This window comes from Lepisosteus platostomus, chromosome 4, assembly GCF_059453375.1.
Source record: "Lepisosteus platostomus isolate fLepPlt1 chromosome 4, fLepPlt1.hap1, whole genome shotgun sequence".
Classification (NCBI taxonomy): domain Eukaryota; kingdom Metazoa; phylum Chordata; class Actinopteri; order Semionotiformes; family Lepisosteidae; genus Lepisosteus; species Lepisosteus platostomus.
Window position 1 is genome coordinate 12,004,399 of NC_142614.1, and position 218,456 is coordinate 12,222,854.

The window sequence follows — 218,456 nt, forward strand, 5'->3', positions numbered from 1 at the left end:
CAAGCAACAGGAGCAAGACAAAGTTACACCCTGGACTAGAAGTCAGTCCATTGTAGGACACACACAGACACAAACAGACACTTAGACACTTATGCTAGGCCAGTTTTCCTCTGTAGCCACCTCCAAAAGCTGTACCATTTTGTTTTCCAAGTTTTATCTTCTAACACTGGTGGATTACCTAGCAAAAAACACAACAAAATAAACTTTGCACATGGTATTTTAGGAGACTTATTCAAAAATGCAACACTTCACAAAATGTAATCATATTTAATACTATAAATGCATTAACATGCAGTCATGTCCACCCCCACATACTGTAGGTAGAAAAAAGGTCCCCACTGCCTATGTAATCCATTGTCATTTCATTCACATTGTTAAAATTTTGTCTCTTTACTTCTTTTTTTCTCCCATGGGAGCAAGCGATGTAAGTGAAATTATTTCTGGAATCATAGGAAAGTTTTTCTTGCGTGCGTTAGTTTGTGTGTTTGTTCTGTGCCACAGCCACAAACGTGCCATAAAGAGACGTATCTTGAATGTGGTCCCCTGTCAGACAACGACAGCTCTGCCCACTGGCTGAGCTCAGTGCCTGCTGTTTCAGTATCTGGGCAGCACACAAGCTGCAGGTGTGAAACCAAGATAAAGTTCACACTTAACAATAACATCAAAGAGTCTTGTTTGTGCTCCCACCCCTTTTTCCTATCTTGTTATAGGAAGCATGCGTTTCTCTGTCATGTTTGCATTCACATTTATATGTTAACACAGGCAACACATACAGTATTTGATTAAAACACGTTTTCAAGGTGAAATCATAATTTCTGTGACTTTTCAGTTTCTAACACTAACATGATTTACTGACTGTTCTATTTTATTTTTTCTTACTAAATGTGCATTTTCACTATTAAGTATGAACTTTAATAGGAGATCAGTGTGATGCTGGTATGTTTCCACATATGTCCAGTAATTGATTGGACTCTATTAAGCTTTGAGTTACTTCTCTGTGGTCAGGCCTTTGTTTGTTGAAGGTTGCTGTTTTCACTGAACAAACCACAGTGTCCAGTGTATTTTATCGGAAGAGCAGACAGCGATGTGGCCGCTTTGTAGTTGCTTGACCTCAAATGAAAAACTGCACAGAAGAAACCACTTACAAAACCTCAGCTTCTGAAGAATGTCTCATGTCTTCTCACACATTGCTTTCTAAATGCAAGAACCCACCATCACGTATGAGACGTGACCTTGGTATTCAGGGTGTGTTACTCCCACCCAAAATTGTTTTTTTTTCCATAATTGTTACAGGGGAGGATTGATAAATAGGGGTGGGTGGAAATTATTTATTGTTTCTTTATCATTTGTCAGTAAAGTCTAGTTAGAAACTCATATGTGCTAGCAGTGGTGAGCTAGTACCCTCTAGTGGTGTCACAATAGATCTTTAAAAAAAGTCACGGATGACCATGACTATCATGGCGCAAGTTCTGATGCTTGGCAGGAGGCTGACAGAATGCAGGCGAACCCTGCTAGAGGATGCTCAAATTCAGCAACTGGTGACAAAAGCCCAGAGTCAATATCGTCAAACACAAACTAAGATGTTGCAGGTCTTTGGTGGAATATTTGAACCAAAGCTGGGCAGTTGAGCACTTCGGGGGGGTGTCGCTGGTCAGCAGCCTCTGCATGTGCTACAAACAATGGCATTTTGAGACATACTGTCTGGAGCAGAGAGCAGAGAGTCTATTCTCTGGCACCCCCCAGCTCTGGGGCTCTCTTTTTGATTGGACAGGTCCAAAAAACTTGACTTCTTTCACTGTGTCATTGCGGTTGACTCTAACCATGCAGAATTGCGTGGTTCATTAACATATTCATTTCTTTACCGCTTTGTCCAAGTCAGGGTCATGGATGCGCTTATCCTGGCAAGGAACAAGTGCAAGGCAGGGCACACCCTGGGCCCATGCCAGTGTGGGCCCATCACAGGGCGCACACTGGCACCGACACACTCGCACCAGGGCAAATTGTCCCAGAAACCAATTAATTTACCAGCATGTCTATGGACTGTGGAATGAAACACGAGGAGGAAACCCACATGAGCACAGGGAGAACGTGCAAACTCTACAGAGACAGCACATTGAAGCCAGGGCCCCAGTGCTGTGAGGCAGCAATGCTCAGCTGTGCACCACTGTGCCGCCTGGTTCCTTAACACACTGCTAACTAAATGAGCAAGCTGGGACAAATGATTACAAAATCCTTTTGTTGTGTTATACATTTATACGAACGTATGTTGATGTGTGATTGACTTCACATGCCTATATTAACTTCTCATGCCTTCTCTAGCATTCAGTGTGTGAAACACATTTGACGGTAGACATCTGTTGGGACAGAACACAAGCTTCTCCAAGGCACTGTGCACAATGTTACTCTGAAGGTGGCAGTAAAGTACTGCAGAACTGACATTTACCTTCCATTGTGTGATACTGGGTGAATGTTCTAACTAACATTTCGCCCTGTGGCAGGCTATAGACTTTGGTTTTTAACAAAGATTAAGTTTCAGAAATATTAGAAAATACTTTTTTTCACAGATAGTTTAATAATGCATTGAGGAAGTGCAATTAAAACCAAGAGTAGGAGAAACATGTTTACACAAAGGGTGGTGGGAGTGTGGAACAAAATATGCAGATTGTTGTTGAAGCCCTGGCTTCTTTCAAGACATATTGTATCAATTAACTACTGACTGTGAAAGCTAGATGGGCTGTTTTTTTTGTTGTTGTTATGAGGACATTATTAGGACATGTAGTGGAGACAGGTCAAGTCTAGCCTAGATAGACTGTTAGGATTACCCTGTGTATCGTCAAATATCGAGCACCCGTGGGCTAAATGACCCGTTTTTTTCATCCGTTTTTCCCAAGTTTTTAAAAATGACTAATATACGCTCAACAACTCCAGTGTCCTGGATTAGAGATAAGAAAGTGAAAGACAGATATTCCACAATGTTTATCATCAAATGCTGTTAATAATCAATCTTTCAACCACAGAGATCATATTCCAATGAAATGTGATTTAAAGGTTTGATCACAGCAGCTCCTTTGAAATCGATGAAAGACTATCTCTTTGGTTTCCGCAAATGATATGAATTTAAATCTCTCAGCTATTAACGAAGCCACTATTGCAGGATAGAGGTAGATATCGAGGCAATGCTTCCTTATGTCAGAGAGGCTACTTTGCATACAGAAAGTAGCCTGACTACAATGTCTTCTTTATTCTGAATGTTTCTGCAGCAGCGGGCTCTGTTCACAGCGGTGCCGCGTCCGCTTCAACATGAATGTCTTCCCCACCTCCGTCTTCCTCTTTTTCGCGTTTGACTCGGCCCTGGTGGTCTGGGCCAGCGTGGGGGACAACTTTAAAGACTGTAAGCAGTTTTTGTACATGAGGACACCGCCGGTGGGAATCGCGGACGGGAACCTGAAGAAGATCTGCCAGAGGTACAACAACAAGCCGCGGTTCGCGACGCTGTACGACGCGGCGAGACGCGTCCCGGTGTACTCTGCTTACACCTTCAAGAAATCCGACGGGCAGAAGCGGGTGGACGTCCCTTGGATGTATGAGCCTCAGGTATTGCCCTGATATATTTCACACTCCGTTTCAGTTCTCCTCGGCTGTCCAGATTGCAAGTCCCTAAAAACCCTTTACCAGTTCGCTAAATTAGGACCTCATTTTAAGTCCCGAAAAAGCGCGACGATACGAAATCAATATTTTAGGGTGTGTATAGTTTATTAAAGATTAAGGGATTTACTAAAAGGCACATAAGTGCTGTCTTTATTTTGTTACTGGAAATTGTATTCTCTTCTGCAGTGGTTCTTAAGCCTGTTGTGTGGGGAGGGGCGGGTACAAGACACGACAGATATTTTAGAATACAACTGCAAGTAAACTTAAAAAAAGTATGCATTTTTTCACGTATTCCTAATATCACTGCGAAATAAAAATACACAAATTATCTCTCTTTGATTATATAGATATGATATATTGATAAGTCTGAGATTTAAAGATCTGACCCACAGTACCTCAAAGATTTTTGATAAGGTGTAGCGAGAACATACTGTACACTATCTTGTTGAATCAAAGGGTTTCAGACTGCAGTAAATGCTGCTGTTACTTCATATTAAGATACAGAGTATGAGTGTCTTTACATGTCTGATAGACGGTTAATACAGACATTCTAAAATGTTGATAAAGTATTAAGTTAAATTTTAACTATTAAAACATAAAGTTTTTGCGATGGAGCACTGCACTACTAGAAAAAAAACTTAAGTGGCAGTATTAATGAGACACGGACATTGTCGGAATATTTCTCTTTACACAAATACACTGACAACTAATTGCCACAGCGAAAGTTTGGCTCATGTATTAGTGCTGTTTATATTATTTCTATATTATTATTCATATATTACTGCCGTAGTATTCTAGTAGTGTAGTGGTTCATTTTGTGCTTTTAATACTTAAAATAGTATTAGAATCCTAGCTTATAATTCACATGATATTGCCATATATTGTATATTATTCTAGTATTATAGTAGCTTATTTTGTGCTTTTAATGCTGTAGTTGCCACATACTGTAGGCTCAAGGGATCCTCAAACTCTTATTTCAATGCTATTATAACTTCACACTGAAATGAATTATATGCAGGTAAATGAACTTTCTTGCTTTGCATCCAGATCCTCTTGTCTTCATATTTTGCCTGTTCTTTTCTAAAGAGTGAGGAGTACTCTCACTCTGTAAATTTAAATATCAGATCATAGTTTTCGTTCCCTAACACTTCATATTAAGAAAAGGAGTATGAATGTTTTTACATGTCTGATAGACAGTTAATCCCAAAATTCTAAAATATTAATAAAGTATTCAGTTAGACTATTAAAATATAGAAATGATACTTAGCAAAGACCTCTTACAACAATTAAAAATACCTTCATAGAAAGGTTCAACCCAGCCACGTAGCTGAATGAGATGCTTATTATCCTGCCATTTGCTTTTGTTTTTCTCCTTCTGTTTAGCAGAAACTGTTTGTCTCTTAATTTACCACCAGCTTGAATCGTTATCAGCTATTGGGCTGGATGATACAATGATCTGAGATATTTCAGACTCGGCTTAAGTCAAGCTTTCAGATGTCTATGGACAAGGGTCAGGGGAGTGTTTTCTGTTTGGTCTGCATGTAAAACACGTCAGAACAATCGAGTGGACCATGTAGTCAGAAGGGAAAAGCTGCCTAACCTAATATTTTCGGCTGCCGTTTCAGCTTGGCTCTCCCGACGAAGGCGGGAACATGCAGGCCCTGCCCCAGGGCGAGATCGACCAGCTGATCGAGGACAGCCAGGCCGTCCTGCAGGACTACGCCGACGCCGTCCTCTACGAAAGGGGCCCCCTGAACCCCGACGAGCACCAGGCCGATAACGATGACAAGGCCGCCACTTACACCCTGACCAATATCGTGCCTCAGATCACGACCTTCTTTGAGGAATCCTGGTCTGTCTACCTGGACAGAATCAGGAAAAGGCTCAACAACTTCTGTCGGGGCAAATCGTACATCGTCACGGGAATAACCACTTCCGGCAGCATGATCCGAAGGGATCACGAAGACCGCTTGGCCGTACCCAAATACCTTTGGTCGGCCTACTGCTGCCCCAGGTTCGACAGAAACTCCCCCTATGACGTACGGTACATGTTTCCGACGTACGCTGCTTATGGGCAGAACGATCAAGTGGACAACAGCATCTTCGAAGTGCCACTCAAGACTCTCGAAAGCTTCCTAAAGAACGAAACCGATTTTGACCGGAATTTCAACATTTTCTACAAAGACTGCATTTCCTGAAGCGCCGGGGAAACCCTCCTTTCCCACCGCACTGCCTTGTCTTGACCATAAGACTTTACAAACTGGACTGGCGAAATAAATCAGGTTCCACTCCAGAAAGATGTGGCCATTTTGTCCTGTCGTCCACCTTCACTGCTGTCACTGGATTTTGATTTGGAGAACATTAATAAATCTCTTATCCAATTATTCTGTAACAGTTCGGTTTTGCTCATAAGAAAGAACACAATAAAAAACAGTGTTCTCCTAAACATGGCCCCAAAATTGAGTTCGGGTTGGCAGCTATAGTGATATTTGTCTTTGTTAAGAAGCTGCAGGCTGAGCTTTTGGATTTTTTAGTTACTGAACTACCAAATGAATCAGGTGGGCTAATATACTGAAAGATCTAATTGCTGAAAAAATAAAAGGGCCTTTATGAGTGATTGTAATCCAGGATACACATTTAAATAGAAGGTAAATGAACTAAACACTGGTCATATCCATTTTTAAAAACATGTCCCACTGTGCATGCACACAATTTAATTTAAAATGAGAATAAATCCAGCATTTTTAATGTTACAATGTAATGCATATTTTTTAGGCTGTTTGATTTAATATTATGTCATTTTGATACAGGTAATGAAAAGAGCACCATGACCCTTAATACATTTGTTATTTTATCAGAACAGATGTCCTGTTAAAAGATGAAGACATACTGCAGCTCAAATGTGAAAAAGAACTCCATAAATTAAAGCAGTGGAAAGAAGTCCATATCTTCAGACTTCCAAAAACCATCAAACATTATTTAAATGATAATAACAACAATATTTATTATCCATAGGTGTTATTAATTATTTCTTTAATCAGTGCAGGCTCACAGGGGATTTAAAGCCTACGGCAGTCTGTCACAGGGCACACTCACTCCCACATCAGGGCCAGTTTCCCCAGCAGCCAAATAACCTACTCAAAGGCCTTTGGACTGTGGCTCCCTGGGAATCAAACCCAGGGCCCCAGCTGTGCGAGTCGCTGCACCGCCATACTGCCTGCTCTGTAAATTGCACACTCAGAATGAAACCTGTGGTGTTAACCATTGTACTGCTGGGGGGAGGTGCGGGTGTTAGTCTCCTGTTAGATGTCGGAAACTGTGACAATGTGTTAAAAAAAATAGACTCGCATCAGGCAACGGAAAGCAAAAGCTTACAAGTCACTTTTGAAATGTCTTCCCTGCTTGTATTTTTTGGGCACTAAATTAAAACAACTGGAAGGCAACGTGGCTGGGGCAGCTCGTCTTTCCTTAAGCTGAGAGAAATGGCCATGGTTTCACAGACAGCAGCTCCACCTCTGATTCTCTTCTACGCTCACACAAAAGGGAAAGCAACACGTCGACAGTTTTTTAAATGGATATTCCCTTTCATTAGTGATTTTGTTTCATGTTTTGTCAACGCAAAAGCCAATAATAAAAAATAAGATGTCACTCATCCCATATAAATGCTTGGGCTCCTGTCACTGAGTGGTGAATAATTTTGGAATTCACTCACATGTATTTTTAATTCCCTTTGATAACCTAGGTTGTGAACTATTCTTATCTTGCTGAGCTCCCTGACCTTCTGGCCACAGGACGAGAAGACTAGAACCCCAATGCGAAGTGTGAAAGGCAGATAGAGCATGGTGGTGTCATTCTTCCTAAACTTTTAATATAAACATCATTAAGCACACCCATTTGCCCAAACTGATCTCATCCCATATAAGAAAGCAGTACCAGTTAGAACCCAATTTATTCTCAGTACTGATCAATTTAATTAAGTTAATTTGTTCCTTGGTGACTGAAAGTTACCGAATAAGCCTTTTCTGCTTTGAAGTGTACTTTTTTGTTTAATATCTTCTCTAGATTTCTAGCTTGTGTAACTTATTCAAATACAGATTTAAGATTGTCATGGGAGTCAGGAGAACTTTTGTTCTTGTATTGAACAGTATGAAAACCTAATTTGATTGTGGTTAGTTTTGCCTAGGTGCTCACAGTGCGGACACATCCTCGAAATTCTAGGTTGGAGATCATGTGTGATCCTCCAATATTGTGTAAATTAATTTTTATTACTTTGTTTAACCATGGGTAGCATGGTGGATAATTGCTGCCTCCCAGCGTTGGGGCCCTGGGTTCAATTCTGGACCTGAGGTGCTGTCTGTGTAGAGTTTGTATGTTCTCACCATGTTCACATAAATTTCCTGTGTGTCCTCCTGTTTCCCCCCACAGTTCCAAAGACATACTGGTAGGTCAATTGGAATCTAAAGAAAACAGACCCTAGTGTGAATGTGTGTGTGTTTATGTCTGAGTCAATGTGTGCCCTACGATGGACTGGCATCCCACCCAGGGTGTACCCAGCCCATTGATGGCAGTGACAGCCTCTGTCTCCCCTGTAACCCTGAATTGGAAGAAGTGGTTAGAAAATGGATGGATGGATTTATTAATTATATCAGAGACATCTCATGCAAAAGCAGCAGAAAATGTTAATAGTGAGATATTCATTGCACTAAATAATTTTTGGTGGTCGGCAGAAACCTTTTTTCTTTTCACAGCTAAACCTGTTATAACAGTCATTCATTTCTAGCAGTTCTCACATTTTTTTTTTGCTTTTCCAACACACTTGAACTTGAGATGTTCGTACTGCACAGTGTTAACAGATGTTCACCAGGAGGTCGACTCTTGCACTTCCGCTCTCCTGCATATAAATACTCCCTGGCTGCCCACAACTCTGCAGCCACCTTTATTCACACCCCTTCCTCCAGCCCAGCTTACTGTTGCAGCTGCCTCCCTAGTTCATTCCCCTGATCTTTGGCTAGCACTGTCTGTTCCTCAACTTGTCAAGAGAACACCAAAGTATTAAGTACGCCAGCCCTTTGTATTCATCATCTCAATTCATTGTTGTTAGAACAACTGAGTGATTTACTGGAATAATTTGGGTGGAGTATCTAGTTTGAGGGCACACCAGTAGTGTCTCATTGGAGATTTGGACCCACAATCTTCCAGTTATGAGTCCAGAACCCTGACCACTGCTCCTTGCTAGTATGACTTATAAAGGAGCCAGGTGTAATGAAAGAGATTAAAAAGAGCCTTTGTGACATCTGCTGAGTTATTTGCATACATGAAAACCACATGAATGAAGCTGTTATCCCTCGGTTTGGCTTTCTAGGAGCGCAGGCTTTGTCTTACTTTGTAGAAGAAATCAGTCTGCAAAGAAAAATAAAAATAAAAATATCACACAAGACAAGGACGCAATTAGAATTCCAAAGGACACACAAAGGGATTCTGTAAGTCAACTGGAAGGCTGTTCCTCATGTTAGAATGTGCAGCCCTTAATAAAATGCTTTATTGCAATACACAAATTACAATGAAAGATTTGTAATATAGAGATATAGTGAGAAGTATAGGAAAAAAATGACTCAATTCTTATGAACAAGCGATGCGGTGAGCAAAAGGAAAATAAATAAAGGTTGATTGGAAATGTTAGAATCCCAGGCCAGCTGTGGCAATATTGTTTAGAAAATCAGCAGGAGTAGTCTTTGAAGCTTTGCAGTTTGCATGGGGAGCTGTGTCAAGTGTGTGTTCTCTGCAAGGGAAGAAGAAAAGGCGAATTCCTCACTGAAAAGGACAAAGGAAGAAACAAAATTATGGCTGCTGAGCCTTGAAGTGTTCACACGGCAGTAGGGGCTCAACAGCTTCTTCTTTCTCCTTTTCAGAGTGGAATCAACTTTTACTTGTTCCTTTAAAGATAAGACGTACCCTACTTCAGACATGAAGACAAAAAATAATATTCCACTGAAGAGAAATCAGACTCACATGTTAGGTGGGGGTTAAGTCAGAAGACTGTGTCTCTCATAACAATTCAGTTCAATGCTGGGACCCAGCACACTTTCTGCCTTCTTCCAGAGGTTGATATCGGCTGTGGTATAGGCCTACCAACATTGCCGATTTTCCAGCTCAGTAATTCATCATAATGAAATAATAGAACACTGCTTGGTTAAGTCATGGGTCTGTTGTATCAGTAGTTACAGCCAATGGCTCACAGGGCTAGTTTGCATACACCACAGTAATCATGGGTACTCCTGGTGTGCTTCTGCCCTTTAAGTAGGCTGGCCTCTTCTTTCTCTATCCAGAACGGTGCGGCTCTCAGCATGGATCTCTCCCACTCCGGCATCTCCCTGCTGCTCGTGTTCATCGCCGCCTCCGTGTCCGTGGTGCGGGCGAGCGTAGGGGAGACGTTCAGGGAATGCAAGCAGTTTATGTACAAGGGAACGCCCCCTGCTGGCCTGACCGATGACTCTCTCCTGAAAATATGCCAGCACTACAACAACCGTCCCCGCTTCGCGACTCTGTATGATGCCAAAAAACGCATCCCTGTCTACTCCGCCTACACCTTTAAAAAGTCTGACGGCGAGAAGCGGGTGAATTTTCCATGGATGTACGAACCCCAGGTACATTTTTTCGTTCTTTATAAAAGTCTGAAATTGGTACAACTTTTATTAAAGTCGCTTTCCCTTCTCTTGGTGGAAAGATCCATATGTATCATCATGATGAACTATAGCTAGTAAACCATTTACAGGAATATCACACCGGTTTTTAGTGTATTTTATAAACATTTATGATTATAATTAAAATGTATGTAAATGATAATTATTATTTACAATGGTTAACATGTATAATCAATAATGCCGTGGAATGAGACTCAGTAGGGTATTTTAAAAATAAAACGGGCAAGTATCCCTTTTTGACTACCTCGTAGAGTGAATTGTTTCTTCATACCACATGAAGACTTAAAACAGTTGATAAAATTGCCCTTAAATGTAGCATGAATCATGATTAATTACAAAGGGTTATTATTCTTTTTGCTCTCCTCAGTACTTTTTGTACTTGGCTGTAACACACGTCACAATGAAATTCACTAATCTAAAAGGTAGTTTTTTTAAAAGGTACAATTTAATTATTTCCACTTCAGTCGTTAATTAGTTAATAGTACTAGGAAGAGGAGAGAAAATAATTGTTTAAATTGAATGCATTTAGGTTTCAGCACTGAATTGAAAACACTAAACTTCAAAGCCACTGATCTGAACATTATGAATTTGCAAAGTGTGTATGAGCTCCTTTTACATACTGTAGCTCCAACAGTATCTTATGTTTTCATATTTTCTTTTCCATTTTTAATAACTGTTAATAACACATAAAGAAATATATAGAATATAATTCCTCAAGGACCGTATAATGGTTAACATTGCAGCCTTGCAGCTCTAGGGCCCTGGGTTCAATTCTGGACCAGGGGTGCTATCTGTGTGGAGTTTGTATGTTATCCCCTAGTTTGTGTGGGTTTCCTTTAGGTCCTCTAGGTGACCTCCTGCTTCCTCTCACAGTCCAAAGATATCCCAGTAGGTTAATTGGCTTCTGGGAAAAATGACCCCGGTGTGAGGGACTGTGTTTTTGTTCATGTCTGTTCTGCTTTGTGATAGACTGGAGCCCTGCCCAGGATGTACCCTGCTTTGCTCCCGTTGTCTGCCAGGATAGACTCCGGCTCCCTTGCAACCATATATTGGATAAAGCAGTTAGAAAATGAATGGATGGCCAATTTCTCAGAGCAGCACACCCTCAAGTGTGTAAATACCTTGTACTTTCTCTCACAGGCTGTGTTGGTTTGGCACCATCTAGTAAAAAAGCAAAAAATCTCATCCTTTTAACAGCACTTCCGAAACTACGCATCAAACGTTCACCACAGTAGGCTGTAGTGAAATCTATCTGTCCAATTCCTAATCTCATTATCCAATACCAGGTTGCAGAGGAGCCTGAGCCCCTCCTGGAAAAGCAACGGGTGCAAGGCGTGGTACACCCTGGACAGGATGTTTTCAATCACAGGGCACACACAGACACAGACACACACTCATATAGGGCCAATTTCTGCACAGGCCTATTAATTTACTCCTACAGTATGTCTACAGTGGGAGAAAACCAGAAAACCCAGAGGAAACCCACACGAACACAGGGAGAACACACAGACAACACCCAGATAGAACATCCACTAAGAAATATTTGTGGTTTCAGCTTTCAAGTATGACCGGAACCAACAACATGCAGCCTTTTCCACGAGGAGGCAGCGAGGTCCGCATTGAAGAGAGCCAAGCGGTTCTGCAAGATTACTCCGATGCTATACTGTACGAACGAGGTCCCCTGAACCCTGATCAGCACCAGGCTTCTCCCAGTGATAAAGCCGCCACGTACACCCTCACTAACATCGTACCTCAGGTTAAGGAGTTCTATAATCGCCACTGGTCCGCTTACGTAGACAGCGTGAGGAAAAGATTTAACAACTACTGTAACGGTAAAGCCTACATCGTGACAGGCGTGACCACGTCTGGAAACACGATTCGCAGAGAGAACACGGACAGGGTGGGAATTCCGAAATACATCTGGTCTGCTTACTGCTGCCCAAACTATGACCTCAACGCCCCGTATGATGTCAGATACAAGTTTCCCACTTTCGCCGCGTACGGGCTGAACGAAGTGGTCAACAACTTTGTCACCGAAGTCTCGCCCAGAAAACTCGAAACCCTGCTGAAAAGAGAAATGAACGTCGACCAAGATTTCCAGCTGTTCTACAGGGACTGTGTCGCTGACTGAACGGTGGATCACAGCGGGTTTTCCGGCTCTGGAATGTCATTTTAGATTTTCGAAATTCAAACCCACGAAAGTTTAATTGGTACAATAATGAAAAAGAAGGGAGGAAAAATCCATAGGTCCAGTATTTCTGTTTAGTCTTAAACTCATTTTAGAACATAGAACACTGCAATGAAAAATTTTAGAAAAGTGAAAATAATGTTTCGCCCCCCCCATCTTGTTTCTCTATCTTCTTCACTCCAGAATATTTCTTCTTTAAAACAACTTTTTCTTCAGAAGCATTCTGAGGTATTGTACATTGATGAAACTTGTTTACAAGTAATAAGCGTGTTTGAAAAAAAAATCCACTCACCTGTTTCCTAATCATTAGCTGAGAAACGTGAAGTTGTAGACGGGTGTCTTCATTTTTTTTTCCACTTGTAGGTTGAATGACTACACAATAGAAACCTCAGGTCAATGGGCCTAAAACGATCAGGATCTTGATCATCACCTCGTTTCACTTCAGATAGAAGCACTGGGATCCCTTATCCAATATCATTTATTTATTCTATTAATTCACCTGTAATTCATGATTTCTCACGAGGTGTCAGTGTCACTCTTTAATCACACTTTCAAATTATTTCATAAATCATTAAATGTAGTTTAATTCTAGTCACTCATCTTAAAAAAAACGAGTTAGTTTGGAAAGTGTATGATTTTGATGGTGACTATCTTCTGTTATAGATTTACAGAAGTTTACAAAACTGTAAAACTGTGGAGTCTTTCACATTAATGTAAATTTCATCATTGGTACTTTACTTGTCTACAACCTTACTTCTGCTGCCCTGATACTAAATCTATTGACCATCTACAGTACTGTGATATTCGAAGATGTGATCTTTGCCCACAGAGAAGGCCAAAATACTGTCTCTACTTTTGCGTATACTGTAGTAAGGCAAATTTAAAATAGTAATTTTGGAAATTATTTTTTTAATCAAATAGTAGGTAGAAAGAGAATCAAACGCGAGCTTTGCACATGGGTGACTGCTTGGGAAACAATCCTGAAGTTAAATTGCACAGTTGAGATTAAGACTGACTGCTTCCTTTCAGAAATCTCCCCACATCTAATAAATCCAGACTAGGACACTCCTGAAGAATTTGATTTAAGAAATCTGCTTATGTACAATATGAGTTATTTTTTCTTTCAAATATTCACATGTAATACTTGGGGTTTGTAACTACGCGGAATGTAAACGTCTTCATCTTAATCTTGCATCTGTGAATTAAAAGGCAATCTGATGGAAGCAAGGGAATATTTGCTTTAAGAAATAAAAACTCTTGAATGAAAGAAGACAAAGCCTGTTTGTTTGCGTGGATTCAGATTCAAAAGATTTCTTTATTAGAATATGGCAGCAAAGTGTACTTTTCAGTATTTCTGATCCTAATTAAGAGCCGACAGGCAGAAACTTACACACACGTCTGGATCGTTGAATTTTTACAGTCTGGATGGGCAGTCGTGGTTAAAGATGTCAACCAGGTTTCATAGGTAATTTATTTGTTCCTAAATTAATGAGAATGTTTAATGTTTAAGAAAGTTAAAGTCTAAAGTGCTATGCACTCACTGGCCAAACTATTAGGAAGTACAGTACCATATGACTGGTGTTCTGTAAAATTGCAGCTCAATTGCCTCCCATCCTCCTTCTCTGCCAGTTGTGAAGAGCTCTGGTTTTATAGGCATCATAACCTGGGATCCCTACATTGCTGAGAAAAGGTTTGTGAACCCCCTAGTTTGGTCCACATTCCCTTTTATCCATCCATCCATTTTTTAACTGCGGGGAGCCAGAGCCTATCCCATCAAGCAATGGGCACAAGGCAGGATAGACCCTGGACAGGAGAGCACTCCATCACAGGGCACACACACAGACACAGACATGCGCTCACTTACACCCTGGGCAGTTTCTTCCAGAAGCCAGTTAACCTACCAGTAGGTCTTTCGACTGTGGGAGGAAACCACAGTACCCAGAGGAAACCCACACAGATAAACTCTGCACAGACAGAACCCCACATCTGCAATTGAACCCAGGTCCCCAGCGCTGCAAGGCAGTGATGTTTACCACTGTTCCACTCTGCTACCCTGTTCCTTTTTATGTTAGGCCTAAAACATTATTAGGTCTTCATGGAAATAAGATTAATACCAGATGAAGATTACCATACGGTAATTAATAGTGGAACACAAAGATATAAAATACATTTGCATTATATGAACAAACTGATCCTCGTGTGAATAAGCACAGTACGTGAAACTTAACATTCAGTAGCTGGTGGCACCTCTTGGAGCAGAATTGACTTTGGGTACCGTAACGAACAGTTCTTTCCGGACCCTATGCGGACGACACAATCCGACGAAGTGGGGAAACACTGGGGAAACGTCATGCAGGAATACGGGGCTGAAGACAGGGGGGCGTGTCCAAGGTGCGCTGGTGCACGGGGGAGGTGTGGCCGAGGCGAACAATCCAAAAGAGTGGTCCTTAGAGAGTATCCAAAACACAAAGGTAAGTCCAAAACCAGGTGATCCATCAAACCGCGGAATTAAAACACGAAGCCGGGTCGGAACCGGCGGACAGGGAACAGGAACGGGAATGGGAACCGAGATTAAAACCTTAACGGGACCAGGCGCTTCCAGGTCCCGGACTCGCACGATACGGAAATCAGATGCAGAGCCCGGATGAGCGTCAGCACCTGGCTTTTAAGGTGGGCTGGGAATAGGAAACAGGTGCACAGAATAAAGTCTCACGTGAAAGGGCTGGAGCACCCTTAAGGAGGGGGGACTATAATCGTGACAGGTACCTGGAGACTCGACAGCTGAAACCTTGTTCTTCCTACGTTTCCACGCAGAATAAATCTTTACTTATTCCTGCTAATTTGTTCCTGGTTCACTTCTGTTCATCTTTTCATATATTGCTGTTAATATTTTTGCCATGTTTGTCTGCCTGAAGTGAGGAAGGTACAGTATTAAGATAAGAAACTCCGCCTGTTGGGTCTTCTCACAGAAACTGATGGGCTGTCCACAGGAGTCATCACTACGTCTTACTGTGCAATGTTGAGCCATGGAGGACCTCGTTCAGACCTGCTCTCTGACCCCCAGCAGCAATGAGCTGTTCTACTGTAATCTAATACTAATACTAATCCAATACTTTAATAGCAACTCTAATCTGTGGGTCCTTCTTTCGTTCTCAGACTTGAAATTTCAGCTCAGCTGAAATATGAAATCAGCTAGGGGGCTATCACTAACATCACTCATCTTTTCATGTGTAAGTAGGAAATTCCCTTTAGTACCTTACAGCCTATTTAGTTTTCAGTTGTGCTATATCCTTTACCTCAACGTAGGCTGTACTAAAGTTACCCAGTACAGTAAGGGTCATGACTGCAATATGAATTATCATGATATATCGGTGAGTCCCTCTCCCCAAGCTGCGTATTAGTAATGAATTTACCAATAAGGTTTTAATTTTGTGAAATTAAGCCACAGAAGTTCAGTTGAGTTCCTGCCATAGAGTCCCATGAAAGAGATAGTTAAAAAAGGTTAACCACATGCAAATTTCCCTTGCTACTTATGCCTACACTATTTTCCACACTTTGCTATGGTTTCTCATACCTGCTACTTGGAATGAGACCATGAAATGGGCCTTGATCAGGCCGAGGTGGATTAATTGGAATGATGAAGATGGTAACTGCTGCAGCTCCCATGCGATTGAAAGGCTCAGTTGGTACCATCCTTTAAAAAGTTCAGTCCCAGGTTGCATGGTGCTATCTGTGTAGAGTTTCTATGCTCACCCATTGTTCACGTGTGTGTTCCTTTGCTTGCTCTGGTTTCCTCCCACAGTCCAAAGATATACTGGCAGGTTAAATGGGGTCTGTAAACTAGATCTGAAGTGAGTGTGTGTACTGTACCTAAATCTGCCCTGTGATGGATTGGCATCCCACCCAAGGTGCATGCTGCCTTGCGCTCGTTGCTTGATGGTATAGACTGCAGCTCTCCTTCAACCCTGTATTGGATACAACAGTTAGGAAATGGATGGACTGGTGGAAGTCCAGTCCCAAAACCTCACATCTTTGCAGGAACCAAAAATGTTGCTGTGTTGCTTCACATATGCCAGACATTGCGTTACTCCTCTCATCTCTACTTGAACTTTAGACGGCAGGTTTAGTTCCAGAAATGTGCGCCCATCAGATCACCCTGTGGTCTTCTGCCATCTGAAACCTTTAACAGTTCCTTGCCTAGATTCAGCTTTTTTCCCTGTTATTATAATGGATGAATACCAAAAGTTACCACTCCTCCTCACCTTGGATACTAGGCAATGAGTAATGTAGGGTCTGCATTTACAGGGGGGTATACAGTACGGCAGGATTCCTTCTGTGCTCGCCATGAAGCCATGTTAATAGTCCTGCTTCCTTCTTATTCTTCAAAAGGAAGGAAAATGAACCACCTGGAATATCTCAAGGGATTGCCAGACAAATGACTGGGACAGAAGGAGACCACCAGTCATCTTGTCTTCCAGGAGTGTGGATTAAGGTCTTGTTATATTGAGATAAGTGTGGAAGCTGGCATGTAATGGTCTCTTCCCAATTAGAGATATCACACACAGGTTTCTCTCACCCACAGCACAGCAAGACCTTTGGTGACATGCTAATGGAGAGTGGAGCAGGATCGTGGTGTCTGGACACCTCTAGACAGGAAGTAGTGTGAAGGAGGGGGTTATAAGTGCATTGTGAAGCACTTGGCCTGAGGCGGAAGAGCATTTCAGCTTCTGTGATGATGATTCAGCCTTTTGTAGGACTCATTCTGCTCAACACTGTTAGTCTGGGGCTAGAGAAGACGAACATATAGACACAGTCAGCCTGATAGACTGGTTAGCAGCAGCCAGTGAGCTGCAGTCGGAGAAAAGAACAGAGAGTATAACAATCTGGGAACAGGAACATTAGAACCCATCAGACGATCACTGTCCAGAACTCTGAACTGCATCCGTGGACCGAGAACCAAGTCATAAATGTCACTGCTATGAGAGAAACACAATAAACAAGAGATGGGCAACTCAAGGAACAGGAAGGTCACTGCACTTTCATCTGGAAGGGAAGACCAGGGGAAGAACACCAGATTCATGGAACTCAGTTTGCTATCAATAATTAAATCATCAACCAAGTTCAGGAGGGTTCTGTTGGAATCAGCCAGTACACCCACCTGTTTTCCATGATTACCCCTACTGTAGATACAGTCGGCAAAACCAAGGGAGATTTCAATACCAAGGTTGACTAGACTCTTTATATAATCACAAAGGATGACAGATTTATTCTTCTTGAAGACCTCAAAGCCTGAGCTGAAAGAAATGGCAATCTCCGTTATGGAAGTCTAGGCAAGTCCAAATTCAAGGAGAAGCATTCCTGTCTTTACCAAATATGCAGACCATAGACTGTCAGACACACTGCTTCACCCAGAGCTGACAAAATCCCTGGTCCAAGCAGTGACACCTGACTGAGTTTGTCATTGAATGGGCTCAGATTCACAAAGATGTCCTTATCATTAGTGACAGGAGATCAAGACTACTGCGCTTATCCATTAAATTCAAAACCCCAATGATATATATTTATCTCCCAAAATTTGCCAGCATCCATTGTCCATTTCATGATGACATTTGTGCAGTAACCCTCACTCATCAATCCTTTACAGAGCCCAGAGGTGTTCAGAGCAAAATGTCTGATATAACTCAGTAAAGTAGACACCACTACGGAAAGCACAATAATGAATTTCTCAGTGCATTCCTTTGTGTAGCCATTATGCTGGTTTGTGTTGTTGAAAGTCTCATCTGAGGTGTACTGGATTCTTCCCACGGTACATAGACATACTGGTAAGTTAATTAGCTCTGTGTACCCTGCTTTGTGCCTGTTGATTGCCAATATAGGCTCCAGCTCCCCAGTGACCCCAAATTGGAAGAAGTGGTTATAAAATTTATGTATGGATGAAAATAGACAATATATTTAAAAAAAATAGTATTGCCTATACTTAACAATGGTTACACACTAAGTTACAGAAAAGCTGTTAAATAGTACACCTGCCATTGTAGGACATCACACACAGCAAAATAATATTTTTCACTGAATATTCTTTACATTCCATTATTGCTTCATAAATGAGAAATCTACAGTATATAGTAACTTATGTTAACAGTTCAATGTGTTCTGTTCAGTGATATTAATGTGATAATAACAATTTGTAGGTTTATTGAGAACTAGTAACAAAAAAGTCCCGATGGCATTATTAATAAACGTTAGTAGACATTTGTAATAGAGACTTAAACTCATGTAAAACCGACCTGGCATTTTATCGTGTGTATTAACCTGCATTTCAATGCAGAATGAAAGACAAACCATTCAGTCAATACTTTCGGCCGCTGGGAGCTACTTTGCATATAGAAGAATGATTAGGGCAAGCAAACAGTACCCACAATGCCGCTTTAAAGTTTAAGTAGTTCTGTATCTGCCCCAGGCGCTCAAGTGAGAGGTGACCTGCCCTGTTTCTCGACATGAAGCTCCCTGGCACCGTCGTCTGCCTGCTTGTGCTTCTCCGTTCTCCTTCAGCGGTCAGGGCCAGCGTGGGAGAAACGTTTGGGGAGTGCAAGGTGTTCCTGTACAAGGGGACCGCACCGATCGGACTCGAGGACCACTCGCTAAAAAAGATCTGCCAGCGTTACGCCAGCAAACCTCGCTACGCCACCCTATACGACACGGTGGATCACATCCCTGTGTACTCCGCGTACACCTTCAAAAGATCCGACGGGGAGAAGAGAGTCGACGTGCCCTGGATGTACGAGCCCCAGGTACAGCGTTTTCCTCCTCAAATCTTCCTTTGTATCCAAAACGAAGCCTAAAATAACTTGCACTGTATATACCTTTTATATAGATTCTGAGAGGCATTAAAACATGTATGGTCCTTTTAAAATTGTTTTTCTCCAAATAAATGCATGTTCAAATATTTTTGTAAGCATTTAAAGGTGAAAAAAGAAATAAGTCTATATCCAATATATTTTGACTTTCAGCCTTAATTTTATCTGAGGAAAGAATAATTGTACTGGAATACTTAAAAAAGGCCCCAGGCTTTAATTGCTACAATGAAGAAAAATACCAATAATATGTTATTCTGTGGGACCTTTTGATGCCCCATTATTAGTTGTCTTGCTTATTTGCAATTGATTGTAAAAATAATTCCTCTTGATTTTAATGTTGACATTTTATATTCAAGGTTATTTACTAAATACTAAATAAGGATTTAGGGGGAAAACTACAGGCTAACTGTTTTTTTATTGCTGTCGCCACAAACAACTTGAATTACTTGAACACACAGTCAGATCTTATTTATTATTTATATTTTAAAAAATAATTTAAAAACGACTAATTTCTACAAAAACAGATTATTTTCTTTATTAATACAAGAAAAGATTTTTTTTTACTCAAAGAAAAGGTACATGTCTGCCTCCTGTGATGGACAGTGTCCTGTCTAGGATGTATCCTGCCCTGTGCCCATAGCTTTCAGGAATCCCCCATGACCCTGAATTAGAAGAAACGGTTAGAAAATGGATGGAAAAGGGTTAAATGATTTATTTCTGTTTAACTCTCCATCCTGTTATGTTTAGACTTGACCATGTGCCCTTTTGCTTAGAAATCCACACATTTCCTATTTCAGTAGTGTGGTTAGGTGCAGAAGAGAACAGCAGTCTTTTGAGGATGAGTCTGACTGACCCTCCCCTCCCTTCCGTGAGGAATGAGCCATGGAGCCGCTTCAAGGAGGAAGATGGGATGGTGGAAGGGGTGTGAGAGAAAGGAGTGGGAGTCAGTCTCAGGTGTGAGATATATACATATGTTTGTGGGAGAGTGGAATCAGGTGAGATGAGGATTGAACCTTCCTCCCGAACTCCAGACCTGTAACTTCCCGTTTCAGCTAGCCTCCTCCGCGGGGAAAGATGAAATGCAGCCCTTCCCCCGTGGAAATGTGCACCAGAACTTCGAAGACACCCAGGCGGTCCTGGAGGACTATGGCTACGCGGTCTCCTATGAAAGAGGTCACCTGAACCCGGACCAACATCAGGCTGAACCTGCTGACAAGGCTGCCACCTACTCCCTCACTAACGTTGTACCACAGTTCAGAGAGTTCAATATTGGGCAGTGGGCTCAGCATGAGGACACCATCAGAAAGAGGCTCAATAACTACTGCAGAGGCACGGCCTACATTATAACTGGTGTGACCACATCAGGAAACATGATACGTAGGAATAATGTCGATAGGGTTGCCATTCCAACCTATATGTGGTCTGCCTACTGTTGCATTATGTATGACAGAAATGCCCCCTACAGTGAGAGATATAAGTTTCCTGCTTTTGCAGCGTATGGCCTGAATGACAAAGAGAATAATAACGTAGTTGAGCTGTCGGTCAAAAAACTAGAGAATTTCCTGAAAAGCATAACCTTTGTTGACAAAAACTTCCAGATTTTCTATCGAGATTGCATCCCTTAAAGACTTTGGCGATGCGCTTGAGTTTCTCAGTCCCTTTTGTCTTGACCATGGCAGATGACACGAGCTGTTTTTATTGGTATTACAGTATCTAGGCACCCTCTGCCTCCTAAATTCCTCAACGCCCATTCAAAACGAAAGAGAAATATTTAGTTGGGATATAGAAAATGTATTATCCTAACAGTAGAAATATTCAGATTTATCTCACTTTTGATCATTATCAAGTTACTATAAATCACTGTTGATTAATACTGAGCTACATTAAAGGATAATACTTTTGTTTGTGTCTGTTTTTGAAGTGCCCAGAGAGATTTGAGAATGAATTTGAAATATTTATAGAAATATTGAAAAGTCACAAAACAGTGTAAAACATTTAAAACTTTACAAATTGAAACTTTTTTATTTCATGGGGATATGCGAGTATGTATTTTGAGTGTTGAGAGTACAGTAATATCTTCCATAATATATTTCTACACTGTTTTGATGTCTCTGGTTTCTACTCAGTAATACACTTGTTTCAAATCCATTTTTCCACGAAATGTAACCCGAGAAGATCCTTGATTGCATTTGTCAAAATACGTTTATTTTTAACAATTTTTGTTGTGTAATCTAAGACTTTAATAAAAGTGTCGTTTACAACCACAGTTATGGTTCACTCTTTTGTGCAAGTTCCTCTTTATGTAAAAGTTTGTAAGCGGGAACAAAAGATGAATATGCTAAAAGACCGCTACTATTGCTGTTCCAAATTCAATAGGATTTCTTTCAGCAAGCAACTAGTGCAGTAGATAATGTCAGGGAATTTGATTTGATACATTTGCACTTCCAGAAAGCTTTTGATGAAGCACATATGAAAGACTAATCCTCAGGCATAAAACTGCAGCAATCCAAGGTAGTGTGCAACATTATAAAGATTTACACACAAATATAGGAAATAAAGGGTACCGGAGAATGAGCTAAAAATGGAGTTGGCTAAGGTGGGATCCACAAGGACCTGAAGACATAGATTGGAAATGATTGAAAACAGGAGACGCAAGAGTACAAGAGTAAAGCCATTCTAATGCAATCTCATCCATCCCACTCTTAAGCCTAGAAATTCCTAGTGCATTAACTGTAACCTTCTGAACTAATACGTAAAGGATACAAAGGGCATATTTGAAATAGATATATTCACGACATTGAGATGGAACTGGCTAAACCACATCTACAGTGGTGTGAAATAGTGTTTGCCCCCTTCCTGATTTTTTATTTTTTTGCATTTTTGTCACACTGAAATGTTTCAGATCATCAAACAAATTGAAATATTAGACAAAGATAACACAAGTAAACACAAAATGCAGTTTTTAAATGAAGGTTTTTATTATTAAGGGAAAAAAAATCCAAACCTACATGGCCCTGTGTGAAAAAGTGATTGCCCCCCCCCCCTGTTAAACATAAATCAACTGTGGTTTATCACATCTTTGGAAAACTGAGTTCAATTTCTCTAGCCACACCCAGGCCTGATTACTGCCACACCTGTTCTCAATCAAGAAATGACTTAAATAAGACCTGCCTGACAAAGTGAAGTAGACCAAAAGATCCTCAAAAGCTAGACATCATGCTGCGATCCAAAGAAATTCAGGAACAAATGAGAAACAGAGTAATTGAGATTTATCAGTCTGGAAAAGTACACCATTTCTAAAGGTTTGGGACTCCAGCAAACCACAGTGAGAGCCATTATCCACAAATGGCAAAAACATGGAACAGTGGTGAACCTTCCCAGGAGTGGCCGGCCGACCAAAATTACCCCAAGAGCGCAGCGACGACTCATCCAAGAGGTCAGAAAAAAACCCACAACAACATCCAAAGAATTGCAGGCTTCACTTGCCTCAGTTAAGGTCAGTGTTCATGACTCCACCATAAGAAAGAGACTGGGCAAAAATGGCCTGCATGGCAGAGTTCCTAGATGAAAACCAGTGCTTAGCAAAAAGAACATAAAGGCTCATCTCAGTTTTGCCAGAAAACATCTCGATGATCCCCAAGACTTTTGGAAAAATACTCTGTGGACTAATGAGATAAAAGTTGAACTTTTTGGAAGGTGTGTGTCCCATTACATCTGGTGTAAAAGTAACACAGCATTTCAGAAAAGGAACATCATACCAACAGTAAAATATGGTGGTGGTAGTGTGATGGTCTGGGGCTGTTTTGCTGCTTCAGGACCTGGAAGACTTGCTGTGGTAAATGGAACCATGAATTGTGCTGTTTACTAAAAAATCCTGAAGGAGAATGTCCGGCCATCTGTTCGTGACCTCAAGCTGAAGCGCACTTGGGTTCTGCAGCAGGACAATGATCCAAAATACACCAGCAAGTCCACCTCTGAATGGCTTAAGAAAAACAAAATGAAGACTTTGGAGTGGCCTAGTCAAAGTCCTGACCTGATTGAGATGTTGTGGCATGACTTTAAAAAAGCGATTAAGGCTCGAAAACCCTCCAATGTGGCTGAATTACAACAATTCTGCAAAGATGAGTGGGCCAGAATTCCTCCACAGTGCTGTAAAAGACTCATTGCCAGTTATCGCAAAATTGCAGTTGTTGCTGCTAAGGGTGGCCCAACCAGTTATTAGGTTTAGGGGGCAATCACTTTTTCACACAGGGCCATGTAGGTTTGGATTTTTTTTCCCCTTAATAATAAAAACCTTCATTTAAAAACTGCATTTTGTGTTTACTTGTGTTATCTTTGTCTAATATTTCAATTTGTTTGATGATCTGAAACATTTCAGTGTGACATGCAAAAAAATAAGAAATCAGGAAGGGGGCAAACACTTTTTCACACCACTGTATACTAGGGGTGTTTACAGGAAAGAAGTGTTAATAGTAAATTATACCTCACATCTACTAAACTCACAATTTGAAAACTTCCCATTCGAATGACATTTAACATTTTTAAGAAGTCATTTATCTCGAGTGCCATTTCTTCTTTTAAACCCTGATGTATTTGTTCTGTATTGTGTTATTCATATTAGATTGATTGCATACATCTGTGAAACCCACTGGATGCTTTGTGGAATTTGTGTATACAGTATATATATATTACTTTTATTGTTGTTTCAGTGAGGCCAAAGGAAAATTTCCACCATATGTCAACAAAAAAGGAGATTCTGATTCTGAAATAAAAGCTAACAAAATCTCCCAATCTGTTCAAACTGTTAGACATTGCTCAGGAACTTTGATCAGCTAAAAAAAGATCCCAAAGCAAGAGTTTTACTTTTTAAATGTGTAAATACAAATTAATTCTCGTTAAACCCTACTGATCCCAGTTATACAGTAGGTTGTGTGAGACTAGTCTGTGCCATGAGCACCTGAGGCATGTGTCCTGAACACCTGAGGCCTGTGTCCCAAGCATATTGGATTTAGAGAGTTGTTTTATTACAGCAAGAGGAGACCACTGCAAATGACAAAGATGCAAAGTTTAACAGGATTAATTCATACACACACACAGATAATAACAGCTTATAATTTTTCTTTTTTGCAATGCTGTCATACAGTAAGTGCAAACCACAATTTCTGCATACTGTCTATCATAAGATAAAGCTAATAACTCCTGACTGTCAGTTGTCAAAGGATCCCATAAAAACATACGCAATGAACAAACTGAGAGCACATATCATTCCACACAGTCCTGACCTTCGTTCTGAGAATGGTTTATCAGGGGATTTAATATTTCCTTAGCTGGCCTTGATTAAAAAATGACAGTGGCTTCAGAACTATCTTCATAACTTGCCCACATATATAAATCTTGCACCAAGGTCTATGCTTCATGCATCTCTGTCTCACCCTTCCACTTCCCCATCTATACCCTCGTAGCAGCTCATATTACAGATTACATACATATTTCATTCTTCTATCCCATTCCTTAGAATCTAATGAACTTACTTAATTATTTAACATCATATATTCTTTTAATATTCTTCCATCTGTCCATGTTCACACCTGTTAATCAGAGGGCAGACTCAAAAATAATACTTCATAATTAAGGTAATTATGAACACTGTGTGATCAACGAAGCTGAGGGATTAAAGTTGTAGCCAAGCCAAATGGTCTTGTGGAAAACTGGCATTGCATTGTTGTGAAATCCAGAGACCCCAGTTTCTAATCCAGAATGAAATCAGATGTTACATCAGACATGAGTGTAAATTCCACTAGGGCCAATATAAAATCAGATGTGAAGACAAAAGCTGTGCTTTCTTTTTTATGCAAAATGACTTTCATGAAATTTATCACAAATAGGTACGAGGTTCCTCCGTGTGCTCCAGTTTTCTCCCATTGTCCAGAGACAAACTGGTAGGTGAATTGGCTTCTGGGAAAATTGGCCCTACTGTGAGCATGAGTGTGTTTGTGTCTGTGTGTGTCTTGTGATGGACTGGTGTCCCATCCAGGGAGTATCCTGCCTTGCACCCATTGCTTGCTGGAATAGGCTGCAGCTACCCCCTGTGACCCAGTGTTGGATAAAGAGGTTAGCCCCTTTCTCAGTGCAGTGTTAATGTAATCCCAAAACCTTTGTGTAAAGACGTGTCTTCTGTCCTGATAAGAGAATCTCATCCAGCTGTTTTTTGAAAGGTTTATCATTTTCAACAACTTGGTTGGTCGCTTGTTGCACTTTCCCACTGCCCAATGTAGTTACATCATGAAGGGCCATATTGTTTCCATAAGTAAAAAAGTAACAGACGTTTTTTTCAGCAGACCACAAGTAGATGAGCTTTAATAACTTTTTACTCTACATACAGTACAAGTAAGTCAAAGATGTAATACCATGTGCTCTACTGAGGTAATAGGTAGAGTGGCTTTGACTGAATGTGACTGAATGAACTGTCCTTCCTTCTATTTTCTAATACAGACACACTGGACACTACAGTCCATTAACACTGCACTGAGAGAGAGAGAGGGGTTAATACAGACACACTGGACACTATAGTCCATTAACACTCCACTGAGAGAGAGGGGTTAATACGGACACACTGACTGGACACTACAGTCCATTAACACTGCCCTGAGAGAGAGGGGTTAATACAGACACACTGGACACTATAGTACATTAACACTGCACTGAGAGAGGGGTTAATACACACACTGGACAGTACAGTACAAACCTAGAAAGTCACATTTTCTATGATAGCATGCAAAATCCTAGATACCAAGATAAAGAGGTTAGGTCACATTTTCATTCAGTACAAAAGCCTTTTTACTGTGGTACTCAAATTCCACCCACATTTTCATAGATATCATATAAAGTGCAGTTTCTGCAATTGTACTGAAAGGTAATTAAAGGCCAATGTAAAACAGTAAGATTTTCCTACAGAAAAAAGGGTCAATTGAGTTACTGGAAAATACAATTGATTTTTGTATGTCTACAATTCACCTGATGCAATATGATTTTTAGACCGAACATCACAAATGGTTGTTAATTAAAAACAAGTAAGCTTCTTTTCTTAAATGTCACCTCTTCCTTGTTGGTACAAGTACTGTATAGTTCTGCTAGACAGTAGCAGCTTTGCGATTTTATAAATAGGGATACAGCAAAAACAATGCATTTGTTTCCACAGGTATAACATAAGGAACTTATTCATTATTTTAGTAATAGTAAATGTCATACATGAGAATTCAGGAAAGGTTAGAAGTGAGTACTTTAACTGGCAATGCAATGGTACAGAATATATTGTCAGTACAGTATACTTCATGCAATTACATTATTTTTCTTTTAAACTCCTGTCTACTGCCTGCAGAGCATTAAAACATTAATTTCATTTGGGCTAGCTGTTTGTCTTTTTCTTAAACATGGGTTTTGGCAGATAACAAATAAAGTCCATGTGTTGTATTTGAAATTTTGCTATCTTTTCATGAGTAAATCACTTTGCCTTTCCTTCCATGCAATTATTGTAAAAGGATGTCATTGATATTAGGTGGAATTAGCAGATTCCACTGTGCTGTGGGCAAAGGAGGTTGGGGAGTAAATTCTTGTAACCTTAAAGGGAGCACAGTGGTGTCCCTTCACAGCTCCAAGGCCCTGAGCTTGAATCTTGCTTTGCCTTTGTGGACTTTGCACATTGTTCTCACATTTTTGTGTGTGTGTGTGTGTGTGTGTGTGTGTGTGTGTGTGTGTGTGTGTGTGTGTGTGTGTGTGTGTGTGTGTGTGTGTGTGTGTGTGTGTGTGTGTGTGTGTGTGTGTGTGTGTTTGTGGTGTTCAGGTTCCTCCCAAAGTCCAAAGACATCCTGTCCAGGTTAACTGGCTTTTCTGTGTAGTCGAAATTTTCTTCGAGTGAATGTGGGGGTGTACAGTATATGCCCTGCAATGAACTGCTGTCCTATCTTTGGAGTTTGTAACGTGTTCTGCTTGCCTGCTATGTAAATCTGTGGCTTGTCACAACCCTTTAAAGACGAAGCACTAACTGCAAGAAAGGAGAGATGGGTTCATCCCATGGAAACATTTGAGAAGCTGGCCTCTGCATGCAGAATATGATTGGTACAGTGGACAGCCAATCTGGAAAAAAGGTGGGCCAGTTACTTTACATAGCAGGAAGTAAATATTTAATATCAGCCCCTGGAACACTGACTCACTCTTTAATTAGCTTCATTCTCTTGGTTGACCTGTCCATAAGAAGAGAGACGCCTGGAGTTCGCTCACCATGAAAATCACGGGCGCGTTCCTGCTGCTGGTGTTGTACAATGCACTAGTTGCACGAGCTAGTGTGGTTGAGAACTTCAGGGAATGCAAACACTTCTTATACAAGGGCACACCACCTTTGGGGATTCTGGGAGACCAATTGAAGAAGATATGCCAGCGATATGCCAGCGAGCCCCGCTACGTGACCCTGTACGATCCTGCTAAGCACATCCCTGTGTACTCCGCCTACACCTTCAAGAAATCGGATGGGGAGAAGCGCGTGGATTACCCCTGGATGTATGAGCCTCAGGTACGACTATTTATCCATTTCTCTCTTATTTTTTCCAGCAGCTGCCTATAGTAGACCAGTCTTAGAATGCTGTTAGCAGCCCCAATATAATCTTATCCACTCATTGCTGAAAAATAATACAACATTATAATAGTTGAGTCGTTTAAATAACAAGCTATGACAGTGTCTGTTTGTTTTACTTGTAATATCACTACATGTGCTGGAGTGAAGCAGAGGTCTGAGTTCATTAGTCGAAGCCAATAGCAGGTGAGGGAAACACAGGCAAACAGTGCAGAGTCAGGGTTCAGTGCAGTAAAGTTCCAGTCCAGATCAACACTGTAGCAAAGCACAGGGAAAATCCTAAGACAAGGTTGAAACAAGCATGCAAAATTCATTAGCAGTAAACGGTAAAACAAGCACAGGGAAAATCTAAAGGCAAGGCTGAGACAGAGCTAGGACAGGAATCCAAAGAGTAAAGCAAAGCCTTGGAACTCAGCTGACACTCAGGGCAAAACTCTATAGCAGAATCCCAAATAAAGCGCAGGCTGATCTTAAATAGCCTGCTCCACCTGAGACGGGTATGATCATAATTAGGGCACAGGTGGAACAGGCTTCCTGTCTGATCTGTCTGATCTGTCTGATCGCGTAAACATGGAGACTCCACCAACTGCCGTGTTCATGCTAGTTCATTCTGTGGCGCTCCAGCAGGGGCGAACATCACAAACTGCTTTTGATAAACCAATCTTCTTATGCATTTATAATTAAAAATATCTATGTTACTCTTTTACCAATTAACCCATGTGGAAATTAATATTATTTTCTGATAGGGTTTTACAAAATTAGTTTTTAGACATACTGTATGTGGAAACCCTAACAGTCCCTCAATTGTCTTCACACCCCGTTAGAGAGGAAACTTTCTCCCTTGTTCCATCTTCCAAAACAAGCCCCTCCCCCACAAGAAGTGTCACTGAACTGCTTTTATTCTCTTTTAGTTGGCAACATCAAAGGGGAGTGGGAACATGGAGCCGTTCCCGCGCAGCAACATGCACCAAAACTTCGAGGACACGCAGGCCGTGCTGCAAGACTATGCTGACGTGGTGCTGTACGAGAGAGGCCACCTCAACCCCGACCAGCACCAGTCAGAGCCCAACGACAAAGCCGCCACCTACACCCTCACGAACGTCGTGCCGCAGGTGAGAGAGTTCAACATCGGGCCGTGGTTCCAGCATGAGGACAGAATCCGTCGGCGACTCAACAACTACTGCAGGGGCCAAGCGTATGTCATCACCGGGGTAACCACCTCGGGGAACATGATTCGGCGAGATAACATCGACAGAGTAGCCATCCCAGAGTACATGTGGACAGCCTACTGCTGTACCGACTACGACAGAAACGCCCCCTTCTATGTGAGGTATAAATTCCCCTCCTTTGCTGCCTATGGCCTCAACGACAGGGTGAATAATCATGTGGTAGAACTGCCCATAAAAAGGCTAGAAACCTTCCTGAAAAACAAGATGGATGTTGATAAAGATTTCCAGCTGTTTTACAGAGATTGCGTTCCATAAATTTGTAAGAGGTCACACTGCTGTATTTGATAAAGAGTTCTTCCAATATCAGTTACAAAATTTAACTCCTGAACCACTTTTTAACAGTAATCATTGGCTGTCTTGATTAAACCTGAATCTCGTTCAAAGATTTATGAAATATTAGCCCATATCAATTTTCTCTTGACATACTGTACACTCATGTACTTGGCACATTATTAAAGCTGTGGTATACAACAAGAGTGTAGTGGTAGTAAAATAACTAAAAAACTGTTCCAGAAGGAAAAAATAAGTACAGTAGGAGAAATCCCAAAGTATTAATTAATTCTTCTAAGTATGCTACACCACAGATACAGATTTAAAACTTAAATATAATAAGTAAAAGATCAGGATAACAATTTTCTTGTGCAATTTTCTTGTCTGTCATGTTTCTCATATTCATCATGTAACTCATTTGGTTTCGGTAGTGAATGATGAAGTGTAACTCTCCTTTAATAAAAATCACATCCAACAAACTAAATGTACTGTTTTATTACCATAACCTTTACTGAAGCAATGCTGCTGTTGTGTGAATCTTTATCTTGGTTCTATGCTTAGTATTCCCTAGAGAACTACACTTAAAGACTCATCCAGCACTGTAAATAATACAAGTATGCAAATCTTGAATCAAACTGAAATATTCTTACTCCCTAATACTAAAGAAGAAGTCCAACTTCTTTTAATGAACGACCAATGTATGGTTTGAAGTGTCCTAGTGAAAATATGCAGACATTGCAGCTGCAATAATCTACGCACAGCTGGGAGGTTGAAAAGCACTTCATTGATGCGTGATCTTGTGCAAAGAGTTAGATATGCAAATGGTTTCTTAATAACTATCTCTGATGTTCCATTGCGGTTTCCAACCTTTGCTTTAAAACCTGAGTGGAATAATAAAGACCCAGATCTTACTATAGAGTTTCACAGGGAAGTAATTAACTGAAGTTCTGGGAAGGATAACAACGGCAAGTCAACTATTTTTGTTCCTAGCCATAATCAATACAGAAATTAATTTTATATTGAACACAAACACCTGCCTTAGCATTTTGTCTCAGGCATCCTTCCTCCACCCAGTCTGCCCGTATCCTCAATCTTCCCAGTACTTTCTCATTTTTCTTAAAAGTGTCTGATCCTCTGTAATAAAGCTGAACCCCTGATGAAGCTTCTGTCTCATCATCATGACTTTCACCGGTTCTCTGGGTCTGGGGATTCTGCAGTAGCAGGTCCAACGGACTTCTCATCTTCTCCAGGGTCTTCAAGACAGTAGTGCCACATGCACAGGGATGTGGGGGAAGGGGGCAGTTAAATGACTGACTAAAAGTGTGATGTTACTGGGCAAGGGTCCCCAAAAACACAACGCCTGCTCACCTCCCCCTTCCCCCAGATGTCTAAGCAGTCTAAACAGACTGGCAGCAAATCTTCCCCAACAAGATCACATAACTTTAGGAAGTGAGCTGCTGTGCTCATTCTAAGGGTAAGACAGCCCCCAAAAGTGCTCTTTGCCTCTACTCCCCTCCAAATAATGTGTTGTGACAATGGCAATCCCACAATGCCACAAAATCTTGTCTGACATCTTCACATCAATAAAAGTCAAGCACCTGGCTTAGAAAAAAGGTAAAGCCTAGCCTGACCTCATCATTAGCTCACTTTTATGTTTCTGGCAAGGTCTAGTATACCTTCATCAGTGAAGATAAAGAGTGGTGCGGGAGGGAACACACATCTCACCCCCCTCTTCAGTGCTTCCTCCACCTGGGCGACACACTGCAGCCCCCCTGCACACAGATCAGGGGGATTAGAGAGACACTTCTGAGCCAGCTGAGTTCAGGAGGGACTTCAGGAAGCCCTGATTGTGCCGATCCAGAGTGGAATCATCATACCAGCAGTGCCCTGAAATCTATAATGAGCAAACAGTCAGGACCTCAGCTTCATGTCTTGTATGAAGAAAGATGCACCCGACAGTACAGTGCCGCCAGTCTCCGTTCTGGGGCTTTGGACTGGAAGTGGACTGGCCATATGTCAACAGTGCTCACAGGAACAAAAGCCACGGTGGGTGACTCTGAGTCACTGTGCTCTTTGCTCTGTGTCAGTGATTGAGTGCGCAGTGCTGTTTGACTCTGAGTCACTGTACTCTCTGCTCTGTGTCAGTGATTGAGTGCGCAGTGCTGTTTGACTCTGAGACACTGTACTCTCTGCTCTGTGTCAGTGATTGAGTGCGCAGTACTATTTGAGTCTGTCACTGTGCTCTCTGCTCAGTGTCAGTGACTCTCCACTGTTCTCTTGCAGAGAATAACTAACCTCATCAGCTGCAGCACCTTGGAAGTGTGCTCATCCTGCAGGAAGAGATTGCAGATCCTGGCAAGTTTAAGATTCACCAGTAAAGGGGCTGTAATCTAACTTTAATTTTATTGCACAGATATAAAATTTACACTGCTATAAAATTTACACTGTTCAGTATAATTTGCACAAAAAAAACAAACCCATACTGTTGCTCATCTTTCCTTGATTCTTGCATATGTGGCCATAGTCTACCACCACACTGATCGCTCTTTGATGCGTTTGCCTCCCATCGGGTGCCCCATCGATGCCCCGGGTGTGGGGAGACTTTCCCCCACCTGGGCCCCTTCAAGAAGCAACAGTATGGGCACAGCGGGCAGCAGGAAATTCTTGCTCCCCTGCAGCGTGATGGTCTGCTTGAGAACACACAGCAGAGACGCGCACCCACAGCTGCGCCCACTGTGCCAAGAGCTCCAGCCACCTGGCCACGTCAAGGAGCCCCAGGAGATGCATGGTGGGAAGACACCCCTTCGTCGCCCTGAAGGCGGGTGCCATTACAACCAGCTGGACAGCCTCAGCCGCCACACCAAGGCCCATGTAAGGGTGGCACCTACGCGCTGCCAGGACTCTGCAGGCACACCAACAGGTACACAAGGCTTGTTTGGGCTCTGTAATCGTCGATGTGTGCATATAGTTGATAATAAGCCTTGTGGCTCAGATAGACACATCATGGTGTGGGTGGATATCACGTCTACATTGATGGATTTTATACACCTCTTTCCTGAAGAAATGAAAATAAAGAAGGAAGTAAGGACCAGATCCAAGATTTACTATCACTCAAAACTAAACAAAATGGAATTGTTACTTATTACCAACAAATCATACATTAGCAGAGTCTTTTGCCCTTGTTCCCTTAGGAAAAGGTAACATACTGTAAGTTTCTATAAAAGGTTTCTTGTTCCCAGATCTATTTTGATGAATTTTCTTCACATCATGTCTGAAGCTTTCCCAGCCTTCAAAGTCCACAGTAAAAACTTTTAAGCTGTACAACAAATACCAACATCCATCCATTTTCTAACTGTTTCACCCAATTTCCCAGCAAGCAATGGGCACAAGGAAGGGTACACCCCGGACGGGACGTCAGTCCATCACATGGCAGACACAGACCAGTATGTCTTTACTGGGGGGAACCCTCATGAACATGGGAAGAAACATACAAACTCCATGCAGATAGCACCTTGCATATTGAATTGAACCCAAAGCCCCAGTGCCGTGAGTCAGCAATGCTAATCGCTGTGCCTCCTGTGTAATAATATATTATTCTATAATATATAAACTCCACACAGATAACACCCCAGTCCAGAATTGAACCTGGGGCACTAGCACTGCAAGGCATCCATGCTAACCACTGTGCCACCAGACCACAATGAGTAGGCTTATACTAATACTTATTTCATAATACCCCTAGATGGTGATTAGCAGCATTTTTAGTTTAACAATATTCAGGATTCCAGCTCATGTAATGCGTTCTGAAATCAAATAATCTCTTTTCAAGGATGCAAAACTAAAGCACCATGGTTATCCAACTGCACTGTGGGTAATCTGAGCAAAGACAACGTCAGCATCTGTTTTTCTGTCTTTCCCGCTAGCTCCTCAGTGGTGGCTGCTCTTCAGCTTCTTGGGTGTCAGCAGAAGGCTGTCCGTCTGTTGGAATTCAGCTGCGATGTCGTTGAAGACTCTTCCTCTAGTCTCTGGGACCCGAGCAAGTGTGAAGAAGAAGGCGATGAGAGCAAAGACCATGAAGACCAAGTAGGTGTAAGGCCCAGCTATGCCCTGAAGAGACCAGAGCACAGAATCACCTGCTGAAATCCACTGAAACAGCAGATTGAGCTCCTATCATCTCATTGCAGATGTCTGGGCCAGTGAGAGCCTGGTTTTGTAACTCACTCCTCCCATATGCTGACTCTTTCAAGTGCTTTGCCATGTCAACATTTTGGGCTTGCAGAAACATGCTCTAGACACCTCAGAATGTGAAAAGGCAGTGTCAGCAGTGATCAGTTTAGCCAGTGTCCTGTTTCTGAGTAATCATAATTCAGAGTTAGTAATGAAATTTACAGAGAACTGATATGTCAGCTGTCTTTGTCTTTCAGCTTTGTACATAGGAAGCCAAAATTACTTTTCCTTTTTATCTAAGTCTACTACTTTTTGATTCTCTGGATGTCTGCTCACATTTATGTACATATCATCCAATTTCAAAAGGTTTAGTCAAATTCTAATAACTACAAAATGCGCTGACAGATACAAAGTGGTTGCATGGTTAATACTTTGATGTCAGCTTTGTTTAATAAATACTAGTAAGAAAGAAAAAAGGTTTACTCTCTTTTGTAAACTATCCTGTTGCTCTTAATTTCCACAATGTAATTTAGTGCAGGCTAAAGATCAACTTTGCCACAGCCCCCCTCACATAAGAGGAATAAACTAGGGAGGCAGCTGCAAGGGTGAAGTTGGAGTGGAAGGACTAAACTAAGCACTATGATTAAATTATTACATTGTGGAAATTAAAAGCAACAAGATGGGCCAAATAGCTTCCTCTCATTTCTAACCTTTCTGATAGCATGAGTGTTGACAGCACAAAGGACTGAGCTACACAAGAAAAACTGATTCTGCAGGATCTTCCCATTTACAAAAAAAAAATAGTTTAAAGTATCTCTAAGGTGCTATCAACCAGAGCTGACCAGGGGGTCTTCTTTCGTCTCTGACTTTTCTGGGGTTATATTCTTATACCTATACATTTAGGATCAGTAACTCAGGCAGAGCCATCCTATTATCTTTTAAAACGCAAATAAATGGCCCAGGTAAAGGCAGCAGAGGATAAATTAAAAGGTGTTTACCATTAGGGGTGGAAATATGAAAGCCAAAAGACACTTGGAGCCCCAGTTAAGAATGCTGCTGAAAGACATGGCCACAGGTCTTGCTGACTGGTTGAACAATTCGGCGCCGATGAACCAACTGATTGGACCGGGTCCAGATTCATATGCTGCGATTAGACCAAACACCAGGAGAGCATGCAGGTGGGCCATCTGAGGAAAAATGTTCTAGGAGAAGCAGGGATAGCTGTTAATTGTCAGTCCCATTTCTTGTATGAATTTCATGCATCTCTGCTGCTGGGATTTCTGTTTTACATAATTCATCCATCCAGTCATCCATTCATTCTCAATTCAGGGTGGGGGGAGCTGGAGCCTATCCCAAAAAGCAACAGGGACAAGGCCAGATAGCAGCCATATCACCCTGCAACTCACAACTGGCAACCCACTGAAGCTAAGCAGGTGTGAGCCTGGTCAGTACCTGGATGGGAGACCTCCTGGGAAAAACTAAGGTTGCTGCTGGAAGAGGTGTTAGTGGGGCCAGCAGGGGATGCTCACCCTGTGGTCCATGTGGGTCCTAATGCCCCAGTATAGTGATGGGGACACTATACTGTAAACAGGCGCCGTCCTTCGGATGAGACGTAAAACCGAGGTCCTGACTCTCTGTGGTCATTAAAAATCCCAGGGCGCTTCTCGAAAAGAGTAGGGGTGTAACCCCGGTGTCCTGGCCAAATTTCCAATTGGCCCTTACCAATCATGGCCTCCTAATAATCCCCTTCTATGAATTGGCTACATTACTCTGCTCTCCTCCCCACTGATAGCTGATGTGTGGTGAGCGTTCTGGCGCACTATGGCTGCCGTCGCATCATCCAGGTGGATGCTGCACATTGGTGGTGGTGGAGGGGAGTCCCCATTACCTGTAAAGCGCTTTGAGTGGAGTGTCCAGAAAAGCGCTATATAAGTGTAAGCAATTATTATTATTATTATTATTATCCTGCACAGGACGCCAGTCCATCACAGGACACACACAGACACAGACATGCACACACTCACACCAGGGTTAATCTTCCCAGAAGCTCATTAACCTACCAGTATGCTTTTGGACTGTGGGACAAAACTGGAGCACATGGAGGAACCCACACAAAACACAGAGAACATAAAAACTCCACACAGATAGTACCCCAGGAAATGAATCCAGAGCCCCAGCGCTGTAAGGTAGCAATACTTTACTAATCACTGCGCCACTGTGCCGCTTATGTTATACAGGAATGAAACCATATAAAATCATGAATGATGAACTGATTGCAGGACAAGTCTGCTGGTGGACTAAAGCCTTCAGGATCACCCCTGGAGTGTCATTGATCCCCAACCCTGATGCATGTAAGAACCCTTCAAAATTCAAGAGACACCGCTCAGTGTTGATTCATGAAAATGGGAAAATGTTTTCCCATGAGCTCAGTGCTCCTTTCAGAAGGTTGGAAACCCCTCCCATCGTAAAACATATCGGGGGTTTCCCCCTTCCACCCCAGGAACAAAGACTGGAAAACAGGCTTGGCTCATCCACGTGAGCCACATCCTCATCTCATCTAATAGAAAACAACCTCAGCACGTCAGCTAGACACATTGAAGACAAAGAGCACAGACCCCTGCAGGACCTAAGGTCTGGAGTCCTCAAGTCAATTCGGGAGTGGGGTACATTAAAATTCTCCATGATTTAACTGAAGAACATGCAAGACTCACCAGAAGAGCACTTGAGATGCTCATCAGGAGGTTACACACTCCTAAAGCCAGGAACCCCACAAGTAAGAGCTTTCTGCGCCCCGCTGTCTCCACCAAGAAAAACTAGGAAATACAAACACAGGAGGGGGTCAATGGATCTCATGGCACAGACAAGAGGGAGCTTACTTCATCCACAACATGGTGCAGCCCCACTTGGGTAGCACGGGGCTGCCGTTCTGTGCTGTGTGAGCGAAGGGGGAACTCTAGGAGGACAGGTTGTCCGGGCCCAGGGAGGAATTCAGCCGGGACACCTGGGTTAACACCCATGAATGCTCTTTGTTCATCTGATGCATTGAAAAAACAATAACTGAATAAAAACATTTTTCAGCTGTTTGACGCCATCTTGGCAAATATGATTTTGTATCATTGTATGAGATCAAGCTGTGTGAGTCGTTGTTCCCAAAGAGTAAGGCATATACTATAAATAGTATAATAACATCCCTCAATCTTCTAACTCAGAGTCACAGGTGCAAGGTAGGATACACCCTGGACAGTACACCAGTTCATTGCAGGGCTCATAAAGTCACAGACACATGCATAGTCACTTGATTTTCCCATACACAAAGTAACCTACCTGTATACCTTCAGGAAGAACATACAAACTCCATGCAGACAGCACCCCCAGTCTAGAATTGAACCCAGGACCCCAGCACTGCAAAGCAGCAATGACAACCACTGTGCCACCCCTATGAGTAACTTCTCTAGAAAAATAATAGTATCTGAAACAATATATAGGCCATACAATGTAAATATATGTACTATAACTGGACCGTATTATTATTATAATATAACACTATGCTATAGCACAGTCTTGAACTCACCGAAACAATAGAGAAAAGCACATTGACAGATCCAACCCCGAGAGTCAGATACTCAGCCTCTTCAAACCCCACCCTTAAAAATACATCCGTTGAGTAATTGATCATCTGAAAAAAACAGAAATGTGATAGTTAAGAAATAAAATGTAATCTGTTTCAGCTGCAGAATTCCATTTTGGTAGCATGTTGCCTCCTGGTTTAAAACACTATCTATCCCCAACCTCCAGCTCTGATATGAATTAAGTTAGGAAATAGTTGGACTCGAACAATGCAGCCTCCGACTACCCTCATTAAAAAAGGAAAAGGTAGGGGGCAGAGAAGAGAGAGGAGGTAGGGGGATTATTATATGTGTTAACAGATATAAAATACTGTGTGCTAATCCAGACAATGTTTCCTAAAGTGTTAGAATGAGTGATAAAAGTGATTTTGCACGACTTTCTGAGTGACTGCTCCACTGTGTTGTACATGAAATCAATTGAAAATTGTTTGCTATGTTTAAGGATCATAGGAGTCTTTTCTACTTTTGGTAACTGGGTTTACTCAGTTGATTGACCAAGAAGACCAGGGTATTATTAGGTAATGAGAAGTAATGATAACTTTTCACCGTCTCAAAAAGTACAAAAGAAACATTGATTCGTACATGTAAATAAAGAGGTATTTATATCCTTTATACAGTACCACCTTAGAATTTTTCCTCTGGCACACCTGATATGTTTTGTTTAGAATCACGCCTATTTCTTGCATAAAGTAGTCAGTGTTAGCCAGGGTTTTGTAATACACTTCAGAACAGAAAAGGGTGGGATTTTTTTAAGCAGGTGAGACCAGAGCCAGAACAAAAAAAGAAGGATTGAATGAAGCCCTTTGGTGAAAATGTCTTGGCGCGGGCAGAGAAGACTCACCGCGTTGAAGCCAGAGAAATTCGCTCCGAGGCAGATGACAGTCAGGATCATGATGGGTTCCCGGTAGCTCTGCTTCTGAACAAACTCTCTGACCGTGATGCACTTTGGGCTGAAGGAGGACTCCTGCTTCATCTCCATCATCTCAGCGCGGATGTCACCAGAGTTCCCTCGTAACCTGCGCAGAGCTAAAAGCAAAGCCATCGCACATATCATATCAGAACAGATCATAGCATATCATATAGGGCAGCACAGTGGTTAGCATTCCTGCTACACCCTGAGTTCACCCTGGGGTGCTGTCTGCATGGAGTTTGGATGTTCTCCCTATGTTTGCTTGGGTTTCCTCCAAGTGGTCTGGTTTCTTCCCACAATCCAAAGACATACATGTAGGTTATTTGACTTCTGGGAAAAATTGGCTCTTGTTGAGTGTGTGTATGTCTTTGTATGCCTTGCAATGGACTAGCATCCCATCCAGGCTGTATGCTGGCTTTCGCCCATTCCTTTCCAGGATAGGCTCCAGCCCCCCGCAATTGGATAAGGATGTTAGAAAACGGCTGTGCAATAAGGGGAAAAAGCCAAACCAGTGTGTATGTGTGCTATCCCAGTGCAGCTGTGAGCATTGGGCAGAGAGGAGCGAGTGGTACTTTTGAGTGGATAGGCAAATGAGGTAGAGTATCTCTCTCCCTTCCTCTAGGGGACCAGGGATTCAACTTTTTGAGTCCAGTTTAAAACAATCAATCAAATCTGTTATTCTGTAAGGGGATAAGCAAACTGGTTGCCTGGAGAAAATCCACTTGGACACAAGGAGAACATGCACACTCCAACCAGATGGGTTCCCAAAGGCAGAGGGTTCCAGGAGGCGCCATCACATTAAAGGCTCCTGTGTTCCATCTGTACATTGACACAGCCCTACCTGTCTCTGCCTCCACCTCCTCTCCCAGGTTGATGAGGAGGTACCGTGGGCTTTCCGGACAGAAGGCCAGGGTGAAGTACTGCATGGCGGCAGGGACCAGGGAGAGCTGCAGCATCAGCCCCCACAAGCTCTCCGATCCCATCACTACATTAAGGCTCATCACCTGCAGCCCAAGCACAGAGACCCCGCTGCAAACCAGTCCCGTCCAAGTGCTGTTTGTGTGTGCAACTGGAACCCATTAACCAATTAACAGCAAGTGTGACTCAATCCAAACTAATAGTCATTAGTGCCTGTGATCCTTTTTATAATCTGCCACTCCTCAAAGGGGCCCATGTACTGGGATCTGGCCAATTTGCATTATTACAAATAACAAGGAGAATCCACACAACATGCAAAAATGAGCTTCACCTGTACACACTAAGTAAAAGGTGTCATTTAGAGAGTAAAGGCATAATTTACATGTTGTCACTATGTGGGAACAGCATGGAAATTGCTGACAGCTCATGACCACAACAGCATTAGCACAGAGAAGGCAGAAAAGCTACACATCTCTGCTCTGTCTCATTCTTATTCATTGCACTTGAAGAAACAAGAACTATTTTCCATAGGCCATAGCAAAACTCTCCCAACAGTTTCTCAAGGTGAGACAAGATGGGTAATACTCATTGGCTTGAAAATCACTCATGCAGCTCCCCTCTATAAAAAGAGCAACAAGACGAAACCATGTATTTGGAGGGTAGAGAAGTAACTGGGGTGTATCACTAGATGGCGCTGTGTGTTAACGATGGTAAAATGAAAAGATTACCACCTCTGTTTCTCATAAAAACAATAAATGTGACAAGCACAAAGGTCCCATCTTTTTTTGTTTCCCACCTGCTTTCATGAATGGCTGTGACACACAGTAAATAGTATATTTGGCACCTATAACACTATGTGTGTGGGGAGGATATTTGGTGAGGACATTTGCTTTCATTCACGTGTTATTTATAAATGCATCATTCAAACATGAGGGAAACCCGGTGATGTTGTGGTTAGCATTGCCTCACAGCACTGGGGCCTGGGTTCTTCCCTGTGTTTGTATGGATGTCCTCCAGATGTCCCTGTTTCCTTCTAATGTCCAAAGACATGCAGGGAGATTAATTGTAGGCAGGTTAATGGTATGCTTCAGAGAAAATGTATCCCTGGTATAAGTGTGACTGTATCTGCCCTGTAATGGTGTCCTTTCTAGGGCGTAACCCGCCTTGTACCCATTGCTTGCTGGGATGGATTTTGGTTCCCTTGCAACACTGAATTGGATGAAGAAGTTAGAAAATGGATGGATGAAACAGTAGATTAAGACAAGATGGCAGCTCTTATCTGGACTACATTTCCCAGAAAGCTGTTGGGTGGGGGGGAGTGGGGGAAGCAAGCTGCTTAGTCACCTGACCACTTGCTGGATGATGATTGTTCAGGTGACAGTTTAAAAACCAGACATCAGAGACTACCCTGGTTGGTCTGATCTGACAAGAACTCTGTGTGCACTTTCACCAAAGGGAGAAGGAATAACCAATTGGTGGAGCTGTAAGCATCGTGAAGAATCTCAGAGAGAGAGGCTGAGTTAACTTTGTGAAGAGCATCAGAGAGAGACACTAGGCAGCCTAGCAGCCCAGTATGTTAATTAAGTTCTTGAAGAATGAGCTAGGTTTTTGTTTAGCTTGTTTTAGCTTGAAACAAGCAAGTTACTAGCGCAGTATCTTGAAAAAGAAACAAATAAGAAAAACAAAAACGATCTCATTGACTTTCACAGGCAGCCCTGATGACCTTCAAGAGAGAAAGTAAAACATCCAAGCTGAGAAAGCAAAGATTCCCCTGTGCCCTCTGCACTCACCATTCCCAGGAGAATTCCTGTCGTGAAGGAGATTTGGTTGAGGGTGGAGAATGCGCCGCGGAGAGCTGTAGGGGAGATTTCTTGGATGTAGAGTGGGTTCAGACTCATGGCCAGGCCACAAAACATCCCAAAAATCAACCGGCCCAAGATGAGCGCTTCAAACCACATGCAGAACTGGGCAATGCTCATCAGCAGGGAGGCTGCTATGGACAAGGCGTTGGCGATCAGAATGGAGTTCCTCCTGCAGACAGAGTGTGAACTGATGAGCTAGAATAGTGTGCAGTACTTCAGCAGCTTGTGAACTGCACAGTGATACCTCAGGAAACAAACAAATGTCCCCCATTTTACCATTTCGATGGGTTCCTCACCGGCCAAAGGAGTCGGCCAGCCACTTGACCCCGACTGCCCCCAGAACAGCCCCAAAATCCTTCCCGCTGACCGAGAGGGACCAGAGAAACGCGAGTCTCGTCTCTGAGATTGACGTGTTGTAATGAGACTGCCAGGAAGAGTTAAAGACCTTTATAATGACCTGACAGGAAAAAAAAACAGACAGTAAGGGGCAGATGATTAGTTTTACACTTAATAAAAAGAAAGGCATACAGTTTCAAGAAAACATCTGTGAATACCCCTAGGTCGAGCCATGTTTGTACATTTTTTACCCAAAACCTAAAGTGTGTAACACTAAGACAAGTTTTTGTCAATCAGCAGACTAGTTCAAATGAAGCAGGATACCTGCTACATGAGGGACAGGTCATATCCTGAAAGTAACGTAGAGAGTCGCTACACCAGCCCAGGACTCTCACGTCTGTCATACCAATTTGCATGATACTTTCAGACTGTAATGACTACATAAAGAAAAAATAACATTGTGTGCATCTGCAGGGAGAAACTGTAGTGAGTGGTAGTTTGCCAGGCTCATGAGTTCATATCCATCCATCCATCCATCCAATTTATAACCTGCTTATCCAGTAAGGCGGTGGGGGAGCAGGATACACCCTGTCTGATACACACAAGTACCAGGGATACGTTTTTTCCAGGATTAACCTACCAGTGTATCTTTCAACTGTGGGAAGAAACCTGAGCACCTGGAGGAAATCCATATAAAGTCAGGAGAACATACAATCTCCACACAGATAGCGCCCCGGGTCCAGAATTGAACCCAGGCCCCCAGTGCTACAAAGCAGCAATGCTCACCACTGCACCATCATCCTTCAAATCCATAATGTGAAATTACTGTTGTATCCTTTTAGAAGGTGTTCTCCTCAGAGTATTCCAATAAATGTTAAGCGGTATAAAAAACATCATTGGAAATGTTCTCACTTGATTTATTTGGCTCATATAAAGGTTTCTTTGATCTGTGTATTTGTAGGCCAGTCTGTGGTAAGACGACCACAGCAATGAGGTGGAATTGCTGTCTTCTGTCAGCCTTGAGAAGTGACAGAGTTGTAGTGTTATTCACACTGATGCTATTTTTCCATTGACTGACCTGAAGGAAGACCTTGTATCGGGAGGAAATGTGGTTTCTGCTAATTGTTGCAGTGGTCAAGCCTGTCGGTAGGGTGGTGGGAGTGTGTCCTTTAACACAAGAGTAGCTTTGGTGTAGATTGAGCTGGTGTACTGTAGATCACCTTACTGATCCAGGTGAAGGAGTTCTCTCGCTTACCCTTTCAGGAGCATTGATGTTTCCTGTATGATATCCTATCTGCAGGGAGCCCAGCACAGCGGACAATATGGAGGTCAGGAGGAGGCCAGTTAGTGGGCTCTAGAAGTAAAAAAAAACTTCAGATTTTCATTTCAGAATTCATCCCACTGAGCCCCATTAAACCTGAAAGACAAGGTTGACCACTGCCATACTGGACCCAAGGACCACCCTGGTTTTTCTTTTGGAAATATGGAAAAATTTAAATTTTAATCACACTGCTATGACTGGATTCCATTCTTGTTGGCTCCTTAAATTTGAAAACTTTGCCAAAGCTCACATTGGGCACCTTCAAAACTGAAAAGGTCTGAGACAAACTGGGATTCTATTCCCACCGAATTCTGCGTGGGCCACTGAGATTACTTTTTATTTCTTCTTTTGGTCTAAAAGTTTTTAGTTTAGCTGCCTGATGTGGTAAATAGGCACTGAACAAGTTAGTTAACAGCTAGCTTAAAGAAGAGCTAGGCTTTAGTTTGGTGTTTTTGGTTGTGGTATTTTGATTTTTCCATCACTATAAATAATGAGCACTGTTTTTTTTAAGCTAACAGTTGTTTGCTGGTATATGTTGTCCTGATAGATTTCATAAAGACACAGTCCCAGAGGGGCATCACACTAAGTATTTGAACGATAACTTTGATTTGAATATTAGAATACTTAATTCAGATTCACCCTAGTAAAAATGTATAAAGAAAGTCATGAGTAAACAACGGATAAAGAAGCATTTAGCAGAAGGAAGAAATCACTTTATAATGCCTTCATGTATAAAAGTTGAACAATGGCAATGCTTACACTTTCTGACTCCATTTTAGCCAACTTCTAATTCTCTGCCCTGTTGAAAACAAAAGAGAAATTAATACGTTATTACTAATATATTTACCATGTTCCGTGTGTTTTTAATTATACTAAAGAAAAAAAACATATACATATGTACAAACAAAATGTTAGAACATTCTGTTGAGTGTATCACACCTACCTCACACAACATTACTATATCATTTTTTCACCACTTCATCCAGTTCCGGGTCGTGTGGGAACTAGAGCCTATTGCAACAAGCAACGGTGTAAGGCAGGATAGACCCTGGACAAAATGCCAGTCCACTGCAAAGAGCAGACACACAGGCACAAACACACACTCACACAAGGGCCAATTTTCCCAGGAGCCAATTACCCTGCCAGCATCTCTTTGGACTGTGGCAGGAATCTGGAGCACCTGGAGAAAACCAGACTAACACGTGGGGAACATACAAACTCCCCACAGATAGCACCCCAAGAATGTTAATGGCTGTGCCACCTTGACATTCTAATATTATATGATACTTTCTAAATAATTTAAAACTAAAATTAAGTAGAAAAAACTGTTAACAATTTCTTAATTGCTTAATTTTTTTGTAAGAAAAGTAGCGATTGTCTTAATGTCATTATTCTTACCCCCTATCTGAAGAATATAACCAGTGCCAAAGGAGAATCCTACCTTAGTTCCTGACTGATGCAGGATGGAAAACAGGATTACAGAAATGAAATGGAATTTAGCTTTGAACTGACAAGCATTAGCTGGCATGATAAAGGTATGAAAAACTACAGTATATTTGCATTTTGGACGAGGGGTGGCTTTTCCAAAGGCTGATTTAGAATTACTCAGAAACTAATAAAATGTTGTACATATTAAATGTTTTCTCAGGAGATTTGATGTCTATCCCAGACTTTCCCCCCAGATCTTTAATGCTAAATGTAGATGTTTCTGATAGGTTTTGATTTTATTTTTAGGTCACTCAACTGACTTTTTGTCACTTCTTCCAATACTGCTATTCAAAATCACTTTATTTTCCAACAGAATTCTACATGATGTTTATTTTACCACCTTGTTAGGTTCATCTGTTTTCCTCCACTTATACTGTATAGGAAAGAAGGTGACTGAAACGGTTTGAGAGTCCTCTATTGTGGATTGTGCCAGCTGTTTAATAAGTATTAACCTGTGGATGTAGCTCCACACCTGCTCAGTAGGAGGCACTGTTCTGCAGTGAGAGGATACAGTATTCACTCAGGATCTTGTAACCTACAACAGGCAACCAGCAATGAGGAGTAGTAGGTGTAAGACCAACAGTAGCTGAATAATTGGGTCATGTTGTGCTCCTTGTGTGTCTCACAAAATTCCAAGTTCTCTCTCTGAGACTTTTCACACTTCCAAAATTAAACATTCAGTTTCTTGTTCTAAACTTCCACAGTTCCTAAAGAAAAGTATCACTTCTTGACTTTGGGAGTCAGACACTTTGAAACGTAGACACACAATGAAAAGAATTAGTGTGTCACGAGAAGCTGAAAAAATCTGATATTGCAGTCTTTGTCATCTTGCATGGCAATTTCTTCAAATTTAAAGGCAATTAAAAAAAATTGTCTTCTGTCTAAATGTTTCTGGATAACATTATTATGAGAAAAGAGAATTAATAGCCCTTAAAACAAAACAGATTAAGTATGAAAACATAATGACTTAGGTCATCATTATCTGAAACTGAAATAGTTTGTTTACATGAAGTTGGTGACTCATGTCTTGGCAAGCTACCAGATGATATCATTGCAGAGTGACTTCACCTGGTGTGATTCCACATACTATATTGTAATTATAATGAAGATGTGTGTGCAAGAATCCATGTCTTGTAGCAAATGTTTTGAATCTGAAATTTTCTCAACTTGCTTTAGACTCAAGAACATGTATCCCAGAATTTAATAAAAGAAATATTCCAGTTTCCCTAATGAATGCTAAGACATGCTGTGATTTTATTTTCAGGTCTTTAACATTATCAGTTAAGAATATTAATGTAATGTAATGAATGCAAAAATGTGCAATGTGATTAATACATAAGAGGTTCTAATGCATTCAGATCTAACATTAAAATAGCATTTATCATCACTTGTCTTTGCAAACTTCCGTTTAAATACTAAGCTGCAATACAAATAACAACACTTCATATTCTGTATAGGAAAATAAAAATGTATGCAAATACTTACACAAGGATGCCCTTGTTTGGAATCTTAACGAAGGTTTCAGAGAGAAATCAGGGGCCAGAGAGCACTGTCTGCGTTTGGAGATGAGATCCACTGTTTGTCTTTCAACAGTGTTTGATAGTGTCTGTTTGAGCATTTATGGCTTTTATATGGGCTGACAGATGTGTGCCAGACTCTGGTTCTTTTTTCATATTACGTAGATTCAAGAAAAGAACAAAAAACAGGTTTACTTCATGTATTTGCATGCTGGGTTCACAGCATTCAAATGTTTTCACACAAGACTCATCCGAGTCACCTCACACATTCTGATGATCTGACATCACCTTGCTGGAAGAACTGGGGGAACTGGGGTTCATGAAAACAGCAATCCAGGAAGAGCTGTTAACCAGTCCCACCTGGTTTACAGAGACCTTTCTCTTATTTTTTTTGTCTTAAAGGGCAAGGATTGTAATTTTTAAATGTTGATTTTTATTCCTTGAAGATAGATATACAGTATATAGAAAGTGAAAATTTAAATGATGATTATGAAATCTGAAAGAAATGATTACGATGATGATAAGTGACTGTTTTGTCACATCATCACATTTCAAAACAGCACTTTTTCCAGACGAGGATCCCTGGAAGCATCAGACACAAGCCAGGATCCTCCCTGGGTGGAATGCCAGTCCATACAGTAGCAGGACACAATTGCAAATGAAAATTGAGAGTTCAACTGGATACAAACCCTAAATGAACATCGGATGTGTTTTCATTTTGTCCCTTATTGATGCTGCTTTGCCTACTTCCTATGAAAAATCAAGGAATTAATTTGGACACTATAGCTGATAACAATAATGATCAAATAAGAATGGAATTTTATTTAAGAGAGCTTGTCGAGAACCTCAAAGCATTGCGATACCCGCAAAACTTGTCTTTCTTTGGAAAGGCAGGCTTTCACACATCAGGACAGTTTTCCTTAGGTAAAATACTGGTGAGCTTTCCAAATAAATTGAAATCTGCTCAGAAAAGCTCTGAACTGGAAAAAAGGGTAAGAACTAGAATTAACCAGAAGATTGCTAGTCTGTTTGTCAAAAAGGAATTCTGTATCAGTAGCCAAATTGCAAATAATAACAGAATGGCCTGTTGTTTTGCTCACAGGGTCAAACATTGTTTGTCTGTTCCAAAAGAACTTCCATTTTTGACAAGGTTATGTGCAATTTACAGTATGGTCATGAATAGTAAAATATGCCTTTGTACAGCTACTGGTCTCGTGACAAGTTGGAGAAAATAAAGTAACTGTGCCGAGAGGTAAATTAAAACAGTTGAAAAGAAATGAAGTCTATTTTATGCTTTGTGGCGTGACAGGGGTTCTATATTTAAAGGCGTGTGAAGTTGTTGCATCCGATTCAACTACAAAGTTAAACTTCGTGTATTCTTCTAGCAAAATGTCTGCTCCCATTTTTCATTCTTTTCTGTTTTAACTATCAGATTTTTACCTCTTTTTACCCTTCACGTCCCAAACACTAATAACCTGGTGGTTTTCTGAGCTACAAATAAGAATAAAAATAAGGTGCTCTTATGAAATCACATGACTTGAGCATAGTATTTTTTTTTCCGGAAATAAAGCTTCTCAATCAGTATACAGTACATCACACATCTCATCACTTTCAATAACCTCTTTCCCAATTCATGGTTGCAGGGAGCCAGAGACTATCCTTAAAAATGCTGGACACAAGTGGGATGGCAGGACACCTGTCCATCACAGTGCATAAACAGAGACACACACACATATCACTCTGCAACTCACAGCTGGCAGCCCACTGAAGCTAAGCAGGTGTGAGCCTGGTCAGTACCTGGATGAGAGACCTCCTGGGAAAAACTAAGGTTGCTGCTGGAAGAGGTGTTAGTGGGGCCAACAGGGGGCGCTCGCCCTGTGGTCCATGTGGGTCCTAATACCAGTGACCGGGACAACAGAAAGTGTAACCCTGGTGTCCTGGCCAAAATTCCCCTTGGCCCTTACCAATCATGGTCTCCTAATAATCCCCATCTGTGAATTGGCTTCATTACTCTGCTCTCCTCCCCATCTGTGAATTGGCTTCATTACTCTGCTCTCCTCCCCACTGATAGCTGATGTGTGGTAAGCATTCTGGCGCACTATGGCTGCCGTCGCATCATCCAGGTGAGGCTGCACATTGGTGGTGGTGGAGGGGAGTCCCCATTACCAGTAAAGCGCTTTGAGTGGAGTGTCCAGAAAAGCGCTATATAAGTGTAAGCAATGATTAATTGTTATTATTTCCCAGAAGTGGTAACTAACCAGCAAGTTTTTGGACTGTGGGAGGAAACCCACGCTAACATGGGGAGAACATACTAACTCCAAGCAGATGGCCCTGGTTATCTGGTTTAACCACTGTTACTGTGGTTGTGTATCTAATCTAAAACAATACAAAGCAAGTGAATTTCTACATTAACACTTGCGAGTTTTAGCTGCAAATAGCCCTGTGAACATTAAAGGACACTCAATAAAGTTCTGTGGTATGTGATATGCTGTGAACATATTGTAACGCTACGGGGTTCAGGCAGGCGCTCTTGCCACATCAGGTCAGCCCCGCACCAGCGGGGGCTCGAACCCAGGACTCTGGCATCACTCAACAGGGACCCAGCTTGGTGAGCTAAAGAGAGATCTCCCCACAGCCCAGTGGCTGTGGTCCTGCTATTACAGGGAAGGGCGGTGATGTCACTGCTCTGGTAAGCCGGCTCTTACACAGTGCCTGTCGACCGTATGCGTTACAATATTAAACATCCTGGAAGATTACTTTCACTAACCCTAAAAACAAAAAGACAATTTAACTTTCAAAAGGACCAAGTGCAATAATGACATTATTCCTCTGAAAACTGAGAATGCTTCTAATGTGAATAAAATTTAATAAAGCCTTCTATTAACATCTCGACATACTGTATCAAAAACTAGTACAGATGTGATAAAGATCAAGGAATATGTAACGCCCTAATATCACTTATTTCCTGAACTGAGTGCCTTAACCACAGAGCTGTAGCTTTTGTAAATAAGGCACTATATTTTACCTGAGCTATAAATACAGAAGAGGGATCTGCTCAGCCTATACCAAGATATAAAGCTTCTGCATTTTAATGGTACTTCATCTGAATTGTTACTGGTAGTATGCTTTCACACCAGCTCTCCACTCTTAAATTCTCTATTATGTCCTTCACAAACTGGTACCTTCATTTGTTACCACTAATACAGTAATAACTTTAGAAAATCTTTTAGAGCCTGTCAGGGCTGACGTGTCAGAGGAGAACAGGATACAGCTATCAGACAGTGTACCTTTCCTAACACCGAAAATATACTCTTTTTTTATATGAGGACATCCCATAATGACATGGATCATCCTTTCATTTAAAGACAAAGTGACATCTTTCAGGATGCTAAAGTAAGAGTTACTAAAAGACTTCAAAATGTTCTTAACTTCTATTTTGTAATATTAGGAATCTGCATTTTCTACAACAAAAATGATGGGGTAACATTAACGCAACAAATCTTTGTGAGTTGTCTGGAGTCTCCTTCACAAAGCTGTGGTAAAGTAATTAAAGAATCCAATGAAGATTTTTAACAATTTTTGCCACTTATGAGTCATCAAAGACTAATGTAAAAATAGCTTCAGATCTTAAGCAATCCAAGTTAGAGTGACTTGATTTTGAAACATTCACCACAACAAATTCAAGGAATAATGTGATTATATGTCACATGTTTTCTGGAATTTCAATTTATTTATGACCAATACAACTTTGCTCTGTGCAAATAACAGTATAACATATCTAGACGTTTTAAAATTAGGCTCATTATCCAATCCTTAACTCATTCTGCTATATATTTTATTATTTAGGAGGCTAATTGTACTTCTTTCTTTAGAGAAAATAATAAATCTTAGGACACTTTATCTGTCAGAAAAAAAAAGCTTATAACAAAAATGATTTCCTGTTCCAGGGAAATGAAGAAACTTACAGATCATATAATATTTTTTCATGGATTTTGGTTTATACAGGCAAACATTAAAACTCAGATAAGTAATTTGCTCAAAGCTGGCATTTCTGAGAGACTATTCCTTTAAGAGGAAGAAGGGGATGTGAGATACAATGAGCTGCTTGGTTCTCCAGTCCCTGGACTATATATATGTCAGAAACTTCCTGTGCCCAAGTGTCTCTGCTGCATCAGCTCATTGATGTGCATTTTAATTTAATTTAGACATTTCTTTTCACCCCAATGGGTTTTTTCTGGATTATTGTGGCATTCCACATTTGTGAGTACAACACTTTGTCTGCTTTTTTAGTTTGTTAAAGGTATCTTTTTACTTCAGATTTTGGAATTGGAAATAAGAAATGAGGATGTTCTCCCATAGTAAAAGCAACTCTGAGGTATTTGGTGTTTTCAGGTTAAAACCCAGGAAGACTTTACTCCAGAGTACTGCTCTCCATTTCAAATTTCAGCATTATTCTTCCAATTATAATTTAATAACAATAGTTTCAATAAATCCTACTAGATACTAGACTGTTATTATTAATTTTTAATTGATGATTTTCAAACTAATTTCTCAAAGATTTAGTATTAAATTACTGTATTTACAAATTCTTAAGAGCCCATTTGTTAAAGGTTGTTCTCTCTTTCAATCTGACAGGTATCAGTGAAACGGGCTCACAATTCGTAGCTCCCGGTGAGTAAATACATTTTGACCAGCTTGGTGCTACAAATCAAGGCTTCCAGGCTCCCAGGGAAATAGCGGACACCTTTATTTTCCACCCTTATACACATGTTTTTCTCCCTTTCAATATCACCATAGAGCAATATCACAGCTGACTTCTGTGAAACGATTTCTTTTTCTATTTGCATTTATGTGGACCCACTGACTATCAGTGATTATAAATATTGGTGGAGCAAAAAAACAATAAACATTTTGGTTGCTGTTCCTGATAATAAATTAGTTTGATTAATTAAAAGCAACTAAAAGGATATTAACTGATAACTGAAGCCCTGTTCAACCAGTGCCATTTGCAGGTAAGCTGTCCTTTTGGGCAGCAATGCCCAATGCTGGGGCCCTGGGTTCGATTCTGGGACTGGGCTGCTGTCTGTGTGGAGTTTGTATGTTCGCCCTGTGTTCACGTGAATTTCCTCATGTGCTCCGTTTTCCTCCCACAGTCCAAAGACATGCTGGTTGGTTGTAATTGTGTACTGTACGTGTCTGTGTTTGTGTCTTTGTGTGCCCTGTGATGTACTGGCATGCCATCCAGGGTGTATCTTGCCTTGCACCTGTGGCTTGCTGGGATAGGCTCTGACTCCCCCTTGGAAGAAGCAGTTAGAAAATGGATGGATGTGCTTCACATTGGCTCTCACAGGAGTGAAAATCTTGGGGTGCATCTGGAAAAGGGGACAGTATAGACAATTTAGAGATACTGTATGTGCTTGCAACCCATTTGTTTTAGTCAGTAATGAAAATGATTAATATTTGATGAAGTTTTGCACATAAAGTTCTAGATTAGAAGGCCATTCTTAACAGCTTTAATCATCTGGGCTTTGGTAAAACATTTACTAACTGGACTAAAATCCTACATAGTACTCCTTCAGCCTCAGTTATCCCAAACAGTTTAATTTCCTGACTTTTAGACTGTATAAGGGCATCTTGTGTTCTCTTGTTTTTTCAAAGAATTCAGCAGACGTCCAACATAATGGCTATTATGACAGATACTTCAAACCATGAAATTAGTTTGTATGCTTATGATATTTTATTGTAACTATAAGCATCACACCAGAGATGCTCCAGCTTTTTAGAATATGAAATGAACTGGTCAGAGGTTTTACCCATGCACCCACTAAACTGGACAGTTATTTCACACAACCTGCCTTTTTAATTGGACTCCCATTAGTTTTTGGTATCTGGCAATTGAAATCTGATGATTGGAAGAATCTTTATTTCTTGAATTATGTTCCCTTTTTAAAACTGATAACTGAAGATCTGCACAGATGCACCAAGCAATTGATGTGGTTCAAATGAGTAAAACTACATTACATGAATATGTAAAGGATGTCACAGGAAGTGGTTGATGATTTACACTTAGTAATCCACTCATTCTTTATGAATACATATTTTCCACTCTATGAAATCCCGTGTGCACGCCTTTTTGCAGTGTGACACAGCAGTGCAGTGGTTAGCACTGCTGCCTCAAAACTCTAGGAACTGGTTTCCTTTCCTGGGGTTATATTTGTGTGGAGTTTGTATCTTCCCCTCGAGTTCAGGTAGGTTTCCTCACACCGCGCAAAGACATACTGGCAGGATTGTTGTCTTCTACGAAAATTTGCCCTGGTGTGAGTGTGCGTGAGTGTCTGTGTCTTATTTCCTAAACTATCACTAACTCACACAGAAGTGCAGTATCACGCAAAGGAACAAATTGCAAAATGCAGACGTCAAGAAATATTTGTAAAGGAAAGATAAAATATTTGTAAAGGAGAGAGGTTGCTGGTGTTGCTTCTGTGATTGAAAATAAGCTTGTCTTTCAATTCAGGTTATCAACCCACACTGATGGTGACGCCAAGAGTTGTGAGCTTGTGGGAAGAAGTTCAGATGAGCTGTGGAACTTGGACTCCTTTCATAATGGAGTGCTATTTTTTAGCAGATGGTGTCCTACCATTTGGACCATTCCCAAACTGTGGAGTTTCTGTGACTGGGGAACAGCTTCTTGGAGGACGAGAATCTCTGGCTGTAAACACGGTTCTTCTCACATGTTATTACTATTGGACTGGGGTCCCCTCAGCATATAGTGACAGTGTGGCCGTGCTAGTAAAAGGTAGGACCTTAAGAAGGCTATGTTGCCAAAGAACATTGTTAAATACTCTATTGTGACATGCCAGACAGAACACAAGCAACATTCCTCTGTCTGTTTGCCCCATGATGGACTGGTGTCTTGTCTAGGGCATACTCTGCCTTCCACCTGTTGCATGCTAGGAAAGGCTCTGTATCCTCCGCTACCCTGAATTGGAAAGCAGTTAGATAAGAAATGGATGTTACGAGAGTTCAGATTGTAATGACCAGTGAAGTGCAACTAATTTTTATCAATCAGGTTTTGTTGCATTCTTTGATTTCATGTTGATCAGATTGTATTTGAACATTTTCCCTTCATTTCTAACTCCACACTGTGGGCCAGTACAAAATCTGACAACAAGAAAATGATCAGCTGTGGCTCTTCAAAGCTCTTCTACAAAGACTCACAGTGGAAAAATCAACATAAAGGTTTCCTTACACATTACTACTGTATGGCCAAAGGTCCCCATGGCAGTGCATTAATTAATAAGTTTTGTAGTAGGACACTGGGCCTAAGATGTCTTTTCACCATAAAATATTCTGAATATTTGTTCTGTTTCTGCTAGTTTTTATTGTATTCTAAAATAAAAGTTCTTCTGGTGGTCGTGATTTAGAAACATGAAGTAATAAGAACTCGTCTTATAATTTAGCTGAGTAAATGAGTTTTAATATTGTTGTTATTCTGTTTTGGTCCAGGAGATGTACCTCAGCCTACAGTGACCGTGAGACCTGCAGTGGTCACTCTTCAGGACCTGGTCACCCTGACCTGTAACCTGCCTCAGCCTTATTCTGATGTTGAGTGCGGATTTTATGAACAAAGCAGATCGACACCAGTCGCTACCAAGCGTCCATCTGTAGGGGAGCGATTCTGTGAAGTCCAGCTCCTGGGGAAGCAGATAACTGGAGACAGATTCTCGTCCCTCTTCAAGGAGACTGTGGTCAGCTGTGCTTATAATGTGCAGGACAGCAGATTGATTCTCCCGAGTCCTTGCAGTGTGAGCGAGGAAGTGCGCGTGTGGGGTGAGCACTGCTACCCGGGTTGGGTGACTTATGGCACTGATATTCCTCTTTTAAACCACAGCATCAATGTGACAGGGTGCCATCTACTGTCTACCTGAGAGACTCAAAGCTTCTGCTAGTTATTGTCTTGAGAGGCAACAGCTGTGGTTCTCCCTATAAATGCACAGATTCTCTTCAGGAGAGTGTGGAAGCTAAGCTGGACCAAAACTGCTTGTGTAGCTGCTAGTAGCTTATTTTTCCAGGGATCTACTGAGCCTGAGAACTGGCTTCAACATCACGGTCGAGGTAGCCTTGTCTAGTCTTCCAGCACTCTTTGTATAAAAGGTGTGCTCCTTTTCTCAAATTTAAAGTAGCTTAACCCACTTAATTTTCAGCTCACTTCCTTGAAGTCATTATTGAGTGTAAAGTAATCAACATTAACCTGTGGTAGAATAGTCATTTTGTGACCTCTAAACTCATCATCTTGCATTTTGAATACCTATATCACATCTTCTTTTTATTTCCCAAATCCAAGACTATAGACCTACAGTTTCTTCCATCTCTTGGCATCAGGCATCCCTTTTAGACTCCAAATTGTTCTGGATTGTCTTATTTGAAATGCAGAGAAAATACATTTTTTTGATTTCCAGCCAGAGGCTGAATTTATCCTCTTTTTCATATAGAATTTTGTGACATAAACAGCGGGTCAGTGTTAACTGTACACTGACACTGTTTTCACGCATTACAAGCTAATTGTACAATCCTGTCATCTGGAAATGACAAACAATATCAACAGTGTACGTAACCTGCACCCTGTGTTCACATCAGAGGGTCACAAAGAGCTCAGAGAAAGAAAATGTACATCTCTGTATTTCATATTCACGCAAAATAATAATGAGTCAAGACGTTGGGAGTCTCTCTGCAATTCCTAACTCATTGGCGTGGAAATGAAGCAATGTTTTATGGACCACATCGGTCACACTTTGTTAAAATAGGTTAAAAATATAATTTATACCTTAATGTTGAATATTATAAGAATCCTCCACCTTTTCCCTCTCCAAATAAAGTCAACCAAAAAGTCCAAAACAGTTTTACAACGTGAACTTACATTTCTTCAAGATGTCCCTACTTTAATTGTTGTTTTCATAATTTAAAAATAACTTCTAACACATTAGGAATAAATTCCAAAAGAAAAACATTAGAAAATATTATTGAGAGTTACCAGGAGGGTGGTTAATAAATGTAAAGTATTACTATTTCTTACAATTTCCTGGTGCAGTTTGAAGATCACTATGACTCTTCTGTTTATCTCCAGGAGATGTACCTCAGCCTACAGTGACCGTGAGACCTGCAGTGGTCACTCTTCAGGACCTGGTCACCCTGACCTGTAACCTGCCTCAGCCTTATTCTGATGTTGAGTGCAGATTTTACGAACAAAGCAGATCGACACCAGTCGCTACCAAGCGTCCATCTTTAGGGGAGCGATTCTGTGAAGTCCAGCTCCTGGGGCATCAGATAACTGGAGACAGATTCTCGTCCCTCTTCAAGGAGACTGTGGTCAGCTGTGCTTATAATGTGCAGGACAGCAGATTGACTCTCCAGAGTCCTCGCAGTGAGAGCAAGGAAGTGCGCATGTGGGGTGAGCACTGCTACCCGGGTTGGGTGACTTATGGCACTGATATTCCTCTTTTAAACCACAGCATCAATGTGACAGGGTGCCAGTTAGTGTCTACCTGAGAGACTCACAGCTGCTGCTAGTGCCATGTCTTCACAGGCAACAGCTGTGGTTCTCCCTATAAATGCACAGGTTCTCTGCAGGAGAGTGTGGAAGCTAAGCTGGACCAAAACTGCTTGTGTAGCTGCTAGTAGCTTATTTTTCCAGGGATCTCATGAGCCTGAGAACTGGCTTCAACATCACGGTCGAGGTAACCTTGTCTAGTCTTCCAGCACTCTTTGTATAAAAGGTGTGCCCCTTGTTCTCAATTTTAAATGAGCTTAAACCACTTTATTTTGCACTCATGTCCTTGATAAATTAATGAGTATAAAGTAATCCATATTAACCTGTGGTAGCATCAAGTCATTTTGTGCCCTCTAAACTCATCATCTTGCATTTTGAATACCTACAGTATATCATGTCTTCTTTTTATTTCCCGAATCCAAGACTATAGACCTACAGTTTCTTCAATCTGTTGGCATCAGGCATCCCTTTTAGACTCCAAATTGTTCTGGATTGAATTATTTGAAATGCAGAGAAAAGACATTTTTTTTATTTCCAGCCAGAGGCTGAATTTATCCTATTTATCATATCAAATTTTGTGACATAAAGAGTGGGTCAGTGTTAACTGTACACTGACACTATTTTCACGCATTACAAGCTAATTGTACAATCCTGTCATCCGGAAATGACAAACAATATCAACAGTGTACGTAACCTGCTCCCTGTGTTCACATCAGAGGGTCACAAAGAGCTCAGAGAAAGAAAATGTACGTCTCTGTATTTCATGTTCATACAAAATAATAATGAGTCAAGACGTTGGGAGTCTCTCTGCGATTCCTTACTCATTGGCGTGAAAATGAAACAATGTTTTGTGGACCACATCGGTCAGACTTGGTTAAAATAGGTTACAAATACAATTTATACCTTAATGTTGAATATTATAAGAATTCTCCACCTTTTCCCTCTCCAAATAAAGTCAACCAAAAAGTCCAAAACAGTTTTACAACATGAACTTACATTTCTTCAAGATGTGGTAGAATAAATTCCAAAAGAAAAACATTAGAAAATATTATTGAGAGTTACCAGGAGGGTGGTTAATAAATGTAAAGTATTACTATTTCTTACAATTTCCTGGTGCAGTTTGAAGATCACTATGACTCTTCTGTTTATCTCCAGGAGATGTACCTCAGCCTACAGTGACCGTGAGACCTGCAGTGGTCACTCTTCAGGACCTGGTCACCCTGACCTGTAACCTGCCTCAGCCTTATTCTGATGTTGAGTGCAGATTTTACGAACAAAGCAGATCGACACCAGTCGCTACCAAGCGTCCATCTTTAGGGGAGCGATTCTGTGAAGTCCAGCTCCTGGGGAAGCAGATAACTGGAGACAGATTCTCGTCCCTCTTCAAGGAGACTGTGGTCAGCTGTGCTTATAATGTGCAGGACAGCAGATTGACTCTCCAGAGTCCTCGCAGTGAGAGCAAGGAAGTGCGCATGTGGGGTGAGCACTGCTACCCGGGTTGGGTGACTTATGGCACTGATATTCCTCTTTTAAACCACAGCATCAATGTGACAGGGTGCCAGCTACTGTCTACCTGAGAGACTCACAGCTGCTGCTAGTGCCATGTCTTCACAGGCAACAGCTGTGGTTCTCCCTATAAATGCACAGGTTCTCTTCAGGAGGGTGTGGAAGCTAAGCTGGACTAAATGAAACCAAAAGAGTTTGTAGGACAGCCAAGGACAGCAACAAAAACCCATCAAAATTGCTTGTGTAGCTGCTAGTAGCTTATTTTTCCAGGGATCTCATGAACCTGAGAACTGGCTTCAACATCACGGGTGAGGTAACCTTGTCTAGTCTTCCAGCACTCTTTGTATAAAAAGTGTGCCCCTTGTTCTCAATTTTAAATGAGCTTAAACCACTTTATTTTGCACTCATGTCCTTGATAAATTAATGAGTATAAAGTAATCCATATTAACCTGTGGTAGCATCAAGTCATTTTGTGCCCTCTAAACTCATCATCTTGCATTTTGAATACCTACAGTATATCACGTCTTCTTTTTATTTCCCGAATCCAAGACTATAGACCTACAGTTTCTTCAATCTGTTGGCATCAGGCATCCCTTTTAGACTCCAAATTGTTCTGGATTGAATTATTTGAAATGCAGAGAAAAGACATTTTTTTTATTTCCAGCCAGAGGCTGAATTTATCCTATTTATCATATCAAATTTTGTGACATAAAGAGTGGGTCAGTGTTAACTGTACACTGACACTATTTTCACGCATTACAAGCTAATTGTACAATCCTGTCATCCGGAAATGACAAACAATATCAACAGTGTACGTAACCTGCTCCCTGTGTTCACATCAGAGGGTCACAAAGAGCTCAGTGAAAGAAAATGTACGTCTCTGTATTTCATGTTCATACAAAATAATAATGAGTCAAGACGTTGGGAGTCTCTCTGCGATTCCTTACTCATTGGCGTGAAAATGAAACAATGTTTTGTGGACCACATCGGTCAGACTTGGTTAAAATAGGTTACAAATACAATTTATACCTTAATGTTGAATATTATAAGAATCCTCCACCTTTTCCCTCTCCGAATAAAGTCAACCAAAAAGTCCAAAACAGTTTTACAACATGAACTTACATTTCTTCAAGATGTGGTAGAATAAATTCCAAAAGAAAAACATTACAAAATATTATTGAGAGTTACCAGGAGGGTGGTTAATAAATGTAAAGTATTACTATTTCTTACAATTTCCTGGTGCAGTTTGAAGATCACTATGACTCTTCTGTTTATCTCCAGGAGATGTACCTCAGCCTACAGTGACCGTGAGACCTGCAGTGGTCACTCTTCAGGACCTGGTCACCCTGACCTGTAACCTGCCTCAGCCTTATTCTGATGTTGAGTGCAGATTTTACGAACAAAGCAGATCGACACCAGTCGCTACCAAGCGTCCATCTGTAGGGGAGCGATTCTGTGAAGTCCAGCTCCTGGGGAAGCAGATAACTGAAGACAGATTCTCATCCCTCTTCAAGGAGACTGTGGTCAGCTGTGCTTATAATGTGCAGGACGGCAGATTGATTCTCCCGAGTCCTCGCAGTGAGAGCAAGGAAGTGCGCGTGTTGGGTGAGCACTGTTACCCGGGTTGGGTGACATATGACACTGGTATTCCTCTTTTAAACCACAGCATCAATGTGACAGGGTGCCAGCTACTGTCTACCTGAGAGACTCACAGCTGCTGCTAGTGCCATGTCTTCACAGGCAACAGCTGTGGTTCTCCCTATAAATGCACAGGTTCTCTGCAGGAGGGTGTGGAAGCTAAGCTGGACTAAATGAAACCAAAAGAGTTTGTAGGACAGCCAAGGACAGCAACAAAAACCCATCAAAATTGCTTGTGTAGCTGCTAGTAGCTTATTTTTCCAGGGATCTCATGAGCCTGAGAACTGGCTTCAACATCACGGTCGAGGTAACCTTGTCTAGTCTTCCAGCACTCTTTGTATAAAAGGTGTGCTCCTTTTCTCAATTTTAAATGAGCTTAACCCACTTTATTTTCCACTCACGTCCTTGAAGTTATTATCGAGTAAAAAGTAATCAACATTAACCTGTGGTAGCATAAAGTCATTTTGTACCCTCTAAACTCATCTTGCATTTTGAATACCTGTATCACGTCTTCTTTTTATTTCCCAAATCCAAGACTATAGACCTACAGTTTCTTCCATCTCTTGGCATCAGGCATCCCTTTTAGACTCCAAATTGTTCTGGATTGTCTTATTTGAAATGCAGAGAAAAGACATTTTTTTTATTTCCAGCCAGAGGCTGAATTTATCCTCTTTATCATATCAAATTTTGTGACATAAAATTTTGTGCGGGACAGGACATAAAGAGTGGGTCAGTTTTAACTGTACACTGACACTGTTTTCACGCATTACAAGCTAATTGTACAATCCTGTCATCCGGAAATGACAAACAATATCAACAGTGTACGTAACCTGCTCCCTGTGTTCACATCAGAGGGTCACAAAGAGCTCAGAGAAAGAAAATGTACGTCTCTGTATTTCATATTCATACAAAATAATAATGAGTCAAGACGTTGGGAGTCTCTCTGCGATTCCTTACTCATTGGCGTGAAAATGAAGCAATGTTTTATGGACCACATCGGTCACACTTGGTTAAAATAGGTTACAAATACAATTTATACCTTAATGTTGAATATTATAAGAATCCTCCACCTTTTCCCTCTCCGAATAAAGTCAACCAAAAAGTCCAAAACAGTTTTACAACATGAACTTACATTTCTTCAAGACGTGGTAGAATAAATTCCAAAAGAAAAACATTAGAAAATATTATTGAGAGTTACCAGGAGGGTGGTTAATAAATGTAAAGTATTACTATTTCTTACAATTTCCTGGTGCAGTTTGAAGATCACTATGACTCTTCTGTTTATCTCCAGGAGATGTACCTCAGCCTACAGTGACCGTGAGACCTGCAGTGGTCACTCTTCAGGACCTGGTCACCCTGACCTGTAACCTGCCTCAGCCTTATTCTGATGTTGAGTGCAGATTTTACGAACAAAGCAGATCGACACCAGTCGCTACCAAGCGTCCATCTGTAGGGGAGCGATTCTGTGAAGTCCAGCTCCTGGGGAAGCAGATAACTGAAGACAGATTCTCATCCCTCTTCAAGGAGACTGTGGTCAGCTGTGCTTATAATGTGCAGGACGGCAGATTGACTCTCCAGAGTCCTCGCAGTGAGAGCAAGGAAGTGCGCGTGTTTGGTGAGCACTGCTACCCGGGTTGGGTGACATATGACACTGGTATTCCTCTTTTAAACCACAGCATCAATGTGACAGGGTGCCAGCTACTGTCTACCTGAGAGACTCACAGCTGCTGCTAGTGCCATGTCTTCACAGGCAACAGCTGTGGTTCTCCCTATAAATGCACAGGTTCTCTGCAGGAGAGTGTGGAAGCTAAGCTGGACTAAATGAAACCAAAAGAGTTTGTAGGACAGCCAAGGACAGCAACAAAAACCCATCAAAATTGCTTGTGTAGCTGCTAGTAGCTTATTTTTCCAGGGATCTCATGAACCTGAGAACTGGCTTCAACATCACGGGTGAGGTAACCTTGTCTAGTCTTCCAGCACTCTTTGTATAAAAGGTGTGCCCCTTGTTCTCAATTTTTAATGAGCTTAACCACTTTATTTTGCACTCATGTCCTTAATAAATTAATGAGTATAAAGAAAATCCATATTAACCTGTGGTAGCATCAAGTCATTTTGTGCCCTCTAAACTCATCATCTTGCATTTTGAATACCTATATCACGTCTTCTTTTTATTTCCCGAATCCAAGACTATAGACCTACAGTTTCTTCAATCTGTTGCCATCAGGCATCCCTTTTAGACTCCAAATTGTTCTGGATTGAATTATTTGAAATGCAGATAAAAGAAGTTTTTTTATTTCCAGCCAGCTGAAGTTATCCTCTTTATCACATTAAATTTTGTGACATAAACAGCAGGTCAGTGTTAACTGTACATTGACACTGTTTTCATGCATTACAAGCTAATTGTACAATCCTGTCATCCAGAAATGACAAACAATATCAACAGTGTATGTAACCTGCACCCTGTGTTCACATCTGAGGGTCACAAACAGCTCAGAGAAAGAAAATGAATGTGTCTGAATCTCATATTCATACAAAATAATAATGAGTCAAGACGTTGGGAGTCTCTCTGCGACTCCTAACTCATTGGTGTAAAAAATTAAGCAATGTTTTATGGACCACATCGGCCACACTTGGTTAAAATAGGTTAAAAAAACAATTTATACTTTAATGTTGAATATTATAAGAATCCTCCACCTTTTCCCTCTCCAAATAAAGTCAACCAAAAAGTCCAAAACAGTTTTACAACATGAACTTACATTTCTTCAAGATGTCCCTACTTTAATTGTTGTTTTCATAATTTAAAAATAACTTCTAACAAATTAGGAATAAATTCCAAAAGAAAAACATTACAAAATATTATTGAGAGTTACCAGGAGGGTGGTTAATAAATGTAAAGTATTACTATTTCTTACAATTTCCTGGTGCAGTTTGAAGATCACTATGACTCTTCTGTTTATCTCCAGGAGATGTACCTCAGCCTACAGTGACCGTGAGACCTGCAGTGGTCACTCTTCAGGACCTGGTCACCCTGACCTGTAACCTGCCTCAGCATTATTCTGATGTTGAGTGCAGATTTTATGAATAAAGCAGATCGACACCAGTCGCTACCAAGCGTCCATCTGTAGGGGAGCGATTCTGTGAAGTCCAGCTCCTGGGGCAGCAGATAACTGGAGACAGATTCTCATCCCTCTTCAAGGAGACTGTGGTCAGCTGTGCTTATAATGTGCAGGACAGCAGATTGACTCTCCCGAGTCCTCGCAGTGAGAGCAAGGAAGTGCGCGTGTTTGGTGAGCACTGCTACCCGGGTTGGGTGACTTATGACACTGGTATTCCTCTTTTAAACCACAGCATCAATGTGACAGGGTGCCAGCTACTGTCTACCTGAGAGACTCACAGCTGCTGCTAGTTAATGTCTTGACAGGCAACAGCTGTGGTTCTTCCTATAAATGCACAGGTTCTCTGCAGGAGGGTGTGGAAGCTAAGCTGGACTAAATGAAACCAACAGAGTTTGTAGGACAGCCAAGGACACCAACAAAAACCCATCAAAACTGCTTGTGTAGCTGCTAGTAGCTTATTTTTCCAGGGATCTCATGAGCCTGAGAACTGGCTTCAACATCACGGTCGAGGTAACCTTGTCTAGTCTTCCAGCACTCTTTGTATAAAAGGTGTGCTCCTTTTCTCAATTTTAAATGAGCTTAACCCACTTTATTTTCCACTCACGTCCTTGAAGTTATTACCGAGTAAAAAGTAATCAACATTAACCTGTGGTAGCATAAAGTCATTTTGTGCCCTCTAAACTCATCTTGCATTTTGAATACCTGTATCACGTCTTCTTTTTATTTCCCAAATCCAAGACAATAGACCTACAGTTTCATCCATCTCTTGGCATCAGGCATCCCTTTTAGACTCCAAATTGTTCTGGATTGTCTTATTTGAAATGCAGAGAAAATACATTTTTTTTATTTCCAGCCAGAGGCTGAATTTATCCTCTTTATCATATCAAATTTTGTGACATAAACAGTGGGTCAGTGTTAACTGTACACTGACACTGTTTTCACGCATTACAAGCTAATTGTACAATCCTGTCATCCGGAAATGACAAACAATATCAACAGTGTACGTAACCTGCTCCCTGTGTTCACATCAGAGGGTCACAAAGAGCTCAGAGAAAGAAAATGTACATCTCTGTATTTCATATTCATACAAAATAATAATGAGTCAAGACGTTGGGAATCTCTCTGCGACTCCTAACTCATTGGTGTAAAAAATGAAGCAATGTTTTTTGGACCACATTGGTCACACTTGGTTAAAATAGGTTAAAAAAACAATTTATACTTTAATGTTGATTATTATAAGAATCCTCCACCTTTTCCCTCTCCAAATAAAGTCAACCAAAAAGTCCAAAACAGTTTAACAACATGAACTTACATTTCTTCAAGATGTCCCTACTTTAGTTGTTATACTTTAGTATTTAGTATTATTTAGTCTACTTTAATTTCCCCAGCTCCACACAGTCAATGTTTTTGATTTTAAATAAGCCTCATTAGAAGATTGTTTCAACACATAACTTTGTTTTCCATTGTTTTGATATCTCAATAGGGGATCTGTAATTTTTTCAAGTAATGCACCTTTGATGATGAGTTGATAGAGAGAAATTAATCTAACTAAATTATAATACAATTAAAATACTAAGTTAAATGACTTTAACTATTTCTAATATTTCTAATATCTAATTTTCATATTTCTAAAATTTCTACTTGCTTTCACAGCAGAAAATGTGCCAAAACCTACAGTTAAAGTGACTCCTACAGCGATCAATCCAATAACTCTCAGTGCCAGCACAGAGGTACAGCCCAGAGGTGAGTATGGATGTTATTGCCCCACATTTCTCTCTGGAAAGCCCAGATCTGTCATTTCTTTATTTCTGTCACACACAGCTAAGTAGCAGTAATCATGGCCCTTAACCAGCTCCCCCTACGACCACATCCTGTATTCAAAGCTAACCAGACATTTACACTTGACTCAGCTTCATATGAAGCGAATTTTCCCAGTACTGGGACTACAAATATATTCTCTGTATAAATTTACTCAATTTAACCACTTCCTTCCAAACTGGACACCAAAGAACTAAAATCAGCAATGAAACAGTCTCTAGTATGCACATCATACGCATAAAACATTAATTAAAAAAATTACTGGGACAAAATACAAACGTATAAGAGAGAAACCCAAAGAGCAGGTTGGTCCTGCTTTGAAAACAGCTGTAACTTTAAGAATTTAACACATAGCAGAATGTGATCCTTTGGCTTTTGCTCTGTTAGAAAGAATGAAATGGAAGAAATAATGCAAATACAAAATCTTTCACATACAGTAGCTCTTTCACATATTGCAATTTAATGTTGCCCAGTGATAATTAGACAACAGTGTCTATGTAAGAGAGAGGTAAAGCTCATCTTAAATGTTAATGATTCAATTCAGAAATGCAATGAAGATCCAATTCTGTCAGGTTAATGCAGAATCTTATGGAAGATCCAGCCAGATATCGCCAAGAAAAACTCTTGATAAATATTTGGTTATAAAACTACCGATCAGTCGAATGTGCAGAAGCTAGAGACTTTGACTAAATTATTTGCTTGAAAAGGATGTGTTTTATACATTTTTTTTATTCTGAAAGCAATCTGGCATCAACTTTGAACCAAATTCTGGGTTTCTAAACAACCCTTGCTCGTGCAGCTTGCCGTAAGGACCGCAGAATCCAAAATGTTGACACTATAATCCATGGAGAATTAAGGCATTTTAAGGAAGTGCTTGCCCCAATATCATTTCCAGTGGGCCTTCGCATCACTGACAGGGAACTTGCAAATACTTGTTTAGTCTTCACAGATTGCCAAGTTAATGTCAAGAAAATGCTGAGGGGGGAAGAGAATGTTAAAAAAAGAGGAAGATATGCATAAACCTCAGGGATTTAAGGCTCTGCTGGAATAAAAAACAGAAGAAAAAAGGGATTTGTGAACATGGAGACAGCCATTTTGAAGAGGTGGAAGTAGAGAGCACTAAAGTAGATGTGTTTCTTTCAGGGCCTCTGCCCCAGAGCTTTCTGTGGCGATACATTGTCAGTGGTCTGCTCTGCTTTGCCATTGTGGGTTTGCTCCTGCAACTCTTGAAACGGCAGAGGAGGACATTTTGGTGAGTTCTAATCCTATTCATCTCTATTTAATGCTATTTCACATTATGATAAACTATCACAGGAGGAAATCCTTCCACTCATCAGTGTGCAGTTTGAGTATTTAGGTTTTGATTATCTGTAAACATCACTTGTAATTTGACAAAATGGAGTCTCGTCGGAAGGAGGTGAATACTTCTGCATTCTGCAAGTCAGAGAGCAGGACTCAATGTTTGACGAGTTTGACAAGACTGTACTAATTTATGTGGCATTTTGAAAATAAGTATTTCAGTGGTGTCCCATAATCTTTTATAAGGAGCCAATTCATTCCCAGCAAAGGATATCTAGATTTTTGTTATGGGTATGTCACTATGTATATCGGCTGTTACGGATATGTGGATTAATCAAGAAGCAAGATTTGTCGAAAAGGATTTGCTCCATTGATTCAACATGCAAACTGTGGTTGCTGGCTTTTTAAAAGTATACTTCTTGCATATAAAGAAGTGGTAAATTGAAGGCACTCTGGAATAAAATATTTCCACACAAAGCAAAATGTGAGAATAGTCCAACAGCACAGCGATAGTGTCAATTAGCATTAGAATGAACAGCCTACTCTAAGGGTGTCTTCGCTGGACCTCTGCATTTGTGGCTATTCATGTTTATTTCTTCTTTTCTTGTACCAGGTGTGGAGAGGATGTGTACAGGGCTCAGCGCACCGTGCGAGTTATAGAAGTGATGTCACCCTCTGCTGAAATCTCTACAGTTTAAGACAGCATGGCACAGTTGTCCACTGTGTAGGGAGTGGCACTGCTTGTATTATATATTTATCGAATATAAAAATGTATACTATTATATTCAATGTAACTGAATGCAATTGATCCAAAACTTCATGCTCACTGTTGGGATGCTTCTGCAACCGAGCTATTATTGACGCTGACAGCTAAATTCCTTTCTGTTCCTTAAGACTTTAACATCTAGTGGTGTATAACTGAAGCATAGTCTGTCTTGGACCAAAATGTGTAACTTTTCAAAATACAACTTACCTCTTCTCAGCTGCTATATGAAGACAAAAAGCCTAATCTCTTTCTTTATCTAAATCCATCCATCTTCTAACTGCTTCATCCAATTCAGGGTCATGGAGGAGCTGGAGTCTATCCCAGCAAGCAACAGGTGCAAGACAGGGTACATCCTGGACAGGACGCCAGTCCATCACAGGACACACACAGACACCTGCCCACTCACAACAGGGCCAATTCACTAAAAAGCCAATTAACCTTCCAGTTTGTCTTTGGACTGTGGGAGGAACCCTACAAGAACACAAGGAAAACTACAATGGAAAAATACAATCTCGCAGGGCCCCTGATGTGTGAGGCAGTAGTGTTAAGATAGATACTTTATTGATCCCGTGAGGGAAATTGCAGTGCAATAGCAGCTTAACACAGACAACACAGCCACAGTGTAACGAATGATACAATAATAATAATAGCACAATACATACAATACAATCAGTACAGTGAGGGGTGCACTAAAAGAGTTACTCACAGTCCGGACACACAAAGAACAAACTAGAACAGAACAGTACACAGAAAAATCGCATCACACATATGAATATAAATATAGATGTAAATATAGATATAAATATAGATATAGATATAAATGTATTGCACAGGTCCCTGGCATATATTGCACAAAAAACGGTTGTAGACGGGAAAGGAAAAAGAAAGAGAACAGATGTAGCAGTAGATGTGTAGATGCATTCAGTCCAGAAACAGGTCACTGTCAATGTTGCCTCTGCCCAGACGCAAGGTGGATGCGTTGTACAGTCTTATGACAGAAGGCAAGAATGACCTCATGTAGCGCTCCCTGTTGCACCGTGGATTGCAGTCTATTGCTGAACGTGCTCTTCATTTCTGCAAGCCTGTCATAGAGGGGATGGGAGATGTTGTCCATGATGGCCTCTAGTTTGGACACCATTCTCCTCTCCACTACCTCCAAGGGGTCCAGGTCAGACCTAATGACAGAGCTTGCTCTCCTGATGAGCTTGTTCAGCCTTTTAGAATCCACTGCTCTAATCCCAGGGCCCCAGCATACCACTGCGTAGAAAATGGCGCTCGCTACCACCGACTGATAGAACATATGAAGTATCTTACTACATACATTGAAGGACCTGCGCCTCCTCAAGAAGTAAAGTCGGCTCTGTCCCTTCTTATAGATGGCCTCGATGTTCCTAGACCATTCCAGTCTATCGTCGATGTGCACTCCCAAGTACTTGTATGTCCACCATCTCCACGCCACTCCCATGGATGTAGACAGGAGTAGGTTTGACCTTTTTCCTCCTGAAATCTACCACCAGTTCCTTTGTCTTTGTTACATTCAGTTCCAAGTGGTTCACCCCACACCACTCCACAAAGCTGCTGACCAGTCCTCTGTACTCCTCCTCCTGCTCACCCTTGATACATCCCACAATTGCAGAGTCATCTGAGAACTTCTGCAGGTGGCATGACTTTGAGTTGTACTTAAAGTCCGAAGTATAGAGGGTGAAGAGAAATGGAGAAAGAACTGTCCCTTGAGGTGCCCCTGTGTTACTCACTACCTGTTCAGACACACAGGTCTGAAGTCTCACAGACTGTGGTCTGCCTGTCAGGTAGTCAGTGATCCACGAGGTCATGAAGGCATCGACTTGCATCTCCTCCAGCTTCCTCCTTAGAAGTAAGGGCTGGATGGTATTCAAGGCACTGGAGAAGTCGAAAAACATGATCCTTACAGTGTTGCCAGCCCTGTCCAGGTGTGAGTAGGCCCTTTGCAGCATGTAGATGATCGCATCCTCCACACCAACACTGGGCTGTTAGGCAAACTGTAGGGTGTCCAGTGATGAGCTGACCAGGGGTCTCAGGTGGGATAAGACCAGCCTCTCCAGTGTCTTCATGATGTGAGAAGTCAGTAAAACTGGTCTGTAGTCGTTGAGGACAGAGGGGTGCCCCTTCTTTGGTACCGGGACCAGGCATGATGTCTTCTAGAGCACTGGGACTCTCTCCAAGCGCAGGCTCAGGTTGAACAGTCGCTGGAGCACTCCGCTCAGCTGATCAGCACAGGCCCTCAGAACTCTGGGACAGATGTTATCTGGTCCTGTGGCCTTACCCTGGTTGCAGCCTCTTCAGCTCCTTCTTCACCTGGTCAGCCGTGATGGTCAGCCAGGTGCTGCAGGTGTTAATGGCGGAGGTGTTGGAGAGTTTAACAGTTTAACCACTGTTAAACCCTGTTTTAGTGAATATTGCAGGGTTAATTGAGTTGAATTCTTCAATGTCTACTACTACTAAAGAAAAAGTCAAATGAGAGTTCGAACAAATATTAAAGTACTGGTATCTGTGTGTTAGTAAAACTGAACAAAAACTGAGGAAGAAGATGGACTGTGCACTCCTTCCTGAGTGGGTATGGAAGAGAAGGGCAGGCCTCTTGAAACAAAAAAGAAAGGGATTCGCTGGCAAAGTTGGATTTTAGTGCTGTGTGTGCCAGCGTCATCGCAGACCACTGGCACTGTGCTAGAGCTTCCAGGAACAAAGATGGAGTAAAAATGTTTCTGAAATGTGTTCTGAAAACCCCAAACATGGTGCAAGTTCAAAAAATTGCTTTTTATATGAAGCAAGTACAAGTATATTTGAAAGCAAAGACTGCATTGAATAGTGAGTCCCTGTCACAATATGATGTGTATATGATAAAATAAAGAGTAAGGTTATAGAGGGTGTCTACTGTGGGCCAGGTGTGCAGTGAGGTTTCACTCTCCGCAATCTAGTAAATTAAATACTGTCTTTATAGGTCGTGTGACCCCTGCTGTGTCCAGTACTACCGTCAGGGGTGGCATGAACTAGGTTTCCCAGTAGAAAAAAGTCACAGGCCATTTCAATGAAAACCTGCATCCAGAATCTGTCAGGGTCTTTTTCTTTTGCGTGTGCAGAAGCTGGAGGTTGGGTTGCGCAGAATCTCGTAGAAGATTACATTTGATGAGAAACTGCAAAACTAGAAAGCAAACTTTGATCCACTTGCTTTCCTCTACTAACACTGTGTGTACCAAAGGAGGAGGAAGAATCCATTTTGAGATCTTATTGTGCTCTCAGAATATGCTCCTTCACCCTTGTAAATAAACGCTCCTCATGCATGTCAGAGTAAGAAAACCAAGGGATTTTTCACATTTTAATATTTATTAATATAATATTTAGCACAATTTTCACATTGTTAACTGCCAATGTCCTGGTGATGTGAGAACTTCTTTACATATCATCATAAAGTTGTTTACAACTGAGAAGGGTCACAGGAACTCGGAATCCATCCCAGAAGCAGAGGATGCAAAGCTGGACTACAATCTGGATGGGGGTGTCCATTCATAGTACGACACACACCCTCACAACCCCCAGAGGAACAAGTTAGAGATACCGATTGATGTAAACCATGTGTCTTTAGAAGGTGGGAGTAAAGCAGGGCAGCTGGACAGAAACACACTTGTACAGAGGAAGAACATGCAAAGTGCACACAGGTGCTACCCCAGTCCAAAATCAAACCCAGGACAAGCCATCATGCCCCAGCCCTGGTCAACTGAAAATGAACAAGGGACTAAACTTTCATGCAAATAACACAGCAACACCTGTGCTGACAGTTTTTTCCATGACTAAGAATTACTTCTCCTTTCTAGTCATTGAATCATTCAACTGTGTTAATCTATACATTGCCCCTAAAAAGGCTACATGTGCTTTTAATCATAGTCAAGTATGTTTTTCAGATTGTGAAGGGAGTAAAAACAAGAGAAGGTGTATCAAGATCAGCAAATAGGGAAACAGAAACATGATTTGTGGAACCTAGGTGGCAATAGCGTTAATGGAAGCGTGACCTTTACACTTTTAATTTTTGGGTAATCTCTGCTTCTTTTGCCCCATACGAGTTAGCTTCACCAGTGAATTGCTGCACCGAACCTAACAGCACGTTGTTAGACTGTGGGAGGAAACTGAAGCATCCAGTGGCACACAGGTTAGCTTTGCTGCCTTACAGCACTGGGGCCTTCGGTTCAATTCCTGGGGTGCCATCTGTGCAAAGCTTGTACATTCTCCCTGTGTTTGTGTGGGTTTCCACCCACAGTACAAAGACTGACTGGTGTGATAACTAACTTCTGGGAAAATTGGCCCTGGTATGAGTGAGAGATTGTGTGTGTGTATCCTGCAATGGTTGGGTTTCCCATCCAGGGTGTTTCCCGCCTTGAGTCCATTGCTCCAGCTCCCTGTGACCCTGAACCGGATGAAGCAGTTAGAAAATAGGTGGAAAAGCTAATCAGAATCAAGAGTCGTCCCGAGTTACTTAAAAGGTGAACTGCAGTCCCAGTTTCTCAGTCCGATTATTAAATCGGAGTCACAAAATAAATTTACTGACTGTATAGAAAAAGATGACAAATTTCAAATTAAGCACAGAATCGTGACCTTTCCAAAAGCACTGTTGTCGCCATGTTGTGGAAAAACCCCTGGGCTCTCCAAAGGTGAGAGCAGGAATTCCTATGAATTATGACATGACGTGGTCCTTCCTGCTCACTAGTCACTGTACTGACTAATGTAATGAGATGTACGAGCAAATAATTACAGATTGCACAGCAGATATTTCACTGCAGAAATGTTCCAATGGGATCTGCATGCAGAGTTTGCAAGTAAGCAGTGTTTGTCACCAAAACCTCAATATCGAGAGCAATATTTCTATTGGATAACAAAAGATGTATTCACATCACATGCTTCTTTAAAATGTAATAAGGCCACTTCACGTCGATAGATGTTTTGTTGCCTCGTTCGGAATTGTAGAATATGGCACTGTGCCTACATGGGAAAATCGTCTATTTTGTGATGTACCTGGAAATTTCACAAGTTACTGTGTACATTTTACTTTTATTGTGATTTGAAATGCACTAATACATGATGATTCTTTCTAACCTCGGAATATAGTGTTGCAGTTCCCCTTCATGCATCTCTGCTGTTAATGGAAAGCCTGTGCTCAGGGTAAATAAGGGTGTTACAGACTGGAGTGACCTTTGATGCGAGACCAAGTATTTGTGCTGAAAACGTTTTTTACAAATTAAAAGAGATCAGCTAACAAGCAGTTTTGTGGTTTTGGATGGAAATATTACTTTGGAGAACCAAAACATAATGGTGTTTTACTTTCCCTTTTTGTGAAAGTTCATGAAAAAGTAAAAATGAAGGTTCCAAACCAAGAAGTAGTTTGTTTTTGGTTTCAAGGAGGAGTGAGGACCTCCATTCTGTATCAAAACAAGCCAAGGAACTCAAGGTGTTGACAGGATACATGAGAGACCTGCAATCTAAAATCATTCTACCAGATTCATGTTTTAATGGGGAGCCAACAGTAATATCAGTGGCCACCGAGAAAGAAATTGCAAGGTCTGCTCATTCTTCTTACCTACAATTGTGCTTCCATTTCCCTCCGGCTCTTCTGTAATTCCTGCATGTTTTGTACTTCTGATCTAGGCTGTGAGGCATTTTCTCTGCTGTTACTCCTCTCGGGCCTGTTCTGAGCACAACAAACCCCAGGCAAGAGATCCTCGTTCAGCCCTCTTCACTGTACAAAACAAACTCTAAATAACAGTGACAGGAACAAAGAGGAAGGACAAACCAGTAGCTTTCTGCATTTATTTCATCATTCTACAAAAGCAGAAATGAGCACAATTCAATCTGCGATTAATCAGTTCAAAAGGTCCAAGCATCTGGAGGGCAAATAAAGACTTTTAAGGCTACTGGAGCACTGTCCGGTTTTTCTTCTGTGCACTTACATACCTCATTGAAATAAATTAGAAGATTTGCTTAAATTTACCCAGGTCCTGAGACAGGGAGGTTGTGAGGATCTTGTACCTACCTCAAGCCATGAATTCCCTGTATCCTCAAACGAGTCCGCTGCATACAGGATTTCATATTACATCAATGAAAATGACACGCCATCTACTTTGAAACTCGTTTTACATCTAGGCAGTTTAAGACCATTAGTGCAATAAATAATTCAAGATCCACGTGCCAATGCTTACAACTCTCACATATATCCTGCTGGGATGCAGTCCTTAAGAAACAGAAACAGAAACACCACCTGTCCATCTTCACCCCCATCATGGCCTATAGATACAGGGCCATTCCACTTAATTCCCCACACAACGTTGATTCACTTAACAACCCTGTTTTATGGTCCCCATTGAGGTCGTTAAATCTGGACACCCTGTACTCCTCTAGGTGCAGCTGCTGGTGAGTGAGAAACAGACACACCCTCATCTCCTCCCTCAAGGAGGAGATACTCTACAGATACTCCTCCAGGTGCAGCTGCTGGTGGGCCCTGGGAAACAGACACACCCTCATCTCCTTCCCCAGGTGCAGCTGCTGGTGAGTGAGAAACAGACACACCCTCATCTCCCCACTCCAGGTCTACAGATACTCCCCCAGGTGCAGCTGCTGGTGGGCCCTGGGAAACAGACACACCTTCATCTCCCCCCTCCTGGTCTATAGATACTCCTCCAGGTGTAACTGCTGGTGGGCCTTGAGACTATTGGAGTAGCGGAAGCGCTTGCCGCACACAGAGCAGCCGTAGGGCCGCTCGCCAGTGTGGATGCGCAGGTGTGTCCTCAGCGCCCCGGCCTCCTTGAAGCTCTTCCCGCACTGCGGGCAGTGGTAGGGCTTCTCCCCGGTGTGGATGAGCTGGTGCTTCTTGAGGTGGCCCAGCTCACGGAAGCAGTTCCCGCACTGCGGGCAGCGGTAGGGCCGCTCCCCTGTGTGGATGCGCTGGTGCTTCTTCAGGCTGTCGAAGTGGCGGAAGGTCTTGCCGCAGTCGCCGCAGGGGTACGGCTTCTCGCCCGTGTGGATCCGCGTGTGCGTCTTCAGGCTGTAGATGCGCCGGAAGCCCCGCCCGCACACGGCGCAGCAGTGCACCTTGCCCGCGTCCTCGGGTTCCCCCTGCACGCTGGTGAAGCCCGTGTCCTCGGTGTAGGGAAAAGACCCGGAAGAGGCCGTTTCCCCAGGGTTGAGGGCGGCGTGCGGGACTGGCGTGGGCTCCAGCTCCGAGTCCTCGTTCTTCACCCGGATCGTATCCAGCTGGTTGTCCTCGATGACCTGGATGTGGCCCAGCTCACTGACGTTGCCAGCAGGCAGAGTGAATTCCACCTCATCCCTGCAGGGCTCCGCCTCCCAGCCGAGTTTCGGCCTTCCTGAATAATCCGATTTCTCCAAGGGGTCGGTCTCTTAAGGGGAAAGAGACAGGAGACAATCTGGCTAAGTTTCATTCCCGATTGGCACCGAAAGGCCTGTGACATCTGCAAGTCGGATCTAAAATACAGCATGTTTTTCCACAAAATAACAGTGTAACATGCAGACATTTTCATTCCAAGATGTGCAGATATTTAAGAATTAGATGTATTAATATTGAGCGGGACAGTGGCACAGTAGTTAGCATTTCTGTCTCACAGTGCTGAGGCCCTGGGTCCAGTTCCTTTGGTGCTATCTGCATGGAGTTTCTATGTTCTGCATGCGTTTGTGTGGTTTCCTCCTAAAGCCTACTCTCCTGCCTCATAGCAAACCGCTTTTTATATACAGTTTATGATTATAGTTTTCCAGATGCATTCATACCTGTTTGTGCTTTTTATTGAGTCGAACATACAAATTCTAACACAGACCCAAAACAACAAACACAGTTTATACATTTTAGTAAACTGAAGATCTCACATGATCAACTATTTCTCCAAAGGTCCTTCCTTAAAAACTCTCATCTCTAAAGAAACCCTAAGTCTCTTGAGATGTTGCCCACGAGTGGCTTCAGCTCTTCAAAGCTGAATTCTTTTTTGTTACTTTAACCCTGAAGCCTTTATGTGAGGCCTCTAAACCAGACAGTAAAGTGGAATGTACAGAGCTGTGCACTGAGAGGGAGTTACATTGTGAGCAGGCCTAGGAATTTAATTATAGTTTGCATTTGAATCTAATTTTTCCATCTCGGTGTGCTTTGCATACACGGTTTTACATATTACATTCATTCCCCACTGGTAAGTCAGCAGCCATCCTGCTCTGTGCAGCCCTGCTGCACAGCTGCACAGAGAGTGAGAAAGTGTTGCTCAAATTGAATTAAGGAGGAACTTTAAGAAGGCCAATTGTTCAAGTGGGCAACATAGTGGCGCAGTGGTTGGCATTGCTGTGCTGGGGCCCTGGGTTCAATTCCGGGCCTGGGGTATCTCTGTGGAGTTTGTATGTTTTCCCCATGCTTGTGTACCTCTGGGTGCTCTGGTTTCCTTCCACAGTGCAAATACGTGCTGGTAGATTAATTGATTTCTGGGAAAACCGACTCTGGTGTGAGTGTCTGTGTGTGCCCTGTGATAGACTGGTGTCCTGTCCAGGGTGTATCCTGCCTCGTGCATGTTGCATGCTGGGATAAACCCTGGCTCCCAAGCAACCCTGAATAGGATATAGCTATTGGAAAATGGAGGGACTAAGCTCTTGCCAAAGGATGTGCACCCATTAACACTGAAATAGATGGGCAAAGCTGGGCTCCCCACCTCACAGCCTTCTCTCTTCTAGTTCTGGTCTCCTAACTGTCCCCCAAGCCTGTCTACAGTGTATGGGTGACAGGGCCTTCTCCTGTGATGCCCCCAAGCTCTGGAACTCTCTCCACAAGGATATCAGAGAGTCACCTTCTCTAAACTCCTCCAAGTCCAGACTCAAAACCTTCTTCTTTAGAAGAGCCTTTACTTAACTGGTTCCATTCTTTACCCCTCTGCTCCTACTATACTTAGTACCACCATCCACGGTCTCCTCTGTGTATTGTAATTGTGTTTTATCTTGTGTACTGGTTTTATATATTGTTGGCATTCTGTAAAGCCCTTTGAGAAGCCACCTTTAAAAGGTGCTATATAAAATAAAGTTTATTATTATTACCCTTGTCCCGGTCAAAGTTGCCAAAAGTAAAAAAGAAATGAACAAGTAAAGATTTATTTCATGCTGAAAAGAAACTCAAAGTTTGGGCTGTGGAGTCTTCTTTGGGGGTGTACATAAGTAAGAAATGACGTGACCACGCCAACACCAAGTGGACTTACCGGCTTCTTTCGCGTCACCCTCCGCCGTGCTTAATGGGGGAGTCCCGGATTTTTCAGGAACTCGGAACACAACTTGGTCGTCTTCGAAACCCTGCTCCGCCGCCCCGTCTTCGTGTGCGCTAGCCGCCGTGGGGTTTAGGTCGTGAGCCCAGTCCCTGTGCACGGCGGGAAGGCAGAGAGCCACGCAGGGGCTGGTCGTCTGCGTGGGGTGGGCGCGCGAGGCCTGAGGGGTCCGGGGTTTGAAGAGCAGGAGCTGGCCGTGCTCGAGCTCGCCCTCGCTCTCCGGCGGCTCGGAGGAGGACAGCCTCTGCAGGCGCTTCTCGTTGGAGCTGGCGTTCAGGAGACACTGCTTGATGTTCATCTCCGCCGCGTTCATGTAGTAGCGAACCGCCTTCAGCTCGTTCTCGGAGATCTCCAGCCTCAGCTTCAGGTTCTCGTTCTCTTTCTCCTTTTCCGCGGCGGCGGCTTGCACGTCCGTGAACTTGCTACCGATGACCCTGGCCGTCTCCTGCAGCACCGTCTCCACCGCACCCTTCACCACCTGCTCTATGGTGGAGGCGAGCTCGTATTTTAGGAACGAAACGGAGATGCTGACGTCCATGATCTCTTGGTTTTCAGGATCCGTTAATATCGGATTCAGATCTCTGCGAGACGCCTGCCGAATTGGACGGATATAGCGTCGCCCGATCTCCGTACCATGAACTAAGCTGAATATCTTATAGAAACAGACTTTTTTTTTAACCGAAGGGTCGTTTAAAAACAGCTTTAAAATTAATGTTTGAATAATCACTGTAATTCACCGTTGTGGAATTGTATGTATTTGACAAAGCAGTGTAAACTTACGCCCAAATTATCCGTCGACATAACAAGCTGTTTTCTGCTGGCAGTATTCCTGGCATTTGGTCTAGAATTAATGATTCCGCTTCAGTATACCCGTTGCACTCTAAAAAGGTTTATTTGATTTCCTTGACTATTCCGTGTTTCCTTGAAAAACAATCTGTACCTTCGTAAAGGCTTTAACATCATATTTAAACCCGTCTTCAGGACATAAACACTCGAAACCAAATTCTACCTTCTCCACGAGCAGCTTCCTGCGTCGCATGTTGTGACGTAACCGGCTGCTTTTGCTCAAGGGGATTGTAGTTTACACTGATTCGAGGGCTCGACCGTGCGAAGTTTAAAACGAATTGTTATCCATAAAAACGACCACTTTTTTCGATGTTTTCATTTCCTTAAATTCACCAACAAATATAAAACAAGTGTCCTGCCGTGTAACAAAATAGGTTACATTAGCAATGGGAGATCGCTGTCGTACAAAAATGACCTTTTCTCTTGGATAAAGCTTTAATATAAATACACAAAGGAATCTTATGAAGCACTTCTCACTCTTTATCTAGTACCAGTGACAAATCCCTGCAGTCAAAATGAAGCTATTGTGCTTAGCCCAGTCCTTAGCGTACTCTGAATTTGGGAGTACAGTATGTGTATCTGCGGTGGAAAGTAGGGAGTCTGCCAAGGCCAACAAGAGTAGGAATTGATCCTCTAAATCAAGAGTGGAATCAGAAATAGTTATATGCTTGATATTTTCCCGGGATAGGGTCCCTGAATCATATTATTCATTAAATGTAATGTAATTAACTGAGACATAAAAGACATCAACACCATAATTTTCTAACCGCTTAATCCTAGGGGTCGTTTTCCTTTTACCCCAGGCAACAGTTTTAAACTGCTCCAGGGGGATTTCCAGGCCAGCCGAGAGATATAATCCCTTCTGATATAATCAGGGCGCCATCACCCACAGATAACAACAGAGTCGCAACTCCAAACCGCGGCTGCGCGTTGATCTTTGATATCCTGTCCAAGAAGATCAGAGCAGGAGAAGAGACAAGACGCAACCTTGGTAGAGCCCGACGCCCATCTTGAACAGGCTCGTTTTAACGCCGGGAATACGGACACAACCACAACTCCTCGCTTCGGGAATACGGCCCCATACCCACCGCAGCACCTCTCACAAAATACCGCAGGTTTCACGGTCCAAGCCTTCTCCAAGCACACAAAGCCCTCAAATATCTGTACGAGGACAAAGAGTTGGTCTACTGCTATACGCCCAGGACGGCATCCGAGACCCGGCTGTCGAGGAACAGGAGCCTGGTATAGGCTGAGGAGTGTATTCCCTCTGGAGTTAGGACCCACCCTGTGATCCCCGTTTTAAAGAGTGGAACGCCATACAAGACATGTCGTTGCTAAAATCTGACCCCGCTCCTCCCCCCGGGTGAAAGAAGTTTTACACTGTATCTGGGTTTAGCGATGGCAACACTAGGTGTCACTGTTGTGTTGGCAAGGTTTTGCGATTCAATTGGTAACTCTGCAGCAACTCTGTTTCGTTTTAAAAGATATACTGTATTTGGGCTTAAATTAATCAATACAGGACGACATATTGTATTTGCGTTCTTAAAAACGTATTTGTTTTGTTGGGGAAGATCTGTGTACTCAAGACTACGTTAATTTGAACTAGTTGAACCAAAACAGGACAAAACTTTCTTCCCAGTGTATTTTTGCAGGACCTACTGTACTTAAATGTTTTTTTTTTCAGTTGAAATTTGTATTCGAGTGATTTGAACATTTTCTCCTTCCTATCGTTAATGTTTTTATGACGGTTTCTAGTGCACTTTGGGTGGGTGTATGCCCGTTCCAGGTGATGGTATTTGATTTGCTTAATGGAGTCATCAAGGACTCTAAAGGGTGTTCCGTGGGCTCACAGATAAAAGAGTTTTGTTATGTTGGGTTCTCAGGTTTAATCACTGCCTCTAAATCAGGGTTTGGCCATCCTGGTCCTGGAGGGAATCTGTCTACAGGTTGTTATTCTAACTCACCTCTGAACAGCCTAACTGAACTCTTTACTGGTTGAATGGGACCAATTGAGCACATTCCTCGGCTTCCTCGGGTGCTTAGGAAAAGGAGCAAGATAATTTCTCTCTATGTGATTTTCAAAATAAAAATATCTTACTCTATCCATTTTCCACCGGAGGACACACTTCGACACAAGCACACATCAGAGTTAATTTTCACACAAACCAATTAACCTACACGTATGTCTTTGGATTGTTAGGGTGTGCCAGAGCACCCAGAAGAAACCCACACAACCTCCACACAGATAGCACCCCGCGTCTGAAATTGAACCCAGGGTTCCAGCCCCTGCACGGCAACGACGTTAACCATTGCACTGCTGTGGCACCCGAGATACATTCTTTTTTCTTACATATACCACACCCTACTCTATAACGGTGGTCTCAATTTTTAGATCTATGTATGAGCCGCTAGCGAACGCTTAGTAAGCAAACCACAGAAGCTGTTGAAGGAGCACTCTGATATCAAAGGTGTTGCGTCCTCTGTCCTCTTGCACATATGTGTCTGTTCTGTCTTCGTGTTCAGGGTTTGAAGAATTAATCTGAAAGTTCTTGTCATTTTTTTTAATACCTTCTTCTAAAGATCACAGTTTATTGCCATTCTGTTGTGTTTAGGTCTGCAAAGAAAACAATTCTCTTTCGGGCGCCAGCACTTCCTCATTCTTTATTTTCAGCCGTGCGAGAGGAAAGCACAGAGGGAAGCAGATCTCAGAAAATATAGGTGCTAGGGTCCTGCCATGTGAAAAGCAAATGTTATTAATATTCCATCCCCTCGGCGAATTTTAGGAGTCAAATTGGGCGAGCGCAGGGATTCACGCTTCGGAACAGCGACAGGGGATGTTTACCGACTAAATAGTCAGAACGTCTCTTAAATGTCTCATCCAAAGTTAACATACGGGGAGCGGAGGTTAGGAAAATCCAGTCCGGGGAAGGAGCGCCACCAGCTGGCTTCTGAAACACCACTAGAAACAGCAACCAGGTTTTCTTTCGATTTTTTTCTGTTCCTGTACTGATCAGGCCCAACCCTGCTTACTTTCTGAGATCTGATGCGATCGCGATGCAAGGTGGTAATACTGCCACTTGTGTCTCCTCTGAGCCAAGGAGCATTCAAATGCAGGATTCCAGAAACATAAACCTGGGAAACGTGTTGAATTTGTTGTGTAGTTCAGTAGTTTTGCATATTTATTTATTAAATGCATTTATTTCTTATATCCTGAGCCAATCAGTGTGTAGTCCCCCATTCAGCCTGTGCATTGGGCAGTCCTCTAGAATGTGATGCATAGTTTGTTCTATCCCACAGGAACACACAGGGGCTGCGAAGACATGGACCATGGACCATGACCAGTCCTAAAGTGCTTCAGACTGCTCTTTTCTCAGAAGGTGAAAGCTGGGAGGTAGCTGGTGGGGCATGTGCTTGTGTGCTTGTTAGTTAAGTCCAGTGATTCCCATTCTTGAGTCCGGGTGTCTGCGATGACGTCTTGCTGGAGAGGGTTTCTCCACATGGCTTTCTTAAAGACAGATGTGCCTTTGGGTGATTAAATATGTCTTTGTGTAGTGGCAGGTGAGCATTGTGGACCTTTTTGAGCATTTTGTGGGAGACGGTGAGTCATTGGATGTGTGGAGGAGTGATGTATTATAGGACAGGGAGCCAGGAGAGTGGAGTGTAGGGTCCCAGTGCTGACCTGCGTGGTTACATTCAGCTGGGTGACTACACATTGAGAACAGCACGTGATGATCATGACCAGATAGGGGCACAGTAACCTGTTGCTGAGAAGGACAGTGAGGTGGCAGAAGTCCAGAGGGTGGTAGTGGCAGTGCCCCATGCTGTACCAGCAAGTTAGGAGATCAGATTGTTAGTTCAGTGGGTTAATTATACTGTACATACAGCACAGCTCTGGGTCTACACAGCTAGGCAAAGCACAGCGGGTAGGGCCGTCACATGCTCCCAGATACAACGTTTGAGCAATGAGCCCCAGAAAATTGAGCAACTCTGCTCTACTTCCTCATTAGTTCTGGGAAGAGGATTTTGCGCCAATAGTAGATGTAGCAAGTGCTTTGCTGAATAAATCAGAGCAAATGACAAGATATTAGCACAAGGAGCACCAGCAAAGCGTTGATATAATGCAACTGATGTGAGAGTGACAACAGATCTATGCAAGCTCTAAAACAATCTGATATATTTTCACTGTGAGCCAAGAAAGGCCTGCATTGAAGTAAAGGAACAAGTAAAGGTTTATTTCATGCTGAAAAGAGAAGAAAAGAAACACAATGTTTTGGCTGTGGAGCCTTCTTCGGGTGAATTGAAGAAACCTGGATAAGTAGTCGCATGAAAGACTTACTGTAGGTTGTCTGGTTAATTCAAATGTACAGAACTGATTTTTTGTTTTCGCTTTCAACAGAAAAGAAAAACAACAGTATTTAGGAGAAACGTGGCTAGCAACCCATCCTTGAAAAACCTGCTTTCAAATGAAATTGTTTTTTAAACCCCGTGGACATTTCTGGATGGGAGCTGCCCTGTTGAACCACCTGACTCTTTGTTTCTGTGTGTGGGGTGGGAAGGGTGATTTCCTGTTTCCAGTCACGTGGGTACCACAGATGTCCACATTCTCTCGCTGCTTCTCCTTTGCAGGGAGAGATTTTCTTAACCGAGAGTGAGTTTTTGGCAAGGGAATAAGAAAAATAAAAACTCAGATATGAATTGTCCTCAAGTATGATAAATATTCCTTTTGTCTCATCTTTAGAAATGGATGCGCTCAGAGTGTTCTGCAGGCTAATGTGCTGTTAAAAGAAAGCTAACAATTCTATTTCCAACACAGCTTTGGCTCAGCACAAGTAAAATCAACACAACAGACTAAGTCTTTTTAGGCTGATTCCTGCTTGTAGTCTACAGCAGTGCTTTTTAAATCATGCTGCCTCTAAAACAATAAAGCATCGTGAATAAAAGTGGGATTTTTCGATAGAAACATGCATAAAGCACTTCATAAACAGTTTTCAAAATATTTGTTTGACCTGTTCTTGTCAGTTCCTAAAATATCTGCAAATTCCATAAATGCTTTTGTTACATTCTGCACATGGTACATCTCACAAGAATTTGCTTTGTGTAAAAAAAATGTTTGCAAAAGTTCATGCTTTCGACTGTGACCATACTTCCTGTTCAGCAAAATGGATTCAGATGAACTGACAAGAAAATCCACTTGCTGAGCAGAAGTGGATGGTGATGTCTCAGCTATGATAAAAGAGCAGTGCTTTATTTTAACAAGTGTCAGTGGCTAACAACTCCAGCTGTCAACCAGGAATACACTGTTTATCAGTGTCGTCCTGAAAATACATTTACTTTCAAAATTGTCTTGTGTATCTCTGGTCACAGTGTGGCTTTGAAAGTCTATGCCAAGCAGATTATTCAGGGTACACTGTATATGCACACTTGAACTCTTCATCCATGGCTCCCTGGAAATTGTTCGAGGTGAAATGCGACCCTGTTCCGTTTCTCCACAATGGAGTGGCTGCTTTGATTAAAACTGTTAGGAATATGGGTGGCACACTGGTGCGCTGGTTAGCATTTATGCCTCACAGTGCTGGGATCCTGGGTTCAGTTCTGAACCTGGGGTGCTGTCTGGGTGGAGTTTGTATGTTCTCTACATGTTTGTGTGGGTTTCCACCAGGGGCTCTGGGTTTCCTCCCACAGTCAAATGACAAGCTGGTAGGTTAATTAGTTCCTTGGAAAACTGACCCTGGTGTGAGTGTGTCTGTGCCTGTGTGTGCCCTGAGATAAACTGGTGTCCTGTCCAGGATGAATCCTGCCTTGTGCTTGTTGCAGGCTGGGATAGGCTCCGGCTCCCCAGAGACTCTGACTCGGTGTGGCTTGGTTATTAATGAACTCTACTCATCCCATCTCCGGTCCTGTCCTGCTTATCTTCTCCTCATCCTGCTGTTTGAGCTTCTTTTCTTCTTTCGCATCCCAGAACAAGGAAGCCCAGAAGCAACAGGAGCACACTGTCTCTGCACACAATGTCTCCTGACATCTCTTCCTGGCCAGCTAAGACATTCTGATTTTAATTTCCTTTTGATTGAAGTCTTGGGTAATATGAATCTTTTCTGAGTATTGAATATTTTGAACTTCTTTGACATTCACCCATCCAGTTCCCAACCTCTTACGCAGCACAGGGTCGTGGGGGAGCTTGAATCTACCCAGGCAAGCAACAGCCACAGGGAAGAATACACTATCCCAGCACACTCACACCAGGGCCAGTTTCCCCTGAAGCCAATTACCCATCGTTTGGAAGTGTCTCCAATTCTTTACACAATCCACGCAGAAACTCTTAAAAAATATACAAAGCTAAACTACACTCACAGCAGAATATGGTGTAAACTCAAGAGCAGCTTTAAAAACATTTGACCTCTTAAGTAAACAGGAAGCACAAGCCACATGCTAATACAGATAAAGTGCTTCGATATTGCACACAAATGCCGATTACTGTGCTCGCCAGAGATTCTTAACTCTAAAATTTTCATCGGTGGAAGCTCAGTAATACCAAATATAAAGTGTTTGAAGTCTCATGCTCGGAGGGTGACAGGTGGCATAGATTTGAGCTGTGGACTGTTGTCTCAGAAAGTGCTCTCCTGATTCTCTGGCATATTTCTCCAGCCGAAAGGATATCTTCTTCACTGACTATTGCTTTGTGGGTTTCCTGTCTTTCGTGAGTTGAGTGGCTGAGTGATGTTGAGATGAGCCCTGAAATAGCCTCATCCAACCACTTCCTTCAACTGAACCGGATCTGTGATTTCATGTGATTCCAGTCTACGTGGGTATTCGGACATTGCTGACTCATCCTAGGCTTGCAGTTGATTCTTTCTCTTTCCCTTTTGCGATTCCCAGTGGGTTGAAATCCTCAAAATCACTGACACAGGGCAACCCACCGGTGAAACAGTGCCACGCGAAGCAGGGGGCACCAGGGGAAGCTATGTGGGAGTGTATTTTAAACCGACAGCAGGTGGCTCTTCTTTATGCATGGGGTAGTGGAAGCGTGGAACAAGCAGCTCTCTTCAAGAAAAGGCCGGATGAGGATCCGGGGAAAGAAATTCCAGTAACTGCCTATTGGGTTCGATAGGCTCAATGATCTCCTCTGATATGTAATCATTCTTAATGTTACTTATAGTTCAAAAAGTAATGCTTGTATCTTACACACATACATGTCTGATGCGGGGAGAACACACGGTGCCAACTCCATGCAAATAGAAGCCCAGGTCCAGAACAGAACCCAGGGACCCAGTCCAGGAGCTAACTCCTGTGCAGCCATGCTGCCCTTGCGTAGATACACATAAGTGCACCAGGATGACCGTTACCGTGCTGGATCTGCAGAAAATCCTTCATGACCTCTTCCATCATTTCACTTCTGCTTGGGGTTCTGCTCTTAGCTTCTGGTTGGAACTGTCTTTCTACCAGCCATTATGAATAACCACACACCTGTAATCTCATTTGCACAAACTTCTGAAAAGGACTGTGTGTCATATTGTGGCATGTAGCGTTTAAGGAGTTATGACAGTAATTTTTAATCTTATTCAATTAAATTCTTATCCTTATAAGACTGCTTACCTTGGTAAATTTCCCTTAGAGTTCTTTTTTAGAATATAGATTATTTAGATTATAGTTTTGGCATAGATTACTATTGTTTTGTAATGTGTTCAGTGTGTTTTGCCACACTGAATTATAGAAATGTTTTGATATGACGTGATTAAAATTTCTGAGGAATATTCACTGTTCACTGTGTTAGGTATAAAGCCCATCTCTGCATTTGCTCATTATCCTTGGATCTAATGAGTCATTTCCCCCTGACTCTCAGTTGGGTATAGTCCCAATACTCAGGACTATATCACAGAGCTGCTGTCTCAAACAGTATTTTTGCCTAGTCAGCTAATAATGTCAAAATACTTGCTGATTTGATTGCGGGATTCACATCTCTATACATTATTTTTTCATTTAAAATTTATTGCATGTACAAAAATAAATGTGTGCTAGGAAAAGATTTTTCCATACTGCTGCCTTCACTGTCAAAGAGCTTTGTTGCTCATTCGACAAGTGATGGGGTTTTTGACGGTTGATGAATGATGTTAGTGTATTAAATGAGCGGTCGTTTCCATCGCTCTCCACTGCAAACAACAAAGGTTCATAGGCGTTAGTCAAGCTCTAGCACTGACAGGCTGGGGAATGCGGCTCCAATCCCTCTGAAGTCAGAGTCAGATGCATCGGTCCCCAGAAAGACCACAAACTGAGAGGAGTCTGTCTTGCTCAGTGGAAAATGATAGCAAATGATAAGTCATTCAACAAGAGGTGTTATCTTCACCAGAGTAGTATAGCGAGGAGGGTCTCTTTAGGCAATGTGTGTTGTGTGTCAGTGTACATGTGTGTTGGTTGTGTTTGGCTGTGTGTGGGCAGAGGTGTAATAATAATCATTCAGAGGAGACTTCTTCAGTCTCATAAGTATAGCTTTATTGCCCTTCAATGTTACAGAGTGCTAATCACTGGGGAAACACTAGGGCCAGGGTGGGACGCAGGTAGAGAGACAGAGATTTACTCTTTCAGAAGGACACAGCTCCCACACAGTCCTCCCTCTTTTTATAGGGGGAGAGACCAGAAGGGGTTGGCCTAAGGGACAAGGGGAAGGGTCACTGGCACAGTCTATCACCAGGGGGGAGCGGAACACTACTGCAGTTAGGACAGATGGTGTGTTCCAAACTCCTCTCACTATCTGTATACAGACCTGTCTCTTGAGTTCTGTCTTGAATACTCCTAACAGTGATTTCTGAATCATTCCTGAGTACAAAAGCTTATTTTTTCCTAACAGCCAATCAGTGGGGGTTTAAGGTAATCCTCCTTTACCTGTAAAGCAGTCTGAAAAAGTCTACTACAAAATCCTCCTTTAAAAACAGAATATGATTATTGTTATTACTGGTAGTGATACATTTAGTATTAGGTGTAGCACTGGAAGTAATGGCAGTAATTCTAATAGTTGCTGCATTAGTGATAGCTATAGTAGTGATAGTAGAGATAGCTGTAGTCGCAGTCATAGTACTGTAAGCTGTAATTGTAGGAGTCAGGAAAGCTGTAGCGATAATAGTGACAACTGTAGTAGTTTACTGCACAGCATACTGTAGGTTCAGCAGTAATAATATGGGCTGCAACTGTGCAGTGTATTTGTGTGTTGTCAAGAAATGCAAGACAGCAGAATATCTAATTAAAATTATGAAAATGAGTGCAATAATCCAAGCATGGATCTTCACCACAGCGATTAAACATAGCCACTCAAGAAAAATGCCCAGCTTGTTCTTCACAAAGAAGAGCGTGATCATCTCTGCAATGTGGCAACAACAGAGTGTGAATTTGATCAGGTTTTGAGTCAAAACCACTGAGAGCGAAATGCATAGCTTGTGTCAGGAAATATAACATGAGCCCTTCACCTCTAAGACCACACTGATGTGAGTAACAGCCATTCTACGACAGAAATGAAAAGGCATTGATCAAATTACAGTGTGCAGAAACTTCTTGGGATATGTTACAGCCGTCGTCTTCTGCTTTTATAAGACACAGATCTGCTCAGAGGCTTACAGACACTGAAAATGGGAACAAAGTAAAAATGATTCTCAGTCTGTGAAAAGAACAATTTGAGCCCCACAGAGATGACAGCACCACATCCTCCGCAGCTATTGCAGTCACAGGCTGGACAGCATGTCTGGTATAACAGTGAGCTGAGTTCCATATCAAATTTCAACAACACCAGGGCATTTTGTAAAATGTCCATTCACAAACCTTGCCGATGGTAAGCTGCTGAAAGTTTAAAATGCACTTTGTTTAACCTTCACACTCCCTAGGAGAACAACTGCAAAATAAGTCTAATATCTTGACATGTCTTTCTTCTGTGACCTACAGCCAATTTTTAATGAACATTTAACATACTTTAACATACTTTCTTCCTGATTAACCTTGTCTATTTCCTTTTAATAAACCTGCTCCTCATATACGCTCTTCTCAAGCAATTTCAGATGTCACATGCAGCAACGAGTCACAGGGAATTTCCTCAAAGAGAGACAGCTCAGGTCCAACTATGAAGCACACGTCTAATTTTGCATGAGGTCCCTGCTGATTAATGATTGACGAAAACCCCTCTCTGTTACCATAAAGAGTTGAGACATTTCTTTAGTATGAGATTGTGATGGCTCAGCACAGCCTTCTGCAAATATTATCATTGGCTTTTTCAAACTGTAATGGTTTTGGATCCAAACCAAACAAAATCATGCAAGAGATTGCGCTTGTGATATGGTGTGCAGAGTTACTGGACAGTCCCATGATTTGGTGAGGAAACAAATCCCACTTTTGCATTTTAAATAATATGACATCTGTGATTTTGTTGTACAAAGCATACAGAAGAATACATAGGACTTCTGAACGTAAAAAAGATTAAACACACAGCAGCAAGTGTGGAGGACACTCTGACCTGTTCATTTAACCCATAATTCCACTACATAGAGTACAAATTATGGGTAACTCAAATGAATTTGATTTCTTAAGTTTTTAGCTAGGCTTTTGACCCTTGGATCTACTCTGCTGTTTTATGTTGGCAGGCACAGTGTGTTGTTGATCACAGTATTACTTACTGTGTCTGCAGACCCCAGCGGATCAATTATAACACCTGCCCTTGTCTTTATGACAGGTAACCTTGTGACAGACCACACCTTGTCAATACAGACACAGGTCTGGAACTCTTCCTTGGGAGCTGGGCTCTCATAGCCTGACCAACCAAAATCTGGGAAACTTTCTTACTACCCACAACATCTTCGTGCAGCACTGTTGGTAGACGTTTGAGATCAGAATGGGGCTGGTCAGTATTGGGCAAGGAATCTCCCTCTGTACAGACGGTACACGCACCATGTGACAGTTGGCGCCTTCATGACCAAAGGGTGTGTTTGTGTCCATGCTGTGTGTCTCAGCTGATGACTCACACTGTGTGGTTGTGACTGCTCTTTGCTCGCACCCTGTCCTGTGATCATAACACACTACAGCTCTAAATCTCTTGGGTAACACCTATTAACTTTTGTAACAGACTGAGTCCCATTTTTTCTGTTTTCTTCTGGTTTAATTTCCTCTTTTAAATCAATGTGCCCTTCCTCATCTTCCTCCATTTTCTAACTGCAACTTCCAATGCAGGGTCAAGGGGGAGCTGGAATATATCCCAGCAAGCAATGGGTGCAAGGTTGGGTACACCCTGGATGGGACACCAGTCCATCACAGGGAAGACACTAAAACACAGACACACACTTTCACACCAGGGCCAATTTTCAATTAACCTGCCTGTATGTCTGTGGGAGGAAACCCATGCAAACACAATTGGAACACAGAAACTCCACACAGTTAATTCCCCAGCCTTGGAATTGAACCCAGGACCCCAGCACCAAGAGGAAGCACTGCTAAACCCTGGGCCACCATGCTCCACATCTCTTGTACACTTATGTCAAAAAGTTTTCACCCCCTTTCAGATTTTTTGAATTTTTGCATATTTTCTCCACTGAATGTGATCTGAGCTTCATGTGCGTCCAGGTGATACAAAAAGGGAGTCTAGGTGAACAAATCCAATGGTTTGGTGCTTCTTTCATTTATTTCACAAAGTCAAACAAAATCCAGTGTCCCTGTGCGCATTTCCAATTCATGACACTCAGTGGCGAAAATATGCACAAAGTCAGAATATCTGAAAGTGGGAGAATACTTTTTCACCAAACTGTATGTTTATTGTGCTGCCCTTGTGGTTTATCTGCTTTTCAAAAACAGTGGACATAACGAGTGAAAGTTATGTCAGAGCTGGCTTGAATCGTCTGTGCAATCAATGTATCTTCCAGCCTAGCCAGGTCTGCTCCCTGAAAGAAACAAGCCTCTAACAGCATAGGCTGTACAGGGCTTTAATTATGTCTTGGTGATTGGTTTAAAACAGCGCTCGATGTGGGTGACGTGTGCTCTGCTTTTAGGTTGATCTTTTTCTCTACTTGCCGTACTTGTAATGTTTACACATATGCCAGCTTACTCTCCATGAGACACTCAGGCAGGGAGAGAGAAGCTGGGGGTTAGAGCACAGGGTCTGACATTTATACAGCACCCCTGGAGCAGATGGGGTTGAGGGCCTTACACAGGGGCCCAACGGAGTAAGATCCCCTGACGGCTACGGGATTTGAACCGGCAACCTTCCAGCCAAAGGCACTGATCCTTAGCCACAGAGCTATTGCTCCGCCCCTGGATTGATTTCACCTGGACTGAATCCAGCTGGACTTATTACACATAGCAAACAGTTCGCTGTCTTCGTTAATCATACTCATACATATTCAAGAATCGGAAACAACTTAAGAAGGCGCACAGCGGAGCTGCTGCTACAGTAGTTGTTAAAAGCTAGTTGAGTGATGATATTATTATTACCCCCCCCTCCCCCCATACGAGTTCTTAGTAAAACAGTTTTTGCGGGCTCTGCGGGTGATAGTTAACTTTTGCCTGTGACGATTCTTAATCTTGGCCAGAAAATATCCATGTTTCCTGTTAAGTTGGAATTCAGTGTCATTTTTGTTGGTGAAAGTGTAGTGTCAGCGAACGTGTTAAAACGTCGCTTTATAAAAAAGGCAATAATAATAATAATAATAATAATAATAGTCACAGAGTGAGTTGAGCACCTTTCTTTTGTTTTGTTTTTTTGGCTGCTGTGTTGTTCAGCTTCCTAAAAGAGAGAGAGAGTGTGTGTGTGGGGGGGCTGGAAGTTAAGTTTCCAAACGTTTTTGGTTTCGTTTCTTGTCTGCACTCTCTGTGCTGCAAATATCGAGGCGAGCTGCGACTCAGAGCCACTTTCTGCGAGAGTCGGACCTTGTCAACAGCTACTGCGACTTCCAAAAACCTGCTTCTCAACATGAACCCTACACGGACTCTACTGCTCTCCGTCATCTGCGCTCTCATTTTGGGTATGTTTCAAAAACGTTTATGGCATTTTTTCCCCCAGGTGCTGCGAATGCATTTTTTTTTAGTTACGGTGAAACATATACTGTTAAGACGGATTATTCCTAAGAACAGATTTTTAGGAACAACGCAGTTTAATAAAGTTGACTTCGTGTAGCTGTTTACGTGGGTGTACAGTATAAACTAAGCGACGTAAAAGAAAGCAGAAATCTCCGGCAAATGACGATTTCTAAACGCACAGGTGTTTTGTCGTTTTAGTGTTGGCCGTTTCCTGCTTCGTAACTCGTGATATATTTCCCTCCCTTTTCTTTCCGTTTGTTTTTTCGTCTTTTAAAAGTCTTTTTAAAGAATAACAGCACAAACGCGTTTGCTGTTAGACGCAGATCTTCATGTAAGTCAGAATTGAAATTCGACAGGAGTCCGCATTAACTCGCATCATACAGTACTTGCCGAACTACTTGTACAATATATATTGCTTCTACGTCGATCGTAAAACTACTGCCACAATATGTGCGTGACCTGTTTTTATGTGTTTTGTATATGCATAACTTTAGAGTTCTGTAATTATACAGAACAGTGTTACCAGATTTATTTAAAGTAGCACCTACAGTACGCGCAAGTTGTAAATATTCTTATTTTTCATTGCCAGTTCGAGTGTCGAGTTACGTGTACCATAAATACTGAGCTTCCAGACTGTTCTACAATGTATACAGCTTGCAATTAGGTAATCTGGGTAAAGGTTACTAAAATAATAAAAGTTGATTAGTTCAGAAACTTGCAACATGAAGTTGGCCGTCAGACATTTACTGTATAAATGATACTACATTTCTCAGTAATTGAAAATGTAACCATGAAGTTATGTCACTCTTAACAACCAACAAGAGGTTTATAGAGTACATGTTGGATTGTCCATATTATACATCATTATTGGCCACTGTGACTTAATAAGTGGTTCATTAATTATTAACAATTATATTGTGTTTTGTGATTGTCGTAAATATTTATCACTGGCAGATTTCCTGCTGAAACTGAGCACTCAGTAATTCCTAAAACAAAGGCTGAACATTGTCATTTTGTGAGTGACTGGGAGACAGCAGCACATGCACCACATCTTATACTGCCTGTGGAGTTTTCTCTTTAAGCAGTTCTCTGTTGGCATGCTTCTGCTTTTTTCTAGGTGGTTCTAGGTCATTTCTTCTGCAGACATACATGAAATCAGAGAATTAAAAAACCTTTGTTACAGGGATGTGATCGTATAAAACAGCATTTTAAGACCAAAACCGGCTGAGCCACTGCCAGCTCATGTCAGAGGCTTGAGAAATATTTTTAGACTAATTGTATGCTTCTGTTAACCCTCAATAACCAGTAACCATGCTTAGCAGTGCCATGGTACCTTATATCTCTAACACACCCCAGTCCTGGGGTCCAGTTAAGCCAGTAGTGGACTTAGTTATAGTTCATTAAGTACTGAGTTGAACTGAGAACTTGCAGACACACTGGGTCTCCAGGATCGGGATTGGGCACTCCTGGTTTAAATACTTTACCCTGTCCTGGTTGATGAGTCCATTTTGAAAGTGACACCAGCAAATGGGGGCTCCCACAGACACGACTAGTTAATGTGGGCGGACTGGTGTTTTGCTGTGCTGCTTGGCTCATGCTTTATTCTCACCGGAGGGGAACCCAGTGAGATGCAGTCCTGGAGGTCCAGAGTCCAGCTGGTTTTCCAGGTCTCTTGAAAATCATCAACAGCTGATGACCATTGAAAATGGTCAAACTGGTCCAATTTAGCTAATAATCTGATCAGTGAGGTCATTAAGCGTAGGCCCAGACTGAGTACTCTTGGTTTAAGAGTATTGTTGCTTTATCTTGAGACTGGTTCATTCTGAAAGTGCCTGTAGCAAACTGCCGCTGTCACGATTAATTTGGCTGGAGTGATACTTCACTGTGCTGCTTGGCGTGTGCTTTCTTCTCTCTGCCCAGCCAACTAGCCTGATTATCTCCAACGTGCTCCACTGCAGCCCTCAAGGGCCAAAGTCCAATAGGTTTTCTGAGCCTCTCAAAACCATCATCAGCCGAAAACCTTCGAAAAGTGTTCAGTGATGCTAATCTTAATGGCCCCAATGGGTCATCAAGAGCTGGGGTGGCATGAAAGCCTCCAGCGATTCCTGACCTTATGAAGAAAATCCTTTCCCCCTTGCAGCATTCAAATACAAACTTTCTCTTTCCAAACCTTTCACATCTCTTTGTTTTGCCTTCTCTTGGGCAAATCGGGCATTGCTGTTTCTCGTTTTGCCCCGGCTCGGTAACAGGGCTGGTGACGGGTCCTCTCACGGGTTGGAGAAAAGGCATGTGACACATGCAACCACCCCCACCCACCCGCCTACCACAGTCTGCACTGTCATCATCCGCCACTTGCCTTACTTCTGCAAGAGTGGCTGAGGTAAGCATCTGTTAGAGTTGATGCAGCGCTCATTGAGAACAGTGGATGCAAGGTCACAATTATCCAGACCCACAGGATCTTCCTTGTAACGCAAAAAGCTGCAGAATCTCTTGGTGACCCCTAACCTACCCAACCCTGCAAGGCTCAAATGCCCTCCAACCCTGCAATTCACCAAAGGCATAGAGGAGATTGGTGTGAAGGGAGGCCTGCCGCTGAAGACGCTCAGAAACCCAGAAATCCATCTCTTGATGAAGACCATTCCTGGTTTAGAATGCGAGCCAAGGCTTTTATGGACACTTCCTGAAAGAATGAAGAATTTCACATGGCCAAGGGCCGGACACAGAGCAAGTAGAATAAATAGATGATTGAATGGGGCCATTGTGAATTTGCAGAGACGACTGCAGGAAGGGCTTTTGGAAGATGAGAAGATACAATTGGGATGTTTAGGAGGGACATGGTTGCAGAAATCTGAATTCCTGGAGGGGCTTCATCCTGCTTTATACTGAACATGATGCCACTTTCCTTAAACTCGATATTATACAAGGTCTAAATATAATAGCCTAGGTTCAGTAAGACCAGTTTGAACCTCAGGAACATTATGGCACTTTTACAGCATCATATTAAGAGAAATGACTTGTACTATGGCTATAGTGGCTCCCACTATGGCTGCCGTCGCATCATCCAGGTGGGGCTGCACATTGGTGGTGGTGGAGGGGAGTCCCCATTACCTGTAAAGTGCTTTGAGTGGAGTGTCCAGAAAAGCGCTATGTAAGTGTAAGCAATTATTATTATTATTATTATTATTAGTAGTAGTAGTAGTAGTAGTAGTAGTATTACTTCTATACAAAATCTAAATAATGTTTCTACTTAATTTATTTTAAAACTTATTGTTCTCATTATTCTCTTTTGGCAGGAGATATGGATCGCAGATAACATCTTTAGTAATGTAGTGAGAGAGAGCACTTTGTGCAGGAATACTGGCGTCACAGGTTGAACGAGTCCTTTCTAAGTTTATGAACTGTATATGCTGTATATACTGTATGAATAATTTATAAATGGTGCACCAAAATGTGGTTAAAAAAGCCGCTGGCACAGGGCGATGGAAACAACAAGGAAGTAAATGTTTGTTTCATATTGCATTTTTAAAGTTTTGCATTGAAGTAATCTTTAGCCCTTCAAAGGGCTAAGAGGAGAAAAGAGGAGGGGAAAGAGGAGAGACTTTGCACTTTTGAGGGCAAATTTAAAAGGAGAAACTTGTCACAGGAAAAGAAAAGAATAAAGAGAAGTGAAGTGAGGTTGAACGCAGATCTGTCATAGACGGGTGGACAAATAGCCAGTAATGAGCAAAGGGAAATCAACAGGGATCTGAAAGAGACCTCCAGAGGAAAATCCAAAATCAAAGGGCCAAGTGATGAAGTGTCTTACCTAAAGGCCGGGAAGATTCTGAGCTGAATACAAGAAATACAAGGTACTGCACTAGCAGGTGACTGCAGTTTACCTACCATTGCTTAAACATGATGGAGACTGAACACAAGTTAGTGGATGTGCAGCATTCCACAGTGACAGGAATGGGGGAGAAGGAGGGGGTGTGGTCTTGTACTTCAGAAACAGCTTTCAGTCACAGGAACGCAGCCTCAAGGAATCAAAGTTCTCAGAATCGATATGGGTCAGACATTGAAAAGATATGCGGTTTGCCACACAAACCACATTCAACCAAGGAGAACGCGTACCCAGAGTTAGAAAGTGCAGGCTCCAATGGATTAATTCTTCCTTTAAGAAATAAGTTCCTTTAAGAAAGAAAACTGTTTTAAAAGAGACTAAGACCCAGTTAAAGAGAAGTAGTTTAATGACTGTCAGCGCCGGTTTTAAAAAGTATATAAAAAATTCTTAAGTCTTGATATTTCCCAGCAAAATGTAAGCTAGAGGACATAGCAGAAACAGAGACTGTGCTTTTCAAACTGAGAACGGGAGGCATTGCTTTACACAAAGGGTTGGTGGAATGTGGAACAAGAGATGCACCCATGTTGTCAAGTGCAGTACGAACAGAAAACTCAACAGGACATGGTGCAGTTAATATAATGCCTGAAAGAGACTGTCACTGGAAATACAATAAAGCACTTGGACTGCCAATGGAAGTGCAAATAGCATTTATTCATCATAAATATGGTGAATGAACTATTAAGGAGATTCTTACTCTAATGTTTAAAGAGTTGTGAATCATAAAACCTGCTTAAAACCCATCAATCAAGATTAAACAAATACCCATCTCTTCTATGCAAACTTTCTTTCCATTGTTTTGGAAGCTTGTTCCAATTTAGGGTCACAGGGGAGCTACACTGGAGTCAGTGGGCACAAAGGGGGTACTGGACATCTTGGACACCAGCCAATGGCAGGGAACACACACATACAGATATGTACACACTCACACCAGGGCCAATTTTTCCAGAATCCATTTAACCTACCAATATTTGAGCTGTGGGAGGAAACAGGAGCACCAAGAGGAAACTCACACAAGCATGGGGAAACATGCAAACTCCAGTGCCAGTAGCACTCAAGGTCCGTAATTGAACCCAGGAAGCCAGCACTCCGAGACAGCAATGCTAACCACAATGCCATTGTGCTTCCCCTTTCTCCTATTGAAATATTCTAATATAAAACTGATTTATAAGAGTCGGTGTCACCTGATCTTGCTTTCAGAAAGGCAGAGGTCTCTGCATTGACCAACTGCAGCCCTAATAAGGACACATTGTCTTTCACCATCACAAGTTATCATTGTTATCATCATCAGCAAGTCGTAAACGTCACAATGGGAAATGAAACTTGTCTATTAGACTGAAACATCTGTCCAAAACGTTTTGATGAGGACATGATACGGAATTTTATACGTAAACATCGAGATGTCTTATCACGCGGTTCAGACTCACCATGTGATATTAGGGAGGTCACCCATTTGACCAATGTGCAATGCAAGTTTTTAATTCCTGGATGGATCACTTTGCACTTAAATAGTGTTAAATTGCAATTGCCATGTGTCTGCCTGCTCCAAGACTTCATCAAAGTCTTTGCAACCCCTTTGCCACTATCTGTTGCTTCCTCTTCCCCCTGCGTATTCTTTGTACCATCTACAAATCTCAATTGTTGGCTAAATATATCGGTTTCTAAATTGTTCACGTTGATCAGGAAGAGCAACAGGCCTCAGATGGATCGCTTCAGCACACGGCTGCTTAGATTGGCCCAAATAGAAGCTGTACTCCTTGTGATAACAAGCTGTTTCGTGTTATCCTGTTCTCAGTCCATGAAGACATTACACCAGTGCATCGATGCATCAGTCCATTGTGCACTGGTTGAAATTTTGAATGTGATCTTTCCAAACATTCTTTTTCATACATTTGGATCAACACACCACGCAACACCACACCCTTGTGTACCCCAGGGTTAGTCATAGAACTGCCCCTGCTGAGCAACTCCCTGGCCTCTTCAGTAGAGATGCTTCTTGTTTGGGTACCTATTATGTGTTTCTTGGCTCAGATCTCTCACTAAAGGTGTGAATCAGAACCTTAACTGGATCTTTTACTTCCAGAGAAAGGGAGGTGTTGTGAAGAATGGGCTTCTGGTGTTTTCTGTACTCTTGCCAGAGTGGAATTGTTAGCATGCTTTGTGGATTTGGGCCTTGATTGTGAAATTGTGGAAAACTGATGTACCATGATTTAAATTGATTTGGATACATGGACACCAGGAGTTACAGTTAAGGTCAGTAAACAATGAATACAGCCTGGATTGATGATGAGCCTCTCAGCTCATTAGTAAGGTTGTATGTTTTGTTATAATGTAAAATAATCCAATATTTACCTTTAAATATTCTTCATTCCAATTCTAGGTAATTGTCGGCACTTGTGCAAGTACATATTATGGGAAATTTTAAGAATAATTAACCATACTTCATTACATAGCCATTAAGATTTTTTTTGCTGCTGTTTTTTTGTGGATGACACCAGATTATCTCCAGATTGTTTTGCTGGCAACTGAAGTGCAAGTTCAAACGGAAAAATCATTTTGAATGGTTTCAAAAGACAATTTCAGTTTCAGCAATGTAGCTTAATGGAAGACCAGTGTCAGTAAGCAGTTTTTTCTACAAGATCAGTGACCCTGAACTGCAATTGCAGATTAAAGTGAAACTCAAACTCTGGCTGGTAAAAACAGTGAAAGGCCATGCGATCCTGTAGTTGTATTTATTGTAGATGCAATTGTAACAGTGTCATTTTCTAGGTATAATACCCCAAAAAAAACAGATGCAAAGTTTAAAATTATTTAATCCAAGACGAATTTCCAATTCTGTTTTCCACAAACAATCGAGAAACGGAAAGAAAAATTATACATGTACTGTATTATAAATAATTATAGAGATAGAGGAAAGGTGTGAGTATAATACACATTATGACAGTTTTTTGTTGAAAATGAAGAGTTAGCTAATATAATAACAATAATAAAAAAATTTAATACCATACTGAAATGCTACAATGTCATTGGTTCTTAGGCAAGCAATCGGAAAATGACATGCCTTCTCAAGGCCTTTATAAGTAAGAGCAAATGATACCACTGTAGAGTATCAAGTGACAGATGTCTGCACTCATCACTATTGGTTCTTGTTGCTTATCCTTCTGGTGGGGCTGGATCAGAACCTCATCTGAATCTTTAGTTATGATGCCATACAAGTTGGCTAGACTATTGCTCCTACTCACTTAACTTGATCGTTTTTTTTTTTTGTGGACCACTGGATTCATTTTCTAAACTTTCCAAAAACAGAACAAGACCACGTAGATGGATGATTGTGGAAAGAGCTGGATGGTTAGGGATAAAGCAGTTCAGCACAGATAAGAGCTTAAAGGTGTTGACATCTTCCAGCCTTGGAAAGCACGATAAAATACACAGCACAAAGCAGGCGTTGTTACAGGAGCAGGACAGTCCAAAAATGCCTTTAAGTAATTCCTTGGTAAAGTTTTGAAAAATCTTGAAATCTTGAAACTGGTGTCTCAGTAAACTGTGCTTCCTCTTTTTGGTACAGAGGTATTGTAGCACAAAGAAAAGAGGAACTCCAGTCGTTTTTCAGAATGAGGCCTTTTCTTCACTCGACTACAAGAAGGAATTGCTGATTCCACTTTTCTTTTAAGCTCTTTACGTGTGTTCTATCCAGTTTGCCACGGGTTTTTACAGTATGTGTGATAGACCGGCTTCCCATTCAGGGAATCTCTGTACTTAGTTCATGTAAGACCACAGAAACCTGCATGCATTCTGGCCTGATGGGCCACTGTGGCTTTGGTATAAGATAAGATCACTTTATTAGCCATATACAATTTCTTGCATTAGGAATAATCACATACCCTAGCTTGCTCTCCATGAGACACACAGTACATAGAGAGAGAGAGAAAGTTGGGGTCAGAGCACAGGGTCAGCCATTTATACGGCACCCGTGGAGCAGTTGGGGTTAAGGTTAGGGGATTTGGACCGGCAACCTTCCAGCCACAGCCACAGAGCCATCACTCCACCCTGTGGAACTTACCTTTTGTTTTGCTTGGTTTACTACCTTCCCAGCTGTTCTTGAAAAGTCCCCTGTGAAATGAGAGAGGGACCAGGAGAAGGATGTCACACAGCCAGAGGAAAAGATACTTCACCAATGGGTTTCAGAGCTCTGTGTGCTGTTGTTTAGTTTTCCCCCAATATACTGTACCACTCAGTCAGTTTTCACAAGCCATTTTAGATGCCTTGTTACTTGTCAGGAAAGATCAGAATCTAACAAAGGGGAAACAACATAGTGGAGAAGATCCCTCTCGGAGCCTACAGTAGGAATATGGGAATTCCCAACTTACATTGCTGCAGCTGTTAAGCTTTAGTGTCTATCACCTTCACTTACAGACTCTTATTACCTAGCAAACTACCCCCTAACTTGAAAGCTTTACAGTAACTACAGAACGTTTTCTAACATTTATACTCACTACTTAATTGACCTTATTTTCCTGCTAAAGCTAAATTGTGCAATGTAACTGAGGAAATAATGACATATACTGCATGTTAATTGTAATAATGCTTTATGAGGTGGAACAAGCAGCATACAGAGAATGTAGCAGGCTGCTTGCCGACTAGTGAGCCAGGTGACCAGAGTACCAGCAAAGCGAAACGTGGGAAACAATGCAAAGAAACTTGAGTTGCTGAAAGTTCAAGCTTAATTACAGAGCCCTGTGCCCTCTCAGGTCTGAGTGTTTATGCTGAGGAATGGGAACAGTTGTAAACTGATTCCAGGTCCTCTGAGTCTCCAGGTGATAACATCACATGCTGCCGCAACACAGCTAGCTCTCCCAGAAGAACAGCAGTCAATGCGAACATGACAGGAATCTTCCTGATTATTTGACCTCACCTGTGACTAATGATTGGCGTCCAGGACTACTTGTTTCTGCTGTCTGTCAGGGTCTCACAGCCCTCCTTCATTCTTTCTATAGCATCTCATGGGTTTGTAGCTTAATGCTCAGTTTATCTCCGTCCAACTGAGTGACAAGCTAAAATGCAGCAGTGTCTCTTGATCCATTCGTCCAAGTGGGAGACAAGTCTCAATGAGGAATGAGAACGCAAATCAGATGGATGAAACCAGGATCGTGGATTGGGATGATGTGACATGGAACGCCATTGTGACAGTGTCGGAATTTTTTTCATTCTTTTCTTCTTGACTTTTTTATTTCCAGTACCAGCAGGGAGACACTTGAAAAGCAGGTTGGATCACCTGTCCAGCAGGGCTTAGCCATAATTAATTAGGCAGCTGAACAATGTTTTTTGTCTTTTTCAGCTACTTCGCTGGCACATGATCAACAAAAGAAAAAGAAGCCGGCTTCCACCATGGTTCCTGCCCAGGCGTTCATCTCCGAGGCTACTGGCCCCCAGCCCAATACGACAACTACCCACCAGCCCAATACGACAACTACCCACCAGCCCAATACGACAACTACCCACCAGCCCAATACGACAACTACCCACCAGCCCAATACGACAACTACCCACCAGCCCAATACGACAACTACCCACCAGCCCAATACGACAACTACCCACCAGCCCAATACCACAACTACCCACCAGCCCAATACCACAACTACCCACCAGCCCAATACCACAACAACCCACCAGCCCAATACCACAACAACCCACCAGCCCAATACCACAACTACCCACCAGCCCAATACCACAACTACCCACCAGCCCAACACCACAACCCCCACAACAGCCCCTCCTATGCCCACGCAACCTGCTAATCTCACACAGGGTACTTACAACGTGACTGGAACAGATGGCAATGTTTGTATCTTGGCTCAGATGACTCTTCGGCTCATGGTGCAATACAAGAATACGACAAACAGCATGGTACTAAACCATCGACACCTATGGATTCACTTGCCTTACAGTAGCAGCTGAACAGCCCCAGGGAGCAGTCTCTATGTTAGGCTCTTGAGAACATGCAGGTTCCTGGACATTTTGCCCACAAAGAGCCAGTTTGTTAACACAGTGCTAAAAATACCTTGAAAAGCTGAGTGTTTAAGACATCAGGTATTTGGATGGGCTGCTTTTGTATATCACTGAGAATACACAGAGTTTAGTTAAAGCTATTTTTACTCCACAAAGAGATATTCTGCCTTTTTCTTTATTTGCTACCCATTGTCCTTTTAAAACAACTGTCACGAGGACTAGACAGTGTTTTCTTTTGATATAGCCAGCAGCTAATTTATATTACCATGCAACTCACATTGCAACCCACTGAAGCTCAGCAGGTGTGAGCCTGGTCAGTACCTGGATGGGAGGCTCCTGGGAAAGCTAAGGTTGCTGCTGGAAGCAGTGTTAATTGGAACTGTGGAGGACACTCATGCTGCTGTCGGTGTGGGTCCTAATGCCCCAGTGTAGTGATGGGAACACTATACTGTAAAAAAAGACACTGTCTTTCAGATGAGATATAAAACTGAGCACTTACTCTCTGTGATCATTTAAAATCCCAGGGTGTTTCTCAAGAAGAGTAGGGGTGTTACCCTGGCATCCTGGCCAAATTTCCCCCTGGCCTTTATCAGTTATGTTCTCCCAATAATCCCCATTTCTGAAATGGCTTCTCCTCTGTTCTCCTCCCCACTGAGAGCTGGTGTGTGTTGAGCGTACTGGCGCATTATGGCTGCTGTTGCAGCATCATGATGGGGGCTGCACACTGGTGGTGGTGGAGGGGAGTCCCCATTACCTGTAAAGCACTTTGAGTGGAGTGTCCAGAAAAGTGCTATAAGAGTGTAAGGAATTGCTCTTATTATTTTACTAATCTAAATTGGGCAAAGGCAAGCATCTGTTTTCGTTGGAGTGTTTAGTTCCTTTCGATAGAAGAAATAACAGTAAAGAAAGAATAAGAGAGGCTCAGTAATGCAATAAATAGCAGAGGGGGATTCAGAAAAGGGAGAAACAGTGCTTCCCCATTAAAATAACCCCCAATTCAGGAGAACATAGGAGCCCAACCTCTTGAGTTAACGATCAGCACAATGTGACATTCGGGGAAGAGAGCATTCACCATCAGCACCTCTCTGCCAGTGGACACCTGCCCCAGAAGTCAGGAGAGTAATAAGGCAGCTTTTTCCAGACATGGTGATATGAAAGTGAAACAAGTCACTGAGGGAAAAGCCTGGGTTTAATTCAGCGCTCACCAGCTCTTTTCTTGTCGTGTGAGGTCAGTTTCTCTTGACAAGATGTCTGACCTGAAGACCAGATCTGAGCGGTTTTAATTGCTTAGTAGGTGAATTTTAAAGAGTATGTTGTTCTTACTGTGCTGCAGTAAGGCATTGTTTAAAAAATTAAGGGTACAAAGCCAGGCCTGCAAAAGATGCATGAAAAATTAAAGCTGGCAAAAGACCAGAATTCCTGCTTGGTATGGAGAAGCTCCTCTTTCATTAAATCATTGATACATTGTTTGCTGAGTGTGGAGTGTTACTAAATGTATCAATCAGTCCCATTCACCAAGCTTAATTCATTTGTAATTAACTCAAGCTAGAGACTTAATTGACAGATGACAAGATATTTAATAGAAACCATGCAGAATAAATTTGAATAAAATGGTTAATAATGCAAACCTTTGGTCCGGTTAATAGTATAAAAAGTGCTGAGGAACTGATAAAAGAAATATCCTGAATTAACTGCTGATTTTCTCCATTTTCAGGTGCAGGGCGTGTTCATCGTGCAGCCTCAACAAACCAGAGCCTCAGGGAACTGCAGTCACACCGAATCCAGCCTCATGCTCAGCTTCCATCAGGGACACATCACCTTCCTGTTCACGAAGGTACGACTAGGGCAGCAGCACAGCGCAGGTTCCACCAGGCCTCTGTGCGCAGGCAGGTTCCACCAGGGATGTGGTTAACATCACTGCCTGGCTTCCCTGCGACTCTGTATTGGATAAAGCAGTAAGAAAATGAATGTATGGATGGATTGTGAAGAATATAACAGCATAAATTAAAATGTGGACAACATTAACAGCTTTAATATTTATAAATATATATATATATTTAAATTATATTCCCCACAAAGTGATCATGGCTTCTGGAATAAAACAGGCTTCTTGATATCAACAGCAGAAGGGCTTTTTAACCTTGTTTGGATCAGCTTCAGGCTTTCCTCAGGTGAAAAGCTTTAGGAGACAGAAAAAAAACTGATTAGTTAAGAACTAAAAAGTATATAGCTTCGTTTTATACTAGTCCATTTTGTTTTCCATAGGTAATTGACTCAAGGGTCTAATCCAGCCATTTCTTGATAGAAGCCAGAGTATGATCTTTGACTACATTGTTGGATAGCTTGTTCTAGACTCCCACAACTATCTGTGTAATGAACTGTCTCCTGTTCTCAATTTTAAAAGCACTTTTATGTAGCTTGGAAAGAGATCTTAGAAGGCCCCAGGCCTTTTCATTTACAGTATACAGTACTTTAGTCTTTTTTGGAAAGCAGATCATAAAACGAACTACAATCATTTGCTCTCAGTCTGTATGCTTTGCTGAAACAGTACGGGATCAGTCTGGCTACAGTCACTGCCACTACAAAGCTTACTTGCAAGACGGTTTCTAAATTAAAATTAAATTAAACCAGCTCTTGAAGCATAAAGCGACACAACCCTGCAAAGATATTTTAATTTAGAAATGAAAAGAACTGCAAGCCAACAGACAGGTGTCTGAGACTGTTGGAGTTGTATTCAAGTTCTGGAACCAAAGATAAGTGCTGGCTTACTGTTAGCACACATGGGTAGGCAGAAAAGGAGGCCGTGGGACTTTGGCCCAAAGAGCTGAGGGAGTTTTAGAGAAGCTGTATGGGCTAGTGATTAGAAGAAATGAGGGGTTGAGAGAGGGAGGATAGGCTCAAAATCAAAAACTGGACTGTGACCGAGGCAGGGAACAAGAGTGACTTTGATTTCTCATTGTTGGCCTGCCTCTCTCCTTTCTCCAGGACAGCAAGAAGAATTCCGTCTTTGTCAATTCTGTTGACGTCAGCCTGAACTACATGTTCCCAAATGCCAAAGGTAGGTCTTCCTCCAGGCTTTGAAGGCGATTTTTCCTGAAATACCTCTGTTTGTACCTGGGTGTCCAAGCAAGCAGTGAAACAGTGAGGAAGTGTCCAAGTGAAAATGATGCAACAGGCAAGCAAGCAGGTAGACAGATGGGCTGTCATGTGACCAGGTGGAAGCCAGGGAGTCAATATTCAGTCTAAAGGAAGTTCTAGAAACGTAGTCCAAGCGCAAGAAAAGTTTGAAACCAGGTAAACACGGGAACAGAGCACCAGGGGAATCCACAAGCAAGAGTGCAAAGCCAGGTTCGTAGCAAGGAAAACACGGGCACAAATCAGGAGAATGATTTGAATTCACGAGTGAAGTTGAAGAGAAGGAATAGTCAAAATACAAGAGGTCAAACAGGAGCAAGGAATGTTAAGTGAAATCAAACTCTTAAGACTGAACGCAAAGCTCTAAGATTGAGTGATCTTAAATAGCTGCAATTTTTATTGCAGCCCAATTAGGCTGCCGTGGTAATTAACTACACACAGGTTGTTCAGATCACCTTCCAGACCATGTAGACACAGCAACAGGCTGATTGACAGGTCTAGTTGAGACTCTGCCAGTTGCTCTGGACATCCCCGCGCGTTCTCCTGCATTCCGACAAGAGCGATTATGACACTTCTGCCCTTAGGTTTTTCACGTGTAAGGAAGTGTAACTGTATTAAATCACCCATTTTCCCCCGAATGTTCCATCTGCTGACAATTTGTTGCCTGACAGGGGGTCTCAATCCTCTGGCAGAGAATAAACCTCTACTGTAACCAGTTATTTTGTGCCAGCAGACCATTATATACCAGCCCAGATCGAGTAATGGGAACCTTATTTGTCTGTTTCACTTCACTTTAGGGGGAGTTAGGCTTAGGGCTAGAAAGCCTGAAGTTCAATTGATCTGGGACACTGAGATGAGCTCTTGTGCTCATCAAAAATATTCTAAAGGATCTTTTATGGCCACAAGTAATCAAGACTTCAGTTTAATGCCACAGCACAGGGTCTGATGTCACCATACAGGGGCACAGGTAAAATATATTTTCTAGAGGGAAGAGTGCCACCTACTGGTCCACAGTCTGACTTTCCTTAAAAGTAGTCCATCCAAATACTGCCGTGCTTAGCTTCTGTTTCTTATAAGATCATATTTCAATTTGAAATGGCTGTTTTGCTGCATCTTTTATTTTTTTTCTGTGCTTTTAGCATGATGTTCCCAGTGCTGCATGTATTACTCCTTACTTTGTTTTTACCATGGCTCAGTACATCCATCAATTTTCCAACTGCTTTATCAAGTACAGGGACGCGGGAGAGCTGCAGCCTATCACAGCAAGAAATTGGATGCCAGTCTATTGCAGGACACACATAGACACAGACACACACTCACCCCAGGGTCAGGTTTGCCAGAAACTGATTAACCTACTAGCATTTTTTTTTGGACTATGGGAAGAAACCAGAGCACCTGGGGGAACGCTCATAGTCCATACAGACAGCACCATCTTGTTATTTCCCATCTTCCTGGGCCACCTGCAGTGACTCCTTGTGGTGATCTAGGAGAATTGCACCTTGTCTTACCACCTTCTATCCTAATCAAAATTCTCTCTCAGGCATTGTTATCTATAGTAATTTTTAGATATTTGTTAACTTTTATCTAATATACAGAACAACTGACACAAGCTGACCCTCCCAATGCTGTATTTGTTGTGATATTTTTCCTTCATCAATAGTAATTATTTAGTGACCTGCCATGCTTGATATTCAATGCAAAGCAAATAATTGTATTTTTTTTTACAGAAACAAACTTTGAAGCTTCAAACAGCTCTGTTGAGCTGTTTGAGACTAGGATTGGACACTCTTACTCCTGCAAGAACGAAACAGTGATTATGAGGCCATACCTTTACCTGGAACTGAGTGAGCAGAAGATCCAAGCTTTTAACATCACCAAAAACACTTTTGGGCCAGGTACTGTACGTTTCTTATAATGGTTAACCATACCATGGAAACTGCTTTAGAACCCTCTAAAACAAAATGTAAGCCAACAAGAAACACAATGAACATATCTGTGAGCTGGCCACCCTCCTGCCATTACTATTGTTTAATTTTCAACAGAACGCAACACAGCGTAGGAGCCAGGCTTCGGAACAGGGAGTTGTTTGTGCTGTCCAATTTTTATCTGACCGTACGTCTGCTTAACTAGATGACCATTTCAAATTGTGTCCAATCTGCAGGTTTTCTCTTGCACTGTGAGAAACTTACAGTAGAGTATAATTCTAAGGCTTGTTTGGAGTGAGGCTATCACTAAATTACAATCTAGAAGCCATTCGGCTATAACTTCACTAATGGAACCGAAATGCAATAAACATTTTTCAGAAATGATAAATTCCAGTGGCAAAACGTTAGCCAATTTGTTACTATGTAGAAGTACAGTATATAGTACTTCTGGATTAGACAAATTGTACACACTAGTTCTTCCCAGTGAACCAAGAGCTACCTGAAACTGCCAGGACATCATGTGTGTTATAAAATGTCCCAGCTGCAACAGACTCTTGACCAGCGGCCCCATAGATATTCTTGATATCATGGAACTAAATTAAACCATCAGATGTTTTGGGCTTGGAGGAGAATTAAGTTCCTGACCCAATTTGAAGTAAAAGCCACCTTTTTAATAAAATCAATATTAAAACTAAGAAGCTCAGCTTTTCTGGGTTGGTCAGATCTGCCACCTGGAGACGGAATGGTAAAAAAGGAAGCAGGTTTCTGAGAGAAAAATTGTAAGTTTAGAGAAGTGAGACTAAGCAAGTGAACTGCCTTGTTGCAGTTAGTGAAGGACATTGGAAGAAGTTGAGTTGGAAGCTCAAAGGGGAGCTTAGGAGAGAGAGAATCTTTATTATCTTACATCAGCAGACAATATTTAGGAAACCCAGAAACAATACACACATATACTGTACATGCACAAAAGAAACATTTGCTCAGCAATGTAATAGCCATAGGTATAAATGAGAACTGAAACCTATTTGTTTTTTAGATTTGGGAAGCCTTTATCTTTATGAGGGAAATAAATGGAGTTAATTAAACAAAGGGTGTGAATAGGCATGGGACAGGGCTGAAAGATCAACACTAAGGATTTTCAGATATAGTCTGACAATGCTCCTACTCCACAGTTTCAGCGGTACCCAGCAAAGGTTAAAGCAAATTTAATAAGACTGATAAAGCATGATCAGCAATGAATGATCAAGCTTAAAATATTTAAGCTTCTTTAAGAAAATAGACGCTGTTGCCCCATTTTGAAAATAGAATCAAGCTCAGTTTTGCCTCAGTGTTTAACTTGCAGTTACTGTAGGATTTTGTTTGTGTTTTGACATTTCCCTTTAACACTTTTCCATAAATACCACTGGCGTGTCTTTTCTGTGCTTCATTGATTTACTGATCAAGTCTTTTCATGTGTAATGGCCATAAATTATTGTTGATCTGGTTTTATTTCCTTGAGCGCTGCTTGGGATGGTACAAATTGAGATAGAAGCGTTCTCAAGCATGGTGAGGAACGACAAATGTCATACACACTGTCCTCACCTAGTCACCTTGTGTCGCTGCAGCTGACAACTGCCCTGCTGACAAGCCCGACTACAGAGTGGCCATCGTGGTGGGCGTGGTCCTCGCCCTCCTGATCATCATCGTCATCATTGTGTACTTGATCGGCCGGAAGAAGAGGACGAGCGGGTACCAGGCCCTGTGAGATCTGTCGCCACAAAGGGGAAACCTGCCCCCTGCCCGGAGACACACCCAGGAAGGCAGGGATCAAGATCTCTTTCTCGGCAGGGCTGATGTATAAAAATGGAGATTGTGTCCAATCTTCAGCTTCCATCATTCTGTGCAAGTTTCCTTTTTATGGCAGTGCTTTACCTGGGCAGTTGACTTTATCAAAGACTCACCCACAATTCTAGGGCTAAGGCCTACTGCACACTGAACAGTATTGCATGCAGATGAACATCCTTCCTTGAAAGGAGATGGTTTGGTTTTGTCCTCCATGTCTCTTATGCAATAGCACCCCCCAATCAACTGCAGTAGACAGGCTTCGTTGTGCGGCCCCCAGGCATGGACTCCCAGTGGATGGCTGTGGTCTTATCAGGTGTGGGATGCATGTGGAGAGACCAGAAGTCTAAAGGGGGTTAATCAAAGGGCTTTCACCTCTTTTCCTTGGAAAGGCTTTCAATTAATATTCATTCTTAATAGCGATCCTTGTTACCTGCTTGAAGAACCTTTTTTTCCCTGTGTTATGATACAGTACATGCCATAACTGTCTAAGTAATTTCACATACTGTATACTGTACTTGCTACATTTGCTCCAACACTATATACGTAATTTTTCTAGGAGTTCCCACACATCAGGGTTCTTGATTTTTTTTTTAGCTTTTCCCCCAGCTCTGCCACTCACAATTATACATATAAAATACATTTTCCAAAGCACCGGTATGATCCAGACTTGTACATTTGAGGTCTTAAAGGTCTTAAACAAGAAAATAAAGGTGCTGTTGCTGCAGTTACATTCAGAAAGCACCTAGGAAGAGAAAGAGAACTTGTACACAATGATGGAAAACGGTTCCCCTGCTTTTTTTCTAAAGAATGTGATTTAGCTCAAGGTGAAGGTTCAAGGTAAAGAGGCGGTGCACCAGTTTCTTTTTAGGCACAAAGGGTCAATTACAGATCTGGAGACCTGGGATCAGGTTAGGTCTTCAGTAAATTTGCCATTGTGGGATAGCTGTGCACAGAAAGAGGGTTTTTGGACAAAAAGAGTGATCTTTGAATTGAGCCAGCACTTTATCTGACTTTAAAACAAGGTATTTTTCTGGTCTGACCCAGCCCTTTCATATTCTCCTATGGCTGAGGAAAGAAGAAATATGTGAAAAAGAAACAGAAATGTTCTTGGATTGTAAATCAGTGTCGTATCCCATGAGCACAAGCCAGGCTTAAGTCTTCTACTGTGCATCTTTAAGATACTTGGCTTGTGAGCTGGAGATACTACTCTTACATCTGAGCTGGATAGCGCCTTTATGAGTCATATAAGACACACAGAGAAGTAAGAGGGGGTATAGCACTTGAAGGAAATAGAAATCAAGTTAAATCTATTGAAAATTGAGATATTCTTATTACCAAAGTGTTCAGAAGACCTGTAAATCAAAACTGAACCTTTTCTCCTCTGGTATTGTAGTTCTCCTCTTGTAATGCTATAGAATACGTTTGTCAATTTTCCTAGAATATTTTGTAAAGTGATAGAGGAGGCATTGCGTGCCCTGAGATTTCTGATGCGATGTCTGTCGGGTATACTGGGGGAATCTATCTTGCTGTGCTGTGTTTCGCATGAGAGATGCAGAAGACATTTTTCCTAAGTTGGTGAAGTGAAACACTGGTGAAGACTCTCGCTGAAGGAGGGAGCAGGTTGATGTATTATACATTTTGGAAGGGGCTGCAAATATGGATATTTGTTAGTTTCGGTCATGTCTAAAACCAGTTATAATGACGGACTTCTGAAAGGGTGTCTGTCAAACCCAGAGCTCAAAGCAAAGGGTTTGAATAAACCTAACCTGCAGGAGAGGACTTTGGCACACGTATTTGAGTTCCTTCTTCATCGTAGTGTCTGGTATCTCTGGTGACAAGCCGTCCAGAGTAGCCTGTCCTGTTGGACTCTGATCACTCAGACCTGTTTGCAGCATCTTCACAGATATACATACGTTGAAGTGAGAAAATATTAAAATTATGGTTTGAGAAGAAGTGTTCTTTACTTTGAACTCAGGACAGATGTCTTCAGTACAATACCAAAGACAGTCAAATCAATTTCTTTTACATTTAAAGGTTGAAAAACCATTTCTGTTTTACAGTTCTGATAGATCCTCTCAGTTGATTTGAAACCAATAATTTTGAATGCTGATATAACTGGTTCTTCCAAAAACAATGCAAATTCTTATTCCTAATTAGAAGTTGGAATGTGTTTTTTTTTCACAGTTTTGGTGGAGGGCACTATTTTTGTAACGCTGTTTGCAATTATGCCGATGAATACATTTAAATAAATATTTAAACTCCAGGCCATGTGTTTCATTGTGAGTTCCTTAAGAGAGATGTGTGATGTTGCTGTACAGAACAGATGGCTGTGATTTGCACTCTCCTCACTTTGGAACGGTCAAACTCACCTTGCTGCTCTGCTCGTTGATGGGTTATTGATGGTACGAGGGAGGATCCAAATTCAGTTGAATGAACCTGATCAGGGGCAGTACCGTGGCACAGTGGTTAGCATTGCCGCTTCCCTGTGCTGGGGCCCTGGGTTCAGTTACTGGGGGGCTTTCTGCATGGAGTTTGCATGTTCTCCCTGCGTTTGTGTGGGTTTCCTCTCGCAGTCCAAACACATACTGGTAGGTTGATTGGTTTCTCAGAAAACTGGCCCTACCTTGCGCCCATTGCTAGTTGGCACAGGCCTCCAGCTCCCCCACAACACTGACTTGGATAAATCCTTCAGAAAACGGATGGATTAAATCTGATCAGTGCTGCTTCCTCGGTTCCTAAATCCCGGAGGGTGTGGATCACCTGGTTTTGTGTTCTGCAGAAGTCACGTTGGGCAATATGAGCTGTATCTGGTAGGTCCATGTAGTGTTTGTGTCCTTCTGTATACCGTTTGTTGCTTCTGCACTGTTTATATCTCTTTTGTTCTTTTGCATCATGCACAGTTAGCAACATTCCCGTGTCCGAGACAAGACTGTGGATATAAACTCAATATGTAGGACGGAACTGCGGCCCTCACCAGGAAAAGTGGAGTGAAAGTGGATGGATGTGGTAAGGATTGTAGTTTCTGCTGATCTTCCACTAGAGGGCATTAGGTTCACATGCCATGCATTAATGAGTTAATCAGTGAAGGGCTTAAAATCACATTCTCATGGGGACTTAATTTAGCAGGGTCGGCCATTTTTACAGCACCCCTGGAGCAGCTGGGGTTGACAGTCTTGCTCAGAGGCCAAACAGTAGGATTCCTCTACCAGCCACAGGCACAGATCCTTAGCCACAGTGCCACCACTCTGCTCCTAATGGGGATGGGTTGGTTATTGTTACATCAGTTTAGAGTAGGTCTCTCTTTGGCGCACAGAATTTTGTTAAATTAAAGTCTCTTTGCACAGTGTTGGACTGGCCGTTGTAATTTTACTATGTGCTCAGGCCTCCCGAGCCACCTGGGTAGAGGTACTGGTACTTAGAGGGCATACTGAAGGGACACACACATGCCTGAAAAAGAAGTGTCAAAAAGAAACCATGTGATACCTTGTATTGATTTGCTTGCAGTTTATTCGGCAAAGTGCTTAAATCATCCTCCAGCACACTCAAACTGGGTTACATGGTACTGTACATTTGAATTTGTCTCCCCTTGCTGAAAATGTAGCTGTGAAGTATAAGTCTTTGAGATCTGTGAGCGAAAGAGAAGTGATGTTCTAAGTTTGCTGCACAAAACTATTGAAGTCTTCGTGCTTACATTTTGAGCATAACTTAAGTGATAGATTTGAACATTAACTGATAAATAATCATCAGTATCTTCATTACACATTTCTTTATAGAAAAATAGCTTTGAATTGATAGACTAACAGATCACTAATTAAGATGTGTTTAACCTTAATTTCTGGGCTGGTGTTGGCAGAAACTTGGGATTCTGCTCCTCATGCTTCAGGAATGCAGGAAACAGATGTAAAAAGACTCCCTGTATGGAGGTGTGGTAGAGGGGCAGAACTGTGGCCCAGACCAGGTTAGTAGCAGACAAAGGGCAGTTGCTCGTAACAGCAGGAGTCATACCAGTAGAAATTGCCCCTGCTGTCCTTCTTTGCGGCCCCACACAGCTCGTCCAAGGGGTGGCTGGGTTGGCCCTCTGCCCAGATCTGGTACTCCAGTACCTGCTCGTTGGTCCAGTACCACTGCTGCCAGGCCATGTGTTTCTTCAGACCCAGCCACACCTTGTTCAGGGAGTGTTTCTGGAGCGTTTCCTCCAGCTGTTTTTGGTCCTTGACGTCTGCGATGCTCAGGAGGTCGGTGTAGTTTGTGCGGCAGTAGCTCAGAGCATCCTTCCATTCTCTCTTCTGCGAGATGACATACAGTGTCCTCTGGACATCTGGGGGCACCCAGAATGAATAGAAAATTAGAGTTATTTTCTTTCAAAGAAACGTCGTCTGTAGACGGAAACCTTAGTATTGTATTAACCCCAAATGAACCAGATTTTAGTGAGAAATCTTTCTAATTATACTGTAACTCAGATACTAATGAGAGTAATGAGAAGGTCCCTGCACACCTGTATGAGTCTGTATTTATTTTTCATGAATCTTCATGATTTGATTTGAGGTCTGACATGAGCCCTAGCTTTTCAGCTGTGGACGTTCTCAATGGTGTGACACTGCCCAATATATTATCTTGCACATCATGGGAAAAAAGGTGGAATTCAAATTAAAATTTGGTTTCCCATTACATTTTCAACAATTTCCCTACGGGATTAATAAAGTATTATCTATCTATCTATTTTCTTCAGTTTTTCTTCAAACCTATTTCAACTGAGTTCTCAAGAATGTTTTTTAGTGATAATGGCTTTGAAAGAGTTTATGAATGGCTTGTTAACCCCTGCAGTTTGGGGGTTCCTTCCTTCTGACAAGAGCATCTGATATAGTTTATTACTTAAATATGTTAAGATAGTGTGGTAGGAGGTGTTAGAAATGTTTTAGGAGAGCAACAGTATGCTAGGTGACAGGATAAGGACAGACGGAACAGATTCTTTGCAACCAAACACTTGAAGAAAGGGGACCATCAAGGACAGAGGCTGCAAACAGTTTTTAAAAATCTCATAAAGAGAAAGTTTAAAAATAAAGTGATTTAATCCAATCAGCCAATCATGCAATCAGTGAATAAATCAAACAATTGATCCAATGTTTGGTCTATTGATGGATGCATGGACACTGAGTGGAGAAGAGCCAGAGGATGAAGGGGTTTCTGGGTGGTGTGAATGTATGTGATACCCCTGCATGACAAATTACATGCTATTGTTGACACATGGCTTGAAGAGGAGAGAGAAAAAACGCTTTTGGATTCTTCATATTCAACATGGAAATCCACGTGACCCTTCATTTTTCCCATTTGTCTGTGTCCTGACCCCGAAGAAGAAGGACATGAATAAGCCCATGAACAGGGAACAGCAGAAAACGAATGTCAAAAGGCAGCAGGAGGGAAGACTTGAAATGAAAGTTATGAGTTATGGAGTGCTCATTACTGACCCAAGCAGACGGACAAGTGTGCATTTCCACAGTCTTCCAGGTTCCACATTTCTGTGACAGGGTCTATGGTCCCGCAGAGCACTGTCTTATTGTTGCTGGCATACTGAGGCGAACAGGGAAAATTCATCCTCTCCTTGTTGACCCATCTCCACTCACTGCGATTGTAAACGCCCCCAATCCACACCCGCCTCTGCTGGGAGATGTTGGCCAGCTGCAGGACGTCCCGCGCCTCGGAGGCGGTCCGGAAGATGCCCAGGTCTTTGTACCTCGCCTGGCAGTTTTGGCGGGCCGCGGTGAAGCTCTGGTTCTCCTTCAGGAGGTGGAAGGTTCGGACTTCGCTGGCCAGCACGAGCACGCTCTGAGCTGCACAGAGAAACAGGGTGAAGGGGTGAGATCCAGCAGCTGCCACAATGCAAGCAACAAATAAGCACTTTGATCTTTGTGAATTTTTGACAGCTGACCAGCCACTAGAGGTCACTAATGTCCACACTGGGTGATGATTAATTAGAGAATTGCTGAAGGATTTAGTGGTCTTGTAATGATTAAGGACATACAGTAAAGGGCATCCATGGTGTTTGGGTGCTTGCAGAGCTTGTAGGGGTGGGTGTTTGATAAGAGAATAGCGAGGCAGCTTTGGAGTCAGGACTTGCATAAACTCTGAAATATAGCCTCCTCCACTGAACAGAATTGTCATTGTGGGTTTTTTTGGTTACTGACACTGTCAGTGTCCTGAAGTGACTTATATGGCTAAATAAATTCCATCTACTATAAATCCTTAAGGCTTCAACACAATAATATTTAGATGTGGATATATGTTTAGTTAGCATGCACATTTTAGTGGCATGGTGGCACAATGATTAGCATTGCTGCCTCACATTGCTGGGTTCTTGGGTTCAATCCTTTATTGCTGTCTGCATAGAGTCTGTATGTTCTCCCTGTGTTTGGGTGGGTTTCCTTCAAGTGCTCAGGTTTCCTCCCACAGTCTCAAGACATTCTGGTAGGTCACTTTGGAGTGTATGCGTTTGTGTCTGTGTGTGCATTGTGATGGACTGGACTTGCATCCAAGGTGTACCCTGCCTTGCCCCTGTTGCTTGCTGTGATGGACTCCTGTTCCCCTGTGACCCAAATTTGGATTAAGCGGCTAGAAAACAAGTGAATGATTACCTAATGTGTTTTAAGAGAACTGACTAAATGGGCACAGCAGTCAGTGACAAAGCAGTACATTGTTCTAGTATACAGTATAATGGAATATAAGAATTTGATTCTATCACGACAGAGTGTACAACCATATCTCTTTCGCTCAAAATCACACACATGCAATTATTATACAGAACTATTTATGTAGGAAAAAGGGACAGGTTGTTGTAGAGTTAACAACAAACTAATTAGGGATCCCGACTTGAAATTAGAAAGGTTTGTGGGTTCAATTCTTGCAAACTTTTGTATCCTTAAGCAAAACACTGCACCCGAATTATTCCAGTAAAATGTACAGCAGTAGAAATGAGTGCAAACATAAGTTGCTTTGGATAAAACATTAGCCAAATAAGATAGAAAGTGCAGAAGTTGCTATTTTTTGTTTATATTACACGCAGGGGATGTAAATAACAAATATGCAAAAAAGGCATTGCACTGGAAAAATAAAAACCCAGCACAGAGAAACTCATAAAGGACTTTTGTCCTTTGACTTCAGAATTCTGAGCTATGTCCCCATTTTGTTTCTCACTTTTGTAACCCAGAAAAAGCAACTGTACAATTGTTGCTGTTGCTATCCATGATAATTGCAGGCCTGAAAAGGGATGCAACACTAGTGAATTAACTACTGAATTCACGCAGACTGGGGACGCAGAGATCAAGCTACTTGAACTTGAACTAATGGCCAGGCAGGATTATCAATGCAAATCTGTATAATTATTAAACTCAATGCCATGAGCTGGGTGCACAATCTGTCCCTGATGCAGTGCTAAATGCTTGTTTGGATCTCCTCGCAGAGCTAAGTTTCAGAAAAAGCTCACCCAGTCGTGGAGTAGGTGGGTCCCTACTCTCACAGATACTTATAAGGGGATCATGGCTATTTACCTTCACCAGGAGTTCCTAACCCAGGTGGGAGGCAGGTGGGAGTTGTGGAGACTGATCCCAGGCTCTGAAAGCTAGAGACAGCTGATACACAAACTCCCAAGTGCTCGCACACCGTCTGGAAAAAAACAGTATATAAGCAGGCAAAGACTCAATCTCCACAATCCACCACCTCTTACAGAACCTGCTTGATTAGATAACAGCACCTGGAGTGCTTTCTGTTGGCAGTACAGTGCCAGCGTGTCCCAACAGGATCAGCAGCCACAGCCACTGTGCCTTTATCACCTCCAGACATCTCCTTTCCCCGAGTGAGCTATGTACAGTAACCCAATTTCAATCCAGTCAGAACTCCGCATTTTAACGCAGATCAAAATCTAGGACACTCACTCACCCAGCAACAGGAAGAGGACCCTGTCGTTCTTCATTGCCTGCACGCTGTCTCCCCGGCGCTCTTTTGGGGAAACAAAATGGAAATGAATGGTTCCTTCGATTCTTTGTCGAGCGCCGCGTTCGCAGTCTTGCGTTGTCACCTGTTTTGTGTTGTCACCTCTAGACTCTAAACTTCTTTTTAGTCACTTTTCAGTAGCTTTCGAATCTCTCTGCCGATCTGTTCCCTAACCCCTTCACACTGTAATGCCCCAGTGCCCCAGTGGCCTACCCCACCTACCTCTTAGTATCTGAGCCACAAGCACGAACAAGCTTTTATTTCTTCAGTTTAGTGTTTAACTTGACAGGGTCTCTCTCTTCAGCTCTTTGATCTCTACTGCGCATTGTGGTTTGTTATATTTTACACAGAAGTGTTTGTCTGTAGGATACGTAGGCAGCATTCAAATCATGTCTAGGGCCTGTCCTATTCAAAGCACCTAGACGCACTGGTCATGCTGAATTCAAATCATTCTGACTAGGTTATTCCCGGATTCATTCAAATTATCTGAGTTCTGTAGCTTAGCACTCTGAGACCATTCTTTAAAGAAGTCTTTTCTGATTTATCTCGATCAAAAAGGATTTGAGCTGTCCAGGAGGCCTGTAAGGAGTTCCCACAGCCATTCTGGAACAGCCTCTGCAATAGTTCAGCAGCACAGGACACAATGTACCAGTTTAGAGAGGCGAGAAATTTTCCACTCCTTCAGGTTTTAAAGCAGGGGTCTGAATCTGTACTGCAGCCTGCAGGGACCCCTTTGGTTCTCAAAATCTGTTCTCGCATATCTGACCAAAAATATTTGAAGGAGGTCAGTTCTATAACCCAAAGATATATCACTATAGAATGAAAGAGAAATACCTGTATTTATTTTAATTTCACAGTAAAATTAAGAATACTTGAAAAGTTATATGCTGTTTTTAGAATTATATGTTTTATTTTATTTTTATTTGTTATTATTATTGTTTTAACTTTTTAGACTTATATATTTATTTTACTTTTGCAGTAAAATTAAGAATACAGGGTAAATACACACTGTTTTGTAAAGGAATTAGTAAATTCCATGCTGAAAAGAGAACAAAAGAAACACAACGTTTTGGCTGTAGAGCCTTCAGGTGTGACTTCTTTTTTCAGCATGGAATAAACCTTTACTCCTTCCTTTGCCTATGCATGCTGACGCAGCCACCTACTTGAACCACTTTTTTTGTACGTTTACTTTAAAATACTAAGGTGTGTCCTTGTATGGGTGAAAGAAAGTATTTGTACTAACAGTAGGTGCCTGTGATTGATTTGTGTTTCCGAGGATTCACCTTCTAGAAAATAAAAATCTTGCAACCCCAGAAAAGAACAACTGCTTTATAGCAATCAGATGTAATGCCATATTCATACATCAGTTGTCAGAACCGATACGTTGTTTGTCCCTGTTTCCACAGCCAAAGTTTCTTCTGCCCCAACTCCCCTAATTACAAATTTCCTAAATGCATCTTCTTAATGGGTAATGCTGTTTCTTGTGAAATAACGTTTATTATTTACCCCTTATATAGGAGGGAGTAAACACCTTTGTCTCTGGTCCTGTGTGCATGGAATGAAGTAAAACAAGCCTACAAACTGGTGTTTGATCTCCTTTTAGCACAGAACTGCCTAATAAAATGAAATCCCTTAATTAAGTGCTTTAAGCAGACTGTGACTACAGGACTGGACGGGAGTGCTGCTTCATCACTGGGTTACTGGGGAAAACCCCAGCTTATTCCCATGGCTACTACTAATGGAAAACTGATTGTATGATTTGCTTATTTATTTTTAATCATGCTTGTGTCTTATGTAAAATATCTCTCTCACACACTGGTAACACAAATTCTTAGTTTTTGTCTAAATTGTGAAGATTACATACAGTATGTTGCTAACTTTCTCCACTTGTGCATGCATGTCTCTTATTTACAAATGGGTTCATGTTATGTTAAATGCATTATGTACTGTACTGTGTTGTGTCTTGTACCTGCCTGCAAAGGAAATTTTCCATCTAGTGTAATAAAGGAGGGAATTGAGCAAGACATAATGCCCCAGCTGGGGTGATGGGAGAAATCAGGATAAAAAACTCAGGAAATGAATAGTGGAGCCTAGTTAACTCTCCATATCCCTAAAGAGCCCTTTTTCAGCAAAGTCCATTAGCACAAATGTTCTTTTTTTCTCCCACCTTGATTGGTATCGTTCATTCATTTTAACAATTAATTACAGCTGACCTGCTATAGATCAAATTCTCCCTTGTGACTGAAGCTCTTCAGCTTTCCGTAAAAAGTAACACATGACCTGCAGTTCCTCTCTCAAGCATTTAGACATTATTCAAATCTTGAGTGAGACCTGGTATATTCAAATCATCTTGACTGTACTGCAAATAGCCCATCCAAATTGCTATTTCATTGTTTTAGCTGTTCGTTGAAAGCCATTGCCAGTCTTTTGTTTTCTAGCTATACAGTGCCTTGCGAAAGTATTCGGCCCCCTTGAACTTTTCAACCTTTTGCCACATTTCAGGCTTCAAACATAAAGATATAAATTTTTTATTTTATGTGAAGAATCACCAACAAGTGGGACACAATTGTGAAGTGGAACGAAATCTATTGGATTTTTGAAACTTTTTTAACTAATAAAAAAATGAAAAGTGGGGCGTGCAAAATTATTCGGCCCCCTTGCGTTAATACTTTGTAGAGCCACCTTTTGCTGCGATTACAGCTGCAAGTCGCTTGGGGTATGTCTCTATCAGTTTTGCACATCGAGAGACTGAAATTCTTGCCCATTCTTCCTTGCAAAACAGCTCGAGCTCAGTGAGGTTGGATGGAGAGCGTTTGTGAACAGCAGTTTTCAGCTCTTTCCACAGATTCTCGATTGGATTCAGGTCTGGACTTTGACTTGGCCATTCAAACACCTGGATACGTTTATTTGTGAACCATTCCTTTGTAGATTTTGCTGTATGTTTGGGATCATTGTCTTGTTGGAAGATAAATCTCCGTCCCAGTTTCAGGTCTTTTGCAGACTCCAACAGGTTTTCATCCAGAATGGTCCTGTATTTGGCTGCATCCATCTTCCCCTCAATTTTAACCATCTTCCCTGTCCCTGCTGAAGAAAAGCAGGCCCAAACCATGATGCTGCCACCACCATGTTTGACAGTGGGGATGGTGTGTTGAGGGTGATGAGATGTGTTGCTTTTACGCCAAACATATCGTTTTGCATTGTGGCCAAAAAGTTCGATTTTGGTTTCATCTGACCAGAGCACCTTCTTCCACATGTTTGGGGTGTCTCCCAGGTGGCTTGTGGCAAACTTTAGACGAGACTTTTTATGGATATCTTTGAGAAATGGCTTTCTTCTTGCCACTCTTCCATAAAGGCCAGATTTGTGCAGTGTAAGACTGATTGTTGTCCTATGGACAGACTCTCCCACCTCAGCTGTAGTTCTCTGCAGTTCATCCAGAGTGATCATGGGCCTCTTGGCTGCATCTCTGATCAGTCTTCTCCTTGTCTGAGCTGAAAGTTTAGAGGGACGGCCAGGTCTTGGTAGATTTGCAGTGGTCTGATACTCCTTCCATTTCAAGATGATCGCTTGCACAGTGCTCCTTGGGATGTTTGAAGCTTGGGAAATCTTTTTGTATCCAAATCCGGCTTTAAACTTCTCCACAACAGTATTACGGACCTGCCTGGTGTGTTCCTTGGTCTTCATGATGCTCTCTGTGCTTTCAACAGAACCTTGAGACTATCACAGAGCAGGTGCATTTATACAGAGACTTGATTACACACAGGTGGATTCTATTTATCACCATCAGTCATTTAGGACAACATTGGATCATTCAGAGATCCTCGCTGAACTTCTGGAGTGAGTTTGCTGCACTGAAAGTAAAGGGGCCGAATAATTTTGCACGCCCCACTTTTCATTTTTTTATTAGTTAAAAAAGTTTCAAAAATCCAATAGATTTCGTTCCACTTCACAATTGTGTCCCACTTGTTGGTGATTCTTCACATAAAATAAAAAATTTATATCTTTATGTTTGAAGCCTGAAATGTGGCAAAAGGTTGAAAAGTTCAAGGGGGCCGAATACTTTCGCAAGGCACTGTACATCTGTGCATTTATGGTGTTTTTACACATCCATTCATTTTCTAATTGTTTCTTCCAATTCAGGGTTGTGGGGGAGTTGGAGTCTATCCTGGCAAGCAAAGGGCACAAGGCAGGGTACACTCTGGATGGGATGCCAGGCCATCAAAGGGTAGACAGACATAAAGACACACACTCACACCAGGGCCAATTTCTCCAGAAATGAAATAACCTTGCTGTATGTCTTTGGTCTGTGGGAGGAAACCAGAGCACTCAAAGGAATCCAACACGAACACAGTGAGAACATGCAAACTCCATGCAGATAGACCCCCAGGTCCTGAAATTAACCCAGGGCTTGAGTGCTGCAAAGCAGCAATGCTAACCAATGTGCCACAGTAATGCCCAGTTCTGGTGTTTATTTTACAACACAGTCCTCCAGTTAAGATGTAAGTAACAGTGAACATGTCTTTATTATCCTCCAGGTGTAAAACGCTCTTTTATCATTGTTAACTACAGTTTGTCTTCTTTACTACTTTACTCCACACACCTCCCCATTTCATTTTGTTGAAAAGAATATTGTCAGGATGTCGGGCTCCACAACGGATGAAAATAAATAAGTGCCAGCAACACACACTTGTAGCAGGTCGCAAATTGCAAGTTACAAGAGATATGTGATTAGAGTCAACCGTAAACTTTACTTGAGGGATTTGTGAGACCAGACACTCAGTGGTGACCATGTTCAGTGAAGAGCTGCTTCGGCCTTATTTCAGAATTAACAGATGTTGTATGTTTTTAACCGGGCTACAGAATAACTGTTGTAACTTAATTATCTTGGGCTGATATTCTACTAGCACAGCACAGTGGCACAGTGGTTAGCACTGCTTCCTCACAGTGCTAGAGCCCTGGAGTACTAAGGGGAGTTCTTCCCTTGGGTTTCCTCTGGGTGATCCGATTTCCTCCCACAGCCCAAAGACATGCTGGTAGATTAACTGGCTTCTGAGGAACTTGAAGGGAGGAACTGAAGAAACCCTGGTGGGAGTGTGTGTGTGACTGTGTTTGGGTTCGTCCATCTTGCCTTGCTTGCTGGGACAGGCTCCAGCTCCACAGTGACTCTAAATTGGATGAAGTGATTAGAAAATAGGTAGATAATATGATAATATGATCTGTTATGTTTTGTTACAATCTGTTACATAAAAATGTTATGTTCTAAAATCTTGTTGAGATCAGACCAAACTAAAATGTATTATGCTTTAGATGTATTTGTGTCCCAGCCTGTTAAAATGTACAGTAGGTAGGAATCAGGGATATTTGTTTTGTGACAGCATTAGACCACATAAACTATGTGCTTTGTTCTGGTCTGGTGTACCTGTTTGATGAGGGCTATGCCTGGCCTGTGGTTTCCAATCCTTTGTGTACATTGTCTACTAAGGAAATCTTGGCTTTTAAAAGCCAAAGTGATTCACCCTCTTCACTGAACAATTTGATTTGTTTACAGACTAGAAACGTCCTTGGTATCATGGCATGAGTGGAGGTGGGTATACAGTACGTTACAGTAAGAAATACTGGAGGGTATTTTATTTTATTAGGGCCTGTGTGGTGGGTCTGTGGCTAAGGATCTGCACCTATGACTGGAAGGCTGTCGGTTTGTATCCCGGGGCCGGCAGAGGAATCCTACTCCTTTGAGCCTCTGAGCGATGCCCTTAACCCCAACTGCCCCAAGGGTGCCGTATAAATGGTTGACCCTCTGCTCTAACCCCAAGCTTCTCTCCCTGTCTGTGTGTCTCATGGAGAGCAAGTTGGGGTATGTGAAAAGACAAATGCCTGTATGCCGAATACAAGAAATTGTATATGGCCAAGAAAGTGATCTTATCTTATTAAATCCCAAAATATTTAACTAGGGATTTCATTTATTATCTGCCATTTTTAGATGACATTAATTTCACTATAAGTGTCTAACAATGGGTTGTGCACCTGATGATTTTTGTGTGGCGCTCATTTATCATGTGGAATTCCAGTTATTTAAATGCAGTTACGGCTGCTCTGGCGTTTGTCTCACTCTAGTGGCTATTTTACGACTCACACTCTTTTTGTCACGACATGGTAATGTAAAACGGCTTCGCCATTCAATAACTCTTAATCTGTAATCCACTCTAAGTCTCTAAGTAGTTCGGAGCTGATTTCCTGTTCTTTAAAGGTCAGCCTAGTTCAACTAGTGTAGAGATGCAGAAATATGGAGCAGCAAGTAACATCCAGTTGTGCTATTCCTTGTTCAACTTGAAAAAAATCACCATTCATCCAGCAATTTTCTAACCTCTTCATACAATTCAGGGTCACTGGGGAGCCAAAATCTAACCTAGCAAGCAATGGGGACACAAGCACATACAGAGCACAGTCTCTGGACTGTGGAAGGAAACCGAGCACGTGCAGGAAATCCACATGGTTGCACTGAGAACCTACAAGCTCCACACAGATAGACCCTCAGGTTCAGAATTGAATCTGTGGCCCCAGTGCTGCAAAGCAGCAATGCTAACCTATGTACCACCATGTCACCCCCATCTTCTACAATTACACTACATTTTTTTTACATCACTGATTTATATTTTCAAAATGTGAATATGTTTGTTTTTCTGCTCCGGTATGAGCATACAGCACTTTATAAGTACATTTAATCTTAATCAAGAACCATTAAATCTGAATATCTGAATCAACACCATTAAATATTGACTGTAATAGAAGGACCTGACTGCAATCTCCTTTAAAAGTCAATTTAATAATGAATCCGATGAATAGGCAGGCCAACAGAGTACAGCTGTTTCCTTATGAAGTGTGATAGCAATTCACCTGAGTGCATGAGCTGACTGGATACAGGAGATGAGCTGAATCATCTGTCAAAACTGTGAAATTGTGGTGCAGAAGGAGCTGAGCGCCACCTTCTGGTCCACCAGTAGTAAAGCCCCAGATTGTCTTCAGAAGCTTTAACTGAACAGGTGAAGTTTTTGGGTGAATATTAGATGCTTCTGAATTTTCAAGCAGAACAGATCCAGTACGCTGCATGCAAGGAGACACTCATAGGAAATATGAACTGAATGTGTCACCACAAACCACACAAACACAGCCAACACAGTCTAAACAAAACATGATCTGACCACACTGCCACTGCACAGACCAAGTCCTGTATCACACAGGCACGTGGCCTGTCCAACTGGAGGAAAATGACAAATGAAGTGGTGAACCAAACCATACATCACACGTGGCAGGTATCACATGGGAATTCTCCTTATGTAATTCAGAATATTTCAATAAAGTGGCTAGTTTGTAGTGTAGTGTTCTGCCCTGGGCTGCCAGGACTAATTCCTCAATCTTTCCCTCCTGCCTGTTCGCCTCTCAACCCTGCACCTATATGAGGTCACCTTACTCTCTCACACTCCCAGCAGAAGAAGGCTCTACAGGCAACTCATTGTTTCTTCTTTCTGCTCTCTGGCGTGGAGAGAAATGAACCTTGACGTGTGTTTGTCTTGTCGAGTTTAAGCCTGATTTATTGCTCCTTCCACTGAGCTGTGCAGGAGAAAGTTTGCTCAAAGCTCAGGTTGTTTCTTTTTCCTGAGCTGTTATTGCAACAACAAGGAGCTCTTGATTTCCAGACAGAGCTAGAACATAGACAGGAGGAAAAGCTGAGTACAGCATGAGATCAGAAAGGAAGAACTTCTGTATATAGGGGTTCCCGATCCTGGTATAGGGGACCCCCAAATTTGTGGGCTTTCCTTGTAGATGGGCTCTTACTTCAACGAATCCATAATGGACACAACAAGGTGATTGATTTGAACATTTTCTTTCCTACGCAAGAAGCACAAAAGTTAAAAGGCAACTCCTACATGTTAAGGAACTGAACACAGTTAGGGGTTGGATTATGTAAGTGGGTGCTCAGGCAGGAAAGAAAACAGCAGGAGTGAGAGCAGGAGTCAAGGATGATAAGGATGAGAAAGAAGAGGGGAAAAATTATCGAGAGGTTGGAGAAGAGAAATGACAGGAATCAGCATGTGGATGAACAGGAAACTGGTCTTTTAGCAGTGGTAATTTGAGGTGATGGAGTAGGAAAAGAAACGGCTTTGAACTTGATGCACAAAGAGACAGTGATGAAAAACAGAAGCATTTCCTCCCACCCACCCAGCGGCATTCTAACTGCTTTATCAAATTCAGGGTCACAAAGGAGCAATCAATGGGTGCAAGGCAGGATACTCCCCGGACAGGACGCCAGTCCATCTCAGGGCACACACACTCAGGGCCAGTTTTACCAGATGACAATTAACCTACTGTACCAACATGTCTTTGGACTGTGGGAGGAAATCAGAGCACCTGGAAGAAACCCAAGTAAACATGGAGAGAACATACAAACTCCACACAGAGACCCAGGAACTGAACCCAGGGTCCTTGCACTGCACGGCAGTTATTTCAAAATATATTTTACACTTAGAAACAGAATTTAACAGATGTTTGGGAACGTCTGTTCTATATAAATACTGCCTGGCTACCCACAACTCTGCAGATATCTTTATTAACTCCCCTTCTTCAAATCCATATTCACTGTTTCAGCTGCCTCCCTGGTTCATTCCTCATAAGAGATGGAGATTAAGACAGAGCTTATTTTGAACCAGCCCTGTCATTTCCTCAGCCTTGGGAGTTCATGCCAAGGTATTAAGTACACTGTCTTGTAGAAGCTGACCTGCTCTTGATTCATTCCTGACCTGGCCTGGGTGCCCTTTAAATAAAACACCTGTTGTATGTGACATTTTGGAAATAACTGAAAGGCAGGGAAAACAGTATCAAAAATATTGTCATTGTGCCGTGTTTGGAAGCATTCTGAATAGTTCTAGTACAAATGCAGTGGTTACTTCTAAACCCTCATTCATTGTAGTAATGAAGAGTGACCAGAGCCGACAGACTAAAAAACTTACTGCAAAACCACTTGGATTCAGAGCACCATGATGGATTCACCTTGTGTGTGTCTTCAGTGTTCAAAAATTCAATATTTTAAAAATGTGTTTTTGCAGTAGTTGAAACCTAAGCGACATGTTTACCAGATGCCTTTATTGTTGACAGCAGAATGATAGAAATCTGTCCTAAGGAATTTGAATTGAGCCAGGCAAAGCTAATCACTATGAATTTGAATGGTAAATCTATATGGTGAAGAGAAGGATATTTGCCTAGGCATATCTTGCAGATTATTTGAATGGTCTCTGCGTGGACTGTAAAATTTGAAAAATGTTTCTGCAAACCTGCAGTGCTTTGATTGCAGCCTAAAACTAACAATTAAGCCTAATCGTTAATGGTACAGGCACAAACTTTCAGTTCAGAGGCACATGCAGACATCTACATGGAGCGGTGCTGTCTGTGTAGCCTTTATTTTTGTTTAAGTGTATTTGAATTGCTGTCTTTTGACTTATATCGTCCATAAAGTCTTACCTATTTTGTAAGTTACCCTGGATGGGGGTGTCTGCAAAGCAAATCAGGAAGAAAATAAATGGAAGAAATTAATACTGAATAATGCCATTGGATATTTTCAAATAATCTACTGGTAGAGATGTCAACACCCTGAGTACCTCTTTGTCAAAAAACATAACTTTCACAGTTATCTTCCTCTTCAGTAGTGATAATATCAATAGTAATATTGGTAGTAGAAATCTTCAGTAGTTATAGTAGCAGTAGTAACTGCAGCTGTAGTAATCCTCTTCAGTAGTAATCTACTACTAAAGCATTTCATGTATGTGGATCATCTTGCATATAGTAAATAATCAGTGCTTGTAAAGGCTAAAATTCTTTATTGCCTAATGCATTAAAGTACAGATCTAAAGACCATTAGGGCTATAAATAAATAATGTAAATATAATATAAATAATGTGTAAAGTGACTGAAAAGGTATTTATGTACTAACACAACCTACTGAAAGCCCCACCTCACATATTTACAATCATGATGTGGAAGACACCAGTGGAAACTTGAGGGATGGGCATTTGAAATATTTTTTTTTTCCCATAACCCAGAACACCAAGGAAAAGGCAAGGATTGGACTTGAAGCCCTCAGTCATAGGCAATGCTATTCTCTCTGCTCTGAGAACAGCCATTTACCGAACAGTTGCTTAATCATTTGGCAGTGCAATATTATATATGAATTGGTACTAGATGTAATTTGAATGGCATCCACATAACCTGCAGAACATTACTGTATATCCTTCTCTTTAAATAAGTGGGTGAGTCTGACTGTTGCCATAGAGAAGTGGGCTGGGTGCAGAGGTCCTGTCACCGAGCAGTTCCAGGTGCAGAGCTGGAGTGAGCACCTCTGACCACTGAAACTCCCGCAGGAAGGACACGGGCTGATTCTGAGACAGGTACCGCATACGAGGAGAGAGAACCAGACAGAAACAGCGAGACAATTCAAATGTTGAAGGAACAATTAATAGAAGTAAATAAGTTTAAAAAGATGCCAAATGGTGATGATTATCTTTAACATATGGTTTTGTGCAGGTATATACAATATGATAGGTAGAAAAGATAATTCGCTGGTTTTATATCTAGTACAAAACAGGAAAGGAAAATGGAAAGGAAATATAGCCTACTGCAAATGCAGGAAGCTGATAAAATGATTTTTTGTTTCTGCATGTGTACAGAGAAGTGAAAAGAGAGCATGACGAAAAGGAAAAGCGATCGAACTCTTCTTGTCATCCTAGGTAAGCATACAAATGTACTGAACCTTAAGAAATTAAACTATGCTGCTAACTTTATACTGATTCTGTTCACTGGGCTTTAGATCAGTAACTCGAACGGAGACAGTTAAAATCCAACATGGGTCAAAATGGGTCAATTGAATGAGGCTAAAGAGCTGGCCGAATGCAAAAATCGAACTCCACATACAGTATGTTTAGCAGCTGTGACAAAGGAAATTCATGCCATCTGCGGCTTCAGTAAAAAGGTCGTACGTGGGATGGGATGAGGGGTTCTCTGATGTTGTCTGTGGGTTTATTCCACGTGCTGGTAGCCCTGCTCCAGCCAGAGATGTGAAGGTTGATGGGCAGGTGTGCGCAACACGATTAAACAGTTTAGCAGGTTGAAAAGGGTAGTGCATCAGCTCAACACTGTCAAATGGGTATGCATTGAATTCATCAATCAATCAATCAAATAGTCGTTTCCAGAAGGCATAAGATAAGATCACTTAATTGGCCATATACAATTTCTTGTATTAGGAATTTGTCTTTTTTGTGTACCCCAACTTGCTCTCCATGAGACACACAGACAGGGAGAGAAGCTTGGGGTCAGAGCGCAGGGTCAGCCATTTATACAGTGACCCTAGAGCAGTTGGGGTTAAGGGCCTTGCTCAGAGGCTCAACTTAGTAGGATTCCTCTGCCACCCAAGGGATATGAACTGGCAACCTTCCAGCCACAGTCACAGATCCTTAGCCACAGAGCCACCGCACCACCCCAATCAGAGTGAAAATATTTTCCTTCTGGGGGGTAAGGTTCGCAGTTAGCATTGTTGTCTCACAGTTCTGGAACCCTGGGTTCAATTTCTGGGGTGCTATCTGCATGGAGTTTGTATGTTCTTCCCTTGTTCGTGTGGGTTTCCGACCACAGTCAAAATACATACTGGAAGGCTAATTGGATGTCTTCAATTAACCTACCACTATGCCTAACTTACCAGTATGATCTCAGCAAGAAACAGTCATAAAGCAGGGTACATCGTAGACAGGCCACCAATCCATCGCAGTGCAGACAGACACAACTACAGACGCATTTGCCAGAGCCCAATCAACCTACCAGCATGTTTTTGGCCTGCGGGTAGAAACTGGAAACTCATACAAACACACAAAGAACATACAAACTCCGTGCAGATACTGTTGCTGAATTATCACTGGTCAAATTACCACGGCTGAATTGTCATGTGCCTAATTGTCATGCCAGACCATTTCCAGATTAAAAAAAAAATGTCTGTTTCTTTCACTGCAGGTTGGCTAAAAATTTTCTGCTCAGCTGATGATGGTTCAGGTGGGTAGCTGCGTCAGCATGCGTAGGCTGCAAAGGAACAAGTAATAGGTTTATTCACCTGAAGAAGGCTCCATGGCCGATACGTTGTGTTTTTTTTCTTCTCTTTTCAGCATGGAATAAACCTATTACTTGTTCCCGATGCTTTTTATAGTAAATACATGTGTAAATTTGCACCCAAGTGATCATTTCACAGTTGTTATAATTGTATAACATTACAATGTACAGTATATGACATTGGGTATAGTGTCATCGACTTTGAGATTGTTTAAGATTTAAGATCATTTAGTATGGAAAACTATAAATGTCTGGAATTATTAATAATATCCAAATGGAGACTCAGTAGTAATAGATACCAGACTCCTGGGAAAAAGTAGGTATGATAAAAGAAATAGTGTGCCTGTGTGCCCTTTAGAGAATGATACTGGATGGTAAAGAACATGTCTTGCAAAATAACCAAAATTCCAAGGCAATCGTTTAACAAAATCTTTCTATTGGCCACGGTGATACAAATTGGTGAATATACTTGACCTTGTGTGGAAAGGGCACAAGCTTTGTTTTCTATCCAAATTGCAAATTCAAAGTGTTTCAGCTTTGGGATTGAAATACGCTCCTTTGGCAAAAGTTCCTCTTTTAGTTTCCTAGATTATTTAGTATATAAACTCCCAATACTCACTAGAATAGCACATACTGTATCATCAGCATCCTTTAATGATTCACACTACACATTCTGAGTTAATAAACTGATTTAAATGCAGTGATAGTTCCAATTAAATCACCTGCTCCATTAAACTGAGTTCAAATGCTGATTCAATCACGTTTATCGAATGCAATAACTATGATGACATGCCCTTGGCCATGACCTCTTCAAATAAACGTTTTTATTGCTTGTAGCTTTTTAATTACTGGGTTTACAATAAGAACTAATTATGATATCTATCCATCCATTTTCTATCCCCTTTAGCCAAAGAGAGTCATGGAGGAGCCAGAGTCTATTCTAGCAAGCAATAGGCACAAGGCAGGATATACTTTGGACAGAACGACAGTCCATCACAGGGCAGACACACACAGACACAAACGAACAAAAACAAGGGCCAATTTTTTCAGATGCCAATTAACCCCATGTGAACACGGGGAGAACATGCAAACTGATAGCACTCACTGAGTAGAGGTAAACCTCTCATGCTGCACTCATATTATAATATATAACATTTATTTGAAAGTGCTTAGAATGCTGCCTCACTGTACTGGTGACCTGGTTGTACCCTGTATTGTGTCTGTTGCTTGCCAGGAAAGGCTCCAGCTCCCCCGCAACCCTATATTGGATATAAAGCGGGCAAAGAAAATAATGATACTGTAATAATGATGATATTATAATATGAAATTCAGTATCATGTGAGCTTTAAGTCTAAAAACGTGGTGCCAAAGTGAGTTTCATTCTTTACAGATCCTGCATGTAGTAACAACTGTGGTCCCAATGCGCAATGCACTGCAAGCATCTGCTCCTGCCTGCCAGGATTTGTTCAGCAATTTACTCAATTTCCTCCAGGTCTATCCAACCCATGTTCAGGTAAGAATTTTCCAAGCACAGACTGAATTGATACATCTACAGGTCATCAGTGATGCTCCTGGGTTCATCGGGTGTTTTGGGTCTTTCAGCATCATACACACTCCCCCAGGTGACCTATCTGAGGCGGACCAGACCTCAGCTTGTGTCTAGGTGACTCTAAACTAATCCCCATGGATCTCCACTCTTGGTCTGGAGCCATCCTGAGGCTCTTCCTGCTGCTTTCTTTGTTTTGAGGATAGCTTGTCTCCTCCTCTTCCCCACAATGCCCAGTACACTGAGAGTCCTAGACAGTGAATGAGCTGGAAAACATCTGCATCCTATCTTGACCAGCATGCACTGGGAATTTCAGAGGTATCAGGTAGGTAGATCATATTTAGGCCACAACAGATCATTAGTCCAGATCTTCTCCTGGTTTCCAAGGTGTATAACTCTTCCTCTCCCAGAAGGGATGAGCCATCACAGAGTTTACCCCCAGCAAATACTGTTCCCCATCCATACTGGAGCAACCTGGATCAAGGACAATGTCTCCAGCATGGGTTCAAACCCATGACCAACCAATCATGAGTCCAGAGATTTACCCATTACAGTGCTGTCCCCCAAGAGGCAAATCTGTTCTCCTATTCTTTTTTTTCTGATTTCTGAAATAGAAATCCATCCATTGGATTTTTATTTGTTTTCAAAGTAGAATTATGTTTACAATAGAATTTTTTTTTTGCCTGCTCTCCCCTCAATGACATGCACATTTTCTTTATTACCATCATTTTCACAGGCCAGAGCTGGATGAAGGTCTTCAGGTATTTCTGCCTTTGCTCATCTAGCTGATGTGCCTTCACTGTACTGTCTTAGAGGAGGTCTTTGTGGCTGCTGTGGTCTCTTTGGATCTGCGATTTTTATTATGTCCTGCAGTCATGATAGTCTTTACAACGATGTCACATATTTCTGCTTGTGCTCCTACATATTTCTTTTATCTGTCTTTTGTTGTCATGCCATATGTCTTTGGGATATGCTGTTTTGTTTCAGGGTCATGTTTTATGTTTGACAACACGAATTCAGGTAACAAATATTGGTCAAAAACTTGCCTGTTAAGGCACAATGGTATGCAAATGCTCCCTTCTTCGCGTGAAACCACATTTAAACTGCCCAACCTAGTTTCACTCTTCCTTCTCTTCCAGGAAGCTGGTTATCAGGTGGTGATATCCATTTCCTAGGAGGTTCTCCTTATGCAGTGGTACAGTTCTGGAGGAGAAGTGCACATTAACACCCTCTGCTATTTACTCTCTTTGTGCTATAAGCAAGCTTCTCCCCTTCTGACCTGGCCTCAGTTTGGGCCAGTGAACTGAACTTTTCCCCTCCTGACAGGACATCAGTATGGGTCGAGGAACTGAGCTTTTCCCTTCCAGACCGATCTCAGTATGGGCCAAGGAACTGAGCTTCTCCTCTTTTGACTTGACCCAACAATGAAATGGGCCAGAGAACCAAGCTTTTTCTCTCCTGACTGGATCTCTATATGGGCCAGCGATCCGAGCTTGTCCTCTCCTGATCCAACCTTAGTACGTACCAGAGAACTGAGCTTCTCCCCTCCTGACAGGACATCAATATGGGCCAGCAAACTAAGTTTCTCCCCTCCTGAGAGGACATCAGTAAGGACAGAGAACCATATTTCTCCCTTCCTGACCTGACCTCGTTATGGGCCAGGAAACCAAGTCTCTCTTCTCCAGACCTGACCTTGGTATGTGCCAGCAAACTGAGCTTCTCCCCTCCAGACTGGACCTTGGTTTGGGCCAGAGAACTGTGCTTCTCCCTTCCTGATCCAACCTCAGTATGGACCAGTGAACTGAGCTTCTACCCTCCTGACCCAACTTGACCTCGGTGTAGGCCAGTGAATATTAAAAAATATAAAAAACCGGTCCTTCTTCATAGGTGTTTGAGAACCCTTATTAATCAGTTTATTATAACACTTATTTATTTGCAAAAGCTTGAATACAATAATCCCTTTCCTTCTTTGCAGACATCAATGAGTGTAAAGACAAACCCATAATCTGTGGTCCAAACGCACAATGTACCAACAGTGTTGGAAGTTACACCTGCTCCTGTAACACTGGATACACGTCCCCTGCTGGAGTCACTCTGACAAACAGCACCAACCCCTGTCAAGGCAAGAACGTTCTTTAAAATGTTCTATAAGATGTTCACTTTATGAGACCTGTGAGCCAAACTCAATCATACACCTGTAGAGGGTACTGTAGGTCAGTTGCTTAAGATGGGTGTTGTTTGTGTTTTGTATGTTTTATCAAATTGTATTCATTATGTTTATGACAGATGAAACAAAGAGCTTGTATTTTTATGATTACAAATGCACAGGAACATTTTTCAATTAATGTGTTGAATGTACAGTAATTGTTAAATAAATAAGTCAAAAGATCCAGAAATCATATATATGTACTTTATAAAGTATATCTTTTTTAAATAATAGTGTTTTTTTTTTGGGGGGAGGAGTCTGATTTAACAGATCTTCATTAAAAATGGATACTCCTTCCCCCATATTAATCTGTTAAACTGATGGTTTACTGTACTTTAATTTTATATTGCCTGTGTTTTCATGTCACCAGTGTTAACTGGGAAGCTTGAAAGCAGTTCATCCACAATTTGATGGACAGTATGATGGCGCAGCGGTTAGCATTGCTGCCTCACAGAGTTAGAGACCTGGATCTTGGTGTGAGTGTGTGAGCTGGGAAGTTGTGGGCCCAGACTTTGGGTGGAACGTTGTTGTCGTTGTACCCTAGAACAAGGTTCTTCACCAGTCTGTACAAGATTATGCCTCTTTGAATAAATGTTTCCTCATAATAAATGAATATTAAAGTGATATATTACAAGGGTGACAGCTCTCAATTTTATTGTGTTTCTCCAGACAAAAGCATTTTGTTTGGGCACCTTTGCAGTCAGGGTAAACAATGTTAAACCTCACTTGTGATTTTGCACTTGTAAAGACAGCTGCACTAAAAGTAAACTTGCTTCTTCACAGATATCAACGAGTGTACAAACACCCCGTCACTCTGTGGTCCAAAAGCACAATGTGTCAACATTCCTGGGAGCTTCAGCTGTTCTTGCGACTCTGGATTCATTCCTCCTTCTGGAGTCAAATGGACAAGTGTCTCTTCTGCATGTATAGGTTACAGTTACTCTTGTATAAACACTTTATATCATTTTCCAGTGACATGATAATGGTGGTGAAAATGAAAATGATTATATCTTATAATTTTCACATATACAGTATTTAGAGCCATTCCAGGCAAGTACAGTCCAAAACATTCTGTAGGATCTGTAGAAATGCTTTATTTTGCTCAGTCAAATGAGGTCTACAACAGATGGGGTCTACAGCCTGAGGTCTACAACGTATCGTACATCTATACAACTCATTATACATCTATGAGACTGAGAATACACCTCCTGTTGCAAACTGAAAGTCAGTAGTCAGGATAGGAAAGCACATGTATCAGTCTGTACTTTCTTGCTTGTCTGCCAGGGATCAGTTGAAGTTGGCTCACTTGCAATCTCAAAACACAGGCAGCCGTGCCAAGATCTTCGGAACTTTATCTGTGCACAGCCAGGGAATAATGACAAGCAATGGGGTTGTCTTGATGACAGTCTGCACTGCATTAATTTCAGTAACATTTCCTGATGATTTCCACAATTACCTAGATGTCATGCAAAACCTTTTTTGGGTCCTCAAGTGACTTGGGTATTACACCTATGTTCTACTATGGTAGAACATAGTAGATGAATAGTTTATTGCTATTCATTCAGTAGATCCCACAAAGACATTTATAATTCTGCAGTATGCCCTACTGTTCAAAAAGATACAGATCAATAATATTTGGTCTTTGTCTTGACTTCTTACAGATCAGAAGAGGTGTGTGAACAATGATTCATCACTCTGTGGCCTAAACGCATTCTGTACCAGCCCAGATGACCATTACTTATGCTCATGTCAACAAGGGTACACTCCCCCTAGTGGTGTCAAACAGCCTAATGCTTCATATCAATGTGAAGGTAAGAAGTGTTGTCTTATACATAAAGTGATTTGTTGGCACAGAATAGACAAGTTCAGAATTTGCAGAAGTTCCAACAGTGTTGGCAACTGATTTATTATTAGATAAAAGAGGTCGTATTTGCTTTTAAACATACCAATGATTTGATCTGCACATGCCTTGGACTTACAAATCAAATCAAAGTTTATTTATCAAATGCACAACAATACGGCGTGCAGCAGTAGTTGCTGGCAATGAAATGTATTTTTCTGCGAGCTCACAAAAATCACAAAATTCACAAAAACACAAAAATCACTAAATTGGGTAAATTTATTCCATGCCCATTAATAAATTCTACAGATGTAGACTTATTTGGTCCTGATCATAAATCATTCAGCGCAGAGGTCAATATTTCCTCAGATAAAAATGCACAAGTCTCATATCTGCCAAATAATCCAATTGAAATATATTTATATTCCAGATTCTGCGCTTTCCTAATTCTACATACAGTAACAAAGGCATAATTACCATAGTCTCCTACTCCCTTTCCTGTTTTCAGTCCAGACAGCACCTTCACAGCTAGAAGCTGAAGTATATTACTGAAGATTATGTACATGTTTATGTTGTTGTATTTGGCTTACACATGTAGCATATGTGATATTTGATTCGCCATCTCTCAGACACCCCTCCTTGCAGTGCCAAGAGCTTTCTCAATATGGGAGGCTGGAACAATCTTTGGAGTCTTGGGGACAGACATTACTTTTACAGAGTTGTCTGACAATTAGATGCCTGTTACATTGCCCCAGTGCTATCTGCAGTTGTTAAGGGTGCACCCCATTTTAAGATCAGAAACTACTCAGAGCTGTAGCCTATAAAAGAACAAGTAACAGTGTCCCTGATCCCAAAGCATGTCATCTCTGCAAAAAGGGTAGTAGATTTGTAGATTTTGATTGCTGACCTTGCCATTTCTATGAAGCAAAAACGAATTTAGAACAGATAAATTGGCGGTTACAATGAGCTTCTTTCTTTACAGACATCGATGAATGTGCAAGTAACCCCTCAGTCTGTGGTCCACAATCACAATGTACCAACACTCTTGGGAGTTACACGTGCTCCTGTGCTACTGGGTACTTCCCTCCTTATGGAATCTTCCTGACAAATGCTTTAGAGCCATGTAGAAGTAAGTTGCAATGCAATGAAGATTAAATGACCTCTTTAATAGCTATAGTTAAAATCAAATTGGAGGAATATGCTTTTATTAAAAATACTGTAGACCGAGATTTTATAATGTCTTGATTCCAAGCAAATTGTCATCCAGTCATGAGCAATGTTTTCCTGACATGGAGACTTAACTGTTCACTGACTGTGTCTCCCCCAGTTTAGATTGCTGGCTCTGCCATTAGGGAAGGCTGACGGCGTACAGTAAAGGCACCTACAGTACCCTGCCCAAAACACAATATTGTTATTTATTAAATGAGAGTCTTAATGTCATGTCACTGTACAGGGTGTTTGCTTACTCCAGGGTAGGAAATACAGAGCCACAAGACAGTCTCTTGTCTCTATGGATATCTGTCACAGTTAAGAATGCAGTACTTTTAGAAAGGGGGCATTGGCAGTGTATTTTACAGGACTTTAGCCCATTCTCTGCATCTCTGGATGAAAGATGTTATATTTTGCATATCTTAGAGTAATATCTCAGTAGTGATATCAATGAAGCCTTCATCAAAGGCCTGCAGTTCCAGCTGATTTGAGCTGTGGTGATGGTTTTTTTAAAGGCACGGCAGACTGCGAAAACAACTTTGTGGCCTGCGGGCCTGATGCAGTGTGCTATCTCAATCCGGACAATTACAGCTGCTCCTGCAACACTGGATACATCTCTCCATATAGAGTCAACTTGACAAGTGTAAACAACCCGTGTCTTGGTAAAAACTTTTATAAATATCTGTTCACTTCATATTCAGTGACAAGCAATAAAACAGCATTGAAAATGTAAACTTTATGTAGCTGCTTTGCTTTAGATGGGTAATAAGTGGCAGCATTAATGAACTGCTAATTTACACCATTATCTAATATCAATAAATCAGTAATACCATTACTATATAAATGGTCGTGCCTCTGTGTCTCAGATGTCCGAGGCAGGTAATTTGCTTGATTAGAACAATTCAGCTTATTTCAAACGTATTTCAGGCCAACAGATTTGTTGAAGTGGGAAGCACAGTGACACTTTGCAGTGCTGGGGCCCTGGGTTCAGTTCCTGGGGAGCTATCTGCATGCTGTCAGTATGTTCTCCTCGTGTTGGTGCGGCTGTCCATCAGATTCTCTGGTTTCCTCCCATGGTCCAAAGACATGGGAGGTCAATTGGCTTCTGGGAAAAATGTACATGTATTTGTGACTGTGTGTCTCTTGTGATGGACTGGCATCCCATCCAGGATATACTCTGCCTTGTGCCAGTTGCTTGCCAGGACAGGCTCTGATTCTTCTAGGACCCTGTATTGGATATAGTAGTAAGAAAATGAATGGATGGAAGTACGGTTCAGACATTACATGTGATGCAGACTGTGCAGATGGTGCATACTGTTAATCCTCTGGTATTAATCCTAGTACACCTGGGAAGTTGTACTAATCCACGTGACTTTATATTAATGTCTGTGTACAAACCTCAGAGCTGATTCTTTTTCGGCTCCCCACCCAGGACCCTAGCTCTCTGGGTTGTTCCTCTTCCAGAGAAGACTGAAAAGACTCCTTCCACCCTGAGGTCTTCCCTGTTCTCTTCTCTCTTACAGTACTTTTTCACTAACTCCTCACCCTCTAACAAGCAGTCGAGTACTTATAAAGATTAAATCTCCCCTAATTTAATTATCAATTAGGGTCTACAATTTGCTGCTCTTTAGACAATGTTTAAAACTAAAATTGGTGAAATATTGGATTTCTGCAGAACGTAATGTATGTGAAATTGTCCACACAATCTGTGGTCCAAAAGCGCAATGTGAAGACACTGATGTGAATTATAAGTGTACCTGCGATGGTGGATATGAAAGTCTTGATGCATACTTTGTGGCCAGTGCATCAAATCCCTGTACAGGTGAGTCACTGAGTTTAACCCTCCCATACATATACACGCACACATACAGTACACACAATTTCTCTTTTCAGAAGGGAATGAATCATTTGCATACTTAAACTTTACTTTATTGTACGCCTGATTGAATGTCAAGAAAAGCCAAAACATAACAGGAACAAGGAAGAGTTAATTTTTTTCTAAGCCAATGATAATCTGAAGCATGAAACACACATGTCTAATAATTGCTGTTGTACATTGTGTTTCCCAAGCAAGCCAGACTCTGAGCTAAGTTTCCCAAGCAGAAAACAAATGTTGCAAATGTGCAAATATGAATACTATCTAAGCCACTGAATGCTCTAGATGATTATAGTTACAGCATCTCAAAGCAGGCCCTCAAGGTTGATATGATGCAGATTGTCTAACAGCCTGAAATCCATTCTCTAAGACTTAGTGAGTTTCTGTATTATAATTATACTCTCTCACCTAACGAGTATGACCATGATACTGAGATTTATTAACACCATTGGACGAATCCAGAATGTATCAGAAGTAAAGAGCAGGACATGCCTGCCGTTTTCAACTACAAGAAGAGATCACCGTTTGACCATTTGTTCAGTTAAAGTTCATGAGAGGAGCCAAGTTTTAATTACAATAATGCCTTTGATTGTCTTCAGACATTGATGAGTGTAAAAAGTTCTTAATCTGTGGTCCGCATGCACAATGTACCAACACAGTTGGGAGCTACAACTGCTCCTGTAACACTGGATACACACAGCCTGCTGAAGTCACCCTGACAAACATCACAAATCCATGTCAAGGTAAGAACTGTGCTCTTGTATAAGTCTTATTGTCCTTAATCTCATGAAGAAAAGAGTGAGTATATGTTTTAGACAGATCTCCCTATTTCGCATTATTCTTGATCACAACTATTAAAAATATCTGAAACTATGTTTGTAAGCACAATCGTTAAATAAAGTGTAATTTGAAATTAAGCAAATATGAAAATTACTAAGTAATGTAAAATGTTAAATGATTTTTCTGCAATGGGCTGTATTGTTATAGTCGAACCTGTGTCTTAAATGGCTTGTGTTTCAATGTCATAATGAGGGCCTAGGCTCAATACATTGGTACAGTATCACAGTAGGACAAAGCAGAGTCTGAACACACCTGGACACTAGATGGGAACGTCTGCATGTTTAATTACTTCTTTCTAATGGTTAACTTTCACAAAAAACAGTGTAAAAAACTAATATACAAGTAGTTTAGGTGGGTAGCTGCCTCAGCATGTGTAGGCTGCAAAGGAAGAAATAATAGGTTTATTCCATGCTGAAAAGAAAAGAAAGAAAACACAACGTTTCGGCAGGTGGGAGCTCACACCTGAAGAAGGCTCCACGGCCGAAACGTTATGTTTTCTTCCTTCTCTTTTCAGCATGGAATAAACCTTGTTCCATTAATATAGGAGTTCTGGCTGCCTTATAATGTATACTGTATATAGTATATACACTCCTCATATTTACACTTTCAGGACATTTTATTCTGTGCTTTCAGATTTCATGCATCTTGTATCTTGTATCTAGTCTGATTGTGCGTCACCTTATAACCTATTATCCTTGGTGAAAATCTGTAATAATGTGAAAATTGAAAGCAAATATTCTTTACATCAAAACTATTTCTCAGCAACCATTTTGGTTCAAAGCAGCCTCCTTATTTGGAGAAAATGAATTTCTGGTGAGAAGCCTTACAAACAAAGCCTGTTTATAAAATACAGTGAAATCTAAATTGGGATTCTGGATTCAGACATGGTTCATTGTAGACGAGTTGTCACCACCTCATGGAAGAAGGTTCACATCAATAAAGCTGCAATTATCAAATATTCCACCACACAATGTGTGGGATGAGGTCTGTATCTGACTATGATGTGCTATTACGCATGTCTTGGGATTAAAAGTGATCAGGACAAATGTTAGGGTTTTCATGAAAAAAAGAAACTGTACCAATCCATTACCCCACAGGTGAGTATAACAGAAATGTTTAAATGGACAAAGATTTAAATTAAATACTTGGATTATTGGATTCACAGACATTGATGAGTGTGCAGATAATTCCTTAGTCTGTGGCCCAAATACACAATGTACCAACACTGACGGTAGTTACAGCTGCTCCTGTGATACTGGATACACGCCCCCTGCTGGAGTCACTCTGACCAGCAGCTCAAAACCTTGTCAAGGTAAGAGCTGTTTTGTGATCACAATGCAGAGGCCAGTGACAGAATTAATTGTGAAGGTGTCAGGATGAATATAATTGTGCGACAATGGAGTCATGGAGGCTACAGCTGCTCCTGTAACACTGGATACATGCTCCCTGCTGGAGTCACATTGACAAACAAAACAAACACCTGTCAAGGTACAAACTGTTTTAATGCAAATGCAGTGCCGTGACCAGTGACAGAAGTAATTGTGAAGGTGAAAGGATGAATATACAGTAAGTGTGACAATGGAGTAACAGAGACTGCTAAAATAAATTCACACTCACCCAATAGCTAACTCCTCCACTGTCGTCACATAACCTATTACTGGCAGCTGATGTATATAGATAAATCAAGTGGGTACATAATCAAAAACCCATACCTCCAAGTGTAAACAAATGCCTGACAGCTCTTGATAAAGAGTTACATCATAAATTGTAACTGTTATGATGCGCTGGAAGTAATATTTCTTCCTTCCATATCTATGATGTGGAAGCCTGTCTAGTGTGACAGAGAACAGCTGAACGGATTCAGTTTAACCTGTGGTCTTCTTTAGTGAGTTTTGGGTCCGCGCGTCGGTGTACTGAGTTGAAAAGTGTTAAGGATTAATTTCTTAAGAATGTTTATAGATTCATCTTTTATACTACTGTATATGTCAACTGTCAAGAATCTTCCCTTTAAGTCTGAGTTGCAATAAGTTTTTATTTTAAGCCATTTTTTTCCTTGAGTAACAATACATCCTGGGATTTTCATGTCATCAGATATTCTAGGAAATCTTTACTCCACACCTAAGTAAAGCACAAAATTAATGTTGATTATGATTCGTCACAGACATTGATGAGTGTCAACTGTTTCCAACAATCTGTGGTCCAAACGCACAATGTGCCAACACTGCTGGGAGCTACAGCTGCTCCTGTGACACTGGATACACGCCCCCTGCTGGAGTCACTCTGACCAACAGCACAAACCCCTGTCAAGGTAAGGATTGTTTTCATAGAATATATGTCATTGTGTTCGCTGGTAATCAGTAACTAATGAAACAGATCAAAGATGCCAAGCCCTGTTGAAATCAATGCATTTTTGCTTTAAGAGAAAGCAAGACCTTTTTTATTGTTTTACCTTTGCATGTTTAATAATTTCTTTATAATGGTTGACATAAATAACTGTAAAAACAACTAGGAGCATAGGATGGGCCGCAAAATGTCTAGAAATTTAGACGGATACTTTGAATACTACAGAAGGTAAGCAGCCATTGTTTTAATGTAAATTACATTTCAGATGTAACAAACATAAATTTTAGCACAAGACTTCATGCATTTATTTGCTCAACTGGAGAGAGGAGTCGGGCAACAAAGGAAGTCTTTAGGCTGTAGTTGTTGTTATAGTTGTTGTAGGTTACTGTAACCTAAAGATCAATGGTTGTTTGACTTTGGAACTGAATCTGGCGGTTGTCCACCTTTTTTCCTAGTAAAGTGAGTGTAAGCAAGTCGACTGCACTGCTGGCCGAGAACGCATTGCTAACTGTTTGCAGAAAAGAGTGTTAAGGTTTATTTACCTGTGCTTATTGAAAATGACCAAAGTGGTATATAGGCTCATATGAGGTGCACTGTTTAGTTAGTTAATTGGAGGAGAGTTAAGAGCCATATTTTTAGATAAGACTAATTTACAGTAGATTGTGTATAATTTTGGAATGGTTTAGAGCAAGTCCTTGTTTGTGTACAGATGATTTGGTGGATAAAGACTCTTTTGTACTAGGTCTTTCGAGCCTCATGTTTAGAAGAAAGCCTGGCGTGGTACTGCAATGTTCTCTGAGGACAAAGAGGGCCCAGCTCATCCAGAGCTCTGCACACAACGACACCAGAGCCACTTTTTCAGCCAATACAGGCTGAGATTTGCTATCTTCCAAAACACAGTTGGACTTCCATCCACCCACTCATCCATTTTCTAACCACTATGTGCAATACAGGGTCACAGAGCTGGAGCCTATCCCAGCAAACAACAGGCACAAGGCAATATACACCATGGATAGGACACCAGTCTATCATAATGCACACACAGACACAAATACACACACGCACACCAAAGTCAATTTTCCCAGAAGGGAATTAAACTGTCAGTAAATGAAAGGAAACCAGACACAAACACAGGGAGAATATACAAACTCAACACAGATACTATTGAACCCAGAATTGATACTATTGAAGTCCAGAATTGAACCCAGGGCCCCAGTGCAGCAAGGCAGCAAAGTTAACAACTGTGCCATCATGCCACCCAAAGCTGCATAATATTGTTCAAACTCTCCCTTCAAAATATTCCATATGTACTGACAGATACAACGCATGATTAATTAGCCCCATTCAGGGGCCCAGCCTGGCACTGGGCCTGCACTGTGTGTGGAGTGACAACAGAATGTCTTGGCGTAATAATGAGTCATTCCATGAGAGGAGTGTCAGTAGAAATGGGCTGTTACTTGTAACCATATACCAATTTTGTAATTAAATCATAATGAAGTATAAAAGGCTGTTCTTTGGGGTTCACAAGAAACATGAGAATTTGTGCTATGGTCATCTCCCAAAATCTATACTAACAAAAGCAGTTAAGCTGCATAAAGAATTAGAAGTTTGATTTCAACTATAATTTTGATTTTACACAGATATTGATGAGTGCGCAGTCAACCCTTCAATCTGTGGTCCAAACGCACAATGTACCAACACTGTTGGGAGCTACAGCTGCTCCTGTGACACTGGATACACGCCCCCTGCTGGAGGAGCACTGACAAGCAGCTCAAACCCCTGTCAAGGTAACAGTTCGTCAGTAGAACAAAACATTTTCTTTTATTCAATGACACTGAAAAGAAACTGATGTGTGGAGGGAGTAAAACTTATTTAAAAGATGGATGGATTTAAAAGTAAGTCAAGTGAATATTAACTTTTCTTGTTTTCATTTCATTTCACCAGAATTGCTTTCAGGAAAATTTGTAATCGTTTTTTCATTGAGCATATAAAGCACATAATAAAATGCAGAAATCATTTGTGTTTTACTTCTTCCTGAAATTTCAGTTGACTGTGTGCAAGGAGAAAGCAATGAATTTATGCAGTAGATGCGGTTTGCTCCTTGCAGACACTGACGAGTGTGCAGCCAATCCCTCAATCTGTGGTCCCAACGCACAATGTACCAACACTGCTGGGAGCTACAGCTGCTCCTGTGACACTGGATACACGCCCCCTGCTGGAGTCACTCTGACCAGCAGCTCAAACCCCTGTCAAGGTAAGAGCTGTTTTGTGATCACAATGCAGAGGCCAGTGACAGAATTAATTGTGAAGGTGTCAGGATGAATATAATTGTGCGACAATGGAGTCATGGAGGCTACAGCTGCTCCTGTAACACTGGATACATGCCCCCTGCTGGAGCCACATTGACAAACAAAACAAACACCTGTCAAGGTACAAACCGTTTTAATGCAAATGCAGTGCCGTGGCCAGTGACAGAAATATTGTGAGGGTGAAAGGATGAATATACAGTAAGTGTGACAATGGAGTAACAGAGACTGCTAAAATAAATTCACACTCACCCGATAGCTACGTCCTCCACTGTCGTCACATAACCTATTACTGGCAGCTGATGTATATAGATAAATCAAGTGGGTACATAATCAAAAACCCATACCTCCTTATACAGACACAGCTCTATCAAATGTGTTGACTACCTAAAAGTGTGAGCTTCTTGTGTTGTCAGTGTTACAGACCTGGGACTGGGTGGGGCAAGCACATCTGGGACTGGGTGGACCTGTTCAGGCTGGAGGGACCTGGTGTTCAAATGTTTGTCTATGTCCCATGTCCCTCTCTGTTAGTAGTAGGAGTTATTAGGAGAAAGGAGTTTGCAGACTTATTGGCAGCAGAGTAGGAGTGTGTGAGCTAAGGGTTAGAGAGGGTGGAGAGCAGAGCAAGCTGGAGAGGGAAAGCTATAGTGTGGTATTGACACACTACTTTATCTTAAACCTACATATACAGTAGTTTTTGTATCACCTTGTTTATTGAAAACGTCTGACTTCTCATGACCTCCAGCATCACAAAGCTGCTTTAGAGTGTTTTCCAATGATTGAGATCTGACCCAATTTCAAACAAAAATACAAACATGAAATTGAGAAATACTAAAATGTAAAGAAACCTAAGTGCATGAGAATATGGGTTTTCCTACAATTATGATAAAGGCACAATACAGACTGAAAAATGGTTTGGCCCTGACTGTCTCGCTTTCCACAGACACTGATGAGTGTGCAGTCAATCCTTCAATCTGTGGTCCAAAAGCACAATGTACCAACACTGCTGGGAGTTACACCTGCTCCTGTGACACTGGATACAAGCTCCCTGCTGGAGTCACTCTGATCAGCAGCTCGAACCCCTGTCAAGGTAAATAAAATGGGTTTGACATCAACATTTGTCGCACAGACTTTACAAGTCCTTGGTTGTCAAATGCCTTTAAATTGAAATCGAGTCATACCAGTAAAACTTTAGAAATGTTATTCAAAACCACAACACAATGGTGAAAATACAAAATGTAACCTTATCAGTGTGCCAGTACTAGCAAAAATAACAAAAGTATTAGTGGTACATTCTTTATTTGTTAATATGCTATACATTTTTTACAGAAAGAAGGAAACCTGTCATTGTTCATGTAATATACATACCAAGTTCTATATATGTGAGTTGCTAACCTCCTACACTGAAGTGTTACAATACTGGCCTGACACTGAAAATGTGTTTGTGTCTAAGGCAGCACAATGCTAAGTGCAGTCTCAGTCAGACCTTTTTGTGGTGTACTGTGCTCTCTGAAGGCACCAGTTCTGTAGGGTTTGGGCATTTACTGGGACAATTATTAATTGTAGCAGTAAATCACAAAATTGATTCTTTTGATGGCTTTAGAATCCAATCATGCGATATAACTCAAACAACGCACACACACAGGTACTAATACACGAGGATTCATTTATTAATACATAAAATATGCATATAAACCTAACAGATCTTATCGAGAGGGTTATCAGAATACAAAAGATATATATTCAGTCAGTTACGAAGTGTTACACATATCAAGAGGACATACGTTCAGTATATCATTCATTAAGACAGTTTCATAAATGAACTTGGTTATAACTTCTACATTAGATACTCAAAACAAGTACATAACTCTTAGGAATTAAATTGATATCAACTGGTTGGGATAACAATTGAATTCTCGAGCAGTAATGCAGTGAAGTTGAATACTCATCCAATCTCTGGGGATTCAGATCTCCTGCAGGCACAAAGAAACAGTTGCAGGCTTGTTGCTGTCCAATCCGCGCTCTCTGGCTCGGTGCCAGGCTGTGCTGTGCGGCTTGCGACGGTGCGCTGCTGATGCTCACTGACCGGCTAGTTAGTGTTGGCTTTAACTAGCAAAGTTTGCGCACAGGAGAAAAGATGACTGTGGGTCCCAGCAAGTCAGGAAGAGGACCGGTTCGTTCCTGATGAAGCGCTAGTTCTGAATAGTGATTCAGCTGTCCACAGTTCCGACCTGTTCACGAGGCCTGCTGCTGGTGCTAACCTCGGGTGGATCCTCTGGTTACTCTCTGGCAACCTCCGCTCTAGACTCTTAGAACAAAGGAAAGTTCTGGCACTCGGACACACTGGCCATTCCGTGGTTGTCCGGGCTGAGTCTCAGGATGGTCAGGAGGCGCGCTGCGAGAATGTCCTGCCCTTTGGAGCCTTCTGCTCCTGGGCCGTCCTGCCCTGGAATTCTCCTTTGAATTCCCTTTAGAATTGTCCACAGAATTCTCCACTGAATCTTCCCAGGCTCTCTGTGTTGCCTGTTTTTACCTGGAGGAACTTCCGCTCATTCATTGGCTGAAAGTTCCATGGGCATCAGAGTCCCACGTGGGTTACTCAGCCCTACCAGTCCCTGATTGGTTGATCAAGGTGAGATATGAGTCACTTACTCCTGACACTTAGGAATGCAGTCCAGATGTCCATCTGGCACTCCCTAGACAGATAGGCGCCAATGGATGACCATTGATCATGATAGCCAGGCTTAGCTAAGTGCATCCCCCTTTGGGAGCTGTCCTAGGAAACCTTATCAAAGGAAACCTTAAATCAGCCTGCATGAATAGTTTCTCTGTGGCTGCACCACAGAGATGAACAGAGATGGGACCATTTGGGAAAGCTCAGAACACTTAATGCTTTCTTATTAATAAGCCTCGCAGCTACAGTGGTTTATAATACAAAACCCACTTTTTGTATCAAACATTTGTTTACATAACAGAATGCAAAAGAATTTGTTTGTGACTTAAAAACCTCCTGAAATTTCCACTAACCTTGTGAAAGGAGAAAGCAATGAATATATAGATGCCTTTCCCTCCTTGCAGACACTGATGAGTGTGCAGCCAATCCCTCAATCTGTGGTCCCAACGCACAATGTACCAACACTGCTGGGAGTTACACCTGCTCCTGTGACACTGGATACACGCCCCCTGCTGGAGTCACTCTGACCAGCAGCTCAAAACCTTGTCAAGGTAAGAGCTGTTATGTGATCACAATGCAGAGGCCAGTGACAGAATTAATTGTGAAGGTGTCAGGATGAATATAATTGTGCGACAATAGAGTCATGGAGACTACATAAATAAATACTCACCTGATAGCAGATTCCCCTGCTGTCACATGATCTGTTAAGGGCAGATGACACATATGGATAAATTAGAAGGGCACATAATCAATAGCATTAAAGATAACCCATACATACAGTACTTCTTTACACAAACACATCTCCATTGTGACAAGCCATTGGGTATGACACAAAGCAATCTTTAAAACAGGCAGGCCAAGCTAAAAGACAAATCAACCACAGCTGTTAGGTTTTAAAAAAACTCTTTATCTCAGAGTATGGGGAAAAATTAAGAACATCACCCTCCTTCAAGCTTCTACCTGAACTGAAGTACCTCACTATTACAGTCGAGGAGCTAAACTGCTTATTTGCCTCAAAACAAACCAACCACAAAAAGACAAAACAAATCTCTAATTCGCAAAATGTTCACAATTCCTTCAGTCTTCAGTCTTCAGTCTTCAGTCTTCAGTCTTCAGTCTTCAGTCTTCAGTCTTCAGTCTTCAGTCTTCAGTCTTCAGTCTTCAGTCTTCAGTCTTCAGTCTTCAGTCAGTCCTTCCCCTCTGTACACAGGGTTCTGCCACTGCCCCTCAGACATCCACTTCCACAGACTGGCTGACACAGGAAGCTCTGCTTCCTGCTTTTTATACAGTCACCTGACCAATTGCCTTCCTGCGACTGGTCAGGTGACCCAGTGCAACAGCTTATTCCCCCAAGGGAAACATTGTGGAGACCTCCATTGGTTTCAGGTTTGGGTAATGACAAGCACAACTGAGGTTTGGCTGGACCCAAACAAGTTCAAATACGTTCATCTTTGCTAGTTGTAGGAGTTATTTGGTGAAAGTGTTTGCAGACATATTGTCGAGAGAGTAGGAATGTGTGGGATATTGGTTAGAGAGGTGGAGAGCAGAGCAAGGTGGAAAGGAATAGCAATAGTGTGGTTTTGACACACTACTGTATCTTAAATTCTTGTATCATCTTGTTTACTCAAAATGTCTGCTGTCTGATGACCCCTAACATCACAAACCTGTTTTAATGTGTTTCCCATGGATTGACATCTAACCCATTTACAAACAGAAGTCCAAAAATGAACTACTTGAGAAATACTAAAGTGTGAAGAAACCTGTTCGCAGGCATAATGACACTGCTTGAGTAAAGATCATGAAGAGAATTGAAAAGCAGGCGAGGAAGGCAGGCTGGAAAACAATCCAAAGACGTAGTCAAAAACACAAGCAAAGCACAAGAGCAATCTTGACAAAATGAAACAAGTTCAGAATCTGGAAATAAACAAAGCAACACTAGAGACTGAAACTCGGAGGTTCAGAAAAAACTCTTAAGCCGAGCACAGAGTAATCCAAAGGCAAATCTTAAATAGCCTGTTCCTTGTGAGACTGGTGTGGAGGTTCATTGGGTACTTGTTAAACAGATCTACTGCCTAAATGTGTAGTCATGGCAACTGGCAGACTGACAAGTCTTGTTGATGCTCTGCCAGTTGCTGTGGTAATTCTACCACGTCCTCTAGCCCTTCATTGGGAATGGGTATGACAGTGTAAGAATATATGTTTTCCAAAAACCATGATAAAGGCACAACACAAGGATTAAAAATGGTTTGGCCATGAGTTTCTTTTTTTTTTCACAGACATTAATGAGTGTCAAGTCTCTTCCTCAATATGTGGTCCAAAAGCAAATTGCATCAATAACATTGGAAGCTACACCTGCTCCTGTAAAACTGGATACAAGCTCCCTGCTGGAGTCACAGTTACAAACAGCTCCAACCCTTGTCAAGGTAAGAACTCTTATCCCAGAAATAAATTAGTGGTACATTCTTTATTTGTTAATATGCTCAATATGCTAAAGTATCCCATTGACTTTACAGGCCCTTTGTTTTCAAACAGCATGACATACCAATCGGGTCATTCCAATAAAAATGTATAAATCTACATTCAAATCCACTTTTTTTCTTAAACCACAATGAGTAACATTGACAGTAATATTATTTAATCTCAAAATAAACTCTATAATCACTAAACTTTAATGGGGTCTTCAGCTTGTATTGAATGAATTTTAAAAATATTAAAATAGGAAAAATAAATTGAATTCTTTGCAATGGTGAGCTCCAGAAATATTTTAATTAAAGACTGAATGAAATTAAACTAATTCAAAAAGAGATTTTGCTAGATTTCAAGAAGCTGTAAGCTCTCTGTGATGTATCAGGGCTATGATGCTGTAACAGGGATGTTTCATTGGTGAGTCTCGGGAAAACAGACAAACACACTCTCTTCTCCCCCTAGTGGAGCTCATATCAGAGTCCGTTCTCTCTCTCCAGAGAACTGAGGTTGAAAGGCACAGGATGCCTCTGCTAACTGGTTTTTATCTGTCAGCCAACCAATTGTCTTCCTTCAATTGGTCAGGTGACTGAGGATAGCAGGTTATTCCACAATGCCTTCTGGGAAATGTGGTTCTTCTAAGACATCCCCCCATACCCCATCTAATCTCCACCCACATTTCTTCTTACAAAGTGTAAAAATGCAACATTTGAGATAGAAAAGAACAAATTGATTTTCCAAAGATGGTGAACACATACTTCAGTATACAGCTGAGACAATTAAATTCTGGGAAGTGACAAAGCTTAATTACGATAATGACAACCACTTAACCTGTGGCATAAATGCACAATTTGCCAACATTTTGGGGAGTTTCTTCTGCTCTAGCCTTGCAATCAGTGGTACTGTAGTGGCCTATATTTTCTGCCAAAAGTCTGCATTTGTTAGGAGACCTCATAGAAGTACTAAGGCTGTGAAAGACCAAGACCACAGCTATCATTAAACAGGAGCACCTGTTGCGAGCTAGACATGTTTTTATCCAGATCAGTGTAAGAAGACATCTGTCTCCAAAACTTAACTTTACTTTGGCACTCCCAAAACTGTTGACAATTGAGCCTATGATATGTTTATAAGAGACTGGGGACACATTTCAAATTATAGCTTTTACAAGGATTAAACCAAAGAGTGACTACAAAATAAAGATGAAGAAATACAATAGCTATATCCCTGCAGATATTCCATGCTGTACAATGGTATCTACAGTAAATACAGAGACACAGCCCTTTTCATATTGCTAACTTCTAGTGAGCAATTTGTCCCATAATCCAAGCAATGAAGCAAGTTGGGAATTGATATGGAGATGTAAGCCTGAAGTTAATATTATTTCAAGAGGAATACCTACATCCAGGAATTAAATATATTATTTAGTGTTAGGTCATAGTAGGAACTGACTTAACCTGGCTTAACCTTGTCTAAGGGCCAACCTCTTGTCCATTGGAAAAGGAGGTTCAGACCTCCCTGCACAGTGAACAGCGACTATGGGGGAGTTGCACAGGTGGAAAGTGGGTGGAGACAAAAGGCTCACATATGGATTTTTATCCAGAAATATTTGCAGGTTAGGGAAGCTGAAGTGAGAGTAAAATTGGCTGCTATCCTCTATCCTGAAAGTATTATAAACTCTATCTAATTAAATTAATGCATAGTGGATAGAAGGATTAGATACAAAAAATAATTAGCTAAGGAGCCTAAACAAATAATACAAAACACGGGCATGAACAAGAGATCTCATGCTGGCAGCATGAAGAACACCCCCAGCAGGTTCCACCTTCAGCTCTGTGGGCTCTCTAGATGTACTGTATATTAAAGCTCTGCCAGATGTAAGGAGAACATTAAAAGCACAATATTAAACGCATTAAAATAACTTAAGAGTGTTAGAGAACTATATAAAAATTATATTTCCACAAAGTAATCATGAGCAAAACCTCAATTTCCACAGACATCAATGAGTGTGCAGTCAATCCCTCAATCTGTGGTCCCAACGCACGATGTACCAACACTGCTGGGAGCTACAGCTGCTCCTGCAACACTGGATACACGCCCCCTGCTGGAGTCACTCTGACCAGCAGCTCAAAACCTTGTCAAGGTAAGAACTGCTTATTTTTAAACAAACTCATTGCTGATATTTAGTGACGATTGTCATTTTAATTAGGTAGGATACTAATCTTCTGTATTTAAAAAAAAGAATGATGAAGATGATAGGATTAATGTTAGCAGCTAATTCTGCAACCTTGCTGTTAGGTCAACTCAACAAATCAAATTGTAGTTGCAAAAGATTTTAAAGTAACATTTATGTTTAAATGGGCTATATTAGACAGGACAAAACCAGGACTCATCTGGGTCTAGAGGTGCAAAAATTGAAAACATTTCAATGTTCCTTTTAGTGATTGTAGGAACTGCTTTGTTTTCCACAGATATTGATGAGTGTGCAGGCAAAACCTCAATCTGTGGTCCAAATGCACAATGTAACAACACTGTTGGGAGCTACATCTGCTCCTGTAACACTGGATACGTACCCCCAGCTGGAGTCACACTGACAAGCAGCTCAAACCCGTGTCAATGTAGGTAAATCTTTCGCTTTGCGTTAGACTGTTCGGTGATGCTCAGTGAGTGGTGAGATGGTCTGGGTTTTATATTTCTTTGAAAGGATTAAAAACAGTAAAGATGTTTACTTGGAGCACAGGGGTGCAGTTGTTGTTAGCTTAGACCGAGGTTCAAAACAAAGCAGAGCCTATCTCAGAAGTACAGGGCTCAGGGCAGGACCACACCATGGATAAGATGCCAGCCCATCCTGCACACATTCTGAAAATATAAAAAGGCCAATCAATCAGGGCATCTGGAAAAAACCCAGCTGGACCCGGGGAAAACATGTAACACTGTGAGCATTGGTTTTCAGACCACGGCCAGCTACGTTTCTTCTGTGGTCCAGTTTCTCTTCTGTATCATTAACTATTCTCAGGGCAAAATAATTAAAGAAATTTGGTGCTGAGTGATGTTGCAAACCACTCCCTGACATCTCTAAGCTTTTCAAAATCATAGAATAAGAATCAGAATCCCCTTTATTCTCCAAGTACATTTCAGGCTTACTCTGGTGTACTTGGTGATACAAAAACATTCCCCATACACAAACAAGCATTCTACTACATACAGGTATCATTAAGACAGTGCATATACAACAAGGAATTCAGGCAAAAAGACAGCCCTAGGAAAGAAGCTGTTCAAATACCGAATGTTTCTGGGTTTAATAGACAACAAGTGTCTTCCTGAGGGGAGTTTCTGAAACAGATGATAGCCTGGGTTGATGAGGTCATCAACAATCATTCCTGCTCCCTTCTTTGCTGTGAAATTGTACAAATCAGCAAGGGAGGACAGAATGATAGCCAATGATCTTCTCTGCATCTTCATACTGCAGCTTTCCTTAGGAGTGGGCAGACTCCAAAGAAAACTGCACAGTTGAAGAGGCAGTCAGAATCTACTCACTTATGGCTCTGTAAAGCTGATTTTTAATTGGCACAAAAAGTCCATTTTCTGCCATGCTTTCTTTGTGATACTGGTGATATTCCTGTCCTATGTAAGGGTATTAAAAATCATAATTCCCCAAAACTTAAAGGACCCCATCATACTCAAAACCACATCAGTGATTACCAGGGAGAGCCATGAGAGTATTCTCCATTGTCCATAGCTTCAGCTGAAGAAGTCATCCATACTCTATCATATTCTTGCATTTTCAGATAGTAAGAGGAAACTGAGATTTGTGAAGGAGAGAAGAAACTGGATGGAAGCCCTGCGATACTGCCTCCTTAATTCTTCTAACCTGGTGAGCGTCACGGACCAGCTTGAACACCAGCAGCTTCTCAAGACTATAAGGAACGAAACCTCTTTTCCAGAGTGGGTGTGGCTGGGCCTGAAGAAGCACTCTATCTGGCAGCAGTGGTACTGGAGTGATGATCGCCCAGCAAAGTTCTACCAATGGGCAGTAGGGCAGCCCAACAACTCCATTGATGAGATGTGTGGGGTGGCGAGGCGGGGCTCAAATGGTGACTACCTCTGGTATAATATCTGCTGCTATCAGCAACACCCCTTTGTCTGCTACTAGCTGGAACTGGGTCCCACTGAATAATACATATAAAGATTATTTCTGATGTTGGTGAGCTTCAAGAAAGCTTTCTACTGTCACTCAAATTAGAATAACACTGTTGATGTGGATGAAAAAATAAGAACCATTTCAAAAGTAAATGTCGAAGTCTAGACTGTGCTTCAAATACAGTACGTACTGTATGAGGTTGGTCCCAGCTGTTATTGTTTTTTAGAGAGACCCAGTGCACTATGTCTCGTGAGTTCCCAATATTTTGGCCACTGGGGACATTTGTACTCTTTAAGATCATAGAAATATAGGAACACTTAATGAATGGGTCTTACCATCCTTATTTGGTCTTGCTTAAAGGATTCAATATGCAGTATCCTTATTATAGTGTGGAGATTATAACTGTATGCTGAATTCTATTGTATTCCATGTCTTGTTTAGCTAGTGTATTGTGCAGTGTCATCATAATCTGTTTCCTCTCGTGTCCTGTACATTATGTTATGTATCCAAGCATCCTATTTGTATGTTCTTCTTCCTTCAGTACCTTTCAAAGATTTTGTCAATGATGATTGAACTAAATTATCAAAATCATTTTTTTCATACAGAATAAATATTTTCAAATATCTAGATATTTCAAATAAATCTTCCAATTTTAAAATTGACAATATGTTAATTTACGTTTCTCTTATTGCAGAAGGCCAGTATAATTATTGACCAATATGACCATCCCTTGCACAGATAATTTGAACTCTTTGCATCAGGACTTTGATTTAGACTACCTACCCAGATTCAAATGTAATATAACTTTTTATTATTTTTCCCAAGGCAATTGACCTGCTTTTATATTTTATTTATTTTTTCACCACACATGTAATCTTATGTACAGTATACGTGTCTTGCACTAATGACCCAACCTCTTTATTTGTCTTTCTAAATTGTGAGACTTGATGAAAGCTGAAAAATTTATTTTCAATGTATGCATGTATTTTTCTTATGTGTTAACGACTTCATGTTGTTTTCAATGCATTATACATTGTTATGTCTTTCCCATCTGGAACAGTAAAGGAGGTATGTTGCACTCTTTTTTGTTCATAATCAGCCCATTTCTGAAAGTCATCTTAGAATTGTCCAGAATTATGTTTGGATGTTGACCTTCAGTGTTTATCATGAGCCAATTTTCTGATGGTACTGTGATCGATATAATTAATGCAAATGATAAAGAGTAATGGCTGCTGCACTGAACCATGACACAATCCAAATCGCCCATTAACAAAGGTAGGCACTGCTCCCTTACTGTTCCAGAATAACAGCACCTTTCCATTCCATAACAGTGAAGCACTTTAATACAACCATCACCCCAGTTCTTAAGATGATCCTGCTGAATTACCTACAGTTCTATGAGTACATTGTATATTGACTGCATATGACTGCACTCAGACATTGTGGAGCAGAATGCTAATGGAAATTAAATGTTTGCTTAGAGACTTAGAGATACAAGAATGTTTGTTATAAAGGTCAATTTTTGGGAGAAAACATTATACCTTCTGCCATATTTTATGTAAAGAAGAAAGATGTTTTATACTTATATTAACATGTATATAATAAGAATTAGCAGTTAAAATGATAATATAAACACAAACACAGAACACAACTAAACTCTAACTGATATAATAATTTGAAGGGAAGAATTTGATTATTTATTTGCTTAACACAGGACCTTATCTTAAACAATTTGCCAAATATATATATGAAGATTGCAGACTGTTGAGGGAATCTCAAGAATGCTCTAAATGAGTTATTAACTCTCAGAGACAACTCACGTGAGGTGCAAGTGTGATAGGCTCTGTTTTTTATTCATATTTTGTAAAAATATGAATTTCCACTTCAAAGTATCAGAACGAGCAGATTTAATGAGGTATAAAAAAATGTGCAAAAGTCTGGATGTTTTGGAAGGCACTTAATATAGGAAATCACCAACTTGCATAGCAAGCCAATATGGGCTCCTCTGGGCTGTTTTGGGAGGCGTATTAAGAACAGCTTGGAGAAAAAGTAACAGTCTGTGGCATAATAGGACAGGGTATCTGAGACCTGTACTGTGTGGTGGGAGAGTTCCTATAGTTTTGGATTATTTTGACTTATAGGCTAGAGAGTGCAAGTTACTTACAAAAAACACTTTGGGTCTGCAAAACACTGAGGTGCTTTGCAGGTGCTGGACAGGTGGACATTGGCTAACTTCTTTGCCAGGCTCAAAGAGGATGAAGTGTGTAGCAGAGGCTCAGGATGGTTCAGCTGAATCAGGGTTGACAGGAGGGAGAGTTACTGTATGCATTGTTAACCAGTGTAGCTGCATGCTTTTGAGCTTATAAATGAAAGAGAGAAAGAGGGGTCTAGAGAACATTCTCAGGAGTCCTGAGTATTCCCTGGCTTTCACATTAATAGACAGACATGTGGTTGTAGGTGGTAGTTACCAAAAAACAAACAAACAAGCAGCTTCTGCTGTGTCATGCACATGGTTTTCTTTTTTTAATGAACACTGAACCTGGTCAAACAGGATCAGCCCGTCGAGAAAGTCATGGGAAAACTTAATAGTTGATATTCATGATGGAGTCCTTGCTTATGAGTGGGAAAGAGTCATTATAAGGCTTGATAATATGAAGATTGATATCTAGTGTACTGGCATCATCACAAAGTAAACAAGATAGAAAAAAAGTGAGAAACTGACTGTAAGGTCAGTATAAGATGGATGATTAATGCAAGTGTGGCAGTAGGTAATAAGATGTACATTAAAAAACAATGTAGAGACAATGGAGATAAGGGCAAAGCAGTAATGAACAAAGGCTGATGATACTCTATGCCTTCCATGATTGACTAATTCTAATAAGCAAATTGCATTGCTTGTTTGAGAATTAAGAATGCAGTATGGTTAAATTGGGTGAAATATAAAGAAACCTATTTATTAGTATGCACGCACTGATATGCGTAGTATGTTCCTCATGTCAGCATGGTAATCTATAGCAATTTCATCCAACAGAGGATGAAAATTCCCCAGGTAGTTTTATGACCATATGGAATGATGGGAAAATTCCACGTGAATGTAGAGAGGAAAAAGTAATAAAAAATACCTTCTTGACCATGGACCTTTGTTGATTGCCTTTAAGATAGGTAAACATCTCTATAAAGGTAAAATGAAATAGCCTTAATATTTATGACAAAACACATTCGACATTTGCACACGGTATGTGATTTAATGAGTGATAGGTGTTAAATACACTGGCAAAAACATCTCCCAGAATCCTAGAGCAATCTTAGGCAGTAAGGTGGCAGTTATTGCTTGGTGATGCAACTGCTTTCAGACTTGTCGAGTTTCACTGGGTCACACACTGACCTGTCAAGTAAACAATTCAACAGAGCTTAGAAATAAGCCATTTCACAGGTAGAAGACGAACAGGCTTCTCAGTGATTTACAAACCGAACCAGTCCAGTTCTCTCACCTTCTTCCTTTTCCTTATGGAAAATCTGACCTCCCCGATTCCTCCAGTACACCATCATACCTTTCATAGGAAGACGCTTGGACAGTTCCACTAGAGCCTAAAAAAAAACAATACACGTTATTTGCTGGACAAGCTTGTTGTTTTGTAAGGTTCGCGGTCTTCATGGTTGAATCTGTGCTTGAAATTCTGAATGAGGGAACTTACAGAGGTAGTTACTCAAATGACTTCAGAACATACTTTTTATTGTACATGGACAGAGATCAAAGCAATTGTCAGCACCTAGATGAATTAAGTTTACCACCCTTAACCACAGCCAAGTGTCTGATTACTTAACCAATCTTGAGTTTTTTTATTTTTATATTATATTAATTTAAATTAATTGTCTACTCCTTTCTTTTTTGCTTTGAATTTGTGGAGAAGATTGTTTATATACTGTAAAAATATGAATTTCCACTTCAAAGTGTCAGAACTGGCAGATTTAATGAGGTATAAAAATGTGCAAAAGTCGAGATACACTTGCAAGGCACTGTACGTGTCAGTTTTTTAATACTGGAAATCACCAAATTGGATAGCAAGCCAATATGGGCGGATTGCAGATGGGTGAAAAACATGTTCCTTTAATAAAAGATCTGGTTCGTTGGTATTCCTACCTGTTTTTGAATGGCACTCCTCATTACAGGGTCATTAGGATCCACCCCTGCCTGAATTTGAATGTTGAATCTCAGTACAGCCCTGTTCCTAGCTGTGACATAACAAAGAATCACTGACCCATAGTGAGAGAGAAAACTTAAGTCAGAAGAGCTTAGTCTACTTCTCCAAGCCTCACTGCCTGTCTGCTAATTAGCACAATGTTCATTTTCAAGATAAAGAAAATTCTGAACATTGTCCCTTGTTCTGTGAACTGTGTATTCTTCATCCATCTGGGGTACAGTTAAATCTTTTTTGCTTCCTTTTGTGTACTTGCTCAGCATCTGGGGTATGGTAGTTATTGTCTGAGTAATTTGTTAATGGATGTCACCCACAATTCTCTCTTGACTTCTGTGTCAGAACAGAATAACCATGTCCCTCATTTAACCCCTCTTTGATAATAAACACAGCTGTAAATGGATAAGAAAAAAACTCATCTTAAAATTAGGCTTGGCTTTTTTTTAGGTTTATTCTGTAGAAGCATAGAAGTGGTTTTATCAAATCGCTCTTTACAGTTATTTGATTAAGGTTCACTCTGACTCACAAACTGCATTATGGTGTGGCTCAGCCTGGAGAGCTGTGTAAGGCTACTGTATGTAAGGCAATAAAACGTTTTGCCCCCATATTAAAACATTTGCAGAGACAAAGCACATGTAGATCAATCTTCCTTAGCTTTAGATTCTTTTAGAACTTGATTTTCAGATCCATGCAAATTCTAGTTTTGAAACCACAGAAAATCTACCTTATGTCCTTGTAAAAAACAAACATATGTCTCTTTCAAAATGCTGAAATTCAGTCTTGTGATTGTGGGCACATTATCTCCTAGTGGACACCGGCAGGTTTGAAAGAAAACTCACACAGTTTCACATTAGAACCTGCGAGTCTTTTTCCTGACGAAATCCTTATTAGACATATTTTAGGTTTAATTTATACTCAATCAGGGAAAATGTTATAAATGTTGTTTTATTTTTCTAATCCACAAGAACACAAAACACAGCTGTGAAAGATTTAGAACCACTAAAATGAATGCTGCATGCGGATAGCACTACAAATTGTTCTTAGTAGGAAAAGAGCAACATGAGGTTGGCATCTGAGTGGTCACATCAGTAGGTGGAATGTATCCAATACTGAAATTGTAATTTATTGGGTGGCCCTTGGGTTACTCATGTAGGTTTTCACTGCCTCATTTTATTTATTAAACTTGTTTAATTTCACTTTATTGAACCTACAGAACTGTTCCTTGTATTTCTACATAATATACATTTTCTACAATATATGGCAAGCCACACTGCAAAATGCTATCTGCATGCACATAAACCTGCTAACAATAAAACTTTATGAAAATGCTACAAATAATGATATTGTATTCTTCCGACTATTCTAATGAATAATTATTATAATGATTATGTGTTTAAAGCTAATCAATGCATTAAAGAATTGCATCATGTTAATCCTTGGAATATTATTAACCCATGGAATATTTGTTTCTTGGATTACTGAATGCTAGCAGTCTCTAAGAACATTTCTTACCTAGACACGGGTTCAAATTGCTGGTCACAGTGACTCCTATTGGTGGAATGAATCCAGCTTCACAGGAGCAGCGGTACTGCTGGTCAGTAGTGGTGCACTTTGCATTTGGACCACAGACTGAAGAGCTGTTGTACACACACTCATTTCTGGCTATTATAAAAAAATGACAAGTTAACCGGCTGCCCAGGTCTGATTGAACTACGCACTGAAGGTGTTTCACGCATTTAAACAGCCACAACTAAACAGAAATAAAAACTGAATGGAAATATACTGATTTTTTAATGGTAAATAGTGCTTCTTAGGCCACTCTTATTTATGCAGGAAAACTATTTTGCCTTACAGTAACTTATAATACAACCTGTGAAATGTGATTGTCAGACTCACTCGCCATGGATATGCAGGAGACCTGTACCAACCTGGGCAATTTATGACCATGCCTGCCTCAGGTGGTTCAGATTACTTAAGGTCTACTTGAACTATGCTCTGCACTCTGAGCAGAATAGAATAACCATGTTCCTCATTAAAATCCTCTTTGACAATGAACACGGCTTTTAATGGATGAGAAAAAAACTCATCTCAAAATTAGGCTTGGCTTTTTTTTGTGCTCTATGAGTTCTTGAAGCCTCCCTGCATTCCTAGTTCTCAAATTCCCTGCCTTGTGCTATGTCTTCGCCTCTTGCTTTGCTCTGAACATGTCTCCGGCTTTTGCCCCTTTGTGCCTCATAACTGTATTTCTCGTGCTATGAACCTTGTTGTCTGCTTGTGTTGATTACACAAGGGGAATTCCCTTTGTGCCTTCACAGTGTCTGGCTTTGAGCCACACTTGCTTCTGAACACAGATCTGGACTGTGCTTGCCTGCACCACACTCTGCCTGTGTCCCTGGCCTAACATGCACACAATACTACTTGCAGCTTCTCTATTTTGTCTCTCTCTTGACTCACAGGTGGGTTCTCCGTAATATTAATAGCCGCTGTGTAGCTCCACCATATGTGGACATGACATATGTGGTGATCTAATCATCAGCTTTGTACAGTCCCATTGGCATTTAAAACCACTTTCTCTGATCGCTGAAAGCTAGCAAACCTGTCGAGAAGTTCTTACTTATACATGGGTTGATGTAGCTGGTCAGAGTGACTCCGATTGGTGGGATGTATCCAGTGTTGCAAGAGCAGCTGTAGCTCTGGTTACTGATGACACACTGTGCATTTGGACCACACACCAAGGGGCTCTTGTTTGTGCACACACTCATGTCTGCAAAAGACCATGTTCAACATCACCAGAGTGCTCTCAATTGAAATAGCATTGAATTGCTATTGAATTTAAAGGTGGTCTTATAGCTTACATAAGAAACTCATTGGGAACATAAAACATGTTATTTATATTTTGAGTAGAGAGTAAGAAGATGTGCTAATTATTTGAGTAGTAATGCTCCTTTGGATAACAGAAAGCTCACTATGACCAGACTGCACATTTCATGACCTGATATCATGACCATCACCTGCCATTCAATCAATTACTTAATCCTAATTATATAGATTTCATGAGTCTTGTCTTCGGATCTGCGAAGAAGAGAGCAAACTAAAGACAGCAGCTACGTGAAAACAGATCTCACCTTGACATGGATTAAACTTGCTTGTCAATGTGATTCCAACAGGACGGGTGTATCCAGTATCACAGGTGCAGCTGTAACTTCCTGGAGTGTTGATACAGTGTGCGTTTGGACCACATAATAAGGATGTACTTGCACACTCATCGATGTCTATGAAGAATCGAATGCATTATCATAATCATTTTTCCCTTAATGCTTTTTCAGCATTCCTCATCACAGAAATGTTGGCCTTTTTGAACTCTCTCCCATACACAAATACTCAGAAATATATTGAAAAACACTGAGAAGCATGCATCTACTGTATAAATACTAAATTATGAAAACAAAAAGTGAAGGTTGGATAAAAAATGTGGGAAATTCTATAAAAACATGATTAATGTTCCATAAAAATAAAACCTCAAAATACTGTACAGTGAAACTGTAGCTATATAGTATATAACCTACCCCTGCCCTTCTGGTTGAAGATAGCTATTAAGTATTTAACAATCAAAGAAAAGGGATTACATTTAAGAATGTTGCCTTTTGCCATAGTATCCAGCAAGAGTGAAGTTTAGGTGGAGAGAGGGGTGTGAGAATGAAGCAGGTGAGATACAGTATTTATGTTTAAGAGAATGGATGTAGGTAAGTTAAGGAAGTTAGCCGCTTCCCAAACTTTTATAAAATTGTATAAATTTCATACTACATATAATCATGTGAATATGGTATAAAACCTATTTGTTTCTTCTAAATAATATGAGACACTATTTTTGGAAAACCATATATGTACTATATATGATCACTGAATTCTGACAATCTCTAAAAATAATCATTACCTTGACAGGGATTTGAATAGCTTGTCACAACGACTCCAGATGGTGGCATGAATCCTGTTTTGCAGGAGCACCTGTAACTCTGGCTGCTGATGATACACTGTGCGTTTGGCCCACAAACTGAGGTACCATTGTTCACACACTCATTTCTGCCTGTAAGACATGATTTCTACATCACTCTTTAGGCATCACCACCAAAGCTTAAAAAGCATTGATTTGCATTTGAAGAGATGGCATTGTTTTTCATTGCAGTGACTTTATTGCTTACAATTCCCTGACTTAATGTGGGTGCCAGAGTTTAGCCACATCCTAATACAAAAGGAAAAGTAGTCATTTTAAAGTTTACACCATCATGCTTGATCCCTCTGGCCATGCCTCCACTCTCCTGTCAGTCACTGCCTGTTGCTGTGGATACTTGATCAGGCAGGAAACCTCTATCACCTGTGGGCAATATACTACCACTCCCACTTCAGGTGGTTCAGGATATTTAGATCTGCTCTGACAATGCTCTGTGATCTGGTAAAAGCTTTGCTCTTTATCATCTTGCCCTGAACCACTAATAAGTTCTAAAGCTTCGTTCCTTGTCTGTGTTTCTTTCTGGATTCCTGACCATGCTGACATTCCATCCGTGCCTTTGGATTCTCCTAGTACTCTGTCTCTGGCTATGGACTTGACTTGTTTCTGGACCTTGGATTGGATTTCCTCAGTATCCTGGTATAGTGTCCACTTGGCTATAAACTTTGCTTTGTCCCTGACTATGGCTCTGTACTGTGTTTGCCGGTATCACAATTGTCTGCATATTAATCACCATTCTGCCCTTTTCCCTTGCCTGCTACCCACACCTGCTGCTCCCTTGTTTTGCATCTCTCATCCCGCATTTGGGTTCATTAACACAGTCGTTTAATTCCATCTCAATGCAGTGGTCAAGAATTCAAGCAGAGAGTGATGCCAAGGAAGTCAAAACATGTTAGAAAGAATGCAGAAACTTAGAAACAAAACAAGAGGGAGGTACTGTTGAGACTGATATATATATATATATTCCACTGGAACAGGTGGAACTGATCTTTTGCCAGATTGTGTCATCAAGGCAATGTTTTGATAGACAGGTTGATCAGAAGCAATTCTAGGGCATTTCAGGGATGTAATTTAGTGCTCCTATGAAAGCAGGTATGACAGTTTCGCACACGATTTGCTGTTCTTACTTTGTTGTTTTATTTCTTTATGGATCCCTTTAGTTATTCAATTACTTTGTTACATTCTTGTACTATTCAAGGTTCGAATGGTAAGGGATATGAACCCCCTCTTCTCCGATTCAGGAAATTAATGATTTGACTCTCCCAACCTTTCTAAAGTGTCTGATTTTACACAGTTACTGCAGGAGTGGATGCTGCTGAGTTAGACTGAGATGATACTGGTGAGCACATGGATTGCTGCTACAGATACAGACTTGAACTCTCTGATGTTAACTATGCAGCAACTAATGGCAAAGTGTGGAATTCTGTTGGCCCTATGTGTGTGCGTTTGTCTGTGTGTCCTGCGATGGACTGGTCTCATGTCTACAGTATATCCTGCCTTGTGCCCATTGCTTGCAGGGATAGGCTCCAGCTCCCATGTGATCCCAAATTGGAAGAAGTGTTTAGAAAATGGATGGATGGACATATATGTTTTGGCAATCAATTCTGGAGTGTTGATCTGAGTGTAGTATTTTTCGTGACATCACCATGAACAGACCACACAGAGGAGGGATTGATATCTACTGAGACACACTCGTTAATCTCCCATAGAGTGTGTGGTTTCTGTGCTGGTCTTACCAGTCACCTTCAGGTTTCTAGAAAACATAATCCTTAAAACCATGAAGGAAACCATGAAGGAAAACCAATTAAAGAATTATCATTTTAACAAGACTTGCTAACTTTATAAATCAAAGAATAGGATCTAGAAAGAAGGGAGAAAATTCAACAGAACAACTATGTGAAACAAGACCTCACTTTGACATGGATATAAACTGCTTGTCATTGTGACTCCAACAGGAAGGATGTACCCAGTGTCACAGGTGCAGCTGTAACTTCCTGGAGTGTTGATACATTGTGCGTCTGGACCACAGAACAAGGGTGTACTTGTACACTCGTCAATGTCTGCAAAGAATCCAAGTCATTGTTATACTCCTTTGTCCCTTCTTGCAGTTGTAGCATATATACTTGTATTGTGGTTTTGAATTTTAGACATCAATATACATTACAGCCATTTTTTAACTTGTCTCCCATGTAAACAAATTTAAGAATCTATTGAAAAAACATTGAAATATACTCTGTATCTTACATTAGAAATCAAAGCTCTGACTGATTGAAGTTTGGATATATACAGAAACACTTTACTTCACGGGAAAAATTAGAAATTACTTTATGCACTTTTAGAAAATCAAAAGCAAAGACAAATGTAGGATTTTACAAAATCTGCAAATTCTTTAAACACACGCTGAGTTTTAAAGTAAAAGCATAAAACCGACTGCCAGAAACCAGAAGCTCAAATTTGAATAACCATTTATTTCTCGTCTAAAAGAAGTTACCTCCAATGCCTTGTTATTGTTTTTGCAATATTATTAAATTTCAGATAATTCATACACATTTTTTAAAAGTGATCATTCAGTCACAATCAAAAATCCCAGGAGTACAACAATAATAAGACTATAATATATTTAGTTCAGGGAAAATATAATAAAATCCTTAAATTCATTGATTTCTTTCTACCAAACATCAATATCAAAGAGTCAACTTAAAAATTGGAACACTGAAAAGCATTTATTTCTCTGAGTTGAATACAAGCAATGCTTAAAGTCAGATCCTACCTTGACACGGGTTCGAATAGCTTGGCACAGTGACCCCTGCGGGTGGAATGAATCCTGAATCGCAGGAGCAGTGGTAGGTCTGGTCATTGAGGACACATTGAGCTTCTGGACCACAGACTGAAAGACTGTTGTACACGCACTCATAGCTGTCTGTAGACAATCAAATTCAGCATCACTCTGGCCATTACCACCAAAGACAGAATAGTATTGACTCGCATTTGAAATTAAAAGCAAGGGTTATATTTTGGTTTTCATTGGAATTACTTTCTAATGAGCAATTTCCCCATTTGTAATGTGCATCATCTTATCCATAGTCACCAGTCACAGTCACGTACCTTCTTGTAAGGTAGTTTTATTTACGTTACAAGTCTTGTAGCAGAAACTACAAAGAATGAAGCAAGCTGAACATGAGCAGCTAGATGAAAACAGAACTCACCTTTACATGGGTTTAATCTGCTTGTCAGTGTGATTCCAACAGGACGGACATATCCTCTGTAACAGGTGCAGCTGTAGCTCCCCACAGTGTTGATACAGTATGCATGTGGACCACACAGTAAAGTTATACTTGCACACTCATCAGTGTCTGTGAAAAATCCATTGTTATAATTCACCCATTATCTAACACAGGGGTAGGAGGCAGCTGGAGCCTATTACAGCAAGCAAAGGGCACAGGGCAAGGTACACCCTGAATGGGATGCCAGGTATTGAACACTGGGCTCCAGCACTGCAAGACAGCAATGCTAGCCACTGCGCCAATGTTTCATCCCTGTTATAATCTGCAGTACTGTCCCTTAATGCACTTTCAACACAATGCACTTTGCAAAAGAAACCACCTCCTTCCACTGACTTCCCATTTTTTATTCCAAAATGGTTTACCTGTATTTTCAAAAGTGAATATTTCTAACCCAAGCCTAAATGCTCCAGCTACATACCTCTAAGGGGGATACTATAGGTTAACATGTCAGCCGGAGCTGCAAAAAGCAATGTCAAAAAAGAGTCTATCCAAAAATACTCACAGGTGTATTTTCTGCCAGATTTGTTCCCACTAAGAAATGACGCAGGGGGGTGAATACTTATTCAAGGCTGCACAACTCCAGTCTTGGAAGCTTTTCTTTCCACCTACAGTATGCTCTTAATCACTTAATTGAACTCATTTGTTGTGCATTAATTAGACAAGAGGTAGCTTTTCTTTGTTCTTAAGAAGCTGGGGACCTGTAAAATCTTCTAGATAGTTTTTGGTTTCTCCTTGCATTTTTCTCTGACATTTAATGTCATTCCCCCATAGAAATGCTCAGTTTTCATTAAAAATATTCACTTCAACAAAATGGTGAATATGTCTACAGAGCACTGTACTGTATCTGCTAATATTACAGTCATGTATTATTACAGTATATATGTAGTTAGTCATCAGAGCAATATTCAGCAATTCTAAATACCTCCCATGCAAAAAAGGTAAGATATTGAAATGATGCATCTTGAAACACTAAACAAAAATACTAAATGGTTGACTATGTGCATAAAATTATTAGCAACTCTATTTGGATCAGGTGCTATAAAACAAATACAGTTTAAACATGACTTACAGTACTTTTGTATCCATCAGTCCATCTTTGAAACAAAATAAAGTTTTTTTTTTCTCTCTTAGTGTCCATGTCAGTTTTCCTCATTGTGACATTGAACATTGAATAACAGAAAACAGTTTGCTCTACTGAAGAACAGTTCTTACCTTGACACGGTTTCAAGCTGCTGGTCAGAGTGATTCCAGCAGGGGGCGTGTATCCAACATCACAGGAGCAGCTGTAGCTCCCAGCAGTGTTTATACATTGTGCATGTGGGCCACAGACTGATAGGTTGATTACACACTCATCAATATCTGTTGGAGAATCACAATTTGCATTTAAATCACATTTTCATCTCTTTGTGCATTTTAATTGCCCTTGAGTGTGGTCATTAGCAGTTAAATACTCATGACTTGTGCCTTCAAAGGATGCCATTTTTAAACTTTGTCATTATTAACTTGCCAAATTATGCATATAATGATTATAAGAAAATTATAAGCAACACTCGTTTAACACTTTGGAAACCTTCACCAACATTACACCATATTGCTAAACTCAAGCATTAATATCTGCGACCAAAATGTTTTGCCATTGTTCCATGTGGCATTGTCGCAGCAGCTACTGGGGAAACTTCTTACCTTGACAAGGGTTTGAGCTGTTTGTCAATGTGACTCCAGCAGGGGCCGTGTATCCAATGTCACATAAGCAGAAGTAGCTGCCAACAGTGTTGAAACACTGTGCTTTTGGACCACAGATCAGTGGAGACTGGATGCATTCATCAAGATCTGCAGAGAATCAATATAATCCTAACGATTTGTTGTGCTGTAAGTAGCTTTATAATGCCACATGAAAAGCCAAGGATTTTCGTTTCTTAAGGAAGAGTAAGTCCTAATTATCTTTCAAGTAATTGTAATTTAAAATTGAAAGAAAACATTAGGAAGATTATTTTGTATGGTAATAAAATTCCTGGAGTACGTTAAGGGGTTAAGTAGTTTAGCTGGGTAGCTGCGTCAGCATGTGCAGGCTGCAAAGGAACAAGTAATAGGTTTATTCCATGCTGAAAAGAGAAAAAAGAAAACACAACGTTTTGGTTGTGGAGCCTTCTTCGGGTGTCCACAGCCAAAACATTGTTTTCTTTCTTCTCTTTTCAGCATGGAATAACCCTATTACTTGTTCCATTTAAGGGTTATTTTCTCAATGCTCTCTGTTTAACTCAACAGACATTGAAACAGACTCAAAAATCAATTAAGAGGAGCACAGTCAACATTGAATCTTGAATTCCTTTCAGTTGTTCTCAAAATAGGTTGTACATGCAGGAGGTAGGGACATCCCTTGCTATAAATATTCAGTCATAATTTCTGAAAGAAACTCAGGTGGTGTCAGTGCGAAAAGGGGTAGCTGTGCCCCTGCTGGTGTTTGACCACGGTCACTTGTGGGTTCAAAGCAACACAGAGCTTCTCCATGGACAGCCTGGCAACCTGCAATAGCGGAAGGCTGGGTCTCCTGCTGTGAGAGAGCTCATGAACCCCACTATTGGAATATGCTTAGTTCCACTGAGCTCTGTTACTTCAGCTACATGTTGACATGTCTGATGGTCAAAACAAAAGAGCCATCTTGATCTTACTGAAAGATGAGCAAATTAATAAGACAGAAAACACCCTCATTTCAGAGCCTCGTGAAAGCCATTCTTCATTTGTATTTGCCAGTTAAGCTTCTGAAGCTCTTTTTATTCATTGTCATCTGTGAAATCAAGAAGTACAGATTACCAGTGAGTATTCTATTTCATTACTTACTGTAGTGAAACCATTGTGCGATTTGCTCTAGATTACAGTACAGTATATCACATCACAACATGTTACCTTGACAGGGGTTGGTGCTGTTGGTCAGAGTGACTCCAGCAGGGGGCGTGTATCCAGTGTCACAGGAGCAGGTGTAGCTCCCAGCAGTGTTGGTACATTGTGCATTTGGACCACAGATTGAGGGATTGGCTGCACACTCATCGATATCTGTGGAGAATCACAATTGGAATTTATATTGGACTTTTCATCTTTGTGCACTTTAAATTGCCTTTTAGCGTGGCCACTAGAAGCTACATCCTCCTGTTTTCCATGGACCTCAAAGGAGGGTTATCATTCATTTTTCTTATAATGAAAAATTGAAAAATTATGGATAGAATGAGTTTAAGGTTAGACTACACTCACTTGACACGTTGTAAAACTTTGCTAACTTTAAGGAATATCACTAAACTCAAAGATTTATATCTGCAACCAAAATGTTTTGCCATTGTTCCATGTGGCATTGTCGCAGCAGCTACTGGGGAAACTTCTTACCTTGACAAGGGTTTGAGCTGTTTGTCAATGTGACTCCAGCAGGGGCCGTGTATCCAATGTCACATAAGCAGAAGTAGCTGCCAACAGTGTTGAAACACTGTGCTTTTGGACCACAGATCAGTGGAGACTGGATGCATTCATCAAGATCTGCAGAGAATCAATATAATCCTAACGATTTGTTGTGCTGTAAGTAGCTTTATAATGCCACATGAAAAGCCAAGGATATTCGTTTCTTAAGGAAGAGTAAGTCCTAATTATCTTTCAAGTAATTGTAATTTAAAATTGAAAGAAAACATTAGGAAGATTATTTTGTATGGTAATAAAATTCCTGGAGTACGTTAAGGGGTTAAGTAGTTTAGCTGGGTAGCTGCGTCAGCATGTGCAGGCTGCAAAGGAACAAGTAATAGGTTTATTCCATGCTGAAAAGAGAAAAAAGAAAACACAACGTTTTGGTTGTGGAGCCTTCTTCGGGTGTCCACAGCCAAAACATTGTTTTCTTTCTTCTCTTTTCAGCATGGAATAAACCTATTACTTGTTCCATTTAAGGAGCTATTTTCTCAATGCTCTCTGTTTAACTCAACAGATATTGTACAGATTACCAGTGTCAAGAAGTACAGATTACCAGTGAGTATTCTTTTACATTACTTACTGTAGTAAAACCATTGTGCAATTTGCTCAGAATTACAGTACAGTATATCTCATCACAACATGTTACCTTGACAGGGGTTGGTGCTGTTTGTCAGAGTGACTCCAGCAGGGGGTGTGTATCCAGTGTCACAGGAGCAGGTGTAGCTCCCCGCAGTGTTGGCACATTGTGCATTTGGACCACAGATTGAGGGATTGGCTGCACACTCATTGATATCTGTGGAGAATCACAAAAATATCTTGGCATATGTTAAATGTTTTTATGATCTTATATTTTAATCTGCGCTCTTTAGCTAAATAGACGGAATCACAGACTCAAAATAAATTTTAGAGGACTGCAGTCAACACTGAATCTTGAGTTCAGTTGTTCTCAAAACAGCTGTGAGAGAGGTCGACACTGTTTAGGTCTCCTGTTACGTCAGCTACATGTTGACATATCAAATGGTCAAAACCAAAAAGAACCATCTTGATTTTACCATCTGAAAGATTAACAAATTAGAAAAACAGAAAACACCCTCATTTCAGAGTCAGCCTCGTTATAGCTTTCCTTCTTTTGTACTTGCCAGTTTAGAAATAGGAAACTCTTTTTTTTATGGTCTTCTAGTGAATCAGGAAGTACAGATTACCATTGGTGGACTTTTCATTTATTGTTGTGAAACCATTGCGTAATTATTTTTTTCATGTAACTTGCAGCAACATGTTACCTTGACAGGGGTTTGAGCTGCTGGTCAGAATGACTCCAGCAGAGGGTGTGTATCCAGTGTCACAGGTGCAGCTGTAATTCCCAATAGCATTGGTACACTGTGCTTTTGGACCACAGATTGAGGGATTAACTTCACACTCATCGACATCTTTTAAAAATCAAAGTTATCAAAATATCAAGTGTCCCGGTCTGTTTGTACAGTTCCATTATACTCAGCTGTGTGTTAATGGATTTATAGAGGATTTTTAACCATGAAAACATACGTATTTGTGTTGATCACCTAATCATCTTGAGCCGTGCATATTGGCACTTCATAATCAAATTCAGACCCCTTTCCATACCTTGTGTTGTTGAATATTTTATAATTCCTGATTTGTTGGTGTGAACCTCCTACTCTGAGAAGGTGAAAACTTTGCTGCAATGAATCAGTTGTGAACCTTAAATTCCTAAGGCAGACAAATTTAGATTTGACTTAATTTCAGATAAAAGGCTTGGATTATAAGGCTTCTCATGCGCAGTTCGGTCTGGCCAACTAAGGATTTAAGTATAAGATTTGAACCAAGGATCCTGAAGAGTAGTTTTATCTATGTAAAGAGTATTTGTCTTCATATCTCACATTGATATAGATTTGATACAGATTCTGACTAAGGACAGAAGGCAATAAGGTAAAGCACAATCAGATAGATAATTGATGAAAAGATACAAGAAATCTTCAAGCACAAAATAAAAAAAACATGAAAGTGTAAATATGAGGGGTGTGTTTATATATAAAGCAGTCATAGCTCCTATACTAATGTGTTATTCATCCACAACTACAGACAGAAGTAAATATTATGGCACAGGACACTTTACTTTGCCATCTAGTTTCCAGATCTGTTCCAGCTCTGCTGTGTCCTATATGGAGTGGTGGCACTGTGGCTAAGGATCTGTGCCTGTGGCTGGAAGGTTGCTGGCTCGTATCCTGCAGCTGGCAGAGGAATCCTATTCTGTTGGACTCCTGAGCAAGGCCCTTAACCCTAACTGCTCCAGGGTTGCTGTATAAATGGCTGACCCTGCGCTCTAACCCCAAGCTTCTCTCTCCCTGCCTGTGTGTCTCATGGAGAGTAAGCCGGGGTATGTGAAAAGACAAATTCCTTATGCAAGAAATTGTATATGGCCAATAAAGTGATCTTATCGTATCTTATGATGCCAATGTATTGAACATAGGCTCTGTTGGAATTACGCCGGGGCTTTTTTAAGTGTGAAGGCAGAGCCCTGGATTAAGGGCAATGTGTTGCCTTAGCAACCACAGCTGCCCTAGCTGATTAAGAATGAGCCTCAGCTCATGGGGGATCTTTAAAAAGCACACTGAACAGGGCCTCGGAGGGACGAGCAGACTTGCAGTCCGCCCTTCCAGCAATAGTCTTGGAGTGGATTGTGATGTAAGCGGAATGCCCTTATTATTAATTATTAATTAATTAATTACAGATTTGGCTCTCTTTTCTTCCAGGCTGGACCCCATTAGATAGCGGCGTCCAGGCTGGATTTACCCCGTACCAAGCGGTTCTTTTTCTCAGCCTGGTCCCCTCTGTCAAAGAGGCATATTTGTCTTTTTCCTTTTTTTTTTTTTTCAGGCTTTCGCTAAGCTCACACCAGTGGCTCCGCCCCCTCAGACAGGGCGTAGACATTTAGCGGTGTTCGTCACGGCTCCTCCCACTCCCGCCTTGCTACTGCTCTACCAGTGTCATAGGACCTCAAGTCATTTACAGAAAGACACAGATTGGACTGTTACCATACAGCCCATTGCAGATGTATCATTCAACATTTTTATGTTATTTAGCAGTTTTCACACTTGTTGATTGAACACATAGTAATTTAAAAACATGCGTAAATATGGTTCATGAGATAATTTGCATTTTTGCCATCAAGACTAATTTTAAAAATGTGGAAACGTGAAATTATTTATACTCCCTCATTGCTTCAGGAGAATCTATCCCTCTTGGCTCCGTTCTCCCTGTTTATTATAGTGGATATGGAATATGGTATTTATAGAAGAGCTCGGTTCTCACCTTGACAGGGGCTGGTGCTGTTTGTCAGAGTGACTCCAGCAGGGGGTGTGTATCCAGTCTTACAGGAGCAGGTGTAACTCCCAGCAGTGTTGATACATTCCGCATTTGGGCCACAGATTGAGGGGCTTGTACACTCATCAATGTCTGAAGACAATCCAAGACATTTGGTAAGTATATGAAACTTTAGAATTGCAACCTCTATCGGACACTCCAAAGGTAGAAACCTCAGGAATTTGTTGTTAAATGTCTCAAGATATTTATGCTTCTATAGGAGCCCTATAGGAAGCACAGGCCATCTTTCTAAACATCCGTTGTCAGTTTTAGGTGTTTTTCAACAGACTGAAAGAAGCTCAACGACATTACTGACTCCATTGAGAACTTCAGAATGTAATAGTTCCCTTTAGGGAAATCTGTTTAGGATATAACATTCCTGTAGCAATGGAGGCAAGGGAGGAAAAACCCACTGATATTTCATTTTGTTTCAAGAACTGGCAAATCATAGTACTGTGTTAAATCAGTGCTTTCCACAATATGAGAATGTCTCAGATTTAGAATCAGAAGAGACTTGTTTAGAAAGTGTATTATCTTCCATTAGCTCATTCTAACTGCGAACCAAATATTAATCACTTCTGTCCATTGAAACCAGCTCATATTTCACACTGCAATTGTAGTCAAAAAGTCCATTACCTCTCATAGAAATACTAGTCTGATTCATTTTGAAAATAAGTATAATTAACAGATTTTTTGTGCTGGTTATTTTAAAATCATTGGGTTAAATGTGGAAAGCCACAAACTGGAATCTTTGGAAAATCATTTGTGCATTTATTGATAGATCAAAAAGTTTAAAGAGGCCAGATTCCAGTTGTTCTTGTGTATGACCTTTTCATTCAGTAAAGTTTGAGCATCTAAATGTAAATGAGCACCTTAATTTTCCAGGTAGTTTCAATGAGAAATCATGTACAAAAGCATTAAACCCAGCTGTTGACTCACCTAGACAGGGATTTGTCACACTGGGCACATAGTGTTGTTCAGCACATCTGTATCCAGGAACGCAGGTACACTTGTAACTCGTATCCATGTCCACACATTGTGCTTTTGGACCACAGATTGTGGGGTTGTTTGCACACACATAATGTTCTGCAGAAATCCAATACATGCTTCAAATCTTCAACATTCAAATCATAAAATTGTCAGTTTAACTAAAGGTTCATATTGCAAATTGTAATGTTAGCAAAGGTACAACAACTAAAATCCTTCATCTCTCTCGAAGGTAAGAAAGTAGTCCAGTCCAAAGTGTTACTGGTGCACTCCAACTCTGTGCAGCCAACTTTTCTACTTTTTTCTGAAGAAGAAATGGACACACTGCATTTATTCCCTGTGACTGTTCTTTCAGAACTTAAAAAGAGTTGATAAATGAACTTGTGCTGGAACAGAGAAAATAAAAGATGGAGCACCAGTTTCTTTTAAAAACAGTGTATGATATAGTGAGAAGTGGCTCTGTGAAGGACCCACCATCTTGGCTCAATTGAAGTTAATTCTTGAGGCAAGGTGGCTGCCGGAGTAATTGAGAGCTGCAGCAGAATTAGGCACAATTGGACTGATTGAGTTCTTGGCAATGGAGTGAATGGAATTTCCTGTGAAAGCATGCGTTGTTAGGATGGACTAAGCCGTTTCTATGCCTAGTGTACTACGTAGCAAGTAAAGTAAGTGAACAGTCTGAGAGACAACTGGGCACTATGAGTACTCATTTGCCTGGTAGAGAGTGAGGGTAAGTTAGTGCAAGGAGTACAGTAGGAACTCCTCAGGAAAATCTCAGTGTGGAAGGAGTCCATACAGTCTTCTCTGGAAGAGGAAAAACCCAGAGAGATAGGGTCCTGGAGCGTGTTAAAAGGTATAAGTGATAACTTAACCATTTGAATAATTTCAAGAGTTAGAACTCTCTTTATAATACCCACAGAATGATCAGTTACGTATTCAAAACATGAAATGAAACATAAAATGTGCCTATAAAAATGGTTTAATTTGACTGGATTATTTGATAGGAATTGCATCTCAGCAACACACACTTTCCAGAATCACAGGTTTCTCAGCACCATCCAGTTCAGTAGTTTTGTCAAATTTTCAGAATGACAAGTCGGCAAATAAGAGCAAATAGCAACTTTTTAAAGTTGGCGTTAACTCGCTTGGCAGAGGAAATGAAGATCAGCATTGTCACAGCCCTTTTTACTTCCAAGGAATGAACCAGGGAGGCAGCTGCATAGGTGAAGATGGGGTTGATGGAGGGGAACTACAAAAGATGTTCAGAGTTGTGGGTAGCGAGAGATTATTTTTTTATACACAGGAACGTGAAATTATAATGTTATCTCATCTCAGGCTATCTGGGGGTCCTACCACATTCCAGGTGTAGCATAGAAGAGACTGATTTGAATGCTGTGATCTCCTACTCAGTCAAGAAAAACATTCTCTCCAGATTGTTTTAGCTTTATACAAAAGATTAAGGATAATTTTGAAAATGTTCCTGTTACTGATATAGGCATTCATTAAAATTCACATGGATTTGTGCACCAATTACCATGATGAACTAGATTTAATATAGGAATGTAAACAGAATGACAGCAGGATTATATCTGCAACACATGCCAATGTCTTAACTGTACAGATGGATTGAAATTAAATTGTTCCAATCAAGTCAATCACCTGCCTATGACACCTGAGATACTACTAAGATAAGAGCCTTAATTAATAATGTTGGTCCTCTGTTATCTTCACTCACCTCACACAAGCAGTCTGAATCACAAGTTTTATAATTGTTTATTTGGATCGTCCCAAATTTAAAGTGCACAGTTTTATTAAAAGAGGTCTTACCTTGACATGGGTTATTGTTGCTTATAAGACTGACTTCAGATGGAGGGATGTATCCAGTGTTACAGGAGCAGCTGTAGCTTGTTGAACTGGCAGAACAGGCTGCATGTGGACCGCAGATAGTGGAGTTGTTTACACACTCATCCGCTCCTTTGAAAAAATCCAGTATTGTCAACCCTGGGTTTCGTTGGCACAGATAAAATAATCTGGAACTACATGACACTGGAGAGCACTCAATCAAAATTAAAATTAAGCTACTTTTCTCAGATCTGAAAAAAAATCTAAAATCCTTTATCCAGAGAGGCAGAGAGTGGGCTAAAGCAATGTGAAACATCGCCTCCCTTCTAAAGTGCTGGATTCTTATCCCCAAGGCTTCAGTTCTGTCATGCAGTTTCACATGCTGGTACATTAATGGCCTCTTTTAGTAAACTGTGGGGATGTGTTTCAGGCATGGTTGGTGCCCTAACTGTATAACGATCAGTTTCCCTAAAGACAGAAGTGGCAGTGTAAAGTGGGAAAGACACAGTCATGGAGCAGTTAAGACGTTGTGTCCTGTTGATTTACTCATTATGATTGTTGTGTTGAAAATGGCTCTCTGCACTATTGCTGTTGTTCAGTCTTTCCCCAATGAAGGCAGAGAAGAGGTGCAATTGGGACAGTAAGCTTTCCCTAGAGATGAGGCTGTCGGAACAACCCTTTCATAATAAAGAATGAACCAGAGAATTGCTGCAAAGGTGAAGATGATTTGGAGGGAGGAATGAGAAAACAAAATGCATGTTTGTAAGCAAGAAGTATGCTATTTCTACACAGCCAGAAAGAAGCCGGAACGAACATATTTTGACCTTTTGTTTAAAACTCTATTTCAGTATTTCAGTCAATCCCCGGTTAAGAAGAGGTGTGATTCAGATTGTGAGCTTTGCTGGGGTCACTCACCTGGCTGAGGCAAACAACCACCCATTCTTTCCTATGGGACAGAACCCCCAGGAGAAATAAGAGAGACCCCATAATGCAGATGCAGAATTCTTAAGTGATGAAAAATTAAGATCAAATGTGAATGAGGGCAGAATGGAGATATAAGAAGGAAAGTCAAGGCTAAAGGAAGCTTTAGAAAATAGGAGCATCGGGACACAAAGTTTGTGTCTTTCATAGAAAGTAAAGAAGGGGAACAAATGACAGCCCTGTAACACTGAGGCAGAATTCTTCTGAAAGACAGGCCTCCTTAGAGCTTTAAAATTAGCAACTTCAGAGTTTTGAAACATGATGCCTGGGGATTCCTCAAGAAACCACAAAGAACACCTGACCAATTTCCAGAGCTGTTGGAAAGAGTGGGGATGTTGAGGCCGGCTTAGTGAGAGCCACGCGGAAGTGGTGCAGGAACCAGGGGCCGGTCGCTCGCTATCCAGTGCTTGAACGGCCAAGGGTCAGTAGGGCTGGCTGTGGATGTGGTATGACATTTAAAAAATGGGAGACATTTGGTTTGGACCATCTTGTGAATGTTGTTTAAAACTCCATTATTGCAGTTGCTGTAACGGCAGCTTAACCGGCTGTCACCTTCAAGCTTCACCTGGAGATAACCTATCCAGCCAAATTTTACGATAAATTAGAGATGTTCATCTTAATAACTACAACCGAAGACAAGGAGAACAAAGAAAAACTCCAGACAGGCAGCACCCCAGGGTGAAATGGAATCCACGCCCTCAGTGCTGCAAGGCTAATCACTGTGCAATCAACGTTCACAGCAGGATGCTAACCTCACACTACATTTCTTTGTAGGGGGGAATGAAGGCGAACAGAAACCAGTCAGTTCTCAAATATACAACCTTTTTGTCAGAGATTTAGGAGGGTAGAACAAAGAGGATCAATAAAGTTCTCACTCTGTGGTTTTTAGCTTATCTCTTTGTGCATGTTTTCTTTTATATTGCTAGATAAGAATAATATTACATTATAATATTGTTGTATTTCTATCATTGTACCTGCAGCATTGTTCCTTTTATTTAAATTTAATGTCAAAGTTCTACAGCATACTGTACATTGTAAGTCACCCTGGATAAGGGCATCTGCAAGTGAAACAAATATAATAAAATGTGATGCTGGAAAAATGCTATAATAATTTTTTTTTCTAATAATCAGCAATAAAATGTCACCTCAATTCATTCTATTTTACAGTTTTTTTTATCACTTAAAAGCCAACAAACAGGAGGGCGGTTCTTACTTATACATGGGTTGAAGTTGCTGATCAGAGGGACTCCAGCCGGAGGGATGTATCCAGTGCTGCAGGAACAGCTGTACCTCTGGTCAGTGATGACACACTGTGCATTTGGACCACAGACAGAGGAGCTGTTGTTGCTGCAAGCACTCATGTCTGCAGAAAATCAAATTCAGCATCAAGAGGGTTAAAACAACTGCACTGAAATGCCTCATTTTTAACGTGTGGGGAGTTATACATAATATATTTTGGTGACTTTCTCTAAACATACAAATATGGGCAAATATTTAATATCAAGAAGTGTACTCCTCCACTTAATGTGATTGCTTTAGTTTAACATACTGTATACTGATACACAAAGGAAATACCATAGTCTATGTTTTATATTGGTAGCTCACTGGGCATGTACACCATTACATTTCAGATCAATTCAGTATTGGCCAGGCAATATGTATGGCTTCTCTGTATCATAACAGAACCAACACTTGGAACTGCTCTGTGGCAGTAATTAATATTCTCTTTAATCCAGAATTGTAACAAACCCATAACTGCAACTTATTGCTGTCATTCTTAGGAGAAGAAAATTTGGAGATGACAGGATCAAGTCTGATGAACTATTTTATTCACTGATGAATTCTGTTATGACCAGGAGAGCGTGCCTGCACAGCAGAAAGTGTGATCGTTTGGGGAGGTATCTCCTCTAACCCAAGACTGGGTTACTGGGATATTAGACCTTTGCAGGTTAAAAAACACATATAAGCACACAGGGTCAATTTAGGGATTAAATGAATTAATGCGATCCCATGAGAACAGCAGAACATTTAAATTCCACACAGAAAGCACTCCAGTTCATAATCAAGCCCAGGACCGAAAAGCTGTGAGGCAGCAGCACAAACTCTCATTCTAATATAACCATAATCAAAAACTGTTAATGCTATTATTACTACTGTATTGGCAATGTGCAATCAATACGGTAGATCAATCACGCTCGAGTTCATATGAAGAAACCAAATATGACAGTATTGCCAGACACCAGACCTGCAACTCTTTCCAGACATGCCAGACACTTAACACACAAGGAAAGGATGGACAGGGGCAAACCTTCAGGACAGACAGAATCAGCTACAAAGCAGTTTCATTATTTTTCAGTCCTTTAGAGCCTCCATACTGAGTTATGCAGCACCTTCAACTTGCAGTTTCTTAGCAACCACAGTCAGTTCTCATGAACACCACAATCACATTTTTCAGACCGAATTTCAGTGTCTCAATTTTACTTGCCTCCCAGCCACCTGCTCTATATACTGTATTATTTTGGACTGCTTGTTGGTCAGCTGTCCGTCTTAATGGTCCTGTGTGTGGGAAGGATGTCTTGTATAATTTAACAATAAAGTTATTGATTGTTTAGTTATTTTCTTTGCTGTACGTGTTACTGTAATTGCACCAGATATTTATATTCACTTTTAGAGACATAAATACTTTCAAAGACTCTACACAGAAGAGAGTGAAGTGAAAAGTGTTGCATTTCAATGAAAACGGGTCTCACCTTGACATGGCTGGAAAATGTTTGTCAGAGTGACTCCAACAGGGGCGATGTATCCAGTATCACAGGTGCAGCTATAGCTCCCATCAGTATTGGTACATTGTGCATTTGGACCACAGATGGGGAAAATAAATGCACACTCATCAATGTCTGTGAAGATTCAAAGTCATCAGAATTCTTTGTCCCTTAATCAACTTTCATTCTACTTATATCGTTCCTTTTGTTTTCAGAAGTTTGTCATTACAACAATATTCAGCACAATAAATTCCAGGATTTTATTCAGATCTCCTGATGTTTCTTGCTTTGAGTAAGATCTCCTTGAAACTACAAACTACTGTATACAGTATATTTGGGTTAGTCATATATACACTATACATCCATCCATTTTGAATCCAATTCAGGGTCACGTGGGAGCCGGAGCCTATCCCAGCAAATAATTGGCGTAAGGCAGGGTACACCCTGGACAGGACGCCAGTTTTTCGAAGGGCACACACAGACACGCATACTCACACCAGCTCCAATTTACCCAGAAGCCAATTAACCTACTATGCCCATTCGGTATGTTTGTGGACTGTGGGAGGAAACCAGAGCAGCTGGAGGAAACAAATACTGTACAGATATGGGGAAAACATACAAACTCTATGTGGTAAATATACTGCAGATACAGTACATCAAAAATATTTGTTTCAAACTTATGCTTATGGTTTTAGATTTACAGATGTTGAAGTAGTGCCACCCAAATAAGCGTAAGACATGAATGAAGTTGGGTATATTAAAACAATGCTGTTACCATTTATTTACTTGTTAAAGTAGATTCAGAAAACTAAATTCATCCACCTAGCTACTGTAAAATTCAGGAAACATACTGTAACATTTTGTTTGTAATTGACACAAGCTGTACAATCATTTGACCACATTGAAGTTTTTCAGTAATTAAAAGCAAAATAGCAATAACAGGGCAGACTAGAAAGCTAACAGGTTGAGTCTAGTTTAATTACTCATGCACAGCATCTCAAATTTAAACCATGTGCAGTGTGTTGAAATTGCATTTTAACATTTATTTTTTCTTTTGTGACCCATAGAGAAACTGTCAGTAATACAGAAATAAAATTTAACTATTTGTGAGCACAGGCTTCAGTCCCATATTTGCAATACATACTATATAGGCAACTAACTCTGGACTAGAAATTTTCGTTTTGTGACTCATATCATTTTAGACAGAATATGTGCCGTGATGAAACTCTGACCAGGATTTCCCCCAAGCTATCAGTGGAATTTACAGTTTCTGATGACATTATGTTGAGAATAGTTGGAGAGAGTTCTCTTGGTCTGTGAGAAAAGTGAGTCTTGTGACTTACTGAACACCTGCACATTTTCAGTGATGTCATAGGGAGATGCGCTGTTTGTCCAATCAGCACTAACTCTCCTGTCAAGCACTATGAAGACTTAAAACATTTGACAATTCTAGATTAGGTTGATCTGTAATACTAAAAGAAATCTAACCTTGTGAACATCCAACCACAGACTTCACTGCTTCATATCAGTGAACTACTGTATAAAGTATACATCGTTTATTTATGTTAAAGGAATTCTTTACCTAGACATGGGTTCATAACACTTGGCATCAGTGGGAAAAAAAGTTGAATAAATCCAGTATTACAGAAGCAGCCAACACTCAGCAGTCCATTTGTACATTAAGCATTTGGACCACAAGGATCTAGTGCACATGCATCAAAGCCTGTTAACAATCAAAATCAATATGATAAAACCTTTGTCCTTTAATGTAGGTCAGTTCAGTATGGTCAGGAGTAAGGCTGCCTCTTTTCAGACTGTGTATTTAACCCGTATTTCAGTCTGTCAGCCTGAAGATGGCATTATGTACTCATGCAAAAGCGAGGTAAGGAGGACTGATTATTGAAACAATTTCTGTGCTGTAGAGATTTCAAAATTTGTTTTTGTGGGTGTAAATAATGAATTAAAATTTGATGTTTAAATTAATCGCTACTGAGGAGATTGGAGAAAAAAAACACAATTCCTTCATAGCTGAAAATGGCACAGTAATAAAAGCAGTCTGTCAAAAGAAGAACTTATTTTGTTCTCTATTTTTGGATGTGTTAGGCATTATATTGGATTCAAATACTTGGTAGCAGTCTGGGGTTTTTCTGGTTGGTCAGGATGTGCACCTTCTACATAATGTAAATTATATGTTGTATGTGTGTGTTGGCATTATTAATACATCTTTTTAACCCAGTGTGCATAATCTATTACCGTTTTCATCAAAGCTGTGCCAGAGCACAAAGACCTCAGGTGCCTCTAATTATATCAACTGCTTGAGTATATTCTAAGCAAAATCTCTTCAATTTGGGGATTATGATTATTTATTAATTGTTGATTAATCCCATTTTATCTGTTTCTGGTATTCTCCATTTTCATATCACCCAATTTGTAACAGTATCTAGTCCAATTAAAAACAGACATAAAAAATAAATGTCTGCTTTAAATCCTGGAGCTAAGTTTAAATATAAAATATACAGTAGTTGTTTTGCAACTGGTGACTCAGTTAGCAAGATTTTAAATGAACTCATTTACTTACCTAACAGGCCATCACATAAGGAGAACATATGTAGCCAAATTGCAGCTGAAGAAATAAAATAGTTATAAGATATTACATTAGTTATTAAACAGGAATATCAGCATGCTTTAAGAAAAGGCAGAACTTTGGACAAGAAATAAAAGTCATAGATACTCATACAGAATATGATATGATATAATATGATAATATGAGTAGAGTAGAGGAGTGTATTGCCATACAGTACAGTATGTACAGTATACAGTATATGTACTAGAGCCAGAGTGCAGGGGGGAGAACAGTTTGTGGCCAGGATGACTGATGAATGATCACTGAATGATAAACTGGGTTTTATTGTAAAAGTGGAAAATGTGAATCTCACCGATTGATGGTAAATTGCATCCTGTAATCCTCTGTGCCGTTGCCACAGCCCTTTGTAGTGCATCTCTATCATGCATGGTATTGTAATATGGCTGTTCCACATAGTGATACCACTACTGAGGACATAGTGTCTATGCTGCTGGGGGAAAAGTTAATGAAGAGCTGCTTCCCCATATCGCATTTCTTTAAGCACCGCAGAACGTGCAGCCACTGTTGTGCCATTTTCAGCCTGGCTATGGTGTTGTGAGATATATTATTTATATTTACATAGATATATTATTTAATATAAAATATATTTATACAGGTATTTATATATTTGTGACAAGATTTCAGATTTAAAAAAAATACATGGAATAAGCATTCAATGCCATGCAAATGCTAGAACTGTATGCGTGTTCATGGTCAGAAAACAAAGCACTGATAAGGGGTGAATATTCCAGCTGTAATTATGTAATTAATGGAGTATCACAGCGACCTCTGTTAGGATCATCGCTCTTCCAAATGTATGTGAATGATCTAGATTCTGGTGTAGCTGATAATATTAAATGTGGGTTAGCATAGGATGTCTAAAAATCCACTTGTTTTTATTGTGAAATGAAACTAACAGAAGCAAATACAAGTGCATACTGTATAGGAGTCCCCAAAGATCAAGACAGGGAAGCACTGCCTTTAAGTCCTAGAAAAATAACTGTGTTATGTGAAGTATCAGAGAATGGTAAGACACTCTCAACTCACCAAAAAGGGAGAAGAAACAGCTGATAAACCCCTTGTTCGCCATTCTCCTTGCACTTTCCCCCAGAAAAAAGAAGAACAAAAATATAATTATTAAACTACAGCAACTTCAATGAACAAAAGATTTTTCCACAGTATCTTTGCAGTCTCCCTGCCATATCCAAAGAGGAATATCTTTCGGGTACATGGTGTTTTGAGAGAATGCAATCACTCTAAAGTATGAATCAATATGAATTGACTCTTCCCATTCAGCACCGAAGGGGGTTAAACAAACTTCTAATTATACTTCTGCGCAGAAGAAGAACATCTGCTGAAAACATCCCAAAGAAAATGTGTAACCATTGAAGCTGCGTGCATCATTTTTAGTCTTATTGACACTATAGCCTGCTCTAAAACCTTTCAAAGTCTGACAAACGAAACAAACTGTTTTTCGTGTTGCAAACAGCGGTTAAATTATTAAGCTTTAAAACACTTTAAACAAGCTATCTGCCTTTGGCTAAGTATAAAGTCTAAAATCTAGGGTTAGATTTTGCATTGCAGTTCATATTTAACTTTTTCCTTACCAGAACCTCAAATGTCCAAATTTTCACAGTATCTATTAGCTGTCTGTCTTACTCCCTCTAAATACAGTACCTCTGTGAGCATGGTCTGAGTCCTGTCTGCAGATCTGTCCGTCCTTGTCTCTGATCCCTTCTGTCCTTTTCTGCACTGTGCTGGTAATGGAAGTACTTTAAAGGGTAATTACTTTCAGTTTGTATAACCACGCTTCATTTGCTGCATAGCAACTGGTTTATGTAAATGATTTGAACACAACTATATCCAGATATTTAAATGATCCCTCTATCACGTTTAACTGATATTTCAGTTGGGTTGAGTCTGTGCTTTAAGTTTTTTCTGCCTACAGAATTTATTGTATTGTCAAAATGAAAGAAAAATCATGATTGAAAACCACTATTTTTATTGATCCTGGCACTGAAAACAGCTTTTCATTGCTTTTACATAACGTCAGACAAAATCTAGAGGACACCTTAATAATTAAATTTGAATTGTCCCAACCAGAATTGTAAGGGAAGATATGTACATTGGGTTTTTGATACTGCCCAGGTCCATATCTATCCATTTTCTAACTGTTTTATGCAAATACTGGGTCACAGAGGATCTACAGCCTAAGCTGTCAAGTATTGGGCATTAGGTGGGATATATACTGCACGGGACACCAGTCCATCACAGGGCACACACTGACACACGTGCTCGCACCAGGGGCCAATTTTCCCAGAAGCCAATTATCCTACAAGTATGTCTTTGGACTGTGTGAGGAAACCCACACAAACGCAGGGAGAACATACAGACTCCCCACAGACAGCACCCCAGATCTGGACCTAAAGCCCAGTGCCTCAGTGCTGCAAAGCATGCTAACTGCTGTGCCCTTGTGCTACCCAGCCACAAGAGTACCTTTCTTTATTTTTTTTAATGCTGGTATCATTATAGTTTTCAGTCCTTTTTGTCTTATATAATCCAATCTAGAGTGTGTACCAGAAAGGTGGCCACTGTGGTGACCACAAGCATAGCAGATTGTGTTGTGTTTCCATTTCTGAAACTGATACTGCCAATTGGAACCTGTCTGTGGTACAGTACCTAAGTTTGTGCTGGGTGTAGGGGGTTGCATAATTTGAACCACAGCAGTTAAGTACAGTACAACTAGACAAGGAGTTCTAAGTATCCATATCCAGAAATCCATATCAAAATGGGTCTGTAAAGCCCTATAGGTGACCAAGACATCATTCAAATAACAAAATGCACCTGGATGTTCGAATAAACAAGACTTCGCTGAACTTGATCTATTCAAATTATTTCCATTCAGTCGTTTACCTAGCGTTTTAAAATGCCCTGAACTATAAGACCTCTGATTTTCTCAATGGCAATGTATAGGGTTGGATTTTACCATTCAATCCTTTCATGTTTTATAATCCAATCCAGTCATTTTACAATCCTAATCATGGTGATTATCATTATGTTTCAGAAGCAAAGGGCAGTGCCAATGTGCATCTGCAAAGGAAAAAAGAGGAGGAGAAAATAGAATAATGTAAGATTGGTCACACGGACAATGTCATATGGCCCATCTATCCTATTTGGTAAGTAGAAGCCGTTTGATCCCAGGACTTCAACCAATACTCTGGCAGCTTGTTACACACTCCTACCACCCTTTGTGTAAAGCAGTGCCTCTGGGTTTTAAAAGCAGTTCAAGAGGCAGGGAGAAGAGTGGTGGGGAAGGAGTGGGTGTTTTTAAATGAGGCAGGAGTGAGAAGGGACAGATGAGATGAAAGATTCTACCCTCCAATGTGGTACAGAAAATCAAAATAACACCAGTTTCTGAGGAATTTTTTCCAGGATGAATATTTGAAATATACTGTATAACCTAGAAAATCAAAGGTCACGGAGCAGAAATATAAGAGAATGGATGAGATGACAACTCACAATACCAGACTGCTGTCACGATCGTAAACCCCTCCTCTTAAGGTCGCTCCAGCCCTTCCTTCTTTATTCTCTATCTCCTGCACCTGCCTCAGGTTCCAGCCCCCCGTCCTATAAAAGCCAGACGTTCCTGCCAATCTGGGCTCCGCTTTGGAAGATGGACACCCGGAAGCCCGCCTACCCGCGAGTCCAGGAGGGGCTCGACAGCATAGGCTTCACAACGGCGTCCTGACCGTCTGGGTCCGGGACTGGGAGCGCCTGGCCCCGTTACCCCCTTTTTATTCCCCCGACCCTTCGCCGGATCCCGCTCCGGCTTTTAACTTCGTTTGTCTGTGTCAGGATGGATCACCTGGCTTTGGACATTGGCTTCCCCAGGATATTCTAACGGACTCCCTTGGACTTGTTTGCCCTGAGCAAACCCCCCAGAGCACCAGCGCACCCTGGACACACCCCCTGTTATTCTTCCAGCCCCTATACTAGCCTTTTTTCCCCGTGTTTTCTCACTCCCTCCGGGTTGTGCTGTCTGTGTAGGGACGCTTCGTGACAACTGCTGCACCAAAGCCATTCTTCTTTCTTTTGGTGGTAGTGGAGAAGAATAATTTGCCTTCTTTCCCACCCTGCTATGAAACCGAGCTCTCAAAACATGTGGGGCCTCCTGTGTGGGGCCCTCAAGGGGGCCTCAAAACCTCAAACACAGGCACTCTGCCAGATCTCTGGGTGACCCAGCATCTCACTGGGAAAAAAACGGGCAAAGCCTGAAAGACAACTGATCTGCCCGCTACAGTATTTCTTGTTTAACTATTCAATCACTATTATCATTACTCTTCTTAGCTGGTCATGACCCACTATTGTGTATTTTAGAGTTTGTCTCTCATGACAATGGAGCAAGTGTGTTTAAGTAAAAAACATTTCTGTGAATCTATAAGGCACAAGCTGCATGATTATTCCAGAACTAGAAGTATTAAAATAATACAGAATATAATCTTTCAGTTTGCAGGTACCAGCAAAGCAAAGAGTAAAGAGATAACGGACCAGTCTGAGCCAATAGAGGCTTAAATTAAACTTTTTTGGACTGGCTTAGGCTGGAAATCGTGTAAGAAAAGAGTTACTGCTCATCTATTCATCCATCTGTCAGAAGAGAGGCACCTGCTCACTCTAAGAATGAGTGAATGAAAGACCATCACTGCTGATTTTCTAGAAAGTTGCCAAGTTTAGGTGCGTGAATGAGAGCATCATTTGTAACTGCAAAGAACAATTCAGAACCAGTACGCACTTTCAGGCCAGCAGTGTCAAAACAGGACTGCAAGCCTACTGTTATTGAGTAATCCTATTAAGATGTGTTGTAAATTCACAGGTATTTCAGAATGCAATGGCTGTGTGTGCCAAAAACGTTGAATACCAGAGGTCAAAAGAACAATCTGTGCTGATGTAAAATCTCCAGAATTTTCCAATGATTGGATAAGTTTAGGGGCAGCATGGTGGTGCAGTGGTCAGCATTGCTGCTTCGTAGTGCAGGGTCCCTGGGTTCAGTTCTGGACTGGGGTGCAATCTATGTTGAAGATGCTTGTTCCCCCTGTGTGTGTGGGTTTCCTCCCACAGTCCAAAGACGGGTTGGTAGGTCAATTGGCTTCTAGGAAAATTGGCCTTGGTGTGAGTGAGTTAGTGTGTGCCCTGTGATGGACTGGTGTCCTGTCCAGAGTCTATCCTGCCTTGCACCTGCTGCTTGCTGTGATCAGCTCCAGCTCCACCAAGACCCTGAGGTGGATGAAGTTATTAAATGGAAGGATGGTTTAGTCCAGGGGAGGAGCTGGATCAATTGTGCAGTTTTGAAAAGTGATTAATTTGAGGGAGCATCCTGCAGTATAATACATACAATGCTTTTGCAAAAGGCCTAAGTGAAAGATATACCAATACCAGCACTTTAAAAACAGATATGACTCAATATTTAAAGCACTCAGGCACTTAAATCCTCATTGCTTCCTTAAGGGATTTAAGTACCTAAGTGTTTTGAATATATGGCCCATACTGTCTCTAATCAGTTTTACATGTGCTTGATCTCTGTTGTTTTATCGCGTCTAACAAATCTGCACCTGAGATCTTTCAGCCACGGTCTGTCACATGCTATTGTGAGCACAGGAGAGCACTGCTCTGCATCTTCCTTCCAACAAAATTCCTTACAGGTTTATCAATTGAAATAGATTGTAGATTTAAAGCTGAATCAGCTCAGTGATCAAGACAAGTTTTTAAAACTGTGTAGCACACTGTGACATCACTGGGGAAGTAGCATGCCTCTTTAAAATTTCGAATTATAATCAGAACACAACATATATTGTGTAACGAGACATTTCAGGAAAAGCATTTCAAAAGCACGTTGCACACGTGCAAACTTACATCTTCACTCCTATATATAGTTTAAAAACCAGAAGGTGGAAGAGAGAAAGGTGAATATTGTACTATACTTTACTGCTCTTATACATTATTTTAGTGTCATATAGTGCATTCTGAGAACAGATGTGGGGCAGGCAGGAATAGTTAGGGCCTGACACTTGTCACTGGAAGGTTGTGGGTTCAAATCCTGTGTGAGGTGGTGCTGTTATACCCCCTGAGCCAGATACTCCACTGTTACCTGATTAAGTAATGGTTAGCTAAGACACTCTAAATTCTTGGAAGATCTAAGCAGAAATAAAGGATTTTTTTCGTGTGGTGGGTTTCCTTAAAATGTTTTGCTTGATTTATCCAAGAATCCTTTTTTTTTCCACTTAAATAATGCTTTCAAAATAAAGTGTAATCAGTAATGCCACAGTATTCCCATATACTACACAGAGAGAGACTAAGATAATAGACTGAGATTGCCTTGTGGGTCTGACTCTGGGATACAGTATGTCATTAGCCAATTCAGATTAGTTAGTGAGGGCTTCCTCACCTCTCAATGCCAAAGTACATCCTGTGTCTTTCTAGGCACATACAGGCATATGGATGATCCTCCAGTACAGTCCTTTTCTGACTTTCTATTTTTTCTTGAAGGTAGGTGGAGCTGTCTGTGAGAGAAGCTCCTTTCCCCCAATCAGCACTGATCTTCCAGTATGGGGCTGTTCTGTCTGTGATGTTTTCTCAAATGTGGGTGGAGCAGTCACTGAGAAATGCTCCTCTCCTTCAATCAGTACTGTCCTTGCAGCTGGGCAGGGCGGAGAAGTCCGCCCACAAGTCTTCATTCTCCCCTGTGTGCAGTCACTGGGTTCATTGCTGATGTGAAACTTATACCTTAGACACTTCCATATCAAGACACCTGAAGAAGGCTCCACGGCCGAAACGTTGTGTTCTCTTTCTTCTTTTTTTCAGCATGGAATAAACCTATTACTTGTTCCTTTGCAGCCTACGCATGCTGACGCTGCTTCCCACCTGAACTACTAACAGATATAATTGTCAATCTTAAATTTATTTTAAAAAATAAATGAGAAACGAGAGATTCTCTGAACAAGACTCCTTGACCAGCGTTTAATATGATTCAATCACCATGTTCAATCCAAGTAACCCCTGAAATAAGCCACATCAGGTTTGTAATAATAAATATATTTTAATGATAAAAGCAGACAAGACAAAAATGGAAGTGGTAGACTTATAAATTACAGTCAACTGGTAACTGAAACTTAAGCAGTTTAAACAGATGGAAATTTGTTTTTTGGACAAGTCTGGTGAGCTTAAGAACTGTGTGCTGTACCCACTCCAAAAACTAAATTAAACTAATGAAGTCAACCCAAAGGACTGTACGTCAGGCTAAAACCATGAAACTTGCACCCAATGACACAAATGGAAATTACAAGGCATTGAATTTAGGTCTCAAATTAGGCCAAACAAATTTCAATCAGGTCACTCCCATGGATTTCTGTAAGGTCACATGAAGAAAGAACCATTTGAGCCATATTATGCAAAACCCAGAGTATTTGAATAGGCAAGACAGGTCATTTGAGTGCTGTCTGACATTTTCCACCAAGGAAGAGTACTGACAGAGCCAAATATCTCGACCACTGCCTCTTCTTCTAGTGTCATCTTAATGTTTTGGCAGTGTCTGAAACAAGGTGTATCCAGTTATATTTATTACTTACCCAGTATGTCATTTAATCTCGAGATTGACAAACTGAGCAGAACCAGAGTAACTACAAAACAACAACAGAGAAGGAAAAACAAGGTATTCAGGATAACTGTTATTTCACATAACACTATTTTAGTGATATAGCTAGGCACCAAAGTTTATTTAGTAAATAATGAATGCCTTGCTTCCACCTTCCTTTGTTTAAATTAATAAGCAAAGTGAAAAGTATTCTAATCTGCTGGCATGTTCTGGGTGATTTCATCAGAAACAGGCTCGAATGAATCGTTAACAGCCAGTTCAGAGATTTTACAGTATTGTCATTATCCCACTAATCTGTATCTATATAAATATAAAAAATCACGGTATCTTCTACTTTGGAAACATCTCGTGCCTTCCTACTGCATATCTTTCAGAATGTCTGCCCTGTGTCATCCAGGTGGGGGCAGCAGTTCAGTGTGGGTGACTGGGTTCCCTCCAATAGAATATTAGTATTATACTCCCATACTGAGCACCGACACCGGAGGTTTACAGCAGATGTGTCAAAATAAGCAGCATTTACACTTACTACAGAGCTTCTGAAAAATGCCCAACAATAGCAAAACTGAGTAAGAATAAAACTATGTTTTATAAACCATGTTGTGACTTGTAGGTGTCACCAACCTACAATAAGTGCCTTTTATTTTGGATATTCTTTTCACATTTACATAATTAAATAATTAAATGCTCTTAATTGCTCTTCATGCAGTACTGTATGGTTAACTATATTTGATCATTTCTTAAATTATTAAAACACATTATATTACAAGTCTAAAAAAGTCTACTTCTGTATTAAAATAGTTTCACACCATGCAATTGCTTTAATGGATTTCTAAATTGTTGCTTTTTATATATTGTTTTTAAATTGCAGCTAGATATATCTGACAGTTCTAATTAATATACAATTACTGTATATGAAGTATGTTTCAGAGTTTTCAAATAGTATTGGCTCTGATAAATATTTCCTGTGCCTGGAAACTACATGTCACAAGCTTTAATGCTCAGACAGTAGCAGGTGAGATACTACCTACAGTATGTCCTTATTTGAGGACACTGGGAGAGAAGCAAATATTCCCATCTCCTCATCTACCCCTCCCCTGCTAATGTCTGAAGGACCTATTTAGAAGAGAAGGAGCAGTTATCTGCACAAGGACACGCAAGGAAAACAAACATTACCAACAGAGAAGACGGTACAATAGTGTTAAAGGAGATACATTCATTTTTAATAAACTAGTAGATCTGATTTAATATTTGATGCATACAAGATTATCGTGGGAACCTTTTTTACAGTATTTGTGAAAACAAAATGAGGTAGAGGTTCAAACTGCAATTTAATAACTGTCCATGAGGAGTTCATTTTCTTATTAGTGCTGTTGACAGATTTCACGAGCCAGGTTGGGAATAAAGTCATATAATACTATATGGATGTAGTGTGTATATACTGTATACTCTGGGCCTGTGATTGGTCTCTGTGTGAAGAGCGTACATATTATTGTACGATAGCATACAACATTTTTGTGATAGATCAAATTCCTTGTAAATGTAACTTATCATGTAGTAACCAAGCTGTACTTGGCAAATAAAGTTATCACAAACACCAACAGAGCATGATACTAATGTAGCTGCACATAGACCGATACTCATAAGGAACAGAAGAGAGGCAACACCTTGATCCAGTTCAGTAAAGCACAGTGAAGGCCAAGCCATAACACAACATAGCAAACCTAAAAAATGTGAAAAATTGTATTTGCATTTTTAGCATAGCTACTGTATTTAAAACCAGGCACAGGACTGTTGCCATGAACGCAGTAAGGATCTTCAGGCTTTAGTTAGAATATCATGATTTCTGTCCAAACAATTAGATACAAACAAAATGATTATCTAAATGTCATTTTAATAATTGTTGCAGCCCGAAGCAAATTAAAACACGTATCTTTACCACAGCTGGCAAAAAAGAGGAAAAAGAAGAACAACAAGCTAGTGTAATTTGAATAATTTGTGTCCTACATATAATTTGAATGGTGTCTGCACAGGCTACAGAACATTTCAAGGTCATGTGCAAACATTTTCAAACTATAATCGCAGGATTTCATGTGACCAGACATTTTTGAAGAGAGCAGAGGGTTACACAGTGAGGTCCCGTGGCTGTGAAGGACCATTTCAGCCACTCAGGTCTGGGGCTGAGATAAAGGGAGCCGTGTACACACAGCAAAAATGTCAATATTCATGTTCGTTAACGAGATGAAATAGACAAAAAAACAGTACAGCAGGAGAGACAGGTCCGACAGGCAGAGTGTAAAATTAATCTTTTGTTGCATTCAACAGTGTGGACAGAATATGAAGAAAAAGTGGATTCTGTTCATTGTCCTGGGTGAGTGTCCTTTCACTTTAACTTTGAATTAAATTGCAGAGGGATACTAGATACTAGATCTTTTGAGATGTGTGCGCAAGCTGAATGGCATGTATGTTTAACTGTTATTAGTGTAATCAGAATGTAATGAATGCTAATGAAGGAGAAAAGGCCATTGGGCCAATATATGAAGTGTGATTAAAAATTGTATTGCCATGATTAGTGGATTGCAAGGATCTTTCTATTAGAATTGCAAGGATTTGCAAACAGTCCTAAGCATTTCCATAATTCTCTGTCTAATCACTGAGGGAGGAGGGCGTGGGGTGGGGATGAGAGGTCTCTACAGAATGAAAGTGTCAGTACTCTTGTTCACTTGTTGAGTCAGTCTCATGCTTCTGTTAGTGTGTAAGGAAATTCGACTGTCTAGAAGACACCGTGAATGCAAGCAGACATACTTCATTGGTTACGGGACAATATTAATTACAGCAAACTGCAATTAATTCATTGTTTATGTAACTGTGTAGATTACTGGGGAGATACATCTAAAGCAATTTTCAAAAAAGTAACACCCTTCAGTAATTCTCATAAACCTTTCTGACAGAGGACTTTCTGTCAAAAAGACAGAGGAAAGATTGATCTGCAGACCCCCAGGATAAGTGAATCTCCTGTACCTTGTACCAGATACGCAACATTGTTGACATTGCAGGTGTATAGTACCTCAACTTTTACAGTCCTACGCTATCCTTTATTCTTCTTGAGGGCCAAGATGAAGCACAGCTCTTTCACAGTTGTTTCATTACAAATACTGTACCCTGCTGAGTCTTGAGGGTTCACACAGCAGAAAGGGAAAGGTACTGTTCAGAGCAAATAAGTTGATCTAAAGACTTTCATCCGGAAAGTCCCCCATAACTGTATTTTTGTCTTTTCTTTTTACATTTCCATTTTAGAATTGACTCTCAAGCTATCTGGTCATAACATGTGGTCACTTCTGGGACTCCAACCTAAAAGTTCATGGCTCAGCTAATTGTGTGTAGCAATTTTAGAGTGGGTTAGGGTGTGCCATTCTACCAGATGCTGTATTGTCCAGTTTGTTCTCAGATCTTCTGATAGGTGATGGCTTTGAAATGTTGTTGGTACTGACTCGTCTTCAGGATGTTTAGCTCCAGGATCTTGACCAGGCTATGCACTGACATTGGTTTAGTGACTGTGAGACTTTCACCTGAAGCATTCAAGTTGTAAAACTTCTTTTCTAAATTCGTTTTACTTTTTTTCCAGCTTGGCACCAAACCTTTTGCTTAACAGTTGCCAATTTTACAACCACGTCTGTCTCAACTACAGGTAAGCATTCCATTGAAACATTGTTGTGATTGTCTAGACATTGTGTTTTCTGTAATATTGCTGGATTTACTGGTAAGGGACAATGGTGAGGCGCTGAAGGCTGGGTTCAAGCACAGGTGAGTAGCAGAACTGCAGCAATGAAGCAGGCTGGCAGAAACACAATCCAATGTTGGAAACCAGTGCAGGCAGAGGTCAAAGCCAAATAGACCCAGGAATATTGGAGCAAAGGCAAATCCAAAAACAAAGATGTAGAAGAAAGCCAAGTTCAAACCAGGGAAACACAGAAAAACCTAAAAACGTAGTCAAACAAGCAGCCAGTGCACAGAAGGTAAGTACATAATGAATGAACACCATTTCATGAAATCCTTGAAAATGTTTTAATGATTTTCTGGGTCCTTAATAGTCTGACCAAAGCAAATGTATTGGAATGCCTGTGTGTTTGCTCTTACAGTCATTAATGTACAACATGTACAATAGTGGCAGACAAGACACTGCACTATGGTAATCCAGTGGAAGTGTAGCAAATGTCAAATAACCACTGACACATTTCCCCAATGTGACCTGTTGATACCTGTTTGTGAAGAAATGTAGGACCACCTTCTTTGAGAGTTTCTGTGTGAACAAAGGTGGTTTTATTATATTAAAAGCAGAGGAATATCATGAAATAAGATCCTAACAAATGTCTTTGCTTGTTTAAGATGCTGATAGATCAAATATAACAGTATGAGTATTGCGTCATCTACTCCACTGCTTTCTCTGTGTGCAAACTGCATGGGGTCTGTGTGTCATCTGTAATGTGTTGCTTAACTATTCTCTTCTGAATTTCCATTGGAAGTTTTTAGAATGGGAATAGTAGTAGATTTCTTTCTAAATGGGGACGATTTATAAATTTAAGGACTTCTGAAAATGTGAAAATGTCACATAGTTGATCTGCAAAGATCTTGATTTCTCTTTTCCTCTCCAGCGGTGCCAGCTGTGATGCTGATGATAGCTTCCTCCTGTCAATGATGCAGGACTGTGGCATTATAGGCAGTTTTGCTTTGTTTTGTCATTGGAGGTCTTGCAACACTTTCATGATTTCATCATTAGCTTTTCATGATTTATCATGATCCTCTTGTCAAACCAGCAACACTGACCTCCTGCAGTACAGAGAATCACATGATCTGTCTTGGTAGAGGCATTTCTAGAGAGCAATCCTTCAAGCTGAGTTCTCTCTGCTCTGTAGGCAAACAAATTGTTGTGTGTCTCTACACTTTGCTACCTTTTCCCATTCAGTTTGTTCTTTTTAATCTTCACACTCGTCAGTGTTCTCCAGAATCACCTCTAAGGGCTACAAGTAATTTGATGCTTATGGTCAGCCTCATTATAACATTAGAAGCTCACAAGCAGTGTGTTCAATCATTTGAATGGCTGTTAGCTGATACAGAGCACGGTGAAAAATAATTACCTGTCTGCAAGGTCATTTGAATTCTGTGGTTGTGTGTTTTTGCATTGAAACTAGTCCTATTATCACCCTCTTAATGTGAAGACATCCCCATAATGATTTCAGAAATAACACATCACACCCTCTTCAAAACAAGACCACTATAATGCTACATGAGCTAAATTGTCATAGAAAACAAGGAACATTGTTAAGGCATCATCAATGTGGAATTTTAATGAGCAAAAACCTCAGCATACAGGATTTTAGTTTTATGACATTGGATGGAGGGGACATTGCTTTAAGAACTGTTAAACCCAAATTAAAATGTGCAATTGATTTTATTAGGTTTTAATTCAGAATTGGCAGTTGCATCCATAACAATTCCAAACCTAATACTCTTACAGATGTTGATGAGTGTGCAGTCAATCCCTCAATCTGTGGTCCCAACGCACAATGTACCAACACTGCTGGGAGCTACAGCTGCTCCTGTGACACTGGATACACGCCCCCTGCTGGAGTCACTCTGACCAGCAGCTCAAACCCCTGTCAAGGTAAGAGCTGCTCCTCAGTAGTGCAAACTGTTTGCTGTTATTCAGTAACCTGGAAAATAGACTGATATATGAATGCCAAGAGGGAGTGAAACCGTCTGCATCTCTCCAATCCATCTCCAATCTCCAATCCACCTCTTATTTCAAAGATGGATGGATCTTTAGTAAGTCAGTGTTAAATATCGTATTCTCTCGTTTTCATTGCACCTGATCCAATCAGCACCAACCCTTGCCAAAGTAAATATTGTCGCTCCATGAACAAAGAGTGCTGTTAACAGATATGTAGTGACCAGAAAATAATATGGGATCACGATGAATATTTTACTGAGGGATCTTTCTCCCATATTGACCAAGGGTGAGAAATTAACATTCCTCATCCTGCGTCCATCAGGCACAACAGTCATTTTTAATGCTCTTGCAGATATTGATGAGTGTGCAGCCAATCCCTCAATCTGTGGTCCAAACGCACAATGTGCCAACACTGCTGGGAGCTACAGCTGCTCCTGTGACACTGGATACACTCCCCCTGCTGGAGTCACTCTGACCAGCAGCTCAAACCCCTGTCAAGGTAAGAGCTGTTTTGTGATCACAATGCAGAGGCCAGTGACAGAATTAATTGTGAAGGTGTCAGGATGAATATAATTGTGCGACAATGGAGTCATGGAGGCTACAGCTGCTCCTGTAACACTGGATACACGCCCCCTGCTGGAGTCACTCTGATCAGCAGCACAAACCCCTGTCAAGGTAAGAAAAGTAAATATGCAGGATGGAAAATTTATCCTTTTTACTATTGTTACTCCACTTTAGTGTTGGTGAAACACTTTTTTCATGGTTAAATATTTCTGTGGAAAGAAATAATACAAAGGGATGCTTAATATTTTCCAGATAAAAGATTTGATTTTTCTATATTGTACTGTAAATACTGTACAGTGGCATTGCTTTATAACTTTTAAATCCCCAATTAAAATTCAAAGGTTATTTAGTCATATTTTCTGCATTGATAATATCATCTAAAGTAATTATTAATGCTCTTACAGATGTCGATGAGTGTGCAGTCAATCTCTCAATCTGTGGTCCCAACGCACAATGTACCAACACTGCTGGGAGTTACACCTGCTCCTGTGACACTGGATACACGCCCCCTGCTGGAGTCACTCTGACCAGCAGCTCAAACCCCTGTCAAGGTAAGAGCTGCTCCTCAGTAGTGCAAACTGTTTGCTGTTATTCAGTAACCTGGAAAATAGACTGATATATGAATGCCAAGAGGGAGTGAAACCGTCTGCATCTCTCCAATCCATCTCCAATCTCCAATCCACCTCTTATTTCAAAGATGGATGGATCTTTAGTAAGTCGGTGTTAAATATTGTATTCTCTCGTTTTCATTGCACCTGATCCAATCAGCACCAACCCTTGCCAAAGTAAATATTGTCGCTCCATGAACAAAGAGTGCTGTTAACAGATATGTAGTGACCAGAAAATAATATGGGATCACGATGAATATTTTTCTGAGGGATCTTTCTCCCATATTGACCAAGGGTGAGAAATTAACATTCCTCATCCTGCGTCCATCAGGCACAACAGTCATTTTTAATGCTCTTGCAGATATTGACGAGTGTGTAGTCAATCCCTCAATCTGTGGTCCCAACGCACAATGTGCCAACACTGCTGGGAGTTACACCTGCTCCTGTGACACTGGATACACGCCCCCTGCTGGAGTCACTCTGACCAGCAGCTCAAACCCCTGTCAAGGTAAGAAAAGTAAATATGCAGGATGGAAAATTTATCCTTTTTACTATTGTTACTGCACTTTAGTGTTGGTGAAACACTTTTTTCATGGTTAAATATTTCTGTGTAAAGAAATAATACAAAGGGATGCTTAATATTTTCCAGATAAAAGATTTGATTTTTCTATATTGTACTGTAAATACTGTACAGTGGCATTGCTTTATAACTTTTAAATCCCTAATTAAAATTCAAAGGTTATTTAGTCATAATTTCTGCATTGATAAGATCATCTAAAGTAATTATTAACGCTCTTACAGATGTCGATGAGTGTGTAGTCAATCCCTCAATCTGTGGTCCCAACGCACAATGTACCAACACTGCTGGGAGTTACACCTGCTCCTGTGACACTGGATACACGCCCCCTGCTGGAGTCACTCTGACCAGCAGCTCAAACCCCTGTCAAGGTAAGAGCTGCTCCTCAGTAGTGCAAACTGTTTGCTGTTATTCAGTAACCTGGAAAATAGACTGATATATGAATGCCAAGAGGGAGTGAAACCGTCTGCATCTCTCCAATCCATCTCCAAACTCCAATCCACCTCTTATTTCAAAGATGGATGGATCTTTAGTAAGTCGGTGTTAAATATTGTATTCTCTCGTTTTCATTGCACCTGATCCAATCAGCACCAACCCTTGCCAAAGTAAATATTGTCGCTCCATGAACAAAGAGTGCTGTTAACAGATATGTAGTGACCAGAAAATAATATGGGATCACGATGAATATTTTACTGAGGGATCTTTCTCCCATATTGACCAAGGGTGAGAAATTAACATTCCTCATCCTGCGTCCATCAGGCAAAACAGTCATTTTTAATGCTCTTGCAGATATTGACGAGTGTGTAGTCAATCCCTCAATCTGTGGTCCCAACGCACAATGTGCCAACACTGCGGGGAGTTACAGCTGCTCCTGTGACACTGGATACACGCCCCCTGCTGGAGTCACTCTGACCAGCAGCTCAAACCCCTGTCAAGGTAAGATACTTTAAAGGCTCCAAGAAGGTGAGTGACTGTACTGTGAGCAAATATTTGCCTGCATGTTAAATAATTATTTTCTCAAGTTCTCAGCCAATCTATGGTCAGATCACTTAAACTCTGCACTAAACATTAAATCTGCATGTACTGTACAGTTTTTGAATTGGCAGATATTCGTCATTGGAAACATCCTAGCCAGAACAACCACAAGAATCAAAATATTTTTACTCTTGATATAGATAGATACTTCATTGATCCCATGAAGGAAATTGCAGTGCAACAGCAGCTTAACACAGACAACACGTCATGATATGTTAAAACAGATTGATTATCACATGAAATCAAATAAATGTCAATGTTACGGAGTTACTAATACAATCTAGAATTTCATTCTATGGAGTATTCTCTCAGTAAAGGCTATTATTTTGCACCTAGTGTTTTTGAGAAAGGCAGTACCTGAAACTAGCTAAACCAATGCACACTAATGCTGCTTAGGAATTTAGTTTAGGACAATAAGAGACTTGACTCTCTGCAGACACTGATGAGTGTGCAGTCAATCCCTCAATCTGTGGTCCAAATGCACAATGTACCAACACTGCTGGGAGCTACAGCTGCTCCTGTGACACTGGATACACGCCCCCTGCTGGAGTCACTCTGATCAACAGCACAAACCCTTGCCAAGGTCAGACTTGTTCCTTCCTAAAAGAACTGTGTTTCTCACAGATATTTAGTTGCCAGTAAGATAAAGTTGTATCTACAAGGTTTAGAGGGATGGTGACCATTTAAGTGTTACCAAAAACAAAATCTTTAGTAGTTTTATAGAATTTTAAATAATATGCCCTCCAATTTACCCATGATAAAATAGGAACAAAAAATGCCCGATAATAGAAGAATTAACAGATTGGACAATCTTTCTTGCTTAAAAAAATCTGAGACCGTAATACAGTAATCTTAACAGACATGAGCAGCGAAAAGTCATATTTGTCAAAAATAAGTTTAAAAAATACAAATGACTTTTCACACACTGTAGATCGCATTTTTTTAATTCTTCTCTGGTAGGGATCATAGTGATTAGACACCTCCAGCTGTGGGCTGTGAGATACAACATTTCAGAGAGGAAAAATAGGTGCCGTGTAGAGTTGCTCTAAGTATTTCAATCCATTTCTTTCCATTAGTGAACAGATATCTTGATTTAAACCACAAACGTTCAATTGGATTAAGGTCTGGAGATTTTGACGGCCAGAGAAGAACATTTATTTTGTCTGCAGTGCTTGTGGGTTGTCAGCACACACAGGGACACTTCCTCTGCCTCACCAAAAGACCGGGTCCTGTGTCACCACAGTCTTGCACTGTCTACATTTTGGGGGGAAGGATGACATCACTTCTATAACTCGCTCAGTAGACTGAGCCCTGTTACCTACAGTATGCTCTGTAAAATACTATTATGATTACAGTATAACATTATTAGATTTTGAGAGACATTATCCAATCCCCAGCTTTTTCAGTTATATTATGCTTTTTCTTTGTATTTCATCAAATGAATGAATAAATCTGGAGAGCAATATAATTACAGATTCTAGCAGTGAAATGAATCTTTTCCAACATTTAACAAAGTGTCAAAATGAATAGAATTGCTCGTTCAATTAATCTACTCATGTCAATCTGTTAGTTCTATAATGAAAGGAGAACTGACCTTAATTGATGTATCCATTCATTCATTCATTTCATAAAATTACTAATTACAGAAAACTAATGACAGAAAACAGGACAAGCAACATAATATTGACTCAGGATGAATGCAGTATTTATTCTGTGGATGTATATGGAGAAGAACAGTACCACATTTTGAAAGCATGTTCATCACCAGCATAGACTGGTGAAAGAGACTATTTGCATTTGATCTCTGACAGTAACCTCTAAAGTCATTCTTAATGTTCTTGCAGATATTGACGAGTGTACAGCCAATCCCTCAATCTGTGGCCCAAATGCAACATGTACCAACACTGCTGGGAGCTACAGCTGCTCCTGTGACACTGGATACACGCCCCCTGCTGGAGTCACTCTGACCAGCAGCTCAAAACCTTGTGGAGGTAAATATTAGATAAGATCACTATATTGGCCATATACAATTTCTTGTATTAGGAATTTGTCTTGTCTTTGCATACCCCAACTTGTTCTCCATGAGACACACAGACAGGGAGAGAAGCGTGGGGTCAGAGTGCAAGGTCAGCCATTTATACGGCGCCCCTGGAGCAGTTGGGGTAAAGGGCCTTGTTCAGGGGCCCAACAGAATAGGATTCCACTGTGGCAGATCCTTAGCTACAGAGCCACTTCTCGAAGTGTAAAGGCTTCGAGAAGAAAGAGACTGTATGTAATGTGGGCATACAGTATTCATCTACGTATTAAATCATTCATTATTTTCCCAATTTCTCAGACAATCTGAGGTCAAATTACCTGTATTTTGCACTTCAGCTGTTATTTTAATTTATACAGTAAATCTGCAGATTAATAAAGCTCCGTGAAATTGGCCCCCATACAGACATCACAAACGATGAAACCCACCTCATTCGTTAGTGCTACATTTGTGCCGGTTTGTGCCGTTGAAAGTAATTTCCCAGTTTCTTTCTTTCCCGAAATAAAGCGCCTTGTTTTTACGGGGTCGTGACGTCACTCAGCCCCGCTACAATGTCGTAGGGGAACTGGACCGGTCTCACTCGTTAGTGCTATGTTTGTGCCGGTTTGTGCCGTTGAGAGTAGCGTTTGTGCTGCTTTTGTTTCCACACTAATGGAAAAACAATCTCTCTGCAGATATTGACGAGTGTACAGCTGATCCCTCAATCTGCGGTCCAAATGCAACATGTACCAACACTGCTGGGAGCTACAGCTGCACCTGTGACACTGGATACATGACCCCTGCTGGAGTCACTCTGACCAACAGCTTGAACCCCTGTGAAGGTAAGAATTGCTTCTTCATAAGTTAACTGTGCTTCTCCCATATATTTGGAGGCAAGTAAAAATTGATGGTTCTACAGATTCTTGGAGCGATCCTGACTAAAGGGAATTTGACAAAGGGTAAGACATGAACTGAACTGGTCAGTTAGCCTACTGCTGAAATTGAACACACCTGATATCTTAACATTGAAAGGAGGGCTGACCTTCATTGTTCCTGCATTTACTGGAAAGGGATGCTTGGCCAAGATGTCTTACTCCTTCTTAATTATAGAAAAATAGTACAAGCAACATACTGTACCATTGATTCACATAATTTCATTGTTATTCTTTCTTTGGATGTAGAGAAGGTGGAAACATACAAACTCAAATATTTGGTACAAGATTGTATTTTATGTGTCAGGATATTTGTCATCACCAGAAGAAAGCTAAAAGAATATGTCAATAAAGCACACTAGGTCACCAAAGAAGCTGCATCAGACTAATTTAATTACCATAAGAAGAGTTACAAATCAGTAGAGGACATTCAGCCCAACTTGGCCTTTTCATCTGAACTTTTCCAATCATTTCTTCAAAGAGGACAGTATATCTGTCACGCCTTCTGCAGCCACAGGGCACTCCTTCTCTGTCCTGTCCCTCATTTCCGTCTCTCTGCTGTCCTTTCGGTGTTTCTCTCTCTCTGGGGCTATATATTTCTGGGTATTTCACTCTGCCTTTGCTCAGCATTGACGTTCGTATGGCCTGAGACCCGCCTAGCACCAGGTCGCCCCACATCAGCTACCTGAGGGCATAGGTTTCTATACGACATTTTCTGAACAGCTGAGCCCGGGCTAACCCCTGTCTCGCCGCTACGCATAGGGTCTTTTCGCTCTCCTGTCATTCCACGGTCAGTCCCTTCCGACATCCATGACAGTATCAGATTCAACAACGTGGCAGGGTGGCCTGTTCCATACTTCCACAGTCCTTTGTGTAAAAAAGTCTGTACTGTTTTCACTTTTAAATGAACATTAAAGTAGTTTGCACTTGTGTCCTCCAGTTTGTGTTTCAATGTTCATTCTTGAAAAGACCAGTGGGTTGACTTTGCTGGTGTCTTTGCAGATTTTCAATACTTCAATTGAGTCTCCTTGTAATCTTCTCTGTTCAAGACTAGGGTTCCTACAACCTGTGCAGGACATTCCACTGAACACAGAACTGTCTATATGCTCTGCACTGATTCCAAAGCAGAAATACAGATTTGTGTAACCTAGTGACCAAACTTTTGCACTATATTCAAAACTATGTCTTATTAGTGCATTATATAATTTCCCCATAACATTCCTTGATATACATTCTATTATTTAAATATACATCCTAACACTGTTTGACTTGCTTTTTTGTTTCCCCATCTTACTAAAAATATATTATGAGTTAACTTTAACACCTAAGCCTTGTTCATACAGTTCAGTCTGTAACTAGATACCAGCTGGGAAGGAGAGAGTTACAGTGAAAACCTCAAAGTTAGGGTGGCTAACAGGCCTGAGGAACTCAATAGAAGACTTTATTAAGATATTATTGATAGTACTAAGGTTTGTCCCAGATCCTGGACAGACAGAATGTGTAAGCAGTGTTAATTTCGGTTTTGATTAAGTTATAGTCTTACCTCGACTACAATGTCTAGTTTTAGCCACATTTTAGTCATGCAGTTTAGTAATATAAACTGTATTTAGTAATTTAGTAAGGTTTTAGTTTAATTCATTTTGTCTTTGGAATATTAAGGAAATTAAGTATAATGCTTTTTTAATTTACAATTCAGATTGTTCTAGTTGGGTAGCCCGTATACTTATGTGGCAAATTTTACTTTCCAAGTTAAGCAAGGAAGTGCCTAAAACAGATTAGGAACTTAACTGTTACTCTAAGAAGACATAAGAATCATGAACTGCTTTACCTTCTGATACTGTAATGGCATACGGTACTTTCTCACCTCAGAGAGTGAAGTACAGGTCTAGACAGGACAGTGAGCGAGTCTTAAAGACCAGCCTGTGATCTCACCGCAGCTGAGGAATGGGTGACCTACAGTGTGAAAGAGGAAAAGAACAGCAAACCATCCCATTTGGGATGCCTGGATTTGGCAGTGGTGGTGGAGGGGGAGTTTGCTGAACGTGATCAACCAGGAGAGAGGAGTGCTGTTGATCCACAATCAGAATAGAACAAACAGCATGGTGTAGTCGGAAGGGTGTCTTGAGATGAAGGAGAGATTGAGCAAGTATTATGGTGTGTTGTATGATGTATCTGGCGTTATAGTATCTATCCTGCCCCCAACGCATGTCAGCGATAGGAAGGTGAGCTAGAAAGAAGTCTGCTCAGCCCTACCCGGAAAGGGACTAATGTCAAAGAAGGAAGACCCCAGAAGGGCTTCACACTGAATGGTGCAACAAAGGCAGCCCACTTAAAACTGATACTGCTCACAGCTGTCAATGGCAGAGGTACTGGCAAGAGGCACTGGAATTCACTCAGAACCTACAGTTCAATGTAATATTCCACACTTTTCTATAATAGCCATCATCTGCTAGGCTTCTGCTAGTTCATTTTCCTTTGTAGCTACTGAAATACTTGCTAAGCGTGCTATTTTTCCTATTTTTTCTTTATTTTCTTTGCACTTCACTAGTTACTACCCATACCAGAATCTAGACCATTGATTTCAATACAAAAAATACATACATCCTAATACTCAACTACTGCATTGTATGAGCCCAATCAGAGCATGCATCCTCTTATCTGTAGGAGGGCTTCAAACTCTAGTGCAATTATTATCCACCCTGTGATCACACTAATCTTTGCAAACATTAAGCAATTAGCATGGGAAATGTGATTAATTATAAGATTAAAATGTTATCATGGTGAATTATTATTGAGTGCTGGAATCAATAGCATTTGTTGCATTTTAATGCTTCTCAGTATATTTAAGTGCTGGTTAAAACTAAGCAACAATACATAAATAAAACAAAATTTTATATATGAAAAAAATAATAATTCTGTGCTTTGTGTCTATAGACATTGATGAGTGTGTGTTCACATCCTCCATCTGTGGTCCAAATGCACTGTGTAGCAACACTATAGGGAGTTTTACCTGCTCTTGTGATACTGGATACATCCCCCCTACTGGAGCCAAACTGCTGAGCATTATTAATCCATGTCAAGGTAAGAACTGTTTTTCCTATAACTGAGCTCCTATCATTATAGCACCACTACGTGACTGAATCCACAGTCTGCAAGATTTGCAAAGTCAAAACAATTGTAATAATGCAAGTAGAAAGGACAGTGGAATAGGCATTAATCAATTTACAGTCCTACCAACTGAAAACTCCTTTCCCCAAAAAGGTGGAAAGGCAATCCTAAGACCATAAGAAGAGTTACAAATGAGAGGAAGCCGTTTCCCATCTAGCTAAAGTCTGTGCTCTGTGGTACAACATTCCACCTGATTGGACGTGTCAACGTCATGCAGACCAGCTGACAAGACTGCGAAGGAACTCCATGACTCTCAAACACCACCACTTTCCTGCAGTGTCCATGGAGTCTGATCTTAACACTTTGTTAACTTTTTAAACTAAGTGATCTTCAAGTTTGAAAATAATCCTGCTCTAAATGTTTTGATGCTGGAGCTAACACTCTGGCAACATATAGAAAAACTTTAACATGAGGGCTAAGTAGTATCTTTCTAATTGCTGTGTTGTGTTTTTAATTCTTGATGAACAACTACCCGGTCATTTTTACTCTACTTTTTATAACTTGTCAACGGCATTGTTGTGGTTAGGAGGACTGGACATTTTTGTAGTAAAATACAGTCTCTTTTTAAGGTTAATCCAAGTAAAATGTTGTAGATGAAATCTAGGGTGATGACAAACTTAATTTCATACAGATATCAATCAGTGTAAAACAAACAACCAATCAACCTGTGGTCCAAACGCACAATGTATCTTCAATGACCAGAGCTACAACTGTTCCTGCGATACTGGATATATCCCCCCTACTGGAGCATTAGTGACAACCGATTTATTCCCATGTCAAGGTAAGAACTGCTTAAGGTTTTCATGACCTTCAGTGATTAGTGAAATAGAGTGGCTGTAAAATGTCTGTGAAGGAGGGAGACGCAAATTATTATATTGTTGATCATCTGAAAAAAATAAATGACTTGGTTCATCTCATGACAATCATGGCAAAATGCAGCAGAAAGATTCCATATATGACACAACACTTTTCAGGAAAGTGAAGCATGCATTTTGATAGAGAAGTTTGTTTCAGGGGCATTTAAATCTGGAAGAAATTCAGCTGCCAATTAAATATCTAGGAAGCAGAAATGCATTTTTTAAATGAACATGAAAATTTAAGAGTTTAGGTAACAAATGCACAACCCGGACAATGAATTTCATATTTGGAATAGCTGCAGTTATCTTTTTTATCTACCAGTGATTATTAGGAGCTAATTCTTCACACAAACATTAGATGGTCAGAAATCATAAGTATAAATTATTAGGAAAGAAGCAACCCAGCTGGAAAGGCCAAGTCCAACAGGTTTCCTAAGTGATATTTAAATCATCAATTCTCTAAAAGCCTGGAAGAATTTAACTATGATCAGTTAAACAGATGACGTAACAGATGATTTAGAGATTGTGTGGGACAAACATTTGAAATATACCTGAGCCATCCATGTCCAGTGTTCCCTTCATTGAAACATTCTTGCTTAATTGATCAATGTTTAATCTTTAAATAAGATAATTAAGGTTGAGCTACTGTATATGAGTAACTGGATTGGAGCTCTCCAGGACAAGGGCTGGAGACCCTTGCTTTAAAGGATTATTCTACACGACAGGATGTGCTCTATAGAGATGGTGCTCAAGGCTCATGTTAATAATGGAGTATCATCTCCCACAGAGTCCCTATGTGGATACAGGATTTTTTCTTCTGAATAAATATGACCCTAATTGCAAAGTCCTAGATATCTTTGTCCATTTTACTTAATTATTTGGATCTGTTTATTTTTCCTTAAAAAATGTTGATACGGAATCCATGGACCTGGATAGTGAATAAGGATTCCTGTATTTTCTTTTTTGAAGGTCTATCACCATGAGCTATGCATGGCATCTGGGGGCAGCAGCCTTAGCTGCACTCTTTTTTAGGCAGGATCTTGGTAAACACACACAACCACAGCTATAAGACAAATAAATTGCTCCTTTCAGAACAAAAACGTAGCTCTGGCTCAGCTCTTACTGTGAGTCTTACTCTTACCTTCTCTATAGGAAGCCATGTAGCTAAGATGCCTACTGGCATAAAAACACGGAAAATATAAACACTTCCAGAAAAACGCTGTGTGGGACCCATGGGTTGTTCTCAAGAAAATCTTGTGTCTGAATTTGTTCTTCTCTCTCTCTCTCTTCCCCCTCTGCTGCAGCACATGAGAGAGGCTGTGTTAGCATCCAATACAGCAGAGGTCAACAACTACTGCTCTCAATGTCCTCCAACCAATTGTTTTCCTCTAATTAGTCATGTGACTAAAAAAAAAAAGACAGTCGGGTGGTTCACCGTTGCCTTCTGGGGAATGTGGCTCACACACGAACCTCCATCTTGTCAGCAACCATTCCCATTTAACAAAAAACAAAACATCTTTGAGATAGAAATTTATAATTTGAGGTTACTGCAATAAGGAATTCATAGATGTATAAAAAGTAAACTACAGACTGCATGCATATTCATCAATAAATATTCAGGCACCCTGTGAACATTACCACATCAATATATAACTGCAAAGGATATGTATCTAAACCTTTAAATACAATTAAGTGGTGCTCTCAGAAAGGCTGGTTCCATTCATGACCTCGGAGTCTAGAAAAGAATCAGAATGAGCCACATGCTTTGAGTGAAAGTCATTTTGATTGCGTTTTGAAAGAAAAACAATTTCAAAGCATTGCCTTCATCGAACCTTAAAATCCAATCTCCAATGCTTTGAAATCACAAAGATGAGCTTCTATGAATCCCCCGTTTACAATGATTTCAAGATGTGAAACTTTATTTCCACAGATGTGAATGACTGCATTAACAATAACATCTCAGTCTGCGGTAAAAACGCAAAGTGCTCATTCACCGGTCAAAGTTACACCTGTTCCTGCACTGCTGGGTTCACCCCCCCAACTGAAGTCCCCCAGGCCAGCTACTCCTACCCATGTAAAGGTGAGGACTGTTTGCTTCCAAATGAAGCCTGCTGTGCCCAGATTGGAGGTGGTCAGTAAAAATTTTATTTGGTCATCCTGATCTTGTTAGATCTCTAAAGTTTTGATTGTGTCCCATATTATGATTTCTCAGCTTTACAGGTTAGATCTCAAAAGCTAAGCCAGTCTGGAATGGATAGGCAGTGAAATAAGAGACCTCAAAGAAAAACCAGGTTGCTGCTGTAAGGAGTGTTGATGGAACAGTAGGTGGCGCACCTTCCCTCTGTATACAGAGGGAAGTATAGTGACCAGAGAAACTGTGATACAGAACCTACTGTCCTTCAAATGATATGGTAACCCGAGTTTCTCACTATTTGGTCACTGAAAATTCCAGGGCACTGTTCAAAGGAGGAGGATTCTGCAGTGTACAGACTAAATCCCACTCTGGGCTGTACAATCTGTCCTCACTAAAGCTCCCAATGAATTTGCCTGGTGAAACAGTTGCTCCCTCCTCCCCCTGATGTGCTGTGTTGGAGCGGAACGGCTGCTGTGCGCCACCTAGGAGAGGCAGCACTTCAGTGTTGGAGGAGGTGGGTCCCCTCCTATATACAGGATAATGCTCTTTGGGATAGCAAGCAGACTATAAATATAAAAAGCTTTAGGTGAAGAAGGAAATCACCCAGGTAGTGGTGGCTCATAAAGGTAATTGAAAGGGTTTTCCAGTCATTTGTCTTTTTATAAACCTCTAAAACACGGCAGATAACACTTAGAACAACACAATAACTGTAAGGCCACAGACTCAGATCTCGACTGGGAAACTGATTTCCATCTGCTCAAGTACCCCAAATTTAAGGAAATTGTGTAATTAATTGCTCTTTCAGTCTTGGCAACAGAATACACAGTCATTCTGAACTTGATTCTCTACAGACTTCAATGAGTGTAAACACTATCCTGACATCTGTCGAGGGAGCACCTGTATCAACACCATCGGGGCTTATAAGTGTGTGATTATTTCCTATGGATTTGGGGGAGGAGGTGGTCCAAGACCAGGTAAGTCTCTTGTATGGAATTCATCTCTCCATAAGGAGGTTGAACTGAAGTGCCCAAAAAGTAAATGAGGTCTGAGAACTCAAAAAATCCATCCATTTGCTAATTACTTATTCTAATTCAGAGAAGCTGGAATCTACTGTATACCAGTGAGTAACAGCACAAGGCAGGATTCATCTTAGACAGGACGCCAGTCCATTGCAGGACACACACAGACAAAAACACGTACGCACGCACTCACATCAGGGCCGATTTTCCAAGAAGCCAATTCACCTTCCAGTTTGTCTTTGGACTCTGAGAAGAAACTGAAGCACCTGGAGGAAACCGATGTGAGCACAGGGAGACTCAGTTAATGACGTCTGTCGAAAATCTGGCCACTGTTAACCACGACAGTTAACATGATTGTGTATGCCCTTTTTGATAACATGATCGAAATCGACATGTGTGGACAAGTTCTTTACAGCTTCAGCAAGGATCCCGAAAGGCAGAGCATGAACACTGCTACACAAGATTTTACCATTTCACTAGAGAGACTTTTCCAGGTGCCAGTCACAGTAAAACACTGGAGCAAAAACCTCTGAGGTTTAATAGTAAACATTCCCTAATCATCACTGGATCATTATTTATTATAATTATACCTGACATCTGATGAAGGAGCCTAATTTATGATTCCGACAGCTTTTCACATAACGCTATTTTCTTCCTCTAGAGCAACATGGATTTTTAAACTCAAACTTAACTTTTATGTTCTACAAAAACAAATAGTTGCAAGATGTTTCCTCAATTGCTGGTGAACAACTCAGCATCTATCTTTTACACCAGAGATGCAAAATGTGTTCTTTACCTTGGTCTCCTAAAACTACTCAATTGAAGGAACTTGACCCAGGAAAAGAAGTAATGAAAGCTTGCTCTTGGGTCCCCATTAGCTGTGCAAAGAAATCTCTCCCAGTCCCTTATCTTGTGCCTTCATCTCTCTCATTTTAGGGTCCTCTTTCCATCCTAAAGTAACTGGTACAGAAGGCAAAACTCTTTACAAATAGAATCACACAGTTTGCCTAGATGTCCATTGTCCATTAATTACAACATAGTCAGGGGTGGCGATGTGTAGCGCTGTAAGCAGGGTTCTTGGAACAGAGAGACAGGAAGAAAACAAAAGGGAAAGAAAAGAAGGATCACACACTCCATTTGGCAATTCAATAAGTTAGTTTCATGGACCACTGGGTAAATGAAACTGTGATTTCCATACAGTCAGAACGCTGTAACAACTTCAATCCTCTGCAGACACTGACGAGTGTGCAGTCAATCCCTCAATCTGTGGTCCCAACGCACAATGTGCCAACACTGCTAGGAGCTACAGCTGCTCCTGTGACACTGGATATGCTGCCCCTCCAGGAGTCACGCTGACGAGCAGCTCAAAACCGTGTCAAGGTACAAATTTCTCACACAGAAATTACATGACTGCAGCCATTCAGTAGTGCATCCCCCCAAAAAATGTACTAAAAATTATGGGAGGATACTTGCAATAGTGTGTGAAAATAAATCCAAAAATTCCAAAAATGAGAGAGGCAGTTGGAAAGAAAGATGATTTGTGGCTTTGGATCAAAATTAAACTTCTTGTGTCCGGGGACATTCTGAATAGCAGTGTTCTTGGATTTGGTGCATAAATATTCCCAAAATGACATTGATCTGATCTATTAAAAACCAGGAGCAACCTTATCATTGAGCCAGATATTAGTCTCAACAATGCTTGTCGGGAGGAAAACAGCAGGATCATCAGACTTAGCAAAAATGCAGGTCAAAAGAACCGGTACAATGAAGGATTGACAGATGCTCTACCTCCTCAGAAATCTGCAAAAGACCTAACAATCTCAACTTGGATTTTTATTTTAGAAGATCTTACCCCCTCGTAAGCACCTACAGACCTCTTACTGGCATGCTGCTCTTTTCCATATAAATTGTTAAAGTAACAATAATAAAATAGTATACACAGAACAGCTTATCTTCCCTCACAACTATCCACAGAGCTATTTTTATATGTTATATTTTCCTTGAAATAGTTTATGCTTTAGTCATTTATGGGTAGAAGGTTAGATGAGGGTACAGTATATATGAATGAAGGAGAAAACCAGCTGCCCTCTAGACCACAAGAGGGCACTGTGGAAGCAGCTGTCTGGTTACTGCTTCGTAGAGTAGGTGCGTTCTTATGGCCTGCAAATACATTTGGACAATAAACCTTAGCAAACTGGCTTGTTTTGAAGGAAAGAAAAGGTGTGGGCTTACCTGCTGCAGACAATCTGTGCTAAATTTCTAACACTGACCCTGGATTGATTGACCCTGATTTTGACCAATAGCGTAGGTGGGTGAAAGATACTCAGATACTGAGATGCTATTGTCTTGTGCGCATTCCACATTCTGAACTTGAATGCTTCAGAATTGTACACATGCCTGCTGCTTTGCCAAGCCCTTTGCACTTTATTCTGTTATTTGTATTAATATTGTGCATTGGTAATAACATTTGTGACTTAAATCCTCTGCAGATATTGACGAGTGTGCAGCCAATCCCTCACTCTGTGGTCCTAACGCACAATGTATCAACACTGCTGGGAGCTACAGCTGCTCCTGTGAAGCTGGATATGCTGCCCCTCCAGGAGTCACGCTGACCAGCAACTCGAACCCGTGTCAAGGTACGAACTGCTCAAGCAGAAATGACGCAATTGCAGACATTCGGGGGCAAGGCTTAACATCTTTTGGAATTGGAATGGTCTATAATCTCCGTGGAATGGGGAAGTATTTAGGGCAGCAGAGGTAGCAGTTAAAGGAGTTACTATGCTTATCTTCATTAAGAATGTATTTTGTTTTATCAGTTTCTGATAAAAACCTTTCAAATAAAGCCTTCAGGACCTTTAAACATCCATGTGAAGTGGGGATCTGTCAGAGTGGATAAAGAAAGAGAAGAAGTGACTTTTCAGTGTATATTGGAGTCATCTTTATACAGTATACAGTATGTTCTAATGTCTCCACAACATGTATTTTATATAAATTTTCTTTTTGTTCACAGTGAAAAGCCGAGTCAAAATAAGGGTGAAATTCACTCTGGACCAGGCTTTGAATCCTAATGATCCAGATATTCAGGGGTACATTTTAATGAAGGTAGGAGACCCTTTCTTGGAGAACGGCGTGCCTAAATCCTTATTTGCCATTTATGTGCAGCTGTACAACAACTAATTGTTTCATTCATGAGCGCTTTATGCACTTAGGAGACAAACACAGCAATGCTGATCCCACCTGGGTGATGCATAATAGCCCCAGCACACAGACGATCAGGGGGAGCAGAGAGATACTGCTTCACTAGTGGGGCTAAAGAAGAAAATAAGGGGGGCCAGAGTGAAATTTTGGCCCCCAACTGTGTTTAACACACCGCTGTTATAAAAACTTTAGACTTTTATGTCTCTTGCGAAAGGTTAGTTTCTCTTACAGCACAGTTACTGCAGTCATGGGATTGGAAATTCTGGGAAGAGTTCCAACTATCAGTCTAGCAACACCACTTACAGCATCAACCTGTTTGTTTTTCATAGAAATCCCCCATCCCAGTATTGACCAGGACCAGATTAACTGGCCATCACTCCTGGGTGGTGGTGATATCCTGTTTTCGGTGGCTTCTATTCGAAAATAAAAGGAATGAGTGGTTACTACTGCAACTTCTTGTTTCTTGAAACCCAAGATTTGCCATCAAATGTCCCAGGCCACTTAGCTGAGTACATCTGTGCAAGGTTCTGTAATAGGCTCCACTTTTTGGTTGACACGCAATGGTCTGAGGGTGAAGACTGGATCCAGGTTTAAAACACAGTCCAAGGAAGTAGTCAAGCAACAGGCAATTGTCGAAGTGGGGGGGGGTCGATATCAAAGTTCTTAAGGGTATCTGAAAACAAATTAATAGAGAAAGCGGTCAAGTGCAAAGCCAGAGAGAACACAAGAAAACAATCCAGAGAGAATTCCACGAAACAAAGTCGAACAAAGCACTGTCAAAGCATAGGACTGTCAGAAACAAAATCAGCTCACGGAAAATGCTAAGACCAGGGTAACACGCTAATAATAATTGCTGACACTTATATAGCATTTTTCTGGACACTCCACTCAAAGCGCTTTACAGGTAATGGGGACTCCCCTCCACCACCACCAGTGTGCAGCATCCATCCAGCAAGTGCCGGAGTATCACAGGGGCAGGTCCTATATAGCCAGGTGCTTAAGTGTGCACAGGTGGAAATGATCTTCTACCTCATCTGCTTGTCACAGCAATGGGCTGATTGTAACTGTGGGCGGTTGCTGTGGTGATTCTAGTGGGATTTTCAATGCTTTGGAGAGAGCAGGCATAACAGTGTCATTACAGAAAAAGGGCTTACCGTATATGGAATGCACTGCCCCTATATTTCCATGGGAGATGGGTGGATGAGTTAGCATATCATGATCCTGTCTGGTCTATCAGCTGCAACTAGTTAAATGTTCAATCTTCTGCCCCTAGACTGGCAATACCTTACTCCATGAAATGAACTTTAATGCATCCTCTGTGATGTGTTCCTACACTCCATTCAGCAGAGCATTTCTAAGTAATTGGAGGAGATTAAAAAAAAAAACTTACAAACATTTGCCTCAGAAGTCTAAAGAATGTCCCAACCTGTTCTTGAGAGCTCCCGTCTCCTACCAAACATCCCAAAGAGCTTCCCCTACCTACCTAGAGAGCAACATATCCTGTTGTATAGATCTGTGTGAAGTTCAATACAATACAGTGCAGCAGGAACTGAAGTCTATGTATATGTTTCAGTTCAATGAGGAGATGTCCAAGAGAGTTTCAATGGACGCCACAACACTGAGCTGGAGTGTGAAGGATGGGCAGATCTTGTACAAGGAGAAGGAAGAAGGTGAGATGGGAGTTCCTGTTGGATGTCAAAATCTGAAGAATTTCTGCTAGGGTTCTTAACAGGAAACTGTGGGATGACTTCCTTTCTGAACTCTGCTTCTCACCTACAGATCAATGTGGGGCTCAATGACATCCTGCCAGTCAAACAGTGGTCACAGAACCACTATCCTTATGTAAAGGACATGGAAGACAGCAAGACAATGGTGAGAAAAAAGAGATGATCACCATAAAAGACTGCATTAGTTGGTTTGAACTGATCATTTTTAATTCCAAGAATTTCAATAATGTTTAGCAATAACATTTAGAACCTTACCCCTTTTTTCAGTTTCTCAATTCTGTTTTCAGAATTAAAATATTGGATGTTTGACAAAACATCCCACAGTGTCTTTTTGTGTTGTCCTAAAGAAAAAAGGATTTTATACAGAAAAGCAAACGAATTGATCCAATAATCTCATTCAGTCCTTTCTTGAAAGAAGCTGGGTAGCCTGTTCTGCACTCCCACCACCCAATGTGTACAGACAAACCTCCTGTTCTCAGTTTTAAATGCATTTCCACATAGTTTCCCCTTTTGACCACTGACAGATATTAAACTGTTTATTCTGAAAAAATATTTACTAGTTTGTGCCTTCAAGGATTTCAAATCCAGCCATGGTTTTCTCTGTTAAAGACTTGAGCCTGACAACGTAGGACATTCCTCTACACCTTTGAATGCATCTGGTTGCTCATTACTTAATTTAACAATTAATGTTGAATAGCAGTCAGTTGTTGTGCACATTAGTCTCACATGCCTCTTGGACAAGGTCTTGTGACCCATCCTCCTTCCACTGTTACTTTATCTGTGCCGATGTTTAGGAGGAATTCTGACTCAGAGACATTCAGTCTTAATGCCACAGATAGCTGCTCTGAGCATTGGCTCCTCAGTCAAGCACAAACATCAAATGTCTTTTCATTTCTATTCACAGCAAAGTTCACCCCTGCATTCTTGGGGATACACAAGTATTGGTTCATTCCATGCATACAATTTTTAAGCGTAGGATTGCACCAATGTGATCTCATTCAGATACCTGAGGATAATATGGGTTCAATCTGTATAACAAGCTTGATCCAGGGGTTATTGAGACACAGGCCAGACTGCCACACGCATGGGCAGGATGTCTATATTATTGATGACTTCAGGCACATGTGAGAGTGCAAAGTGGTTAGAGAAGACATTCTAACCAGTCATCACAGGAGACTCAAGATGACTGCCAAGTTTGGAATTGTCAGCATGAAAATTTTGTCAACAGAAATAGTTTGAGATTTGAGAAGAAGAGTACAATGCGTAAGGCAACTAATTGGCTTAATTCAGGAGCCTTTTAAAAAAAATCAAGGATGATATCTGCCAAGTTTGCAATTGAGTTCTTAAACAGTTTTTGGTGGAAATAGTTGATGTGTGATATAACACTATTAACAGGTAAACACCTAAAGCCAAAAATAACATCTCTTTGATGTATGAATCATTATTGACCATCCATAATACATAACATCATACGTTAAAATCCAGAACTGTAATCTGGATTCCAGTGTATAATAAAATGAAGACTCAATCACCTTGTTTTGCTCTTGTGTGTCTGTGCTGATAATGGATATTATTGGCTTAATGGCCTTGTTTCTGTGTGTATGTGATAACACTGCATGAAGTGTATGAATCCTTCATGGAGGATTTATGGACTTCATGGAGTTAACAAGGAAGCCTGGGGAGAGATAACAGCGGCCTTCGCTGTCCTCAATGGTAATCATTCCTGACATAACTTCCTCGGTTTAAAAAAACTATAAATGCTACACATAAAACTTTTTGGGCTTTTTGCATGTCTTTTGAATCCCTCTTCCACCCCTTCTGCTCCTTTGTAGCTTTTCCTGTTGGTTCACTCCTCACACTGCAGGGGGGTTCCAGTGTCCAACAGGCGGAGTGTTGGCCCTCAGCCAACAGGGTTAAGTTAACTAGGATTAAAACCTCAATAAACATTTTTCATTGCACTTTATCCTGGGTTGTTGTTATTCCTCAGGAAAGGATTTTGTTTATATGTCTTCATAGCTCTGTGGCTCTTAATCGTGTTGCTGTTCATGTCTGTTAATGTGATAAATGAATGGCTTGCTTTCTATGTTTGATACATATGTGGTGAGCATGTTGTAGGGACCTCGTTGATGCCTTGAAGTTCTTTAATAAAAGTGAAATATTTTTGTTTTTTGTCTAAACAGGTGTTTTATTACTTCTTCCCTTAAAAGATTCCTGTCTTGTGCCTAAACCCACTTTCCCAATGATAGAAAGTCATTGTATTTGGTAAAGTCCCTGAAATAGTTTGTCAGTACCTAACCTTAACATTAGGTGAGCCAGAAGACAAGCATTTAGTGTTGAGTCTAAAGTCTATTAGTTAAGTCTAAAACAAACAATAATATGTTATCCTTTTAATTTATTTTTTTACAACCAATGTAAAGTAGCTAGAGATGCTACTTTTATAGGTGCTACTGTATATTATTATTATAGACCATTGAAACATGGCAACATAGAACTGTCCTGTAAGTTTGTCTAATGGAATAATTTCATTTAACACATTGTTCTAATGCATTAGAATTATCGTGACATTCTGACATTACTCTGACATTTATTTTTCAATCCTCTTCCATCCACTTGGGCTTGTCTTCCACGCACTATGGAAGCTTTTAAGTCAATACTTAACTGCAGTAAAAAAAGAGAATTGTGCCGGAGGGCGTTATTAAATTCCACAGTATAGTACAGTATATGCCCTCCCCGCCTCTTTCTATCTTTAAGTTTCAGGTTGTTGTGCAACACCAGCTTCATCCTCAGTTCCCTTTCCCAACAGCAGAAGCTTGAAAAGGAAACCCCCTACTCTTATCTGTCTGCCAAAACACAAACATGCCCTCCCATAACCTGACAAACCGAAACAAGGCTCCTCTTCGGGGGGGTGGCTGGATTCTGCTCTTTCCTGAGAGGATGACCTTCAGAAACGACAACTGTCTCACTGACACCCTTCATCCGAAAATCCGGATGGCTTTCTGGAAACAGAGAGTGAAGGCCATTCTCTGACAGCAGGGTGCAGAGAAAAGGAAAGTGAAAGAGCTGAGGAGCAAGGTAAAGATTACCTCAAAATTGGCTTCTTTGCCAAGTCAAATACCTGTGGCAGTGCAGAAAGGCAGAGAGCAGAGTTGTGGGAAAACCGAAACTTTCTATCTGAGGGTTACCAAATGCTTCGCTAAGAAAAACAATCCCTGAATGCTGAATTATAACCCCTGATACCGTCACCATTTCTCCTAAGAACCTCAAGGCTACATAGCTGCCCACTGGGGGAACACATAATAAAGGTTATGATGAGATGCAATACGTCACTATGCTGTTTAGTGAAAGTTTGAATTAAGTTCATCTGGTCTCAGAAAACAGAATAAATTCATCACAGAGACCTGGCCAACCTCTAGTGTTAACAGTAATGTCAGGACAAGGACAGAATACACTGCATACACAATCTGTTTTGGCATTTAAAATATTCCTGTACCACTCCATGATATAGTTTTCTGATGTCCAGCTGTCTGAGAATATCACGCACTCTAAAATCAGTCCAGTGAGCTCTGCTGCTCATCCTTACAGGGGTGGGCTGAGCCTGATCACCAATCCATCCAGTTCAGGGTCACAGGAGACCAAGAGCCTATCCCAGCAATAACAGGTGTAAGGAGGGGTACACCCTGACTGGGACCATAGTGCACACACAGATACAAAAACACACTTACACTGGGGATACTTTTCCCTGAAGCCAATTAACCCACCTGTATGTCTTTGGACACATAGGAAACCAGAGCACACAGAAGAAACCCTCATGAACATAGAGAACATACAAACTCCACACAAATAGCAGCCCAAGAACTGAACCCAGGGCCATAGTGCTGCAAGGTAATAACACTAACCACTGCGCCACCATGCTGCTCAACAGCTTAGCCACAGTATTCTATATTGCTCTGTCTTCTGCAGGGAAGTGGGTACTGAAAAATCAAGAAGTCACATACTGCCCCTCTAAGAGATCAGTTAAGTTCGTCCATGCTTTTCCTTTTGGTTCAAAATTCTTCAGCATGAGCAAGATGATAATAGATCTTAATAACACAGCTCTTGATTTCAAGGGCTTTTAAACCTAAATTATTTTAAAAAGGTCTGTGCAAAATGCACAAGCAGGTTAAGTTCACGTATTTACACGTGGGAGCAGTACAGTATACTGTCTCATTAGCATACTCATTATTAGCATACTCGTTAGCTGTGTTGTTTAATAGATCAAGAGTGAAAGAGACACTCTAAGACACTCTTGGAAGACTCTTTAGGCAGAGAGCCTGATGTTACAGGAATAGTCCTCAGACAGATTGACTCTGGGATGATCTGTAAGATAATGCAGTAATGCCAAAGCAGAAATTGAACACAAGGGATGTGAGACCTGTAAAGTTTTCAAACCAACAGGAGTTTATGTGTAAAGAAAAGGCAACAGCAAATCAAATATAGGGCTACATATACCCATTTAGTATAATAGATTAAACCTTTGGAAAGTCTCACACACTGGAACTGCGCTGTATTTCTCTTCTTGATCTGACCGTCCTTGTACATTTTCTTCTATTTGCTGGGGTACCTCACGATTTCTGCAGTTCTCCAAACTTCTGTTCCAGTTTCAGAGCAGGATGTCACTGGGCCTGTGTCTGTTATGAAGGTATACCAGGGTGTGCCAATCCATTTGAAGTGTCAGGTTTCAAATGTTCCCATTCGAATCTTGTGCATCTCTGGGTAGTTTTAAGGATGCATCCTTGATGGACAAAATGAAACTACAAGACAGAATCACAGCAGACATACACAGATACAGTATGTGCAACACTGCACCACAGGAAAATAGAGAAGACATATTCACAAATTGTGTTAAAACTAAAGTTTCTACTAAAGTGCATTTATACTGTATACTGTACGTAACCCTTTCAAACCTAATAGCCATCTTTGTTCTGATAAAATCATTATTATGTAGGAAGCAATAATTATATTATTATTCCCATTTCATCTTTCCCAAAACCATTCTTTTTGTGACTGAAAAAGGGTTACAGGGCAAAGAAGATCTCTATTATTAATATTGATTATTTGACACTGTGATCTAAGATGTCTAGCATCAACCATAGAACTGTAACATATTAAAAGTAATGAATAGAACAATTACAAGCAAGTACATTAACACAATAATATCATATAGCAAAGTAGTCAAAACAAGATAGAGGAATTATCAAAATATTATTCTCTGAAGCCACAGTCCAAAGCAAATGTTTCCTAATTTGGTCCTGGAGAGTCCCAGTCCAGTAGTTTTTACAAATAATGAATAAAATTATCAATTATTAAAATACATCAATTCCTGAAGATCAATTCAGGTGTAATCAATGACAAAGGCAATTTCTTAAGTTAAAAGTGTTAGAAATTGTTTGGAGAAAGATCTGATTCCTCCTCTTCTCTCCAGGATCTAGCTTCCTTTCATCGAACAGATTACTTTCTTAGCTGATAGATGATGTACGTTTTCCAAATGACTATAAGGAGAGGCGAGATATGAACTTATCAGACTGGGACTTTCCAAGAATGGGATTGGAGAATCTCAGGCTAGCACATCTGGCATACAGTATCTGAAACAAAAGCAATGTTCCAATGGCGAACCATGCAATCCAGCAACGGTTTCTTGAGGAGGCAATGGAAGGCGCCACATGGGGGCGCCAGAGAGGACCGAGAGGAAAGTAACATGAGAGGCCTGAGAATGAAGAGAAACATCAACCATCAAGTCTGCAAGGATTCGAGATGTCATCCACAGTTTCAGTCCTATCCCACATTTGTTCATTTTAAAATAGGGTTGTCCGAAGTCTCAGCCAGGAGAACAGACAATTGTGTCTATTTAATCCAGGTTGTGCTATAGACTTGGGAAAGATCAGTGCACGAACCAGTTTGAGTAAATCATTGAGCACTTATGAACCCGGGGTTGGAGCAGAAAATAGAAATAATATGATCAGAACCTTTAATTGAAATCATTCTGTTATCTTTTGAACTCAAGGTTAAAATTACACATTGGTTGCAAATGTAGGCCTCTGCATATCATTCCCTGCAAGCATTCAAAAGGGAACAGCACTGAGGATTTAGCTGGAGATCTGCTCCAGCCCAGTCTTTGCTGTTGTATCCAGATTACCCCAATCAACCAAACTTACGTTTCACACATGGAACGTACGACCTGTGACAGGCTACCATCTCATTTATGAGGGGGTCTCACCTTGACTTAAACCATAGAAATCGGGAATAGCTCTGATTTCAAGAAACGGTAGCTGTTTGTTCTTAAAATCGATTACAAATTGTTCACTCTTGTTTAAACTCTGCGTATCACCAACCCCGGTTTGCTTTCAGACTTCCAATGTCCAAATGCAGAAGTCAAAGTTAAAACCTCGTCACCCTTATTTCCCACTTGATTGATTCTCTAGATTATAAAACACCAAAGCAAACATGTTGTACCAGACAGTGACCACATGTTTGTTACAACGGACACCAGGACAAAGGAAATCAGGTTTGGTTAATTGTGGAAGAAGTTGGGCCCGAACACCACTCCTACGACACAGGTCATGATGAACATGAGCCAAAAGACCACGGAGATCAGCTGCACGCAAATCAAAGCTTGGCGCCTCTGGCGTAGCTCCCCGGCGTCGCTGGACAAGAGCGAGCGGGTGTTGGTGTCACTCTCGGTGCCCATCTGCTCCACCCGCAGGCTGACGGTGGGAAGGATGATGAAACGAGCTTCCCGGGACTCCAGGGAGAGGACGACCCGCTGCGTGACAGTGGCCAGCCGAGCCGCCAGGGGCATGCGGAAGGTCATGTGTGGCAGCTGTGCCATGATGCGGTGCTGGCAGGGCAGGGACAGGGGCCCCCCCGTCTCCAGAGGGGTGGGGTGGCGGCAGAGGGGGCAGGAGATGGCCGGGGTGGCGGTGGGGTCAGGCGGGTTGGGGGAAGACAGCTGGATTTTCTGCAGGCACTCCGTGCAGAAGACATGCAAGCACTCCAGCATGCGAGGACACTTGGGTCCCTGGTTGTATTCCTGGTAGCAGACCGGGCACTCCAGCTCTGCTGTCTCCCCAGCGCCTGTAGTGCCCTCTGAGGGTGTTATGGTTCCAGGGAGGTCCGCCATTCCTGATGTGGGTTTTTGGGAGCACTTGTTGGCCTTATTGTAAAAGAACTGTGGTTAGAGGTGCTGTTTGAAAGTATTATTTTTGGTTTCCAAATCACAGCTGGAAGAGAAATGATTGATTTTATGGTTAGAAAAATTTGACCTGAAGACCCTTAACCTTCATCCTTTGTGGATTGTGGAGCTGAGCTACAACCTTAGAAAGCTCATTGAAATAAACTGGCAGAGTTCAGGCTGCTAGGTTTTGGGCTCTTAACAGAGTTTCTAATAGATGTTTGGGAGGAAGGATATATCCTAATCTCACCTGCTTTCACTTTCCTATATAAATAAAAAAGATGGAAATTCTTCAACTACCAAATTCTTAAACTCTTTTCAAATGTAAATTTAAAACTCATCTTCTTACTAGGGCCTATGTCTGATTGCCTTTCAGTTTGCTCTTGTTTCATTTGATTTACTTTTTATTGTATTCTTTATCAATATGTACAGCATCCTTGTGTTTGGATGTTATCACGATAACAAGGCTCTGGTAACGGTATGTAGCACAAGTGCTGTGCAAAACTGCTTCTAAATTACAAAACTGTTGCAATTACAACTCACTTGGCTAAGGGATTCCATTTAAAAAATTGAGTAAAAGAGATATGGGTTAATAGTTAAACAAAATAAGTTTTGCACGCTATCAATTTCAGTGATCTATGCAGTGTCTGTATAATAAATGTACCTCTTAAAACCAGTTTCCCCAATCATTTAATTAATCTAAAAAGTAATCTCTTACACAAGTAAATATAATGGATTATAATTATACTTTGAAAAGTATCTTTTAACAACACCTATACCATAATGTACTTAAAATACTGAAGCTATTGCCTATATCATACGGTATAGCTCAACCACAGGAAGCACAGATGAAGCACAAGGTACAGTATATCAGAGGGTACACTTAGCTGGACTGCGGCAACAGCATACACAAGAGACCACGTCAGAGCCATTATTACAGCTCCTGAACCAAGCTGCTTGTTAAAAACCTGCTCGGGTACCTCTCAGCCTTTGTAACTGGCATTGGATTGAAGCAGCTGCTCAAGGACATTGCACAGCTGAACAACAGGGAACTAAAAAGCCCGAAGCAGAATTGTTTTAGGGAGCACGAGTTAAACCATTACAAGATCAGTGGTTCCAATCCACTAATCATAACTGGTCCCACAGGGAGCTATATGAGCCATTCGCTTTGCTGTGTGGGCTGGGCAGGAGCAGCTCCCTGCTCACTACAAACACACACAGGGCAGTAACTGACATTCAGCCTGTTACCACCGTTGCTAAGCAACCCAATCCCTCTGGTCTCAGGCCTGCTTGAAATTAACACAAACACAGGCCCATAAATGGATGTTTGCTGTCCCTGTGCTGCTACAAGAAAAAGTCACAAAGTTCCTTTCTAAAGCTCTAAAGGAAGGATGGGATTAGTATCCATATTAATACCTTAATCATTGTAATTCCTATTAATGCATTTGCTCACCATTATTTCAACATCTAATTCTAGGTTACTCATAAACGGTGAGACTCATACCTGTATTTAATTTTGCGGTTTTACAGTAATTGTTACTATTTCATGTAATTCAAGAACAGTGATAACAACACATGTTACACATTTTAAGGCCACCCCATTTTGCACAGCTTCTCTGGTTAAGAAAGCATTCTTAACATAACTGCTAAAAAGATTTTCTTCAGCCCTCAGTAAAACTGATACAACTGTTTTAGTTTGTCATGACTGTCACATTCTTGGAACAATCTATATTATCTTGTTTATCACTGGATCTGTAGTTATAAAAATTTGTATATCAAATTTGTAGCAAAGTGTGCAAACTGTGTCTGAAAAATATGGTCATTGTAGATAATAATACAAATGTATGCTTTGGAGGATTTAAAAGACCCCTACAAATATAAACGCACAATTCAAGTTGGGACCATCATTTTTTTCTGGTATTTTTGCAGGGTTTCGAAATGCACCATCATAAAAAAATCATTTCCAGGCAATCAAAGGCTTTTTGAAACCACCTGTGAATCTGTTATTTAAAGGGAGCAAGCTGTTGCCAACATGGAAAAAAAGGTTTGCACTCAGCCGAGGAAAGTTTGCAAACTCTTATCAGCAAAGGCCAATAAGGATCTTCCTCTCGCCCAACACCATCTGTCAGTTTTTGCTGTTACTTTTAAACTACATCAACATTACTACTGTCACTTGCAAGCACCTACAATATATACACATTTATACAGTACCTACAGTAGGTTAATCAGCTACTTTGTTTCTTCAGTCTAAAAGTAGGTTAAACTTTGGGTGGATTCAGCAACTTTTTAAGTAGATCTTGTAGATTTAGCACCATTTTGCAAAGTGGCTTCCCCAACACTGTAAAAGACATATTTGCTGCCCTTCTGTGCTACTTCAGAACTACAGAACCTTTAGCTGGCAGGATGCAGGGGTTGTAGCAGGGAGAGAATTTGAAACAATATCTTACCCCATCAACACTCCACAAGCCCTGCGTTTGTCTCTTTGCCCTTTTTGAAGCAAGGTGTCCCATCTCTGGTTCCCATTGCTGGTTGATGCTAGCCTCACCAGGAGAGATCATAAAATGCCTCTATGGATAGGAGAGGCAGCCTAATCTCTCTGACACCCCTTGCCTGCCTGGGTGAAACACTGTAACCCTGGTAAAGGCGCAGTGGAACCGTGTGGTTTCCAGGGAGGGGAATATGCCAGTCCCTATGCGATGCAAACTGGGGGCTACAGAGACTCAGGAACAGGGAGAGGGGGGGTGGAGGCTCAGATTATTGGTGTTTCAGCTTACTAGTGCTTCCCTCTCACCTGTTGCATTTCATGAGTTTGAATGAGCTTGAATGAAGCCAGAAGGACTACCTTTGCATGTCAGTTTCACCATTTCATGGTACAGACTCTTGTATGGGTGGCAAACACTGCTGACATTTCAGATTTGATAGGTTATATCACATAAAATTACACAGAACTATGAAATGATGAACTGTGATTATATTATTAAGGTCTTTCTACTTTTATGAAAGGTGCTGAGGCTCAGAAAACTTTAAATGGAACATACTGCTGCTAAACAGATATATTTTTCTCTCAGCTGAGGGAATCCGGCTGTTACTGTGCAGGACAGTGGTGAGGTAGTTAGCGCTGTTTCCTCACTGTTCACTGATCTGGGGTTTGACTCTGGCTTTGGTCACCTGCCTATGTGGATTCTGCTTGTTCTCCACTTATCCTCAGAATGATCTCCAGGTAATCTGGTTTCCACCCATCTCCCAAACCCAAACTGATCAGCTGTTGATCAGCTACTGTAAATGCATTCATTCCATGATGAAGAGGGCTGTAAACCCTGCTTCACTGCTGTCATGAATGCCTCTTCCTGGCCCTGGATTGGGTTTCTACAATACAGTACCGCTTAGACCCTGAGAATGCTATACTGCACTTTATAATTAATCTTGGTCTGAACAGGCTGTCAGACTAGCAAAACAGCTGTTGAAGGCATCTGAATTTGTTAGTCCTGTTGCTATTATTGTCAAGTGCAGCGAAAACAAGTCAAAGAAAACAGTTGTACAGTAAAAAATATAACTAGATCAATTAATTGAAATTACAGAAGCCAGCTAGAATAATAAAAATGGCAATTAACCACATTAATTGGCAGGGCAATGTTCATAAGAAAGCTCATTAACACAATTT

General features: G+C 41.0%; 12 protein-coding genes and 2 long non-coding RNA genes across 17 annotated transcripts; 9 read left to right on the forward strand and 5 right to left on the reverse strand.

The window, feature by feature from the left end:
• The first annotated feature begins 3,057 nt into the window (after positions 1-3,057).
• On the forward strand, positions 3,058-6,310 carry LOC148672657 (endonuclease domain-containing 1 protein-like). Its single transcript, XM_088628492.1, has 2 exons — positions 3,058-3,594; positions 5,274-6,310. The coding sequence occupies exons 1-2, from the start codon at positions 3,301-3,303 to the stop codon at positions 5,844-5,846; spliced, it is 867 nt and encodes a 288-aa protein (XP_088484618.1). The 5' UTR covers positions 3,058-3,300; the 3' UTR covers positions 5,847-6,310.
• Positions 6,311-9,963: 3,653 nt separating this feature from the next.
• Positions 9,964-13,813, forward strand: LOC148672658 (endonuclease domain-containing 1 protein-like). Its single transcript, XM_088628503.1, has 2 exons — positions 9,964-10,292; positions 11,905-13,813. The coding sequence occupies exons 1-2, from the start codon at positions 9,993-9,995 to the stop codon at positions 12,478-12,480; spliced, it is 876 nt and encodes a 291-aa protein (XP_088484629.1). The 5' UTR covers positions 9,964-9,992; the 3' UTR covers positions 12,481-13,813.
• Positions 13,814-18,960: 5,147 nt separating this feature from the next.
• On the forward strand, positions 18,961-21,660 carry LOC148672659 (endonuclease domain-containing 1 protein-like). The gene is made up of 2 exons (XM_088628504.1): positions 18,961-19,328; positions 20,447-21,660. Exons 1-2 carry the CDS (start codon positions 19,035-19,037, stop codon positions 21,017-21,019), a joined length of 867 nt encoding a protein of 288 aa, XP_088484630.1. The 5' UTR covers positions 18,961-19,034; the 3' UTR covers positions 21,020-21,660.
• Positions 21,661-27,595: 5,935 nt separating this feature from the next.
• LOC148672660 (endonuclease domain-containing 1 protein-like) lies at positions 27,596-30,003 on the forward strand. The gene is made up of 2 exons (XM_088628493.1): positions 27,596-27,960; positions 28,932-30,003. The coding sequence occupies exons 1-2, from the start codon at positions 27,673-27,675 to the stop codon at positions 29,502-29,504; spliced, it is 861 nt and encodes a 286-aa protein (XP_088484619.1). The 5' UTR covers positions 27,596-27,672; the 3' UTR covers positions 29,505-30,003.
• A 1,900-nt stretch (positions 30,004-31,903) lies between these two features.
• On the reverse strand, positions 31,904-45,781 carry slc2a1c (solute carrier family 2 member 1c). Its single transcript, XM_088628494.1, has 11 exons — positions 45,633-45,781; positions 43,419-43,458; positions 42,594-42,692; positions 41,299-41,459; positions 40,931-41,171; positions 39,064-39,226; positions 38,154-38,338; positions 37,258-37,362; positions 36,398-36,499; positions 34,685-34,888; positions 31,904-33,626 (listed from the first exon to the last, which is right to left on the reverse strand). Exons 2-11 carry the CDS (start codon positions 43,431-43,433, stop codon positions 33,447-33,449), a joined length of 1,455 nt encoding a protein of 484 aa, XP_088484620.1. The 5' UTR covers positions 43,434-43,458; positions 45,633-45,781; the 3' UTR covers positions 31,904-33,446.
• Positions 45,782-49,782: 4,001 nt separating this feature from the next.
• LOC148672662 (uncharacterized) lies at positions 49,783-65,591 on the forward strand. Of its 3 annotated transcripts, XM_088628495.1 has the most exons (12): positions 49,783-49,924; positions 50,300-50,335; positions 52,179-52,460; positions 53,171-53,494; positions 54,789-55,112; positions 56,367-56,690; positions 57,999-58,322; positions 59,647-59,970; positions 61,319-61,390; positions 63,125-63,214; positions 64,433-64,541; positions 65,202-65,591. In XM_088628495.1, exons 1-12 carry the CDS (start codon positions 49,888-49,890, stop codon positions 65,284-65,286), a joined length of 2,331 nt encoding a protein of 776 aa, XP_088484621.1. In that variant the 5' UTR covers positions 49,783-49,887; the 3' UTR covers positions 65,287-65,591. The 3 variants fall into 3 exon arrangements, 2 of the variants coding, with proteins under 2 accessions (XP_088484621.1, XP_088484622.1); XR_015935842.1 differs by lacking the exons at positions 64,433-64,541; positions 65,202-65,591 and having other exon boundaries at positions 61,319-61,642; XM_088628496.1 differs by lacking the exons at positions 59,647-59,970; positions 61,319-61,390.
• Positions 65,592-71,172: 5,581 nt separating this feature from the next.
• Positions 71,173-76,421, reverse strand: LOC148672663 (uncharacterized). The gene is made up of 2 exons (XM_088628497.1): positions 74,612-76,421; positions 71,173-72,772 (listed from the first exon to the last, which is right to left on the reverse strand). The coding sequence occupies exons 1-2, from the start codon at positions 75,210-75,212 to the stop codon at positions 72,039-72,041; spliced, it is 1,335 nt and encodes a 444-aa protein (XP_088484623.1). The 5' UTR covers positions 75,213-76,421; the 3' UTR covers positions 71,173-72,038.
• Positions 76,422-78,103: 1,682 nt separating this feature from the next.
• Positions 78,104-80,516, forward strand: LOC148672664 (uncharacterized). Its single transcript, XR_015935843.1, has 3 exons — positions 78,104-78,496; positions 78,818-78,897; positions 79,917-80,516. It is a non-coding gene; the product is annotated as an uncharacterized LOC148672664 (long non-coding RNA).
• A 7,809-nt stretch (positions 80,517-88,325) lies between these two features.
• LOC148672665 (lysosome-associated membrane glycoprotein 1-like) lies at positions 88,326-107,582 on the forward strand. Its single transcript, XM_088628499.1, has 6 exons — positions 88,326-88,500; positions 97,768-98,336; positions 100,153-100,272; positions 101,424-101,496; positions 103,301-103,468; positions 105,100-107,582. Exons 1-6 carry the CDS (start codon positions 88,449-88,451, stop codon positions 105,237-105,239), a joined length of 1,122 nt encoding a protein of 373 aa, XP_088484625.1. The 5' UTR covers positions 88,326-88,448; the 3' UTR covers positions 105,240-107,582.
• A 1,221-nt stretch (positions 107,583-108,803) lies between these two features.
• LOC148672666 (secretory phospholipase A2 receptor-like) lies at positions 108,804-113,672 on the reverse strand. Of its 2 annotated transcripts, XM_088628500.1 has the most exons (4): positions 113,525-113,672; positions 113,249-113,308; positions 110,785-111,147; positions 108,804-109,637 (listed from the first exon to the last, which is right to left on the reverse strand). In XM_088628500.1, exons 2-4 carry the CDS (start codon positions 113,280-113,282, stop codon positions 109,279-109,281), a joined length of 756 nt encoding a protein of 251 aa, XP_088484626.1. In that variant the 5' UTR covers positions 113,283-113,308; positions 113,525-113,672; the 3' UTR covers positions 108,804-109,278. The 2 variants fall into 2 exon arrangements, with proteins under 2 accessions (XP_088484626.1, XP_088484627.1); XM_088628501.1 differs by lacking the exon at positions 113,525-113,672 and having other exon boundaries at positions 113,249-113,514.
• A 9,869-nt stretch (positions 113,673-123,541) lies between these two features.
• LOC148672667 (uncharacterized) lies at positions 123,542-129,103 on the forward strand. The gene is made up of 5 exons (XR_015935844.1): positions 123,542-123,736; positions 124,016-124,075; positions 125,349-125,387; positions 126,832-126,954; positions 128,963-129,103. It is a non-coding gene; the product is annotated as an uncharacterized LOC148672667 (long non-coding RNA).
• Positions 129,104-130,844: 1,741 nt separating this feature from the next.
• LOC148672668 (uncharacterized) lies at positions 130,845-209,122 on the forward strand (the record flags this gene model as incomplete). The annotated part of the gene is made up of 31 exons (XM_088627272.1): positions 130,845-131,004; positions 132,016-132,162; positions 132,758-132,904; positions 133,918-134,064; positions 134,718-134,861; positions 136,124-136,270; positions 137,120-137,266; positions 138,942-139,088; positions 139,409-139,555; positions 140,551-140,697; positions 142,686-142,832; positions 144,558-144,704; positions 146,738-146,884; positions 189,543-189,689; positions 190,108-190,254; positions 190,724-190,870; positions 191,289-191,435; positions 191,729-191,875; positions 192,294-192,440; positions 192,976-193,122; positions 194,384-194,530; positions 195,249-195,395; positions 198,420-198,566; positions 199,285-199,434; positions 201,441-201,590; positions 202,496-202,618; positions 203,897-204,043; positions 205,153-205,299; positions 205,674-205,765; positions 207,435-207,531; positions 207,641-209,122. Coding segments are annotated over 31 exons (4,317 nt in total), but the record flags the coding sequence as incomplete, so codon positions are not given.
• On the reverse strand, positions 152,101-178,116 carry LOC148672669 (uncharacterized). The gene is made up of 23 exons (XM_088628502.1): positions 178,063-178,116; positions 177,433-177,485; positions 176,341-176,385; positions 173,751-173,897; positions 172,214-172,363; positions 170,005-170,151; positions 168,130-168,276; positions 167,140-167,283; positions 164,459-164,605; positions 163,744-163,890; positions 163,273-163,419; positions 162,052-162,198; positions 161,581-161,727; positions 160,291-160,437; positions 159,855-160,004; positions 158,998-159,144; positions 157,013-157,162; positions 156,204-156,350; positions 155,693-155,842; positions 154,591-154,740; positions 153,024-153,115; positions 152,374-152,470; positions 152,101-152,267 (listed from the first exon to the last, which is right to left on the reverse strand). The coding sequence occupies exons 2-23, from the start codon at positions 177,473-177,475 to the stop codon at positions 152,248-152,250; spliced, it is 2,808 nt and encodes a 935-aa protein (XP_088484628.1). The 5' UTR covers positions 177,476-177,485; positions 178,063-178,116; the 3' UTR covers positions 152,101-152,247.
• A 2,880-nt stretch (positions 209,123-212,002) lies between the features above and the next one.
• On the reverse strand, positions 212,003-218,171 carry LOC148672670 (uncharacterized). Its single transcript, XM_088628506.1, has 2 exons — positions 217,243-218,171; positions 212,003-214,844 (listed from the first exon to the last, which is right to left on the reverse strand). The coding sequence occupies exon 2, from the start codon at positions 214,742-214,744 to the stop codon at positions 214,136-214,138; it is 609 nt and encodes a 202-aa protein (XP_088484632.1). The 5' UTR covers positions 214,745-214,844; positions 217,243-218,171; the 3' UTR covers positions 212,003-214,135.
• Between the last annotated feature and the right edge of the window lie 285 nt (positions 218,172-218,456).

Coding starts and splice junctions, on each gene's coding strand:
- LOC148672666 (XM_088628500.1), bottom strand. CDS start 113,282: ATGAAGAACGACAGGGTCCTCTTCCTGTTGCTGG. Junction 111,148..113,248: donor GGTCCTCTTCCTGTTGCTGG/GTGAGTGAGTGT, acceptor TTCTCTGTGCAG/CTCAGAGCGTGCTCGTGCTG. Junction 109,638..110,784: donor ACACTTGTCCGTCTGCTTGG/GTCAGTAATGAG, acceptor GGGTGCCCCCAG/ATGTCCAGAGGACACTGTAT.
- LOC148672663 (XM_088628497.1), bottom strand. CDS start 75,212: ATGGACGTCAGCATCTCCGTTTCGTTCCTAAAATACGAGCTCGCCTCC. Junction 72,773..74,611: donor GGGTGACGCGAAAGAAGCCG/GTAAGTCCACTT, acceptor TTTCCCCTTAAG/AGACCGACCCCTTGGAGAAA.
- LOC148672658 (XM_088628503.1), top strand. CDS start 9,993: ATGGATCTCTCCCACTCCGGCATCTCCCTGCTGCTCGTGTTCATCGCC. Junction 10,293..11,904: donor CATGGATGTACGAACCCCAG/GTACATTTTTTC, acceptor TTGTGGTTTCAG/CTTTCAAGTATGACCGGAAC.
- LOC148672659 (XM_088628504.1), top strand. CDS start 19,035: ATGAAGCTCCCTGGCACCGTCGTCTGCCTGCTTGTGCTTCTCCGTTCT. Junction 19,329..20,446: donor CCTGGATGTACGAGCCCCAG/GTACAGCGTTTT, acceptor TTCCCGTTTCAG/CTAGCCTCCTCCGCGGGGAA.
- LOC148672657 (XM_088628492.1), top strand. CDS start 3,301: ATGAATGTCTTCCCCACCTCCGTCTTCCTCTTTTTCGCGTTTGACTCG. Junction 3,595..5,273: donor CTTGGATGTATGAGCCTCAG/GTATTGCCCTGA, acceptor CTGCCGTTTCAG/CTTGGCTCTCCCGACGAAGG.
- LOC148672665 (XM_088628499.1), top strand. CDS start 88,449: ATGAACCCTACACGGACTCTACTGCTCTCCGTCATCTGCGCTCTCATT. Junction 88,501..97,767: donor CATCTGCGCTCTCATTTTGG/GTATGTTTCAAA, acceptor TGTCTTTTTCAG/CTACTTCGCTGGCACATGAT. Junction 103,469..105,099: donor CAAAAACACTTTTGGGCCAG/GTACTGTACGTT, acceptor GTGTCGCTGCAG/CTGACAACTGCCCTGCTGAC.
- LOC148672670 (XM_088628506.1), bottom strand. CDS start 214,744: ATGGCGGACCTCCCTGGAACCATAACACCCTCAGAGGGCACTACAGGC.
- slc2a1c (XM_088628494.1), bottom strand. Junction 37,363..38,153: donor ATTTCTCTGGCTTCAACGCG/GTGAGTCTTCTC, acceptor TGTTTTTTTCAG/ATGATCAATTACTCAACGGA. Junction 36,500..37,257: donor TGCTTTTCTCTATTGTTTCG/GTGAGTTCAAGA, acceptor TGTATTTCCTAG/TTTTTCTTGGTGGAGACAGC.
- LOC148672669 (XM_088628502.1), bottom strand. CDS start 177,475: ATGGCGAACAAGGGGTTTATCAGCTGTTTCTTCTCCCTTTTTG. Junction 161,728..162,051: donor CAGCTCAAACCCTTGTCAAG/GTAAGAAGTTTC, acceptor ATTCTCCAACAG/ATATTGATGAGTGTGTAATC. Junction 156,351..157,012: donor CTATTCAAATCCCTGTCAAG/GTAATGATTATT, acceptor GATTCTTCATAG/ACATCGATGAGTGTGCAAGT.
- LOC148672660 (XM_088628493.1), top strand. CDS start 27,673: ATGAAAATCACGGGCGCGTTCCTGCTGCTGGTGTTGTACAATGCACTA. Junction 27,961..28,931: donor CCTGGATGTATGAGCCTCAG/GTACGACTATTT, acceptor ATTCTCTTTTAG/TTGGCAACATCAAAGGGGAG.
- LOC148672662 (XM_088628495.1), top strand. CDS start 49,888: ATGGGTTTTTTCTGGATTATTGTGGCATTCCACATTT. Junction 56,691..57,998: donor CAAGGAAGTGCGCATGTGGG/GTGAGCACTGCT, acceptor GTTTATCTCCAG/GAGATGTACCTCAGCCTACA. Junction 63,215..64,432: donor CACAGAGGTACAGCCCAGAG/GTGAGTATGGAT, acceptor TGTTTCTTTCAG/GGCCTCTGCCCCAGAGCTTT.